The following is a 288,358-nucleotide window of genomic DNA, read 5'->3' on the forward strand; positions in this document are numbered from 1 at the left end:
ACGTGGTGGAGAAGACTCAGCTCTGTCAATAGGTAGGTCTGACACTCCTGGTGTACGAGTTCCCAGTGTAGGTTTGTATGACGAGCTGCTGCATTAGCAGGACATTGTCGATGGGACGTTAAGCCAAAACCATCTGAGTCCTTTTTTAAAGCAGCTCTTGAATCTGTATTCATCACTCTCCTAGCCATTCCATTGTGTAATAACACCTTCATCCACCTCTGGCTCATCTGCTAAATATTTAAACCAATGTTCTCAGTTTATCAATGATTTTGGCACTCAGACAGTTCCTCGTTCATAACTCTAGCCCAAGCCCCTCATGATTTTAAACTTCTATCAAATCACAATGCAGAAGAACCCTGTTCCTCCACTTTCCCTGACATAATCGAAGCCCCTCAGGGCTGGGACTGTCCAGGAAAGGACAGCATCTGTTCCCCAAAGTGTGAGGTCAGATCTGCCCACAATAATCCAGCTGGAACCAAGCTAGGAATTTACAAAGGTTTGGCATAACCTCCTGCCTTGCCCTCATACCCTCTGTTTGTGAAGTCCTGATCCTAGATACAGCACCAACCTGTTCAGATATCTTCTAAAAACGTGCGCGAGCACCTTGTCCCCCGTTCTTACACCTTAAAGTCGTGCCATTTGGCTGAAATTGTCTCAACAAAACGTGCAACCTCATATTTTTCTGAGATGAGTTCTATTTGCGGTGCATACGTCCAGCCTCTCAGCCTGTCCAAAGTCTATCACCATCCTCCTCAGCATTTCTCACACGTCCTGAATCACCACAAGAGCACAAAAGGAGCAGGAGGAGGTCACTCGTCCCCTCGAGCCTGCCCCACCATGCGGTACGATCGTGGCTGATCTACGCTGGCCTCAGCTCCTCTTCTGTGCCAGTTCCCCATCACCCTCAATTTCTCGATCTTTCTAAGATTTAAATTTAATGATCTCTTGGGGGCAGAGAATTCCAGAGATTTTCACCAGCCTCTGAGAGAAGAAATGTCCATGTCGACCGGTCCCTTATCTTGTCGTTATGTCCCCTTGTTCGTGACTCTCCCACATCTACCTTGTCAAGCCTCCTTAGGATCTTATTTGTTTAAATAAGGTCACCTCATTCTTCTAAACTCCAAGGAAGACAGACCTAACCTATCCAACCTCACTTGATAGGACAACCCTCTCATCCCAGGAGTTAGCCTGGTGAATGTCCTTTCGACTGCCCCCAAGTGGTAGGATGTAATTTTTTAGGTAAGGGGACCAAACCTATGCCCAGAATTCCAGGTGTGGCCTCACCAACACCTTGTACAACTGCAACACAACCCCCTGATTTTTAAACTCCAACCCCTTTGCAATAAAGTCCAACATGCTGGACCTGCCAGCTAACATTTTCCATGCACTCGAACACCTGAGTCCCTCTGAACTGCTCACTTTGCAGTCTCTCTCCATTTAGATAATAATCTGCCTTTTGATTCCTCTTTCTGAAATGCATGACCTCACACTTCCCCACGTTACACACTATTAACCATGTTTTAGCCCAATCATTCAATCTATGTATATCCCGTCACAGAATCACAATGTCCTCGTCACAACATGCCCTTCCTCCTATTTCATGGCATTGGCAGACTTGGAAACCTTACATTTTGTTCTCTTCTTCAGGTTCTTAATGTAAATAGTAATCAGTTGAGGGCAAAGAACCGATCCCTGGGGTGCTTCACTAGTTACATCCCTCCAGCCTGAAAACGACCCATTTATTCCAACTCTCTGTTCTCTAAGTGACAGCCAGTTTTATGACTGACTAACACACTCCCTCCACACCTTGGGCTTTTAATGTACGTGCCAGCCTCTTATGTGGCACCTTGTCAAGTGCCTTTTGGAAATCTAAATACACTACATCGACAAGTTCCCCTCTCTCAACGCTCCCTGTCACATCCTCAAAGAATTTGAGCAAATTTGTCAAGCATGATTTACCTGTTGATGAAGCATGATTATATTCAACTTTCCCTAATGATTAGTTATTTCCTCTTTGATTATTGACTGCAGCATCTTGCCAACAGCAGATGTTAAACTAGCCAGCCTACAGTTCCCTTCCTTCCAGCTCCCTCCCTTTTTGAACAAAGGTGTCACATTGGCTGTTTTCCAATCTTCTGGCACCCTCCCAGAATTTAGCAAGTCTTGAATATTTTTACCCAATGGGCCCACTATCTTTGCAGCCACTTCAGCAGTGAACATCCCCACTTCCGAACTTACAAAGGAGGGAGGTCACTGATGAAGCAGCTGAGCTCAGGACCCTGCCTGAGGGATTCCTGCAGTGAGTCCTGGGGCTGGGATGATGGATTTCCAACAACCACCACCATCTTAGTGTCAGAGTTATACAGCACAGAAACAGGTCCTGCAGTACAACTCGTCCATGGCAGCCAAGCTGTCTACCTGAGCTAGTCCCATTTCCCCATGTTTGGCTCAAATCCCCCTAAACCTTTCTACAAGGAATAACTCCAGACACTGGAATGCTTCCCTTTGATTCCCTCCTTGGTTTCTGCAGAATGAGTGAGCAGGTTATTGGTGAGCTGGTCTGTTTGATGGCATGGCCAATGGCAACGTTCATCACCTGCTGATGGCTGGGAGTCGATTTAGTGAGTGGTAATTAGCGGGATTGCATTTGTGATGGTGATTGTGGACGGGACGTACTGAATTAAATTGTGACTAACTGGTCTGCAAACATGGACACTGGCTTTTCTTTTTTTTTGAATTGTTTGGACTTGAAATTTTCTACTTAAAGAAAGATAAGGTCAAGGTCATCAAGAGAATGAGTTGCTGTGTGTTTAGCTGGGGACAGATTGACAACTGCCTCAGTCTGAGTAGGTTTTGATAGGCAGCTCACTGAGGGTGGGGCGGAGAGACTATCACTCTGCCGAATGCTGAGAGAGGGTCTGCCTTCCACTGCAGGGCTCACACTTCCCAGGGCAGGGTTGATGTAAGGAGAAAGATTGGGTGGGAAATGGGACCTTCACAGAGTGTGCTGAGACCCACTTCCACACCCAGACTCACAGGGACAATGCTTCACATTCCTGAGGAACATCCTCACTGGGAGTTATCTCAGGAATGTATTTTGCTGGATTCTTCTGGTCACCCAGCCTCAGGGCAGCTCAACCCACTGACTCTGACTCAAAATGAAACATGAATTATGCAAGCTTCCAGAGGCCGGTGCAGTCAGAACCATCTCCGGCTCTTACCTTAGACCCACTCCTGTCACTGGATTGGGTTACGGGTGTCTCTAACCAATGCACTGGGGCCAGAGGGAGGCACAAAAACAAGCAGCTGAGAGGGTGATCAATGGACAGGAAACAAAGAGGTGGGGGAGAGGAGAATTTATAAACCCTGCAATGGATGGGGCATTTTGATTGTCTGGGGGCTGGTGTTGGGTGTGTACAGGGGGCTGTAGCAAGATCCCAGTATGAAGGTTTTTTGAGAGGCCATTTGCCAAACTGCAGGGAACTTTGTGCAATAAACATCATCAGCTCAAGGGGTTACCTTACCATCAGCTCCAGTGTGAGGCTATTTTGGAATCGCTGAATCAAACTGTGCAGGATGAGTTGGCTCTGGTGGTTTGGGAACCTGCATCAAAGGATGTGACTGTTATCAATCAACAGCTAATATTTAAAAAATTAATATAAGGTTTGTAACAAAACCCAACAAGACAAGTGGTCCAGGCATGCTTAATAAGAGAAGTTAAAGGCAGTGTTAGATCAAAGAGAAAGTCTTGCAGTGTTGCCAAAAATAGCAGAGAGCCCAAGGTCGGAAAGAGCTCAGAATTCAGCAAAGGAAGACAGAGGTGTTGGTAAAATACAAGAGTCACCCAGTGAACAACAAAATACACGACCTACCTTGTTGTGACCTCGCATCTTATTGCACTGCACTTTCTCTGTAGCTGTGACACTTTACTCTGTACTGTTATTGTTTTTACCTGTACTACATCAATGCACTCTGTACTAACTCAATGTAACTGCACTATGTAATGAATTGACCTGTACGATCGGTGTGAAAGGCAAGTTTTTCGCTGTACCTCAGTGCAAGTGACAATAATAAACCAATACCAATACCAATACAACCTTACATAGATGTATAAAAAGGAAGAGATTATCCAGTTAATGGATGTAGAAAATGTAGAAAGACCAAGTATATTTTAAATGGCGAGAGAATGGAAGTTGTTGGTGTTGAGAGGGATCTTGGTGCCTTGCCCATGAGTCACTGAAGGTTAATGTATAGCACCGGCAGTGAGTCAGAAGGCTAATGCTATGTTAGCTTTTATTGCAATAGGGTTTTGAGTACAAGAGTACATTTTGCTACATTTAGATAGGGCCCTGTTGTGATTGCCCCGGGAGTGTCTTTGGAATTGGAATTGGGTTATTGTTGTGTACTGCACTGAGATGCAGTGAAAAGCTTTTGTTTGCGTGCTACTCAGGCAGATCACTCTGTACATGAGTACATCGAGGTAGTAAAAAGAAAATAGAATGCAAAGTATAGTGTAGTAGCTACAGAGAAAGTGCACTGCAGGTAAATAAATACAGTGCAAGGGTCACAATGAGGCAGACCGGGAGATCAAGAATTCACCTTTAGCATATGAGATACCCATTCAAGGGTCAGATGACAGCGGGATAGAAGTTATCCTGAGTCTGGTGCTACGTGCTTTCAAGCTTTTGTATCTCCTGCCTGATGGGAGAGGGGAGAAGAGAGAACGACCGGGGTGGGAGGGGTCCTTGATTAATGCTGGCTGCTTTCCCGAGGCAGCAAGAAGCGTAGACGGCTGGTTTGCAAGATGTGCAGGTCTGGTCTCCCCACCTGAGGAAGCACAGAGCTGTGGTAGAAGGAATGCAACGATGGGTCATGCTGGGATGGAAGTCCTATTGTCCTACGAGGGAAGGTTAAAGTTACGTTCTGTAGAAATTATTTTGGAGAATAAGAGAAAATAAACAAATATTTTGTAGTCTGATTTGACAGAGAAAATCTCCACGAAACAGTGGAGAATAAAGCTCGAGAGTGACTGAGAAGCTGAAGAAAATTAGTGTTAAAGAGAGTATTGGACACATTGGTGGGGCTGAGGAGAGGATGGCTTCTATCGCCAAGGCCTTGAAGCAGTCGGCGATGGAGAGAAAGGAGGCACAGGATGTCATCGACTGGAATTCCACAGATTCTGGAAGGGCTCCCACACATGGGAAGGCGGCAAATGTAATGCAGCTATTCAGGGTAGGAGAGAGAAAAATGGGGAAGTACAAACCAGAGAGCCTGGTGTCGGTCGGAGGAAATGCCAGAATCCATCAGTAATGCAGTGTAATCTGGTTCTTGGAAAATAACAAGTCCAGGCAGAGTCACCAATGGGTTTATGAAAGGTGAATTGTATTTGATAAATCAGATGGAGTTGCTCAGGTTGTGGGAGTGGTATAAGCACCAGTGGCTGTGGTGTCTGGAGGCCTTCAATAAGTCGCTGCACAAGAGGTTATTTAAACAAAATTAGAGCACCTGGTGTAGCAGGTAATGTCTTGGCATCGCCTGAGGATTGGTTACTGGAGAGGAAACAACAAGCAGAAATGAACAGGTCATTTTCAGGATGGGAGTGTGTGACCTGTGACCTCAGGTGTCAGTGCTGGGGTGTGTGACCTGTGACCACAGGGGTCGGTGCTGGGGTGTGTGACCTGTGCCTCAGGTGTCAGTGCTGGGGTGTGTGACCTGTGCCTCAGGTGTCAGTGCTGGGGTGTGTGACCTGTGACCACAGGGGTCGGTGCTGGGGTGTGTGACCTGTGCCTCAGGTGTCAGTGCTGGGGTGTGTGACCTGTGCCTCAGGCGTCAGTGCTGGGGTGTGTGACCTGTGCCTCAGGTGTCAGTGCTGGGGTGTGTGACCTGTGACCACAGGGGTCGGTGCTGGGGTGTGTGACCTGTGACCACAGGGGTCGGTTCTGGGCGTAGATTGTTCATAATCTGCAGCGATGATTTAGACAAGGGAATGATCTTCAATTGAATCATTTGCTGGTGATACAAACTTGGGTGGCGGTGAGGATGCAGAGAGACTTCAGGGGAATATCAGCAGGCCAGGGAATGTGCTGGATGGAACATAATGTGATCAGTAGGCATGGAAAATATCGAAAAACAGAGAACTTCTTAAATGGTGAGAAAGATGCTGGAGTTTGGAGCGATCTGGGTGTCCTTGATCCAGTCACTGTCTTAATGTCCAATCGGTGCATACCCCACCACTTGCCAGCACAGGACACCAAATGTCACCCTTCTCATGGCAAATGGGGTTCACGGACTCTGGGGGAACCCACGAAGTTTACCAACACGTCCAGTAACTCACAGCTGGGCTTGGATATGGGGAACTGCAGATAGGAAGTCAGCAAGGCAGAGGTCGGCCACAGCTGTGTGTGGCTCTGGGCACCACACTGCAGGAGGGGTGCGGCTGCGCTGGAGAGGTTGGAGAGGGGAGTCACTGGGACGTTGCCTGCACTGGAACATTTCAGTTTTGAGGTGAGACTGGATAGGTTGGGGTTGTTTCCTCAGGACAAAGAAGGCCGAGGGAGGAATCCGATCGAGAATGACCGAGTATTGAGGGGCATTGATGAGGGGGACGGTAGAAGGAAGAATGTTTTTCACCCTGACGGGGGTTGGAATCCGGACCACACTTCCTGAGGGGGTGGTGGAGGCTGAGACTTTCACAATTAATGACAAGAACTTGAATCACTAAGGGAGAGGATGCTCACTGGGATTGGTATGGATGGTAGTTGGTGACCGATGGGCAGAAGGGCCTGTTCCTGTGACTCGGTGAGAACAGAACGTCCAACCGCAGATCCAGAGGGATCTGGTACATTCTTTCAACGTCCAGTTTCGGATCTGTCTCTGGTCTGACGGTGCCAGAGATGTTTGGACTCGAGTCGGGAGGCAGAGCTGAGCAGAGTGTTCGCAGGACTGGGAAGGACCCCCTTGTTCTAGGAGCCACACTGGGGTATTTACCTGACGACTGGGGTACTTTCGCCTGTCGTGTTTATCTGGGGAGTGAGCAGCTGGCGCAGCAGGGGCAGGGATGTGGAGACTTGCAGAGACCGCTGGAGAGATTCTTGAGCAGGTGGACCGAGGGACCCAGGGAAGGAGGTGAGTTGTGAGCGGCGCAACCAGCGGCAGCCAGGAGGGGGAGCTGCAGATCCACTCTGGGAGCCGGGCCAACATCTGCACCCCTGGACTGCCAGCTGCAGGTCGCTGCTGTGAAGGGTTCTGTCTACAGCGTTAACCTCTCTTTCCTCCTTCAGATGGCCAGTCAGTTCCTGTAATGAAAAAACAGCAGCCTTCTATTTATGCATCCACATATCACCCATCAATTCCTGTAACAAAGGGACCAGAATTCGGGGCAGAAACAAACTCGTGGTGAAGTTAGGAGTGTTTTCTTGGGGTTGCAGCTGTGCAGTAGTAAGGGAGAGTTGTTGTGTTCTTAACATAGAAAATGCTGGAAATGCCCTGCGGGACAGACAGCTTCTGTGTAGGGAGAAGTCTGAAGAACATAAGAAATAGAAACAGCAGTAGGCCATTCGGCACCTCACATCAATGAGATCGGGCTGGCCAACCTCAGCCCACTTCCTGCACTAACTCTGTATCCCTCCTGTCTCTCGGGGCACAGAGAGGGTGAATGCGCACCATCTTTTTCCCAGGGTTAGGCAATCAAAAACTGGAGGCCCTGGGTGTAAGGTGAGAGGGGGGAAGATTTAAAAGGAACCTGAGGGGCAACCTCTTCACGCAGGAGGTGGGTATATGGAAATGAAAATGGTTGAGGCAGGTATAATAACAGCATTTGGACAGGTACATGGATAGGAAAGGTTGAGGGATATGCGCCAGACACGGGCAAATGGGACTGGCTTGGATGGGCTCCTTGGTCGGCATGGAAGAGATGGGCCAAAGGGCCTGTTTCTGTGCCGTGTGACTGAGACGGTATGACTCCTAATGTAACATTTGATCCATTTCTCTCTTGAATGAACTCAGTGACTGAGCCTCCATGGCCTTCTCAGGTAGACGATTGCAAACATTCTCCAGCCTCTGAGTGAAGGAATCTCCTCTCAACGCTGTCCTGCATGGTCAACCCCTTATTCTGAGGGGTCCCAGCCATGGAAAGCATTATCTCTGCATCTACCCTGTCAAACCAACAAACCAAAACCAATACCAAACACCTCGAGAGTTTTGTCAGTTACAATGAAATCGCGTCCCATTCTTTTAAACTCGTTTGCTTAAACTCTGCTAATGTGAAAAGTCACCATTCCAGGAATGAGCCTGGTGAAACTTTGCTGCACCCCCTCTGTTGCAAGTACCCCCTTCTTCTGTAAGGAGGCCCAACCTGTGCACAGTCAAGATCCAACCTAATTGGAGCAAGATGTCTCACTTGTATAATCTAAACTTCTTGTAAAAAAGGCCAACGCACTAGTTGCCTTCCTGATTACTTGCTGAACCTGCACAGTAATCTTCAGTGACTGGTGTACAAGGACACCCAGGTCTCTCCGAACACCAACCTTTCAATCTCTCACCATTTAAGAATACTCTGCCTTTCAAAGTGGATGTCCTCACAATTTTCCACATTACATTCTGCCTGCCATGTCCTTGCCCATTCACTAAACCTGCTGAGGCCTCTCCACACCCTTTCCACAGCCCACACTGCCACCTAGCTTTGTATCTCCAGCAAATGTTGACTTTCCACATGTGATTCCCTCATCTAAATCACTGATACAAGGGGGTCCAGTACCGATCCCTGCAGCATCTGATTGGTCGCAGACCAACAGGACCCATTTGTTCCTCCTCCCTGAATCCTGTCCATTAACCAGTCCTCAGCTCACTCCAGTTTAATGCGCCTACTGCTATGCACTCTTTTAACTTTGTTCAAAAATCTTCTTTTGGCATCTTATCGAAGGCCTTCTGAACGTTCAAACGCACCACATCCACAGGTCGGCCTTTATCTATTATGCTAGTTACAACCTCAAAAATCTTGAACAGATCTGTCAAACATGATTTCCCTTTTATGAACCCTTGTTGTCTCTGTCCAGTCCACCTTTTGTTCTTCAAGTGCCCTCAACCATTTCCTTAATAATACATCCCATCACCCACCCTTCTGCTGATGCCAGACTCACTGGTCAAGTCCTCCTCACTCTGTCTCCCCTTCCTTCTTGAACCACAGGGTTATATTTCCCACCTTTCCAGTGTTCCAGAATCTATGGAATACTGGAAGACGACAGTCAGTGCATCTGTTGCCTCCTTCAAGACCCTGGGATGTGGGTCATCTGGTCCTGGGCATTTCCCACCGTCCAGCCCCACCACTTCCTCCAGTACTGGATCGTATAACGGCTGAGACTTTCAGCATCTCTTCAGCTGCCGATAAACATGAGTTCAGAAAAATTAAAAGATGTAGATGCCGGAAAGTGAAACAAAACCAGACCACGATGCAAGTGACATGACGGAGCCAAGGTCCTCCCTGACATTGGACTATTTCCACCAAATTCTGATTTTATTAAACAAGAGTTACAGCTGCTTGCACCTCACACTCACACTTGTTGTTCTACAGACTGACTTCTTTACAAACTGTGAGCAATGCCGTAAGTGCAGGATCCTCTAACCAAGATGCTCCTTCACCATCTGCTGCAGGAGCTCCCTCCTCAGGCACATCACCAGTCTCTGGGCTCAACAGTCGACTACACCCACTTTAGACAGTAAACCGTTTTAGCCAGCTACCTCCCAGTCTTTCTTCCTTAACCTCTGGGAACTTCAGTGAGGGACGGGCTGGTGAGGGAGTGGCAGTGAGGGGTGGTCAGGGAGGGGGTTCAGCACATGCCTACCCTGAGCTCATGTGTCACAGGGATATTGATGTGATCCATTCAGCCAGCACAGCTATCTGCAGAAATAAGCCCTGGAGCTTGGCTTGCACCACATGCTTGCTGATCTGACACAGCGTTAGTGATTGGTGTATTTTTGCCCCAGGATCATCTTCCTCCATCCCACATCAACCCACACCTTCCAAGTCACCCGCCCTCCCTATTCCGCCCACCAAATATCTGACCTTTCCCATCGGTATTGAACTTCCCGGCCCTCCCTCTCCCCCCACTGTACCTGTTCCTTAATGCTGTCCTCCTCAGTGTTGTCGATCGTCCCAATTCACTGACATCGGCACGTTTCAAAATCATGTCTAACTGGTTAATGTAAGTTGTGGGCAGCAGTTGTCCAGCACCGACCCTTGTGGGACATGGCTCCCAGCTCCTCTCTCAACAGCTGCCCTTCACTCCCACCCCACTCTCTGTCCCGAAGTCCATGCCAATCTGTTCCGTGACTTGTCCCTTGTTCCACCTTCTCCGACCTTGGTCTATTAGCAAAAGCCTTCTGGAAATCGAGATAAATCACACCTGCTGCCCCAGCACTGTCTACCTCTCCCTGTTACTTCCCTCAAAAAGTTCAGTAAGGTTGACCAAGCAAGAGTTTCCTTCTGAAATCCATGCTGGCCCTACATTATCATGCCAGTATTCTTGTGTTCAGTGGGGATTCCATTATCTTTTCTTGATGTTGAGGACATGGAGAAGGGGAATGTGGGGGAACTTGATTCTGTGACCATAGGGATGGCTATCGTTAATGTTTGGCCGCAGTAGAATGGTCACTTGACCTACTGGCCATGTATCTCAGTGTTAGTTCCTGTACACATCAGTACACTGAGCCCAAATTCTGGAACTTCCCCACCAGCAGCTCAGTGGGGCCACCTGCACCATTCACCACCACCTCAAGCGCAATTTGAGGGGCAAAGAATATTGGCCTTCTAGCAATGCCCCATCCTGGAATAAACAGATAACAGCTTGCCTGCCATTGGCTGAATCTGATGATCTCATTCTCACTCTCCCTGCAATGAATGGTTCTGGTGGTCTGTGGGACAGGCTCTCACGGAGGCCATTCAGCCCCTTGTGTTCACACCTGTTCTACATAAGATGAATCCAGCCACAGCCACTCCCCCAGCCTCTCCCCACAGACCCGCAATGATCTTTTCTTTCTGATACTTGCCCACCTCCCTGCTGAAGACTACAGTTTGGATCCCCCTCCATTACGCCCCTGTCTGTGCACTCCCCGTCCCAACCACTCACGGGCAGAATGTTCCTCCTTGTGTCACTTTAGGTTTTTCTGCCAATCGCCTTCATTCTCTGTCGCCTGGTCCTTAAGCCCTCCACCAATGGGAGAGTTTCTCCGTATAAATACCGGACCAGTACCCTACATAGTGTTAAATCCCTCCCACATATTGCCACAGAATTGCCTCTATCCAAGGAGAACACCCTCAGCTTCCCCCTTCCCCTGTCTATCATCAGAACTAAAGTCCCTCATTCCTCAAATCTCAAAAGCTTTCACCTCTTTCCCAAGGTATGGTGCCCAGCTCTGGACAGAGTACTCTGAGTGTTCCCAAGTTACAGTGCCCAACACTGGACTGAGTACTCCAACTGTTCCCAAAGTGCGGTGCCCAACAGTGGACTGAGTACTCCAACTGTTCCCAAAGTGCGGTGCCCAGTACTGGACTGAGTACTCCGAGTGTTCCCGAGGTACGGTGCCCAACACTGGACTGAGTACTCCAAGTGTTCCCAAGGTACGGTGCCCAACACTGGACTGCAAGTGTGGCTGAGTATGAGTTTCAGTAAAGGTTCATCATGACCTTCAGGGTTGGTGGTTTAACATCAGCCCATTACCACAAGTTTAACAACTCAAGCTTTCACTTGTGGTGAGTCGAGTCTGTGTGCGCTCACTGGGTGAGACAACTTCCAGGAAAGGAGATGGTGTAGGCTGCTGTGGGTGGATCTAAATGTTCTGAACAGCATGATACTATCAGAGACACGACATCAGACTGCATGGCTCAGGGTCCTATCGGAGATGAAATTTGTAACAGAAACTGGGTCTTGAGGTTTGGCTTTTGCTCATGAGGTATGATTCATCTCATTGTGGTGGCTGGTACCACCCTTCCCCATCCATCCATGACAGAGGCACAGACTCCAAGCACAAAGCTTCTTGCTGCCACACCCCTCCTGCAAGAGGCAATGCTTTCACCTTCTCCTGACAGCACTGGCTGCTGCTCCCCCCTCCACTATTTTCCCCAACAGCAACTGTTTCAATTTATATAGCACCCCAATGCCATGACACAGTTCAGAGGCATGACTGGGGCAAAGGGCAGGGGGGGCAGGAGGCAAGTGAAGGGGAAGGGTAGGGAAACTTTACACACAGGGCAGGATCTGGGGCAAGAGACGGGTGAGGATGCATTGATAAAGACCCCATGGAGATATGTGAGCCATGTTTGAATTGCAGCTTGCACTGAGGAGATCGGTGTAGGTCCACACCTTGGTTTGGTGAGGACTACCTCCTGCTTCTGGTTCAAGGTCATTGATTCGTTACTTTGCTCTTTCTCTCCCTCTCTCTGTAACATGGTTTCCAGTGTACTGCAGAATTCCAGGCCGCTGGCTGTAAAATTACTTGATCGATTAGGGCACAGGAAGAGCTTGTTTGGCCCATCAAGTCCATGCCAGTTCTCCGTAGAGTAACCCAGTCACCCGATCCCTCCTGCATCCCCCGGCTCTGCAGATTTATTCCCTCCTGTGCTGATCAATTTCTTATTGAAATCATTGCTTGTCTCCACTTCCAACACCCAGTGGGGAGAGGGTTCCAGTCAAAGTCACGTGGAACATTAGAGGAGGAGTAGGCCACTCGGTCCCTTGAGCATGCTGTGCCATTCAACTGGATTGTGACTGATCCTCTGTCTAATACCACTATCCCGTTCTCCCCCCGCACCCCTTGATGCCTTATGAGTGAAAAAACCTACTTCCATAGCTATCTCCAGCACCTCCCTGTCTGGCAGGTTCACCACCCTCTGACCCTGATTACTCTTTAGACCAAAGAAATTTCTCCTCATCTCAGTTTGAAATACTTTACCCCCCCATCCAGAGACTGTGGCCACTGGTTGTAAACCCTCTGACAGGGGACCATCGTCCCCGCATCCAGTCCTTCTGGTTGTGTCCGAATTTTGAGCTCATGTGTATACGTGCCTAATCAGAACAATTTCCCCTCAACACACCTCTCATACACTCACAATGAACTCTTCACCTCCCAATCTATCTCGTCGTGGCCCTCGCACTTTATTTGTCTCCCTGCCCTGCACTTGCTCTGTAACTACAACACTACATTCTGTGTTCTGTTTTCTTTTTACTACCTCGATATACTTACGCACGGAATGATCTGTCTGGATGGCACACGGACAAAAGCTTTTCACTGTATCGCAGTACACGTGACAATAAGAAACCAAACCAAACCATACTACAATCCTGCCATTCAGGGATCGGATGGTGAACCTGCCTTGCCATCTTTTCTTAGGTAAGGAGACCAAAACTGCACAAAATACTCTAGGTCTCACCAAGCCCCTGTACAACTGCAGTAAGACATCCTTGCTCCAACCTCTGTCTGTATCGATCCCCCTCCCCCCCCCTCCCCCCCCCCCCCACCCCCACTTGGTTCCATCTGCTTCGTTGTGTGTTCCTTCTCCGGTTCTACCTGTTGCCCACCTGCCCCCCCACCCCTCCTCCACCTCTCCATCTGTCCATCATCACCCACCTCACCTGGTTATACCTATCGCTTACCAGCCCCTGCCTCAGCCCTCCCTCTCACCTGTTTGTACTGGTGATCTTCCCTCTACACTGTCAGTCCTGATGCAGGGTCCCGACGTGAAACATCGACTGTCCATTTCCCTCCACAGATGCTGCCTGACCTGCTGAGTTTGTTTTTTGCTCCAGAATCCAGAATCTGCAGTCTCCCGGGTCTCCATCCTTCCTCCCGTACTCAAGCCCACCTGCAATGAAGCCCAACATACCAATTTCCTCCTTAACTGCTTGCTGTACATGTATGTTTGGTGTCAGTGACAGATGTACAAGAACCAGATCCCCTTGTACATCAACATTTCCCAGTCTCTCACCGTAAATAATACTGGACCCTTCTGTTTTCCTAACGCAGTTGGTAACTTCACATTTACCCCATTACACTGCATCTGCCGTGTACTTGCCCACTTGCTCAACTTGTGTAAATCACCTTGAAGCCTCTGTGCCCTCCTCCCAACTCACAATCCACCCAGTCTCATGTCATTATGTTCAGAAACGTAATGTTTTGTTCCCTCATCCAAGTATGTTGTGAGTAGCAAGGGCCCAAGCTCTGGTCCTAATGCCCCGTCCCACTGGTCATCTCCATCACCCAGAGAAAGCCCCAGTTTTGACCCATGCCAGTACATTACCCCAATCCCACGCACTGTAATTTTGCCTCTGATGTGGAACCTAATCAAAGGACCTCCAACTACACGACATCCATTGGTTCTCCCTGAATTGTTCTTCCAGGTTACATCCTCAAAACTCCAATAAGTTGTCAAACACAATTTTCTTTTCAGACTCCGTGTTGACTTTGTCCAATCCCTTGATATTTTCCAAGTGTCCAGTGAAAGTGGCTACACAGGTAGACAGGGTGGTTAAGAAAGCTTATGGAATACTTGCATTTATTAATCGAGGTATTGAGTACAGGAGTCAAGAAGTTATGATGCATCTCTATAGAACTCTGGTTAGGCCGCATTTAGAGTATTGCGTGCAGTTCTGGTCACCTCACTATAGGAGGATGTCGAGGCTTTAGAGACGGTACAGAGGAGGTTTACTAGGATGCTGCCTGGATTAGAGGGCATGTGCTATCAGGAGAAGCTGGACAAATTTGGGCTCTTTTCTCTGGAGCGGCGGAGGCTGAGGGGTGATCTGTTGGAAGGGTATAAAATTATGAGGGACATAGACAGGGTGGACAAGCAATATCTTTTTCCCATTATTGAGCGATCCAGTACCAGAGGGCATGCATTTAAGGTGAGAGGGGGTAGGTTCAGAAGAGATGTGAGGGGTAAGTTCTTTACTCAGAGAGTGGTGGATGCCTGGAATGCGTTGCTTGATAGGGCAGTGGAGGCAAAATCATTGGGGGCTTTTAAGAGGAGCTTGGATGGGCACATGAATGAGAGGAAAATAGAGGGATATGGGCATTCTGTAGGTAGGAGGGAATAGCTATGTTGGCACGACATTGTGGGTCGAAGGGCCTGTTCTGTGCTGTACTGTTCTATGTTCTATGTTCTATGTTCTATGATCACATCCTTTATAACAGACTCTGGCATTTTACCAGAAGCAACAAGAACGTAGCCTGTAGCTCCTGGACTCCCTCAACATGCCAGTGAGAAATACCTGGAGCTGATGCTGCTCAGTTGGGACCATAATCACACCTTCCCCATCTTTGTGGGAACAGCACAGACAGATCCCATAAGTAGTCCCAGCTCTGAACACCAGTCAAAATCCAGAAGGGAATCTTGGATTTTCAGAATCAGGATCTGAGGAGACTTGGGAAAGAGCACCAGATAACAACAACCTCACTGGTAATGAACTACAGCCTCCGCATTGCTACACACTGGGTGCCCTCCTGCATCAGCTGGTTACTGTCAGTACTGACACACCAGGCCTCTGTCATGCAGCGAGTACGCTCCCCCTGCCACCCAGTCCCACGTCCACTGTGATCCCATCTCCAGCATTGATGGTGGAGGAGTCCTCCTTGGGCTTGAGCCCTCAGCAGGCTGGGATCACCTCAGAGCCATTGGGAGCCCCAGGGAATCCACTGGAGTCATAAAGTCACAGAGTGGTACAGGACGTAAGTGGGGCCTTTGGCCCAACTGGTCCATGTTGACCAAGATGCCCATCTAAGCTAGTCCCATTTGCCCGCGTTTGGCCCATATCCCTCTGAACCCTTCCTGACCGTGCACCTGTCTGCATTCACCTTACCTACACCTGTCATGATTCTATACAATTCTATAAGGTCAGTCTTCAATGTTCCAGTGAATAAAGTCCCAGCCTGCCCAACCTCTCCCTCTAACTCACTCCCTCAGGTCCTGGCAACATCCTTGTAAATCTTTTCTGCATTCTGTCCAGCTTAATGACATCTTTCCCATAGCAGGGTGATCAAAAACTGTACACAATACATTTTATAATGCAGTACAATAAGGTACGGCCTCACCAATGTCCTGTACAACTGCAACGTAACATCCCAATTTCTATACTCAGTGCCCTGACTGATGAAGGCCAATGTGCCAAAAATCTTCTCCACCCCCCTGCCTACCTGTGACTCCACTTCCAGGGAACCATGTACTTGTACCCCTGGTCCCTCTGACCTACAACAATCCCCAAGTCCTTACCGTTCACTGTGAAAGTCCTACCCTGGTTTGACTTCCCGATATGAACACCTCACACTTATCAGAATTAAACTCCATTTGCCAAACTTTGGCCCACTTACCCATCTGATCAAGATCCCCTTGTAATTTTTGATAAATATCTTCACTGTCGACAATACCACCTATCTTCATGTTATCTGCAAACTTACTCACCGTGCCTTGTACATTCTCATCCAGATCATTGATATAATTGTTCCCAACACTGGGTTTGTCCAGAGCCAGGTCCTGAGGAAGAGAGCTGATGCTCCCCATCCGACGCTGCCCATGGACTTAGGAAATGTTTATAATCCCCGCTGGGTCAGGCAGCTCCCAGGTAGAAGACAAACCTTCGGCACCCATGCTCTTCAGGGGCTCTGCTCTCACCCATGCCCCTCTGTGTCCCCATCCTCCCCTTCCCTGAGGTGGAAGTACCCCTGGCCGGATGATGTGACAGTGGTCCTACTGGAGTTGGTGTGGGACCTGTAGAGCCAGCACTGCGTACGTTTCCTCTTCGGTTGAGAGACCCTCCTTCTCTGGGCCATCGTCCACCTCATAGGAGCAGCGTCCCCTCTCCCTTGTGCCTTATAGTCACACAGGTCAGGAGACCCTCACCTCGGCTTCCTCTGGCCCCACTCCCCTGGGCCCACATTCAGCCCTCGGCCTTCAGGCCAGGCCTGAGGACAGTCTCAGGTCCAAGTTGTTCCTCCACTTCCTTCCTTCCTTCCAGAAGGGCCCAGACCCTCCCTCCAAGAAGCCTCAAGAGCCTCCAGAACCACTTCCCAGGGCTGTGTGGGAGGAACTGTTGGGCAGGGTCTGGTACCGGGCAGAGGTGGAGCTGGCAGGCTGGAGTTTCATTCACGCCCACTGGTGGAGCCGGCCACGGTGCCCTTGGAACCAGAACCGGGATCCGAACTGTCCTGGTGACCTCTCCCGGTGGCTGATGGAGAGAGGTCAGGGACAGCTCTCCAAATACCGACTGGGACGAGTATGACCCCAGATCCCACCTTCCCCAGGAGGGGCAGGAAGGACTCGCCGGGAATGAAGGGAGGGGCGTTGGATACAATAACGTTACTCGGTGCCTCCGGGGCTCTTGCAGTGTGAAGGGTCCTGCCTGAGGTCAGGAGCAGTGACACCTTCCTCACCAACTGGCGGATGGGAGAAGGGAGAGGGGAGAGGTGGGGGAGGGGAGATAGGGGAAGGAGAGGAGGGGGAGGGGAGGGGAGGAGGGGGAGGGGAGGAGGGGGAGGGGAGGGGGAGGGGAAGGAGAGGAGGGGGAGGGGAGGGGGAGAGGAAGGAGAGGAGGGGAGGGGAGGGGCGAAGTACCGGGGCTCGGGCTCTGAGATTAACGCACGGTGTCCTGAAGCGATGGATGGTCGGCTGGGAGAGGCGTCCTCGGCCAGACCAAGAAAGAAACTGCCGGAGAACTCAGCGGGTCAGGCAAGCCCCTTGTGGGGGGAAGTGGACTTCAGTCTCGGCGAAGGGTCTCGACCCGAAACACCGACGGTCCGTCTCTCTCCACAGACGCTGCCCGACCCGCTGAGTTCCTCGGGCAGTCTCCCGGTGTGCCCGAGCGCCAGCTCAATCCGCCCGGACCAGTTCCGCTCGGGCCTGGGAGGGTCGCTGGGGGCCGGGGGTCGGACCAGGGGTCGGCGGGTGCGCTGCCGGCCTCTCGGGTGTTCGCTGGGCACCAAGCCCCCAATCCCCACCCCACCCCAGCTCCCACCCGTTCAAGACAGTCCACAGGTCGGCTCAATAACCGGGGTCAGGAACAGCGACTTCCCCCCGACCACCGGGTTCTGGGACCGACCCGCACACCCCTGACCCCCACCTCAGAGGGCAACGCTGCGGCCACCCCCTGCACTGCCACGACCGCTCTCCGGTTGTGTTCCCTTTTTTGCACTGATGCCCTGTTAGTACATCAAACTGTTTGGTATAATTTTTTGTTTTGTGTGTTGTCTGCACCTACGTGCTGGGGATCTTGCTGCAAGTTTTTTCACTGTACCTGCACCTCACCGCACTTGTGCACACTTCAATAAACGCCACTGGATCTTCAGCCTCCTACCTCCAGAAAGAGGACAGAGGCGTTTCCCTGCGCCCCCGGGGACTGCAGTGGGCCAGGGGCAGCCACCGGGGGCAGCTGGGGCCCGGCAGTTAAACCTGTGAAGCCCGCGTCCCCTGAACAAACACAAGTAAACTGTGTGAGTGTTGCCACACCCGTGGGGTGGGGAGGGAGTGAGGAGGGGAGGGAGTGGGGGTAGGAAGTGGGGAGGGGCAGGGAGGGGGAGGGGAGGGAGTAAGGAGGGGAGGGAGTGGGGGTAGGAAGTGGGGAGGGGTAGGGAGGGAGTGGCGAGGGGAGGGAGTCGGGGTAGGGAGGGAGTGGGGGTAGGAGGGAGTGAGGGTCACTGGGGTCTACACGTTAAACCTTCACCAACCTGCCAATTATTCCGTGGTCCAGGGAGTAAGTCACAGAGTGAAACACCACGGAAACAGGCCCTTGGTCCAACTGGTCCATGCTGACTATGATGCCCCATTTTAAGCTTGTCCCGTTTGCCCCAAGTTGGCCCATATCCGTCCTGCCCGTGTACCTGTCGAATTGTGTCCCATTCTAGAGCCGGGGGTGGGGGGAGGTGCCGGCGGCAGGGATGTGTGTGGCGGTAATACCGTCATAGTCGGGACCTGAGCAGCGCGAAGGGCCGAACGGTCGGCTCCGGTCACCCCTGGGGAATAATTGCCGTCACTGTTCCCCGGTTTGGGCCCATGGGACATCCACCCCACACCCGCCCGCGGGTCCCTTCACTGCTCCTCATTCCGAAAATGATGAACGACGCGATTAAAGTCACCGCTTAAACCAGGAGAATGAACACAAACTTTTAATATAGAAAAAGCATTTTATACATAAGGATTGTGTGATTTCTATAAAAAATATACTCGTTTCTCTCTAAAACATTTCTGTCCTTCAAATCCAGTGACAGGACAGAAACTAAATGGAAATAACTGGTACTGTTCCTGAGTCCAGCTGCAGTTATCACTCGGAGTTGTTCACTCCGCCTTGTGCACGTCTAGAAACTATAATACATTCTCTGCTGAAAGCAGCATCTCTGTCCCAAACAGTCTAACATCTGGAATTGCACACAGTTACCACAGCTGTATTTACAGAGCCTTTAGCATCCACAAGGTGCATTGTAGCAGCGCCGTCCAGTGACGGAGGGCGCCGAACGACGGGCCGGTTCGGGTGTGTCAGGTGCCCGCTCGCACCCTACACAGAGATGGCACGGTCCCCGCTGGCCGGGGTCACCGAGAGGAGGAGGGAGGACGGGCTTCACACCAGGTGCCGGCCTTTGGCAGGAAGCGGGGGGCGCCCACCCGCCCCTCCGGGACACCGAACCCCGACACCTCCTGGGCCGGCTTCATGAGGCGCCCCCACACAGATTCATGTCAAGGGTTTACTGATTACAGATACGCGTTAGCGACTGTTCAAGGAACATAAATACGTTTAAAAACATTGGGTAATTTTCTAATGTCAAATCCATCACTTCTGAAATTTCCCATCACCACCTTCACAGTCACGATTTTCATTAACAAAAACATTCCTCCTCGGTTTTCCGCGCCCAACCCCTGAATCTCACTGGTGTGCAGGTCCACTCATCGGGGTACAGTGTCCCTCGCCGGGGTACAACCCCACTCACCGGAGTAAAGTTCCGCTCGCCGGGGTACAGTTCCACTCACTGTGGGACAGTCTCGCCTACTGGGGTACAGTCTCACTCACTGTAGTACAGTCTCACTCATTGTAGTAGTCTCAGTTGCTGGGTACCGGCGCAGCAGACGCTGAAATGGCCTGTCTGATACACCAAACGCTGCGGAATATTGTCTATTGAGGACACCACAGCTTCACCCATTCCGGGCCACAGTCCGCAGCCGGTACACACACACTCTTGCACAGCCACTGGCGTCAGGGGAGGGTGGGGGAGGGGGTGGGTGGTGGTGGAGGTCACTGCGTGTCCAACCCGTGCAGTCTTGTCCTGGGAAGGTTTGGTGACTCCATGACCTTTCGCTAACCACAATGGCAAAACACTGCCGGTTAGACAGCCCCCCACCCACCTCCCGGACTTACCCCGTAAACATCACGTCCCAGTAAGGTTACGGTCGCCCCTCCCCCCAACCCCCCCCCCCCCCCCCCCCACCACTCCACGTCCGCTCTCCCAGCCCAAGCACGGTCTCCCGGTTTGCATCGGTGCCCGGTACCAGAGGCTCGGGCAGGGGTCGCGGTGGCCGGGAATGGCGGGGAGACTGGACGCTGTTTGAAGACGGTGATACAGGAGATTCACAACAGCTGCCCAGCACCGCCTGCATCGGGAGGGGCTTCAGCTCGCCAAGTTGTGCCAGGACACCTCGGAGGGACAGACCGGTCGCCAGGGCACAAGCTGACGGCCCCACTGTCTGCCGGGGGTGCGGGGTCTGTGCAACATCTGGACCTGAGTCACCACTGAAGGCGAGGAAAGGAGTGAGGTTCAACGGAGACCGAGAGGGTCAGGAGACCGGACACCGGCGCCCATTGCGGTGGAGCTGGTGGGAGCAGAGCTGGTGGGGGTGATAGGGAAGTGAAGGGCGGAGGGTACAGGGTGGGGAGGGAGACGGTGAAGGAGGAGATGGAGGGTGAAGGCGGGGGAGGGATGATGCGGAAGAGTAATGGGGAGATGGGGAACTGGCTGAGGGGAAGGTGGGGAGGAGTGATGGGGAGGTGGCGGTGATGGGGAGGGTAATGGGGAGGTGAGGTGGGCAATGGAGAGGAGGGGGGTTTATGGGGAGGAAGGTGGGTTATGGGCATGTGGGATTATGGGGAGGTGGGGACGGTTATGGGGAGGTGAGGGGGCGGGGAGGGTTATGAGGAGGAGGGAGGGTTATGAGGAGGAGGGGGTGTTAGTGCCAGAGGAACAGCAGCTCGCTCGCTTCCCGTTGAGTTTGGGTGGCCCCCGTTGGCCGAGGACGGGCCCGGGCCCGGGGGTGTGAGGACGCCTCACGGGGAGTAGGTGGTGGTACTGTCGGTGTCGGTCACCACCGTGGTCCGCACGCCGCTGGCCGTGGGCCGCATGGTCGCCAATTTCAGCAGCTTTTCGCTGCTCACGCAGCCCAGTTCCTTCAGCAGTTTGAGCAGGTCGTTGCGGAACTTGACGCCGATGAAGGCGTAGAGGAAAGGGTTGAGGCAGCAGCGGACGTAGGCCAGGCTCTTGCTGATGTCCAGGGCCATGGTCATGCGTTTGCTGAGCGCGCAGTCCGTCACGGTGGCGTTCACGTCGGCGATGGTGTCGATGAGCAACACGCTATTGTACGGCAGTTGGAAGAGCAGGAAGACCAGCACCACGGCGATGATCACCTTGATGGCCTTGTTCTTCTCAAAGTTCCTGGCGAGCAGCAGCGTCCGCACCACCACGCAGTAGCAGAAGGTCATCACCAGCAGCGGCAGGAGAAAGCCGAAGGAGAGCTGCAGGCTGGTGGTGTAGATGAAGGTGGTGTTGTCCTGGTTCATCCTGCAGCGCACCGTGTCCTCCACCGTCTGCTCGTCGCTGTAGATCAGCTCGGGCACGGAGAAGACGGCGGAGAAGAGCCAGACCCCCACGGACACCAGCTTGCTGCAGTAGACGGCCCTGGAGCGGAGGCGGTGAGCCGAGGCCGCCCTGACGATGGAGAAGTAGCGATCGATGCTGATACACATGAGCAGCAGCATACCGCTGATGAAGCTCAGGCGGTAGAGGCCGTGCACCGCCTTACACATGGCGCGGCCGAACAGCCACTGGCGCACCACACTCACCGCCCAGAAGGGCAGCGTGAGTAGGAACAGCAGGTCGGCCAGGGCCAGGTTCAGCAGGTACACGTCGGTCATGGTCCGCAGCCGCTTGTAGTACAGGTAGGTGAGCACCACCAGCCCGTTGCCCAGCAGCCCCAGCAGGCACACCAGCGTGTAGACGGCGGGCAGGAAGGTCCTGCGGAACGAGCGCACATCCTCCTTCTGGCATTGCTGAACGAAGTCACTGTAGTCGACAGTCTCGCTGTTGTCGCTCCAAGGATCCGTGTAGTCCGCCGTGCTGCTCGGGACCCCGCTCGGCGCCACCTCGGTGCAGGAGCCCAACTGCGGGACAGAGAAGGCAGCCTGATCAACGCCCGCACATCCAACACGGGCCCAGACCGGCGCTGGGGTGGCCTGGTCACGGCGCACCGACCCACATCACCAAACCTGGCCACTTCACGGTCAGCATGGACACGGGGGCCGAAGGACCTTATTCTGCGCTGTCAGAGCCGCCAGCCCCGCCACGATCGGTACCGTCACACCAGCCACCACACAGGGGGCAGCTTCCAGATATACCCTGACACCCAGGAACACCCCATCCATCACAGCCCCACTCCCAAAGTATACAGCTTGTGGTATCCCCCAGTGAGGGTCAGTGTGTGTGGGACTGTCCCCCAGTGAGGGTCAGTGTGTGTGTGGGACTGTCCCCCAGTGAGGGTCAGTGTGTGTGTGGGACGTCCCCAGTGAGGGTCAGTGTGTGTGGGACCGTCCCCCAGTGAGGGTCAGTGTGTGTGTGGGACTGTCCCCCAGTGAGGGTCAGTGTGTGTGGGACCGTCCCCCAGTGAGGGTCAGTGTGTGTGTGGGATTGTCCCCCATTGAGGGTCAGTGTGTGTGTGAGGGACCATCCCACAGTGAGGGTCAGTGTGTGTGTGAGGGACCATCCCACAGTGAGGGTCAGTGTGTGTGGGACCGTCCCCCAGTGAGGGTCAGTGTGTGTGTGGGACTGTCCCCCAGTGAGGGTCAGTGTGTGTGGGACCCGTCCCCCAGTGAGGGTCAGAGTGTGTGTGGGACCATCCCCCAGTGAGGGTCAGTGTGTGTGTGGGACCGTCCCCCAGTGAGGGTCAGTGTGTGTGGGACCGTCCCCCAGTGAGGGTCAGTGTGTGTGTGGGACCGTCCCCCAGTGAGGGTCAGTGTGTGTGGGACCGTCCCCCAGTGAGGGTCAGTGTGTGTGGGACCCGTCCCCCAGTGAGGGTCAGTTTGTGTGGGACCCGTCCCCCAGTGAGGGTCAGTGTGTGTGTGGGACCATCCCCCAGTGAGGGTCAGTGTGTGTGGGACCGTCCCCCAGTGAGGGTCAGTGTGTGTGTGGGACCGTCCCCCAGTGAGGGTCAGTGTGTGAGGGACAATGTTTACAGGATGTGTACAGCAGTGTTTAATGAGAATCGGTCACATCCATGTTACGTTCCCTGTCCTCCCTTTCCCCAGCACCTGGCTGCCCTGTCGCTCTCCTCACCTCCCACTCCTGCAATTTATGATCTCACTCCCAGAACCTGTGCTGTGTTGTGTGCTGCTCTCTGCGTCTGCAACCTCACCACTCCTTGCCACCTTTGACATCGTCTTGTTCAACTTTCAATAACCGACATCAGAACCCAGAACACCCTGCACCGTGATAGCCGCAGTTCCTGGGTTATTGCTTTACATTGTCACCATCCATATAACCAGATCTGAGGAGCATATTCAGCCCATTGTGTCTGTGCTAGCTCTTGCTGAAGCAGACCTCTGATCCCCCAGCCCTGCTCTCCCTGCTCTGCAGCTTCCATGCTCCGAACTTTTATCCAATTTTCCTGCAGGTGTCAGCAGTGTCTCTTCAAAAACATTCCCCATGACCTAAAGGATTACAAGAGCCAACAACCTCCCTGGTAAAAGCCTCCAAACCCTGTTAGGCAACTTGGACAGCATGGATGAGTTGGGCCGAAGGGCCTGTTTCTGTGCCGTAAATTCTCTGACTCTGTGACTCTCTTACAGCTATCTTGGTAATAAACCAGTTGATTTAATTTTGTTCTGATGTTTTGTTTTGTTCAGAAATAATTAAATTCAGGTTCACTCCATCAAAACAGAATTTTCGTTCCATCATCACACTCCTCTGCCTCCGTCACAGTCTCAGTAACCCAGTTCTCATCTCAAATAAAAACAGAAATTTCTGGAAATACCCCGTGGGTCAGGTTGTATCGCTGTACTTCCAGCACTTTCTGTTTGTGTTTTCAGTTTCCAGCATTTGCAGTATTTTGCTTTCAGCTCTCTCTTCAACCTGGGCCGTGTATTCAGTGCACTCTCTGTGTGACTTAAATGCCCTCCCTCCAATGAGATGCTCCACCTGTGGCTGAATCATTGACAGGCTGTAAGTTGTCACTTTGCTGTTTTATCTCCTGCGTCTGGACACAAGGTCCTGCCGGGACACGAACAGCTTCATCATGCCTCTCCTATGATTCAAGTTATTGAGTATGAATGGAATCCTCCAGCAGGAGTGGTCTTGGGTTCAAGGCAACAGAGAATTGGAGGCTTCCCACACCCCACTGTAGGCAGGGTTGACATCTCCAACCAACAGAAGCTCCAACAGGCTGACGCCTGTAACAGTGTACCTTGCAAGACCTTGTATGAAATGAGTGAGAGGAGAAAGAAAATCTGTTGGTTACTCAGTCATGAGATGCAACCACTGGTTGAATGTTCAGCAGCCCTCGAAGTGTGTGCTCTTACACTCAGGAAAATTCGAAAGGCAACTGCCCCAAGCCATTCGGAAAAACACATGGAAAGTTTGAGTTTATGCATTTTAAAGCTGGATGCTCACACCTTCCTCTCAGAGGACAAACATAATCCACTGCCCTCGGTCAGGAAGCTGGTCACAAATCCTCCCTGTCCAACCTCAATAACCACTGTCCTTCACAGGTTTAGCTTTTTCCTGGAAACCTCCAAGTTCATGTACAACTGCCCGTCTCTAGAAGTGGACTAGAGGAGGGAGATCAGGGCAGGGATAATCCGGGGGTTCCAGATAAATAGAGAGCTGGAGTCCAGTGTTGTACACTGACAGACCTGTCCAAGTAAAGCTCCCTCAAAACTATCCCGTCACACACTCCCAGGGAATGTGAAGCTCCCTCTGACCTGTCACACACTCCCAAGACATGGTTTCAACACAGAGTGAAGCTCCCTCTACCCTGTCCCATCACATACTCCCAGGGCTTGTGAAGCTCCCTCTGCATGTCCCATCACACACTCCCAGGGTATGTGAAGCTTCCTTTACAGTGTCCTGCCACATGCTCCCAGGGCACGGGTTATACTCAGAGTGCAACTCTGTGAAGGCAACGGAGACTGCAGATGCTGGAATCTGGAACAATAAACTGGAAGATCTCAGCAGGTCATTCAGCATCTGTGGAGGCAGAAGGTGTAAGTCGATGTTTTGGGTCAGAGGACTGAGGGGGGATCAGGAAAGATTTCCAGTTTATAGCAATAAGACGGGGGGGGGAGTGAATGGGGGCTGGAGGGTGATGGGTGGAACCAGATGGGGAGGGGCTGATGAGCAGATGGAACCTGGTGAGGGGAGAGGGATGGGAAAGGTGAACAAAGGGAGAAGAAGGCTAGTTGGAGAGGTGAGTGTGTGTGGGAGGGGACACTGGGGGCGTGGGTTATCTGAAACTGGGAAATTCACTGTTCACACCATTGGGTTGCAAAGAATCCAAATGGAATATGAGATGTTGTCCTCCCGGTTACATCTGGCCCCTCTGTAGCAGTGGAGAAGGCTGAGGACAGACTCGTTGGTGGGCGAGTGGGAAGGAGAGTTTAAATGACATGTCACCAGCAGCTGGAGATGGCCATTGTGGTGCAGGTGCTTCACAAAACAACCACCTTGTCTACACTTGAGATCATCTCTGCAGGGGAGGCCACATGGTGAGCACCGAATGCAGTGACCAGGTTGGAGGAGGTGCAGGTGAACCTCTGCCTCACCTGAAGGGCTGTTTGCACCTCCCGTGGTGGGGAGGGGTGAATGGACCAGGGAGTCCCAAAGTGAGCAGTTCTTGCAGAAAGCAGAAAGACGGAGTGATGTGGTGTGGGGGGTGGGGTGGGGGAATGTGACTGGTAGTGGGATTGTGTTGTAGCGGGTGGAAATGACATGGATGATGTGTTGGATGTGGAGACTGGTGGGGTGGAAGGTGAGGACCAAGGGAGCTCTATTGCTGTCCTGTCCGGGGACAGGGGTCTCAGACCTGACATGCGGGAAATGGAGGAAATGTGTGTGACTGCTCCATCAACCATGGCAGAGAGGAAACCATATTTCCTGAGGAAGGAGGACACTTGAAGTTCTAGAGCAGAAGGTGTCATTTTGAGAACAGATGTGGCAGACACAGAAAACTTGTAAAAAGAGGATAGCATCCTTACAGGAGACAGGTTGGGAGGAGGTGTTGTTGTGGTCGCTGTGGGAGTTAGTGGGTTTTTAGAAAATGTCAGTGGCAAGTAAAGCTTCCTCTAAACTATCCTAAATCACAGTCCCAGGGCATAAGTTAGACACAGAGTGAACTCCCTATACACTGTCCTGAAACACAATCCCAGGGAATGGGTTAGACTCAGAGAGAAGCTCCCACTCCACAGTCACAGTATGCATCATGCTCACTGCCTCACTATATGGATTTTCTGGGGCTGGAGGAGGTTCTCACTTACCTGAGACATGAGGACCAGAATGCAGAGGGTGTGAAGAACAGCCCCTGGTGGGAGAGAGAGAGACAGAGAGAGACTGTTTAGTCATCATCACTGAATTGGTGCTGAGACTTGTGACTGCATAGAGCCACCTCCACATCAGCATTCGCAACAATAGGAAATTATGAATTACTTCTGTTTACTAAACAATTGAATCCAAGCACAGGAGAATACAAACTGGCCAACTCCCACATTGTGTTACCTCCACTCATGTCTTGGCAACAGCCTCAGTCCAGCTCGGCCAGCAATTCCTGGAGGTGTCATCCTGTGACCTCCCACCTCCCACCATCCAACAAGTTACACAAAGAGTGTCCAAAGCAAACTGGCACACTTGTGGCAGAGTCAATGTGTCATCACTGATGACACTCTGAACCTGAGAAGGGTTGATCAGGGTACTGAATAAACGGTGGGAACTCAGGCTCTGAGTACTGAGCTGATAAAGCTGGTGGACAGGCACAACCATAATTAAATGAGTGAATGAAACGTTGGCCCTTTTCTCAAGGGCTTGGAAATACAAAGGCCAGGAAGTTTGCTTCTGTTATCCAGACCTCTGATGTAACTGCCTTCAGCTCTGGCCCAAACCTCGGGATCAGAGATCTTGGAAGTGACTGGGGCCAGAAGGGTTAACTTTAGGGGCTGGTTGTGCAAAGAAGGTTTGTGTTCCCTGGTGTGCAGAAGGTTAAAGGCTGATGGATTTGGGTATTAGCAATGAAAGGATCTGCTTCCTCGGGAGGCTGGGGTCCAGTTCAAGTGCTCAGGCCTCACAGTCAGGAAGGCCTTCAAAAAATGAGCAGTGGGAGTCTGTCAAAGTCAAAGTCGAGTTTATTGTCATCTGCACAAGTCCGCTTGTGCACAGGTGCAATGAAAATCTTACTTGCAGCAGCATCACAGGCAGAGAGCATCAGGTAATCAGCATTTACAAGAAAAACATAAATTTAAGCATAAATTATACATGATTTTTATAAGAAAAACACAATTAGAACAAAAAAAAACAAAGTCCATTTTAGCGCAAAGTGATCAAAGTGGTCATGGTGTTGCTGTACTGAGGTAGTGATTAGGGTTGTGCTGGTTGGTTCAAGAACCGAATGGCTGTTCCTGAACCTGGTGGTGTGGGACTTCAGGCTTCTGTACCTCCTCCTGCTGCCACTCTTCCCCTGGGGAGGGGGCTGCTAAGACTGCGAGTCAGACAAAGGTGTGAAGGATTTGGAACCAAGGCGGGAAGGTTGGATTAAGTTGCAGATAAACCAGGAACATCCCGTGACTGTCACCAGCCTGGAGCTGCTTTACTTCTCCTTGCCTGAGGTTAACATTTGATCACAGTGAGTGAGCACTGCCAAGGACAAAACCACAAGTGAATGAAAAGTTTGAAGTGAAATGTGCAGATGTCTGAGCTTGTGGACAGATGGCTTCCTCTCTCATCCTGGCAGCCTGTTTATCTGATCGGGACTGAAAGAAAGGTTGGTGAGTTCACCGAGAGGCCGAGTAATTAGGTAAGTGGACAGCATCTGAGTGCATCCTCAGTGCACGAGGTGGCTGGGAGGGGAGGGGAGCGGAGGGCAGGGTGGTATCTGTGGTCTTCAACACACCACAAAACGCTCCACCAATACATTTGTGATGTGTTCCTTCCTATGGGGAAGTTGACCTTGCGTGATTTCCTTGAATGATATGGTGGTGGGGTGGGGTGGAGGGTGGGGGTTGTTTTTGTACAGCAGCTATGGCACGTGCTCAACAGAGTAAGGTCTCGGTTCAATGGCGACGGGGCCAAGAAGTTCAGGGACCGGGCTGTGTGGGGGCGTTCTGCACGTGCACAATCAGCACACATTGCGCTCTGTAACCACACACACTCAGACAATCTCACTCACACCCTTTACCTCGCCCTTCTCTTTCCTCATGACTCCCCTGCCCCCTCAGTGCTCCTCACTCAGTCTGTCTGTTCTCCTTCCCCTACCTGCGTTCCTCAGTCTCTCATCTCACTCAGTCCCCTCCTGCTCAGCTCCCTCCTCCTCTCCCTTCAGCTCCCTCCGCCCTCTGTGCTTGAGTAAAAGCACACCATTTCCTTGCAGGCGTAGCAGCAATTCTGCCCCCTTCACAAGCCAGGAAGATGGTCAGGATTCCACACAGAGAGACAGATTTCTGCAGTGCCTTCTCCTCAGGACTTCCCAAAGTGTCTGATACCCAACCTGTGCTTTCTGCTCCAGTTTTATGCACAGAGGATCCCACCAACTGCAACGGGATAACAGCTGGATGAGCCATGCTGTTTTTGGTATTGATACTTAGGCTGGGTCGAGGTGACTGATGCCGGCAGGTCCGGTCAGGGAATGAAACTGGGTCAAGTCCCAGACATTTGGGAACTGCTGGAAAACACAGACGTCCGGGATTGCTCATGGATTCAGAAGGCAGAGCCAGTTGGTTCGCTCTGCTGCTGGACTCTGCTCCATATGGAGCTTTGTTGGGAAATTGACCCTTGGATCTCACAGCAGGTCGTAGCTGAGGCAGGGTCAGAGATCCCACGCCTTTCAGTGGGGTAGAAGGGCAAAGATTTAGGAGGCAAAGTTACTTCTTGTCATTTTCCTCTCATTAATATGTTTAATTATTGATCTGCTTATGTGTGTTTTAGTTTATTTTTTATTAATATATAAACATTTTTAAGCTTTTAATAAGTTTTTAAATATCTTGACCTCAGAGACACTTAAATACATTGTCAGCTTTAACAGCCAGCAAAGCCCATCCCAGCTTTTCCAGCTGTCAAAGACTGTCAGAGTATTTTGGGACAGGGCCTTCCTGCTGCAGCCCTCCCAAGGTCTAATGGTTGCTGGACTCCAGGATGTGATAAGTTGATGAGATGGATTATCCACATCTGATCCAGGGAAGTGCAGGTGTGGAGGGAGAAGGGCAGGGATTCTGGGATTCTGGGCTGGTGGATCAGGCCAGGAAGATGTGGCCACAATAACACAATCTAAAGGAAGGTCCATTCCTCGTGACAGAATGGGCCTAAGCTGGTTTAAGGCAGTATGACAATGAAGCACCAGTGTCTTGGAAGTGTCCTTGTAGCTGACTGCCTACCGCTCACCTTGAGCGGATCGTCCAGTCGTAACTTTCTCAAAGAAATGTTCTAGAACCTGGTTAGTGAGACCCTGTCCAGCTCAGGACCTACTGGCCATCGGTGGCATGACATGACAGAGCCTGAGCAAGTCACACCCACAGAACTGGTGAGAAAGCTGCATCCCCCAGTGTTAACTGGCTAAGCTGTCAGCGACTGAGACGTATAGAAACGTTCAAAAACCATGAATCGCACAATTAGATTTTTAAAATATTAAATGATGAAGCAAATTTAAACCACCTGAGAATATTTAGATCATCTGTTAACTCAGTTTATTCAAGAACATGTGACCTCACTTGCTTGGGTCACTCTCCAGGATGTGAATGTGGCCCTGCCCAGTTCAGCCCCGGGTTCCCAGGGTAACTGCTGTGGAACTGCAGGAACTGTCTCCATATGGAGGATCCCAGCATTGGAGCAGAGTCAGGAGATCCCTGGGAGCGCTCAATCTCTTGGCACCACACAGAGAGCCATCACGAACAACGGTGAGCACCCTTCGGGAAAGGAGACACCAGAGAGACTGCAGATGCTGGAATCTGGAGCAACACACAAGATGCTGGAGGAACTCATTGGGTCAGGCAGCATCTGTGGAGGGAAATGATCCAGATCGAGGGTCTTGACCCGAAACATCGACTGTCCATTTTCCTTCACAGGTGCTGCCTGACCCGCTGATCCTCCAGCATCTTAGTGTTTCCCTTCAGAAATGCTTGATTGACACTTTGGGAAACCTGAAGGGAAGCTATGGAAATAAATACAATTGTTAAGCAGCAAGTTATTTTGGGCTGGGGAGGCTGTGTGAGAGGGTGGTGCGAGCTGTCTCATAAGAACTCCCATGAATTAAATAAGATTTCGTGGAAGTAAGATTGTTGGGCAGGGGAGAGAGCAGGGGGAGCAGGATAATGAAGAGCCAGCACATTTTGTTTAATCTCTGTCGATTCTGTGCAATAAGGTCATAGTTACTTGTATTTTCAGTCACTCATATTGAGAATATCTTAAACCAGTCATGGTCTTGTTATTAAGATTTGTTAACTGTTTTACAAGAACCCACTAACTGTCTGATGGGCAGAACTCTCGATCCCCTGTGAGGGGAAACCCCTTCCAACAGAGAGCAGAGTAATGGGTGTGATGGATGCAGTCTGCAATACCTCAGATCACTATTTGTCATAAAACATTAGAAAGATGGTTTAAACTGAATGTTGTGCAGAGAAAAGGCCCAGTTTCTGTGATGGCAGTGGGCATAACTATCACACACACACGTGACAAAGTAACCGTGAGAGCACACTTCCAAACAACGTCCGGAGAGGGAGAAGGGAAACCAGGAGATGGACGGGGGGGAGGGAGGGAGGGAGGGAGGGAGGGAGGGAGGGAGAGAGAGAGAGAGAGAGAGAGAGAGAGAGAGAGAGAGAGAGAGAGAGAGAGAGAGAGAGAGAGAGTGAGAGAGAGAGAAGGGGGGAGGACAACGAGAGGACAGAGAGGAGGGAGAAAGAGAGGGAGAGAGCAACAGGTGGGAGCAAGAGTTTGGAAGCACGGGGAAAAGAAGGAGAAAAAGAGAGGACAGAGATATTGAGGGGGAGAGAGAGCAAGAGGGAGATGGGGAGAGAGCAGGAAAGATGGACAGAATGAGAGAGAGAAGGGAGGGAGGGACCGACAAAAGAGGACAGGAGAGAGGAAGAAAAGGAAGAGTTGGGTGAGAAAGAAGAGAGAACTCAGTGGGGTTTTGTGTATTGTAGGTGAAGCGTATTTGGATTTCCAGAAGGAATTCAGTCAGGTGCCACATGAAAGGTCACTGAACAAGGCAAGGGTGCCCTGGGATAGGGTCATATCCCGACGTGGATAGGGGAGTGACCAACTAACAGAAAACCCAGGGGTCATTTTTGGATTGGCCATCAGTAACGAGTGGGATGACACAGGAATCAGTGCAGGGGCCTCAATCATTTATAATGTGTAGCACTGACTTGGATGAAAGGACTAGGTGTACTAGAGCCAGATTTGCTGGTGTTACAGAGACTGGTGGGTTAGCAAGTTGTGAGGAGGAGCCAAAGAGGCTGCAGAGGGAGAGAGAGGTTGGTGAGGGGCAGGAAGTAGGCAGATGGAGTATAATGTGGGAAAATGGGAGGTTATCCACATGGGAGGGTAAAACAAAAAAGCAAGTGGTCATTGAAAGTGTGTGGGAGTACAAAATGTTGCCGTAGAAAGGGATGTGGGGTCCCAGTACATGAAGTATGCAGACTTTATTGCAAGTGATATGGAGTATAAAAGTCGGGAAACTTTGATGCAGCTTTATAGTGTGTTGGTGAGACTGCACCTGGAGTACTTGTGCCTCCGTATATAAGGAAGAATGTGCTTGCATTGGAGGCTGTGCAGGGAAGGTTCACCAGATTAATTGGTGGGATGAAGGTGTTAGCATAGGAACAGTCAAGCAGCTGGGCCCATGTGCATTGGAGTTTACAGATATATAGTTCTGAGGGGGATTGACCAGGTGGATGCTGAGGAGATGTTCCTCCTAGATGGGGTATCTAGATCTATGGGGGTTGGTTTCAGAATAAGGGGTCACTCATTTCATACAGATGAGAAGGAAGGGAGTTGTGAATTTTTGCTTTAGAGAGTTGAAGAGGTAGAGTCATTTAACACAGTCAAGGTGAAGACTGCCAGACTACAAGGGAGTCAAGGAGTATTGGGAGGGAATAAGAAAATATGGAGGCCAAAACTGGGTTAGCCATGAATGGTGGAGCAGATTCGAGGGGCCGAGTGGCCTACTTCTGCTCCTGTTTCTTGCTGTAGCAGCAGTGGGCATAGACTTTCCAGGTGCTGTTCTTCCCTTGCCTCCCACACATTCAGCACTCATCACATGTGGAGCCAGACTCTTCTTGGAAGCTGGTTTCAGGATCACTGCTGCCCATGGGATGGGAGCTGTGCTGTGTCGTGGGAGGGGGGTGCATATGGGGGTGGTGGTCATTGGGCCCTCAGCTCCTGTGGACAGGGGATTTGGGAATTGGAGGTGATCCCAGATGGCCTGGGAATGTGGTATCGGGACATGGGCTGGAAAACAAGGTGCGGGGACTGGTGCTGTGTTGTGGTTGGGGAGTAAGCCAAGAATTTCAAGCCTGCTGTTGCCGATGTTGGGGGATAACTACTAGGTGTGCCTCCAGGGGTAACTCTACTGCCCTACTTCCACAGTGCCAGTGGACTGTGTGTGCCATTTGAGTGCATGGATGGGCTCTCAACTTATCTAAGAGGCAGCACCGTGTTGGACGTGCAGTGGTGGTATTCTGCGGATTCTGTGCTCAGGATTAGGACTTTAACCCTGCAGCCTGAAGGGAGCAGGAGAGAAAGAATGAGTAATGAGCGTGAACTGAAAATATTTTATAGAAAGAGAGAATGCAAGTGAAACTGTATGATTGAAACAAAGAAGACAGAAAGATAGAAAATGAAACAAGCCTAAGAGAAGGGGAGAGGGGAATTGAGAGAGAGAAGGAGAGAGAGAAAGATACTGAGGGAGGGAGGGAGGGAGTGGGGGAGAGAGAGCATGAGAGTGAAGACAGTCTGATGTAAAAGAATCAAGAAGGGTGAAACTGGGAGTGAAAAGGTGTCAAATTGGGCGGAGATTTGTTCATGGGGTTGCAATTGTTCAATGCAACATTTTCAATTCATCTCATTACTTGGTCTTTTTCTCCCGCTCCCTTTCTCCTCTGCCTCATCTTCATACGCTGACTCCTGCTCTTTTCTCTGGTGCTCACATAGTTGCCCCTCTTGTTCATTGTCTCCTTCTCTCCCTCTAAATTTCTCTTATTCTCTCGACATTTCTTATCTCACTTATTGTCTCTCAGTCTTTATCCTTCGTTCTCTCCCTTTCTTTCTTTCCCAGAACCCTGCCACTTCTTCTCTTTCTGGGGGTCACCACAGATGGCTGTTACCCTCAGGTCCAGCACTCGCAAAGCCACGCTCGCTGAGCCGGGCTTTACAATCTGCCCAGGTTGGGGAATCGTTGATAAGTTGAGAACCTCTCTGGATTGACACAAATCCCAAATAAAGAAACAAGGCCTTTGGTGATTAGAACTGGAGATATTTTAGAACAACAAACTCTGAACTATTGACCAGATGGATGGCAACCTGTTTCACTTTCTGCTTTGAAGAACTGGGGTTTGGTTGGGTTTGGAGTTAGATTTAGAGTTGGAGCTGGAACTAGAATTATTTTTTAAATTGGAATTGGATTTAGTTATTGGTTTGGGATTGGATTAGGAATGGATTTGAAGAGTGTTTTGGAATTGGATTTGGGAATTGGGTTGGGATTGGATTTGGGAATTAGGTTGGAGTTGGATTTGGGTATTGGTTTGGGATTGCTTTTAGGGATTGGATTGGGATTGGTTTTGGGGATTGGATTGGAAGGGATGTGGGGATTGTGTTAGGATTAGGTTGGGATTGGATTTGGAGATTGTGTTGGGATTGGGTTAGGATCGAGTTAGGAACCTTAGATCAGACTAGGATGGCTTTGGTGGGGAGGACTAGGTTTGTGAATTGACTTAATATTGAGGCTGAGGTTGGGTTTGGGGTTGTGGCTGAGGCTGGATTTGGGACTGGGGTTGGGATTGGGGATCAGTTGGAGCTGAGATGGATTTGGGTTTGGGAGCCAAGGCTTAGAGCCTGGCTGGAAGAGGGAGGATAGTTGCTGTTGTGCGTCTCGGACCTGTCACAGGATAGATATCATGAAGAATGGATGTGAGAACAAGCTCTCACTTTTCTGTAGCCGCATGTCACAAGCCTGCAACAATCAGGAAACAAGTTGGGTATAACCACAGGGCTTAATGATATATTGCACTCATTTCCTGTAGCACAAACTGCTCAACCACTACCTAAAACTACTGGAACCATCTGTACAGGGGGTACGATGTGAGGTTTCTGGGAGTGTGCTTCAAGAAAGAGCCCAGAAACTGGGAGATAACAGCTTCTTCACACTCTGTGCTATGAGTTCACTGTTTCAATTCACACTCAAAGCCAAAAGCACAATCCACCTCGGACTAGGTCACGAGCAGTCTCAGGGAAGCTCTCTGGTAATTAGGGAAGAACCTTTGGTGGAAATTCTTAGCCATGAAAACCTCATGAACTTGTCAATAGCACAAATAATCAAAGTCAGACTTCAAAATAAAGAACAAAATTCCCCATTTGTTGGAAATTTCTACAAAGTCCACCTGGGTTAATGGACTTTCCAGAAACTAATATCCAATAATGTCTTCTCTCGATCCCAACTGGGAGTGAAGTCAGGATGAGTTCCTTCAGTCAGAGAGTTATGAGACCTTGGAATTTCCATCCAAGGGAGTGGTGGATCCTCAGTGTTTCCCAGTCTGAGACTGATATGTTTTGGGGATCCAGTAAATGAAGAAGTGTGGGGACGAGACAGAGAAGGAGCTGAGGTCAGAGGTCTTTGACTGGCACCACAGCTGCAGGGTACACTCCTGTCCCAACTTCTTCTTTGTTTTCCCACTTCACATGCGGTATGTGACACAGCCATCTTCTTGTTGGAGAAAAAAACATGCAATGAAAGAAAGGACTCTTTGTGGTTAAAAATGGCTGGAGTCAGAATTTATGTTGTCTCTTAATTGACCTCTGCGTGAACTTATTTTTTCTCAATTATCGGTAAGTCAATTCTGATGCCTTAAATGCTCTTAGACCCACAGTCTGCCTAACCGTCTCTGTCAATGCTATCTCTAACCACTAACACTGTGAAGGAAGACAGATTCCATTGATACCCTGTAGAATAAAATCAGAGCATAAACTAAAATACAATCATGTATTTCCTGAAGTATAAATATTCAGTGAGGTAAATATGGGCTCTGAAATTTATTCATATCCATCAAATCAATTTTGCAAAGCCCCGGTTGTAACTCTGCCTTGCATGTTTGCAATATTCACTCCATTACTACAATGTATAGAACAGCCAGAGTATATTACACAGCCAACCTATGATTTATGGTTTAGTGAGTATACACAGTATAGAACACATGAAAATACCAGCCAATGGACATGCCAAGAAATTGCTCTGCATATGTTATCCAATGGGTTCAGTGGATATTCCATGTAATAGCATTTATCACCATCGCATAGAATATGCAATGTGCAAGCTCAGTGCATCACTTTATACAATTATATAGAGCACAGGTAATAAATAAACCACTATTGTACAATTGGAGTTTGCTGCCAGGTACATGGTTCCAACACTGAGCCAAACCCAGATGCGCACCGACAAGTGAGACTGCAAGGCTTTAGAATGACCATTTCATTTAAGTAAATTTGCAATTCTTGTCTAATCGTTTGGGTGCCTGTGGTTAATTCCTGAACATTAAGATGAAATGTAATCTTCAGTTAAAGGAAATAATTGGACCACAGTGAAGAGCTCTCATTCAATTTGCATTTTAAAGACATGCACTTTGTCACAACTTTAATCTGTGTTATTAGCTACTCATGGAATTTATATCGCATTAAAATCATATACTTGCATGAACATGATATCAGTTTTGCCCTAGTTTTAATTCCTTTCCACACCTGTGATAAAAAGATTCTATGCAATCATTACTTGCAGTTACATAACTGGTAGGAAAATAAAATTTGGTAAATTGAATTTTAATCACCCCTACTAGTGCACTAGTCCCTATGCACTGTCCCAAAGGACATGTTGCACGGAAATGTCTAATACATGCTCACTTTCAAAACAACAGAATGAGTACTACTCACCTCTGGAAGCTGTCATCTTTGCCTTGACAAAGAGTGCAGAATGTTAGAAGATTTCTGCGGACAACGTTTTCCTGGGAGGAAACTGCCACTGACAATTGTGACCTCGTGAAATCCTGTGACTTCTCGAATGTGACTCTCTCTCTCACTGGATAGTTCCTGCCTCACTTTTTGCCGCTGTAACTTTGAACGTACGATCTGCTCAGTCTGCAACTCCTCTGTGCATTTCTCTCAAGTGTCTGAGTTTTCTGATCACCCTTGAGATATGTAAGTTCTGATTCACCATGTGACTCACATACCGAAGCCTAACACTCTGGCAAACTACCCAGTTAGAAAACTGAGGTAAGCCTGGGTAGCAAGCTGGCCCATACAGGGACTTCCCTGTCAGCTGATTAAAGACTCAATGTGATAACTGTAATTGAAGTCAGGATGAGTGATGTTGTTAGAACAATGAGACACCACTGCTGGACATCAGGGGACTGTCCAAGGCACCCAGGTCTAGTGACACGCAATTTTCGGGGAAATACCAGGGGACAGGGGATTTACAGAGTTTTAGCAGAGACAGGGATTTTTCCATGCTGAAACTCTACTTTTTCATTTGAAGAGCTGAAATTGAGTCCCCAACAGCTAAAGATGGGGAGTGTAGGAAAACAGTCACTAGGATCAGGAAGCAGGATTAGACATTTGATCTGGTGCAACTTGCACATAGAATTTGTGCTCCCATCTCACACTATGATTTCAGCAAGCATGCTGCTGATTGCCTTGGAGTAAGCCCATTGTGTCCAATGTTTTGAAAGGTAAGCAACAGCTTACTGAAACTGGGGGGAGGGCTCTTTATTGGGAGTAGTTGGAACCTGTGATCTGGCCTTGCCAGAACAGGTCAACAGCACCCATCTTGGTTTTCAGATATGGCTTTGGATACCATGGTGATGAAATGGAGAGACGGGACCTCTCACCATGGCATGGTACAGTAAATAGTGCTGCTGCCTCACAGTTCCAGTGTCCCAAGTTCGTTCCTGACCCGTGCAGTGCAGTTTGGCACATTCTCCCTGAGACCATATGGGTTTCCACCAGTTGCTCTAGTTTCCTCCCACATCCCAAAGACGTGCGGGTTGGTGGGTTAATTGGGTACTGTAAATTACTCCTAGTGTATGGATGAAGGGTAGAATCTTGGTGAGTTGATGGGAATGTGGGGAGAATAAAATGGGATTAGGTAGGATGAGTGTAAATGGGTACTTGATGGTTGGCATGGACTCAGTGGGCTGAAGGGCTTGTTTCCATGCCTACTGACTCTATGACTCCCCGACTCTCAGCAGGACACTTCATATGTGCTCTTCAATTTATCCAGTGGTGAGGTTGCCATAAAACTTGGTCCAATTTCATGACCTCTATTTCCTGAATAAACCTGGTGATGGCAGGCACGGTAGTGTAGCGGTTAGTATAACGCTTTACAGTGCCAGTGACTCGGGTTCAATTCTGGCTGCTGTCTGTAAGGAGTCTGTACGTTCTCCCTGTGTCTGTGTGGGTTTCCTCTGGGTGCTCCGGTTTCCTCCCACATTCCAAAGACGTACAGGTTAGGAAGTTGTGGGCATGCTGTGTTGGTGCTGGAAGCGTGGCGACATTTGCGGGCTGCCCCCAGAACACTCTACGCAAAAAAAAATGCATTTCACTGTGTGCTTCAATGTACACATGACTAATAAAGCTATCTTATCTTATCTTAATATTATTAGCCACTGTCTCTGAAACAGATAACCAAAGACCATGCACACACAGAGATAAATTGGTTTAGAGTCCTGGACAGTGACAAACTGTAAATTCATACCTTCTCTATTTTGTTCTGGGGCTGTTGCCATTAGCTGAATGACAGGAGTTATCCTGAGATGGTGCTGGCCAATTGCCATGAGTTGCTGGAGTCCTTGTGTTTAAGGTACATTAGGGTCTGGCAAATGATGGTTCGCAGGGCAATGGAGGCAGAGGCTTCCTGGAGAAAATATCACCACAGCCAAGTTTTCTGATCACCCTTGAGATATGTAGGTTCTAATTCACCACCTGACTGACATACCCGAGTCTAACACTTGCTGTAAAACTGTCCAGTTAATAAAATGAGGTAAGCCTGTGTAGATTTGCTAGTGCTGCTTGGGAGGGTTTAAACTTGCTTGGCAAGGGGGTGGGACCCAAACCAGTCGTGTGGCAGATGAGAACATTGAGGTAAATACAGAAATTAATGCGAGCAAGTACAGCAGGCAGGAGCAGGACAAGGAGTGAGGAAGGTCTGAGGAATTTAATTCATTTTAATGCAAGAAGCCTGACAGGTAAGGTAGATGAGCTCAGGGCATGTATCAGTACATGGGATGGGGATATTGTAGCCATTACAGAAATATGGCTGAGGGATGGGCAGGACTGGCAGCTCAGTGTTCTGGGGTACAGATGCTACTGGTGTGATAAAGGTAAGAGAGGAGCAAGGGTTGCTTTTTCAGTTAGGAAGAACATCGCAACAGTACTTAGAGAGGATGTTCCTAGGGGAACATCCAGTGAGGCTATATGGGTGGAACTCAGAAATAAGAAGGGAAAGATCACTCTGATGGGATTGTATTATAGGCCTCCCAGTAGGCAAAAGGAATGAGAGGAGCAAAATTGTAGGTAGATCTCAGGTAGCTGTAATGGTGATTTTAACTTCCCTCATATTGACTGAATCTGCCATAGGGTGAATTTGTTATGTGTCCAGGAAAGTTCTCCCAATATGTAGAGGCCCCTACTAGAGAGAGAGCAACACTGGAGCTCTTACTGGGAAATGAGGCAGGCCAGATGACTAAAGAGTCAGTGGAGGAGCACTTTGGGACCAGTCACCAGAATTCTATCGGTTTTAAAACAGTTGTGGAAAAAGATAGGACTGGCCAAAGTTAAAGTCCTAAAATTGGGGTAAAGCTCATTTTGATCGCATTAGAGGGAACTTGCAAAGGTTGATTGGGAGAGACCGTTTGCAGGTAAAGGGACAACTGGCAGGTTTTAAAAGTAGAGAGTTCAGGGCCAGCATGTTCCTGTTGGAGTGAAGGGCAAGGCTGGCAGGATTAGGGAACCCTGGCTGATGAGGGATATTGACACTCTGGTCAGGAAATAAAAAGTGTATGTCAGGTATAGGCAGCTGGGATCAGGAGAATCCCTTGAGGAGTATAATGGATGTAGGAGAACACTTAAGAAGGAAATCAGAAGGGGAAAAGAGGACGAGATGGCTTTGGCAGATAAAGAGAATTCTAAGATTCTACAGGTATATTACGAGTGAAAGGGAAACTAGGGAGAGAGTTGGTCTCCTGAAGGATCAGTGTGATTGTCCATATAAGGAGCCACAGGAGGTGAGTGAGGTCTTAAGCACATATTTCTCAAGGAAGCTAGGGAATTCAGGGAAGAGAATAGAGATGTCTTGGAATATACCCACATTACAAAAGAGGAGGTGCTGGTGGTCTTAAAGTGTGTCAACGAGGATGAATCCCTGGGGCCTGACCAAATGTCTCCTGGGACATTGTGGGAAAGTAGAGAAGAAATTCCTGGTACTCTGGCAGAGATACTTGTATCATTATTTTCCACAAGTGAGGTACTGGCAGGCTGGAGGGTGGCTAATGTTGTGTCTTTATTTAAGAAGGGACACAAGGACAAGCCAGAGAACTACAGACAGTAAATGGCAGGGTCTTGGAGAGTGTTGTAGAGCAAAGAGGCCTATGGGTACAGGTACATAGTTTCCTGAAAGTGGCAACACTGGCAGACAGGGTGTGAAGAATGTGTTTGGCATGCTTGCCTTCATCGGTCAGGGCATTGAGTACAGGAGTTGGGATGTCACATTACAACTGTACAAGATGATTGGCAAGACCGGTCTTGCAGGTATTGTGTACAGGCCTGGTTGCCTGGCTATAGGAAGGGTGTCATTGAGCTAGAAAAGGTGCAGAAAAGATTCATAAGGATATTACAGGAACTGGAGGGCTTGGGCTATAAGGAGAGACTGGATAGGCTGGAACTTTTTTCTTTGGGGTGTAGGAAGCTGAGGCATGATCTTATAGAGGTTTATAAAATCATGAGAGGCATAGGTAGGGTAGATAGTCTTTTTCCAAGGGTAGGTGAGTCTAAAACTAGAAAACATAAATTTAAGGTGAGAGGGAAAAGACTTAAAGGGAACATGAGGGGCAAATTTTTCACACAGAGGGTGGTGGGTGTGTGGAACGAGCTGCCAGAGGAAGTGGTAGAGGCAGGTACAATAACAACATTTGAAAGACATTTGGGCATATACATGGATAGAAAAGGTTTAGGGGGATATGGGCCTAATGCAGACAAGTGGGACTGGCTCAGGTAGGCACTTGTTCAGCATGGATGAGTTGGACTGAAGGGCCTGTTTTCATGCTGTATAACTCAATGACTCTATGACATTACTATATAGGACTGGACAATGAGCACTTGGGAGAGATGTGGCTGAGGGATTGTGGTCCAGGAATCCCATAATCTCACCTCTATTTCATGTACATTTTCCAATCCAGTGAAAATCTTAGTGCATTAACAACATCGATCAGAATCAGGAGCTTGCAAAGGTCACATGACCCCTCGAGCTTGCTCCGCATTTTGACAAGATTCCCTGATGACCCTCCACCTCAACACCTTGCTGCCTAATCCGGAGAAGTGTGAAGTGATACACTTAGGAAGATCTAATTTGAAGGTGGAGTACATGGTTAATGACAGGATTCTTAGCAGTGTGGAGGAATAGAGAGATCTTGGGATTCTAGTACATGGATCCCTCAAAGTTGCCACGCAAGTTGATAGGGTGGTTAAAAGGAGGTATGGTATGCTGGTCTTCATTAGCCAGGGGATTGAGTTCAAGAGCAGAGAGGTAATGTTGCAGCCCTCTAAGACCCTGATTAGACCACATCTGGAATATTGTGTTCAGTTCTGGTTGCCACATTATAGGAAGGATGTGGAAGCTTTGGAGTGTGCTGAGGAGATTTACAAGAATGCTGCCTGGATTGGAGAACATGTCTTATGAGGAGAGGCTGAGCAAGTTTTCTCCTTGGAGAGACGGAGGATGAAAGGAGACTTGTTAGAGATATATAAGCACATGAGGGGCATAGACAGAGTGGACAGCCAGCATCTTTTCCCCAGGGCGGCAATGGCCAATACTAGAGGTCACCTGTTTAAGGTGCATGGAGGAAAGTTCAGGGAGGTGTCAGAGGTAGGTCTTTTACACTAAGAGTGGTGGGTGCTTGGAATGCACTGCCAGGGGTTAAGGGGGTGGTGGGGGTGATGTGACAGGATCATTTAAGAGACTCTTAGGCACATGGATGAACGAGAAATAGAGGGTATGGGAGGTGAAGTGGTGAGGGGGATAGATAGAATGTGGATAAGGTTTATCTAGGTCAGCACAACATCATGGGCCGAAGGGCCTGTACTGTGCTGTACTGTTCTATGTTCTATGCCCCCGCTGGTCTAAGAGAAGTCTTTGTGCCTTCCCGTCTTTCTGTATCCTGCACTGATGGGTCATCTAGGGGCAGGCTCGGGGCTCTCAGGTCCCTCCCAGATGGAGTGGGAGAAGAATCACACAGTGCAGCCAATGCTGGAAATAAAACTACATTTATATAGCACCTTTCCTAAACTCAAGACATCAAACACCAATGAATTATGTTGGAGATCTAGATCGATAGACCTTTATTAGTCACATGTACATCGAGACACACAGTGAAATACGTCTTCTTGTGTAGAGTGTTCTGGGGGCAGCCCGCAAGTGTCGCCATGCTTCTGGCACCAACATAGATATTGTTGTAGTGCAGTCTAAACGCCAATCTGTGTACAGCAAGATCCCATAATCTGCAATATGATAATGTTTTAGATTGTTCATTAAATGGTAAGTGTTGCTCATGGTATTGGGGAGAGCTACCTTGCTCTTCCTCACACTGATGCCCTGGGATCTTTCACATCCATCAAAGGGGCAGATGGGGTTTCAGTTTACTGTGTCTTCCAAAGGCCAATACTTTTGACAGTGCAGCACTCCCTTGTATTGGCACTGCAAGTCACAGAGCTGTACAGCACAGAAGCAGGCCCTTCAGCCCACCACGTCCATGCCAACTGTTTTGCCCATCGACACCAATCTCATTTGCCCACACTAGGTTCCTTCTATGCCTGGCTATTTAAGGGCCTGTCTAAGTGCCCCTTCAACATAGTGATTGTATCTAGTTCCACCACCTCCTCCCACAGCGTATTCCAGATATCACCCACTCTCTGTGTAAAAAACTTTCCCCTCAAGTTCCCTTTAGCACTCTTTGCTCTCAGTGTATACCTGTGCCCTTTTGTTTTTGATAGCCCTGCCACAGGAAAAACTCTCAGCCTAGACTCTAGGCTTGAGTCTCTGTAGCCCGTGGCCTTCTGACTGAGAGTTATGGTGCTCCCACTGTATAGGTTCCACCGGTCTCCATATTCCTGACATTATCTTTCATCCGTTTAACCTTCCATTTTAACTCTTGGAATTGCTGGGTAGGTTTCTGATTCAGATTCCGTTTGTGCTGATTGGTGTAAGATTATGGCAGTTTCTGAATAGAAACGAACAGTGACTGATCATGCCACTGTAATCATGTGCAAAGGAAGTCCCCCAACAGTCTGCTACCTTGTCTGAAACATAGGGAAGTCCCAGAGATTATTTCTGCAAGTCATCATCCAGCAGACTGGAAACAATAGCAAAGATTTAACTGGCCAACCCTTGAAAGGAGTAAGAAAAGCAGCTAACTTGAGCAGTTGAAAGTGTCCTGACTGGTTGCATCACGGTCTGGGACGGCAATTCAAATGCGCAGGAATGTAAGGAACTGCAGAAAGCCATGAACTCAGCCCAATACATCACGGGCACAGCCCTCCACATCATCGGTAGTATCGACAGGAGGCGCTGCCTCAAGAAGGCAACATCCATCATCAAAGATCCCCGCCATCCGGGCCGTGCCATCTTCTCGCAGCTCCCATCGGGCAGGAGGTACAGAAGCCTGAAGTCCCACACTGCCAGGTTCAGGAACAGCTACTTCCCTTCAATGATTCAGTTCTTGAACCAACCGGCACAACCCTAATCACTGCAGTTTAGCAACACTGTGACCACTTTGATCACTTTGCACTAAAATGGATGTTTTTTTTGTTCCAATTGTGTTCTTTCTGGTATAAGTTGTGTAAAATTTATGTTTTTCTTGTGAATGCTGCTTATCTGATGCTCTGTGCCTGTGATGCTGCTGCAAGTAAGTTTTTCATTGCACCTGTGCCCACATGGACTTGTGCAGATGAGAGTAAACTCGACATTGACTCAAAATAAAAGTAGAACATGCCGAAAATCTCAGCAGGTCAGGCAGCACCTGTGGAGAGAGAAACAGCTAATGTTTCAGATCGATGACCTTTTATCAGTTTTGGGAAGGATTGGAAAACAGGCATGTCTAAGTTGCAGTGTGGAGGCAGGATGGGGAGGAGGCAGGGAAACCACAAGAAAATGGATGACAGATTAGTGTCAGCTGAGGGTGAAGGCACTTTACTTTGGGAGCTAGTCTTTCTGGAGGAGGTATGGATAGAGGGAGGACAGAGGAGGGAAAAGCAAACAAAAGGGTGACTGGAACAGTGAGGTACAGAGAGAGCAGTAGATGGACTAAAGGAGAATGCTGAGAAGGTCCAGCAGGTCAGGCAGCATCTGTGGAGGGAGGAAAGTTGAGTTACGTTAAAACCCATTGAAAAGGAAAAAACTGCAGCTGCTGAAACAAAAACAGAACATGCCAGGAAATGAAGCAGTCTAGAGAGCACCCACAAAGAGAGAAGCAGGGTCAATGACCCTGAACTATGAAACACCAGTCCCATCTCTCCTCCCCACGGATGCTGCTTGACACACAGAGCATCCCCTGTTGTGGCATCAACAGCAGCCAGTTCTGACATAAACTGGAATGGCTGGTTATCTGAAATGGTTGAGTGGGGTGTTGAGCCCAAGGGCTGTGGTGTGCCTGCAGGGAAGATGTGCTGTTTGCTGAGACATTAGGCTCTGTTCGAACAATGTAAGAGGCCAGAGACTGAGAGGTCAGAGAGGGGAGGAGAATCCAACAGTGGGAAGCTCAGGGTCACTCTTGCTAACTGAACAGAAGTGTTCTGCAAAACGATCACCCAGTCCACACTTGATCTCTGTGGTGTAGAGGAGACTGAATGCATCATTAGAAGTGCAATGAATCATTGCTTCATTTGGAAGGTGTGTTTAGATCCCTGGATGGTGGGAAGGGAAAAGGTAAAAGAGAAGATGTGACACTTCCTGCATTGTTTTTAATCATTTTCAGGATCAGGGTGTCACTGGCGAGGCCACTGGTTATTGCCCTTGAGACAGTTGTAGTGAGCCCCTTCCTGAACAGCTTGTGTGTGTGTGGTGGAGGGGCTCCCACACTGCTGCTGGGGAGGGAGCACCCAGGATTTAGACCCAGTGACAACAGCCATGTATCTCTATGTCAGGCTGGTGTGGATCTGGGGGGGAGTCTGCAGGTGGTGGTGTTCCATGCACTTGCTGCCCCTGTCCTTCTTGGTAATGGAGGTTGTGGGTTTGCAAGGAGCTTTCCAAGCAGGTTGGGTGGGTAACTGCAGCATGTTAAGTAAATGGCACGCACTGCAGCCGCAGTGTGCTGCTGGTTGAGGGATGGAGTGTGCTGGAGGTAGGGTGGAGGATTAGGTGCTAACCAAGGGCTGCTTGAACTCAAACTGGGCATTGGTGAGCAAGTCATTGGTTGGTGCCTCTTAACGAATTGTCAATGACACCATGCTTCATGATTGAGAGGGGACTAATTAGTGGTAATTAGTGGATTTAATTCCTCCTACTTTTTGTGGACAGGACACACTGGGGCAATTTTTCACATTGTTGGGTAGGGACCGGTGTTGTAGTTGTGTCGGAACAGCTTGGCTAAAGACCCAGCAAGTCCTGGAGCACAGGTCTTCACTCCCACAGCTGGGGTGTTGTCTGGTCCGACAGCCTTTTCTGTATCCCCTGCTCTCAGACACCTTGATCACATGTGGAGCTGAGATGGTGGTTGTGGTGAATATTTGGAACAAGCTGCCAGAGGAGGTGGTGGAGGCAGGTACACTTACAACATTTAACAGGAATTTGGAAGGTACTTGGACAAGAAAGGAGTAGATGGATACGGGCCAAATGCTCTGTGCTGAATGATTCGATGATTCTATGAACAGAATTGGCTGGAGACGGTGGAGATCTCAGGACGGAGCAGAGATGGGTCATCCGCTTGGCAGCTTTGGCTGGACACAGTCATGGGTGCTTCAGCTCCGTCTCCAGCACTCACACACTGGGCCCCGCCTTCAGTGAGGACCAGGAGCCTCCTCCCATTGGCTGTTTAATTGTTCACTGCCGTCCACCACTGGACGTGGTCAGAGTGTGGAGCTTGGATCTGATCCACTGGGTGTGGGATTGTTTAGCTGGGTCCGTCGCCTGTTGTATCGGCTGCTGAGCAGCGAGTGGTCCTGTGCTGGAGCTTCACCGGGTGGCACCTCATTACTGGTTCACTGTGCTTATCCCAGCGTGTCCTTCTACACTCCTCATTGACCCAGAGTCCATCCCCTGGTCTACAGAATGGTGTGTGAGGGATACACCAGGCCAGGAGGTTACAGAGAGGAGGATCTTACCCAAGATCCACAAACAGGACTGTCTTGGGAGGCCCATTGTTTCTACCTGCTTTTGCCCTACCAAACATGTCCTCATACCTTGACTCCATCCTGACTCCCCTTGTCCAGTCCCTTCCCACCTACATCTGGGACACCTCGCATGCCCTCCACCATTTGGACAACTTCTGATTCCCTCTCCCCCACTGCCTCATCTTCACTGTGGGTGTCCAGGCTTTATACACCTCCACCCCCCCATCAGGAAGCTCTTAAAGCCCTCTGCTTCTTTCTACAATGAAGAGCCAACCAGTCCCCCCCCCCCCCCCCCCCCCCCCCCCCACCGACACACCCATCCACCTGGCTGAACTTGTTCTCACCCTGAACAACTTCTCCTTTGGATCCTCTCACTTTCTACAAATCAAAGGTGTTGCCATGGGCACCTGCATGGGGTCCAGCTATGCCTGTCTTTTTGTTGGCTACATGGAACAGTCTCTGTTCCAAACCTTCTCCGGTGCCACTCCCCAACTCTTTCTCCATTACATCGATGACTGCATTGGTGTTGCTTCTTGCACCAGTGCAGAACTCATCAATTTTTTTACCATCGCCACCAGCATCCACCCTGCCCTCAAATTCATGTGGACCATTTCTGACACTTCCTTCCCTTTCCTAGATATCATTGTCTGCATCTCAGGAGACAAATTATCCACTGATATTTACTGTAAACCCACAGCTACTTAGACCACATCTCTTCCCACCCTGTCTCCTGTAAGGATGCCATTTCTTTCTCCCAGTTTCTCCATCTCCACCACATCTGCTCTCAGGACGAGGCTTTCTGTTGCAGGTCATCTGAAACATCCTCCTTTTTTGGGAAATGTGGCTTCCCTTCTGCTGTGGTTGATGGAGCCCGCTCTCACCTCTCTCTGCTCCTCATACTTCTGCCCTCACCCCGCCTCCCTCAGACAGAAGAGACATCAAGTTCCCTGGTCCTCATCTTTCATCCAGCACATCGTCCTTCGTCACTTCTGCCAGCTGCAACATGATCCCACCACCAGCCACACCTTCTCCTCCCCACCCCCTGCCTTCCACAGGGACCACTCCCTCCCTGGTCCACTCATCCCTCCCCACCCACCCCTCCCTCACCCCTGGCACATTCCCCTGCCCTCGCAGTAGGTGTAACACTTGTCCCTACACCTTCTCCCTCACCACCATCCAGGGACCTAAACAGCCCGTCCAGGTCAGGCAAAGGTTCATGTGCATCTCCTGCGACCTTGTCTACTGCATTCGGTGCTCCTCAGTGGCCTCCTCTACATCGGTGAGACTAAGTGCAGACCGGGTGACCGCTTCACAGAGCACCTATGCTCAGTGTGCAGTGGCCATCCCAAGCTCCCAGGTGCAGGCCATTTCAGCTCCCCTTCCCATTCCCAACCTGACCTGTCCATCCTTGGCCTTCCCTGCTGCCAGGACAAAACCCAAAGCAAACCGGAGGAACAACACTTTATATTCTGCCTGGGTAGTGTACAACCCAATGGCATGAACATTGAATTTTCCAATTTTAGGTAACCCTCTTTTACTCCCCCTTTTCCCCTCCCCCTTTTCTCCTCCCCCTCCCCCACCACCCTGTCTCCTCATTTCCAATTTTCTGTCCCCTTTCCCAAACACACCCTAGCCCCACCACCCATCTTCATCTTCTCCCCGACCTGGACCATCAACCCACTACACACACAGGAACGCCCCCCTCCCCACCGCCCCTCCCAATCAGGTTCCATTTGCCATGCACCCCTCCCCTAACAGTTCCCAGTCTCACCTCCTTTACTCACCAGAGTCCAGCACTGAGACCCCTCTGTGTTCCTGCTCATCTCCTTCCAGCAGCCGTCTCCCACCTCCCCTCCCCTCCCCTACCTCACTCCATCGGTTCTTTTCCCTTCTTCTGTCCCTCTGTCTGCCTCCATCTGTCAGTCACCTGCCACTGTCTCCCAACTCCAGCCCCGCTCCCCGACCTGGCACTACCTGCTTGTCATCTTACCCCACTCCTCAGTCCACCCACTCCTCAGTCCATCCCCTCCTGTCCATCCCTCTCCTTAGTCCACCCCCTCCTCAGTCCACCCTCCCCAGTCCACAAATCACCACGGGCTCCTTCCTCACTGCTCCCCTTCTCTACCGGCCATCTCGCCTCTCCACTCTCAGTCCTGATGCAGGGTCTCGACCCAAAACGTCGACAATTCCTTTCTTCCCACAGACGCTGCTTGACCTGCTGAGTTCCTCCAGCAGATTGTTTGTTGCTGAGGAGGTTACAGATTTTGGAGTGGTCATGGGGTGCTACTGATGGTCCACAGGGCCTCATGGATGCCCGGGTTTGAGCTGCCAGATCGGTCTAACACATCTAGCATCATTGTAGAACGATGGAGGGTGTCCACAGTGTGAAGATGGAGCTGAACATGGCCACAGGCGCTTCAGCCTCGTCTTTCAGTGCTTCTACCAAGCTGCGTGGGAAGGTGTGATGAGAAAGGGGCTAGTTGTTATAGAGTCATAGAGTCACAAAGCAATACAGCACAATACAGGCCCTTCGGCCCAACCAGTCCATACTGACCACGGTGCCAACTCAGCTAGTCCCAATTTCCTGCGTTCGGCCCATATCCCTCGAAGCCCCGCCCCTCCATGTACCTATCCAAGTGCTTCTGAAATGATCCTGTTGTACCTCCCTCACCCACTTCCTCTGGCAGCTCGTTCCATACACTCCCCACCCTCTGCGTGAAAAAGTTTCCCTCGGGTCCCTTTTAAATCTTTCCCCTCTCACCCTAAACCTATGCCCCCTAGTTTTGAACTCCCCTACCCTGCGGGAAAGACTGTTACCGTCCACCTTATCTGTGCCTCTCATAATTTTAAATGCCTCTGTACCATTGTCCCTCATTCTCCTACATTCCAAGGAATAAAGACCTAGCCTGGCCAACCTCTCCCTATTGGTGGGGAAGGATGAGCGAACCAGAAAGTCATGGAGGAGACAGTCCCTTTGGAATGCTGAAAAAGGAGGGAAGGGGAAGACATGTCTGGTGTTTGCTCCTTGTGAACAACGGCAAATGAGAAACAACACCTGGGTGTTGGCATCACCGAGCTCTGCCCATCAACGTCCTGGGCTCACTCCCTAATACCAGGCACAAGTCAGGAGTGGGATGGAAGGCTCTCCGTTGCCTGGGTGAGTGCAACTCAAACATCTCTCAAGAAGTCCAGGAGCATTCAGTACAAAGCAGCCCCCTGATCAGCACCCCATCCACCCCCCTCAGCACTCCCTCCCTCCACCACCAGCGCACAGTGGCTGCAGTCTGCACCATCCACTATATGCACTGCAATTACTTGTCCAGCACCTCCCAAACCCGCAGCCTCTGCCACCAAGGAGGACGAGGGCAGCAGGCGCTGGGAACACCACCACCTGCAGGTTCCCCTCCAAGTCGCTCACCATCCTGACCTGGGACTATATCGTCGGCCCTGCGTTGTCGCTGGATCCAAATCCCAGAACTTCCTCCCCTGTGGGAACACGTTCACCACACAGACTCAGCAGTTATAAAGCCAGCTCACCCCCACCTTCTCAAGGGCAGGTAGGGATGGGCAATAAACGCTGGTGCCAGTGACGCTCAGATCCAAAAAATTAACAATAAGAATTTTGAAGCAGCAGATTTCCTCCTCTCAGTAGTAGTCATGGCTAAATTATTGGAAGGCATTCTAAGGGACAGGATATATAAGTATTTGGATAGACAGGGTCTGATTAGGGATAGTCAACATGGCTTTGTGCGTGGTAGGTCATGTCTGACCAATCTTATAGAGTTTTTAGGAGGTCACCAAGAAGATCGATGAGGGAAAAGCGTTGTCCCAAGGACTTCAGCAAGGCCTTTGACAAAGTCACGAATGGGAGGCTGGTCCAGAAGGTTAAGTCACTTGACATTCAGGGTGAAGTAGTCAATTGGATTCAACATTGGCTTAGTGGGAGAAGCCAGAGAGTGATAGTAGATGGTTGTCTTTCTGACTGGAGGCCTGTGACTAGTGGTGTGCCGCAGGGATCGGTGCTGAGTCTGTTGTTGTTTATCATCTATATTCATGATTTAGATGATAATGTGGTAAACTGGATCAGCAAATTTGTGGATGACACCAAGATTGGGGGTGTAGTGGACAGTGAGGAAGGCTATCAAAGCTTGCAGTGTGATCGTGATCAGCTAAAAATGGCAGATGGATTTTAATGCAGACACATGTGAGGTGATGCACTTTGGGAGGACAAACCAGGGTAAGACTTACACAGTGAATGGTAGGGCTCTGAGGTGTGCAGTAGAACAAAGGGACCTGGGAATACAGGTCCATAGTTCCTTGAAAGTGGTGTCACAGGTAGATAGGGTCGTAAAGAGAGCTTTTGGCACTTTGACCTTCATAAATCAGGGCATTGAGTACAGGTGCTGGGATGTTATGTTGAACTTGTACAAGATATTGGTGAGGCTGAATTTGGAGTATTGTGTGCAGTTCTGGTCACCTACCTACAGGAAAGATATCAATAAGCTTGAAAGAGTGCAGAGAAAATTTACAGGGATGTTGCCAGGACTTGAGGACCTGAGTTATAGGGAAAGGTTAAATAGGTTTGGACTTTATTCTCTGGAGTGTAGGAGAATGAGGGGAGATCTTATTGAAGGAGACAAAATTATGAGGGGGATAGATAGGGTGAATGTATGCAGGCTTTTTCCCCTAAGGTTGTGTGAGACTAGAATTAGAGGACATAGGTTTAGGGTGAAAGGTGAAATATTTAAAGGGATTCTGAGGGCGAACTACTTCACTCAGATGGTGGTGTGAGTGTGGAACGAGCTGTCAGCGGAAGTGGTAGATGTGGGTTCAATTGTAACATTTAAGAGAAGTTTGGATAGGTACATGGATGGGAGGGGTTTGGAGGGATATGGGACGAGGCAGAATATCAGGTCGGCATGGATTAGATGGGCCGAAGCGCCTGTTTCTGTGCTGTAGTGTTCTATGACTCTGGTAAACCAGTAGTTCCTGGTCACCATTACTGGTATTTCCTTTTGTTAAAATTTCTAATTATGTCATCAACAGTTGAAAGTCCACAGGTATCACGGTAAATCGTGAGCTCACATATCCAGCCTCCCACTTCACCAGACCAGTAACTTAGCCACCGCACTACCTCCATCCTGCATAGATGTCCAGGTGGGTGCTGACCTGGGAGATCCACCCTTGTCTGTGGTTGGGAACATGATTGATCTGTTCTCCCAATACATTTTGAAGGTCTCCAGAGTGAGCACGGAGGCCGACAGAGTGGATCGCAGAAGGCTGCTATGGTGACCCTCAGCATCCAAATCTTGTTGCTTTATTCATCCATCTCATTCCCACTCTCACCTCTCCGTTCCATTGAAACGTGGCAGAAACTTGAGGAGCAGCACCTCATCCTCCGATTGGCACATCACAGCCTTCCCATTGGAAGTAATGACTTCAGGATTCACCCACAGCTCCCATGTTTGCAGACAACAGCTGTTGATTCCTCCACTTTGCCCTCTGCTGGACCCAGTTTTGGTTCTTTACTTGACTGGTTTCTACCCCAACACTTCCATCCTGCTCGTCCTTTTATTATTCCTCCTGTCAGCTCAGGCAAGGAGATGGAAGCAAGAAACAGGACAACCAAGACCACACTGAACCGCAGAACAGGTTCAAGAGGCAGAGTGGCCTCCTCCCATTCCATGTGTTATCTCTCTGCTTACCTGCAGGTTGGAAAACACAGGCCTTGGTTTCTGAGAGCATCAATGTCACGGCCAGTGTGGGTTGTGAGTGAAGGCTTCACAGGTGACCTTGGACCAACGTTGGCCATCTCACTTGACCTAGATTCAGTAGTGAAAACAAAAGTCTCAACACCAGTGAGCGGAAGCCAGAGGCAATTGCTTCACTCTCAGTTTTACATGAACTGAGCAGAGTGATTGATTCAAGCCCCGAACAGGCGCTGTGGCTTCATTTGAAAGTGCATGCAATGTGTAGCCCAGGAAGTGGGCAATCTCTTCTGCCAGACAAGTCACACGTGTGTAAGGGAGACAGTCTGCTCACACATCTGAAGCCTGTCAACCTGCTAATCAATCAGTCCCTCTCCTCAGAGAAAAGCACGTGTCACAGCACTGAGTGCTGAGGCTGGTAATCGCTGGACCCTTGACCCCAGGGGTTGGAGGGGGGTGGTAGCTCAGTCCCTGAATGTAGTCCAAACAGAGTGCGACAGAGTTTTGTATATTAGGGAATCAAAGGCAGTGGGGAATGTGCAGGAAATTGGTGCTGAGGTCAAAGATCAGCTGTGATCCCACTGAATGGGGGAACAGACACGAGGGGCCAAATGGCCTCCTCCTCCTTCTAGTTCCCATGTATATCTACGCGGACGTGTGTGAGCAGGGCACTTGGGCTGGTGTCCAGAGGGGCAGGAACACACCCCTCCTCACGCAGTTAAGGTCACTGGGACTGGAGTTCCTCAGCAGCCTGCAGTCTCCAGGTACTGCTGGGTCTCCATGGCTCGGCACCCACCACCTCAGGGAGAACATACAGGTGCTGGGTGTCATATAAACCGGGAGCAGAGGTAGGCCATTCAACCCTTCTACCCTGTTCCTGCATTCTTTATTAACACGGCTGATCATCCGATTCCAGCACCCCGTCCCAGCTCTCTGCCCATCTCCCTCGATCTCTAGCCTTTAGAAATGCATCCAACTCCATCTTGAATATACTTAATGATTTCACCTCAACAGTCCTCTGTGATAAGTAATAATCACTACTCTTTGGGTGAAGACATTTCTCTCCATCTCAATTCGAGATGACCACCCCCTCAGGCTGTGAACTCTGGTCCTGGGCTTCACCACCATCGAGAGCATCCTGCATCTGGTCTTATATTAGAATATAAGTCTAATCTCTCTTCATACATCAGTCCTGCCCATCCCAATGATCGGTCTGCTGATTCACTCCATGGCAAGAACATTCTCAGAAAGGAGACCAAACCTGTACACAATGGTCAAGGTTTGGTCACCAAGGCCCAGTGGAACAGCAGCCAGACATCCCTGCTTCTGTATACAAATCCACTCGCTATTTGATATCATTTACCTGCTGGCTGCACCCACATACTTCCTTTCATCAACTGGTGCAGGTGTTCCGGACTCAGTAATGAATTCTCCAACTTCAGGTAACTTGCTTTCCCTCGATCCATCTGTCATACTGACTCAGGTTTTCTCTCTCAATTAGCATGGTGTGACCTGCCAGGTATGTCCCAAGTTCTGCATTCTGCAACTTTTATGATCCTTTGTTTGTTTCTCTCTCCCTAACTGCCCTCATTTCACAGCTTCTATCTTCCTTTGTTTAGATTTTCTCTCTCTAACTGCTCCTATCAACCCATTTACTAGACAACCCCTTTGACAGCTTATCCCCATGACAACCCTGGCTTCACCCTGAGAGAATCCCCTTGTTCTATCCATTCCTCCTCCACTCTCTCTGCAACTTGTTTTCTCTCTTTCCCAGCTCTGATGAAGGGCCTGGACCTGATACATTGACTGCTTCTCTCTCCACAGATTCTGCCCGATCTGCTAAGTGTTTCCAGCATTTTCTGTTTTTGTTTCAGGTTTTCAGCACCTGCCGTTGTTTCATTCCCACCTTCCTGTTGAATTCACTGCCACTTCACCTCCACAAATTCCAGCCCTGCAGAAGTTCTCTGCTGTCTGTCGAGATTCCCATCTCTCCCTCTTGCCTTGTTCGCCCTCAGTGGTTTCAGTTTCCTTCTTCCTGACCAAAACGTGCTTCCACTACTACACCCCTTTCCTTCACAAATGTCTCTGGCTCCAACTCATCCCACATGGATTCCATTGAAGTTCCACCCTTCACAATTCTGGCCCACTCAGGATCACCGTTTCTCACTGCATCCTGGGATCACACTTTATGCCATGTGTCGGCACAGACATGCGCTCAACTGTCTCTGCAACACCAGCTCACTCCCGCTCAGCGTACAGTTCCACTGCATACTCAGCCACACTCTCTTCTATTTCAGATCTCCAGCACCTGCAGCTTTTTGACTTTCGGTGACACCAAGGTTACTTCGCACCTCCCCTTTTCCTGATCTATCACTCTTCAGTTAATAATCTTCCTGGTTTTGCTACCAGAGTGGACACTCCTCACATTGATCCACATTACACTGGATCAGCCGTGCTCTTGCCCACTCACCAACCTGTCCAAATCAACCTGGAGCCCCCCTGTGTCCTCCTCACAGCTCCCCCTCCCCCTCCCTACAACCCCCTCCCCCACCCAACCTCCCCTGCCCCAGCTTTGTGTTCTCTGTGAATTGGTTATCACATTTAATTCTCTCATCTAAATCATCAACATAGATCATGAATAACCTGGGCCCCAGCACCGATCCCTCTGGGACACCACTAGTCGCTGCCTGCCACTTGGGAAAGGATCCACTTGTAAAAGGACCCACATCCACTGATCCTCCTCATCCACTCTACCAGTTACATCTTCAAAAAATTCCAGTAAGTTTGTCCAGCATGATATCCCTTCCATAGCTCCCTGCCGACTTTGACGGATCCTATCTGCTATGCTCTCAAATCTGTAGTTGTGGAGTCTCGAACTTTCCCCACTGCCGATGTCAGGACTAATTGGAATTAGCTACCTCGTTTCTCTTTCCCTCCTTTCTTAAACAGGCCCTTCGGCCCAACTCATTCATACCGACCAAGTTGCCGAACTGAGCTAGTCCCATTTGCCTGCGTTTGGCCCATATCTCCCTAAACATATTCTCTCTATGTACCTGTCCAAATGCCTTTTAAATGTCATTATTGTACCCATCTCTACCACCGGTATGATGGTGCCGGTATAGGTTTATTATTGTCACTTGTATCGAGGTACAGTGAAAAACTTGTATACTGTTCATACAGATCAATTCATTACACAGTGCATTGAGGTAATACAGGGTAAAAACAATAACAGAATACAGAATAAAGTGTCACAGCTGCAGAGGGAGTGCATTGCAGGTAGACAATAAGTGCAGGGTCATAACAAGGTAGTTTGTGAGGTCAAGAGTCCATCTCATCATATAAGGGAACTGTTCAATAGTCTTATAACAGTGGGATAGAAGCTGTCCTTGAGCCTGGTGACCCGGGTAGGTGGGGTCTTTGATTCTGTTGGCTGTTTCACCAAGGCAGCGAGAGGTATGGACAGAGTCCATGGAGGGGAGGCTGGTTTCTATGACGTGCTGAGCTGAGTCCACAACTCTCTGCAGTTTCTTGTGGTCCTGGGCAGAGCAGTTGCCATACCAAGGTGTGATGCATCCAGATAGGATGCTTTCTATGGTGCATTGATAAAATTTGGTGAATATCAAAGGGGCCATGCCAAATTTCTTTAGCCTCTTAAGGAAGTAGAGGCGCTGGTGAGCTTTCCTGGCTGTGGCATCTACGTGGTTGGACCAGGACAGGCTATTGATGATGTTCACTCCTCTGGCAGCTCGTTCCATGTATCCACCATGCTCTGTGTGAAAAGGTTGCCCCTCAGGTCCTCTTTAAATCTTCCCCCTCTCACCTTAAACCTGTACAGTCTGGTTTTGGACTTACCTCCAGTCTACCTTCCAATCCACAGAAACGGAACCAGAGCCCAAGCAATGTTAGAAAATGTCTACCAATGTATCCACAATTTCTAGAGCACTTCCTTAGTACTCTAGGAATTATCAGCTGCCAATCCCATCGATTTTCCTAACCTTATTTCCCTACTGCTCCTGATTACCTTCAGTTCCACCTTCTCACCAGCTCCTCAGTCCCCAACATTTCTGGGAGGTTAACCATGTCCTTCTTTGTGAAGACAGAACCTAAATATTTGTTGATCTTATCTATCACTTCTTTGTTCCTTTTTATAAATTCACCCCCAACAGACATAGTTGTATCATCGATAGCCACGTGAGGTGCTGGAAGAATGGAGGGTGGCTAATGACGTGGCTTTATTAAAGAAAGGCTGCAAAGGAAAAGCCAGGGAGCTACATACCAGACAGAACTGAGCCTAACGCCAGTGGTGGAGAAGGTAATGGAGGGGATTCTGGTTTGCACAACGGTGTACAAGAACTTTGGCTGCTGCTGAACATGTTTATACAATTATTGCAACACACTGAGTTCTGTAGTTTCTTCATCCAGCTCAGTTTTGCACTGACCCTGCACTCATTTTGTATTCTGTACACACTGTTTTTTGCACTATTTGTACTTGCACAATTTTTTTGTCTGAGTTTATTGCATGTCCTCTGTTCTATGTATGTCCTCTGTTGTGTGAGTCTGGGGGAAGCGACATTTCATTGCTCCGTGTGTTTTTATAGCATATGGGTGAATGACAGTAAAGTAACTTGAACTTGAACTTGAAAGGCAAGGACTGATTAGGGACAGTCAGCACAGCTTTGTGTGTGGGAAATCAGGTCTCACATATTTGATTGTGTTTTATGAAGTGGTGATCCAGATGAGGGCAGCAGGTTAGATATTGTCTTCATGGAGTTTAGCAAGGCCTTTGATAAGGTTCTGCATGGTAGGCTGGTCCGGAAGGTTCGGTCGCATGGGATCCAGGGTGAGCTAGCCAATCAGATACAAAAGGAGTAGGAGACAGTAGGAGGCAGGGGGTGGGAGTGGAGGGGTGTTTCTCAGACTGGAGGCCTGTGACCAGTGGTGTGCCACAGGGATCAGTGCTGGCTCCTCCGTTGTTCGTCATTTATATGAACGATTTGGATGAGAACATAGGAGGCGTGGTCAGTAAGTTTGCAGATGACACTAAAATTGTTGGTGTAGTGGTCAATTATTTGAGATAAGGTGATCTAATATTACAATGGGATCTATATCAACTGGGCCAGTGGGCCGAGGAATGGCAGACGGAGTTTCTTTCAGATAAATGCGAGGTGTTGCATTCCAGTAAGACAAACCAGGACAGGACTTACACAGTAAATGGTAAGGCCCTGGTGAGTGTTGCAGAGCAGAGAGATTTGGGCTGCAGTGAAAGTGGTGACACAGGTAGACCGGGTGGTGAAGATGTTTAACACTCTTGGCTTCATAGGTCAGGATATTGAGTACAGGAGTTGGAACATCATGTTACACCTGTACAAGACATTGGTAAGGCCACATCTGGAGTACTGCATACGGTTCTGGTTACTCTGCTATAAGAAGGACATTATGAAAGGGTCCAAAAAAGATTCATGAGGATGTTACTGGGACTACAGGGTTTGAGTTATGAGGGGAGGCTGGATAGGCTGGGACTTTCCTCCCAGGTGACATTACAGAGGTTTATAAAACCATGAGGGAGATAGATGAGGTGAATGGTCACAGTCTTTTGAGAGTAGAAACATTTAAAAGAGATCTGAGGGGCAACTTTTTCACACAGAGGCTGGTGCGTATATGCAACGAGCTGCTGGAGGAAGTGGTAGAGGCAGGTACAACTACAATGCTTAAAAGGCATCTGGACAGTTACATGGATAGGAAAGGTTGAGGGGGATATGGGTTAAGTGCATGAAAATGGGACTAGGTCAGTTAGACAACTTGGGTTGGTATGGACAAGTTGGGCCGAAAGGCCTGTTTCCCTGCTGTATGGCTCTATAATGCTATGACTGTATCTGTTTCTGACTGTAAAGGACTACATTTTCCTTCACTAACCTTCTTCCCTTCACATATCCATGGAATCTTTTACAGTCAATTTTTATGTTTCCTGCAAATTTATTTTCATACTCTCCTTTGGTCCTCAGTTGCTGAAGTTCAGGACTATTCCCAGTCTGCAGGATTTTGGTCTAATTGATATGTCTCTTCTGGGATCTAATGCTATCCTACGTATACTCCTGTGCTGGGCTGAAGATGCAGCGACCCTGTTGTGCCAACTCTTGATCCCTGTCTCATGAAATTATTGTCCAAAGACATTTGAAACCACACTAGGATATCAACGGATAAAACTGCAAGGCCTCTTAAGATGAAATATCAATCGACAATAATTAAAGTTCCATGGAAATCAAATTTTTATTTTTATTTTTTTGTTTGTCTATTAAAATTCCGTCCTCAGTGTCCTGTCACCGTGCCTGTCCCCGGCCCAGGGCAGGGACAGGCACGGTTAGTAATGGGAGTGAAAGCAGGAGTCTGTCACACAGCCTCCGGCACCTGCTCCACCATAGCTGAGCTTTTACCTTGGTGTCACTTTCCCACACTAACCCCATACCCACAGATTCTCTTAGCATTAAAAGGTCTGTCAATTTCTGTCCTGAATAACCTCAGTGACTGAGCCTCCACAACTCTCTCAGGTTGAGAATTCCAAAGAGTTGCCACCCTCTGGGTGAAGAAATCTCTTCTCACCTCACTCATTTTTGTGACTGTAACCCCTGGTTCTAAACACCCCAACCAGAGGAAAAGCTCTCCCTGCATCTCCACTGTCAAGGCCACCAGGTATGGTTGACTCAATGAGATCACCTCTCATTCTTCTGAACCCAACCAGTTTGGTGAATCTATCCTCATACACAAATGCGTTACCCCAGGAATCTGTCAGGTGAACCTTTGCTGCTGGTAGGGAGACCAGAACACACAAAATGCCAAGTCTAGTCTTACCAGGGACATGTCTTCTTGCAGTAAATAGCTGACATAACATTTGCTTTCCTAATTGCTTGCTGAACCTTCAGTGATTGGTGTGTGAGGACAGCCTGGTGCCTCTGAACACAACAATCAAGCTCTCACCTTTAAAAAGATATACAGTAAAGCTCTCTGCTCTATCTCATCAAACATTCCCAGGGCAGGACCAGCACAGTTTAGATTAAAACCAAACACAGCTTAGATCCAGAGAAAGGTTCCACCAGCCTTGTTCCATTGACTGCTCCCAGGGCAGAGACGGCGCATGTTAGATACAGCCCCCCCCACCCCCCCACCCCACCCCCACACACACACACACACACACACACACACACACACACACACACACTTATTTTTTCTGTTGGCTCTCTTTCTCTTTCATTGTAAAGCTGTTTTGCAAGAGACAGATGTACATTCTGTTTTTGATGTTCCTTCTGTAAGTTTGGGTTTCTCTAACTCAGTAACCACAAAAGCTACAGATCAGACTGGAACACAGCCAGCTTCAGTTTCTTGCCTGTCTCTACAGCTATTTCTCATCACCTGCAGTGAAGACTTCTTGGTTTAATTTATTTGCTTCAGTTCAGACCAGATCCAGGGGGTGTTGACAGGTTGGAGGTGGAGCAGACACTTCCTCTTGTGAAAGGATTTAGAAAGAGTTTGCTTCTTAAACACAAAGGGTCGCCTGTTTAAGACAGAGGCAAATTGTTTTCTCTCTGTGGGTCGTGAGTCTTTGGAACTTTCTTCCTCATAGGGTGGTGGAAGCAGAGCCTGAATGGTTTTCAAACAGCTGTAGATGGATTCGTAGTAAACAAGGGGGTGAAAAGTTATTGCAGGGAGACAGGACAAGTCGGCCGTGACCTCAGGAAATGGCGGAACAGGTCTGAGCAGCTGAGTGCCTTTGCCAGTCTCATTTGTAATTTTGTATGTAATTCAACAATGAGATGAGGGTGTCCATGACAAGGTCAGCACTTATTACCCTTCCTTAACTGCCCTTTGACCAGACAGTGATGACCAGCATCTTCAACGGCTGTGGTCTGTGTGGTGAAGCTTCTCCCACACTGCTGTTAAGGAGGGAGGTGTGAGATTTGGGGGCAGCAGTGACTAAACTCCTGAACCCCTCTACTTTGTGAAGTACAGAGGGATCGAGGTGTTCCTGTACATGGCCCCCAAAGATCAGCAGGCAGCTTCAGCAAAAGGCAAACGGCATATTGGCCTTTATTGCAAAGGGGTTGGAGTTTCAAAATCGAGAGGTTGTGTTCCAATTGTGCAGGGTGTTGGTGAGGTCTCACCTGGATACTGAGCTCAGTTCTGGTCCCCCTACTTAAGAAAGAATACAGCAGCACTGGGAGCAGTCCTAAGGAGGTTCACCAGGCTAATTCCTGGGATAAAAGGATTGTCTGAACAAGAGAGGCTGGACAGTTTGGGTCTGTATTCTTTGGAGTGTGGAAGAATGAGAGAGTGATCTCAATGAGACATGTAAAATCCTCGGCAGGTTTTCGCTGGTGGGAGAGTCAGGAACAAGGGAATATAGCCTCGAGATAAGGGGATGGTTGTTTAAATCCACGGTATGTTGACATTTCATCTCAGAGAGGGTGTGAATCTCTGGAACTCTCTGCCTCAGAGTTGTGGAGGCTGAATCATCACAGGTATGTAGTGGAAAGTAGACACATTTTTGAAGGATCGGGGTACTGAGGGCTTTGGGGAACTGGCACAGAAGAGGAGTTGAGGCCTGGGGATAGATCATATTGAATGGCAGGGCAGGCTTGATGGGCAGAGTGGCCTACTCCTGCTCCTGCTCCATTTCCTCAATGATTCTTTTACCAGTGCCTTTCCCTTAAATTGCTGAGTGGGTGTTTTGGCTTCCACTGAGATTCTGACCAGCGTAGATATCCAGTTTGATTCACTCCACAAGATATTGAGAAATATCTGAGAGCACCGGGTGCAGGACTGCAAAGACTGCAGGACCAGACAACATCCCAGCTGTAGCACTGGAGATCTGTGCTCCAAAACCTGCTGCACCTCTACCCAAACTGTCCCAGGACTGTTACAACACCTTAGAAAAATGGCCCAGTGTATGTCTCATCCAAACAAATCCAACTGGTTAATTACCACCAAGCATTCATCTTCCAATCAGCAAGTGATAGATTATCAAGAGGCAGTTAGTCACCAATAACCTGCTCACTGATGCCTAGTTTGGGTTTTGCCAGGACCAAGGAGCTGAGGTAGGACTGACTGCCCTTGACTGAGTGTGGCATCAAAAGCCTTGGCAAAAGTGGAGTCAATGGGCATTAAGGGGGGATGAGTCCTATGGTTGGCATCATACCTTGAACAAAGAAAGATGGTTGTGGTTGTTGGAGGTCAATCATCCCACCCCCAGGACATTACTGCAGGAGTGGAGATGTTCATTGATATTTGCAAACATTCAATTCCATTTGCAAATTTTTATAACACAGTCCATGTCTGCATGTAACAGGACCTGGGCAACATTCAGGCAGGGTCTGACATGTGGCAAGTAATATGTGACACAAATGCTATCCTACTAGAGAGATTCCTGCAACTTACCTTGACATTCAATGCTATTATCATTGTGGAGCCCACCACTTCAATCTTGGGGGTCACCATTGACTAGAAGCTCAGCTGGATCATCAGTATCATGGCTCCACGAGCAAGTGACTCACCTCCCAACACCCCAAAGACTTCCACCATCTACAAGGTACCAGTCAGGAGTGTACTGAGTGTAGCTCTAAGAGCTCTGAAGAAGCTCAACACCATGCAAGACAAGGCTTGGAATCATCCACCATTCTAAATGTTCATTCCCTCCAGCAGTGGTGTGCAGTGCCCCCAGTGTGGACCACCTACCTCAATTACTCACCGGTTACTCTGGCAGCATCTCCCAAACCCACCATCTCTCCCCTCAAGGACAAGGGCAGCAGGTGTAAAGGGAACACCACCACCAGAAGATTCCCCTCTAAACTGTGCACCATCCTGCCTTGGAAAGATATTGGCAGTTGCTGGGTCTCAATCCTGCAACTCTGACCTCTGGAACTCTGGCCAGATCCTATTTGAATATAAAATAAGTGTAATGGGAGCTTTCTTCTGAATCCAGCATGATGTACTTGCTCTGGGAGCATTTGATAGGATAACGTGGAAGGAGGTTTCACCTGCATTATCTGAGCTTTACCTGATCTTGGAGATTGTACAGGACAATGTAGAGGGAGCTTCACTCTGTAACTAACCCGTGCTGCTCCTGCCTTGGGAGTGTGTGACAGGACATCATAGAAGAGCTTTACTCCATGTCCAACCTGTTTTGAAGCCATCACAGGAATGTGAGAGGGTTCTGTTCCGAGTCATTTGTGGCATTACCCAGTAGCATGAAGACTCATTATGTGAATTCAGGCATTAACAATAACAGCTATTTGAAAAAAAAACAAGTAACCAATGAAACTGGGCAACATGACGCACTTTTGAAACAAGTTTTTGAGCAGTTCCCTTTTCTTACTGAGCTTTATTGACGAAAAAGAGAGCTGAGAGCATTATTTCCCCTTTTTGTTTGGCTCTGAGAAATACACTGATTGAATTAGTGGTTAATAAAACAGATTTGTTGAGATGATATTCCCCTGTTTATGTGGCACTGAGCTCATGAAACCTCTAGGACACAGCCCACAGAGACCTGCTAGAATGTGCACGTATTCTACAGAGAATCGTTCAGTTCATCAGCAAGAAGGGCACCAGCGAGATGATGGCTTGACCTGCAGAACTGGTGGTTTCTGTGGAATCTGGGTGAGGATACTGGGGAAATCTCTGGCTTACCATACAAGTGAGTGAGGAGGTGGAGCAGGGGCAACCATGACTGAGCAATATGATGCTACAACTGCCCAATATTATTTGCACATTATTCTCAGAAGTGTCGTCATCGGTCTGTGGCCACCCATTGCTGGAACCTCCTCCAGCCCTGCCACCTAGACTCTCATTGCTCACCCTTCACACCGCTACTGGGGGTCATACCTTCCGCTGCCTGGGCCCCAGTCTATCACTCACTCCCTTATCTCCTCCCCTTCACTCACTCTGCACTGTTAAATCAGCCTTCCCTTCACTGACTCCGTCTGCACCTCACACTGCCTCAGGAAAGCAACCAACATAATCAAGGACCCTCCCACCCCAAATATTCTCTCTTCTTCCCCCCTTCCATTGGGCAGAAGATAGAAAAGCTCAAGAAGACGTATCACCAGGGTCAAGGGCAGCTTCTATCTGCTGTTTCAGACTCTTGAATGGACCTCTTGTACAAAAAAGATGAACTCTTGATTTCTCAATCTACCTCATAATGGCCTTGCACCTTATTGTCTGCCTGCACTGCACTTTCTCTGTAACTGGAACACTACATTCTGTATTCTGTTTTTTACCCTTGTGCACTACCTCAATGTAGTGATGTATGGAATGACCCATCTGGATGGCACGCAAACAAAACCTTTCACTGTATCTTGATACATGTGACAATAATAAACCAATTACCAATTAAACCCCTCCTTAAATCCAAACTCTTTGACTGAGCATTTGGTTGCCGGACACTCCCCAGTCAAAACAAACTTTATGCTTTGGTCATCACGCCGGGGTCCAGAGGATGTTTAGCACAGAAACAGGCAGCTGGTGGTACTCAGCAGGGCCTGTGCCAGATCCTAGCATAGCCAGCATAAGTAATGTTCTGCTGCAAAGGAGGGTGAGCACATTCCAGGCACCCACCACTCCGTGTAAAAAACTTGCCCCCACATCTCCTCTGAACTTACCCCCCCCCACCTAAAATGCATGCCCTCTGGTATTAGACATTTGAACCCTGGGGAAAAGGTACCGGCTGTCTACTCTATCTATGCCTCTCATAATCTTATAAACCTCTATCAGGTCTCTTCTCAGCCTCCACCGCTCCAGAGCAAACAACCTAAGTTTGTCCAACCTCTCTTTATAGACCATCCCCTCTAATCCATACAGCATCTTGGTAAACCTCTTCTGCATCCTCTCCAAAGCCTCCACATCCTTCCTGTAACGGGGCCACCAGAGCTGAGTGCAATACTCTAGATGCAGCCTAGTTAGAGTTTTATAAAGTTGCAACATAACTTCCTGACTCTTCAACGCAATGCCTCGACTAATAAAGGCAAGCATGCCATACACATTTTTTAACACCCTATCAACATGCATAGCTGCTTTCAGAGAGCTTTCATGGACACTGTTAAGGTCCTGCCATTAATAGTGAACTGTCTCTTTACATTTAATCTCCCAAAGTGCAACACTTCACATGCCACAGACAAGAAAGCTCACCAGTGCCTCCACTTCCTCAGGAGGCTAAAGAAATTCCATATGTCCCCTTTGACACTCACCAACTTTTATCAATGCACCATAGAAAGCATCCTATCTGGATGCATTACGGCTTGGTACGGCAACTGCTCTGCCCAGGACCGCAAGAAGCTGCAGAGAGTTGTGGACACAGCCCAGCGCATCACGGAAACCAGCCTCCCCTCCTTGGACTCTGTCTTTACCTCTCGCTGCCTTGGCAAAGCAGCCAGCATAATCAAAGACCCCACCCACCCGGATCACTCTCTCTTCTCTCCTCTCCCATCAGGTAGAAGATACAGGAGCCTGAGGGCACGTACCACCAGGCTTAAGGACAGCTTCTATCCCACGTGATAAGACTATTGAACGGTTCCCTTATACAATGAGATGGACTCTGACCTCACGATCTACCTTGTTGTGACCTTGCACCTTATTGCACTGCACTTTCTCTGTAGTTGTGACACTTTACTCTACTGTTTTGTTTTTACCTGTACTACATCAATGCACTCTGTACTGACTCAATGTAAATGCACTGTGTAATGAATTGACCTGTACAATTGGTGTGCAAGATGAGCTTTCCACTGTACCTCGGTACAAGTGACAATAATAAACCAATACCAATACCGTCTGCCATTTCTCCGCCCATATCTGTAACTGGTCTATATCCCACTGTGTCTTTTTCCACTCTTCTGCGCTATCCACAACACCATCAATCTTCATATCATCCACAAACTTACCAACCCACCCATCTACGTTTTCATCCAGGTCATTTACATACATCACAAACAGCAGAGGTCCCAGTATGGATCCCTGTGAAACACCACTAGTCACAGACCTCCAGCCAGAATAAGTCCTATCGACCGCTATGGGCGAGCCAGTTCTGAATCCAAACGGCCAATTTCCCGTGGATCCCATGCATCTTAATCTTCTGGATGAGCCTCCCATGAGGGACCTTGTCAAACACCTTACTAAGATCCATGTAGACAACATCCACAGCTCTTCATCAATCACCCTCATCGCCTCCTCGAAAAACTCGATCAAGTTAGTAAGGCACGACCTGCCCCACACAAAGCCATGCTGACTGTCCCTAATTAGGCTATGGCTCATAAATCCTATCCCTAGGAATCCTCTCCAGTAACTTCCCCACCACTGACGTGAGACTCACCAGTTTATAGTTTCCAGGATTATTCCTGTTTCCCTTCTTGAATAATGGAAGAACATTTGCTACTCGCCAGTCCTCTGGGACCTCACCTGTAGCAAGAGAGGACACAAAGATCTTGGTCAAGGCCCCAGCAATCTCATCTCTTGCCTCTCTCAATAACCTGGGGTATATCCCATCAGGTCCTGGGGACTTATCCACCTTAATGTTCTTTAAGAGACCCAACACTACCTCCTTCGGTATCTCAAAATGCCCCAGCATATTAGCACGCTCCACACTGATCTCCCTGTCCTCCACATCCTTCTTCTTGGTAAATACTGATGCAAAGTACTCATTTAGGAACTTTGCCACATCCTCTACCTCCAAGCACGTTCCCTCCTCTATCCTTAAGTGGTCCTACCCTCTCCCTAGTTATCCTCCTGCTCTTGATGTATGTATAGAATGCCTTGGGATTCTCTTTAATTCTACTTGCCAAGGACTTTTCATGGCCCCTCTTGGCCCTCCTAATTCCCTTCTTGAGTTCTTTTCTGGCTTCTTTATAATCCTCAAGGGCTCTGTTTGATTTCAGCTTTAAAAGGTTATTATTGTAAATGGGGCAGAGCTGTTCATGAAACAAATAGGTCAAGGGGCACCTGAGAAGGCAGAAGATGTAAGTCAACATTCCAGGTCGAGACCCTGTATCAGGACTGAGGGGGAAGAGGAACCATTGCCAGGAGCTGCAGTATGAGAGGGTGGGGGGTGGGGGGGGGGGGGGACAGAGGCTGGTGGGTGACAGTTGGAACCAGAAGGGCAGGTAGGATGTGAGGAGGGAGGGGGAGAGGTGGGGGATGGGAAAGGTGAGCAAAGAGCAGAAACCTCGGTCAACAGGTGAGTGCATGTGGGAGGAGAACAGTGAGGGTGTGCGTCACCTGAAACTGAAAAGTTCAGTGTTCATACCATTGGGCTGTCAGCCACTGAAGTGGAACATGGGGTGTTGTTCTTCCCACCTACATCTGGCCTCTCCATAGCAATGGAGAAGGTCAGGACAAGATGGCCGGTGTGGCAGTGGGAAGGAGAGGTAAAGGGACAAGCCATCTCAACCGATGGAGAGGCCAAACACAAACTGGAAGAACAACTCCTCATGTTCCACATGGGTAGCTCACAGTCCAATTTTACGAATATTTCCTTTTCCAGTTTCAGGTAACCCTCACCCACCCACGCTCACCTGTCCATCTAGGTTTCTTCTCCGTTTGCCTTTCCCCACCCCTCCCCCTGCCGTCCCCCACCTACTCCCACCTACCCATCATCCCCTCTCCCTCCCCCACCTGGTTGCACATATCACCCACCACTGTCACTGGTCCAGCCCTCCCTCATATGACCATATACTGGCAGATGCTGGTAGCAGTGTCAGGACTTTGAGGGAGGGGGTAGAGGGTGAGGGCAAGACTGGAATGGGTGGTTGGAAACAATTGGTGAGGAATCAGTGTCTTGATTGATCCAGGATATCAGGGATGTGCTTGGTCAGAGATCAGGACAGCCTGAACAACATCAGCGGTGTGTTGAAGTGGGGACAGGAGGGGGAGGAACATTGGGGCAGACAAACATGGAGAATGCTTAAAGCTGGATCCAGCCAGCAAACAATGGATACCTTGGGAGAGGAGCCGGAGACCTGGCCTGCTGATCTTTTTAACAAAGGGTGAAGCTTCTCCAAGCCTCGGTACTCCAGTGGGAAGAGTTGGACCGTCTATGCCCTCAGAAGCACAGTGCAACATAGTCCAGGTGCCACTGAAACGTGCACTGGGCCTCTTCAACATCACAACCTTGTGATGGCTTCTGTAGGGATGCAAACCCTGGGACCTCCTTGACCTGCGCACTGTCATGCTTGTCAATAGTCACAGATTGAGTCCCTTCATACAGCACGTGGAATGATTGTGCTTTGGGAGAGAACCATCCCCCTCCCCAATGGCTCGTGTTCCATACATCCTCCGTCATGGTCATCGTACCCTCTACCCCTTCCTGTGCTGCCCACTGAACCAGCAGAAACAAACCCACTGGCAACTTGCCTTGGCTCAGCTTCCCTGCCACACCTTGCTGACACTGACTGGGGGCCAGACGGGGATATCGTGTGACGGGACGGCCAAGAGTGATGAAACAGCAATTCAAGCAGAGCTTTCTGCTTCTTCTCCATGTGAGGAAGATTGCAACCGGAAGTCTGTCTGCAGGGATGGAGCGATTCACAGCCTCCAACTTGTAAAAGGAGGCAAGTCATGGATTCATAGTCACACGTTACTGAAACAGGCCCTTCAGCCCATTGAATCTGTGCTAACACTCAACCTACTCATACTAATCCGACACTAATTCCATTTGAGTGGTGTCGCAACAACAATCTCGCACTCAGTGTCAGCAAGACCAAGGAATTGATTGTGGACTTCAGGAAGGGGAAGTCGGGAGAACACACACCAGTCACCATTGAGGAGTCAGCGGTGGAAAGGGTGAGCAGCTTCGAGTTCCTGGGCATCAACAGCTCCGAGGATCTATCCTGGGCCCAACACTTTGATGCAATCACAAAGAAGGCACGCCAGTGGCTCGACTTTGTTAGGAGTTTGAGGAGATTTGGTATGTCACCAAAGGTATGCAGGTATGTCACCTGCAAATTTCTGTAGCTGTACAGTGGAGAGCATTCTGACTGGAATGGAGGCTCCAATGCACAGAATCATAAGAGGCTGCAGAGGGTTGTAGACTCAGCCAGCTCCATCATGGGCACAACCCTCCCCACCATCGAGGACATCTTCAAGAGACGATGCCTCAAGAAGGCGACATCCATCACTAAGGACCCTCACCACCCGGGACATGCCCTCTTCTCGTTACTACCATCGGGGAGGAGCTACAGGACCCTGAAGACCCACACTTAGTGATTCAGGAACAGCTCCCTCCCCTCCACCCTCAGATTTCTGAACTATGAACGCTACCTCGTTATTCCTCCTTTTTGCACTATTTATTTACTTATGTAATGTATAGTAATTTTATGTCTTTGCACTGTACTTCTGCCGCAAAACAACAAATTTCATGTCATCTAAGTCAGTGATAATAAACCTGGTTCTGGTTGTGACTCTCCCCACATTCTCATCAACACCTCCTAGATTTTGCCCCTCACCCCCACTAGGGGGGATTTACAGCGGCCAGTTAACCCACCAGTCTGCACGTCTTTAGGATGTGGGAGGAAACTGGAGCATCCAGAGGAAACCCTTGCGGTCACAGGGTGAATGTGCAAACTCCACACAGACAGCGCTGAAGGTCAGAGTTAAACCTGGGTCTCTGGAGCTGTGAGGGAGCAGCACTACCTGCTGCACTACTGTGCTGCATTCAGTCGAGCTTTGGGTTGCATTGGGTTACGGATTCTGATGCACTGCCCTACACCTGCAATCTTCCAGCAGGATCACAAATCATGGAATGGTCACATCATGGAAAGAGGCCATTCAGCCCAGCATGTCCATGCCAGCTCTCCACCAGAGCAACACTCTGGTTGCACCCACACACATATGCCCTAGCCTTACAAATTTCTCCTCACCATACATTTGTCCAATTCCCTCTCAAAGGTCACAATGGAACCTTCACCACATCTGCTGGCAGTGTGTTCCAGATTCCAACCACACACTGCGTCCAAATGTTGCTCACAACATGCTTCATTCTCATCTCCTGCACCACGCGTTGCTGAAAGTGTCAAGTTGTTCTGCAGTCAGAATCTCCAGTCACTGGGAGTTTCTGCAGCCTGGAGATCTCTCTCCCAGAGAGGAACAAATTCCAACCATGGCCATTTCAATTAAACTTGGTAAAATGGTTCCATCTGTGGCCCTGGAAAATCCCAAGAGTGCAAACAAACTATAAGCTTAACCAAAATGGAAACACCCTAACTGTCAGAAGAAAGGTCAGGCTGCCATTACACAGAACAGCACTCGATAGAAACTATTGAGTTCAGCAGCTGAGCTTTGCTCCGATTAACTCTTTCACTGGAGCAGTGTTACCCAGAAGCAGAGCTGTCAGTGGCAGTGTCTCTCCAGGAACTGTCCGTCGGTGAATTCCTGAACAGAAGAAAAAAAGTAATGAAAAAAACAGGCAAGTTCTCATTTTCATAGATTCACAGATCATAGAGTTATACAGCATAGAGGCAGACCCTTCAACCCAATTCATCCATGCTGACCAGGAAGCCTATCATGCTAATCCCTTTTGGCTGCATTTGGCTACATCCGTCTAAATCTTTCCTATTCATGTACCCGTCCAGATGCCTTTTAAACATCAGCTCTACCACTTTCTCTGGGTGAAAAACTTGCCCCTTGGGTCCCCTTTAAATCTTTCCCTTCTCACCTTGAACCTATGCCCTCTAGTTTTAGACTCCCCTACCCTGGGAAAACGACTGTGAACATTCAACTTATCTATGTCCCTTGTGATTTTATAAACCTCAGCCTCCTTTGTTCCAGGGAAAACAGTCCCAGCCTGCCCAGTTACATAGAACATAGAACAGTACAGCACAGAACGGGCCCTTCGGCTCACAATGTTGTGCCAACATAGCTATTCCCTCCTACCTACAGAATGCCCATATCCCTCTATTTTCCTCTCATTCATGTGCCCATCCAAGCCCCTCTTAAAAGCCCCCAATGAATTTGCCTCCACCATCCTATCAGGCAACGCAATCCAGGCATCCACCACTCTCTCAGTAAAAAACTTACCCCTCACGTCTCTTCTGAACCTACCCCCCTCACCTTAAATGCATGTCCTCCATGTAACTCAAGCCCTCTGTTCCCGACAACATTCCTGTAACTCTTTTCTGCATCATCTCTGGCTTAATCCTTCTTTAAACATTTCTGTTTATTGTAAGGTGTTGTAGATCAAGGCAAAGATGATTGACAATCCCAAATGACCAATCAGGTGAACAAAGACCCAGTTACTCTCTGGTTGTGCAGTCACAGAGTGGTACAGCATGGAAACAGGCCTTCGGCTCACCAGGACAGAGCTAACCACAAAGCACCCAGTTAGACATCCCATATTATCCTCCCCACATTCCCATCAACTCCCCCGAGGTTCTACCACTCACCCACACACTAGAGAGGATTTAAGTGACCAATGAACCTAACAACCCACATGTCTTTAGGATGAGGAGCACCTGGAGTCACATAGGAGCTCATCTGTTTCCTCAGACCTGTAAAACTGTGTGGCCAGATTCTGCTCTAACTCCATCTAGAAGTTTGCAGATGATCCCACTGTTGTAGGCTGAGTCGGAGCACAGGAAGGAGATAGAGAGTTTAGTGGCATGGTGTCATGACAACAACCTTTCCCTCAATGTCAACAAAGCAAAAGAGCTGGTCATTGACTTCAGGAAAGGGGGCGGTGTACATGCACCCGTCTACGTCAATGGTGCTGAGGTCGAGAGGGTTGAGAGCTTCAAGTTCCTGGGAGTGAACATCACCAATAGCTTGTCCTGGTCAAATCACATAGATGCCACGGCCAAGTTCACAGACACCAGCCTCCCCTCCTTGGACTCTGTCTTTACGTCTCACTGGCTTGGCAAAGCAGCCAGCATAATCAAAGACCCCACCCACCCGGGACATTCTCTCTTCTCTCCTCTTCCATCGGGTAGAAGATACAGGAGCCTGAGGGCACGTACCACCAGACTTAAGGACAGCTTCTACTCCACTGTGATAAGACTATTGAACAGTTCCCTTATACGATGAGATGGACTCTGACCTCACAATCTACCTTGTTGTGACCTTGCTCCTTATTGCACTGCACTTTCTCTGTAGCTGTGACACTTTACTCTGTACTGTTATTGTTTTTACCTGTACTACATCAATGCACTCTGTACTAACTCAATGTAACTGCACTGTGTAATGAATTGACCTGTATGGTTGGTATGGAAGACAAGTTTTTCACTGTACCTTGGTACAAGTGACAATAATAAACCAATACCAATACTAATACCTGTTCACAGGGAGAATGTGCAAACTCTACACAGACAGGAGGTCAGGATTGAACCTCAGTCACTGGAGATGTGAGGCAACAGCTCCTTTAGCTGCTCTACTGGTCTGCCTCCAACAGCAGGTCATCGGCACAATTGCTGTGTTGGGCAGCCAATAGCAGGAGTGTTGCGGTGGGGAGGGGTGAGGGGGAAGACCACAACCTCCATTTAACTAGAGTTGGTAACCCCACTTTATGACCTAATGCCCAGGATTTAGATGAAGGGGGTAGTCCTGAGGGAGGATCAGTAGTTGGGTCTCACACATAGCTTAGGCTGTGTCCTGGAGCACTCCCTCCCTCCATCTGGGTCCTGCCCACATTGCTCATGGTCCCACTTCCCTGGAGCGAGGAGGTGGAGGTGTGACCTTAGAGGTGTTTATAAAATCACAAGGCACATAGATTAGATGAATAGCCACAGTCTTTTCCCCAGGGTAGGGGAGTCCAAAACTAGAGAGCCTAGGCTTAAAGTGAGAGGGAAAAGATTTAAAAGGGACCTGAGGGGCAACTTTTCTCTCCACAAAGAGGGTGGTGAGTATATGGAACGAGCTGCCAGAGGAAGTGGTAGAGGCAGGTACAACTACAATGTTTAAAAGGCATCTGTACAGTGACACGGATGGGAAACATTTAGTGGGATACGGGGCAAACACATGCAAATTGGACTAGCTCAGGTACGCAACTTGGTCAGCACAGACAAGTTGGGCCGAAGGGCCTGTTTCCGTGCTCTATAACTCTATGTATCAGAACAAGAGGTCTTTTATTTGTGAATTCCAGCACACATCCTTCAAACTGCAGGCAGGCAGGCAGTGGGTGCAGTGGTGATATTACCGGACTAATAATCCAGGGCACAAGATTTCAAATCTTACAACTGCAATTTGAAACATTTAATTCAACAGTTAAAAAAGAAACAGGTAGTAGTTCATTCACCGAGCTGGTTCCTGAGATGAAAAGGCAAACACATGCAAAGCAACACACAGTCTGCTGGAGGAACTCAGGGGGTCGAGCAGCATCTGTGAGGGGAAAGGAATTGTCGACGTTTCGGGTCAAAACCCTGCATTCTGATGAAGGGTTTTGACCCAAGATGTGGACAATTCATCTCCCCCCACAGATGCTGCTCGACCCGCTGAGTTCCTCCAGTAGATTGTGTGTTGCTCCCGATTCCAGCGTCTGCAGTCTCTAGTGTCTCCGGGCAAAGAGTTGAGAGGGCTGGTGCGGATCCCATTGGGGTTCAGAAGAATGAGATGTGATCTCACAAAAACGTGTCGGACTCCAAAGGGAACTGACAGTTGGTACTAGTGGGGGTATCTAGAACTAGGGGACATAGTTTCAGACTCGCCTTCTCAGAGGGTTGTGAATCTTTGGACCTCACTTAGAAAGATGCAGAGGTGGGATTATTGAATATATACAGTGTGGAGACTGACAGACATTTAAACTACAAGGGAGTCCAGGGGTATGGGGAGTGAGAAAGTGGTGTCGAAGCCAAGGATCGAGTCATAGAGTTATACAGCACGGAAACAGTCCCTTCAGCCCAACTCATCCATGCTGACCGAGGTGCCCATTTGCTTTTGTTTGGCCCATATCCCTTGAAACCTTTCCTTTCCATGAACCTGTCTTTTAAACATTGTAATTGTACCCTCCTCTGCAGCTTCCTCTGGCAGCTGGTTCCATACACCCACCACCCTCTGTGTAAAAAACCTGCCCCTCAGGTCTCCTTTAAATCTTTCCCCTCTCACATATCTATGCCCTCTAGTTTTGCAGGTTGGATCAGCATTGAACGGTGGAGCAGGTCTGAGGGGCTGAGTGGCCTCTTATATATTGAGCAGAAGGTGTGAGTTAAACACAAGCCTTTCCTTCAGCATTGGGGTGAATGTGATTATCTTCAGGTGCCCGGAAAGGCTGCAGTGGATCTCAGAGCAGAAGTGACCAATGGACCCCTCACACCTGCTGCTCTGTTCAAGAAGGTCTCATTGATCTTCGAAAACATTTTCCAGCATTTCCCCCAAAGTCCAAAAGCCAACTGCTCTCACTGTTGAATATTCTCAGCAACTGAGTGCCCACAGTCCTTAGGGGAGAGAATTCCAAACACACACCACTACCTCTGCAGAGTTTTCCAGGCGCTCCCTCACCAAGCCCTACTGAAACAAGTTTAGTCCTTTACAGACTGTCCTCACCCCCACATACGAGCGAGCTCCCATAATATTATTAAATTTAAAAGTACACATGTTCATTTCTATGAACAGCAGAACTAGTTTCCTCTCTCTATCCAATTTAGTAATTGCTCTTTTTTATCAGTCTTATGTGTTTTTGATGTCATTCAATACATACTGTGGAGGTGTGCTTACTATATTGAGTGATTTTTGTGTATTTTCTGAGTTATGGACAAAATCTATTTAAGGACCTCTGTAAAAAACAGAGCCTGTTCGTTACCTGGGCACCCCCTGTACTTAAGAAACATAGGTTTTCAAGAGACACAGTCAAGGTTTTAGGATTATGAAGCAATTGGACTCGTTCCAGTTGTGTTGGTTGTTTTGAAGAGATTGGTACAGAGAACCAAGAACCCTCCACAGCCTGGTTCTGTAGCCCCTGACAACGTGGTTTGTAACCCATGCAGCAGAACAGCTCGCCCTGGTGATGGTCCATCTTCCATCTGTGTGAGGTAGGAAGGTCTCTGAGGAGAGGCTGGGGTGTCAGTACAAGATTAATACTTCCTTAAGTAAAGCTTGAGAAGTTTCATGTTTCTAATCACACAACAAAGGCAGTTGTAGCGAGAGCAACAATTTGAGCTTTGTGGAAAGCTTGACATTTATTTGACAAGGTTAAAATTGTTGCTCAAACCGTGTCAAATAAATGTCAAGCTTTCCACAAAGTAAGCAAGTGTTGTTTTTGTGGGGACCAGATGACGCAATGTCCCAGAACTTATTCCTAACCTCTGTTCTCATGCTTTGTTTTTCTTACTTTCTGCCTCGAGAACTCCGTGGAGTGGAGATGTAACCTGTCGGAGGGCTGTGCTGTGTACAAAGCTGTGCTCTTGTCTGCCTTTGATCAGGCAGTCAGCCACAGGCCAGGTGACAGGAGCCAAGAGTAGCAATGCAGAGCAGCCTTGGCTCTGAGACAAAACAACTTCAAAAAATCAGTGAGGTGCACATTAAAAACACATTAAAGACATCATAAAGTAAATATTAAAGACATGCATACAGCTCAAAATGCCCGTTCCACACCCACTCCTCTCAACCTCCCCCCATCTCCACCTCCTTTTATTTCTCCCTTCCCTTTGTGTTTATCCAGTTTCTCCTTCAGTCCTTCCCCACTACTCACCCTGCCCCCTTCCTGTGGGAGGGAGTCCCACGTTCCCACCCCACCCTGCCCCCCATCTCTGGGGAAAGTTTCCCTCGATTGTCCACTGGGTTTACAAGTAAACATAGAACATAGAACAGTACAGCACAGTACAGGCCCTTTGGCCCAGATTATGTGCCAAGCCTACTCCATGATCAATCTAAACCTTCCCTCCTACACAGCCCATAACCCTCCACTTCTCTTACATCCACATTCCTACCTAACTGTCTGTTAAGTGTACTGATTGTATCAGCCTCTACCACCACCCCCGGCAGTGTGTTCCAGGCTCCCACAACTCTCTGTGTAAAAAACTTACCTCAGCTATCTCCCCTGAACTTTCCTCCTCTGACCTTAAACAGATGTCCTCTGGTATTGCCCTGGGGAAAAGGTGCTGGCTGCCCACTCTATCTATGCCCCTCATGATCTTATGCACCTCTATCAAGTCACCTTTCATCCTCCTCCGCTCCAAAGAGAAAAGCCCTAACTCATGCAACCTTTCCCTCATAAAACATGTTCTCTAACCCAGGCAGCTTACTGGTAAATCTCCTCCGCACCCTCTCTAAAGCTTTCACATCCTTCCTATAATCAGGTGACAAATACTCTTAAGTATGGTCTAACCAGAGATCTATAGACCTGCAACGTTACCTTGCGGAAAGGTAGATAGAGTCTTTTTCCCTGAGGTGGAGGAGTCTAAAGCGAGTAGAGCCCTCCAGAGGCACAAGAGACTGCAGACGCTGGAAACCAGGACCAACACAGAAAGCAGCTGAAGGAACTATTTCCCTTCTTTCTTTCCAGTCCCGATGAAGGGTCTCGACCCGAAACGTTAACTGTCCATTCCCCTTCATAGATGCTGCCTGCCCCACTGAGTTCTTCCAGCTCCTTTGTGTGTTGCTCTAGACTCCTCCAGAGCAGATGTCTCTGGGCCTGTACTCGGTGGAGTTCAGAAAGATGAGGGGAGATCTCACTGAAACCCACTGGATCCTGAAAGGCCTGGACAGAGTGGATGTGGAGAGGATGTTTCCGTTAGTGGGAGGGTCTGGAATCCGAGGGCACAGCCTCAGAATAAAGGGATGTCCCAGAGGGTGGTGAGTCTGTGGAATTTGTTGCCACAGACGTCTGTGGAGGCCAAGTCATTGGGTGTAATTAAGGCAGAGGTCGATAGGGTCTGTGCTGGTGAGGGGGTTAAGGGTTATGGGGAGAAAGTGGGAGAATGGGGTTGAAGAAAAAATCAGCCATTATTGAATGGTGGAGCAGACTCGGTGGGCCGAATGGCCTAATACTGTTCCTATATCTTATGGTCTTACGGTGACGGTCTAGTACAAAGGTTTAAGGTGAGATGGGAGAAATGTAATGGAGGGTAAGTTTTTCACACAGAGGGTGGTGGTTATCTGAAACGAGCTGCCAGAGGAAGTGGTGGAGGCAGATATAATACAACATTTGGACAGGTACTTGTATAGGAAAGGGGATTCAGGCCTCATGCAGGCAAATGGGACTAGTCAAGATGGATATCATGGTTGGCATGGATGGGTTGGGCTAAAGGGCCCGGTTCTGTGCTATACAATTCGATGACACTATGACTCTATTTTGCAGCTTTCTGAAACAGTTTTCCATTTAAATAATTCTGTTTTTCTGTCTCTCCTTCCACAATGAATAACTTCCCGTTTTCCCACACCATACTCCCTTTGCCAACGTTTTGTCCTCTATCAAAAGCAGGGGAGTTCTTTACATTCGAAAGGAACATTAAACCAGACCTGGCGCATTTTACACTTATGGCCTCAAAGGGATGGTGAAGGTGCAAAAATGTAGGGTGAAAATAAAAGCAGAAGTGAGACTTTAAGGAAAACAGTGGAGGACTTTCTCTAACCGGAGATTGAGGCAATGAGGGATCACCTGATCGAGGAGTTCAACAGCGGGGAAGGGTCAGTTAGAGTAGAACAGAAAAGTTTCTATCAGAGAACATAAACGTGGACAACACTTCTGAATCTAACAGAGAGTTTGGGCCGGGAAGGAGGAGAAGCTGGTACTCACTCCCACAGGAGGGCTCGAGGGGAACAACAGAGATGGGTTTAAGGGGAAGCTGGATAAACACACAGAGGAGAGAGGGATAAGGGAAGATGGTGACTGGGGGAGAGTAGAGTCAAGCGGAAAGACCAACGCCGAGCTGAGGGGCTGAAAGGCCTGTAATCTCCAAGTGATCTGAAGCCAATACAGAGTTGGACATTATTCCAACAGTGGAGGAAGCTCATAAACTGTGTAATTAGTCAGAGTCGCTCCAGTTTTCTGAGCTGGGAAAGTTATTGGAAGGAATTCTGAGAGACAGGATTCATCTGCATTTGAAAAGGCATGATGGACTGATTAGGGATAGTCAGCAATGCTTTGTGTGTGGGAAATAGTGTCTCATGAATTTGACTGAGTTTTTTGAAGAGGTGGTTGGGAGAACTAATGAGGACAGGGCAGTAGGTGTTGTCTGCATGGACGTTAAAACAAAGCCTTTGACAAGGTCCTTGGTAAGCTGGTCTGGAAGCTGAGATCACATGGGATCTGGAGTGAGCTAGCCAATTGGATACAAAATTGGCTTGGTGACAGGAGGCAGAAGGTGGCAGTGATGGGTTGTTTTTCAGGTTGGTGAGCAGTGGTGTGTTGCAGGGATCCACTGTGGATCCAGTGCTGGATCCACTGTTGTTTGTCATATATATTCACGATTTGGATGAGAATGTCATTGGCATGGTCAGTACATTTATGGATGACACTAAAATTGGTGGTATAGTGAACAGTAATGAAGGTTGTCTAAGGTTACAACAGGATGTAGAACATCTGGCAAAGTGGGCAATGAAATGGCAGATGGAATTTAACATAGCAAAGTGCAATGTGATATATTTTGGGAAGTTAAACCAGGGCAGAATGTACACAGTGAATGGTCGTGCTCTTGGGAATATTGTTGAACAGAGAGATGTTGAGGTACAGGTACAGAGCTCCCTGAAAGCAGCAAGGCAGCTAGACAGGGTGATGAAGAAGGCGTATGGCATGCTTGCCTTCATTGGCTGAGGCAATGAGTTGGGAGATTGTGCACAACATTGGTTAGGCCACACATGGAGAATTGTGGGCAATTCTGGTCCCCAATCCAGAGGTATGGCATCATAGAGTCACAGAGGTGTACAGCATAGAAACAGGCCCTTCGGCCCACCACATCTATGCTGACCATTGCACCTATCTATAATAATCCCACCTACTTGCATTAATTCCATCTCCCTCTCTGCCCTGCTCATTCAACTACCTGTCCAGATGCCTCTTAAATGTTGTTCCTGTTCCTGCCTCCACTACAGGAAGGAGGTGGTTAAACTAGAGGGGGTGCAGAAAGGTTCACAAGTACGTTGGACTGGAAGGCTTGAGTTGGAAGGAGAAACTGGACAGCTGGGTCTGTTTTCTATGGGGTGAAGGAGGCTAAGAGGTGAGAGGTTATATAGAGAGGCACGGATAGGGGAGATATCCAGAACCTGTTCCCCAAGGGTTCCCCAAAGTCCTCTGCCTGTGTGGGAGGGGTGTTTGAAACTAGAGGGCAGAGGTTTAAGGTGAGAGGGAGGAGGTTTAACAGGGACCTGAGGGGTATATGTTTCACACACAGTGTAGCTGATAACTGGAATGAGCTGCCAGGGGAGGTGGTGGAGGCAGGAACAGGAACAACATTTAAGAGGCACCTGGACAGGTACGTGAATGAGCCAGGCGTAGAGGGAGATGGAATTAATGCAGGCGGGTGGGATTAGTATAGATGGGTATGGTGGTCGGCACAGACACAATGGGCTGAAGGGCCTGTTTCTATGTTGTACAACTCTGTGACTCTCTGACTCCACAGCCCTGCATTGGAGGTGGTGTATAAACCCCACAGGCTGAAGATAAGGGCAACTGAGGGCAGGGTGAAGATGAATCTGGAAATCCACAGAGTGAACACGGACTCCTGCCAGTACTGGGACAGTCATCAGTGAGGGAGTAGGTGGGGACCTCAGGGGATGAACTCAACCTTCAGAGTCGAGTCATTGAGACACTTCACATTTTTCTGTGAAGAAAGAAAGAGTCAATGTTTCGGAGTCCAGATACTTTGTCAGAACTAAAATAGTGAGAAAGTACGAGAGAACAGAGTGACCACGATGGGGGAAGCCAAGGCTGTCTGGCTCACTCAAATACTTTAGATGTTTCTCAGATATGGAAATGAATCAGTGAAAGAGTTCTCCACAGACGTCTGCTCCACAACCTCAGGCAGGGTAAACTTGATTTAAACCCTGACCAGCATCCCCTCTCCAGTCTGCAGAGTCTATAAGCACAGAACTACCCATGTTCAGAAAGATGGCAGACACTGTCCCAGGGTGTTGAGTCCTCTGCCTGTGTGTGTAATGTGTGGGTTTGCCGGCTTGAGCAGGTTAACTTCAGCTCTCTCAGCTACTGGAGAAAAGCCTGAAAGTCAGGCAGCTCTGATCGCAAGATGCACACCTGCAGCAAAAAAAGACCTTATTTTGGTAAAAATCACTGCCTTTTGCTGAGATTCTATCCACTCTGAGCAGACATCTGGACTCGTGCGGTTTATTTACACCTCAACATTTTCTTATTTCAAAAATAAACTTTATTCATAATAAAAATACATGCAAAGGAAGAACCCAGTGCAATAAACAAAACCTTAACGTTCATGGTCGTTACATTCAGTCGTGTAAAACTTTAAAGAGAAAACAACACACAAACACAGCACCACTGCCACTCACATTTCTCCCTGAGGTGATCCCCTTTCATTGTTCAAGGGGCTTCCCCCCTCCCCCGACTCTGCCCCTCCGTGTGCAGTAGCAGAAGGAGCCCAGACTGTGGACCCTCCTCACAGAGCCTTTGCATTGGCTGCACCGAGCTTCAGTGTGTCCCTCAGCACAGACTCCTGAAGCTGGGACTGTGCCAGTCAGCAGCGTTCCCTGATGGACACCTCGCTCTGTTGGGAGACCAACAAGTTTCGGGCAGATCAAAGGGTGTCCTTCACAAGCTGCTGGGGATGAACCGGGACACCGACCCGTGCATCCGTCTCCACACCCTCTGAACAAATCCACAGTCTGCAAAGAGGTGGGTGACTGCCTCCTCCCCACCGCAGCTGTCCCGAGGGCAGCGTACATTGGGGATGATGTGTTGCCTGTAGAGGAAAGCTCTGACTGGGAGGGCACCTCTCACTGCCAGCCAAGCGAGATCCTTGTGCTTGTTGGTCAGATCTGGCGACGAGGCATTCTGCCAGATGGTTTGGACCGTTTGCTCAAGGAACAAACCCCCAGAATCCACAGCGTCGCTGTCCAGCAGTGTCTGCAGGACGTTCCACGCTGACTACTGCTTGATGGACTTACGGTCAAAGGTGTTTGCTAGGAAGAACTCTTCCACAAAGGACAGGTAGTTCAGCAACGTCCAGCCGACTGGGGCGTTGAGCAGTAGAGGGGCCGGGCCCATCCTCCACAATACCGGGGGCAGGTAGAACCTTGGCATGTAGTGACACTTGGTGCCCATGTACTTGGGGTCCACACACTGACTGATACAGCCACACATGAAGGAGGTCATCAGGATGAGGGCAACATTGGGTACACTTTGCCTCCACTCATGGGGACTTGTGCAGCGTGACCCATCAGACTCGCTCCATCTTGGACCCCCAGATAAACTGGAAGACGTCTCAGGTGATCGCTGAGGCAGAGGAGCGAGGAACAGGCCACACCTGCGCCAAGTACAGCAGCCCTGAGAGCACATCGCATCTAATGACTTGATAGAGGTGTACAAGATGACAAGATGATAAGAGGCATCTTGAGAAGAGATCGAGTAGATCGAGTGGATCGAGTGGACAGTCAGAGACTTTTTCCCAGGGCAACAATGGCTAACACGAGGGGACATAATTTTAAAGTGATTGGAGGAAGATGTAAGGGGGATGTCAGGGGTAAGTGTTTTACACAGAGAGTGGTGGGTGCGCGGAACACACTGCCAGCAGAGGTGGTGGGGACAGATACATTAGGGACATTTAAGAGACTCTTAGGTAGCCACACAAATGATAGAGAAATGGGGGCGATGTGGGAGGGGTTAGATAGATCTTAGAGCAGGATAAAATGTCGGCACAACATTGTGAGCCAAAGGGCCTGTACTGTGCTGTAATGTTCTACGTCCTATGTTCCTCCCAGTTATTGACAGAGAACGCCGTTTCCACAGACCCAATTTTTGTTTGGCCTTCCCAATCTGCTCCAGACAATTCCTGTTACACACCTCAGCCCCTCCGAACCAGTCCCCCAGCACCTTCAGGTAGTCGGACCTGACGGTGAAAGGGGCGTTGGATCGGGCCAGTTACTGAAGAGCACGGCCTTGCTCTTCCTGTAGTTGACTCCAGCCCCCGATGCCAACTCGAACTGGTTGCAGATGCTGATCAATCTGCGAACTGACCGTAGGTCCGAGCAGAAGACGGTGACATCATCCACGTACAGGGAGGTTTTGCATTGTGTGCCTCCACTGCCTGGCAACGTCACCCCTCTTGTGCTCTCGTCTTTCCTGATGGATTCGGCAAAAGGTTCTATGCAGCATACAAAAAGACAGGGGAGAGTGAACAAACCTGCCTGACTCCAGACCTGATGGGGAAATTATCTGTCTCCCACCCATTGATTTGGACTGCACTACGGATGTCTGTGTAGAGCAGTTGGATCCACTTTCTGATTCCCTCCCCGAAACCCATTTTGGAGAATACGTCCATCATGTATGTGCCTGATGTTCTGTTGAAGGCCTTCTCCTGGTCCAAGCTGACCAGGCAGGCACCTACCCCTCACATACAGTAGGTGATGGTATCCCTGAGCAGTGCAAGGCTGTCAGAGATTTTTCTGCCAGGTACAGCACAGATTTGGTTTGGGTGGATCACCTGTCCCAGAGCAGACTTGACCCGGTTGGTGATGGCCTTGGACAGGATCTTACAGTCCACATTCAACAATGAAATGGGTCTTCAATTCCTGATGTCCTCCCTCTCCCCCTTCTGCTTGTCGATGAGGGTGATGATGCCCTTGCTCATGGAGTCTGACATGCTGCCAAGCCAGAAGCACAGCGTTGTCCACTTCCAGCAGGTCAGGGTCCATCCAGTTCCACAGAGCCAAGTACAAATCTGCCAGTAAACCGTCATTTCCGGGAGTTTTATTCATGCCAAGGGAACGGATGGAGCCAGTCAGCTCCTCCAGGGACAGTGGCTGATCCAGACTCTCCCGCTTGCTGTCATCTAGCACCTCTGCGATAAAGGACAGGAAGTTCTGGGAGGCTGTGCTGTCTGTGGTCTTACTGTCATATAGACTGGCATAGAAGAATCTGCAGATCTTCAGTTTGTCTGTCTGCGAGGATGTTACTGAGCCATCATCTTCCTTAAGGCTGTGGATCACAGAGCTCCCCCTGTGAACCTTTCAGAGCACGTCTCATCCTGTTCCACAAAGCGGCCTTGGATCTGAAGATGATCATTGAGGCTCCAATCTGTGTAATCCCTCTTTAGTTCCTCGATGTTCTCTGGGTCAGCTGCTTGACATTTAACTTCCACATCCCCCTGCCTGCCTTCTGGTCCTCCTATAGGTGAAGCAGGCTCAAAGGAGGCAGTAGTCAGACATCAGCGGTGAGTAACAGTTAATTTCCATCTCTGAGATATACCTGGACAACCTTGGCCTCCCTCACCACAGTAACTCTGTTCTCTCCACCCCACCTCCTCTCTGCAACTTAACCCTCACTTTCTCACCTGAAATGTTGACCGTTTCTCTCTCCACAGACTCTGGCTGACCTGCTGCATATTTCTAACATTTTATGTTTTGATTTGAACCTGGAGGTCCCTTCCTGCCCTGTCAGACATTGGCTCCATCTGGCCCAATCAGGCCATGAGTAAAAGCCCTGGGAACCTCTACAACTAACCAGTCCCAACTTCCCTGACTCCCCAGGAGCTGTTGATTGGTGAGTATAACCAGCCAATGGGAACAGTTCCTCCTGACACTCGAACAAAGCCCTTCATGACCTCGAACCTTCCATTACATCTGTCTGTAACCTCCTCTGCCTGAAGAAAAAAGCCAGCTTCCTCACCCACACGGCAGAGCTGAATCGCTAAGTCCTGGGACCATTCCACAGGACTGTTCTCCAAACGTTCACCCTTTCCTGAAGGTGTGTATCCAGCTGAGGTCCACCAGGTGTTTTACAAAATGTTAGCAACGACTCCCCACCTTTCCCTCCACTGATCACCAGATTTTATCATTGATTTCATGGGGGAATGGATAAATTCTTGAAGGAGAAAGTAATCAATGGGATATGAGTGTGGTCAGTCATCAGCTGTGCGTAGCACTTCATTTCCATCTCTGAGACATCAGCCCATATGGCAAACATGAGGGGACATAATTTTGATGTGACTGGAGGAAGATATGAGGGGTATGTCAGGGGTAAGTGTTTTACACAGAGAGTGGTGGGTGTGTGGAATGCACTGCCAGCAGAGGTTGTGGGGTCAGATACATTAGGGACATTGAAGAGACTCTTAGATAGACACATGAATGATAGAGAAATAGGGGGCTATGTTGGGAGGGAAGGGTTAGATAGATCTTAGAGCTGCATAAAATGTCGGCACAACATCGTGGGCCGAAGGACCTGTACTGTGCCGTAATGTTCTATGCTCTATGAGGAGTGGGACTGATGGGATTGTTCTCTGGTAAAGTGTGAGGTCAGTGAGTGTCTCCTTGTTGCTGCATTACTCTGTGTTCTTTTTGTCAAGGTGACTCCATGCCCATTGTTACCAGCTGCTTTCTCTATGGAGCCACTCACCATCAAACACATGAATCAACTCCTCCAAGTGGCAAGTCCATGTTTCCATTTCTTCATTCTTAACATTAAAACATATCTCTGCTGTCTTGTGCTCCCATTCTACACTCAACTGAAATTACAGCACCACCTTTCTGATGAAACATTAAATCAGGACCCACCTGCTGTCTCAAGTGAAGATCCCATGGTTACATCCTCTAAGAGCAGGGGAATTCTCCCAGTGCCTCTAGTGTCCTGGCATCAATGTTCATCGCACAACCTAGCTCTTAGAAACTTGCTGTTTGTGGAATCTTGCTCTGTCAAAATTGTTTAGTTTTTATTCATTCAAGGGAAGTGGGCTTCACGGGTTGGTTAACATATTTCTGACAGTTCAATAAGTGTATTTGTTAGCTGTGAATTGTTTTGAGATGTTCTGAGGCCACAGAAGGCCCTATAGAACATATCTCTCTTCCTTGGTTAATTTCCTTGCAGATACAGTTTTTGCGAGCTTTGATCCCTTACATCCACGGTTCATAGATAATGCAGTTCATTTGTTGAATCTTTGATGTCCTGCTAACTAGTACGTTAAACAATGATTCTCTGCAGCTCATGTCTCTGTGCAGAAGTCTGTTTGATATTCACATTTGAGACTGTGTGCAGAAGACGGGTGTTTGATGTCAGTGGCACAGGTGGTTAAGATAGCGAGAATATGCAGCAACAGCAGCTTGGTGGGGTAACTTGCTTTCTTCTCCCAAGGCACAGATGAAATAACAGGAAGAGCTTGACAAACAACAAGTACCTTCATACCAGCCCTCTGCTCCCACATAATATGATTTCCCACTTCTAAAGAAATTTAGCTGTGATGTGTTGTTATTCAGTCTGACTGCACGTTAAACATCCCTTTAGCTGGGAGAAGTGGCAACTCCCAATGTGTCCACCTTCACCAATTGATTACACTCACTAACAGAGGGCAGCCGAGAGACAGGCAGTTTAACATAGAAAGATGTGAAGTGGGGGATTTCTAGCGAAGAGTAGGGGATGTGGGGCAGAGATATCAGCGTGCAGGTGGCCGCAGGTAGCGGATGGGGAATAGGGCCCAACACTGAGAATGGTGAACTTGCATCAGGCAACATTGCAGAAACCCCAGTTATGGAAACAGTCGTGAGGATTGCAGCTCATTGAACAATCAGTGAGGATTACGGCTGTGAAGAAAAATTTCAAAAAAAGGATTTGTTGACAGAAAGAATCAGGGTAAAAGAGGGGGTGGTCTCATGAAGTACGTCGGAAAGATTTTGATAAATAATGAAAGAATGTTTGCGCTGCTTGTCAAAGAGTGAACAAGCAGACAGAGAAAAACAAAGAATTGTTATTGAACAGCGGTCATTAGACCAGTGAGTGTTTTACCACAGTGAAACATCAGTTAAAAAGGCTAGGATTAGAAAAGCAAATTAGCACCATTGCACAATGGGGCAGCGCAGTGGCACAGTAGTTAGAGCTGCTACCTGACAGTGCCAGAGTCCCCAGCTCAATCCTGCAGCGCTGTCTGTGTGGAGTTGGCACCTTCTCCCTGTGATTACATTGGTTTCCCCTGTGACATATTGGTTGATAGGTTAATGGGCCACTGTAAGTTGCCCTATGTGCAATGTGAGAATCAGGGTGGTAATTGGCAGTGAGAGAGAAGAGGTTTACAGGTTGGGGAATGATTCTGATTCCTCTGAAAGCAAAGCATCAATGGGCTGAATGGCCTCTTTCCATGCTGTGAGAAAATATGAGAATGGTTTCCCCCATCAGAAATTCTGATTCCAATGTGAAGAGTTAAAAGTAACCAAGAAGAGGGTTGCAACTTGGAAGTAATCTTCCAGCTACAGGCCAACCAGGCACATCGGAAACAGAATTGGTTACCCTGGGAATTGGTTTATTTTTGTCTCATGTACCAAGGTACAGTGAAAAACCTTGTCTTGCACACCATTCATACAGATCAATTCATTGCACAGTACTTGAGGTAGTACAGGGTAAAAGAATAACAGAATGCAGAATAAAGTGTAACAGCTACAGAGAAAGTGCAGTGCAAGTAGACAGTAAGGTGCAAGGTCACAACAAGGTAGATTGTGAGGTCAAAGTCCATCTTATCATACTAGGGGACCATTCAATAGTCTTATAACAGTGGGATAGAAGCTGTCCCTGAGCCTAGTGGTACATGCTTTCAGGCTTTTGTATCTTCTGCCTGATCAGAGTGGGGAGAAGAGAGAAAGTCCAGGGTGGGTGGGGACTTTGGTTTTGCTGGCTGCTTTACCAAGGCAGCGAGAGGTATAGACAGAGGCTATGGAGGGGAGACTGGTTTCCGTGATGTGCTAAACTGTGTCCTCAACTCTCTGCAGTTCCTTGCAGTCCTGGGCAGAGCAGTTGCCATACCGAATGTTTAGAATACAATCATTTTGCTGGACCTTGGACACCAAGTAATTAACACACCAGCCCCTGAGAAACACCTCCTTATATTCCAGTACAAAAAGCAGCTTGTCACCACTGTTTATTGCTGTGACAGGGACTGTGTCCGCAGACTGCGTGAGGGGATTCAGTGATCAGCTCCACACACTGCTAACATCCTGACAGTAGGTACGCCACACAAAACAGTTGTTAAAAGGTCTCAACCTGAAACATTGACCATCCTCTCTCCCCACAGATACTGCCTGACCCATTGAGTTCCTCCATCAGTTTGATTTTTGCTCCAGATTCCAGCATCTGCAGTCTCCTGTGTCTCTGAATTTTTAGTTTAATCTTCAGGTGATAGCTGTTCAACTATGAGAGCACAATCTCACAATGACCGGGCAGAGTCAATTTTAACCCCAACGTTTTGTCAGGAAGCTGTTAGGATCAGGTCACACCAGTCAACAAAAAGCCTCTCCAAAGGGAACTTGGGGCTGAAACCAAATAGTGCCTCCATTAGCAGGGTTGGGATGAAAACTGTGTCCCTGGTTTTGGGAATGTAATTCATAGACCCATAGAGATATATAACACAGAAACAGGCCCTTTGTCCCAACTTGTCCATGCCAACCAACATGCCCATCTACACTAATCCCATTTGCCTGCATTTGGCCCTTATCCCTCTAAATATTTCCTAACCATGTAGCTGTCTAAATGTTTGTTAAACACTGTAATTGTACCCGCCTCTACCACTTCCTCTGGCAGCTCATTCCATATACCCACCACTCTTTGTGTTAACAAACTTGCCCCTCAGATCCTCTTTAAATCTTTCCCTTCTCACCTTAAACCTCTGGCCTCTAGTTTTAGACTCCTCTACCCTGGGGAAAAGACTGCAACTGTCTTGGTTTTCTTGGAATGGGAGGATCTGAATGCCGACTTTGGCTGCCATGAACCTGATTGGTTTAACGACCCTGTTCTGTGCCATATTATGGAGTGTCCACGGGGTGGGAAGGAGCTTTGGGACTGGCAGCATTCTTTGATCGACATGCCTTTCAGGAATGAAGGATTAATGTCATGTAAACTGCTGCCAATAGGTGAGATTTCTCCCAGGCAACAGCCAATCAATAGGCTGCTTCATGTTCTTCTCTTGAAAGGGAAAGGTGATTGGTGGAATTTAAACAGGCTGGTGAATTGTACTGAGCCAAAGGTGAAATTCAGCTCATTGTTGGTTTAATTTTAAGAACACAAGAATATAAGAAATAAAAGCAGGAGGAAGTATTCACCCTTCTATTCCCGCTCTGCCAATCAGTAAGGTTGTGGAGGGTCTTTTCACTTACCCCATTTTCCTGAATTCCCTACATTCCAAAAAATCCCTTGATCCCAGTTTTGGAGAGACTCAGTGGTGGAGCCTCCACAGCCGTCCTGTCGCTGTCTGAGGAGATTTCTTCTTAGTTCCAAATGAGCGACTCCTAATTTTGAGGCTGGCCCCCGGTTTGTATGTTATTGGTAATTAAGGATCTTGGAAATGGAAAATGCAGGATTCTTGGCTATTAACCAATTTAAGGAAGAACGTGCTGAATTTCTGACTGGCTACAGACAGGCAGGACTCCATGCAGATGGACAGACTGCTCAGAGAGGGGAAGGTGGGGTTGGTGGATGTGGGTGGCCATGTGATGAAATTTCCTGGAAGGCATCCAATCAGAGTTGAGAAGGCTTCAGGGATGAATAACCTGTCTCTCCTGCCAACTCTCAATAAAACCTCCTCTTTCAGGCTGGCTCAGCCACCTCATCCACTTTTGGGTTAACCTTCAGCAGAGGTTCAGGTTACATCCTGAAATCTCTTGTTCAGCAGGGGCTTAAACTTATCACAATAGGAAGTGGTTGGCTTTCACCTGCATTTACCTGTGCTGTGATGCGGTACTCATTGGAACATTTACTCCACCACATCCTGTGACAGTGCAGTGTAGAAGAACAGTGGTGAATTCAATACAGAGTTGATCCACAGTGAACTCTCTGAAAACGAGTGGTCCAACTTCCAATGAACAGGCAGGGAGGGCAGAAACTGAAGGGGAACAAGTGTCATAATGATAAGTAGCAGCTTGGAAGGTCAGGCAGAGATAATAGAGAGCAGAGATGAGTAAAAGATTGGTAAGGAAGGAAGAAGTAGAGAATACAACAATGCAAGCCACAAATGTAAGGGCTGACAACAGAAGGTCCTTGAGACAGAAAACAGAACAGTGCAGCACAGGAATAGGCCCTTTGGCCCACAATGTCTCCTCCAAACACGATGCTGAAACTAAATGAAAGTGTTAATGAAAGACTAAATGAAAGAGATAATGAGCCATGGTCCCATTGGAAGTGAGTCTGGGGGAATTCAAAATGGAAAACAGGGAGAAAGCTGAGGAATTAAACAGATATCTTGTGTCAGTCTTCACTCTACAGGATACGTCCCAGAACCAGCTGTAAATCAGGGACTGGGAGGAACCCAGAAAAATTATGGAACAGATCTCCAGGTCCCAATGGCTTTCATCACGGGTCCTTAAAGGAAATGACCAGTGAGAGTCGATGTGTTAATTTTAATTTTCCAAAATTCTTTGGACTCTGGGAAGGTTCCACTGATTGTTACTCTACTAGGAGTATTCTATAGGCCCCCTGGTAGCAGCAGGGATACTGAAGAGCAGATTGGGAGGAAGATTTTGGAAAGGTGCAAGAATAACAGGATTGTTAACATGGGAGACTTCAACTTCCCAAATATTGATTGGCACCTGCTTAGTACTAAAGGTTGAGATGGGGCAGAGTTTGTTAAGTGTGTCCAGGATGGATTCCTGTCACAGTATGTTGACAGGCCGACTAGAGGGAATGCCATATTAGATCTAGTATTAGGTAATGAACCGGGTCAGGTGACAGATCTCTCGGTGAGTGAGCATTTGGGGGACAGTGACCACTGCTCCCTAACCCTTAGCATTGTCATGGACAAAGATAGGAGAAAAGAGGACAGGAAGGTATTTAATTGGGGAAAGGCAAATTATGAGGCTATAAGGCTAGTACTTGCAAGTGTAAATTGGGATGACATTTTTGAAGGGAAATGTACCATGGAGATGTGGTCATTGTTCCAGAATCTCTTGCAGGATGTTAGGGATAAATTTGTCCTGGTGAGGCAGAGAAAGAATGGCAGGGTGAAGGAACCATGGGTGACAAGAGAGGTGGAACATCTAGTTAGGAAGAAGAAGGCAGCATACATAAGGTGTAGGCAGCAAGGATCAGACAGGGCTCATGAGGAATATAGGGTAGCAGGAAGGAACAAGAAGGGGCTGAGGAGAGCAAGAAGGGGACATGACTTTGGCGTGTAGGGTTAAGGAAAACCCCAAGGCTTTTTTCACATGTGAAGAGCAGCAGGATGGCTAGAGTAAAGGTAGGACCAATTAGAGACAAAGGTGGGAGGATGTGCCTGGAAGCTGTGGAAGTGGGTGAGGTCCTCAATGAATACTTCTCTTCAGTATTCACCAAGGAGAGGGGCCTTGATGACGCTGAGGACAGTGTTGGTAAGGGTAATGTTTTAGAGCATGTAGATATCAAGAGAGAGGATGTGTTGGAGCTGTTAGAAAATATTAGGACAGATAAGTCCCCGGAGCCTGACGGAATATTCCCCAGGCTGCTCCACGAGGTGAGGGAGGAGATTGCTGAACTGTTGGCTAGGATCTTTGAGTCCTCATTGTCCACGGGAATAGTACCGGAGGATTGGAGGGTGGGAAATGTTGTCCCTTTATTTAAAAAAGGTAGTAGGGATAGTCCAGGGAATTATAGACCAGTGAGCCTTACATCTGTGGTGGGCAAGCTGTTGGAAAGGATTCTTAGAGATAGGACCTATGAGCATTTAGAACCATAGAACCATAGAAAGCTACAGCACAGAAAACAGGCCATTCAGCCCTTCTAGTCTGTGCCGAAACATTATTCTGCTAGTCCCATCTACCTGCCCCCAGCCCATACCCTTCCAGACGTCTCTCGTCCATGTATCTATCCAATTTATTCTGAAAAGTTAAGAGCGAGCCAGCATTTACCACGTCAGATGGCAGCCTATTCCACACTCCCACCACTCTTTGAGTGAAGAAGTTCCCTCTAATGTTGCCCCTAAACCTTTCCCCTTTCACCTTTTAGAGAATCATGGTCTGATCAAGGACAGCCAGCATGGCTTTGTGAAGGGCAGATCATGTCTCACAAGCCTGATAGGATTCTTTGAGGAGGTGACCAGGCAGATTGATGAGGGTAGTGCAGTAGATGTGGTCTACATGGATTTTAGTAAGGCAGTTGACAAGGTTCCACAAGGTAGGCTTCTTCAGAAGGTCAGAGGGCAGGGGATCCAGGGAAGCTTGGCCGTGTGGATTCAGAAATGGCTTGCCTGTAGAAAGCAGAGGTTTGTGGTGGAGGGAGTGCATTCAGATTGCAGGGCTGCGACTAGTGGTGTCCCACAAGGATCAGTTCTGGGACCTCTACTTTTCGTGATTTTTATTAATGACTTGGATGAGGGGGTAGAAGGGTGGGTTGGCAAGTTTGCCGATGATGCAAAGGTCAGTGGTGTTGTGGATAGTGTGGAGGACTGTCGAAGATTGCAGAGGGATATTGATAGGATGCAAAGCTGGGCTGAGAAGTGGCAGATGGAGTTCAATCCGGAGAAGTGTGAGGTGGTACACTTTGGAAGGACAAACTCCAAGGCGGAGTACAAAGTTAATGGCAAGATTCTGGATAGTGTGGAGGAGCAGAGGGATCTGGGGGTTCATATCCACAGATCACTGAAAGTTGCTTCACGGGTGGATAGGGTAGTTAAGAAAGCTTATGGGGTGTTAGCATTCATAAGTCGTAGGATCGAGTTTAAGAGCCGCGAGGTAATGATGCAGCTCTACAAAACTCTGGTTAGACCACACTTAGAGTACTGTGTCCAGTTCTGGTCACCTCATTATAGGAAGGATGTGGAAGTGTTGGAAAGGGTGCAGAGATTTACCAGGATGCTGCCTGGATTAGAGTGTAGGCCTTATGAGGAGAGACTAAGGGAGCTAGGGCTTTACTCTTTGGAGAGAAGGAGGATGAGGGGAGACATGATAGAGGTGTACAAAATATAGCGCCTCTTTCCTGGGGCACCAATGCTCAATACAAGAGGGCATGGCTTTAAAGTAATGGGTGGGAAATTCAAGGGAGATATCAGAGGGAGGTTTTTTACCCAGAGAGTGGTTGGGGCATGGAATGCACTGCCTGGGGTGGTGGTGGAGGCAGGTACGTTGATCAAATTCAAGAGATTACTAGATAAGCATATGGAGGAATTTAAAATAGAAGGATATGTGGGAGGAAGGGGTTAGATGTTCTTAGGCGAGGTCTAAAGGTCGGCACAACATTGTGAGCTGAAGGTCCTGTATTGTGCTGTACTGTTCTATGGTCCTATGATTGAAAATAGCAACATAACTCCTGTGTTCAGAAAGGGGAGACAGAGAGCAGGAAACGACAGGCCAGTTAACAACACGATGTAGGAAACTGTCAGAAGCTATTATTAAAGACACCAAAGCAGAACACTTAGAAATATTCAAGGTAGTCAGCTGAAGTTACCATGGTTTTGTGTCAGGGAAATCATGCTTGGTCAATTTATAGCATTCCTTAAATAAATAAACAGGTGCTGTGGATAAAGGAGAACGAGTGGAGAGACCATATTTAGATCAGCAGAAGGCACTTGATGAGCTGTTGTCTCAAAGACCATCGCTTGTGCTGTGGGAGGTAACATGCTGATGTTGATGTGGATGGAAGATTGGCTGATGAACAGGAGACAGCAGAGGGATAAAGGGGTCTTTTTCTGGGTCGGCATGTTACAGTGAACGGTGTGCCACAGGGAGTGGTGCTGGGGCATCATATTTTATAACTGATATAAAGGTCTTGGATGAAGGCACAGAGGGCATGGTTGCTAAATTTGCTGAAGATACAAAGACAGGTGGGAAAGTAAGTTGTGAAGAGGACATGAGACGAGAGAGGGATAGTGCAGGGTAGGGAGTGGACAAGGATCTGGCCAATGGAGAATTATGTGGGAACATGTGAAATTGTTTACCTTGGCTGGAAAAATAAAAACAAGTCGGATTAACAAAATGGTGAGAGATTGCAGAGCTGTGGGATGCAGAGAGGTGTGGGTGTCTCAGTGCATGATTCACACAAGGCTGGTATACAAGTGATGAGGAAAGCTGTCAGAATGCTGTTTATAGCTGGGGGAATTGAACACAAAAGAAGAGAGGTTGTGTTTCACGTATACGGGGTGTTGGTTAGACCACATCAGGCATAACGTGTTGTCTGCTTACTTAAGGAGGGACAGTAATGCTTTGGAAGTGGTTCAGAGAAGTAATATGAGTAATCCTGGAACAAGCAGGTTGTCTCAATAGGAGAGGCTGGCTGTCCGGCCAAACAGAGTTTACAGAAGTGAGAGGGACTTACAGAAATTTATGAGGTCCTGAGGTCCTGATAGGGTGGATGTGGAGAGGATGTTTCCCTTTGTGGAAGGATCTAGAATTTGGGGTTCCTGTTAAGCAATAAGAATTACTCACTTAGAGTCATGGAGTTATACAGCACAGAAACAGGCCCTTCGGCCCAACCCATGCTGACCAAGTTGCCTACTTGAGCTAGTCATGTACCTGTCTAAATGTCTTGTAAACATTGCAACTGTACCTGCGTTTACCACTTCCTCTGGCAGTTTGTTCCATACATCTTCTGTGTGAAAAGCTTTCCCTCGTCCCCTTTCAATCTTCCTCTCTCACTTGAAACCTGTGTCCTCTAGTTCCAGGCTCCCCTACCCTCAGATAAAGACCGTGAACGTCCACCTTATCAATGCCCCTCATAATCTTATGAACCTCTGCAAGGTCACCTCTCAGCCTCCTATGCTCCAGGGAAAACAGCCCCAGCCTGTCCAGTCTGTGTCTATAACTCAAGCCCTCCAGTCCCAGTAACATCCTCGTGAATTTTTTCCATACCATCTCCAGCTTAATGATGTCCTTCCTACAGCTGGGTGACCAGAACTGCGCACAACACTCCAAAGTGTGGTCAGAGGTCAGGTGAAATCTTTCACTCCCAGAGGGTTGTGAGTCCTTGGAACTCTCCTCCACAACAGGCAGTGGAACCAGAGTCTTTGAATATTTTCAGGCAGAGGTAGATGGATTGTCAGTAAGTGAGGGGGTGAAAGGTTGTGGGTAAATGGGAATATGCAGTTGATGTTACACTCTGATCACCAACGAGCTCATTGAATGATGGAACAGGTTCGAGGGCCCAGTAACCACCTCCTCCTCCTCCTCACATCACCCTGAGTCTCAGTGAATGGGGAGGGGAGGGGACACTTGGAGGAGGGACAGCCTTAGGGCTGTAGCAGGAGCCACCACTACTCCTGTGGCCGTGGTAGCAGTGAATCTCTGAAAGGCAAGTCGGCTGAGTCAAAGTCAGAGTCGAGTTTACTCTCATCTGCACCAGCACATGTGGGCACAGGTGCAATGAAAAACTTACTTGCAGCAGCATCACAGGCGCAGAGCATCAGATAAGCAGCATTCACAAGAAAAACAAATTATACACAATTTTTACAAGAAAGAACACAATTAGAACAAAAAAACAAGTCCATTTTAGTGCAAAGTGGTCCTAGTGTTGCTAAACTGCTGTGATCAGGGTTGTGCCGGTTGGTTCAAGAACCGGATGGTTGAAGGGAAGTAGCTGTTCCTGAACCTGGTGGTGTGGGGACTTCAGGCTTCTGTACCTCCTGCCCGATGGGAGCTGTGAGAAGATGGCACGGCCCAGATGGTGGGGATCTTTGATGGTGGATGTTGCCTTCTTGAGGCAGCGCCTTCTGTAGATACTCCTGGTGGTGGGGAGGGATGTGCCCGTGATGTATTGGGTAGAGTCCACTACTCTCTGCAACAGCAACAGGACCGTATTTCAATACATTCCCACCTGGTGACAAGCTAGGAGAGGGTCATTCACCAGATTAGTTTCTGGGAAGGGGGGGGTGGTTCTGAGGTGGGGGGGGAGGGCCAGATTGAGTAGGCTGGGCGACACAGTAGTGTAGTGGTTAGCATAACACTATTACAGCACCAGCAACTCGGGTTCAATTCCCGCCACTGTCTGTAAGGAGTTTGTACATTCTCCCTGTGTCTGCGTGGGTTTCCTCCGGGTGCTCCGGTTTCCTCCCACATTCCAAAGACATACGGGTTAGGAGCTGTGGGTGTGCTATGTTGGCGCTGGAAGAGTGGTGACACTTGCGGGCTGCCCCCCAGAACATTCTCAGTAACGCAAAAAGACGCATTTCACTGAGTGTTTCAATGTACATGTGACTAATAAAAAAATATCTTATATCTTATTGTTCTTTAGGACTGGAAGAATGCGAGGTGACCCCACTGAAATGTACAAGATTCTAAGAAGCTTGACAAAGTAGAGAAACAAAGGACTGCAGATTCTGGAATCTAGACGATAAACACGATGATGCTGGAGGAACTCAGCAGGCCGGGCAGCATCCGTGGAGAAAAGCAGGCGGTCAACGTTTCGTGTCAGGACCCTTCCTCAGGACTGAAAATAGGAAAAGGGGAAGCCCAATATATAGGAGGGAAAAGCAGAGCAGTGATAGGTGGACAAAAGAGGGGAGGTGGGGTGGGCACAGGGTGGTGATAGGTAGATGCAGGTAAGAGATAGTGATGGGCAGGTGCGGGGGAGGAGGGGAGAGCAGACCCAACGGGGGATGGGTCACAGGTATGGAGGCAGGTGGTGTGGGGAGAGGGGGTGAGAAGAAAAGGACAGAAAAAACATGGTGAGGAGAGAAAAGAGAGGTGGGCTAGGAAAGGAAAGGAGAGAAGAGGTAAGTTGAGCGGGTTGTGGTTGGTTTATTTAAAGCGGGAGAATTCGATGTTCATGCCGTTAGGCTGTAAGGTCCCAAGATGGACAATGAGGTGCTGTTCCTCCTGCGTTTGGAATTCTCCCGGCAGTGGAGGAGGCCATCTCAGTGATAGTGTGGGAGGGGGAGTGACCGGCAACGGGGAGATGCAGGTCACGGTTACGGACAGAGCGCAGGTGTTCTGCGAAATGGTCACCTAGTCTGTGTCTGGTCTCACCAATGTAGAGGAGGCCACACTTGGAGCACCGAATGCAGTAGATGATATTAAGGGAGGTGCAGGTGAATCTCTGTCTTACCTGAAAGGACTGTTTGGGTCCCTGGATGGAAGTGATGGGGTGGTGTAGGGGCAGGTATTGCACCTATGGTGGGGACACTGGAAAGTTCCCGGGGTGGGACTGGGACGGGTGAGGGCAGAGGAGGAGTGAACTAGAGAGTTGGGTAGAGAGCAGTCCCTGCGAAAGGCAGGAAGGGGTGGGGAGGGGAAGATGTGCTCGGTGGTGGGGTCCCGTTGGAGATGGTGGAAGTGGCGGAGAATGATGTGTTGGATACGTCAGCTGGTGGGATGAAATGTGAGGACATGGGGGACCCTACCCCTGGTGGGTCTGGGAGGGGTGAGAGCAGAGATGCGGGTGTGGGGCAAAGTAGATGTGGCGAGGATATCTCCCCTCTCTGAGGAGTCGAACCCAAGGGCGGCAGTCTGAGAATAAGGGGTCAGCTGTTCAGGACTGAGAGGAGGAGAACTTTCTTACAGACAAAAGAACATTAGAATTAGGAGCAGGAATAGGGCATTTGGCCCCTCTAACCTGTTCCGCCATCTAGTGAGATCATGTCTGATCAAATTGGGACCTCAAGTCCATATTCCCATCTGCCTCTGGAGTGTGTGTGTGTGTGTGTGTGTGTGTGTGTGTGAGAGAGAGAGAGAGAGAGAATATCCTCCATCTCCATTTGCTGTAGGAAGGAGGGGAGGAGGGGCTTTGGTAAGTCATATCTACCCACTGAAGACTCACCGAAAGAACATGTGAATCCATCAAGGTCAGGGCCGTCAGCCTTCGCCTTCCTCTCCCTTTCCCACCTCAATTCATCTCCCCCTCCTTAAACTTATTTTACTTTCCATTGTAGGAACCATTTCTGTTAGGGATGGGCATTGCTCGTGACCACTCCACCTCTGCAGTTTGAGGCAGTGGGGGCCACACCTGCTCCCATGGTCCCTTCACCGTTTCAATTGATTACATCAAACGATGGGGTAAAGCTCAGTCCTCTCCACAGGACCATGGAGATGTGCTAAGGTAATGGCCCAGACTGTTGGCACCTTGGACATGGTGGGAAGGCTGCCTCATTCCTGAAGGCCAAGTAGGTGGTCCTTGGCCCTGGGTAAGGTGCTCACTCTGGGTGGTGCTTTCTTGCCAGTGGAGCCCCTGGCAGTCACTGTCCAGCAGAACCTCCTGCCTAGTATCCCAGGTGATCTCCTCCTGCCCAACCCACAGGAGCTGAGGTCAGAATTCAGCCCAGTGCTGCTCAGTCTGCGGGAAAGCGACCCCCACCGTGTCTTCTCCTCCCGCCACTGGCTCTTCAAACGCAGTGGGGGGGGTGCGCAGGGGGGGTGGGGGCAAGAATGCGAGGGACACCACCTCATTAGTCTTCTCGTGAACCTGGGGGTCAAGGCCACAAAAGAAGATTATAAAGAAATGTGTCAGATATGGAGTAAAACTCACTACAGAGCAGTCTGGTGGTCACCCTGTGTCATTGGAGTTCAGTGTGATGGTAACTGACTTTTGCAACCACACAACAGCTAGACTGTCTCTGATAGCCACGTATGCAAGAAAATGTTGACGGCTTCACAATTCCTCTGCAGTTCTGCTCAGAGTACGTACACACTGCTTGTCTGCCAGGTCCTCCTGCCCCTGCAGTGGACGACAGCAGCCATCTGATTGGTTGTCCTTTGATAAACATCCATCACCCCGCAGACACCCCACACTGAAGTGTCAAAAAACAAAAGGAAACAAGAGAATTGTTTCTTGCTAGCCCCACTGCACAGAGTTCTCTGTCTGTGCTTGCTCGGTGAGGGGGTTCTTCGGTCGGTCCTATCACAGCACAACACAGCACAGCACAGACACAGGCCCTTCGGCTCACAGAGACTGCACTGACCATCGAGCACCCATTGACACTATTCCTACAGTAATGCCATTTTATTTTCCCCACAGGCCCATTAACAGTCCCCAAATCATCTACTCACCACTGTCAATTTACATCGGCCAATTAACCAATAGGAAACCAGAGCACCCAGGGGAAATCCACATGGTCCCAGGAGAACGTGCAGACTCCACATAGTGTCAGAGATCAGGATCGGACCTGTGTCACTGGAGTTGTGAGACAGCGACTCTACTTGCTGTGTCATTCTGCCTTCCTGTGATCTGCAGTAGTGCAGTGAATTATTCTCTTTACTGTGAGCCGGGTGGTTGTGGATTCAAATCCCACTCTGCAAAATCCAACACAAAGGTGTAAGATGACACTGAGCGAGTGCCACACTGTTGCAGGAGTTCTTTTGGAAGAGATGTTAAACCAAGGCCAGCCTGCCCCATCAGGGTAAACAACCCCATTGCATTAGTTCTAAAGAAGAGCAGCAGATTTCTCCCACTGCGTGGGGTGGTATGTTTAGAGGTACATGATCTGGTCATGATCACAATGCCGTTTGTGGGATCTTGCCTTGCACACGTTGTGTGCTGCATTTGCTTCATTACGACAATGACTACACCTCAGAAATGGCTCTTAAGAGGTTTGGGACTTTTTGAGTCATGAAATACAAGTCTTCCAGTCAATCACCTTCTCATTCCCCATAGCATTTTATGTATTTTTGAGGAGGTGACGAAGACGATTGACGAGAGTTGGGCAGTCGATGTAATATACATGGACTTGAGTAAAGCTTTTGACAAGGTCCCTCATGGTGGGCTTGTCCAGAAGGTTAAGTCACAAGGGATCCACGGTGAGCAAATAGGATCTTAAATTGGCTTCGTCACGGAAGATAGAGTATAATGGTAGAGGGGTGTTTCTCTGACTGGAGGTCTGTGACCAGTGCTGTTCCACAGGGATCAGTGCTGGGACCTTTGTTGTCTGTAATATTTCTCAATGACATGAATGAAAACTTAAGTGGTCTGATTAGTAATTTTGCAGCTGACATGAACATTGGTGGAGTTCTGGACAGTGAGGAAGGTTGTCAAAGGATACAGCAGAATATAAACCGGTTGGAAATGTGGGCAGAGAAATGGCAGATGGAGTTTAATCCAGACAAGTGTAAGATAATGACTTTGGAAGGTCCAATTTAAGAAGAAAGTCTACAGTAAATGGCAGGACGCTTAGGACCATTGATGTACAGAGGGATCTTGGGTTGCATGTCCATAGCTCCCTGAAAGTGGCAAAACAAGTGGACAGGGTGGTAAGGAGATTGTAAGGCGTACTTGTCTTTGTCAGTTAGGTCATTGAGTATAGAAGTCATAAAGTTATGTTGCAGCTGTTTAAAACTTTTGTTAGGCCACATTTGGAGTATTGCGTGAAGTTCTGGTCACCCCATTACAGGAAGGATGTGGAGGTTTTAGAGAGGGTGCAGAAGAGGTTCACCAGGATGTTGGCTGGATTTGAGTGTATTAGCTGCAAGGAGAGGTTGGACAAACTTGGATTATTTATTCTGGAACATCAGTGACTGAGACGTGACCTGATAAAAGTGTATAAAATTACGAAAGGCATAGATAGAGTCTTTTTCCCAGGGTGGAAATATTAAATACTAGAGGGGATAGATTTATGGTGAGAGGGGGAAAGTTTAAAGGAGATTTGCAAGGCATGTTTTTTTCCACAGAGAGTGGTGGGTGCCTGGAGCGCGCTGCCAGGGGAGGTGGTGGAGGCAGATACAATAGCAATGTTTAAGAGGCATTTAGACAAACGCATGATATGGAGCATGTGCAGTAGGTGGGATGGTTTAGGTTGGTGCAGACATGGTGGGCCAAAGGGCCTGTTCCTGTACTGTACTGTGCTGTTCTACATTCTACATTCTAGATAAGACAAAGCCACCCAATCCCACAAGCAAGTGGCTGATCCATCTTGGCTTCTGAGATTCCCATTGGCACAGAAGCCAGCCTCCAGCCAAGTTGATTCACACCACGTGAGAGCACTGGATACAGTACAGGTTATCAGAGCAGACCTGCACTCCAGACCTAACTGCACCTTTAACTAAGCTGCTCCAGCATAGTAACCACACTGGAATTTATCAGACAATGAGGACAATTGTCCTGGCCACAAAGGGCAGGTCAGGTCCAATGCCAGACAATTCCCACCTGATCAGTCTACTCTCAATCATCATCAAAGAGATGGAAGTCATCGTCAACAGTGTTATCTAATGGCACCAGTTACCTACTTACCAATGCCCAGAGAGTTTTTCACTAGGACTACTTGGTTTTGAACCTCAGCACAATCTGGTTCAAACATGGACCAAAGAGCTGAATTCCAAAGATGATGGTCGGGGAGTGATTGCCCTTGACATCAAGATAGTGCTTGACTGTGTGTGGCAAGAATAGCTATGAGTCTCACACGGCTGCATGACAGTATGGGAGTGGATGGGAGTGGTGTTGGCTGGGAGTGTGTGGTCATCCACACCAAAGACTAGGGACAGCCCAGGAATAAAGTAACTTCATCACAATTACACAGAACCTCATTGGAAGGTTTGAGTTGAGTTGCCTTAGTACCATGATAGAGGCAGAAAGTTGATCAGAGGGATTCACACAAGCCTTAAATTTGGGAGTCTACAATATATTCAAGGTTTAGAACCCTGGATAGGAAGATAAGACAAGATATTTGTTTATTAGTCACGTGTATATCGAAACACACAGTGAAATGAGGGGGATTAAAGAGATAGCATGAATTACATGATTTCAGAGGACTGCAGTCTGGATGTTTCTACATTTAATTATGAAGGAAGTATTTTGCTAGTTTAAAAACAGAAAGCTGTTTTCAAATGCCCTTTATCAACCAAAACTGTGGAGGTGGGGGCAAAAGTTGAACATTAGAACATCACACTCTAGGGAATTTCAAGCCACAGAATGATGTTTCTGTTAACAATCACCAGCTCTTGTTGGTGAATGGAAAACTGTGACATTTTACCTCATCAAATGAGCAAATGATTCCGTCTCTGCGTGGGGAATGTGACAGCTGATGAGGAAGTAATGGGTTCTGGTCCTGGTCTGTGGACTGTCAGCTGTTCACAGCGAGGGAGAGTGGGCACTTGTTCCTGCTGCCACTCTGATGCAGTGGTTGTGTTACTGGGCTAGTAATCCACAGGCATGGACTGATACTGGGCTAGTAATCCACAGGCACAGTCCAATTATCCAGAGATTGAAAAAAATATTTTGTGTTGAAAATCTGAAATAAAAACAGAAAATGCTGGAAACAGCAGGTCAGGCAGCGTCTGTGGAGAGTTAACCTTTCAGCTTGAAAACCCTTCATCAACACAGGTTCTGGGGGGGATCCTCAACCTGAAATGTTAATTCTTTTTTTCTCGCTTTCACCACAGATGATGCCTGATCTGCTGAGTGTTTCCAGCATTTCCTGTTTTTATTAATGATCCAGAGGCGATTTATCTCTGCAGACATGGAATTTCAATTTAGATCAATAACCTGGAATTCAAAAAGTAGCCTTCGTTATTATGGAATAGCAACAGAAAGTGTTGCGAACACTCAGGGGGTCAGGCAGCATCTGTGGAGAGAGAAACAGTTAATGTTTCAGGTCAGACCTTCACGAGGACTTGGTAGTGATGAGCTGGAAATGGCCTGACTGTCATGTTATTAAAGAAACATCCTGATGGGATCTGGATTGCCTTCATGGGAGGGTATCTGCTGTTCCTCCCCAGTCTGGAGCCTACATGTAACTAATGGTGAAGTGGTTGCCTCTAAAATGGCCAAAGAGCCACTGCTGCACCACAGGCACTGCGCTTAAACAGACTGCAGTGTTGTCTTCTGAAGGGTAGTTAGGGCTGGGCAATGCCGGCGATATCTACATCCTGTAAATTGCTTTGAACACATTCAGGATGACACAGGCCACAGCACTGCGCAGGTCTCAGTGACCAAGCATGTTCCTCCTGGTGGGACGTTTCTTCTGCTGGGATACTTAACCGGATCAGTCCCCAGCAGGAAGGTAAGGGGGACAGAATGAAGTGCGTCGTCAACAACAGCCTCTCTCCAGCAGAGGGCAATGTTACCTCAATAGAATGGAATAAAACTGCTTCTCCAGAAACGTCCGTTTCCAGAGCAACTTTCACAACGTCAGGACGTTCCAGCTGATCAAATACTTCCCTGCAGCTGCAATGAAGGGAACAGGACTCTAGTATCCCTGGGGTCACTGTGCTTCTCTAATTTTGTCCTCCTGTTCAGCACCGTGTACCTGCTCTAATGATGGCCAATGGGCCCAATCTCTGGGATCATCTCCATTTTGAAGGTGTCCTTTAAAACCTCCCTCTGATGAAGATTTTGATTACTACATTAGTATTTTCTTATATGGGCTGAATGTTTGAATACATTCCCGTGATGTGCCTGGGGATGTCTTGGACTACACTAGGGTTGCTATGCTGAGTCTGGGTTTCACCAGAACCACTTGGCTCCGGACCTCATGGTCTTGGACCAAAGAACTGACTTCTAGAGGTGAGATCAGAGTGACTGCCCTTGACATCAAGGCAGAGTGTGCCATCAAGGAGCCTGGTAACACTAAAGCCATTGAGTATCAAAGGAAAACACTCCAGGAGGTAGAATCACACCCAGCACAAAGGAAGATGGTTGTAGTTATCCCAGCCCCAGGACATCCTCAGGGCAGTGTCCTGGGTCCAACCATCTTCAGCTGCTTCATCAATAACCTTCCATCCGTTGTAAGGTCAGAAGTGGGGATGGTCACTGATGATTGCACAATGTTCAATACTATTCACAACTCCTTAACAAATGAAACGGTTCATGCCTGCATGCAGCAGGACTTAGACAAGAGGCAGACATGGGTTGACAAGAGGCAAGTAACATTTGCATCACAAAAGGCACCAGGCAACGACCCATCTCCAACAGGAAGGAACCTAGTCGCCTCCCCTTGACATTCAATGGCATTACACCAGCGGCTCTGCCACCGTCAACACTGTGGGGTTAACCTGAAACTCAGCCGGACCAGGCACATAAATGTGGCTACAAGAGAAGGTCAGAACCAGATATCCTGTGGCAAGTGACTCACTTTCAGACATCTCAAGTTCTATCCACCATCTACAGTGGACAAATCAGGAGTATGATGAAATACTCTATCTGCATTAGTTCAGCTACAACCCTCAAGAAGCTCAACAGGATCCAGGACAAAGCAGAGCCCTTGATCAGCATCCAATCCACCATCATAAATACTCCCTCCATGATTGGTACACAGTGACTGCAGTGTGTGCCATCTACAAATACACGGATGTTACTTACTAAGGCTACTCTGACAGCACCTCCCAAACCTGCAACTTCCACCACCAAGAAGGACAAATGCACGGCAGCACCTTCACCTTCACCACGGACTGCAGCGGTTCGATGAGGCGGCTCACTACCACCTTCTCAAGGGCAGTTAGGATGGCCAATAAATGATGGCCTTGGCAATGCCCAAATTCCAAAAAAAATGAATAAAAAAAATAGTTGGCACTAATTTCTAAACACTCCAAACTTCACCTGTTAAGGCGTAGATTATTGAGGGCAAAAACTTTTGTAAATTAACTGATGTTGTTTTAGACTAGTCACGCTGTTTCCTGGAGGCAGGTGGTAGTCTTGCTCTGTACATCACATCATGGAAACCAGCCTCCCCTCCATGGACTCTGTCTACTTCTCACTGCCTCGGTAAAGCAGCCAACATAATCAAAGGCCCCATCCACCCCACACATTCTCTCTTCTCCCCTCTCCCATCAGGCAGAAGATACAAAAGCCTGAAAGCACGTACCACCAGGCTCAAGGATAGCTTATACCCCGCTGCTATAACACTATTGAACGGTTCCCTAGTACAATAAGATGGACTCTCAACCTCACAATCTACCTCGTCATGGCCCTTGCACCTTATTGTCTGCCTGACTGTACTTTCTCTGTAACTGTGACACTTTATTCTGCATTCTGTTAATGTTTTTCCCATGTACTACCTCAGTGTACTGATGTGATGAAACGATCTGTATGGATGGCACACAAAACAAAGTTTTTCACTGTAGCTCGGTGCATGTGACAATAATAAACCAATTTACCAATTTACTCAGACTTTGGTGGAACAAGCATCTTCGGGACCAGCCCAGTGGGGTCTCCAGTCAAGTACCACAGCCGTGATCTCTGAGCAATACATTTTAAACTTTACAACGAATGTTTGTTTGGTAAACAGAGCTGGTTAAATGAGTCCCGATGAAGGGTCTCGACCTGAAACATCGACTGTTTATTTCCCTCCATAGATGCTGCCTGACCTGCTGAGTTCCACCAGCATTCTGTGTGTGTTGGTTGAATGCCGTCTCCCCCTCCCTCCCCAACACCCCACTGAACCCTCTGCCTGCACAAGAGGCATTCACCCAGTGCAGCTCCATGGCAGGTTGAGGTGAGCAGGCAGTCTGACTGAGGTGCAGTGGGGTGTAGGGATGGCAGCAGTCTTGCAGCCAGTGGTGAGGACATAGCTGACACTCTGCTGCCCCAGCCCCAGGCTGGACTGCTGACATTTACATAGCCTGGATTTCGGGGCTGCAGAACACTGCCACCACCACAGAAAGGTTAGCGATAAGGGTCACAGTCAGTGAAGGTGGTGACAGTGGGGCGGTGGTTAAATGTTGCTCAGGAGGGATGGAGGGAGTGGGGTTGTGGAGTGGGAGGGGGCAGGGTGGATGGTGGGGTGGGTTTGCTGTAGGGCAAGGGGTAGGGGCAGAGAGGGAGTGGAGTGGGGTGGTTGGGTTAGAGTGGTGAGTGAGGGGTTGTTTCTTCTCTCTGTTGCCTCCAGCGTTTCCCCACACCGAGCGCTTGGAATGATGTCGGGAGATTCCCTGCTCCTGAGTGGATGCGTTTATTCAGTGAGGCATTGTGCCAGGGCAGAACTCAATATGAAGCAACCCGAGAGACTATGGACAGGAACCAATGCACTGGGTGACAGCTGGGACACCATTTTGAGAATGCTTCCTCCCCAACCCCTCCCTGCATCCCACATCTCCACCCGCCCACTCCACCACATCCTCCAACCCACACATAGCACACGTTCACATTGTCTCCAGTCACAATACACTCTGTGACTCGTTCACACTTTATAACCACGTTCCTGACTGATTGTGAAATTGATTCTGATTGATCACTGGAGAATTTGCCTCAAATCAATCAGATGGAAGTTTATCCAATTATGAGAGGCATGGATAAGGTAGACAGTCAGAATCCTTTTTGCAGGGTAGAAATGTCAAGTACTAGGAGACATGCATTTATAGTGAAAGGGGGAAAGTTTAAAGATGCGTGGGGTAAGTACTTTTTAACACAGAGTGTGGGTGCCTGGAATGGGCTGCCAGGGCTGGTGGTGGAGGCAGATACGATAGTGGCATTTAAGAGGCTGTTAGACAGATAATGAATCTGCAGGGAATGGAGGAATGTGGATCACATGCAGGCAGAAGAGATTTAGTTTAATTTGGCATCGTGTTCTGCACAGACATTGTGGGCTGAAGGGCCTGTTCCTGTGCTGCACTGTTCTATGGTCTATGCAAGTCCTCTGAAACTTTCAATCTACTTTGCGTCTTAAATATTAAATGCAATTCATTTGCAATTCTGGATTTTTCTCTAGTTCCATTTCTCTAGCTTTTCCTCATAACTCAACATAACATTTCTGCCCCTGAACTTTGTCAAGTACAATGGCCCGTTATGAAGGCTGTGCCCAGGAAGGTTACACTCCTGGTCCAGCTGGCCGCACAGGTTTCCCATCACCTAGCCCGCAGTTGCTTCATCACATCCCACGGAGCCATGGAGTTGTGAGCCAGTACTCTGGTGTCAGGAGGTGGGACTGAGCTTCAGGATGAGTGTGCAACCTCCTTGTGGCAATGTACAGGGAACGAACTGATGGTTTGAGATTGGCACAATTTACTGCACTACATTTTTATAGTGCCTTTCCCCATCTCGGCATGAAATGGCTTTGAAATCTTGTGACTGCTTTAATGTAGGAAACACAGCAGCCAATGTTTACACAGCAAGATCCACACGCAGTTTCCCAACAAGTTGGTGAAAGTGACAGGCATGTCTTCCTGCTCTGTATTTCACAGTTCCCACGTTCCTTTTTCTATGTTTTCACTCCCTAACTGCAACCGTTCACTCACTGTCCAGATAACCTGGTTTAGTTTATCCCCATGGTCACCTGTTTTACCCTATCAGAGACACCCCTTCCCCCACCCCCACCCTTTAGTTTAACAAGTTGCTTTTGTCTCCTTCCCAGTTCTGATAAAGGGCCTCAGCCTGAAATGTCGACAATTCCTTTCCCTCTCACAGATGCTGCTCGACCCGCTGAGTTCCTCCATAACCAGCCACAGTGCATTGCGGCAGGTGCTCCTTGGAGCAGTTCTAGGCCCTCAACAAGCTGCAATTTTTTTTAAGTTTTCTCTTCACAAGTGAGTAGCCTCATATTTTCTGCATAACTCCATCTGCTGCTTTGCCTGTCTATATTGCCACTTAGCCTCTCTATAAGCATACTCAGTATCCTACCCAGTAACCCAGCTTTAATTAACAGCAGAGGAGTAGCTTTGTATTTCTGGATAATCTGAATAGTGGAAAGTCTTGGCAGAGGAGAACAAGGTCCCACAGATGGGTCCATGTGTGTTTCGGTGTAGATCTGAGTGAATGCGTGAGGATGCACATTGAGTGTGTGTGTGCAGGTAAGAGACCGTGCACATAAGATTGAGAGTGTGTGTTGAGAGTGAGAGAGTGTGAGTGAGAGAGAAAATATGCAAAAGAGTGTGCGTGAGACTGGGAGAAAGTAGATGTACTCGTGAGTGTGTGTCTGCACATGCAAGAGAGTGCATGTGTGACAGAGACTGTATGTGTATGAGACTGTGTATGCAATGGAATGTGTGTGTGAGAAAGAGAGAGAGTGTGTGTGGGTGTGCCTGGGAATGTGTATGAAAAAGTGTACCTGAGCATGCACATGAGGGTGTGAGGAACGAGAGACAATGCATGTTGGTGGATGTGTGTACGAGTGAGTTCATGTGAAAATTATCTGAGCAATGGGGAATGGGCAGAGGGGCATGGATTGATAGCTGCAGAATGTGCAGGGAGATGGGGGTTTCTCAAGGGTGGACAATCAGTGACTGTGCATGACGCTGGCCTTCTCTGAAGATGCTGAACAAATACATCTGTCAGATCACAGAAAGTGATCAGGAGGTGGACTTATGTGCAGCTACAGGGTTGGACAATCACAGAGAGAGGGAATACAACACCCATCTAAGCTAGAAACAGTTCCACCTGAGAGTGGGTATATTATGCAATTGTCAAATGTAGGTCACAGTAAATCAGTCTCATGATATCAGCCTGTAAAATTATTCCCTAAACATGTACAAAATACTGACAGCCCAGTAGAATCACATTTAGAACCAAGTCCAATGAAGTGATTTAGAATCCTTTACTCTGAACTGTTTTGGCTGCCATGAGGTGAGCTGATAGAAGCACCCTGAGTCTGTCTCATCTTCAAAGATTCTGGGTAAAAAAACATTGGTATCAGCTCGATTCCTCTTCTGTCTAGAAAACACTGATCCAGCAGGACCTGTCAAATATCGCCACATGTGGGATGGGCAGCGGACCTGGCCCTGTCAATAAGCTTCTCACTGGTGCCAAGTTTGGGATTCACTGGGATTACTGAGCTCCAGGACCTCCTCAGTGCCTTGGTCCAATCCTGGACCAAAGAGCTTAATTCCAGAGGTGATGTGAGAGTGCTTCTTCTTGAGTTGCTGCAGTCCTTCTGGCGAAGGTGCTCCCACAGTGCTGTTGGAGCGGGAGTTGAAGGATTCACAGCCAGTTACGAGGAAGGACCGGTGATATACTTCTAAGGGAAGGCCGTACCCATTGGCAAAGGTGTCGAGGACCAGAGGTCACAGATATAAATAAAGAGGAAGATAAGAACAACGAAAGTTTTATTTTCATACACACAGCACGTGGTTGGAATCTGAAATGCAGTGGAAGTAGGTTCCACTGCGGCCTTCAAGAGGGAATTAGATGAATAAATGGTGGAGAAAAATTTTCATCTCACCTCAACCATAGCTAACACCTACCCGGCAGAAAACCACCAATCCCAACCCACCACTCCCTGACCACAGCCAATCCCAACCCATCGCACCCTGACCATGGCCAATCCCGACCCACCGCACTCTGACCACGGCCAATCCTGAACCACTGCATTCTGACCATGGCCAATCCCGACCCGTGTCCTGACCATGGCCAATCCCGACCCACCACTCCCCAACCACGGCCAATCCCGACCCACCGCATTCTGACCACGGCCAATCCCGACCCACCGCATTCTGACCACGGCCAATCCCAACCCACCGAATTCTGACCACAGCCAATCCCAACCCACTGAATTCTGACCATGGCCAATCCCAACTCATCGCCAATCCTGAATCATCGCACCCTGACCATGGCCAATTTGGACCCATTGTACCCTGACCACAGCCAATCCTGACCCACCACATCCTGACCATGGCCAATTCTGACCTACCGCACCCTGACCATGGCCAAACCTGAGATGCTCCAAATGCTGCAATTGAATCTGCCTCTACCCCAACACGATGTGTAAAGTTTTTGTCCTCATGTTGCTTTTGCTTCTTCTCCAATCAACTTTATTCTCCTTGGTGAAGAGGGACTTCAGTCACAAATTCAGAACGTCCTCTGCCAGGTCTGGGAAGATGTGGACATGCCTTGGGATCTCAAAATACCTCAATTAGACCACATTCAAGAATTGGTAATTGGTGATTCGTTTACTATTGTCACGTGTACCAAGATACAGTGAAAAACTTTTGTTTTGCATGCCATCCATACAGATCATTTCACAACATAAGTACATCAAGGTAGTACAAGGGAAAAGCAATAACAGAATGCAGTGTTACAGGTACAGAGAAATTGTAATGCAGTAGACAATAAGGTGCAAGGACCATGTTGAGGTAGATTGTGAGGTCAAGAGTTCATCTTTATGTACAGTACAAGGGATCTGTTCAAGAGTATTTTAACAGAATGATAGCATATGTCCTTGAGCCTGGTGGTGTGCATTTTCAAGCTTTTGTATCTTCTGCCCGATGGAAGGGGGTAGAAGAAAGAACATCCAGAGTGGGTGGGGTCTTTAGCTATGTTGGCTGCTTTTCCAAGGCAGCGAGAGGTGTAGACAGAGTCCATGGAGGAGAGGCTGGTTCCTGTGATATGCTGAGCTGTGACCACAACCCTCTGCAATTTCTTGCAGTCTTGGGCACAGCAGTTGCCATACCAAGCCATGATGCATCAGATAGGATGCTTTCTATGGTGCATCGATAAAAATTAAAATGCAATAACTACAGAGGGGTCTTTCTGCTGCCTGCTGCAGTAAAAGTCCTCACAGGATCCTCTTCCAGCGGACAAAGAGTTGCTCCGCGGATCATGGTATGCATTGCATAATGGACGTGATCCACCGTACAACTCCAAGAGAAATCCAGGAAGCAGCACCCACCACAAACATGGCCCTTTAGATCACACAAAAGCCAACACTGTCAATCAACGGCGACTCTGGCTGCCCTCTGAGCTTTCTCACTACCTTATATCTGATGCATGATGGCACAAAACTAGTAACTGTAACCAACAGGTCCGCAACAGACCAAACCCCTGCAGACTGGTGTCAAGCCAGGCTGAGCCATGGGCACAACACTCTCAGAATAAGCTGGGGAATTATAGGCTGGTGAGCCTGACGTCAGTCGTGGGTAAATTACTGGAAGACATTCTAAGGGACAGGATATATAAGTATTTGGATAGACAGGGCCTGAGTAGGGATAGTCAACATGGCTGTGTGTGGTAGGTCACGCTTAACCAATCTTATAGAGCTTTTCGAGGAGGTTACCAAGAAGGTCGATGAGAGAAAGGCGGTGGATTTTGTCTACATGGACTTTAGCAAGGCCTTTGACAAAGTCCCGCATGGGAGGCTGGTCCAGAAGGTTAATTCGCTTGGCATCCAAGATGAAGAAGCCAATTGGATTCAACATTAGCTTAGCGGGAGAAGCCAGAGAGTGGTAGTAGATGGTTGTCTCTCTGATTGGAGGCCTGTGACTAGTGGTGTGCCGCAGGGATCGGTGTTGGGTCTGTTGTTGTTTATCATCTATATTAATGATTTAAATGATAATGTGGTAAATTGGATCAGCAAATTTGTGGATGACACCAAGACTGGGGGCGTAGTGGACAGCGAGGAAGCCTATCAAAGCTTGCAGTGTGATCTTGACCAGCTAGGAAAATAGGCTGAAAAATGGCGGATGGAATTTAATGCAGACAAGTGTGAGGTGTTGCACTTTGGGAGGACCAACCAGGGTAAGACTTACATAGTGAATGGTAGGGCTCTGAGGTGTGCGGTAGAACAAAGGGACCTGGGAATACAGGTCCATAGTTCGTTGAAAGTGGTGTCACAGGTAGATAGGATCATAAAGAGAGCTTTTGGCACTTTGACCTTCATAAATCAGGGCATTGAGTACAGAAGTTGGGATGTTATGTTGAAGTTGTACGAGATGTTGGTGAGGCCAAATTTAGAGTTTTGTGTGCAGTTCTGGTCACCTACCTACAGGAAAGATATCAATGAGCTTGAAAGAATGCAGAGAAAATTTACAAGGATGTTGCCGGGATTTGAGGACCTGAGTTATAGGGAAAGGTTGAATAGGTTAGGACTTTATTCTGGAGCACAGGAGAATGAGGGGAGATCTTGTAGAAGTATACAGAATTATGAGGGGTATAGATAGGGTAAATGCATGCAGGCTTTTTCCCCTCAGGTTGGGTGAGACTAGAACTAGAGGTCATAGGTTTCGGGTGAAAGGTGAAATATTTAAGGGGAATCTGAGGGGGAACTACTTCACTCAGAGGGTGGTGCAAGTGTGGAATGAGCTGTCAGCGGAAGTGGTGGAAGCGGGTTCAATTGTAACATTTAAGAGAGGTTTGGAATGGGAGGGGTTTGGAGGGATATAGTCCGGGTGCAGGTAGATGGGACTAGGCAGATGATCAGGTCGGCATGGACTAGATGGGCCAAAGGGACTGTTTCTGTGCTGTAGTGCTCTACAACTCTAGCTCATCCTGCAATAATAGCTCATAGCCTTGCCCCACCCTGAGTGAATGCTGGAGAGAAATGATAGTGTGAACAATTCTCTCTCAATGCACACCAAGTCTGTAGCAATTTATGTTTGTTTGTAGTTTCGCTTCAATTGTCCTTTCAAATCGGATTGACTTTTAGCAGCCTACTCCACCTTCACTTATTGCAAAATACCGCCCTCAGACTATTTGAGTTTTGCTGATATCAAGAGCAAGTATAAAACATGAGGAAACAAGAATTGCTTTGCAAACCACATTGAATAATACATCACTTCTATTAACTTCCTCTCTTAAACTTCAAACTTTGTTTGTTCTTTTTAATTCAGGAAAGACAAACCCCATTACTCTGCCAGGTGTGAGTGGCGAGGCAGACAGATATTGTTTCTCTCAGTGTTGTAAATCTTTGCTTCCACCTGCCTTTGTGAAGTCCAGAGTCTTTGAATATTTTTAAGGCAGAGGCAGATAAATACTTCTTCAGCAAGGGAGTGAAAGGTTACAGTGGGTAAACTGTAAAGTCAATTCCACATGCAATAGAACAGTCATGATCTCGTTATGACTTCTCGTTACTACCGTCGGGGAGGAGGTACAGGAGCCTGAAGACCCACACTCAACGATTCAGGAACAGCTTCTTCCCCTCCGCCATCAGATTTCTGAACGGTTCGTGAACCCATGAACACTGTCTCATTATTCCCCTTTTGCACTAATTTATTTTTGTAGCACAGTAATTTTTGTGTCTTTATGTCCTGCACTGTACTGCTGCCACAAAACAGCAAACTTCACAACATACGTCAGTGATAATAAACCTGATTCTGATTCGGTTCAATGGTGGAGAAATCTCAAGGGGCCATTTCACTGCTGTGGGATGGCAGTGTGGGGGACAGCTCCCCAGAGCAGGCTGCGGTGAGGAAGCGGATAGCATGAGGGGCTTAGTCCCTCCCTTTGAGGGCATGGTGAGGGGCTGATGCCAGGAGTTGCACCACTGCCAGCCCTCTGATGCTGGAATGGGACTGCACATACACAGCCTCAACATCCTCATCATCTAGTTCCAATTATTTTTTAGCAAATGTCTAATAGTTAATATTTAATTGTCAGCAGCATTTTCATTCATAATTTTTGTTAAAGTCAAATATAAAATCTTAAATTATCATGGCAAGATTTCAAGTCACATTTTTCAGGACTAATAGTCCATGTTTTTATATTGATCTTGGCAGAAGACTTCTCTGGACAGAGGTACAGCAAAACGATTTACTGGAATGATAGCAGGTCCGAGGGGTTATATTTATGCAGAATGATTGAACAGGCAGAGAGCCACTTAGAGTACCTCACTATGAGGGGACTTGATTTTGTAGATCTAGTAGTAGGAACTCAGCTGGAGTATGGGCACCCTACTTTACAAAGCAGATCAAACAACCAGAGATGAGACACTTCAATTATGCAGCGAGAATCCGGCATGCAAGATTTTATTAAAGGAAATAGTGCTAGTGCTGGCAAAATAACCAAATGGAACCTGAAGAAACATTTTTTTCTTGTGCAGCAAGTTGCCGTGGGCTGGATCATGATGCTTTTAGGATGGTGGAAGCAGATTCAATGGTAACTTTCACCCAACAGAGAGAAGTTTTCATGGCTGTGGAAAGGTGCAACTAATTCAAGGGCACTTTCAAAAAGCTGGAATTGGCATGATAGTTCAAAGGCCTATATGTGCTATTTCGTTCTCCTGTGACAGATTCTATACCAGACACCCATCTGTGTGGGTGTGTAGCTTTGTCCTGTGCTCTGACAGACATGTACCATCAGAATTAATTAAAATAAAAATGCCTCCCTTTGGCTAAATCTCAACATTCCTAAGAACCAGTTCTTGTCCAGCATTGCGTGAGATTTCTGAAAGGGTGAGGTGGTGACGTTATAGAGAAAAAAATTGCATAATCTTTCCAACTAGTCAGTCTTACAACACAGAAACAAGCCTTTTGGCCTACTGATCCACACGGATCATCAAGTGCCCATTGACACTAATCCTATTTTATTGTCCCCGCACCCCCATCAATTCCCACCAACCCCCCCACCCCCCACCCCCGCCAAATTCTACTACTCACTTACACACTAGAGGCAACTTACAATGGCCATTTAAGCTACCAACCCACAATCTTTGGGATGTGGGAGGAAACCTATACAATCATGGGAAGAACATGCAAACTCTACACAGCCAGCACTGGAGGTCAGGCTTGAACCTGCGCTGCCCTGACTATGGTCAATGTTTGCTGACCATCTATTCTCCAAATATGAAGTATTTCCCAGGTAACATATGACATCAGTCTTGGTTCACTAAGTTACACAGCTTCTGAATCCAAAGGCCATGAGTTCGAGTCCAAGTCCAAAAACTTGGATACAAAACTTAGTTGACATTTCCAGTACAATACTGCTCAGGCAGGAATGCTCTCTCCTCAATGAGAGGTTCAACCTGAATGCAAAAAAAAACCCCGGCGTGACTTGGAAGAGCAGCGACAGTTCTCAAAATCCTGATCAATAATTAACCCTTAACCAAAAGGCACTCATCTGGTTAATATCAATTCTTCTTATAGGAACTCAGTGCCTAAATTGTCTTATTTCCTCATTTAAAAGACAACCACATCTGAAAGTGCATTTCGAACATTCTTAAGTAAAATCTGCCCAAAATATTCTTTAGGACTGTTAGCAATCAGTTTTAATAGGCAGGTGTGTCAAACCTTTCCTCTTGAGATCTATGGAGATATTTATCAGAAGGAGATTCTGAAGCAACTACAGTATCTCTACTAACATCAACTAAGTGACCACAGATCAAAGATTGAATAGGATTATTTTGATAGCATGATAAATATGATGATGCTGGAGGAACTCAGCGAGCTAGGCAGCATCTGTGGAGAAAAACAGGCAATGTTTTGGGTCAGGACGCTTCTTCAGGACTGAAGATAGGAAAAGGGGAAGCCCAATGTATAGGAGGGAAAAGCAGAGCAGTGATAGGTGGACAAAACAGTGGAGGCGGGGTGGGCACAGGGTGGTGATAGGTAGATACAGGTAAGAGACAGTGACAGGCAGATGTGAGGGAGGAGGGGAGAGCAGATCCACTAGGGGATGGGTCGAAGGTAAGGAGGAAAAAGGGGAGGTAGAAGAATGATAGGCTAGGAAAGGGAAGAGGCATGGTTTGGGGTGGGTGTGGGGACTACTTAAGGTGGGAGAATTCAATGGTCTGTTACTCAGTGTCTGACTTTTAGGGAGCAGCTATCAATTCCTTTTAACCAATTACGATCAACCTTTAAAGAGCTAATGCTCAACAGTGAACACTGACTGGATCGCCTCAATGCAATTCAAGCATCAATTCAGAAGATGCTCCAACCAGTCTATTTCTTTTAACATTCTATAATCTACAGACTTTATGCCTTACCTTTTCAACTTCCAGTTTCCTGCAGTCTGGGTTTGCCTCGTCATGTGCTTAGGTGCAAGGCCAAAAAGGTCTTGAGCTGAAGCAGCCCCACACAAGCGGAATTTGCTGAAAGCACAGTTCAGAACAGCCGCTGTGGAAACAGGTGGTGAAATGTGGCAGTGTTGGGAATGCAGCACTAACCTGTGGAGAGATCCAGTGTGATAAAACACTTTTCCTGCAAAACAAATCAACTTTAAAGAGTTAAATGATCTATGCTAGAATCATGTTGAGAGGACACAAATCCTTCAGTTGATTAGAAGCAGATTGTAAAGTGAATTTTCCAACTGCAACCAGACCCAAAACAGCTATGAAAGACTTAATGCAGAGCAACTACTTTTTATTTCTAGTTCCTAGTAATTTACAAAAAAATCCCTCTGAGAACAATGAAGGTACCTGTCTAACGAATGGACTTTGTAATCACAGAACATTTACAGTGCAGTTAGCAATCGTTTGGTCATTGAGTCCTAAAATAAATCCAGCTATAGTCCCAGTCCCCTGCCCCTTCCCCATTAGTCTGTGAATTCTCAGTGTGTCATACAACACAAAAACAGCCCTTTGGCCCATCACATCTATGCTGACCATTGCACCTATCCATTACTAACTCCATTTAACAGGATTTGGTCTGTGCCATTCAGTAGGTTTCCTTTAACTGGGACATCAGAATCTGCCACCAGGCATTCAATAATTACCTTGCATCTGAATTATTTCAGATATGTACAGAATCATAACCTGTTCTGTTACCACTTGCATACATCCAAAAATAAGACTTTTAAAAATTACATTTTTGCATGTGCAGCTTAACGCAAGAATCTTTCCAACTTCATTTCCTTTGTAACTTGATCCTCATTAAGAAATATGTAAAGAGGTCAAAGGCAATTTAAATTATACACATTCTCTCATTGTCTAATTTAAATCTTCTTCTCACACCAACCCTTTGCTGTAGTTTTTCTCATGATAATCTCTTCCTTGTTGGGGCACATTCTTGCATGGGTGGTGGCTGCTGTTCAACACCTCTGCCTACGTAACTCTAGGGCCTCAAATGCAAGACGAATACTTCACTGACAATTAGAGATGTGAGAGCAAAAGGTGCAGAATATTGATAAAAGGTAATAATGATGACAAATATTTCCACTGATTGGTCACTTAAACCAATTGCAAAATAATTGCCATTTCAGCCAAATTGACAAGATGAGGAATTCAACTTACAAAGTCTTGTAAGGATACATTTCAGGTTGGTCACCACTTACACCGCAGGAATCAAATGACAAATGAGAACATTCAACCAAATATCCCCATCTCTTTGCCTATGACAACTAATGTTTCAGAAGTCAGATTTTTGTCCCTACTCTATTCCCGATTTGGAGATATTACTGTCTCCTGTCTGACTTTGCCCAAGTTCAATGGTGCAAGGGCAGTGAGGGATTGGTGGTTCCCATCCCTGATGCCCTACTATTGGCCCTGCTCATTAGCAATGTTGCTCCGAATATTTTGCAAAAGTCTTTTCTGACTGGTCACCAGGCAGGACAGGTATTTCAAAATTGCCCTTTGATCGGCACAAACAGAAATATTTTGCTTTCAGGTATGTGCAGTAATGTAATTTACCCTGTCATTCACTAATGCAAGTTTTCCTGCTGCTTCCTTTTAACTGCCCATCTCACAATAATGCCATTACTAGCCAGGTTGCTCGGATGAATGCCTTGTTTACTTCAAGGCAGTCAGTCAATCGCCTCCTGTCCTCAGGAGTTCATGACCCAGTATATTCCTCTGCCACAGGGTGAAGCACAAAAACCATCGGCGCTGTACTAAGACAGGGCTGCAGTATGAGAGGTATTGGCTTGCAGATGAAATGTTAAATTGGAACTCCATCTATTTATTTCAGTTCCATGGCACTGAATCAAGGATCAGAAGAGTTCTCCAAAATACTCATCTCTGAACCAATATCACCAAAGCAAATCTGGTCAGCATCATATTTCTTTGCACAAATTGTTTCCCTCTTTACAACAGTGACTACATTTCACACTCTGAAGATTTTTGGTGCCTTTCATTATCGCTGAACACCCCATATAAATGTCTTTTTTTCTTCTGTTTACTCCACTGTCATCCAGACCCTTTCTCTTCAATGTGGGCTTGGGTTCCCAGTACGAGCCTACCCATTTTTTCTGATACTCAGTACCTCTGTATTCTTTCCCTTCAGTTATAAAAGCAGTCAGATATTTTCTTGCAGGTAAGTATTCAAGTAAACAAAAGTTACTATGCTCCTTCCTTAAATAACAGGCATTTAAGATTACCCACTCAAAGTATATTTCTTGTCAAACAAAAACAATCAATGCTCACTAGTTCAGGAATGAACTTATTAAAGCTACAGCTAAATTCAGTCCTTGGGTTTTATTGATGCCAAAGTAACATTTTAAAAGCAAACTTACATTGCTGTACGTGTCTTTCAGAATCAGGGGACGTCTGAAAACAGCCAATTTTGAAGTCTAGCCACCGTTGTAATGCAGGAAATAAGACTAGAATTTGGGCAAAGCAATGTCCAGCAAACATCAATGTGAAAAGTAATCAAATTATTAGTCAGAACTGAGGACAGAACTTTCTCGCTCTTCTTGGAACCAGTGCAATTCATGAGGGCAGATGTGCCTTGGTTCAACATTGCCTCCAAAATTACTGCAAGAGAAGCACACTGCTTTGTCTGCCAGCTAGATCAATGTGGTTAAAGCTTGGTCCAAATTATTAGGATGGGGGGAGCGAATGGGTAAAGAAGGGATTAGAAATAGTACGTATGATAGTACCACATCAACACTTCTCATTTAGATACAGTTCATCAAATGTAGATGGATGCCAGCATGTCTGTGAAATGTTATTGTGGGCAGGAGGAGATGGCAAAGGATCAAGCTCTAGTCCCCAGAGCATTTGTGGAACTGTGAAAGGACATCAAATGCAAAATTCAAATAATTGCAGCTCAAAGTTTTTACCCTTCTGCGCCATCATGATTGTTAATCTGTAACACACCGGCAGCCTGGGTAGTCTTCACAGTCACGAGCCAGATGCTGACGTATGTTCCATTTCCAAACTTCAGCATGGTGCTGTCCACAGCCAGAGCATCACTTCTGAGCTGAGGCATTAAATCTAGGTCCCATCTACTTGTTCAGATGGATACAAAAGATCACATGGGAACATGGAGAAATGGAATTTTATCAGTGCCATGACCAAAATTTATAGTTAACCATCAAAACAGTTACTGATGGTTTATGTCACATGACTTTGTTGTGCACAACCCAGATTAGCATACTTGCCTTCAAAACAACAGAAGTAATAACCAGCCACAGTGGTCAGGGTGTGAAAAGTGCCATCAATGCAAGCATGCCATTTTCTCTCCAACAAACTCATGGTTAGCCAGGTCAGCTTCCATACTCTGAAGAATACAAATAGTGACTAATGCCAGGACGACAAAACAGACACAGCAGCAATTACACTGAGCTTCTCCTTTATTGAGGTGTGATTTTTTTTTAAAAAAGGTAATGCAGTATACTACAGTACAAGACACCAAAGAGTGATGCCAATCAGATGGGAAACCACCCGTGCCGTGATCCCTGCTTGCATGTCCTATCTTCCAGAGACACAACAAAACATCAACTACACTTCTGGCCCTTAGAGGGGGAGGTTGTCGCAAAACAATTTCATGTGGCACCAAACTACAGCATTTGACAGCTCCATGGCTTTGACCATCTTGTGACAATATTATTGAAAAGCAAAATACTGCAGAGGCTCAAAATATGAAATAAAAACAGAAAATGCTGGAAACACTCAGTAGGTCAGGAGCATCTGTGGTGAGAGAAACACTAGTCAATGTTTCAGATTAACCACCAGTGAAAGATTATCAACTGGAAACAACTGCCTCTATTTTTCTCTCCAATAGGCGGGGCTGATGTCCCAAGTTTTTCCAACATTTCTGTTTACATTATGACAATGTTAGTTTACCCATCAGCAGCTAGGGAGGCAGGAACCTGCAGCTTTACACCAGTAACTTATCCACTTCAATAACTCTTGAGGCTCTTAATTTTATTACAGGGTACTGCAAGATTAAATGACTCAAGAAAGATGCAACAATAGAGCACTGACTGAACTCATGCGTTAAGTGAACTTACAGCCACCTCTGGGACAAATGCTATATTAACCGAGACCCAATAGCAACAAAACCAATTCTAGGAAGATGTGCACTACCAGAATTTAATGTGTGCACTGTGCACTGGCAATGGAGAAAAAGATCACAAGGAAATGGTAAATGTGGTCCAGAGAGCACTTGCACAGTAAACAGTCGGTGATGGGGGCAGCCTTACCGGAAAAACTTTGCTTTTGACCTTTGAAAAGCTTCTTAAAACACAGTAAAAATACATAGAAATCAAGTTCACTGAAAATTAGAGATAATTATTAAAGCCAACAGCTTCAACCTATGTACCTGACAGTGTAGTTCAAGTACATGTTATTTAATGAGGAAAATAAATATTCCTTTATAGGGACCAAGAGACAAGCACCCTGGTTTAACCATAGCATACAGTACTTTCAAGTTTTTGTACATTTCCTTCCACCCTTTTGTAATGCATTCACCATTCTGAACCACAATCTCAAAAGGGTAATGGCGTTGGAGCTTGTGCAGAAGGAATTCATTGTGCTAGCATCTCTACAAGTGTAAAAACAAAATCCTTCTAACATAAACAGAGAGAAGTTAAAAAAGTACAATTCTAATAAAGTATTACAACTAACTGGAATGAAAAGTTTGTATTTGTTGAAATCATTCTTTCTTTTCTTCGCTCTCTAGCGTGGGCTCTGGTAGACCTTCCTCAGCCATGGCACTGTTACTCTCTGTGCCAGAGGTACTCTCGCTTGCTCCCTGCTCCACACTGCTATCTGTTGTGTCCGGACAGCCCTCTTTGTCTTCTGGAGTCGCCGTGCTCTCTTCACTACTCTGTTGGGTTTCTGATGTTTCATCATTACGTGGTTCATCTGCATATAAGGATGCATATTTTAGACATAATTTACTCCAGTAAAACACAGGGAACACTGAAGCAACTTATTTCAGTCCCCACAACAAAGTCTGTTCAGGTAGGCATTTGAAGCAATTCGAAATAGAGAAGGGGTCATGTCACCTGGTCATTGACTTCTGTGTTGCTGCTGGAATCTCACTTGGTATAAAATGGCCACCACATTTGCATGAAGAGTGACATTATTACCCTTCAAAAATAAATCCATCTGCTGCACAAACTTCCTGGTTTATCCTACCATTAGAAAAGTTTGCTTTCTTTTTTTTAGACCAAAGAAAGGTGACACCAGGATTCTGGTGTTGGTGCCACCGGGCCTGCACGGTCTCCGCAATGCACTGAACTGGACTACATGCTCACATTCTGGAACGAGCTTGAACCACAACCTTCTGAATAGAGAACAAGTTTGCTGTCACTAAGCAGATTACACTATACAAAATTCACACAATTTTCACAACAAAATGAGTGTTTAGAGGTTACAATTTCTGTGACCAAATCACTGGAAATCCTGGAGAAGTAGCAGGCTGCCTTCTGCCTGGGTTTAGATCACCTATTAAAAGCAGTAATTATTAAACTTCAATTATTACCCGACCTTCATAGAAATGTAGGAAAATAGAATCAGCAGTCAGCCGTACGGCCGTTTGAGTCTGCTCCACATCCATTATGATTAAAGCTGATTATCTGTCTCAATGCCATATTCCTGCTCTCTCCCCCCATACCCCTTGTACCTTTTGTGTCTGGAAATCTCTCTCCTTAAGTATACTCAGAGACTTGGCCTCTGCAACTTCTGTGGTAGAGAATTCCACAGGTCCACCACCTCTGAGTGAAGAAATTTCTCCCCATCTCAGTGCTACATGTCTGACTGCTATCGTGTGACTGAGATCCTTGGTTCTGGAAACCCCAGCTAGGGGAAACATCCTCGCTACATGCAGCCTACCAAGTCCAGTACAATTCAATGAGATCTCCTCTCATTCTTCTAAACTCTGGGTTGACTTGATCAGCATTCACTAATCTCCTCATTTGACAGTTCCACACTGCTAGGAATCAGTGTAGTGAACCTTCCTCACACTCCCTCTATGGCAAGTACATCCTTTCTTCGGAAAGGAGACCAAACTGCACACAATACTTCAGGTGTGGCCTCATCAAGGCCCTGTAAAATTCAAGTTTGGAGTACTGAAGATGGCCAGCTGAATAACAGTCACCCAAGGCCCGTCAGTGTCTGTGGCACCCACCTTCTCCCATGGCTGGAGTAACCCAAAGACATTTAATGCCCATAGCAACTCACCAGAGAACAGTGAGAATGCAGAATGGTAACATGGACAGTATTCAGAAAGGGATGGGAGAGTCATGGGAAAGGGGTTAAATATGAAATGGGAAGTGAAAAGCAAAATGAAATAGAAGGTGGCGTAGCCCTGGTATTTAAGAATGGGCTAAAAGCAGTGTACGACAGTAGAGTAGCTCAGAAAATCATGTCGCAGAATCAGCTTTGGGGGGCATTAAGAAACAGAAAGTGGCATAAAATATTGCTTCTAGTCACTTATGTCCCAAAGCAGTGGTGGCAAGTGTAAGACAGCATAAATCCAGAAAGTAGAGGTGGCAACGTGGCTCATATTATAACCACGGGGGACTTTTTAATAAAGACCATGCAAAACAAATTAATAGTGTGGAGGATTCATTTATGGACTATATAAATAATAGCTGTCTCGATCAGCACACTGAAATCATGAGGGAACAGACCAGTACTGTGCAATGAGAAAGGATTAATTGATGATCTGGCAACTATAGGGCATTAAAGAATTCTAAAAAAATTTTGTCAAACAATTTCCCTTTCATAAAACCACCTTTACTTAATTGTCTTCTGACCTTCTGAATAGCCTGGTATTACTTTTTGAATTATGCATTCCGGCAGTTTGTCAATGACTAATAGGTCTATAGTTTCCTATTTTCTGTCCCTCTCCTTCCTTGAACAATGGAGCTCGGTCAATATATCCGCAACAGATGATGATCTGTACCCTTGGGTTTCAAAGGCGATGGCGATGGACGGAGCAGACACACCTAGCAAAATTCGACAGATTTGAGACTAGTTCCCACAGATTGGTAGGAAATATAACCCCCTACTTAAGGGGGGGAAGGGGAGTGGGTGAACAAGCAGGAAACAAAAGACCAATTAGCCTGAGGGAAAATGTTGGAATCTATTATTAAGGATGTGGTAACTGGGCACTTTAGAAAAATAATAAGTCTTCAGCAGGGTCAGCATGGATTTGTGAAAGAGAAATTGGTTTTAACAAATCTGTTCAGAATTTTATTTTGAAATTGTAACCAGCATAATACACAAGGGCAGTTGTGTTTGGAATTTCAGAAGGCCTTTGATAAAGTGCCACACAAGAAATTATTAAACAAAATTAGAGCAGGTGATATTGGGAGTAATATACCAGCCTAGATCGGGGATTGGCTGATGGCAGAAAAGTAGGAATAAATGGGTCATTTTCAGGTTGGAAGGCTATGACTCATGGGATAGGACTGAGATCAGTTCTGGACCCAGAATTTCATAATCAATGATTAATATTACAGATTTTGACAGAATTAAGGGTAATAAATTCAAGTCTGCAGATGGTAGAAAGTTAAATGTGAGCTGTGAGGAGGATGCATTGTAGCTTCAAGGGGCTAAGTGACTGGACAAGGACATGACAGATGGAATATTGAGGAATAATCAGGTTATCCGGTTTAAAAGACAAATAGTTAGTGGTGTGTTTTTTTTAAATGGTCAGAAATTGAAAGACATGGTCTTCTGAGGGATCTTGACATCCTTGTATATGAATTACAAAGTTAACATGAAGGTACACAAAGCAATTAAGGCAGCAAGTGTTATTTGGCCTTTGTTTCAGTACAAGTGTAAAGATGATGTACAAGGATGCTGCCAGGACTTGCGGGACTGAGTTAAGGGAGAGGTTGGACAGACGAGGACTTTATTCCTTAGAGCGTAGGAGACTGAGGGGTGATGTTATAGAGGTGTATAAAATCATGAAGGGTATAGATAGGGTGAATGCACTCAGTCTTTCCCCCAGGGAATTAAGAACTAGAGGGCATAGGTTTAAGGTGAGAGGGGAAAGATTTAATAGGAACTTGAGTGGCAACTTCTTTACACAAATGGTGGTATCTATGTGGAATCAGCTGCCAGAGGAGGCAGTAGAGGCAGGCACAATAACAACTTTTAAAAGACAGTCGGACAAGGACATGGATGGGAAAGGTTTAGAAGGTTATGGGCCAACCCTGGCAAAAGGGACTGGTTTGTATAGCGCATCTTGGTTGGCATGGATCAGTTGGGCCAAGGGGGGCTGCTTCGATGCTGTATGACTCTACGAGTTGTTCCAACTGCATAGAGCCCTGGAGAGGCTATATTAGAATATAGTGAAAATAAAACACTACAGATGCTGGAAATCTGAAACAGAAACAGAAAATGCTTTAAAAAAAAATTAGCAGGTCAAGCAGCATCTGTGGGAAGTCAGTTTTGTGCCCCAGCCCACTGTTATAATTTAGTAGATTACCTGGCATATCCGGGAATGCACTCTGTTATTGTTTTTACTTTGTACTACCTCAATACACAGTTGTAATGAATTGATCTGACTGGACGGTATGCAAGACAAGTTTTTCCACTGTACCTCAGTACGTGTCAATAAATTATCAGTTTTACAAAGCTCTTCCCTGGTAGCAGATCACACCACGATTTCAGCTCACTCACCTCAGAGTTGAGCACTCCATACCACCTGCACTGACCACATCCTGTTCAAATGCATTCTTTACATCCATACAAAACATGAAATTTATTCTTAGCAAAGTACATGCAGCAAAACCAGAGCAGTTTCCGTGTTCAAAGCATCTAATTTGATGTCTGAGCAAAAGCTCCTTCTCCATAGGACAGGATGGGCTCATCCAATTCTTACAGTAAGATGCTAAATGACTATTTTAAATCATAGATCAAGGAGAAAAAGCAAGAATTTAGAAATATGCCTTCAGTAATTTTGCTTGTGCTCAGAAATGCATTTAGTGGTTTGGCACGTTTTATCCAGCACCACTATCAAAATCTGTGGAGGTGAAATAGAAAGCTTTTATGAATGATTTTGCATCTAGTGTACAATTGCCAAAATCTTAACCAGGAAGGTACGTCAATTGTCAATGGGTGTAGTGTGTTGCTGAACTAACTACAAATTAAATTTGCAGTTCACGAATTGGAACTAGTTTTATTATAACAAAAGTCAACGTGAACTAATTCAGTGACATTCTCAATCCATGCAATTGTAGTGACTTTGCTTTACTTTAATTTGATCCTTCAGCACTTTTTATCCCCCCTTGTGTTCCCTCCTGCACATTCTCATTTCCAGTTCAGAAACTGCAGCTAGTTGTAGAGATAATAGATAGTATTAGTGGGAGATTTTAACTTCCCTAATATTGACTGGGCCAACCATAGTGTAAAAGGCTTGGATGAAGTGGAGTTTGTGAAATGTGTGTAAGAAAGCTTCCTTATTATTATTGTTACTTCATTACACAGTACATTGAGGAAGTTACAAGGTAAACCAATAACAGAATGCAGAATAAAGTGTTACAATACAGAGAAAGTGCAGTGCAGGCAGCCAACAAGGTACAAGGTCCTAACGGGAGGGCAAGAGTCCATCTTATCATATTGGGGGACCATTCAATAGTCTTGTAACAGCGGGATAGAAGCTGTCCTTAAGCCTGGTAGTACATGCTTTCAGGCTTTTGTATCTTCTGCCTGATGGGAAAGGGGAGAAGAGAGAATGTCCCAGGTGGGTGAGGTCTTTGATGATGTTGGCTGCTTTACTGAGGCAGTATAGACAGACTCCATGGAGGGGAGGCTGGTTTCCGTGATGTACTGAGCTGTGTCCACAACTCTCTGCAGTTTCTTGTGATCCCAGACAGAGCAGTTGTCATACCAAGCCATGAGATATCCGGATAGGATGCTTTCTATGATGCATCGAAAGCAGTTGGTGAGTGTCAAAGGAGACATGCAAAATTTCTGCAGCCTCCTGAGGAAGTAGAGGCACTGGTGAGGTTTTTTGGCTCTGGTGCCTATGTGGTTGCACCAGGACAGGCCATTGGTGATATTCACTCCTAGGAACTGAAAGCCCTCAACCCTCTCAACCTTAGCACCATTGATGTAGAAAGGTGCATGTGTACCACCGACATCCCCCCCCCCGTCCTGAAGTCAATGACCAGCCTTTTTGTTTTGCTGACATTGAGGAAAACGTTGCTGTCATGACACAATGTTACTAAGCTCTGTATCTCTTCCTGTACTCCAACTCATCGTTATTTGAGATACAGCCCACTACTGTCATCTAAAAACTTGTAGATGGAGTTAGAGCAGAATCTGCCACACAGTGTATAGGGAGTAGAGTAGGGGGCTGAGGATTCAGCCTTGTGGGGCACCAGTGTTAAGCATAATCGTGGCGGAGGTGTTGCTGCCTATCCTCACTGATTGTGGTCTATTGGTCAGGAAGTTTAGGATCCAGTTGCAGAGCGAAGTTTTGAGTCCGAGGTCTCTGAGTTCGATGATGAGTTTGCTTAGAATTATAGTATGGAAGGCAGAGCTGTAGTCAATAAACAATAGTCTAATGTAGGTGTCTTTACTGTCTAGACACTCCAGAGATGAGCGTAGGGCCAGAGAGATGGCATCCGCCATAGACTTGTTTTGACAGTAGGCAAATTGCAGTTGGTCGAGCACTGTACAACTTTCTGTACTGGATCCTCCCGTTTCAGCTTGTTTATAAAGGGACCTACTAGAGAGGGTGCAACACTGAACCTCTTTCTGGGACATGAGGTAGGGCAAGGGGCATAAGTGTCTGTTAGTGAACCAATGACCGTAATTCTATTAGCTTTAAAATAGTTATGGAAAAGGATATGACCAGTTCACAGGTTAAGATCCTGAACTAGGGCAGAGTAAATTTTGGAGCCATTAGATGGGATTTTTAATGAATATTTTTCTTCAGTTTTCACTGGGTGAGATTGTTTACAGGGAAAGGAGTGACTACCAAGTGGGAGGCTTCCAAAAAAATGTGACGTCAAGAGTTCAGGACCTGAATATTCCTGTTAGGGTGAAGGGGAAGGCTGATAGTCTGATAGATTTTGGGAACCCTGATTGACAAGAAATATTGAGGCTCTGGTTAAGAAAAAGAGGGAGGCATACACTGTGCATAAGCAATTGGGAACTAGTGACTCAATTGATGACTACAGGAAGTGTAGGAATGCACTTAAGGGAGAAATTAGGAAGGCATAAAGAAGATACAAGAAGGATCTGGCAGGCAAGGCAAGGCAAAATCCCAGGCGATTCTACAGGTACATTAAGAATAAAAGGGTGGCCAAGAAGAGAATAGGTCCCCTTAAAGATAGGCATGGCCGCCTGTGTGTGGAACCAAAGGAAATGGGAGAGACATTTTTAAATGAATATTTCTCTTCAGTTTTTACTGTAAAGAAAACGATGGAAGCTAAGGAAATAGGAGAAAATGAGTGATGATGTCTTGGACCACATACAAATTAGCAGGGAGGAGGTATTGGAGGTCTTAAGAGTGTATTAAGGTGGATGAATCCCCAGGGTCTGAGCTGATGCATTCCCGGACCTTGTGGGACGTAGAGAAGAAATTGTGGAGGCCCTTGCAGAAATTTTTGCTTCATCTCTGGCCATAGGTGAGGTTCTGGAGGACTGGAGAGTGGCTAATGTGGTGCCATTGTATAAAAAGAGTCGCAAAAACAAGCCACGACATTACAGGCCAATGAGTCTGATGTCAATGGTGGGTAAGTTGCTGTAAGGGAATCTGAGGCACAGGATCAACCAAAATTTGGAGAGACAGGGTCTGATTCGGGACAGTCAGCATGGCTTTATACATGGGAAGTTGTGTCTGACAAACCTCTCGGTTCTTCGAGGAGGTAACCAAAAAGCTAGATGAGGGTAGGGCAGTGGATGTTGTCTATATGGACTTTAGCAAAACCTTTGACAAGGTCCCTCATGGCAGGCTAGTCTTGGAGGGATCTAGGGGGAGATAGCTCACTGGATTCATAATTGGCTCAGTGGTAGGAAGCAAAAGGTGATGGTCGAGGGTTGTTTCTCAGACTGGTGTTTAGTGGTGTGCCACAGGGGTCAGTGCTGGGACCTTTATTGTTTATAATTTATATAAACGATTTGGATGTGAATGTACAAGACACGGTTAGTAAGTAGGTGGTGTTGTAGACAGTGTAGAACGTTATGAAAAGTTACAGGGGGATCTTGATCAGCTAAGTATGTGGGCTGAGGATTGGCAAATGATGCTGAATCCAGATAAATAAGGTATTGCATTTTGGAAAATCAAACCAGGCTAGGACTCATACAGTGAATGGGAGGGCCCTGGGAAGTGTTAAGGAACAGAGGGACTTAGGAGTGCAAGTGTACAGTTTGCTGAAAATGGCATCACAGGTAGATAGGGTGGTGAGAAGGCACTTGGTACACTGGCCTTCATCAGTCAGGGCATTGAGTATAGGAGTTGGGAAGTTATGTTGCAGTTATATAATACGCTGGTGAGGGTGCACTTGGAGTATTGTATGCAGTTTTGGTCACCCTGTTATAGGGAAGATGTTATTAAACTAGGAAGATTGCAGATAAGAATTACCAGGATGTTGCCTGGATTTAGGCGCCCGAGTTACAAGGAGAGGTTGCGTAGACTTCCCTGGAATGAGGCAGATTGAGGGGCGATGATGGAAGATATGAGGGGCATAGACAGGGTGAAAGCACATAGTCTTTTTCCCAGGAAGGGGGTGCTAAAAACAAGAGAGCATAGGTTTAAGATCAGAGGCGAGAGATTTAAAAGGGACATCAGGGGCAGCTTCTTGATGCAAAGGGTGGTGTGTATTTGGAATGAGCTGCCAGAAGTAGTGGTTGAGGAGGGCATATTAGCAACATTTAAAAGCCATCTAAATAATACATGGATAGAGGAGGTTTAGAGGGCTATGGGCCAAACGGGACTAGCTCACTGGACAACACATTTGGCATGGACAGGTTGGGCTGAAGGGCCTGGTTCAGTGCTGTATGACTATGATCTCTGGCACGGTGGCTATCTAGGAATGTTCTGTAAGGCTGACATCTGGTCATCAACATAGTTTTGAATCAAAGCTAATCCAGATGTCTTGTTGAAACATTGTGCAGTCTGTGCTTGACAAGATCAAACCTGTAAAACAGGTCATACCTAAAAGGAATTTCTTTTTACTCTGAGAACAACATCTGTGGATCATTCCAAGATAAACACAGTAGTTAAATTCATTCAAAAGCATTCAACAAAATTGGACCAGAAAAAAAAGTCCTCCTTTTTGAAGATAAATAAGATGGCCAGCAGCTGACAACTGAACCTTTATCAACAGGTATTCACAGTATGAAGTCATGCAGTCTCAAACACACCCATCACCAGGCAGACAACCTGACCTGCATACCACAAACTGGGATTAAAAGTATCTGCAGTTTCCACCCTTTCCCAAATAGAACTGGGCAAAGATCATAGAAAACATTGCCCTGCACCAGTCTGTTAAACACAAATAAAAACTGGTAGTATGTTGGAACAGGATAGAACAGTTGTTCTTTAAGTAGAGTTGTTTACACCTTTGTGGTGGATCGCAGATTTTGTTGGAGAATGGCAGCAGATTTCTCCTAGAACACTGCTCGTCTCACTCATTTACCATCATCCTGACCGCCCATGTGACAAGCTGCCTGAAGAAAGTGAACCGGGTAGTGGGAGACCAGAGAAAAGGGGAGAGTGAAGTGCAGGACAGCAGAGGGGAGATAAGCTGGTGGGGCCAGTGGGAGGGAAGTAGAGACAACCTAACAGCCAACCCACCGCTCACAGAAAGAACGAAACTAGACACGTCATCATCTGTCACTGCGAAAATGCAGAACTCACTAGGAGTGAAGCAATAGCAGGGTATTTAGAAAATTAGTACAATCAAGCACTTCACCATAACCTTACAAAAGAGAAACTGTGATAATACCCATTTCATGGATGAGTTGCAGCAGAAATGACCTAATCTGATATAGACAGTTCTATTAAAGTTGACATCATGTTTTATCTTTCACATGCTCCAATACCTCATTCTCATCAAATATGCTTAAATATATTTTCATCTGCTGTCAGGTTACCTATCTGTAATAGTAGTAGTTTGCCTCTCTCTATAAACACTGCCTGATCTCCTGACCACTTCCAACATTCTCCTTCTGTGTTTAGGTTTCAGCAACAGTGCTGACTTGCACTTCACAGCTATGATGTGTCCCTTTGGGATGCATCCAAAGATTCTGAGAGAAGTACTGGAGGAAATTGTAGGGGCATTAACTGGAACCATGACACACTCTTTGGATATGGGGCAGAGGACCGAAGAGTAGTGAATGTTACTCCTTTGTCCAAAAAGGAAGCAAGGATAGGCCCAGCAATTACAGGCATGTTAATTTAACCTCAGTGATCACTATCCCTCGATTCCCTCAATATCTATCATTCTCTATCTTCAATATTCCCAGCGACTTAGCCTCCATAACCCTCTTGGGTTACAGAACTTCAAAGATTTACCACCTTCTGACTGAAGAAATTTCTCCTCATCCCAGTTGTTGAATAGCTGAATGTCATTTTGAAACCATGTCCTTTAGCTCTAGACCCATCCAGGGGAAACATCATTCCTGCATCTATCCAAGCCCCATCAGAATTTTGTACCTTTTAATGAAATATCTCATCCTTCTAAACCTGTGAAAATATAGGCCCAGTCTCCCTAATTCTTTTGTCATAAGGCAAAAAACATCACATCCCAACCCCCCACCTCCGTGATCCAAGAATCAATCTGGTAAAACCTCCCTGCAATCCCTCTATCCCAAGTATATTCTTCCTTCAGTAGGGAGACCAGACCTATGCACAATATTTCAGGTGGAGTCTCACCAGGGCCCCTATATAACTAACATAAGACATCTTCTCCCTTGTATTGTACTTAAGTTATCCTTCAAAAAGGGCCAATTTGTTTTCCTGATTGCTTCCTGTACCTTAATGTTAACTTCCAATAATTTCTGTACAAGGACACCCAGGTCCTTCCAAATACCTACACCTTACAATCTCTGACCACTTAAATAAAAGTAATGCAATACAAATGTAATGATTGTTGGTATACATAATCAGCTATAGTTTTTTGCACTCAAATATGGACATAGTTTCTTGCACTGCTACAAATCATCAGGCTGCTCCTACTTCCATTGAGATTGTGTTACTACACTTAGACGGGGGCTAACAAGAAATATGTTCAAATCCCACTAATAGTTTGTGTGCAATTAATAGATCTTGAGTGGAAAAACTAGCTCCACTGAAGAAGCACAGAGGACAGCAAGGATACTTGAGGTGGGATTTTGAAGTCCAAAATCCATCACTAACAACCGACCAAACTAGCCTAATCCTGAAGGAAAGAGCTGCCAAATTGGACCTACAACAGGTAGTGAAAACTTTCAACATTCCTTCCCAATCTGCCTTTTGGACATGCAACTTCACATAAAAGTACTGGTAATAGTGACCATTTTCACACTGAAGGACACTGTCCATCACAGTAAATAATACTGATTCAAAACAGTGCACAAGAAGGCCACACTAACAGCAGAATCATGTTCCAACACAACCTTGAATCTCATAGCCTGGAATATCCCTCACTTTAGCATCAACCTGGAAGACCATACAAATAGAAGGCAAGGACCATCTCTAAAAAGCAGTCATCTTACCACCTCCTGCTGACATACTACTGTTGAACCTATTACCATCAACAACCTGGGGTCATCACTGACCCAAACTTCAGTGGACTGGCCACATAAACACTGTTATTCCAAAAGTAGGTCAGAGGCTGGATAGCCTGCAGCAAATGACTCCTCCTAATGCCCCAAGGCTACAAGCACAAATCAGCAGTGAGAATCCTAAAGATTATTTTCCAATAACACAGTGGAATCCACTGCAAGAACTACAGGTTCAAAAAGGCAACCAAGGGGAATAAATACTGGTAAACTGCCAGACACTTGCATCACAAGAATTAACATGAATAAATCACTGTTCTCTGCAGCAACACTTCAGCCCATCCGGTTCGTTACCTATGTCCATGGGTGTTTCCTCCACTTTGGATTCTTCGGCCTCACTGCTGCTCGGGGGCTCCTCGGGTGTATTGCTCTGGCGTTGATCTGCATGCTCGGCCTCCTTTTCCCTCTCCTCCTGGCGCTTGCGGGCCTGCTCTTCAGCCTGCGCAATTTCAGCTGCAATTTTCTCCATGTCGACCTCCACCTTCAAATTGCATAACTAAACAAAGGAAGGAGAAGGGAGGTTAAAATAAAAAGCTGCAGGAAGCAGAAGATTCGATCTTCACCTAGCATGTGAGTAAATATTAGCTGCACAACTATTCCCTGATAACCCACATTTGTCTGATAGCTTTAGTACAGTAAACTCCTCAGAAATTCACCAGTGTTGTCAAGCAGAATTGGGCAGAGCCAGGAAAAGGAAAGAATGGGGCAGTTGACCAAAAGTGTACATTTTAAAAGGGCAACCGAGCAGGGCCAAGACGTGGTGTGGCCTAGGAATGAATTCTTGAGCTCAGAGATTTGGAGGCTAAAGGGTGAATGGTGGCCAATAGAAGGGTAAGGGAGACAGTGGAAGCACAAGGCCAAAATTGGAGCATTTCATAGAACGTTGAACACAGCACAGTACAGGCCCTTTGGCCCACGATGTTGTGCCGACATTTTATCCTGCTCCAAGATCTACCTAACCCTTCCCTCCCACACAGCCCTCCATTTTTCTATCATTCATGTGCCTATCTAAGAGTATCTTAAGGCAGTGCATTCCATGCACCCACCACTCTCTGTGTAAAAAACTCACCTCTGACATCCCCCCCATAGCTTTCTCCAATCATCTTAAAATTATGTCCCCTCGTGTTAGCCATTTTTGCCCTGGGGAAAACGTCTCTGACTGTCCACTCGATCTACGTCTCTTATCTTGTACACCTCTATCACATCACCTCTCATCCTCCTTCTCCAAAGAGAAAAGGCCTAGCTCGCTCAGCTGTCCTCATAAGATGTGCTCCCCAATCCACGCAGCATCCTGGTAAATCTCCTCTGCATCCTCTCCAAAGTATTCACATCTTTCCTATCATGAGGCAACCAGAACTGAACACAATGCCCCAAGTGTGGTCTAACCAGAGCTGCAACATTACCTCATGGCTCTTAAACTCAATACCCCGAATAATGAAGGCCAACACACCATATGCCTTTTCAACAAACCTATCGACCTGCGCGGCCACCTATGGACGTGGACCCCAAGATCCCTCTGTTCCTCCACACTGCTGAGTCCTGCCATTAACTTTGTATTCTGCCTTCAAATTCGATCTTCCAAAGTGTATCAACTTCACACTTTTCTGGGTTGAACTCCACCTGCCACCTCAGCTCAGCTCTGCATCCTATCAATGTCCTATTTTAACCTACAGCAAACTTCTACACTTTCCACAACACCACCAACCTTTGTATCATCTGCAAACTTACTAACCCACCATTCTACATCCTCATCCAAGTCATTTATAAAAATCACAAAGAGCAGGGGTCCAGGAACAGATTCCTGCAGAACACCACTGGTCACTGACCTCCAGGAAGAATACTCTCCATCTACAACCACCCTCTGTCTTCTATGGGCGAGCCAATTCTGAATCCACACAGCCAGGTTTCCCTGGATCCCATGCATCCTGACTTTCTGAATGAGCTTTCCTTATCAAATACCTTACTAAAATCTATGTACACCACATCCATTGGTCTACCTTCAATGTGCTTTGTCACATCCTCAAAGAATTCAATCAGGCTCATGAGGCAAGACCTGCCCCTCACAAAGCCATGCTGACTGTCCCTAATCAGCCTATGCTTCTCCAAATGCTTATAAATCCCATCTCTAAGAATCTTCTCCAGTAATTTGCCCACCACTGAAGTAAGACTCACTGGTCTGTAATTGCCAGGGTTATCCCTACTCCCTTTCTTGAACAAAGGAACAACATTTTTTCTCTCCCTCCACTACATCTGGCAGTACTCCTGTGACCAGTGAGGACACAAAGATCATCACCAAAGGTACAGCAATCTCTTCCCTCGCTTCCCATAATAACCTTGGATACATCCCATCTGGCCCCAGTGACTTATCTTTCCTAATGTGTTTCAAAAATCCCAGCACATCTTTCTTCACTTTGACATGCCCTCGCATTTCAGCCTGTTGTATGCAATCCTCACAAATATCAAAGTCTCTCTCTCACTAGTGAATACTGAAGCAAAGTATTCATTAAGGACCTCCCCTACCCTTCTGACTCCAGGCACAGGTTTCCCCTTTTATCCCTGATTGACCCTACCCTCACTTGAGTCATCCTCCTATTCTCCACATACAGTACATGTAGAATGCCTTGGAGTTTTCCTTAATCCTACTCGCCAAGGGCTTCTCGTGGCCCCTTCTAGCTCTCCCGAGTCTATTCTTAAGCTCCCTCCTGGCTGCCTTGCAACTCTCCAGAGCCCTGTCTGATCCCTGCTTTCTAAACCTTAGGTAAGCTTCTTTCTTCCTCTTGACAAGATATTCTAAGTCTCTTGTCAACCATGGTTCCTTCACTCTACCATTGTTACCCGCCTCAATGGGACAAACCTATACAGAAACCCATGCAAGTACTCCCTAAACAACCTCCACATTTGTTGTGCACTTCCCCAATTTACACTCCCAAGTTCCTGCCTAATGGCATCATAACTCCCCCTCCCCCAATTAAATAATTTCCCACATTGTCTGCTCCTATCCCTCTCCAAGGCTATGGTAAAAGTCAAGGAGTTATGGTCACTGTCTCCAAAATGCTCTCCCACCAAGATATTTGAAACCTGATCAGGCTCATTGCCTAGTACCAGGTCCAGAATGGCCTCTCCTCAAGTCGGCCTGTCCATATACTGTGTCAGGAAGCCTTCTTGGACACACCTAACAAAGTCTGCCCCATCTGTCCCCTTTACACTACAGAGGTGCCAATTAATATTAGGAAAGTTGAAATCACCCATGACAACAACCCTGTTATTTTTGCACTTTTCCAAAATCTGCCTTCTGATCTGCTCCTCAGTGTCTCTGCTGTTATTGGTGGGTCTGTAGAATACTCCCAATAGAGTGATCGCTCCTGTTTCTGAATTCCACCCACACTGACTCAGTAGATGATCCCTCCAGGACATCCTCCCTTTCTACAGCTGTGATACCGTCTCTGATGCAAAGCCACTCCCCCACCTCTTTTACTTCTGTTCCCATCTCTTTTGAAACATCTAAATCCCAGGATATCCAGCAGCCCTTGTGACAGCCAAGTCTCTGTAATGGCCACAATGTCATAGTTCCATGTACTTACCCATGCTATAAGTTTATCACCCTTGTTCCTGATACTTCTCGCATTAAAGTGGACACACTTCAGCCCCATCCAATTGATTGCAATTTTGCCCTTTCAACTGCCTATCCTTCCTCACAGTCTTTCTACACTCTGCATCTACTTGTACATGAAATGCACCAACCTCTAACATATCACTCCGGTTCCCATCCCTCTGCCAAACTAGTTTCATTGTAACTTCATCAAGTAGCACATTGAATCAAAGACAAGTCAAGGTGGCAAGTTACAGGTTTACAATATTCACTGAAATCACTGATATTACAAAATTTTCTTGATAGCTGATCCTCTTCATAGGAGTTATCCTTTTGTAGCCTATTCATAGCTTCTAACCCCTTCTTTCAACATGGGACTTAATACTATATCCACTACACTAAACAGTGTTTTATTCGGGTTTTGATTAGGGTTAACAATGTTTCATTACTTTAATACCCTATATTTTCTACTAAAAATTAGAAATACATCAGCTTTTTAAAGGCGTTATCAACCAGTGGCCACAAGTCTAATGCCCTGCGTCCAACCCTGACAAGTTTGACTTAATGGCTCCTTCTTTACAGCATATTCTACGAAAGTCTCCCCTAATATCCCTCCTATTCCAAGGACCGTGCTTTAATGCCACCTCAGACTTCCTGGTTTTAAATTCTATTTGCCACATTTTAGTCCGTTCTCTGTCCCATCAATTTCCCAATGCAATTCCTTCAGTCTTCGAAATGGATATCAGTTGTATATTGGTATTGGTTTATTATTGACAGTGAAAAGCTTGTCTTACAAACCGATCGTACAGGTCAATTCATTACACAGTGTAGTTACATTGAGTTAGTACAGATTGCATTGATGTAGTACAGGTAAAAACAGTAACAGTACAGAGTAAAGTGTCACAGCTACAGAGAAAGTGCAGTGCATTAAGGTGCAAGGTCACAACGAGGTAGTTCGTGAGGTCATAGTCCATCTCATTGTATAAGGGAACCGTTCAATAGTCTTATCACAGTGGGGTAGAAGCTGAGCTTAAGTCTGGTGGTACGTGCCCTCAGGCTCCTGTATCTTCTACCCGATGGAAGAGGAGAGCAGAGAGAATGTCCCGGGTGGGTGGGGTCTTTGATTACGCTGGCTGTTATACCAAGACAACGAGAGGTAAAGACAGAGTCCAAGGAGGGGAGGCTGATATCCGTGATGCGTTGGGCTGTGTCCACAACTCACTGCAGCTTCTTGCGGTCCTGGGCAGAGCAGTTGCCGTACCAAGCCGTGATACATCCAGATAGGATGCTTTCTATAGTGCATCAGTAAAAGTTGGTGAGAGTCAAAGGGAACAAACCAAATTTCTTTAGCCTCCTGAGGAAGTAGAGGCGCTGGTGCTTTCCTATAGCAGAATGATCAAAACTGAATACAATACTCCAAGTGTGGCCTCACCAGTGTCTTATACAACTGCACTGTGACTTCCCAACATTTATACTCCATGCCACTGCCAAAAGCCTTCACCACCCTGTCTACATGTGACACCCCTCTCTTGGGAATCATGCACTTGAACTCCAAGATCCCTCTGTTCTACAACACTCCCCAGGACCCGACCATTCACTGAGAGTTTACATGTCGGTTGGTTTGGGTTATATTAAGGTCATATTTCTACACTTCAGACAGTTTTGGATTCAGCTCAGTTTAACTCAACATTAAAACCTTATATTGTTTGTGTATATTAGCTTGTCTACAGAACACCTTCATTGCTGTCGACTGATTCTTACACCTACTTTAGCATTCCTACTCGTACTCTGTTCCCAGCTCTGGTCTGTCCTGTAATATTAGCACCAAATAAATATTCAGCCAAGGAAAAAAAAACTGAGCTGCAGTTAATGTTTTCCCTGGTGTCACACAGAACCAGGCTGTTCTTGCAATGTATTCTTTTCAGTTACAAACAACAGGTGAAGGCAACTAAAATAAAACACTGAAGCTGAGATTTGACTTTAATATAACCCAAACCAACTGACATGTAAACTTACAGTGAACGGTAGAGTCCTGGAGAGTGTTGTAGAACAGAGGGATCTTGGAGTTCAAATACATGATTCCCTGAAAGGGGTGTCACAGGTAGACAGGGTGGTGAAGGCTTTTGGCAGTGGCCTTCATCAGTCAGGGCATGGAGTATAAATGTTGGGAAGTCACGGTGCGGTTGTATAAGACGCTGGTGAGGCCACACTTGGGAGTAGTGTATTCAGTTTTGATCATTCTGCTATAGGAAAGAATGCAGAAAAGATTTACAAGGATGTTGCCAGGGCTTGAGGGACTGAGTTATAGGGAGAGGTTGGACAGGCTAGGATTTTATTCATTGGAGTGTAGGAGACTGAGAGGTGATCTTAGAGATGTATAAAATCATGAGGGGCATAAATAGGGTCTTTTTCCCCAGGGATGGGGAATTAAGAACTAGAGGGTATAGGTTTAAGGCGAGAAGGGAAAGATTAAATAGGAACTTGAGGGGCACCTACTTTTTAAATTTTACACTAAGGGTGGTAATGTATGTGGAATGAGCTGCTAGAGGAAGTGGTTGAGGCAGGTACATAACAACTTTTGTAAGACAGTTGAACAGATACATGGATAGGAAAGGTTTAGGATGTTCCACAAAATTGAGCAGGATATCATGGCATCACACTCTGCAACTCATAATAAAATTAACTGACTGAACCACCTAAATGCAACAATTATAGTTGTTGACCAACATCTACATCAGCTTTGAGAGAAGAACACCTGCCAATCCCTAGAATATTCTTACCCGTTTCAGCTCATTATTAAATGACTCTGTGGTTTCAAGGAATTTCCTCTTCTTGTCTTGGTGGCGATCCTCAATCTGAAGGAGCTCTGCTTCCAATTTCCGCTAAAGGGAAAGGGATTTTGTTTCCATTAAATATTAATTATTTAGGGGTTGTGAAGAGTCATTTCCAGACTCCTTAGCAGTACTTTTCTTGTTTTGCACTGCTAAACAAAACCCGACAGTGAACAACTGTTATTTATTAATCATCAACAGGGAGTTTAAACTTAAACATATTATTGGAAACATGAGGGCCAGTAGGGACCTGCTGTGTGTTCATCAGAGAAGGTTTAGGACGGTTATTGCACACAGCCAAACACCCACTAAATCATCAATCTCAGTTGTCTCAGAGGAAAATTACAGAGGGGAGAAGCAGCCCGAGTTGATCACAGGGGTTATTAATATAACACCATAACAACAAAGGAACAATGTGGGTCATGCACTGATAGTGGTGGTAGGAGTGGGATAATGAACCCAGAGACACTGGTTGACAGATGGGGCAACAGGTTGAACCACAGTTCCCACATCATTTCTACCCTTTCCACTCACTGGAAAGTTGCTCAAAGGATTAAGAAAAATGTTTAGCTGCATTGTCACAACCAGCTCGAAGCATTGGCAATGCTATTCAAGGTACAAATTTAGAATGGCCATGTTATTTTTCATTCATTTTCGGGATCTGGACATTGCTGGAAAAGTCAGCATTTATTCACCATCTCTAAATGCTTGCAAGAAGGTTGTGGTGAGTCACCTGCTTGAATTACTGCTGTCTTTCCTGTGAAAGTGTATTGGCAAGGGAGTGCCAGGATTCAGATCCAGTGACAATGAAGGAATGGTGAAATACTTCCAAGTCATGATGGCATTCAACTTCAAGGGGAACCTGCAAGTGATGGTGTTCTCATGCAACTGCTGCCCTCATCCTTGGTAGTAGAGGTCAGGGGTGTGGATGGTGCTGTCAATGTAGCCTGGGTGATTAACTGTAGTGCATCTTATAAATTGAACACACTGTAGCCACTGCTTGCTGGTGGTAGCAGGAATGAATGTTTAGGGTGGTTGATGGGATCTCAATACAGCAGGCTGTTTTCTTCTAGATGGTTCTGAGCTTTTTGAGAGTAGTTGGTGCTGCACTCAACTAGACCAGAGGAGAGTATTCCATCACTCGCCTGATTTGTGCCCTGTATGTGGTGGAAAGGGCTTGGGGTGTCAAGAGACATTGGCCAGCTCTTATAGCCATAGTAATAATGTGGCTGGTCCAGTTGTGTTTCTGGTAAATAAACACCCCACGATATTGATGACAGGGAACTCTCATGTTGGAGGTCATTGCTGCCTGGCGCTTGTGTGTTGCAGATGCTATATGCCACTTATCAGTCCATGTCTGATGGTTATCTAGGTGGTATACTGTGTGCAGGTATGGACTGCTTTACTTGCTAAGTAGTTGTGAATAGAACTGAACATGTGCAATCATCAGTGGATAACTCCACTTCTCACCTTATGATGGAAGAAAAGACATGGATGAGCAGCTGAAGACGGAATACTGCCCAAAGGAACTCCTCCAGTAATGTCCTGGAGCTGGGAAGATTGACCTCCAATAACCATAACCATTTCCCTACATGCAAGGAATGACTCTGACCACTAGAGTGTTCTCCTTCTGATGCTCACTTACTTATTTTACCAGGGTGCCTTAATGCCATATTTGGTGGAATGTTGCCTTGATGTCAAGGGCAGTTGCTCTGAGCTCACCTCTGGAATTCAGCTTTGATCCATGTTTTGACCAAGGCTGTGATGGGGTCTGCAGTCAAGTGTTCCTGGCAGAGCCCAAACTGGGCATCAGTGAGTAAGTGCTGCTTGATAGCACTGTAAACCACAGCTTCCAGCACTTTGCTGATGATCCAGAGTACATTGATTGGACAGTAATTTGCCAGATTACATTTGTTCTGAATGGGGCAATGAAGAGTTGTTATATTCCAATTTGAAGAACTTTAGAAGCAGAGGTATAAAATATTGGCTTCAAGAATCTTAAAAAGCATAAAGTGGCTTATGTGAGACTGCAGCTTTCATGGGTGATGACAACCCTTCACCCTGGTATGGGAATACAAATACCAAAAAACTTAAATTGGGTTTTCTTGTGAGAATCTGCAGTTTATGAGTTGATAATAAAACCGTTAAAGCACGAGGCAGCATAGAAAAGGACTGTTACATTCTAGATAGAATGAGGGCTTGATAAACAAGACTAAATGCAAAAGATTTTGTGCAAAAAACACAAGAAAAAAAACTTCATTGCAAGTTTCCATTATAATGTTGACATCAGAATCCATATTGGGAGAAGCTGCCAGATGGTACACAATGATGAAGTATTAATATTTTAACTAAGAGCAAATTTTAAAATCTCCAACTGCGAAGGATAAAATCATCCCCACAATTTACTACTCACCTGGTGAACCATCAGTGACTGCACCTGCCGTTTCAGAACCTGCATTCGCGCTGTTGTCACCACAGAACGGACATCTGGAACTACGCTCTCACTCAGAATCTCACTTATCAAACGATGGTTCCTCTGGAAGCGGGCCGCAGAAATGTGCTTCATTGAAAAGCCATCATCATAATCTGTGAACGTAGAATATAGAACAGTACAGCACTGGACAGGCCATTTGGCCCACAATGTTGTGTCAATCTTGATGCCAATTAATACTAAATGTCCTCTTCCTGCGTATCACCCATATCCCTCCATTCCCCTCATATTCATGTGTCTATCGAAAAGCTTCTTAAACTCCACCAAACTGCCTCCTTCCACTATTACCCTTGGTAACCCATTCCAGGCACCTACCACTATACTCAACACTCCTACCAATGAAGGCAAGCATGCCATATGCCTTCTTCACCACCTTATTCACTTGCATAGCCAATTTCAGTGAACTATGGACCCCAAAAACCCTCTGTACTTCAGTGCTATTAAGGGGCCTACCATCAACTGTATACTTTCATTTGACCTCTCAAAGTGCAACACCTCACACTTGCCCAGATTAAACTCCATCTGCCACTATCTGCCCATATCTTTAAATGATCTGTATCCCGCTGTATTCTTTGATAGTCCTTTACGCAGTGCACAACTCCACCAATCTTAGTGTCGTCCACAAACTTGCTACCACCCATCTACATTTTCATCCAAATCATTGATATATATCAGAAACAACGGGGTCCCAGCATCGATCCTTGCAGAACACCACTGGTCACAGACTTCCAGCATCGGGGTCCCAGCAACGATCCCTGCAGAACACTACTGGTCACAGACCTCCAGCCAGAGTAACAGTCTTCCACGCCTATTCTCCATCTTCTAAGGGTAAGCCAATTCTGAATCCAAACTTGCAATTCACCTTGGATCCCATGCATCTTTATCTTCTGAATCAACCTACCACGAAGGACCTTATCAAATGCCTTACTAAAGTCCACGTAGATAACATCCACTGCCTTACCCTCTTCAAGCTCCTTCGTCACCTCCTCAAAAAAACTCAATCAAGTTTGTAAGGCATGACCTGCCCTGCACAGGTCAGGATGAAAGTTGGGATAATCAGCAAATGCAAAAAGAGAAACAAACCAATAACTTGTGGGAAACTTTACATTTCCAGACCGAGCTAAAGTTCAGACTAATATAGCTAATTATATATTAATTATCAATCTTTTATATTGAAAAATTTCAACCATCCTACTGCAATCAGCAGAAACCACCAAGCATACAATTAGCCCAAGGCCATTGCACAATTTTATACACCAGTCCAAGAGATAAATGCTGAGCCAAGATTTTGCATTTCACAGTACACATAGAACATAACAGCACAGTACAGGCCCTTCGGCCCATGATGTTGTTTCAACATTTTATCCTACTCTAAGATCTATCAAACCCCTCCCTCCCACATAGCCCTCCATTTTTCTATAGCAAAGTATAGCAAAGATCAGATTCAATGAAGAACTTGTTTCCCTTCCAGCCATAACTGAGAAAGATCAGTGGCTCAGCTGCTGCATTTTCTCCAGGCAGGAGTTTTTAATAAAAACAACGCTTTGTCAGGCCATACCATTGTCATAGAGTCATCCTGGCATTTCAAAGAATAACAGGTTGGCGCAGAGAAGAAATTTCCTCTGGAGAATCTACTAGGAAGCACAATCACAACGGGAGGTTTGTTATTTCAGACTGAAGCCAGGAGAAATTCCTTTATTCAGATATTGTGGGTCTCTCCGAGTATTTTCAACACTAAAATTCAATTATTTTTAAAATACACAATCATGATAGGACAAGTAAGAGGGATTGTGATAGAATCTGCCATAATCTACTTGAAGATGCTTCTTCTTTTATTTCTTAAATTTCTGGCTCCTGGGCCACATACATTTCCCTGCTCCCTCTTCATCTTCCAGTAAATATTGACACCTTATAGAATCCTGAGGCAGGAGTATGTATATGGGCTTGACCACCTCACAACAATTAACTGTAAACTAGGCAGAACCAATTACAGGCGTTACTTTATATGAACACTGAACAAATGGTGCAGTAACTTATTTAAGGCTAATATCATCACTAACAATTCAAGTAGAAATATCAAACAGCAACAGATATCTCCTCTCACCCCCTCCATAGCCCCCCCCCCCCCAATATCTGTTCTTGGAAGAGCAATCGTTTTGGTGTCTGAGGGCACTCGCAAGGAGGGTCTGTGGGAACTTCTCAACTCTGCCCTTGAAGTGTGACAGTGGTGCCAGTTAAGTAGGTGGCTGGTATTTTTTTTTACTTGTTTTTAATAATTCAAATACTGTGTGAGAACATAGATTGAATGACATTTTAAGGGGTCCTTTCTAAATTAAAAGTATTGCAGCAGAGTACTGTAACACGTGTTGCATAGCTCAAAGTATGTGGGAATTCTGAGATCCTCCTCTGTGCCTCTGCTTTGGTCAGCTTGAGTGCAGGGTTTCAGAAATGGAGCTCCAGCTGAGGGCATAATGGTACAACCTCACAACTGAAAGTTATCCTAAGGAAAGGTGCTTAGAGAATGAATCTGACCACCAGACAGAGAAAAGCTGGCAGGTAGTCAGGGTGCATCATTTCAAATTTGTTTCTCTGCACTGGAAAATGGTGGGAGGTGAATGTATTCCTGGAGAGTCCAGCCAGGCCAGGATCACAGCACTATGAGTGGCTCAGCTGCACAAGGGTGGATAAGCAAGAGTTTGAGTGCAATAATGGTAGGAGACTCAATAGTGAAGGGAACAGACAGACATTTCTGGGGTTGTTGACATGTAACTAGGACAATAGGTTGCCTCCTTGGTGCCAGGGTCAAGGATGTCATGGAACAGTTGCAAGGCATTCTGAAGGTGAAGTGTACAAAGCCAGAGGTTGTGGTTCACATTGGTAGTAACAACATAGATAAAGAGGGATGAGGTCCTGAAAGATAAATTTAGAAGGCAGGCAAGAGATTAGAGCAGGACCTCCAAGGTCATAATCTGACACAAGAACATAAGAAATAGGAGCAGGAGGAAGCCATCTGGCCCATCGAGCCTGCTCCGCCATTCAATAAGATCATGGCTGATCTGGCCGTGGACTCAGATCCACCTACCTGCCTTTTCCCCAAAACCCCTAATTCCCCTACTATGCCGAAAATCCTACTGTGCCTTAAATATATTTAATGAGGTAGCCTCTACTACTTCCCTGGGCAGAGAACTCCACAGATTTACTACTCTCTGTGAAAAGCAGTTCCTCCTCATCTCCATCCTAGATCTATTTCCCAGAATCTTGAGGCTATGTCCTCTGGTTCTAGTCTCACCTACCAGTGGAAACAACTTTCCTGCCTCTATTTTATCTATCTCTTTCATAATTTTATACGTTTCTATAAGATCCCCTTTCATTCTTCTGAATTCAGTCCCAGGCAACTCAATCTCTCTTCATAGGCTAAGCCATCTCCGGAATCAACCTGGTGCTCCTCTGCACTGCCTACAAAGCCACTATATCTTTCCTCAAGTACGGAGGCCAGAACTGCATGCAGTAGTCCAGGTGCAACCTCACCAATACCCTGTACAGTTGCAGCATAACCTCCCTACTCTTAAATTCAATCCCTCTGGCAATGAAGGTCAACATTCCATTTGCCTTCTTGATAACCTGTTGCACCTGCAAACCAACCTTTTGCGATTCATACACAAGCACTCCCAAGTCCCTCTGCACATCAGCATGCTGCAATCTTTCACCATTTAAATAATAACCTGATCATCTATTTTTCCCACCAAAGTGGATGACCTCGCATTTACCAACGTTGTACTCCATCTGCCAGACCCTTCTCTACTCACTTAACCTATCTATATCTCTCTGCAGACTCTCCACATCCTCTGCACAATTTGCTTTTCCACCAAATTTAATGTCATCAGCAAACTGAGATATGCCTGACTTGGTCCCCTCTTCCAAATCTTAAAGTATGTCGTGAACATTTGCGGGCCCAGCACTGACCCCTGCGGCACCCCGCCCTCTTCTGATTGCCAACCAGAGAAATACCCATTTATCCCAACTCTCTGCCTTCTATTGGTTAACAAATTCTCTATCCATGCTAATACATTACCCCCAACTCCATGCATCCTTATCTTATGGATGAGTCTTTTATGCGGCACCTTATCAAATGCCTTCTGGAAATCCAAGTATACAACATCCACCTGTTCCCCTCTATCCACCGCGCTCATTATATCCTCAAAGAACTCCAGTACGTTTGTCAAATAGGACTTGCTCTTCTTGAATCCACGCGGTGTCTGCCTGATGGAACCACTTCTATCCAGATGTCTCGTAGTGTGTGTGTGTGTGTGTGCACGCACTGCGTGCTTATGGGTCAACCAAAGATAAAGGACGTAATGACGTTGTTGAAGAAGTCAGTCGGGGGAAGAGGGGGAGAGACACCAGCCTGCTAGTTTTCTCTATCGATGGATGAGAAACAATAACTGTGTCTGTCACTGAAATCCACGTATGGAAATTGGGAGTAATCCGGTGGAGTTCACTTTGTTGCTGACCTGTAGAAGGAAACAGGTATTTGTGTGGACGGCCACGATTCGGATGCTTTTCGGGGTGAGGAAGTCACTACCGAGTAAACACTGAGGTGTTGTTTGGGTTCCATCGTGGAACATTTGGATCTCGTAATTACTCTCTCTATTTTCTCTACATCTACGTCTTATCTTCAGACAACGGTGGTTGTTGAAGAAGCCTTTGCTCATGTTTCACCTTACGGCTTGCTGAACTGAACTTTAAGAACCATTCCTGGACTTGGAGTTTGGGACTTTGCCACACACACACACACACGAAGAGTTTAGTTTTTGGGGTTAATGTTCAAGGTTTAACATTTTTACTTCTAACATACTAACATTTTTACTTTTATTTTTCTTATCATCATAAGTAGTTATTAATAAAATAGTTTTTAAACACTGAATCATGACTCAGTGTGTTTCATTTGTTGCTGGTTCGTAACAAAATTGGGGGCTCGTCCGGGATCGTTCCCAAGGTTAACAAGATTCGTCCGGGATCGTTCCCAAGGTTAACGAAGGAGGTCTGAGTTTGAACAAGTTGGGGTCTTAGTGGATGACTGATTGTGGTCGGTCTGATAAATTCTTTTTAATTGGCTTGTGTGTGTGGAAACCAGCAGCAATGGATATTGAGGCATTTTTGGAGTCACCAACCCTAAAGGGATTGGAGGTGGCGAAAAAGGATGATTTGGTAAAAATTGCTACAAGGCTAAACCTTACAGCAGTAAAGCGGTCTATGAAAAAAGCAGTTATTCATAGAATGATAGTTGACTATTAATTGGAGAAGGAAGTGTTTGAGGTGAGTGAGGTAGCCGAGTTTCCTGAGATTAAACCAGTGATTTCTGATGTGACTTCTCAACCAGTGGAGTTGGAGGATTTGGAGGAGGAAGAGTTAGAAGAGTTTCCTGGGAGTGAGTCAGAGATTCCTGATAGCCAGGTGCAGTTAGCAAAGATAGAGTTAGAACAAATGCCAATGAAGTTCGAGTTGGGACAAAAGAAACTAGAGGCAGAACAAAGGAAACTAGAGTTAGCTGAACGGGAACTAACTCGGTTGAAGTTTGAGGAAAGGAAGGCCCAGATGGAATTGAGGAGGATGGAGCTGGATAGGGAGGAGAAGGAAAAACAGCAGCAGCATGAGTTAAAAATGAAGCGAAAGAGTTTGGAATCTGATTTTGACGATGGGTTTTCAGCCAGCAGGGAGCTTCGATTAGTCCTTCCTTTTGAGGAACATCAGGTTGATCAGTATTTCCAACATTTTGGAAAGGTTGCTGTGAGTTCAAACTGGCCAAAGGAGGGATGGGCTCTTATGTTACAGAGTGTAATTAAAGGTAAAGCTCAAAGCTTATTCTGCTTTGTCTGTTGAGGATGCAGCTGATTATACAAAGGTAAAACAAGCTGTGTTGAAGGCCTATGAATTGGTACCTGAAGCTTATAGACAAAAATTTAGAGACTTGAAGAAATCTGCAGATCAGACGTACATGGAATTTGCCAATGGAAAGAGAATATGTTTTGAACGATGGTGCACGGCTAAAAATGTAGTTGGGGATTATGATAAATTGACAGAATTGATGTTAGTGGAAGACTTTAAAAGATGTGCCCCAGCTGAATTAACAACATATTTAAATGAAAAGGAGGTGGAAACTTTACAAGAAACTGCTAGGTTGGCAGGTGTTTATGCTTTAACCCATAAATCCAAATGGGGACCACCTAAAACCTTTCAAAAGAGTTATAAGGACAATCCAGGTAAACCAGACATTAAATTGGGAGGTAATCAAAAATGGAAGGATGAAAATAAGCCAGTGCTGGAGAAACCTGTTGAGCGTACTTGTTATTACTGTAAGAAACCTGGCCATGTAATAGCTAATTGTGCCCTTTTGAAGAAAAGGAAGGAAGCCGTGCCCAATGCTTGTTTTCAGGTAATTAAAAATCAAAAAGGTTTAGGAGATGTTGGTAAAGATCAGTCCTTGCCAAAGGTAAAGGCTGAAAAGTTGGAGGAGATGAGGAAGGAATTCCGTTCTTATGTATCAGAGGGTTTTGTTTCACTGAATGATGGGTCACCCCAGGTGCCAGTGAAAATCCTTAGAGATACTGGGGCTTACCAATCTCTCTTGCTGGACAGTGTTTTAAATTTTGGTGAAGAAACTGACACTGGTGAGGTAAATCTAGTGCGAGGTGTCACAGGTGACACCATGTCTGTCCCTTTGCACAAGGTGATTTTAAAGTCAAAGTTCGTAGAAGGACCTGTCGAGATAGGGATATGACCTAGTTTACCAGTGGAAGAAGTTTCTTTGTTATTGGGGAATGACCTTGCAGATGGAGAATTTGTCCCTGTGGTACGGTTAACGACTAAACCAAGGATTGATGAGTCTGAGAATGATCCAGATGTTTACCGATCCTGTGTGGTGACTCAAGCTAGAGCTAAAGAATTAGCCAAGGCTGACAGTCCCATGCAGCCTAATCTTGTTCCCTGTGACAGCCCTAAACAGGAAGAAAATTATGATGACTTGTCTGAGACTTTTCTGTCTTCACTGGAGGATCAAAATCCTTGTAGTGAGCCTGAATTTAAAGATTTGTCTTTGTCGAGGAAAGAATTTATGGTGGAACAGACGAAAGACCCTGAGCTTACAGAATTGAGAGAAAAAGCACTCTCATGTGATGAGATTGAAAAAGTGCCAACTGGATATTATGTCAAGAATGGAGTGTTAATGAGGAAATGGAGACCTCCTCATGTCCCTGTTAATGAGGAATGGGAAGTTATTCATCAGGTTGCGGTCCCTAAAGTTTATAGGAATGAGATTTTAAACCTGGCCCATAGTATGCCTTTGGGTGGTTATTTTGGTGTAAATAAAACTGTAGGGAAGATCTTGAAACAATTCTATTGGCCTGGTTTGAGAAAAGATGTGGTGATGTTTTGTCGAACCTGTCACACATGTCAGATGGTAAGTAAACCAAATCAAAGACCCCCTGTGGCTCCATTGAAACCTATTCCTGCTTTTGGTGAACCCTTTTCGAAGGTGATTGTGGACTGTGTTGGCCCATTGCCAAAGTCTAAGGCTGGAAATCAGTATTTGTTAACCATCATGTGTGCAACTTCTAGACTTCCAGAGGCAATACCCCTTAGAAATATTAAGACCAAGACTGTATCAAAAGTTCTTTTTAAAATTTTTTTTACATTGGTTGGTTTGCCAAAAGAAATCCAATCTGATCAAGGCAGTAATTTTATGTCTAATTTATTCCAACAACTAGTCTATGAGCTGGGGGCAAAGCAGATTGTATCATCTGCATATCACCCTGAATCTCAAAGCTCTGGAGAGATTTCATTCTACTCTCAAAAATATGCTGAAGACTTATTGCTTTGAAAACAAAGGATTGGGACGAGGGTGTTCATTTACTTTTGTTTGCCGTTAGAGAATCAATACAGGAGTCATTAGGATTTAGTCCATTTGAGCTTGTATTTGGACATCGGGTGAGAGGACCTTTAGAATTGTTAAAAGAACAATGGGTTAATGAGGAAGTGCATTTAAGTCTGTTGGACTATGTCCAAAAATTTAAAACTCGGTTGGAGAGAGTCTGCCAGCTGGCGAGGGAGAATTTGAAAACCACCCAGATGAGAATGAAGGCATGTTTTGACAGACGTGCTCGGCCCAGGACATTTGCAGTGGGGCAAAAGGTGTTAGTATTCTTCCCTAGCCAGAACAATCCATTGCAATCTCATTTTTCTGAACCACATAGTATTGAATCCCGAGTAACTGATTTGACATATATAATCAAAACACCAGATAGACGCAAGAAAACACAACTGTCATGTAAACAAGCTGAAGCCTTATTATGAGAGAGATTCAGTCGTGGCCATGGTGGATGATATGAAGGTTGTTTCTAGAATGCCTGATGTTGATATTGAGGACGGCCAATTTAGACCAAATATTGTTCCATCGAAACTGAAAAACCAAAATATCCTGGAGAACCTTGAAACGAAGTTGGACCATTTACCAGTTTCGCAAAAACAACAGATGAGAGAATTAATTTAAAAATCTGTTCCCATATGTTCCAAACAGAACATCGATAATTACGCATGATGTTGATGTTGGGGATGCACGACCAATCAAACAACACCCATATCGAATGAATGTGGAAAAAAGTAAACTTGTTGACCAGGAGATTGAATATATGTTAGAAAATGATATTATTAGACGTTCCGCTTCAAACTGGAGTTCACCCTGTGTTACTGTGCCTAAACCTGATGGAACTGTTCAATTTTGCACAGATTACAGGAAGGTGAATGCTGTAACGAAGTCAGATGCTTACCCTATTCCTAGGGTGGATGATTGCATAGACGAAGTGGGAAAGGCTAAATTTCTTATAAAGATTGACCTATTAAAAGGGTACTGGTGTGTTCCATTAACAGATAGAGGAAGGGAGATTTCTGCCTTTGCAACCCCTTCTGGATTGTATGAATATAATGGTTTTGCCACTTGGAATGAAAAATGCTCCGGTAACATTTCAAAGAATGATTAATTCAGTGATTCATGGGTTAAAACATACGGATGCCTACACTGACAACTTAGTGTCAAGGAATGATACATGGGAGGATCACATCTCTGCATTAGGAAGGTTGTTTGAAAGACTTTCCGAAGCTAACCTTACAGTTAACTGGGCTAAAAGTGAATTTGGCCATGCCACTGTGACGTATCTTGGTTATGTTGTAGGTCAAGGCAAGTTAGCTCCTGTTCAGGCAAAAGTTCAAGCAACATCTGAGTTCCCTGTTCCCACAGGTATGAGAACTGTTAGAAGATCTTTGGGAATGGTTGGATATTATCGAAAATTTTGTAAAAATTTTTACTGACGCTGCTCTTCCCCTAACTAATCTTCTGAAGAAGGGAGTAAAGTTTGTTTGGACAGATTCTTGTCAAGAAGCATTTGAGAAGCAGAAAGCCATTTTATGCTACCATCCTGTGCTCAAATCACCTGACGTTGAAAAGCCATTTTCATTAGCAGTAGATGCCAGTGATGAAGCTGCAGGAGTGTGTTGTTGCAGAAGGGAGACCTTGATGAATTTGACCATCCTGTAGCTTACTTTTCAAAGAAATTTAATGAGCATCAAAAGAATTATTCCACCACAGAGAAAGAATTACTGTTGCTTGTTTTAGCCTTGCAACATTTCAGTGTATATGTTTGCACTGCTCAGAAACCATTGACTGTGTATACAGATCATAACCCATTGGTGGTTCTGAGCCGAGTCAAAAACAAGAACAGAAGACTGTTAAACTGGAGTTTAATTTTGCAAGAGTTTGATCTCATGATAACTCACACTGAAGGCAAAGATAACGTGATTGCTGATTGTCTTTCCCGATGATGAATGGGAAACATGTATCTTTACTAATCTGATATTCTGTAATTGTGTAGCATGATAATTATTAACATTACTAACTGTATACGCAGTTAAATTTTTTTTGGGAAAGAAATTCTTTTTAGGTGGGAGGTGTTATGGACTCGGTGAATGTCCCTATGTCCCTTTAAGATAGAGTTAGTTGTGTGTTTGTGCGCGCAGCGTGCTTACATCAACCAAAGATAAAGGACGTAATGACATTGTAGAAGAAGTCAGCCAGAAGAGAGAGAGAAATCCACGTATGGAAATTGGGAGTAATCCGGTGGAGTTCACTTTGTTGCTGACCTGTAGAAGGAAACAGGTATGTGTGGACAGCCACGATTCGGATGCTTTTTGGGGTGAGGAAGTCACTACCGAGTAAACACTGAGGTGTTGTTTGGGTTCCATCGTGGAACATTTGGATCTCGTAATTACTCTCTCTATTTTCTCTACATCTACGTCTTATCTTCAGACAACGGTGGTTGTTGAAGAAGCCTTTGCTCATGTTTCACCTTACGGCTTGCTGAACTGAACTTTAAGTACCATTCCTGGACTTGGAGTTTAGGACTTTGACACACACACACACACACACACACACACACACACACACACACACACACACACACACACACACGAAGAGTTTAGTTTTTGGGGTTAATGTTCAAGGCTTAACATTTTTACTTCTAACATACTAACATTCTTACTTTTATTTTTCTTATTATCATTAGTTATTAATAAAATAGTTTTTAAACACTGAATCATAACTCAGTGTGTTTCTTTTGTTGCTGGTTCGTAACAATAGAGTCATGGTGTTATACAGCATGGAAACAGGGCCCTTGGCCCAACTCGTCCATGCCAACCAAGTCGCCTACCTGAGCTAGTCCCATTTGCCTGTGTTTGGCCCATATCCATCCAAAGCTTTGCTATCTATGTACTTACTAAATGTCTTATAAAACGTTGTAATTGTACCGCCTCTACCACTTCCTCTGGCAGCTTGTTCCATGTACCCACCACCCACTGTGTGACCCTGATGTACAAATCCAAGGATCCATGAAGATGGCAGCACAAGTAGATAATGTAGTTGAAGTGGTATATGGGATACTAGCTTTCATTAAACTGGACAAAGAATATAACAACCAAAAGTTATGTTACAACTATAAAATACAGATTAGATCACAGCCAGATTACTATGCACAGTTCTGGTCATCACACTATAAGGAGGATGTGAAAGCACTGGAAAGGATGCAGAGATTACCAGGGTGTGGCCTGAAATGGAGTACTTCGGTTATAAGGAAAGACTGGATAAACTGGGTTTGCCTTCTTGGAGAGGATGAGGCTGAGGGGGACATGATAGAGGTAAACAGTATTATGAGGGGGATAGATAGGGTAGAAACTCTTCCCCATAACAGAGATGTTTAAAACCAGAGGACATTGATTGAAGTTATGGAGATTTAGAGGGAATCTGAGGATCTGAATCTCGGACACATTGCCTGAGGGGGTGATAGAGGCTGTGATTCTTACAACTTTTAAGTGGTATCTACTTGAACACTTGAACCACCAAGATATAGAAAGTTATGGACCAAGTGCTGGAAAATGGGATTAGTATGGACAGGTACTTGATGGCCAACAAGGATCTTTGGGGCCAAAGGGTTTGTTTCCATGCTGTATGACTCTATGAGTAACTAATGTGGATTGCAAAAAAGGGTTGATTATGCCGGATGAGCTTCAAAAGAAATCTATGGTGCCAGGACAAATTTTAGATAAAGATTTGGAAAAGGATAATATGGAATATTACTACAGAATATAAATGGATATGTAATTAACCAAGTTTAAAATTGATTAAGAAGGTAAAATACATATATAACAACAGCAGTTTTTCAGCAAGGTTGCAAGCAGGCCAGGTTTTACTTGAGGTGTCACTTCAGTTCCTCTGTCAATATTTCACTTATTCACAAAAACTGATACCAAAATTTAGATACAGTACAGGCTGAATAACTAATTTAGTTACAAAATTGTATAATTGATGTCATGCAATACAAAGGAACAGGCCTTGGGAAAGGGTGGGACTGTTAATCCCCAGAACTCCCCAAGAAATAAGATATAGCTGACAGTGTAGCATGCAACTGCAGCAATTTCCACTGACATCAACAAAATTGAAGGGACTAAGCAAATAAGCAATCCTCATGTACAAGTGCAAACAGAGAGAGACACATTCCTGATTCTTTGGCAAGAGCAGATCCAAGGACCACAGAATAAATTGTCCTTAGACATCTGCTCAAGATAGCTAATGAGATAAATTACAAAAATTCTTTGGTTTCAAACATTTCCTTTGGGTGGAGAATATAAGACAAGCATGTTATATAATAGTCCTTTGAGAAAAGGCTATGGAGCAAAATAAGATCAGTTTAATTCTTAGACAGAATATGCCCCAACTGACTCCATCGTGATCAGGAATGCCTTAAAGAACAGCCACAAACTTCTTTAGCAGATTTACTGATGAAACATATTCCAAAATTACAACCACACTGTCCTCTGTGGCAAGTTGCATCACAGTAAAAGCAAAAGACCCTTGATCTGCCTTCACATTCAGACACTGAATGGTACACAGCATAGGGATGATGATTAAAAAGAAAAAATAATTAGGAATTGCATATGAAATTAAATAAAAGCAGGATGAGGTTATTCAATGCCTCATGCCTGCTTCACCAATGAATACGATCATGATCCTTTATCTCAGTACCATTTTCCTGCACTATTCCCATATGTCATGATCCCTCATCCAAAAATCTTTCAATATCTGTCTTGAATATACTCAATGACCAAGTCTGCATAACCCTCCTGGATATTTACTATCTTCTAGATGAAGAAATGCCTTCTTCATCCATGTTCTCTTTTCAGCCCCTCATTCTGAGACTGTAATCCTTGGTTCTAAACAATTCGATCAAGTGAAACATTAATTCTGTATCTATCTTGTAAGAATTCTGAATGGTTCAATGAGATAGACTCTCATTTTTATAAAACCAGGAGCATATAGACCCAGACAGGTTAAGCTGCCCCAATGGACCATTCCCCACCACCTCACCCATTTCAAGAATCAATTTGGTGAATCTTCATAGCACTCCATCTGTCACAAGTATGTCCTTCCTCAGAAAGGGAGACCACAATATTCCAGGTGTGGCCTCACTAAATAATTACTTTAGTACCACAATGCTCTTGCAATGAAGGCCAATGTACCATTTGTCTTCCTGATTACTTGCTGTACCTGCAAATTAACTTAGTGATTCATGTTCAAGGTCACCCAGGTCCCAAAGAAGACCAATGTTCTCATTATTATCATAACAGATCATAACACCAATACTTCCAATCTCTCACTATTTCAGAAATGCTCTGCTTTTCTATTTTTTCTACTCAAGTGGATGACCTCACATTTTTCCACATTATATTCCACCAGCCATGCCCTTGTCCATTCACTTAACCAGTCCACATCTCCCCTCAAGCCTTTCAGCATCCTCCTCACAACTCGCACTGTCACCTAGTTTTATATCATCAGAGGTTGGAAGGAGATGATGGTGATACAGAAAGAGAAAAGTACCCAAAATTTTACATGGACAATTCCAAAAGGACGGAGTTAAACCCTGTCTATAAGTGCAGTCTGTCGTAATGCTGGGCTACATTTCTGCCAGTGCTTACCATCAGGGTCCTCAGCTGGTTGGATGCTCATGTAAGGCTCCCCTTTCTCCATCCTTGACTGACGCTGGCGACTCTCCTCCTCAAGGGCTGCCTCTGCCCGGCTTTTTGCATTGATGTAGGCAAGATAGGCAGGAGAGCTGTGATATGCTTTCATGGCTTCATTATACTCAACCTGAAAGTAGAAGCAAATACGAGAACATAGGTGGGAATGACCAAATGTAGCAATCAATTCCTTGCAAGATCACTTATCTAGGAGAGACCACAATGAGCAAATGGCATTTGCTCTGTGACCATTTCCAATGGGGAAATTGCAGTGGATCTCAGCAACTCTCCCAAATGTCCCTACAAGCTCTGGGATAGCCTTCACCTGACTGAAATTGGTACTTTTTCATGTGGGGAATCATTGTGTGGTACTTTGCACCCTACTGTCCTGTACTTCATGATATCATCTGGACTCACTATTTCAACATGATTTTCCTACCTTAACTTCTGTCAATGAAAACGCTCAGCACCAGTTACAGGGACTAAGTACACTACCCGCTTTTCTAAAATGCTCTTTCTACTCAAATGCCAAAAATACTACTGAAAACAAGCTAGTTGATTGTGCATGGAGATGTCACACATGCGAAAGTACAAGAATAGCACACCTCTTAACCATCTGGATCAATAAGTGTTTAAGGAGGTTTGCAGAATTTTCCCAAGTAATTCTTGGTAGTACTGCTTGTGAAATATTGACAAGATGCTGAAAATTCTAAAGCTTTAAGTTCTGGTAATCTAAATGGAAGTGATAAAATTATTCCTGCTTTGTTCTTTGGTTTCAAACTGATAAAGTGACGTGGCCGTACAGTCAAACACAAAACGTATAAGAGGATTAAAAAGAAAGGTTCTGAAAGATCAGCATAAAAATTATGAAACATGCCCTACAAAATTTCTTGGAGCAGGAAAAAGAGCAACTTTAGTCTGAAGAAGGGGCCAACGGTCTTAATTTGTAGAGAAACAAATAAGTCTTTCAAATGTAACAACACAAGATGCTGGAAACACTCAGCAGGTCAGGTAGCATCTGTGGAAATAGAAACAGAGTTAACTTTTCAGATCAATGAACCCTTTGTCAGAACCTTCATCGAGTTCTGACTTGCTAATTGCTTTCACCATCTAGTGTTTTAATTTCAGATTTCTAGAGTCAGTAGTTTTTATTGGTTTATTTTCACATGGTTTATTCACAGTACTAATTTTCCCCTCTGTCCAAGACCATAGCACCAGTCATTCAAACACAGGCGCGATATTCTTTATTAATCATCAGTGCAATGGTGGATGTGGTGGACTATTACAATATGCTAACTATGTGCTTAGAACAAAATGTATTGCACTTTTACAAAACCTTATCACAGGACTGATGAGATTACCTGCTCTTTTTATAAAAATAGAAGTCACACAGATCCTTGACTGCAAGAGTGCAAGGTCAAACTTAGCTGGACTGAAGTGCTGTTAGTTTTTATTTTGATCCCACAAAACAAATCCATTGAACAATGCTGCCAGTCACAAACAAAAACCTGGCAATTTTACTCAAACAAGCACCTCAACAAAACTGAAATCTCCACTTGTTCAGGAGGTTCTAACTATAGGAAGAGGAGATAAATTAAAACCTCACTTCTTGGGCCCCACTTACTCCATATCCAACCAGTGTGGTACCTGACTTGATGAGGCAGTGTAAAGGACACTATGTCAGATCAAATGCTATACCTGATCTGTAACCATGAGGTGAGAAAATGTTTCAAATGTTGACATTTCTTTAGCCACAAGGATAAAAATTCCATGCCCAACCAAAAAGGGAAAAGGGAAACACACCTACATTGTTTGACACTAACAGTTGGACATGTTTTATGGTCATTGGAACTCAATTACTGAAAGAAATCCTGTTCCTGCTGTTTTACCTTCTCTGCTTCATAGTCATTCAGATACTCCTGCTTTTCCTCATCTGTGAGATCCCGCCACATTCCACCGATGATTTTCCCTATTTCCCACAGCTTCAGATCAGGATTGGAGGCCTTAACCTGGTCCCATACCTAAAACATAATAAGGAGACTTATTTACAGAGCTAATACAGTAATAGAATTATCACACTGTCAACCGGACAGTTTATGGGTATAGTACCATCAACACCCGCATGTACTCACTACAGTTAGGCATTAGAGAGGGAGTCCTGTGATTAGTACTCCAACAAATCAGACAGATTATTTTTAAAAATATTTAAAATTTAAATTAAGCTACAGCTCTTGGTGAGATCATCGGTGGAAGGTGGCTGGGAGGAGTTAGTACATCTGAGAACGTGAGGGAGCAGAACTCAAACATGGACACAAATGAAATGACAAATGATTGCTGAATGACAGCAGGTTAAATGGCTGAATACCAGTAGAGCAAATGCAGCCAATCACAGTAGGACCCAGTAACTCATCTAAGTGAATTACCAGTTAACAGATTAGGAATAGAATGTAGTAGATCACAGCCTTTATTAAAGATAGTTTTTGAAGTTGCACCTATGGAAACTGGGTTTGAGATCAGTCAGGCAGAAGTTAACGATGAGAAGTCCAGATGCTTTATAAAATGATTTCCCTTTAGGAATGTATTACAGCCTCCACCTCCTGCAAGACTTCACAAGTTTACACACATAATATAGGATACCCTAGAACAGGTACAGACTGTAAAGTAATCCCATTCCTTGCTGGAAACTCTAGGTAGTTGCTATAATATAGTCACCCTCCCTCAGCTAGCTGTGTAATCGGCTGGCCTAGGCCAGGTGAACGAATGCTGCAGCAGACGTCATGATACAATGCTGCAGCTACCATACCTTTCTGCTGTAGCGCATGTAGGGCATCAAGGGCTTGTCTGGAGGCTTTGGGGGCTTTGGAATGGTGATGCCCGAAGATGTCTGCAGGGAAACATAAACACGTTATCTTGCACTTCAAGGCGGAAGTCAAAGCGCTCAACATCAAACTATCATAAAGTAGCACGACATAAAATCTGATGTTCTACGAGATCAGCTTCCATGTGAGTTTGTCTCAGATTTGGTTTGAAATTTATAATTTAAAAGGCAAAACTTTGGACACCCGGATAGAGCAGAGAAGGAATGAAACTCTTCTTATGGTAGTGGGAATGTAGAATCCACCCAGAAGAACGCTGGTGAGAACTGCAACGTTCAGATGAATCCTTTCTAGTTCAGACTGGAGTCTAGTGAACCATAAGCAACTTTCTATCTGTGCACAGAGAGGATGAAAACATTGTGCCTTTCTGTCAAGTACAGCAAAATTACATGCCAAGATTCAATGCCAAGATTATTGGAAAAAAGATTTGCCAAGTAACTCGTTCTGGCCACCAAATCCATAACTTTAAATGTTTTTGTTAGCCAGGGATATCAAGAGATGGTCTCCTTAAATTACAAGGATCTTAGGGCTATATGTCTGCTCCTGTTGCCATGGAGTTGGTGACTGGAAGCACAGGTCTGCATTCGATGCCAATAACGTGCAGCTAATTTAGTGTTTCAGAAAACACTAGGAGCATACTGTTATCTAATCAGAAGTTCTGATAGACATCAAGTTATATAGCAGTCCTTGCCATAGCTCAAAATGTTTTCATACATTCAGGAACTGGACTGAAACTGAATATGCATTCAGTATGCCAGTCAGGGCTTTCCCAGGGTTCCTAAAAATACTCCAACCTTGATTTTTTAAATAACAGTTGTAGCAATTCTGCAGAACAAAATCCTCCTGAACTGCAATATCTTGATTTGTTTAAGTTGTGCAAAACTTCACTAGAGTCTTTTTATGAGCATTGCGTGTGTGGATGTCTATGCCAATGGTTATGTTCTGCACAAGTCTCCTCAAACATCTCCATCTAACCACATCACTAAATTCTTCTATTCTCTTCTTCATTACTCTTCTATTCTCTTCTAGTTTCTCCTTAAATGCCATTTGCTTTTTTGTGGCAAGACATTCCAAATTCTTACTACACTTTGTGTAAAGCAGTGTCAATTTTCATGTGCATTTTAACTGCCTCTCCACATCAGGCCCTGTCAGTTGTACTTTTCCTTTTCATGCCCCCTTTCACTTCTCCTCTCCTAAGTACTCTGCCCTGCCCAGAACATTTAGCATTCCTTCACTTTCTTACTCTCTGAACGCCATCTTAGGCCATACTCGTATCTATATAAACCTACACTTTATAACAATGCCTCTCTTGCCACCCTCTGAGGAGCCCAGAGGCACGTACTGTTTTCTTCGAAGCAGCAACCTTAATCAACCAATCCTACACCCTCGCTGATCTTGTCATTTAGTAAATCTGCTCGGGGTTAATCCCACAATCTCTCCTGTCTCATTCACATCATCTAATGCTGATCCTCTCTCCAAATCTTATTTCAGAATATCCCTTCACACAAACAAGAACAGAAGCTTCATTGACAGGTGATGGCAGCTCCCTAGTTAACAAAGCCTCTCCTTTTGTTTGTACATTCCGACACATTCCCAGTCCAGACTGTCGTAGTGGCTGCATGATTGCACCAAACCACACTTTACTGTGTCTCCCATTCTTCCAGCAGCTTTACCTCAAACTTTATGATTTACCCTTCTATTCTCTTAAAATCTTTGTTACTGTCACTGCTTTCCTCCTTAGCCTGTGCGTCCTCAGAGATTTTCACTTCTATCTCGCTAGAGTTCACTGCACTTCTATCCTCCATTAACTGTACAAATTTCCTCAGAGCACTTTCAAAGATCCATCTCACATGGCCTCTCCATCATGGAGTCACAGAGTAGAAAGTCATACAGCACAGAAACAAGCCCACCATACTAATCCGACATGCCAGCACTTGGTCCATAGTGTTCAATGCTTTGGCAATTCAATTGCTTATCTTTTTCTTTAATGTTGCAAGAACCTCTGCCTCCACCACCCTCTTAGGCAGTGTATCCCAGATTCCAAACTCCCCCGGGTGAATAAATCCTTCCTCAGATTCCTAATAATCTCCTACCTTTTACCTTACATCCTCTGGTTTTAGTCACCTCTGCTACGAGTAAAGCATTTTACTACCTATCCTATCTATGCCACTCATAATTTTGTATACTTCAGTCAGGTATCCCTCAGTCTCCTCCACTCAAAGGAAAACAAACCCAGCTTATCCAGTCACTCTTCATATCCAAAATGATCATCATCCTAGTGAATCTCCTCTACACCCCATCCAATGCAGTCTCATCATACCTATAATGTGGCAACCAGAATTGCACAAAAAGTATTCCAGTTACATGGAAGAATATTTGTGTTCATGTCCCGGAATCCCTCTTCATTCAGATCCTCCTCCCTCCTCTCAATACTACTTTCTTTTGAATCTGGAACCATCTCATATGTCCCTTATAAAGGCCTTTACAAATTCTCAACAGTCTATTCACCCTGACATTGATCAGTTCAAGTGCACACTCACATTCCTTTGGATACCTTTATTCCCCATCACTTTCTCTCTGGCTGTTCCTCTGGTACAGCTATCATTGCAACTCTGAGGAATGTAAACTCAACAATAGATCTGGCTGGACACATTAATTAGGCACTGGACTCCTCTGTCAAAATTGATCACTATTCCACGATCATCATGGACCAGATAAACAACCTATCCCCAACTTCTCTTCACTGCAACAATCTTCTGAAATTGTTCCCATCTACCATCTCCAGCTCCACTTTCAACAGCGGATGAGGAGCTCATGGATATCTTAGCTATTAACAGCAGCAGCTTTCAGTTATAAGAATCTTTACTGTAGCAAGACCTCCCAAGCAACTTCCCATAAGCATTATCAAATAAAACCTGACAGCGAATCACGCAAGGATATAGAGGTGATCATCACGTTACGTGGAGGTTGTGTTCCTAGAAAACAATTCGCATCACAATTTTCCATAATGTGAAGCTGCATTATCTGTGCATGCGTCAAGAAATGTGAGCTGAAATGAATTTATTTACTTTTATTCACGCAAATTCAGTGAGAGCAAATTTAATTCCATATCTCAGATTTTTGGGTAGTGATTTGTGAATTCTCTATGAGCCAATTTCAATTAACCAAAGGGCTGTAGTTCAGGGATCGCCTGTATTAGGACAGATGTTCAAGAGTGTGAGCAAAGAGCAAGGTCTACAGAGCATCCCAGGATGCTGCCTGGACTAGAGGGTATATGCTATAAGGAGAGATTAGACAAACTAGGCTTGTTTTCTCTGGAGCAGCGGAGGCTGGGGAGGGGGGGAAACCAGATAAAAATTTATAAAATTACGAGAGGCATAGATAGACAGCTGGTCTCTTTTCATGCATTTAAGGTGAGGGAGGCAAGTTCAAAAGGAAATGTACGGGGCAGGTTTTTTTTAAAAAACACAGAGAGTGGTAGGTGCCTGGAATGTGCTGTTGGGGGTGGTGGTGGAGGCAGATACGACAGACGCACTTAAGGGGCTCTTAGATAGGGACATGAATATGCAGGGAATGGAGGGATATGGATCATGCGCAGGCAGAAGGTGACATTAGTTTAATTCGTTCAGCACAACATTGTGGGCCAAAGACCCTGTTCTTGTGCTGTACTGTTCTATGTTCCATCTTAAAGGCAGGAGGTGGAATAGTGGGGAAAAATACAGGTAGCAAGTTCCTTAGGGCTTTGGTAGTGAAAAAGTATGGCCACCAATGGAGAAGCAATTACACTGGTGAATGGTTAAGAAGTCAGAATTGGAGGAACACCAATACCTCTGAAGCTTATGGGGTTAAATGAAATTGGAGAAAGGTAAGATCATGGAGCACTTTTAAAATTAAAAACAAAACATTTTCCAACCAGCACCAACACGGGTCAGCAACCCACAAGTATGGGTGAATGAGACTTCGGAAAACTGAGAAAGTTAGCGTACAGGTAGCAGAGTTTAGAAAAATTTCAAGTTTATTGAGAGGGAGACAGACCGAAGTATCACTGGAATGAAGAAGTCTAAATACAACAAAGGCATGGATGATGGCTTTGGTGGGAGACATGTGGTGGGGGTAGGTCATGTATTATGTGGGAAGTGGAAATGGATGGCTTTAGCTGTGGCATGAATACGTCTTCCAAAATTCAACTTGGGGTTGTTTATGTACAAAGACTGTGATAAGCTGAGTTGTGGTCCAGATGCTTTCCCGGGAGAAGTCATAGGCTGAGGAATGGTACTTTTTTGACAGTGGTCAAAGACAATCGTTTTGTTCTTCCCAAATTTCATGAAAGTCATTCAGCCCACCTGGTAAGTACAGTAAGGTGTCATCCATGTATAGTTGGATAATGAGAATGTTTTGAAAAAATGTTGCTGAGGGGCAACATGAAGATCAAAATTAGTAGGAGCCCAAGGACAGATCCCCAGAGGGCTGCAGAGTTAACACTGTGGGTACAGGAAAAGAACTGATGGTAGTTGTCTAAGAATGGAGCCAGGTGAGCAAGATCTAACACAGCAAGAGAACAGCAGAGTTAAAGGAGGAAGGCATTATCAATGATGTCAAAAATTACAAGCAGTTCAAAAAGGATAAGGATGGATACTTAGCCTTTGGTCCAATCATACACGGTCAATAGTGACACTGAGTTTTGGTGAAATGACAAGAAAAGAATCCTGATAAGAGTCAAAGGAGGAGTTCTGGGTAAAATAGGCACAAATTTACAATACATAAAGGGGGAAGGAAGCACTCTAAGACAACTTGTCCAACAATTGCTGCTGCTTCCCTCCCTTCCCCGAGGTAACTTGTATTTCGAGCAAATTCCTGTCTTAATCTTTTATTACATGGCTTGCTGCCACATTCCCTACTCATTTTTCAAGGTTATTCACATTTTGCTCCTGTGAAGCACCTTTGGACGTTTTTCATTACAGCGTTATTGTTGTTGTCTTTTGCACCCTCTCACTCACAAGTGGAAACACCTTCACTACATCTCCCCGGTGAAACCCCTTCATAATTCTGAAGCAGCTTGGGAGGTCCATGCACACATACCATTAAAATATCATGGGCAAGTATAAAAAATATCAAAAGGACTATGAATGGTCATTTTTATATTGCAGACTGAGAAGGCATAATGCTGCTGAGTAAAATCATCATTAACCTTTGTTGTTACTTTAATGGTTCACAGTGTGGTGCCCAGACCTGCTCACAGTTATGACCCAATCAGGCCTTCTTCCAGCTGCATCATGACTTCTCAATATAATGGCGCCCATTCATCATCTTTTGACTGTTGTTTTGTACATACCCATGGCATTTTAATGATCTGTATACATTCACTTCCAAAGGTTCTAGCTTTTCAACATTTGAATCTTTGTAGGTTCAATGTGGATAAATGTCACACTTACCTATACTGAAATCCATTTGCCAGTTTTGCTCATGTATCTAATGTAGTAAATATTAAATATCCCTTTATAGTAATGCTTCCGTCTCCACAGTTTACAATATCACCCATCTTTATTTTCCCTAACAATGCAGCAAATTGCTTTCATCCATCTATTTGTGACATATGGAAATGATCTAAGAGGATCATTTTTTTTTAGAATGGTTAATTTTGAGACTCACTCTCTGAATTTCTGACTTGCCAAGGTTGCTCCTTCACTCTTGCTACTGGGATCCTTTAGGGTTTTGAAATTTGATACTCACCTTCTCCCTGCCGATAATACTGGAAGCACGAGGAGTTCCGTTGTGGAATGGGGCCGAAGGGCCACAAGAATCCTGTTTATAAACACAAGTCATGTATTTTGTTACGTGGAAAGAAAACAGACAGTAAATCATGATAAAACTCTATTTGTTAACAGTATCTAATAATTCTAATTACATCGCTTCAGAAGTTAACTTTTTTCTCAGCTAACCACTTGGTTTCGAAGGTTTGATTGCAAGGTAATTTGAAACATTTAGGTGGCAAGAGTTCTCACCAAATAATGCTTTAGGTATTTTGGAATAAGACAAGAATAGTCAACGTTCAAGTAAGATTTTCTCAGGAAACCTGACCAAACTTACAGAATAAATGACATGATCCAAGAAGCGACTGGAATATATGCCACAAGTTGCTGCCTGGATCACATTCCCCCAAAATAGGTGAGACTAATCCCCATGACACAATTATCATCACAATGGGTTTTGAGAAGAAATCAACTGTAGGATTCCTATCAAAACTGAAGCGTATATATACGACCACTTGCTTCTTCTAGAATGGACAATAGTTATGGCACATATCCCACCCATAGAAAAGAGCAATTTCATGGTCCTCTCTCCCACACTTCAATCTTTCAGTGAAGGATGTGTGGCTCTTCCAGATTTCTTCTAAACAAACTTCAGTCACTGTGACTGTAAAGAAATGAAGGCTAGCAGGAGAGTCTGATAGATAGTTACCCACTTTGGAACTTAATTTTCTGGCACCAAATTAAGAAGAAAACAAAAATCGCTGGAATGATTTCAATAATTTCCATTTGTAAGCCAAAGCGTTTGTTTTCAAGAAGTTTGTACGTTGTTGGCATGTATTGCCTGGCACCCATTTGAAATCCAAAGATTTTAACCACAACAGAATCTCTCCAATTTCATGTGTCCAGCACTGAACCCATTCGGTTTTCGACTAATTTGTTTGGCAGCAGAAAATCATATTGAATGATATATTACTGCAACTGCTAATTTTTCATGTACCACTGCAAATTTCCATTAAAACAAGATTTACATTTTAGCTTTGCACTGCTCAACCCTAAAGGACAGTTAAAGAGCAATTGTTGCTGATTAAAGTATTCTATTATCTGGTTAACAGGAACCTTAGAAAAATAGACAAAAGAATCTAACTTAGCCATTTAGCTACTAATGAGGATAGTAAATAAATTAATTATTAAACATAAATTAGTAAACAAGGAAAAGAAACATTGGTTGAATGAGGGACGTAGTACCACTCACTAGAGCAGCCAAGCATGCATACTGCAGCAGATAGGAAGGCCCAATGTAAGCTTGTGTAAAATGGACAACTATTTAAATACATTTGGCTGGACAATGAGTTTCACCTCCAGTGTTCTTCCAATACAGGCAAATGCCACTGTACCCAAAATGACAACTCAGGGTTGCAAAATTTTTAAAAGTCTCCTCATGTCATTCTGGGTTGTTTAATTTCCTCAGGGGTCAACATAACTGACCCACTACCCCTCCGTACCTGTCCTTGACCTGCCTGGTGGCTCACATTGCGAGTAAACAAATTTCCATCTCCCCATGTGAAGGTATCGCAAAAAAAAAGGCATCCATAAAATCAATAGAAGAGTGACTTTAGTACTCACTGTGTGTGGTCATGAACCGTGAGACATATCTACAGGACACGATTTATGTGCAATACTATCTCAAGAATGACAAAGTCTTTCACTGAGATCAAAAGCATTCTTGGAGTGCAGGAAAATTCTGACAAGCTAAGCTAAAATAAAACTTGGTGCTGGGCATAAAAAAAGGTATACCCACACCTCAAGGACTACAGCAGTTCAAGAAGGCAGCTCACCACCACCTTCTCAAGGGCATTTAAATTCTGGCTCAGCTTGCGAAGCCCACATCCCTTAAATGAATAAAAAATAAAAATCCAACAGAACTGTGGGCACTGTTACTTTGTATGATGATTTGTGATCTAAGTTGGAGAAGAAATGAAACCCCATATATGAATGCTCTTTTAGGTATCTGCCATGAATTATCCCCTTGCAACAGAGCACACCCCTCTCCTGGTAACTGCAGGTAAATCAGACACTTGCAAGTTGGAGCTATAGTCGATATTGAAAGAAGCTTCCAGCCACAGCACCAAGAGCATCAACCTCGTCCCTGTCTAAACTTATCTGCTGATGAAACCCTCACCCATAACACTGTCTCTATTTTCACCTTTCCAATGGTCTCCCCAGCAGCTTTCACATACCATGGACTTCAACTGACTCTAAGACTAATGGCCACAACTTAAATTGTACTGTCAGTTTATCCATCGCTGAATCTAGGCAGAGTGATTACTCGATTTTAAAACGTTTCAATCCTTCCTTTTCTCTGGAAGCTGTTCTAAACCCACTGCCCTCATATCTGTGCTCCTCCAATTCTTATTCTGTGATTACTCCCAAATTAAATTGCTCTGCCATTAGCAACCATGCTTTCAGCTTGCTTGGCCTTAGAGCTCCGGAACCCTTCCCTGATCTTAAGAGAGTTAAACATTTGATCTGTTTCTGGCCATCTGACCTAATATGTCACGTGGATCAGTGTCACATTTCAATTGATTGCACTGCCATTATGTGCCTTAAAACATGAAAGACACTGTATAAAAGCAAGTTTTGTTACAGCTATCACTGGGAACAAAAGATATAACCACTAGAGGACGACAGCAGCCAATGCTTTATTTCAAAATAGTTTTAGTGGCTTCATTCAAGAATTTACAGGAATTACAAGCATAGATTAACAATGACACTAAGATTGAAGATTCATCACAGACAACTACAAGTGCACCAGGATACCTTTAGTAAGAGCTGTTAAAGAATCAGCTATTGTAGCCAGGAATTCACAACGGCTTGAAATATGAGATGGATTTTTTTTTACACAATCTTCATGTTACTTTGAAACTTTCACCAAAGTTAATTAAAATACAGAACTGTCACAGAGGTTGGTTTCTGGATTAAACATGATCCCATGGACGAATTATTTGAGCTTCTTATAAATAATGTTTTGGAACTTGATTGACCCAAAGTGAAGAAAGGCTGCCTGCCCTGGTGTTCCCCCCCCCCCCCCCACTGCTACCCTCCTCCATCTGGCAGAACTGGTACTCACCCTCAACAACTGCTCTTTCAACTCCTCCTACTTTCTCCAACCAAAGGTGTAGCCATGGGCACTCGCATAGGCCCCAGCTATGCCTGCCTTCTTGTCAGCTACATGGAACAGTCCATGTTCCAAGCCTACACCGGTAATAGTCCCCAACTCTTTCTCCGCTACACTGACAACTGCATTGCTGCTGCTTCCTGCACTCATACCGACCTTGTGAATTTCATCAACTTTGCCTCCAGCTTCCAACCTGCCCTCAAATTTACTTGGTCCATCTCTGACACCTCTCTCTCCTTTCTTGATCTCTCTGTCTCCATCTGTGGAGACAGATTACCCACCGACATCTTTTACAAGCCCACTGACTCCCACAATTACCTTGACTACACCTCTTCCCACCCTGTCACTTGTAAGGATGTTATCCCCTTGTCTCAGTTCCTCTACCTCCGCCACATCTGTTCCCATGATGAGGCTTTCCATTCCAGGACGTCGGAGATGTCCTCTTCTTTCAGTAACATGGGGTTTCCCTTCCACCACCATCAATGTAACCCTCACAGGTATCTCCTCCATTTCCCATACATCTACCCTCCCCCAACATAACAGGGACAGGGTTCCCCTCGTCCTCACCTACCACCCCACGAGCCTCCACATCCAACACATCATTCTCCACAACTTCCACCACCTCCAATGGGATCCTACCACCAGGCACATCTTCCCCCCACCCCCTCCCTCCCCAGCTTTCCGCAGGGATCCGCGACTCCCTTATCCACTCGTCCCTCCCGGCACTTATCCCAACAACCGTGCAAAGTGCTACACCTGTCCCTACACCTCCTCCCTCACGACCATTCAGGGCCCCAGACAGTCCTTCCAGGTGAGGCACCACTTAACCTGTGAATCCGAGGGTGTCATTTATTGCATCCGGTGCTCCTGGTGTGGCCTCCTCTACATCAGTGAGATCCGACACAGAGTGGGTGACCACTTTGTTAAGAGCCTTTGCTCCATCTGCTGCAACAGCCAGGATCTCTCAGTGGCCAGCCACTTTGATTCCACTTCCCATTCTGAGATGTCTATCCACGGCCTCCTCTACTGCCATGCTGAAGCCAGACACAGGTTGGAGGAGCAACACCTCATATTCCAACCAGATGGCATCAATACCAATTTCTCTAACTTCCAGTAACCCCTCCCGTTTCTCCCTCATGCCCCCCTTTCTCCCCCGTTCCACCCCCCTTTTGTTTTTCCTCATTCCTGTGGCCGTCCCACCCCTTCTTTCCCCTCCCCCGCCCTCATGGCCTCCCTCCTATTCCCCTCCTCCTTCCCTTTATTCCATGGTCTACTGTTCACTCCTACCAGATTCCTTCTTCAGCCCTTTGCCTCTTCCATCTATCACCTTTCAGCTTCTTGCATCATTCCCTTTCATCCCCCCTCTCCCACCCACCTACCTTCCCCCTCTCACCTGGACTCGCCAATCATCGGCCAGTTTGTGCTCCCCACCACCCCCCACCTTCTTTATTCTAGCTTCTGCCATCTTCCTTTCCAGTCCTAATGAGGATGTCAACCCAAAACGTCAACTGTTTATCTTCGTCCATAGATGCTGCCTGACCTGCTGAGTTCCTCCAGCATTTTGTGTACATTGCCCTGGTCCAAGTTCATATCCCAAATGGCACTTACGTTCTGAATGAATGCTTAACTCTCAAAACCAAACAAATGAGCAACACACCCAGATGTAACAATACAAATTCAGAAATCAGCAGTGTGAAGTTTAAATGCAATGAAATCAAAATCAGAAAGCTGAGACAAACTATCATGCCCTATTTGCTAAGATTCAGTGATTATTAGGACATGGTATTAAATTTTAACCCAAATCCATTTGCATTTTATTTTTTGTTTTGGCACGATCACTCACTTGACACCCCATAGAAGAACAGCAGCTGGATAAATCTACTTTTATAACCAAATTTACAGAGTAAGTGGGAAGGTCTGCTCTAATCTAATCTAATGTTGGTAAGATCTTAGATGGTGACAAGGGGGGTGTACAGGAGTGAGATAGATTGTCTGGTTGAGTGGTGTTGCAACAACAATCTCGCACTCAATGCCAGCAAGATGTTGATTGATTGTGGAGTTCAGCAAGGGGAAGCCGGGAGAACACACATCAGTCCTCATTGAGAGGTCAGCGGTGGAAAGGGCAAGCAGCTTCAAGTTCCTGGGCCTAACACATTGATGCAATCACGAAGAAGGCATTAATTCATTAAGAATTTGAGGAGATTTGGTACATCACCAAGGAATCTTGCAAATTTTATAGATGTGTGGTGGAGAGCAGTCTGACTGGTTGCATCACAGCCTGGTATGGAGGCTCCAATGCACAGGATCACAAGAGACTGCAGAGGTCTGTAGACTCAGCCAGCTCCATCACGGGCTCAACCCTCCCCATCATTGAGGACATCTTCAATAGGAGGTGCCTCAAGGTGGTGGCATTCAACACTAAGGACCCTTACTATCCAGGACATGCCCTCTTCTCGTTACTACCATCGGGAAGGAGACACAGGACCCACACTCAATTTAGGAACAGCTTCTTCCCCTCCGCCATCAGATTTCTGAATGGTCTGTGAACACGACCTTGTTATTCCTTTTTTTTTTGCACTATTTATTTTGTAATTTATCGTAATTTTTAATGTCTTTGCACTGTACTGCTGCCGCAAAACAACAAAATTCATGTTATATAAGTCAGTGATGATAAGCCTGATTCTGATCACCACTTTAAAAAAAGATTGTAAAAATGAAGTAAAATAAAAAAAAATCAATACCGCTATAAATAATAAAGCAAATTCCCCCATATTAATAAATCCTTACTTAGGTGCAGAAAAATATGAAGAAAACTTTTCACCTTTAAGGAATTCTTCTTTCCTATCCTACACATAAATAGAAAACACTGGAATTGCTCAGATCAGGTTCTCTCTCTCCACAAGTACTGTCTGACCCTGACCCGAAGAGTATTTCCAGCATTTCCTGTCTTTATTTCAGGAATTCCAGCTTCTGTTTTTCTTTCATTTTTTCCTCTTTAACTCCAAGGTGGATGTCCCCAGAACTGCCTACCTACCTGCAGTCAAATTCATTTAACACAATGCTGCCCAGTCACGTGTGTGTGTGTGTGTGTGTGTGTGTGTGTGTGTGTGTGTGTGTGTGTGTGTGTGTGTGTGTGCACCATTCCTTGAGGATATAATCACCTTGGAGGAATACAACGCAGACTTGTTGGAATGATCGTTGGGAGTTAAACTTTGAGGAGATGGAGGGGAACTATTTATTTTGGTTGGGAAATTTAATTCTACGGGTCTTAGTGTAAAAATTAGAGCTAGACCTTTCCTGAATGAAGTTAGCAAGCAGTTTTGGAGGTGGCCCAAGTTTGAAATTTCTTCTGCAAGTGCCAAATACTGTTAGGTCAACTGGTGAGTTTCCTCTGGGTATCTCCAGCTTACCCCCACATCCCAAAGATGATGGATTGGTAGTTCACTGGTGTATGTAAAACTGTTCCTAATGTGTACGTGAGTGGTAGAACCTGGGGGAAGTTGATGGGAATATGTGGACAATAAAATAGGACTCATGTAGGATTAGTGTAAACTAGTGTGGTTGACGGTTGGCATAGATTCTGTACACAGAAGGGTCTGTTTCTCTACTGTATGTTTCTATGATCCCAAAGTCAAAGTTTGACAGATTTCTGAAAACAAAATATCAACAATGGGACCAAGTGGGATACATGGAAGTTAATGATAATATCACTCATGATCTCACTGAATGATAAAGCAGGCTTAAGGGGCTAATTGCTGCTCTTCTGGTGTTAATTTCCTTGGCCCTTTAATATCCAGCCTTATACTTTACCTCCAAGAGTTCAGTAAATATTAACCAGGTTAGCTTACAGTTTTACAGAAGAGTACATTTGTGGAGAACTCTTCAGACATATTAGCTCTCATGGACATCCAGCTATTCTGGCTCACATCCTGACTTAATGAGTTGCTTGTGGCAAAGGCTCAATATTAAACATATTATAACAGAATTGAGGTCAAATGCTAATCTATATACTTGATGATTTAGTTTGGCAAGTAGGTTCTAGGCAGTATTAAACTATTTGAGATCAGTGCCTTACTCCAATAAACAGTGCACCGAATTGACTGAAATTTTTCAATTTGAATTATAAAGCATATGATGAATGATCTTCCTGTGACCAATGAAATTTATACACTTTTCTCCATCCAGTAATGTTGGTTTGATACTCTGTAGGAACTCTTAATTTAATACACTAACCATGAAGTGAAACTTGCATTGAGCAATCAGACATTGTTGAAACTAGACCAAATGAACTAAAACAAAAGGCACTTGCCCAACACAAAGTGCAGAAATTGCTGAAAATAATCAGCAGATCATACAACATTACCCAGCAAGTCAAACAGAGATAACATATCAGAGCAAAGACCCACAGATCATGCCCAAAATGCTGAGCAACTCCAGCATTTTTTATTTGTATTTGAAGATGTGGTCTTTTCATTTTGTACTCTGCTTTATATTTATGATGCTATATATTTGGAACCAAATCTGTGAGACATAGCTGAACCAAATCAGGATCAGAATCAGAATTAGGGTAGCTGTTTTTAATAAATTACTAATGACAGATTTGTGTTGCATTTGGATTTGATAAAAATATATGAAGAGCTTTCAAGAGATAGGATTATAAGAGATGGGAGCAGGTGTGGCCATGCAGGTCCACAAGTCTGCTTTGCCATTCCCTGTCCAATTCCTGTAATCCTTAATTCCCATGTAGTCCCAAAATCTATTTATCTCAATCTTCAGTAGACTGAGTGACTCATCATCCATAGCTCTTTGGATGGAGAATTTCAAAGGTTCACAACTCTCTAAGAGAATAAATTCCTTCACATCTCAATTTATATAACTGATGCCTTAGTCTGACACAGGGATTTTAGACTCCTTAGACAGTATAGGTCCATTCTTCTCAATTTCCTACTGGAATATGCTATTCTCTCACAAAGGAAGATTCAACCAAAATTCCTCTGTAAAGGAACATTCCAAAAGGGGTTTTGCAAAGTATTTACAGAAATCATAAGAATGAAGCATAGAAAAAGAGAGGATAATATGAATGGGAGTGGTGTGGTTGATAACATACCTACTACCAAAAAAATACACTATCAGCAGATTTTCTATTGGTTAATAACTTCAGACTTACATAATGAAATACCAATACAAGACAGACACATATTCCACGGTAAAACTTATCTGAGCCAAATATGGTATATCTAACCCCGGTATAATAGGTACAACAGGTGCCGGCACTCACTGGAGATGCAGTGACAAATAATCAACAAAATGGTGTCTTCTTTCCTGCTTCTATCAGTCATCTTGTTGCTTTGCCACTGCTCAGGACAAATGGAAGGAGGAAATGTTATCTGTTACTGCCCATGAGAAATTGATGTGCATGGTGATGCACAGGCAGTTTCCTGCTGCCAATTCTATATCCTACAGGGTGATTCAGAAGAAGCATTGCTTTGTATTTAACCTATGTTGTACCCAACCTGGAAACACTTAGTGCTAAACACTAGATGAAATACAAACCTTGGAAATTCCTTTCCTAACAGTGAAATTCCCCCCAAATCATGGTGATGACAAACACAAGGGGAAATAAAAGCAAAATATAGAAATTAACATTGGCAAGGTATACACCTTTTCTGAACTCCATAATATTTAGCAATAAAGGATCCCAAGGATCAAAGGATCATACAAAAAAAAATTTGAGGGTGAGATAATAGGATTAAAAGTCACGAGGGAAATTCTGTGCACACAGGATAAAAGCAGATGGCTGTTTTGCTGAGGCAACTAGTCACTGCCTTAACTAAACAATTCCAATATTTATTTTGAAACACATACAATACTTTTAAGTTCTGCCACAAAGCCCAAATAAAAATCTGAAGTGCAAATATATAGCAATCCTATCAACAAATGAAACTCAGGTTAACATTTCAGTTAAAGTCCTTTTAACAGAAGAGTTCCCATAAAGGATCCCAACAGAAACAGTAACCAGCCTTCACAGAAAAGATGCTGACAAAGCTTCTTAATGTTTCCAACAATTTCAATTTACATTTCAAAATTTCCCAACATTCACACATTTTCCTTATTAATTCTGTTTCGATGTTTCTCACCCTACAGTAATTATTAGAGCTGACAAATTTGATCGCCTGAGCCAATGTTCCCAAATAAGCAATGTACTGTGAAAACTGAATCCAAAACCAGCTGTCTCCTTTGTGTTTTCTAATCGTCAGATCCGCAGACCCAGCACAAACAATATCCCGACCTAACCTTTGTTGTTGCAGTGCAATAGTTAATACTCCTACCGTGACCCGGCTGTTGGTGCCTGGGTTCCCTCCCAGCCTGTAGTTGTTGTAGGCCAGATGACTGTATGGATTGTATCCCACAAACCCTGGGGTGCTGGGCATTTGCTGATGGAAACAAATGAGACAAAACACGAATGAGAATGAGTTCAAACAAGAAACACAGAAATGAAATGGTCAGCATACAAAAAAAGTGGCAAAAATTCAAACTTATGGTTGAGCATGGAGAAGCAGTTCTACTGACTGCGTCACACTACACTTCTAAAACTGATGTCATCCCCACATAGTCCTTAACATACAGGGGTGAAAGTAATTGTTGTACACCTCTTGTTATCAACCTAAACGGTTTTACAACAAGCATTCCAACTGTTGGACCCTGTTTAAGTGTTCCCTTTTCTATTTGTTGGCAAAACACATAGTGCTATGCACAATGACCAGACCAGAAGTGGCAATCAGTATCTCAGTGACGGAGGAAGGCCTCAACTGACAAAGGGTCTCCAACCTGAAACGCTGACTCCGTTTCTCTTCCCAAAGATGCGACCTGACCTGCTGAGTACTTCCAGCACTTTCTGTTTTTGTCCTCACTGACAACGTCAGCCAAGGAACCAGACCAGCCAAGCAGCTAAACCCATGTTTTTTTTTAAAATGAACATCAGAAAAGAAGCTACAACCAGCAAATTAGAAACTAGTGTTAATGGAAATGGTTAATGGTTACTGCTTTTTGGCTGATAGAAGTGAAGTGGTGGAGAATGTATTTATCTGCTCCATTTGGATGAGATGTATCCTCTACTCAGAGACAAACATTAAATGAGATGAAGAGTGTATCGCTTCAGAATTTCACAATGACGCAACATTCAACACTTAGCTTAATCATCTGTATGTAACCAAACCCAACAAAAAAATGTCATAAAAGAACCTTCCTAATAGAATACATTTATCAATGCAGCTCCTCCAAAAACAAAATCACTTGTTCAACAAATACAATTTGTACACATCAGGAAAACATTTAATAAAATATTCACTAATGAGAAGGGATACACTCTGACTATGTATATTACATGCATGACTGAAAGCAAATCAACAGGAATCATATTATGCTAACAGTTCTCCTCCCTTCCCCCTCCCCATCACAAATGTTCCAAATATTATTATGAGGCAACAGGAGCTAGACAGGCCATAAGTGCACATAAGTGCAGCAAAAGAATTGCTTATTAAATTCATGAGGAGACATTTCTGCTTTACAGTGCACGGTCTCACTTATTGGATGTCTTCTCTGACCTGACAGAAACAAGAGGATTCCACAGCTCACATTGGGAATGCATAAAATAATCACTAAGCATAATCCACAATTTCCTCCAGAACTTTGAAGAGTTAAGAAATATGGAAACCTCATCTTCTTATTTCTCACAATGTCATTTTAGAACATTCTGAATCAAATGACATTTAAGTTTGTTTACAGACGTTAATGGTAGTAACAGCAGAGTGGACAAAGACTGCAACAAATTTTTAGTCATTTGAGCCAGCTTCAAAAACAAGCACAACTAAAACCATCTAGACAGAAGCATTTGGCAGAGGCTTAATTCAGAGTATTTATCATTCTATACTTAACAATAAATACATATCGTAATGGTGCAGGTAATAATGCAAAGTGTAACCTTCTAGCTAAGTATCAGCATGTTATGTTGTAAAAAAATAGGATAGCTGCTCTTGTTCCCAACAGGTTATTAACTCTTGATGCTATTTGTATTCTGCCTCTGGTTGCAAGCTAACAATTGAATGGTATTGCTTCAATAAACTGTGCCCTACTACTTATAGGATCTAAACAATAATTTCTATCCACAATCCTACTCATAAAGCTGCTCATTTTTACCCTTTGGTTAAGTTATATTGCAGTAAACAATAAGACAAGAGTTACTGCATTTTAAAAGTATAGTGCAATCTAACTTTCCCACATATAAATAAGCCGGCACTTCATCTCCTGTCCTTTCAACTCTTGCCAACGGTACTAACATATTACCATCTCACACATGCATTTTCCTACTAAAACAAAACTGTGGTGCACACATGGTACTGGCTTGTGTACACCTCGAATGTTTACTATATTACTTAATGTATACAGTACTGACTAATACTAACCAATGCATTACTTACTTAGTACAATGTTTAATCATTCTTAATTCTAACGTTAATAACTGAAGATATCTTAAAACCAAATTTGAAACATTGACAGACAGCACACTGTGCAAGTGTAGTCAATGTTTGATTCCACAAACTCTATGTCAAACAAACTTGCAATTCAATCTGTCCATTCTTGTACACAAGGAAGTCAAATTGAAGCTTCTTTCAAATGTTGAAATACTCTCCAACTAAAGTAGTTTCAAAACAACAGTCCTATTATAACATAGTGCAAATTGCACCAGGGTTCAATGCCAACGTTAGCCAGAACGCTGTACAATCCATGTTAAATGTTTTCACAGTTAACATAATCGCTGCCTTTCCCAAGCCTTAAAAACGTGGAAGTTCTTTCTCTCTCAAAAAAAAGGACCAGATGTTATTTGGGATTCAGTATATTAAAAGGAATGGTGGGAGCTGGGGGGGGTGGAGGGAGATGGTAGGGAGAACATTCATTTACTATATATTGTTTCAGTAGGAGAACTAGTGCCTAGAGAGATAATTCACTACAATGGCAGGCAATTTGGAAAACCTAAACTGGTTTATCCAAAAATCTGGCAATGACAACAATGTAGAATGCAATTAGAAAATTTAAAAGTATAATATATAATCTGAAAAACAAGTTTCAAAGTCAAAGGAAAGACGTAGGATAAGAAAACATCAAGGTGGCTGACTGGCTGTTTACAAAGACAAATGAGATGTTTATAAATTAAAGGCCTTTAGCATTTAATAAAGCAGAGGTGATTACAAGAAACAGCTATTGGACCAACTAAAATGCTACTGGCAAAGGAGAATGTAGAATTTGTGACAAATATGGGAAAAATATCTTCCAGTCATGGAGGGAGAGAGAGAGTACCATCAAAAAAAAACATATTGGTCATTTATGGTGTTACAAAGGAGTCACCGGGCATGGCAGACATATTAAATGAGTACTTCATATCAATCTTCACTCCTGAAGTTGAAGCTCGACCACAAGGTGAGTAATTTTATCAAAGTAATTTTTTAATTAGATGAACAAAGTTTTAGGATGAATTAAGAACTTGAAGGTACAGCAGCAAAAGCAAGTGAAGGTCTCAGGGAGATGGGAGATAGGAACTTAGAAACAGTGCCCAATTAACCACCATCACAAGCAGTTTCCTCCTCCTTCCTCCTGATTCCATAACCACAGCCAATTTACAGCAACTCTATCTTTTTCTTATATCTGTCTTTTCCCCATATCCCTTGGTATATATATCAAAAATCCATCACTGATTAACAATTAACAAAGCATCCACTGGTATTTGAAAATAAGAGTTCCAAACTCTAAGCACATTTTGCAGGTTCAAGTATTTCCCAACTTCACTATTGGCTATAATTTTTAAACCACGATGAACTTCCCAACCAGTGGGAATACGCTCTCTCCATTTACCTTTCACTTTTTCTTAATATTTTGAATTCTCCCTAAACATTCTAGGATAAACAGCCCAAGTTTGTGTAATCTCTGGCAAATCAATGTTACTTCATTATGCTTACTAAAGAGTGGTGCCCAGCGTCCAAGTGTGGTCTAACTGGGGGCTCTGTGCTGCTGCAACACAACTACTACCCCCATATATCCATATACCCCCTCTGAATAAAACAAAAAGGCATTCAACTAGGCTTTCCAATTAGTTTCTGTAACTCCTGCAATGCAAGCCTCTCCCCTGTATTTACTAGTTCCCTGCAGTTTGGAATGGTTCACTTAGACTGAATGAAAGCTGACGTTATAGTATCCAACTTTAAGAAAGATGACAACAGCCCCATTACATCAATAATAGAAAATTTGGCTGAGGGAGTCATGAGAAAGTCAGACATACACAAGTTCAGACAAGTGTGAGGTGATGCACTTTGGGAAGACAAACCAGGATAAGACTTGCACAGTGAATGGTAGGGCACCGAGGTGTGCAGTAGAACAAAGGGACCTGGGAATACAGATCCATCATTCCTTGAAAGCGGCATCGCAGGTAGATAGGGTCGTAAGGAGAGCTTTGGGCACATTGGCCTTCATCAATCAGGGTACAGGAGTTGGGATGTTATGTTGAAGTTGCATAAGACATTGGTGAGGCCAAATTTAGAGTATTGTGTGCAGTTCTGGTCACCTACCTACAGGAAGGATATCAATAAGCTTAGAAGTACAGAGAAAATTTACACAGCTGTTGCCGGGGCTCAAGGATCCAAGTTACAGGGAAAGGTTGAATAGGTTTGGACTTTATTCCCTGGAGCACAGGAGAATGAGGGGAGATCTTATAGAAGTATACAAAGTTATGAGGGGTATAGATAGTGTGAATGCATGCAAGCTTTTTCCCCTCAGGTTGGGAGAGACTAGAACTAGAGGTCATAGGTTTAGGGTGAAAGGTGAAATATTTAAGGGGAATCTGAGGGGGAACTACTTCACTCAGAGGGTGGTGTGAGTGTGGAACGAGCTGCTAGTGGAAGTGGTGGATGAGGGTTCAATTGTAACATTTAAGAGAAGTTTGGATAGGTACATGGATGGAAGGGGTTTGGAGGAATATTGTCCAGGTGCAGGTAGATGGGACTAGACAGAAAACCAGGCATGGACTAGATGGGCCAAAGGGCCTGTTTCTGTGCTGTAGTGCTCTATGACTCTATAAAGCTTCAAGAATGTCATGATCTATAAATTGATGTAGTTTTTTGAAGAAGCTATTTGGTAGAGATGAGAGATTAGACATTTGTCTACTTAAGACTTCTACAAAGCTTTGAATGATGAGTAGCACTCAAGAAACTATTCAAATAGGACTCAAGCCTGTGCTGTTATATTGAGTTGCCTGAGACTGGCTACCAGCATCCAAGTGGAAAGCTACAGTATGTAGATCAGTAGCTGCCTGGAGAGCGATTACCAGCTCAGCAGACCAAATAGCCATTTCTCTTCCTTAGACCCTTTCTGCATCACATACACTAGCTCCAGGGGCCATAATTAATACCTACCCAGAAGAAGAGCGATGAGCCAATATAAACTAGGAAGCAAAATAATATGTTGAAGCAAACAAATCAAAATCAGCCCAATTTCCCGTTCATGTTAATTAAAATAATAAAAATTTCCTTCTAAATCAACTAGCAATCAGAAAATCCAGACTACAATATCTGCACAAGCAGAACAAAACCTCTCTTATTCATTCATGGGATGTGCACATCACTGGCAATGCCACAATTTACCTTCTATCCCTCAGTGCCTAGGTACCGAGAAGGCAGGAAGACTCAAACACATTGGCTGGTCCGATGTCACGTACAGGCTAATATGGGCAAGGATGAGAGATTTCTTTCCCGGAAGCACACTAGTGAACCACATGGGTATTTACGGCTATCTGGTAGTTTCATGGTCATCAACACCAAGACTGGCTTCCCTTTTTCCAGTGCCAGAGTTATTTATATAATCACTTTAAACTCCCCAGTTGCCATGGACGGATTCAAACTCATGTCCCCAGATTAATGATCCAGTATTCTGGCTGCTAATCCAGAGTTAAACCTCTCTCTTTCATTCTACTCCCCATTACATTTAAACAGCTGGAGTATGGAAAAACAGCCAGTAAAAATGGATATTAATCATACTTCCAACTCTAGTTAATTTACTTGCAATCTGTTGGAAATTTTAATTCCACTAAACATATGGCTAATTGAAATAAACGTGATAAGCTGCAATTTTCCCCTTTGTATCTAAAATGGAATTGGATTCATTTTTATCCACAGCATTGACTATAAAATAGGAAGCATACTTAACAGCAGGGTTACAGCATTTACAGTTTGTTCCTCTCACAAACTGTGTGATGAATTCTGACAACAGGCTTTGGTGACGATCATTTTTCCACAGCCTCTGGGAGAAAACAAAAACCCCCATCTCTTCACAACAGACACACCCACCTGCTGTTAGGTGATCACTGTACCATGACACACAGCAGTAGGATGGAGAATGGCACGCACAATTCCACACGGAGAACAACAACTGTGCTACAGGACAGTGGTCAGGCATCCCTCTGTGCAAACAGAGATTATAACAGAAGGTGAATCACCCTTGGATGCTCTCGTACTCCACTTAATGGTTGGTTGCAAAAACTGCGATGGACAATCCCTGCCAGTATGTCACCTGCACGGCCAGCTCGCCCAAAAAGGCATGGGAGCCACATAGGAAGAATAAATTAAATGAAGGCACAGGACTGAAATGAGGACTCAAATTCTACAATTCACCAAGCAAGAGCCATAGTTTATGATGGGAAGGCACAGTAATGGAAGAAATGCAAGAAATACACAGATCAATCATCTGAATATGAAAAACTAGTTGAATTCCTTGTACACAACATTTTTCTGGAAAGTCCCACAAAAATGTAAACATACTTTTTGTTTCAAACCAGTCACTTATACCTGAGCAAACTACAGATTTCTAGCGCTTCTCTTTTTGAACTCAGATATATCCAACATTCATATCTTGAAAATCCCTAAAGGCCAATGTAATTTAAATATTATGTATTAATGAAACTTCATCATATGCTTTCCTAAAGCACACCATGATGTTTTCCATTTCATTTCTGCTTAACACACAAGGCAACACTTGAATCAAAAACAAAACAAAAAAAAAATCGAGCAATATTCAATTATCCCCACAACCTCTCAAAAACAACATAATGCAACACAAGATTTTAAAATCTCTTTAAAATAATTTTCAAATGGTGTGCACATAGCCAGTTTCTGGTAACAAAGACAGGGGTCTGTATCTCCTTTAGTATCACTTCAGTACCACACAGATATTAGACTTAAGCCCTTAATTTCAAACCTGATACAGGTCTATAAATCTTTCCCAGCACCAATGGTTCAAACTTTCCATGATGATTAAAATTACTTTCTGACAAACATATCATTGTACAAGTAAAAGAGGATTGACAGAAACATTTTCATTGCAAATGGTGAATATTTAAAAGTCAGGTTTGCAACACTTCTCCCCCAGCCTCACCAGCACTTGAACCTTGGTGATTAAAAAACATCCAATGGTTCAAAGAAGAAACTTGGTACTTACTTCACCATAAAATTTCAATACAATGCTGTGCTAACCAGCAACCACAACCGTAAAAGTTCAGGCTAAACAACAGCCAAATGTAACCCTCTTTAATCATTCCTGGATTGTGGACAACACTGGGAAGCTCACCTAGGGAGTGGTGGTGGTTAGGGGCTTTATGTTTTGTATTTTCTGGACCAACTTACTGCTCTTAGACCACTTCTGATAGTATTAACATGAATCACCAAGCTTGAACATGAGTTAAGAGTGTTATCCAACAACAGCTATGCATCATCGAACAGAAAATTATCCTTCAATTTACCTCAATTTCATTTTCTTGATTAAATGAAATCTTCTAGCATAGGCTGTTATGAGTTCCAGTGTTAATAACATGATAGCCATGCACCACTTAACAGAAAATCATACTTCCATTTATCTATATTTTCTTGGCAAATGCAATCTTCTGGCACAGGCTGTTTTACAATATTTAATGAAGACATTTTATTGCTCATTCAACAGACACCACAATACTATCTACACATATTCCATGATCTATCTGTTATCAATTTATACATACATACCCTGCCACCCCTACTCCAACCATCACCTCCAGTGCAGCTTCTAGCTAAGAGAGATGGTATACAAAATCCACAGAATGCCCCAACTGTATTTAATATCAGCAAGAAAATTCTGGCATGACAAACATGGACATAGAAGCAAAACTAATCCTGTTTCACCAATATATCGAAATAATGCAGCGAAAGTGACAGTGACCATCAGATATACTAATTACTTTTATTTGATGTTGATTAAAATTTGATTGCTACTTAATAGATCTGGTACAACCACTTGCTTTGCTCATACATCAATCCACATTGATGATCACTAGGTGCTAGTGATCATCCTGCACTGTCGGTGAAACTGTACCAGGCATCAAATTCCCCCTTCAATATTTCCCAGATGGCAAAGACCATGTACGACTGCATCACTTCCGGCTTTGGTCTAGCTAAATCCTTAACGCACCAATATAAGACAGCAGTGCATCTTCCCTATCCAAGAATCATCAGCTTTAACCAGTTAAAACTTTACAATATTTTTAAAAAAAAATTCACAACAAAAATAAAGACTTACTGTGGTGGGAGCAGGGGCAGGAGGCGGTGCATAGGAAGGTCTTTCTGTAATAAAATAAAATTCAAATTTTAATTTTTGTGCAAATGTAACATTACGAGCCAAAATGTCACCTCCAATAAAATCATAACTCCAACTATTATGTCCTGTGAAATCTCTCATCTCTTCACCAAGGTACAGATCTTATCTTAATATCTTTTACGGGTACCAGCCACTCTCCACTATCTCCCTAAATGATTCTTTTGAAAAAAAATACAGGCCAGTCCACTCAATAGGAGACAGCATTTCTGCAGAGGTATCCCGGTCTCCACCATAATTTCAATGGAATCAACAGAGCAGATGGAAATCCATCATTTCATCAGAGTTTCTACCAATCTCCCAAAGACTAGGGGAACCTTCGCAGAATTACTAGTCCCTGGGTGTGAAAAGTATTTGTTGAATCGACTCCCATCTAATTTCCAGTTGTGGTCACATGGTGCAAAGCAAAAGCCACCAAGACCATATATAGTCCTAAAACCATCTATCCAATTGATAAGGGAGTTAACATGAAGACCTTCCTGTCCTGCATGTGTTTGGCTCTTAACTGGCCTCTGAAATGACTAGTAAACCACTCCATTCAGGAACCAGTTAGGATTGACAATAAATGCTCAACTCTCCAGTAACATTCACATTCCCTGAATGAAAGAACAAAGGATGTGTCCATTAGCCCACAGCACAATTATTTCAAAGTTATCTTTAGAGCAGGTTTGTTTACGTGTAATTTATTTTAGGCCAAAGACCCTACACACTATGCTTTATCTGGAGTGCAAAACTCCCTGCAAATTGAAGTCGCTCCAATAAAAAAATCCAGGGCCAAAACCTGATGTGTAAGTAATAGATGCCTAAATTAATCTTTACCGTATTAAACTCTGGAATAATATGCAAAGGCCAAGGAGCACAAAGTCTACAAAGCACCACCTGTACATACTCCAGTTTTTTTTTCCCAGGCGTAATAGGCCACAATTCATCAATCATTGCCTGGCACACAATCACTGTGAGACAACGGCACAGAATCCCACAAAATGATGCCTTCACAGAAATGTTTTTTTTAATCTTGCAAAAAACACAACAGTGCCATTTAGATGAATGGGTGACATAGATGCCAGTAAAATAGTGAGTATAGCTTATTTTATTTAGTTAGTTTCAATATTCTTTAATTGTTTTAAGTGTGTGCCTTTAGTTTTAAAAAAAATCTAAAATAAAATTTTATTTGAAAAATAGAGGTCCCAAGTACTGGTATTGTTGATTTGGCCCATATCTTTCTACAAACATGAACATTTGCAATGGCTCACTGTTAAAAAAAATGCTTCTCCTCTGGTATGTAACAAGTCATTGTTTGTACAAATCATATCATCAATAATACTGATAGCTTGACAGTCAGTGAACCAGTGCCTCATCAGCTGCCTAAGCCAATTGCAGCTTATTGCTGAGGCAGACCTTATTCTAAACACTACACCACAGCCCTGGTAGCTGACTCCCAGAGGAAGATGCAGTCCTAGACCACAATTGAGAAACAATGACATCTAGGAGAAGGCAGCCAGCGCCTGAGAAAATGATCTTCCCCAATAGATTTCTAGGATTTATTTTATTATACAAACCAAATCAGTATATACAAAGTTAAAAGGCTTCATTGTTACTTGTAATAGATTTCAATACTCCTGTAACAGAAATGTTAAGAGCAACAACAAATTGCACATCATATTTCAGTGATAATAAATCTGATTTGGATGCTCTCACCTGTAATTATAGACATATTTCCATTATAGTCAATACTTGCCATCTCACCCTTCAGCCACATCATTTAAAAAACAGCACCTCAAATGTGTGAAGATTTATGAAGCAGCTGTTATAGGAGCATGGCTCTTGTAACCTTTGAAATATTCCAACAAGTCATTAAGTCTTTTAAGAACTATTACATAGCTTATAACAGGTATGTGCCCCTTTAAGGCACAAAACATCTACATAAGTGGTGCAGTTACAACTAACATGTTTGTATTAGATCGAAGGAAAGGTTATATAATGTTGCAAAGTTGAGGATTGGTAAAGTTTCAAGATTCAAGGAGTATCAAGAGAAATTGGTAAATGGAAATGTGTAGGGGTAGGACACATACAGTAAATGGTAGGGCACTACCATTGATGAACAGAGACCCAAGGGTCCAAGTCCTTAATTCTCTGAAAGTGGGAACACAGGTCAATAGGGTGGTGAAGAAGGCATATGGCGTGCTTGCCTTCATAGCAAATAGAGTATAAAAGTCTGTACATTATGTTGCAGCTTTCAATAACTTTAATTAGATTGCAGTTCTGGTCACCACACTATAGGAAAGATGTGATTGCGTTGGAGAGAGAGCAAAGGGGATTCACCAGGATGTTGCCTGAAATGGAGGGCTTTAGTTATGGGGAGAGATTGGATAAACTGGGCTTGTTTTTCCTAGAGTGAAGGAGGCAGACTGGTAACCTGATAGCAGTACATAAAATTATGAGAGGCATAGATAGAGTAAATAGTCAAAATCCTTCCCCCCACCCCCCCCCCCCCCCCCCCACAGCAGGGCTATCAAAAACAGAAGGGCATAGGTTTAAGGTGAGAGGAAGGAGTTTTAAAGGGGTAATATTTTGGTTTAAACAGAGAGTGGCTAATATCTGGAATGTGCTGCCAGGGGTGGTAGTGGAATCAGATTATAGTTACTAATGTAATGAGGCATTTAGAAAGATACTTAAATATGCAAGACAAAGAAGGATAAGTTGCTAATGTGGGCAAATGTTTTACTGGGCAAAAGGGGACGTAGTACGCTGAAGGGCCTGTTTCTGTGCTGTATGACCCTATGACTAATGAAAATTTGGAAGTAATCTGGCAGAAAACAAAATAGGCTGTAAAAGCTTTGATAGACAAGTAAAAAAAAATGGAGGGTTATGGGCTGTGTAGGAGGGAAGGGTTAGATTGATCATGGAGTAGGTTTATATAGGTCAGCACAACGTTGTAGGCCAAAAGGCCCATACTGTGCTGTATGGTTCTACACCAAAAATGAGTTAATACAGGTAACTCATAGACTGAGACAGATTATACTGTGAAACAAGTAAATGGCACAAAAATTAAACAAGTACTGAGAGTAACTATCTTCAAACAAAAAGATACAAAAATGTTCCTAAAAATAGAGAGAGCAAACAATAATAGCGAGTTGAAAGGAACGCGTTATTAAACAAGTAGTATTGTGGGAATTAGTGGGACGGAAAGCTGATAAATTCAATAGACCTGATGATCTGCATCCCAAGGTTTTGAAAAGTGGCTACAGGGATAGCTGTCACACTGACTGTCTTCTTTCAAAAGTCTATGGATTCTAAAACTGAAATGTAACCCCACTACACTGAAACCCTAAAAGTGCACAATCCAACCATTTGGAAATCCCGATGGATTGAAATATGGCTCACCAGGTAACATTTGCAATTTTCACTCCTCATCATGTCAATTTTCACTCCTCATCATGTCCCTTCCTACTCACAAGCTCCCATTCTCCAAGCACTCACTGTGACCTGGTTCCCGTTCTCCCTTCCTACTCACCTGGTTCCCTGGTTCTGCTGCTCTCAGATCACTCACCAGGGCCCAGATTCCCGTGGTCCCTTTAATCTTACCTGGTTCACTGAAATGTTATTGTGTAATATATTTTGAAAAAAGGTGATAAAAAGTGTGTTGGAGCATTAACAAAACAACATCCAATATTCCAGAAAATCTGCTAGTTTGTCACAATCAAAGTCCCATGCATGCCACATTAAAAGAGCGTTACTTTATATAAAAAAGGACAGAAAGGGGAAACAGGCAACTTCAGACCCATGAGCCTAACATCAGTAGAAGGGAAAATGCTAGAACCTACTCTAACCAAAGTGACAACAGGACAATTAGAAATCAAAAATAAGGCTGGGCAGAATTAACATGGATTTATGAAAGTGAAATTATGTTCATCGAGTGTTTTGAGGATATAATTAGTAGAAACAGTAAGGGGGGAACCAGTGGATGTGTTGTATTTGGAGTTTAAAGGCCTTAAATGTGATTTTACGCAAGATGTTATAAAACAAAAATAGAGCACATGGGACTGGAATAATATACCAACATGAGTTCCGAAGTGGACAACAGGAAGGAAGCACGGAGTGGGTATAAATAGGTCAATATTTATTGTGACTGGTACAGTGCTGCAGGTTATCAGTCCAAATTTGCTGATTGGACAAAGCTGGAGGGGGTGGGAGAGTGGAAGTTGTGTAGAAGATGCAGAGAGGCCTTAAGAAGTAACATATAAACAAAAAATGCCACAAATACTCGACAGATCAGACAGCATTTGTGGAGAAATTGAGTTATTAGAATTTATATAAATAACTTGGATGAAAGCATGAAAGATATAATTGCTAAGTTTGCTAATAACACAAGGATAGTTAAGAAAGGAGATTGTGAAGAAGACAAGGCAGCGATAGAAAGTATATAGATTGATGAGACGAATGGGCAAAAGCCTGGAAAATGAGAATAATGTAGGAAATGTCAAATTGTTCACATTGGCCAGAAAAATAAAAAGGAAGCACATTGTCCATAAGGCCTTAAGACATAGGATCAGAATTAGGCCATTCGGCCCATCACGTCTGCTCCACCATTCGATCATGGCTGATTTATCTTTCCCTCTCAATCCCATTCTCCTGCCTTCTCCCTGTAACTTTTGACGCCCTTACTAATTGAAAACATATCATCCTCTGCTTTAAATATACCCAATGACTTGGCCTCCACAGCCGTCTGTGGCAATGAATTCCACAGATTCACCACCCTCTGGCTGAAGAAATTCCTCCTCATCTCAGACCTAAAAGGGACGTCTTTTTATTCTGAGGCTGTGCCCTCTGATCCTAGACTCTCCCACTACTGGAAACATCCTCTTCACATCCACTCTATCCAGGCCTTTCAATATTCGGTAGGTTTCAATGAGATCCCCCCCTCATCCTTCTAAATTCCAGCGAATATAGGCCCAGGGACAGCAAATGCTCCTCATACGTTAACTCTTTCATCCCTGGAGCCTTTCCAATACCAGCACATCTTTCCTTAGATATGGGGCCCAAGACTGCTCACAAAACTCCAAATGTGACTCAGCCTCAGCATTACATCCTTGCTTTTAGATTCTAGACATCTCAAAATGAATGCTAGCATTGCATTTGCCTTCCCTACTCTCTGCATCTTCTACGCAACTCCCACTCCCCCACCCTCTCCAGCTTTGTCCAACCTGCAAGTTAATCTTTGGGGAACCCTGCACTAGGATTCCCAAGTCCCTTTGCACCTCTGATTTCTGAATTTGCTCCCTATTTAGAAAACAGTCTACACCTTTATTCCTTCTACCAAAGTGCATGACTGTACACTTCCCTTCGCTGTATTCCGTCTGCCACTTCTTTGCCCATTCTCCCAACCTGTCAAAGTCATTCTGCAGACTCCCTGCTTCCTCAACACTACTTGCCCCTCCACCTATCTTTGTATCATCCGCAAACTTGGGCATAGAGCCATCAATTCTGTCATCCAGATCATTAACATATAATGTGAAAAGTAGTGAACCCAACACCAACCCTGAGGAACACCACTAGTCACCGGCAGCCAACCAGAAAAGGCCCCCTTTATTCCCACTGTTTGCCTTCTGCCAGTCAGCCAATTTTCTATCCATGCTAGTACCTTTCCTGTAATACCATGGGCTCTTATCTTGTTTAGCAGCCTTATGTGCAGCACTTTGTCAAAGGCCTTCTGAAAGTCCAAGTAAACAACATCCACTGACTCTCCTCGTCTATTCTGCCTGTTACTTCCTCAAAAGAATTCCAACAGGTTTGTCAGGCTAGATCTCCCCTTAAGGAATCCATGCTGACTTCCAAACACTCCCGAAACCTCATCCTTAATAATGGGACTCTAACATCTTACCAACCACTGAAGTCAGGCTAACTGGCCTATAATTTCCTGTCTTTTGCCTCCCTTCCTTACAAAAGAGTAGAGTGATGTTTGTGATTTTCCAGTCCTCCGGAACCATTCTTGATTCTAGTGATTCTTGAAAGATCACTACTAATGCTTCCACAATCCCTTCAGCTTTGTCCAAGTGGTGAGAGATTGCAGAGCTCTGAGATGCAGCGGGATCTGGGTGTCTAAGTACATGATTCACAAAAGGCTAGTGTACAGATAGAGCAAATAATTAGGAAAGTTAAGAGAATATTATCATTTATTGCAAGAATTGAATATAAAACAAAGGATGTTATGCTTCAGTTACATTGATGAGATCACATCTGGAGGACTATGTTCTTTACTGGTCTCCTTCTTTAAAAAAGGATGTTAATATTTTGGAAAGAGTTCAGAAAAGATTTAGAAACATAACATAGAAACATTGAAAAGTGCAGCACAAGGACAGGCCCTTCGATTCACCATGTCTGCACCAACGATGATACTAAATTAAACTAATCCCATCTGCCTGCACATCGCCTGTATCCCTCTATTCCCCACCAGTTCATGTGCCTGTCTAAATACCTCTTAAATGTTGCTATTGTAGCGGTTGCTACCGCGGAATAAAACAAGACTCTACTCGGAGGATTGCCAAACAGAACTGGTTTATTTTCCCGCCTTGTGCGGGCCCTTTAAGGGAGAAAAACTCCCGCCCAAAAAAACCGGCAATGACGTAAGTCCTACGTCATCAGGACTTTCCCGCGCGCGGGTTCTCCCCGTCGCTCGGAAAGACGAGGCCCGCCGCCATCTTGGGCCTCGTCGCTCCGACGCCGCGCGACCCGACTGCCGAGCCGGTTCGCCCGACTAGACGGTGAGTCGCCACACTATCATACCTGCTTTTACCACTTTCCCTGGCAATGCATTCCAGGCACCTACCATTCTCAGTGTGTAAAAAAAAAGCTTGTTTCACCAATCTTTAAACTTTCCCCCTCTCACTTTAAACCTATGCCCTCTAGTATTTGACATTTCCACCCTGGGAAATTGATTCTGTCTACGCCTATCATAATCTTATATGCCTCTATCAGGCTGCCCCTCAGTCACCAATGCTCCAGAGAAAACAATCCAAGTTTTTCCAACCTCTCCTTATGGCTAATACACTCCAATCCAGGCAACACCCTGATGAACCACTTCTAGACCCTCTCCATAGCTTCCATATCCTGTCTATAGTGTGGCAACCAGAACTGAACACAATGCTCCAAATGTGGTCTAACCAAAGTTTTATACAGCTAAGAATCAGACCAGAATTTGTCCAAATAATTTACATATATATTACACACACAAGAGGTCACAGACTGATCTTTGTGGAACAGCACTAGCCACAAACCTCCAGTCAGAGAACCACCCCTCCACCACTACCTTCTGCGTTCTATGACCATGTGACTTAAATCTTCTAAACCAGCCTACCATGAGGTACCTCATCAAATGCTTTACTGATGTCTACGTAGACAACATCCACGATCCTACCCTCATTAATCATCTTTGTCATTTCCTCAAAAAACTCCATCAAATTTGTAAGGTGGGACCTCCCCTGTACCAAGCCATGCTGACTATCCCTAATAAGTCTATACATTTCCAAATGCAAGTAAATCCTGTCCCCAAGAATCTTCTCCAATAACTTTTCTAGCACTGACACAAGACTCTCCAGCCTATAATTTCCTAGTTTGTCCCTGCTTCCCTTTCTTAAACTAAGGAACTATGTTGGATATTCCCAAGTCTTCTGGCACCTCACCTGTGGGTAAAGAGGATACAAAGGTCTTTGTCAAAACCCCAGCAATCTCCTCCCTTGCTTGCCTCAGTACCATGGGAGCCCTGGGGACCTATCCACCTTAATATTTTTCAAGACATCCAACACCTCTATCTTGTTAAGATTGACATGCTCTAGAATATCAACATACCCTATCCTAATCTCACCATCATCCCTTTTTTGCATATAGGTGCATGGAATATGCTGCCAGGGGAGATGGTAGACACAGATATGATAGCAACATTTAAGAGGCATTAGTAAGGCATTTGACAAGGTCTCTCATGGTAGGCTGATCCAGAAGATTAAGATGCATGGGATCCATGGTGATTTGGTAGTTTGTATATAGAATTGGCTAGCCCATAGAAGACCAAGAGTAGTGATGGAAGGGTGTTATGCTGGCTGGAGGTCCGTGACCAGTGGGGTTCTGCAGGGATCAGTGCTGGGACCTCTGTTGTTTGTGATATATATAAATGACTAGGATAAAAATATAGATGGATTTGTTAGTAAGTTTGCAGAGAATACAAAAATTGGTGGGGTTGTGGACATGAAGAAGTTTGTCAAAGGATACAGCAGAATATAGATCAGTTACAGATATGGGTGAAGAAATGGCAGATGGAGGTTAATCCAAGCAAGTGTGAGGTGTTTCACTTTGGAGATCTAACGTAAGGGGAAAGTATAGATTTAATGGCAGGACCCTTAACAGCATTGACGTACAGAGAGATCTTGGGGTCCAAGTCCATAGCTCCTTGAAATTGACTGTGCAGTAGTAAAGAATACTTGCCTTCATTGGTCAGGGCACTGAGTATAAAAGTTGGCAAGTTATGTTGCAGCTGTAAATTTTGGTTAGGCCACACTTGGAGTATTGCATACAATTCTGATTGCCCCATTCCAGGAAGGATGTGGAAGCTTTGGAAAGGGTACAGAAGAGGATTACCAGGATGCTGTTTGGATTAAAGGGTATGAGCTATGAGAGGTGTTGGACAAACAATGGTTGTTTTCTCTGGAACATTTCAGGCTGAGGGGAGACCTGACAGAAGTTTATAAAATTAAGAGAGGCATAGACAGACAGTCAGAATCTTTCTCCCAGGGTAGAAATGTCAAACAGTAGAGGATGTGCACTTAAGGTGAGAAGAGGAAAGTTTAAGGGAGATGTGCAATGCAATTTTTTTTAAAAACACAAAGAGTGGTGGGTGCCTGGAATGGGCTGCCAAGGGTAGTGGTGGAAGCTGATACGATAGTGGCACTTAAGAGGCTCTTAGATAGATACATGAATATGCAGGGAATGGACAAATATGAATCACGCGCAGGCAGAAGAGATTTAGGTTAATTTGGTATGGCGTTCGGCACAGACATCATGGGCCGAAGGGCCCGTTCCTGTGCTGTACTGTTCTGTGATCTGTGTCCTTCTGCTTCATGATTTCGTCTATTCAACACTGAAGTACTCATTTAGGACCTCACCCATTTCCTCTGGCTCCACACATAAATCCCCTCTTTTGTCCTTGAGTGAACCTACCCTTTCCCACTACCCTCTTGCTCTTTATACATATCAAATCTCTTCGTATTCTCCTTGATCCTACTTGCCAAGAATATTTCATGGCCTCTCTTAGCCCTCCTAATTTCTTATCTCAATTCTTTCCTGCTTCCTTTATATTCCTCAAGGGTCTTATCTGATTTCAACTTCCTAAACCTTACATATGCTTTCCTTTTCTTTTCGACTAAACTTATATCTCTGGTAATCCAAGATCACCAAACCTTGCCATCCTGAACTTTCATCCTCAGAGGAACATGATCCTGAACTCTAACCAACTGGCCTGTAAAAGAATCCCCACATCAGATGTGGACTTGCTCTCAAAAAGCTACTCCCACTCTATTTACCCAGTTCCTGCCTAATACTGCTGTAATTAGCCTTCCCCCACTTTTGCACTTTCATCCAAGGACCAGTCATATAGCATAGAAAACAGGCCCTTTGGCCCAACTTGTCCCTGCCTACCAAGTTACCTAACTGAGCTAATCCTATTTGCATTTGGCACATATCCCTCTAAACCTTTCCTATCTATGTACCTGTCCGAATGTCTTTTAAATGTTGTAATTGTACCCGCCTCTACCACTTCCTCTAGTAGCTCATTCCATATATGCACCACCCTCTATGTGAAAAATTTGCCCCCTAGGTCCCTTTTAAATCTTTCCCCTCTCATTTTAAACCTATGCCCTCTAGTTTTGAACGCTTACCCTGGGGAAAAGACTATGGCTATTCATGCTTTTCACCTTAACTATAGAAAAGATTTTTATAAATCTCTGTAAGGTCACCCATCAGCCTCCTATGCTCCAGGGGAAAAAGTCTTAGCCTATTCAGCCACTCCTTATAACTCAAACCCTCCAGTCCCAGTAACATCCTCATAAGATTTTTTTGCCCCTTCTCCACTTTAATGACATCCTTCCTACTGCAGTCTTATCCTTACAGAATTATGGTCACTGTTCCCAAAATGCTCCCTCACTGAAACTTCGATCACCTGGCCAGACTCAATCCCAAATATACGATCTACTATGGCCCCATCCCTAGTTGGACTATCTACATATTAATTCTGGAAACCCTCCTGGATCCACCTAACAAATTCCACCCCATCTAAGCCCCTGACACTAAGGAAGTCCCAGTCAATATGGGGGAAGTTAAAATCACCCACTACAACAACATTATTGTTTTTACATCTTTCCCTGACCGGCCTGCATCTGTTCCTCTCTCCCATTGGCTATTTGGAGGCCTATAACATAACACAATCATACGGATTGCTAGCATTTATTAGACACACATTAAATGGCCAATCTATCTTATGAGGAAAGGGTTGTCATTCTTTGGAATTTTCTTTCTCAAAAGATAATGGAAGTGGACATTGACTGTTTTGAAGGCAGAGAGAGATTCTTGATAAGCAAGAGTGTGAAAGACTACTGGGTAGAGACAGGAATGTGCCAAGGTTACAGTCAGATCGACCATGATTATACCGAATGGTGGAGCAGGCTTGAGGACTGAGTGGCCTCTTCCTGCTCCTAATTCGTAGATTCACATGTATATTTCGGGTCGATGCCCTGACACCAAATAGAATCAAAAAGTCAGATAGACCTAAAACATTAATTCTGCTACTCTCTCCACGATGCAGTTTGACCCTACCATTTCAAGCATCCTCTGATTTCTTAAACTTCGAACATTTGAGTTTCGTTGATCTTCAGGAAAGTGTAGATAGGTTAAGTGAATGGACAAGGATACAGCAGTTGGATTATAATGTGCAAAATTGTGAAATCATCAACTTTAAAAAAAATAGTATAGCAGAGTATTCTTTAAAATGGTGAGAGATTGAAAAGTGTTGGTGTTTAGAAGGATCTGGGTGATCTTGTACACAAACCACAAAGTTAACATGCAGGTAGAGCAAGCAATTAGGCAAGCTAATGGTATACTGGTCTTTTTTAGATAAGGATTTAATAAAGTGATTGAAGACATCTAACTGAAATTACATAGGCCCTGGTGAGAACACAACTGGAATACTGGTACAGGTCTAATTTCCCTACCAATTAAGGACATACTTTCAACAGAAGGTGTGCATGGAAGGTTGTCCAGCTTGATAATCTGGGTGGGTGGGACACAAAGGTGAGGTGGGGTGGAGTGGAAGTGTCCTACATCAAGAATCTGATTATAGAAGAAAGAGAGAGGAGATCTCATTGAAACATACGAAATTCCTAACAGGGCTTGAGAAGGTGAATATGGGGTTGACGTATCCCCGGGATGGGGAATCTAGATTCAGGGGTTACGGTACAGAGTAATTCAGGACAGACATGCAAAGAATTTACATTACCCAGAGAGTAGGGAATCTTGGGTAGAGACTTACAAAGAAGGTTGTAGTGGCTCAATTATTGAGTTGTCAAAACATAGTGATAGATGTTTGAAATATTAAGGAAATTAAAGGATTATGGGGTTGGTACAAGAAACTGCTGCTGAGCCATGCTGACCTAGTGTCAGAACAGGTCAAGGGGTTGATTGGCCAATTCATGCTTGTAATTCTTACATTCTGATGGCAGCAAGTAGCAAGGCTCATGAATTAGACAGAAGCCTCATGAATAGTTTGCATGGATCCAGTGGGCCAAATAGTCTCCTTTTGTGTTGTAATAAGTAATCCAAACTGGCGTAAATCAGGATTGCATGCTGGTCCCACACTCTTCTCCATTTATCTAGCTATATGAGAATGTTTATCCAAAGCCATCAAGCACATTATCTATGTAGTCTGATATCGAATGTTAATGCAATCTCTTCAATCTCTCTCAGCTCCATGCTGAAAATAACATTGGCAACAATAACTAAACTACAGTATGCTCAAAACTGTATTCTGAATAAAATGTCTGTAAGCCCTTCCAGTTATACGCTTACAACAGCCTAAGCCTAATCCTTTGTGTTGATAAAAATAAAGTTCTCTACCAGCCTGCTCCCAGCCATCAGACCCAGCAAAAGTGGCTGGCACTGAACGTGAGGAATACTTGGCCTTGGCAGCCATCCCTCCCTTTGGACAAACGTGTACAATGAGATTAGGCACAGAATCCACTGTCTACGCCTTGCCTCCACAGTCTCAATGGATGTTCAATAACCACTACATCAGAACAGATACTAGACATTTAGTTTACAAAGCATCAGTAATCACAGCTTCTACAGTTGAAAGAGCGAGTTACAAGGAAAACCTGAACACCAGCACCAAGTTTCTTTTAAATACCCTCAACATAGACAGCAAGGACCGTTCCACTAATGTCACAGGCCTCCCAGAGGCCACGTCCTCACTGTTCATGCCCTGATTATCCAGAATCAATTGAAGTGAACACTGTGTGCACACATGCCTGATGAATGCCGACCAAAAACAAAATGCTGTACTACCAACTCAAGAATGGAAACGAGAGACAAAAGAAAGACTTTAAAGACATGTCAAGACAAGTATCAAAAGATGTGGCATCAATATCATGAAGTAGGAGACAAGGGCCCTAAACAAGGCTTTCCGTGAACAGTCAGAGACAGTGACTACCTTTGAGGAAAATTATCTTGTTCTGTTTGTTGATAGACAACAAAAGGACAGACAACTGTCTTAACACCATAAAAGCCACCTGCAAGATTTAACAATGTGTTTGCAGCTCAGTGATCAGACACCTGGAATGACGAACAAAGACATCTACCAAAAAGATTATCCTTAACCCTGAGAGATAACTGACAACAAATAGGTTTGAGGCAGAAAAAGAATAGCCACTTTCTGTTCTTTATAGGTATTCACTGATTAAAGCTTCACCATTACATTTAACTATAATGGAATGGCAAAACATAGTTGAAAGCGTTGTTTCTAATCAGAAACAAAATGAATTGCACTCTTTACAATCACACATGCCACGTACTTTTAATGTTAATGGGAACAAGGCCTACGAAGTGAAGTTTCCAAGGAATATGGACTTGGAAGTAAAATAATAGGATGAAATTAAAGAGCTGGACAAAATACAATAACAAGCAACCAATTATACACTGTTAAATCCAACAGATCTGCACTGCGATTGGCAAAAGGATGAAGCAACATAGTGCACGTTAGTGCACAATTTGGTTTGTGCACTGGAGTGAACAACATTCCTTCAGATTAATCCCACTGTCTTTGTCCGTTACAGAGCAAGTCTAACACCAAACTGCGATATTAATGGCCTCAGGAGTTTCAAACTATTTACTTCTATAAAAACAGCCAGGACTTGATTCAAGAATCTCCAGTTGCCAATCTAGGTAATGGATAAAAGATCACCAAGCAGGGCAAAAGATCCAGAATTGGAATGGGGAAGAATTTGAAATCTGAACTGACAACTTTTTGGAAAGTCTCCACCAAACCAAAAATAAATAAAGCTTCCAGTGACCCTCTGGACTCCTGCACCTCTCTGGCGATACCAGTTAATATTTAATTGTAAGCACAAGAGTATAAAAATCATATATTTCTCTTACTTGACATGATGGCATCAACGGTCTCTTACATGCAATCTGAAACAGAAGTAGAAAACATCAGCAAAGGTCTCCATGAACCGGCACGTGTTCGCGAGCATCCGAGAAGAATCTGAACCGTAATGAAAGACGAGCGGTCCGTGGAGCAGCGGTTGGCGGTGAGGCGGCTGCCCTGGGTGGTGGGGGCACTTTCCGTGCCACTGGCTGGGACCTCCCTTGGCTCAGCCTCCGAGCCCAGCTCTGTGTTCCAGCCCCGAGCCCCCCAACCTCCAGCCGGCGGCCGTGAGGCGGCTCCGGGGGCTGGGGTGGATGTCAGAGCCCGGGGAGGCCGCGCTTCCCCCCGGCCCCAGAACAACCACCCCCCCCCCCCATCAGACCCAACCCTTGGAGAGGCCGCAGCCCCCGGTCAGCGGGGTGAGTGGGCGGCGGGGACGGGGCGCGGACCCGGGCGGCGGGGCGCGGACTTACGGTGCGGGAGCGGGCGGCGGGCGGCGGGCGCCGAGCCTATTGTCCGCCAGCGGAGCGGGCAGACGAGGGCTGCCGCAACATTCCACACCACACTCCACACACACCCCGCCGCCGGAAAAAAATCAGCTCCCCCCGCCGCAGCCACGCCAGGGCAGCACGGCTCCGTCCCGCACCAACCCTCGCCCCCGGTACCCCGTGCGGAATTTTTAAAATCGATAAATAATTTTATCGAATCTGCGGCCTGGTGTGAAATAGTCGCTGTGGGACCAACCAGCTCTGTGATTATGAACCTGAGATTCGACATTAACGTAATTAAATTTGTCTTTTACAAATAAGTAGAAACTAACAGTGCGGTAGTTGGCTATTTTGTGATTTTAATCACTGCTGTGTATTAAATGACTTTCTTTACATCAGCTCCAGTGGAAAATCTGTTGCTCAGGATGGTAAATCTGCTGGTGAGCTCAGAACTTTCATTCATTAATAACCCGGACAGTGGTGACTCCCTCCCCCTCCCCCTCCCCCTCCCCCTCCCCCTCCCCCTCCTCCCCCTCCCCCCCCCTCCCCCCCTCCCCTCCCCCCCTCCCTCCCTCCCCTCCCCTCCCCCCCTCCCTCCCCCTCCCCTCCTCCCCTCCTCCCCCTCCCTCCCCCTCCCCTCCTCCCCTCCTCCCCCTCCCTCCCCCCCTCCCCCTCCCCCTCCCCCTCCCTCCCCCTCCCCCTCCCTCCCCCTCCCCCTCCCCCTCCCCCTCCCTCCCCCTCCCCCTCCCCCTCCCTCCCTCTCCCTCCCCTCCTCCCCCTCCCCCCCTCCCTCCCCCTCCCTCTCCCCCTCCCCCTCCCTCTCCCCCTCCCCTCCCCCCCTCCCTCCCCTCCCCCTCCTCCCCCTTCCCCCTCCCCCTTCCCCCTCCCCCTTCCCCCTCCCCCTTCCCCCTTCCCCCTCCCCCTTCCCCCTCCCCCTTCCCCCTCCCCCTCCCCTCCTCCCCTCTCCCCCTCCCCCTTCCCCCTCCCCTCCTCCCCTCTCCCCCTCCCCTCCCCTCTCCCTCCCCTCTCCCTCCCCTCTCCCTCCCCTCTCCCTCCCCTCTCCCTCCCCTCTCCCTCCCCTCTCCCCCCTTCTCCCTCTCCCCCCTCTCCCCCCTCCCCTCTCCCCTCTCCCCCTCCCCTCTCTCCCCCCTCCTCCCTCCCCCTCCTCCCCATCACCCCCTCCCCATCACCCCCTCACCTCCCCTCACCCCCTGCCCTCACCTCCTCCCCTCCCCCCTCCATCACCCCCTCACCCCCCTCACCTCAACCCACCTCCCCATCACCCCCTGCCCTCACCCCCATCACCCTCTCACCTCCCCTCACCCCCCTGCCCTCACCCCCTCCCCCTCCATCAACCCCTCCATCACTCCCTCCCCTCACACACCCCTCCCCATCACCCACTTCCTCACACACCCCTCCCCATCACCCACCTCCCCGTCACCCCTCCCCATCACCCCCCTGCCCTCACCACCATCACCCCCTCCCCTCACCCCCTCTGCCCCTCACCCTCCCTCCACCCTCACCATCCCAACCCCCCTCCCCTCAACCCCCCTCCCCCCTCCCCTCACCCTCTCCTCACACACTCACCCCCTCAGCTCCCCTCCCCCTTCCCCTTAACCCTCCCCCCTCCCCTCACCAGTGCTGACCCCCACCCCTGGTGTCAGGGCAGCAGGGTGGGTTGGTTTGGGTTGGGTTGGGTGGGGAGGGAGAGGCAAAGGGGGGAGGGAGTGAGATGCGAGGGTGGGGGGAGGGGGGAAGGAGGAAGGAGGAGGTGGGTGGGGGGAGGGGGGAAGGAGGAGGTGGGTGGGGGAAGGGGAGGTGGGGGGAGAGGGGGGAGGGGGAGGGGGAGGTGGGGGGAGAGGGGGGAGGGGGAGGTGGGAGGGGCAGAGAGGGAGAGGGGAAGGGGTTGGTGGGAGGGGGGAAGGGGTTGGTGGGAGGGGGGAAGGGGTGGGGGAGGAGAGGGGAAGGGGAGAGGGGGAGAGGGGGAGGAGGGGAAGGGGAGAGGGGGAGGAGAGGGGAAGGGGAGAGGGGGAGGAGAGGGGAAGGGGAGGAGGGGAAGGGGAGAGGGGGAGGAGAGGGGAAGGGGAGAGGGGGAGGAGGGGGGAGGGAGAGAGCAGAAGGGGGAGGTGGGAGAGTTGGAGGGGGAGGTGGGAGAGGGGAAGGGTAAGTGGGGGGAAGGGAGGGGGAGGTGGGAGGGGGAGGGTGAAGGGAGAGGCGAGGGAGGGCGAGAGAGGGAAGGGAGGGAGAGGGGAAGGGGGAGGGAGGGAGAGGGGAAGGGGGAGGGAGGCAGAGGGGAAGGGGAAGAGTGGGAGGGAGGTGGTGGTGGGGAAGGGGGAAGAGAATGGGAGGTGGGAGGAGAGGAGGAGGTGGGAGAGAGGAAGGGGAGGTGGGGGGAAGGTGGGAAGGGAGAGGTGGAGGGGGGAAGGGGAGGGAGGGGAGAGGGGAAGGAGGGAGGGGGAGAGGGAGGGAGAAGGAGGGAGAGGGAAGAGGGAGGGGGTGGTGGGGAAGGGGGAAGAGAATGGGGGGGGGGGTGGTTCCCACTGTAGACCTCAACATAACAGGTCATCTGTGGATGTGCCGCCGGTGGGGCCACAACCCTTCATTCCCACAGCCTGAATCCACCAGCAGGTGTGAGTGAGGTTCTACTGACACAGGCTCAGGTCGGTCTTTGACACGGGAACAGACATTACTCTCATTGTTAAATATGTCACTATCCAGCAATTCCCATGAAAGATGTGTCTGCTGGTGGGTGATCAGAGGACTCAAGTTTGAATGGGTTTGGCTGGGTGAACATCAGGAAAGTGACAGCACTATTTTCCAATTGCAATCACAAATCAGTGGGGATAGGCAGCAATACCTCTGGCATGATTATTCTCAACACTGGTGCCCTACAAGGCTGCGTCCTCAGCCCTCTACTCTACTCCCTATACACTCACGACTGTGTGGCCAGATTCTCCTCTAACTCCATCTACAAGTTTGCAGAGGATACCACCGTTGTAGGCTGAGTCGGAGTACAGGAAGGAGATAGAGAGCTTAGTGCAATGGTGTCATGACAACAACCTTTCTCTCAATGTCAACAAAACAAAAGAGCTGGTCATTGACTTCAGTAAAGGGGGCAGTGTACATGCACCTGTCTACATCAATGTGCTGAGGTCGAGAGGGCTGTGACCATCCAATAGCCTGTCCTGGTCAAATTATGTAGACGCCACGGCCAGGAAAGTTCACCAGCGCCTCTACTTCCTCAGGAGGCCAAAGGAATTTGGTTTGTCTCCTTTGACATTCACCAACTTTTATCGATGCACCATAGAAAGCATCGGCTTGGTACGGCAACTGCTCTGCCCAGGACTGCAAGAAACTGCAGAGAGTTGTGGACGCAGCCCAGTGCATCACGAAAACAGCCTCCCTTCCATGGACTCTGTCTTTACCTTTCGCTGCCTTGGTGAAGCAGCTGGCATAATCAAAGACCCCACCCACCCAGGACATTCCCTCTTCTCTCCTCTCCCATCAGGCAGAAGATACAAAAGCCTGAGGGCACGTACCACCAGGCTCAAGGACAGCTTCTACCCCACTGTGATGAGACTATTGAATGGTTCCTTTATACGATGAGATGGACTCTGACCTCACGATCTACCTTCTTGTGACCTTGCACCTTATTGCACTGCACTTTCTCTGCAGCTGTGACACTTTAATCTGTACTGTTATTGTTTTGACCTGTACTACATCAATACACCCTGTACTAACCCAATGTAACTGCACTGTGTAATGAATTGACCTGTACAATCGGTGTGTAAGACAAGTTTTGCACTGTAAATTGGTACAAGTGACAATAATAAACCAATACCAAATCCTTAGAAATTGAAGCACCCCATATCTGCAAGACTTGACAGCAATCAGCCATGGTCTGATAAATAACAAGTCACAATCACTACCACACAAGTGCCAGGCACTGACTATTTTCAAAATGAAAGTCTCACCACCTGCTCTTGACGTTCAATGGTATTCCCACTGGCAACTCCCAGAACAACCTGGGGATCACCAGTGACCAGAAACTCAACTGGATCAGCCACATAAATACCATGGCTACAAGTGCAGTTCAGACGCTGGATAACCTTTAGTGAGTGACTCGTCTCCTGATAATCCAAAGCCTTTCCACCATCTGCAAGGCACATCAAGTGAATAATCTCCACGCCGAGGTGGGTGCAGCTTCAACAACATTCAAGAAGCTCAACACCATCTGGGACAAAGCAGCCCACTCGATGAGCACCCCATCCATCATTGCAGAAATTCATTCCTTCCATAACCAGTGTACAGGAACTGCTGTTATGTGTCTAAGCTACTCTAAAATCACCTCCCAAACCCATGACCTCACCTGCCATGGGCAGGAGGCACACAGGAATACCAACCCTTGATTTCCCTCCATCACCATGCCTTCATCAACACCAGGGGTAAATCCAGAAACCCCTGATCAACAACGTTGTGGGAGCATCTTTATGGATCTGTGGGAACAGTATGACTGCAGTGGTTGCAGGAAGACAACTCACCGTCGAGTTCAGGATACCTCAACCCTAAATCATGATTTGATTATCAACTCCATTTCCTGTGGTGCCCACCTGTAGCAGGAGGCACATTAGTATCCTGGTGGGGCACCATGTGTGCCCTCTCCAGGGTATGGATTAGATTGCAGAAGAAAGGCAGCCAGCCTTTCATAACAACCATAAACTACCCATTTACAATAATCCACTACTAGAATCGTAGAGTAATACAGCATGGAAGCAGGCCCTTCAGCTCAACTCGTCCATGCCAGCCATGGTGCCCACTGAGCTGGTCCCATTTGCCCACGTTTGGCCCATCTCACTTCTCACATTCTCATCACATCTTCCCCCCCACCCTCAGATTCTACCATGCACCCACACCAGCCAATTAACCTCCCAACCTGCACGCCTCTGGGGTGTGGGAGGAAACTGGAGCACTCGGAGGAAACCCACGCAGTCACATGAGGATGTGCAGACAACACAAGAGGTTGGGATTGATCACAGGTTGTTGGAACTGTGAGGCAGTGGAATATTGTGAAACAACCTTTCAATCATATCAATCCCTGAAGGATGACAAGTCAGTTAATGTAAATGAAGCAGTTTACAGAGGATGGAGACAAAGAATGGTCAAGAGAGTGCAAGAAGGACTTGTATGCAGTCTGAACTTCAGCCCAACTGTAGGGGACAGGATACAGAAGAAATGGAAAACAAATAAAATGACAGATGCTGGAATCTGAAACACTGGAAGAACTCAGCCAGTCAAGCAGCATCTGCTGAAAGAGAAACCAGTCAACATTTCTGAGGAAGGTCTTCAGTTCTGAGGAAGGGTCACTGACCTGAAACATTGACTGGTTTCTCTTTCCACAGATCCTGCTTGACCAGCTGAGTTCTTCCAGCACATGAATAAACTGCTTGCATCTTAAGACTGGAACACCAAGTGTCAACGGTGTAATTTAACACTGTCTGCCTAGTTCAGCATGGCTGTATTAAAATTTCTTGAAATCAGTTTAAAATTTACCCATTATTGATGTGAACCTGAACTCCTTTGCCCTACAATCACAGTTTGAAGTATTTTTTGTACAAGCTTTTTAATTTGTGTATTTCTCTATAAGCTCACTTCAAACATCATAAGGCTGAAATTATCAAGGCCTGACATAGAAATGTGTCCTGCACAGGAACCAACACCAGTTCCTTTAAGACCTCAAGGGAACAATTTCCATACGCAGAAAGCCAGGCGTGTGGTATCGCAAATCCTGGGCTTTCAATGAGGTCATACATAACCATGCACAATCTCAAGACTGGATACTGAAACCTCAAGGCATTTGAAGTAAACCCTCAGTGAGACTGCCTGAACCAGGAGACTGCAGCAGGTTCCACCCATCTCTGCATACCTGGGGAAGCAATGGAAGGTTGCGCTTCTGCACCCTCCCTCCCCAGAAAAGAAAGAAGGCCTTACCTAGCATATCAGAGCCATGTGGCCTAACCGACAAGCAACTGCACAGAGTTGTCTCTGATAGTGTGTGTCCTAACAAAGAGGCTGAAGTAAGGATTGACCCCTTGACCTTCTTCCCTGTTAGAGCCTGTTCCATTCCAGATTACACAGTTTCTTCAGTGTGTGAGCTTATTTCACTATTCCAGAATGTCAAACGTGTGTCCCACCAGTAGACATCACTGCAGTGCATCTGGTAATCATGTGTAGAGGCATGGATCCCAGCAGCTGAATTTGTAGATGTGCATGGTGTGTGCATGGAAAGGCTGATTACACTTGGCCATTGATTTTACACTTCAGTTCAATTGAACACGAGAAACACCTGTCAACCATTGAATCTCTAGACCCACGTTTCTACAATCTTCTTAAGCTTCTCCAGGTCTCAGATGCTGTAATGTGGTTCTGCTGCTCCCCTTTATAGTCATGTCCACTGCCATTTCTGTGGGTCATTATGTCATCTCGGGACCAGAGAATTCCTACATTCAAATCCCATTCCCAGAGAAATGAGTGCAGATATTCAGGACGATGTTCTCGGCCGGTAGAGCGTGAGACTCTTAACTTCAGGGCCATGGGCTTGACATTGGGTGCCACTTTCTCACAATAGTGTAGCGGTTAGCGTAACGCTATTACAGCACCAGCGACCCAGGTTCAATTCTGCTGCTGTCTGTAAGGAGTTGGTATGTTCTCTCTGTGTCTGCGTGTGTTTCCTCTGGGTGCTCAGGTTTCCTCCCACATTCCAAAGACATGCGGATCAAGAGCTGTGGGCATGCTATGTTGGCGCCGGAAGAGTGGCACACTTGTGGGCTGCCCCCCAGCACATTCTCAGTAACACAAAAAGATGCATTTTACTGTGTGTTTTCATGTAAATGTGACTAATAAATAATGATCTCATCTTATATCATTGCAGCACTGGGGAACGTCAGAGGAGCTATCGAACAGCTTTTCCAGATATCCTGGATGGAGAAATATGAACGTGTCACTATAGTGATGAAGAGCAGAGTTCTCCCAGTGTCTTGTCAAGCATTTTTCTCAATCAACATGGGGAGCTTGCTATGTGAAACTTGACTGTATATTTTCTGCATTATGGTTGTAAACACACTTCTCAAGTGCTTCATTGACAATAAGCTGCTTTGGGAAGTGATATGAAAGGCACAATATAAACACAAATCTTTTTCTGTCTTGTTCTACTGACGAGCTAAAGCAGACCTATTTAAGATAGTCCTCGGTTAGCGGATTAAATTGCTGGGTCTCATCCAGGGTTCCAAGAACAATACTCCAATTGGGCTCAGCACCTTGAACAAAATTAGTGTAGAATCTACACAGTTTCTGCTCCTGATCACTATACAGTGACCCATTTTTGGAACACACATGGAAATAGGCTGCTTGAGGTCACAATGGGTGTGTTGCCATTCACAGAAACCAAGCTGAGGTGCAGTAAGTATCTATCAAAGTCTGAGAAACAGTAATGACTGAGGTTTCCACTATGGCAAGAATCAACACTGCAAACCAAAAGCTGCTTATTCCTTAAGGTCAAATATAAGCAAGGGCACTTGTTTCTGTGGGAGGGAAGTTGCAGGGTGGTATCAATGTTTTAAAACGTATCTGCAAAGATTTGCTCCCTACATGCCTGTACATTGCAAAATATTTAACTTGTTTTTTCATGAATGCCCTTTAGAAATATGTAGTCACCAAATTCTTGCAATGAATGAAAACAAACAGCTTTTACTTTGCATTTTCCCCACAGGCATATTTGAAGCTGCTTATGGCAATTACACATCCGCCGCAGCCAGCAACATAGACTTTGAGAACAAAATGTATTTACACTGTGTTCATATGTTTGCACTTGTATACTTAAGATAATCTTCATAGGACACTTCATAGGGTCATAACAAATAAAAACTGACTTTAAGTCACATTAGGAGATAATAGGTAGATGATCAAAATCTTGGCAAAGAGGTAGAGTAATTTTAGTACTGGGACACTACTTGAACTTTGAATCTTTAACTGCTGCTGCAATGAAGTTTTGGCCCAAGTTGAAACCTGAACATACAACATGACCAACCATCCCTCCGCATGCGCATAGAATACAGCAACAACTAGTCACTGTTTTAAACAAATGAAGAAAGTGGCCGTGAGAATCACGCTGATTGAGATATCACTGGGGGAATAATCAGTTTTGAACAATAGATTGTTTCTGATGCATTACACAACTTGTTTCCTTTCATGAGAACATGAGAATAAGGATTTGGCCATATGGACATTGAAACCTTTTTAAAGACTCATTAGGTGATGAATGATCTTCTACCTTAGTGTCATTGACAGCATATCCTTGATTCCCCTAATACATGTGACCCCTGCGTTATGGCCTTTCGAATAACAGAATGTACACATCACTCCCCAAAAATCTGAGATATGGAATAAAATATGTTCTCATGGAATTTATGTGAAGACAAAGTCAATTAACAAACACAGAAACTGAGGTCAGTCTATTACAGTCACACAGCCCAGAGTTCTTTTGGATGTTAAACCAAAGCCAGCCTGCTCCATTAGGGTAAACAATCCCATCGCAGTAGTTCAAAATAAGAGCAGCAGAGTTCTCCCACTGTGTGGGGTGGTATATTTAGGAGTATGTAATCTGGTCATAATCACTTGCTGTTTGTGGGATCTTGCACAAATTGTGTGCAGTTCTGGTTGCCACGCTATAGGAAGGATATGGATGCTATTTGGAGAGGGTGCAGAAGAGGTTCACCAGGACGTTGCCTAGATTGGAATGTATTAACTAAAAGAAAACAACATTTGGATTGTTTTCTCTGGAGCGTCAGAGGCTGAGCGGTGACCTGATGGAAATATATAAAATGATGAGAACCATAGGGTATAGTCAAAGTCTTTTCCCCAGGGTAGAGATGTCAAATACTAGAGGGCATGGCATTGAAATGAGAGAGGGAAAGTTTAAAGGAGGTGGGCATGGTAGGTTTTTTACACAGAAAGTGGTGGGTGCCCGGAGCGTGCTGCCAGGGGTGGTGGTGGAAACAGATAAGACAGCAACGTTTAAGACGCAACGAGAGAGGGACATAAACAGGCAGGAAATAGAGGGATAAGGGCCATGTGCAGGCAGATGGGATTGGTTTAGACTGGCGTCAGACATGGTGGGTTGAAGGGTTTGTTCCTGTGCTGTGCTGTACTGTTATAATTTCTAATTTCTGTGGGAACTTTTGTACCTTTGAACATTTCCTAATCAATCACTATTTAAAAGACTCCGCGTTTCTGTTTTGTGCTCTGAAGTGATGTCCTCACATTTTCCTACATTACGTTCCATCGGCCAGGTTTTCACCCATTCCCATAGCCTGTCTATATCACCAGAAGCATCTTTTCATCCTTCTCCCTACTCACAAGCCCACCTCGCTTTATATCATCAGCAAACTTAGAACCGGTAAGTTTGGACCGCTCAGCCAGATTGTGAATAGCAAGAGCCAAGAACCAGCCTGCTTACCTGAGAAAAATCTATATATTCCCACCCATTGCTTTCCGTCTATGAACCAATTCTCATCCACGTCAGCATGTTATCCCCCACTTTAAGCACTTCAATCTTGCTGGCCAACCTATGTAGGACCTCATGGAAAACCTTCTTAAAGTCTAATATATCACATCCATTGGTTCCTCCTTATCTACTTCTAATCACATCCCCAAGGAATTCCACTGGTCGTCAAATATGACTTCCCTTTTATAAATCCACAATGACTCTGCTCAGTCCCCATTCTTTTCTGGGGTTTCTGTTTTCACATTATCAATTACAGGTTCCCACGTTTTCCCTACTACTGATGGATAATATGTCAGTAACTCATCTCTCTCTTTTCCTCCCTCTTTCTCTCTCTCTCACACACACACACACTGCAACAAAGTCAGTTCATTTGATACCACAGAGTCAGCAAGACTACCTTTAATTAGTTATCTCTGACATTTAGATAGATACACCCACAAAACAGGTCCTAACACAGAATCATTGCCAAATAAGAGCTAAACAATTTTCAAAGAGAAATTGTTGATTAACTGCAGTGTCACTTTCCTTAAGGGCATTTTACAAAGTAACCCTTAATATCAAATCCTCAAAATTAATTGGATTGAAAGTTCAAAGCAAAACAATGCATGGAGTTATATTTCAATTGAAAGCAAGCTCTACAATACAAAACTTTGTCCCACTTATGCCTCAATGGTTTGAACTCTGAATCAGATTTATTGTTACTGACATATGAGGTGAAATGTGTTGCTTTGCGGCAGCAGTGCAGTGCAAAGGCATAAAAGTCTATAGATTACAAAATAAATAAATGGAGCAAAAAAAAAGGAATAACAAGGTAGTGTTCGTAGGTTCATGGACCGTTCAGAAATCTGATGGTGGAGGGGAAGAAGCTGTTCCTGAAGCATTGAGTGTTGGTCTTCAGAATTCTGAACCTCTTCCTTGATGGTAGTAGCAAGAAGAGGGCATGTCCCGGATGGTGAGGGTCCTTACTGATGGATGCTGCCTTCTTGAGGCACCGCCTCTTTAAACTCCACTCCAGTAGTAATCCAGATTGAGATCCAAGTGCGGTTTGAGGGAGAGCTGCACTCTGATGCCACCTTCTGAAAGGGATGTTAGACTGAAACCATGTCCGATCCCTTAGGTAGGAGATCTAGTTTAATTGGACCTTGTGTTCAGTGCAGACATCATGGGCCAAAGAATCTGTTTCTGTGCTGTACTGTTTTCTATGTACAAAATTCTCTAGCATTGTTTCAGGAAAAAACAGAGATGTCCTCCCAGTATCCAGACCCAGCATCTATCCCTTCACTGAATTCACTTAAAAATATCAGGATGCTTCCTCATTGTTGTTTGTAACACCTTGCTGTGAACAAAATTGCCTCTGATAAAGGATCTTCAACCTGAAACGCTGACTCTGCTTCCCTCTCCACAGATGCTGCCTGACCTGCTGAGTGTTTCCAGCATTTTCTGTTTCTATTTAAGACTTCCACTGTGCTTTCCTACAAAATAATAATGACTGCACCTCAAAAAGTGCACTTCAGTGGCTGTAAAAGGCCCGGGGACATCCTTTCATTGTGAGAGTCTCCCAAACCACCTGCCCAATACTGCCTGGTGTTGGCAGATCACAGTCTCCCACTGCTCTGTGGGCAGTTGGTGTGTCCCAGGAAATGGTTTCCTGGACAATGGAGGTGGATTCATCGTGTAGTAGGAGGAGCATCCCATGTAATTGTCATCAGCCGCTGCTGTTGTGGAGGGAGGCCAGGATGGAGATGTGGTGCATCGAAGGGGTACAAATGAATGGTAGGGCCCTGGGGAGTGTTGTAGAACAAACGGACCTTGGAGTACCAGAGGGACTACAACTACATGGTTCCCTGAAAGTGGCATCACAGGTAGACAGGATGGTGAAGAAGGCCTTTGGTATGCTGGCCTTCATCAGTCAGGGCATTGAGTATGTTATGCTGCAGTTGTACAAGACATTGGTGAGGCTGGATTTGGAGCATTGTGTTCAGTTCTGGTTGCCCTGCTACAGGGAAGATGCCATTAAGCTGGAAAGAGTGCAGAAAGGATTCACGAAGATGTTGCCAGGTCTCAAGGGACTGAGTTATAGGGAGAGGTTGATCAGGCAGAGACTTTATTCCTTGGAGTGTAGGAGGATGAGGGGTAACCTTCTAGAGGTGTATAAAATCATGAGGGGCAGAGATAGTGTGAATGCACAGTCTTTTTCCTAGGGTTGGGGAGTCAAGAACTGGAGGGCATAGATTGAAGGTGAGAGGGGAGAGATTTAATAGAAACCAGAGGGGCAACTTTTTCACTCAGATGGTGGTTCACATATGAAATGAGCTGCCAGAGGAAGTGGTTGAGGCAGGTACATTAACAACACTTAAAATACACTAGGACAGGTACATGGATAGGAAAGGTTTAGATATGGGTCAAATGCAGGCAAATGGGACTGGCTTAGATGGGAATCTTGATCAGCATGTACCAGTTGGGCTGAAAGGCCTGTTCTGTGCTCATTGACTCTGTGACTCAAAGACAGAAAAATGGAAGGTCACACAGAGAGGGAAAGGAAGGAGATGGGGTTCAGCTGGAGGGACAGAGAATTGAAGGGAAGGGTGTGCAAGAGGGAGGCAAGAGTTAAGAAGACAGTGCTTTGGTGGGAGTGAAGGAAAGCATTCTGGGGGGGTGAATGGGGAGGTTACAGAGACAGGGGGTGTGTGGGGAGTTGTGAGGGAGGGTCTAAAAAAGGATTCTGAGGATGAATGTTATGAGAGGAAGTTGAGAGCAGGTGAAGGGGAGGGTGTGTGAGGGAGGCGTGAAAAGGAGTGTGAGTGAGGGTATAAAAGGAGGGATGTGAGGGAGGGATGCTGGAGGGATTAGGTGAAGGAGGTGTGAGGGAGGGGTGAAGGGGAGGTGTGTGTGAGGGGTGGAGGGTGAGGGAGGGAGAGGTGAGGGGGTGAAGGAGAGTGAGGGAGGAGGTGAGGGGGAGGGGGTGAAGGGGAGGGTGAGGGAGGGGTGGCGGGTGAGGGAGGGGTGAAGAAGATGATGAGGGAGGAGGTGAGGGGGAGGGTGAGGGGTGAAGGGGAGGGAGTGTGTGGATGGGGATGGAGGGTGAGGGAGGGGTGAAGGGTGAGGGAGGGAGGGGGTGAAGGGGAGGGTGAGGGAGGGGGTGGTGAGGGGGTGAAGGAGGTGAGGGAGGAAGTGAGGGGGAGGGGGTGAAGGGGAGAGTGAGGGAGGGGTGAAGGGGGTGAAGGAAGGGAAGGAGAGGGAGTGTGAGGATGGGGGTAGAGGGTGAGGGAGGGGTGAAGGGGAGTGTGAGGGGTGAAGGGGAGGGTGTGTGGGGGGTGAGGGGGAGGGAGGGGTGAAGGGGAGCATGAGGGTTGAAGGGGAGGGGTCATGGGGGGCAATGTACTTGGAGCCAGTGCCCCATGCTGCGCTCACTGGGTGCTCCAGAGTATGGTCTGATCCCAGCCCAGCCAATCCCAGGTCCCCATCCAGTGATCATTACACAAAAAGCAGAAAACATGGAAATCACAGCGTAGGTAGCCCGAGGAGAGAGCAACAGGGCTAATGCTTCAGGTCGATGACCTTGCATCTTCTGATGAGAGATCATTAACCTGGAACATTAACTCGGTCTCTCTCTCTCCACAGATGGTGCCTGATCTGCTGAGTATCTCCAGTATTCTCTGTTTTTATTTCAGCTTTCTGACACCTGCAGTCTCGTCATACCTCAGACACTGTTCACCTTTTCAATTACCCCTGAACGTAATTAGGGAAACGACATGCTCACCATCATCCCATTAAATGATCACAAGAAGCCATAGAAACAATAAGTTTTATTCAGTAATTCAACACTGTATCAGTAAATATAGGTTCCACATCTCAACAGCAGTAATTTCTCTTGCAATAAGACATTACAATATAATATTAATATAGAATTTAGGATTGTTTTATATACCCATTGCAAGCATACGTTTAAGGAAAAGCATGGCAAGAATTTGAATGTTACCTCTATCATACAGTCAACAGTGTCCCAGAGATTCTGAAACCCTTAGTTAAAACTTTTCAGGAAAAGTTTACACAGCAGTAGGACACTCCAAGGACAGACTGAGGGGTCATGCTGCAAATTCTGAGAACTCTGATTCAGGACACAGGAGTCAGTCCTATTAATGGTTCACTGAACTCATCCCTTGATGTATCATCATTTGCCCCAATAACTCATGCTGATGTACTGGTTTTGCCAGTTGGAGTTTGATCTTTTTTCTTTTAACCAAGTTGTCTGGCTTTTGCCACAGTAAATGAAGCAACGAATGAGACCAGCATCAAGTTCTCAGATGCAAATTCAGGGTAAACTTCTGCACTTTCCCATGGAACACTCCTTCAGCATACATCAGATATGGAGTAGACTTGTCTCTACAATGTCCCATCAAATACTTTGATGGCAATAACCAGCATGAACTGGATAAAGGGTAAAGTTCTCTCTACATTCTCATTGAACACTCCTAGGGCATTAACCAGCATGGGTTATCTCAAGAGCAAAGTTCTTTCCGCAATGTCCCAAAGACCATAAGGGCACCAATCAGCACAAGTTAGATGCAAAGTTTTTCCACTCATCCTACACTCTCGGGTCAGGAATAGCACAATTTAGATACAGAGTGAAGTTTCCTCTACATTATCTCAGCAAACACTCTCAGGGCAGGCTCGGCAAGGCTTCCCTCTACTACCCGTTGTCAATTTAGCTCAACCTCGTCCTTTATGTGTCCTTTCCCGTACCTCTGTCACAGATCCATTTCTCAGTGGCCTGACCCCCATGTTCCCTGATCTGACTCGGCGGTGGTTCGTCAGTAACAGCTCGGGCTGTTTGTTATGTTGAAACCGCTACCTACACGGAAGCCTAGAAGTGAAGTTAGTCTGGATCCCAACGCCCTGTCACGGATGCATTTCCCAAAGTCCCGCGGTGTCAGTGTGTCGCTAGTAATGATTATCAACAGTTTGCTCTTCCGAACCTAACGCCTTGAGAATAAAAGGAAGGAAAATAAGAAACAATTTGTTTCGGAGTTTGTGTTTTCGGATTCCTGGGACCCGGACACCGGAACGGGATTCACCCAAGCGCCCGCCGAAGACGGCGGGTTGTCCGGATGGGACAGTAGGTGAGCGGGGGTGGGGCCGTGACCTGTCCGAGCAGAGGGGACCATCAACAACGTCTGCCCATTAGTTTTAAACGTTTGCTACTTCTTTGTCTGGTGTAAGGGAATCACAGCTCATGACTAGAGTATGTCAGGCTCGTCTCTGGGCGGGGATTTGAAATTGGCTTTGCATTTGTTTTGTTGCCTGTCACAGCGACGTGTCAACACTTGCTGTTGGACCAGAACGCGGCCGGCTTGCGTATCGCCAACGTGGAACGTTGAGTAAAACTTTAGTAGAAACTTTATGGTCAATCTGACCGAGGACCATGGGACCAAGGTCAATAGAGTTAAGGTACGGATCCGCTTTTGGTCTCACCGAGTAGCTTCTTCACAGGGAGCTGACTGAGGCTGTGATTTGTGGACTAAATGCCCCCCAGCCGGGGAGGGAGAGAGGGGCTGGAGCTCCTCTTGTCACCGCTGCCACGTGTATTCCTGTCAAATGCCGGCAGAGGGCAGATTTGGGCCCCCACATCCAGCACCAGGACCACAGCACCAAATGATCCCTGATGAAACCAGCAGCAACACACACACAATGCTGGAGGAACTCAGCAGGCCAGGCAGCATCTATGGAGGGAAATAAACAGTCGACGTTTCGGACCCAAAACCTCGACTCTTCATTTCTCTCCACAGATGCCGCCTGACCTGCTGAGTTCCTCCAGCATTGTGTGTGTTGCTCCAGATTCCGGCATCTGCAGAATCTCTGATGTCACCCGTGCATCCAGCGCGGCTGAGGTCCCTGGGATTGGGGTACCTCCCCAGATCTCTCTCCTCCTCCTCTGACCAAGCCTTTACTCGCCGGTCCTCTCAGCTGGATCAGCACTACTTCTTTATCTAACCCGTGAGGTACTCGGGGTTTAAACTGCTAACTGAATAAGCGCGGATAATTGACGGCAGTCAGAAACCCAGAGGACTCGGTGAATCACAAGCCGCCCCCCCCCCCCCCCACGCCGGGACCGCAGGGTGAGGTACTCTGCACTGTGCTAAGGCAGGGTCTGGGGCTCCCGGCGATGCAGCCGGTGCAGAGGGGTCACATGCAGCAAATGCAACACCCCTGAGCTGCCTTGCCTTCTGCAACTGGTCTGGTTTTTTCAGTTGCCCCTCCCTCGGAAAGAGCCAGGATCCCAGCCCAATAGACCTCCCCCCCCCACCCCCTCCCCCTCCCCCCCCCCCCCCCACACACACCACCCCCACCAACCCAGGCATCATCTACAAAAAAAAAACAGCTGCTGGAACAACTCAGCGGGTCAGGAGGGAACTGCACAGTCGACATGTCAGGTCGAGACCCTTCACCTGGATTGAAAGAGGGGAGGTAGCCAGTACAGAGGTGAGGGGGGGGGGGTTGATTGCCATGTGGGGCAGGGAGGGGTGGAACTGGCGACAGAGGCTGGCAGGTGATAGGTGGAGGTGACAGAGGGCTGCGGGTGGTGGTACCCGACAGGATGGTGGGAAGGTGGAGCCTGGAACCAAATGAGGGAGTGTCTCCAGCATCTGCAGGTAACCTGTGGATCCCCAGAGCATCACCTGATCCTTCCCACCAGTCTCACCCCTCTCTCACACACGACCGGACCTCACGGTCAACTCTCTGCCCCATCCACTCTGTCCCTGCCGAGCAGAATAGAAAGCGGGTTAACAAAATGTGGCGCTTAGGTTGTGGGTGAACATCGCCGAGGATATCTTACAGCAATTCAGCCCTTACCCCTAGACTGTCCCTCAGTCCTGCCCAAGAAACTCCTCCCGCAACTCCCCGTCAAAGGTGTCTGTGCGCCGAGACTCCAAGAGTCCGTCAATATTCAGTCTACAACTGAACACCGGCCCATTATTCCTCCCATACCCAAACCCCCGGCCAGTCACCTCCAGGAGCGGCCTGCCTTCCCACGCCTTGTCCTCTCTCCTCTCCTTCCAGTCCCCCCACCCCCCCTCAGCTGTAACTGTTCAGCAGTGTGGTTGCGGCCCGTCGGCCCTTGCCCCGGCTCCTGGGGCCAGAACACTGGGAATCAGTTACACAAATTTACCCCCTTCGGCCGAGGTGAAGCGCAGGTAACCGGCCCCTCCGCATCACCCCAGGGAGGGTCCGACCCTCAGCCCCGCTGAGCAACAGTCCGCGTGTGCGTCGAAGCGATTACATTCCACAGATAAGGAGAAAGATAGTCGGTTACATTCAGTATTGGTCACCGTTATGGGGAATTAAGCAATATATGGATCTGAAGCTATTTAAGGCTTTGCATTGAATCTGGTTATTAGTTTTCTTTTCTTGTTTCATTCCCTTCCCCTCTGCCCAGGGTGCCGCCTGCGGCCGGGTTCCAGTTCCCAGCCGATATCCCGACCACAATAAGAACTGTCAGCGGGACATTCCACTTCAGGGCCGTTCATTCTGCCCTCGCTTAACAGCGACACCGACCCGTGTCACCGAGTCCTGCTTGCGGCGCCTGCACCCTGGTCACTGCCGCGACCAGCCCCCGTCTCCGAATTAACTTGCCTCTGGTTTGATTTGCATGCACCCTTGTTTATGGAGAAATGTGATAAATGTCGAGAGAGGCGCAAGAGCCCGCTGGACACCGAGGATGGTGGCCCGGCCTCGGGTGGGGCGGAGAGCGCCACAGCTGCGGGTGGGCTCGGGTTACGACTTGAGGGAGGGGATGCTGCTGGACTTTCTCATCACCAGCCGCAGTTCGATGTCGGGGAGGGCGCCTTGCTTGCAGGGCGGGCAGCCTTCGTCGGTCGCCGCCAGGTGCAGGTCGAAGCGGAGGGAGGCCGATTTCTTGCGGAGGTGCGGGTTGTCCTTGAAGAAGGAGCACTCCCATTCTTTGATCACCTCGTCCACCTTCTCTGTCCTGAAACGACACAGGGATGCTGAGCGGGGCGGCCAAGAGCTCCCAGCTGAGGCGACCATCCCAGGATGGAGCAGAATTGGAACCCCGGGTCCTGCCGCAACAATGGGAAAGGCGAGGGAGGGGAGGGGAGGGGAGGGAAGGACCTCCGCAATGGGAGACCTTCTGGGGCGGGGGGAGAGTGTTCCATGTCCGGGAAACAGGCCACCTGAATGATGGGACCCGGGGACAAGGTGGGGACGCCGCGAATGGTTCCCCAGCCCTCATCCCTGCTGAAGTCCGGAGCCGCCGGCAGCTCCCTGCTCAGCCTGCCCCTCCTCACCGACACACTGACCGGTGCTGGGTCGTGAGCGCCCGACCCGGCTCTAACGTGGCCAAGCCTCATCCACAACATTCCACCTTCTGTAAACAAAACTGCGGGAGCAGAATATCTGAAATAAAAACAGGAAATGCCGGAAATACTCAGCAGGCCAGGCCGCATCTGTAGCAGAGAAACAGGGTAAATGGTTCAGGTCCCTTCCTCAAAACGGGGAAGGAGAGAGCTGGTTCTGCCGCAGGGAGCGTGGGGTGGGGGGGGGGGGGGGTGTCTATGACTGGATGAAAACAGGAGTGACCATCGGGGATAAACTGCGAACAGGATATCTGATCATTGAGTGAATGGGAGGGGAGGGGGGCAGTTAGAGAGTGCGAACAGAGACATGAGAAGGTAGGAGTGTGAAATGCAGAGCAGGAGGGCGTGCCCGGCAGGGGAGGCGTCCTCCAAAACAATGGTCATCTATCTGTATTAATAGCTTAGTTTGTGTTTTCCCCTTTCAGTGGCAGGCTGCCCCCAGTCCCAGTCCAGAGAGGCTCCTTCTGCCTTTGGGGAGAAGCTCCTCACCTGTGGAGGTGGACACACAGGAAAAAAGAGCTGCTTTGCAAAATCAAAGTCTTTCCTGAACACATTACAGCTCTTCCCCAAGACCTCAGTGAGTGCTGAGTCGTGGACAAATAGTGCTTCCAGTGTGGTCCTCTGAAGTGAAACATTAGGCTACCATCCAGCTCCTGGGGTAATGGGAGGCTCACTACAGCCTCCTCAGGACAGGGGAGTTGGGCAATTGTTGGCCCTGTCAGTAGTGGCCACATTCCAGGAATGAATCAAAATGATCTGGCACCATTCCTCCTCTGTTTATTCAGGGCTTCATTAAATATGAAATAGAAATTCTTGTACTTACTGAATTTGCCATGAGCTTTTGAGCTCTCGGCTACCATGTTGTGACCAAGGATCTGTTGTGTTGTCACCATCTCAATCCTCTGCTCCAGAGAGCCGTCAGTTACAGCAGCTGCTGCAGGAGATACAGTAATCTGTCAAAACTGGTGACCTGTGTGTCAACAGGGGCATCCAACAGTTCTCAGACCCCTCCTACCAACATGACTGCATGCCTGAGGTTGGGGCTTGGGCAGAAAGGACTTTTGTGAAGTGGGTAATGGGATTCAGAGGTGTTAAGGGAAAACATTTGGGGAGAGTAAAGGCAAGGATCATGATAACCGGGCAGACACAGAGCAGTTTACAGACCTCACAGCACATAACCAATCCCCAGAGGTAGCAGAACAGCAAACAAGAACAGAAGGCATACAGTGCACCGGCCTGTATCAGCCGAGGCATAGAGTACAAGAATAGGGAAGTCATTCTAGGACTGTACAAAACACTGGAGGCCACAGCAGGAGTACAGTGTACAGTGCTGATCACCTGCTGCAGAGAGGATGTGAGAGCATTGGAGAGAGTGCTGAGAAGGTTTACTTGGATGGTGCCAGGGCTGGAGACAATCATGAGGAGAGGCCAACTACACTGGGGTTGTTTCTCTTCAAAGAATACTGAGATTAAGTGAAAGTTCAAGGCAGGCTGAACAATCTCCCTGGCAGAGAGTTTAATAACTCAGGAATGTAGATTTAAGGAATAAAGATTGGAGGAAAAACCTTTCCACCCTGACTATTCACTGCCCAGAGAGTGGTGGCAGAAACCTCACCACATTTCCAGGGCACCTGGACAAGCACGTGGAGGGCCCTCACCTATGGACCAAGAGCGGGAAGTGGGATTAACTGGACAGCTTTATTTATCAGCTGGAATAGATGCAATGGGGCAAAATGGTCCCTTCTGTACTCTAACCTTCCATGACTCAATGGTGCAGAAGTGTCCTGCTCCCACTGAGGACTGCTTGTTGTGGAATGACTGCATCTGGGGAATGGTGGGAGATTGTCCCACATTAACCTTCATCAAAATCAGTCCAGGATTCCAGACCTTTGTGGGGAGAAGGCAGCTGCATTGTTCAGCAACTTCCCTCCCAGATGTGGGGGTAATGGAATCAGCCACACAGTTCACCTTTTAATTCACTCCTGGTAATTGGGCACTGCAGGGAAGACCGCGGTGATTGAATCCCTAGTTCCCCCTGGGAAAATGGTGATGGGGCTCTTCCTTTGTGCTTATTTACTGGCACTGTCAACTGCTTTGAGGGTGTGGACTAAATCCACAGCTGGGCAGACTGCAACAAGGATGTTGATCCTTTGAAAAACATTTGTGCACTAGACTGTGATAATCAGTCAACTTTGTGGCATTATGGTACCAGACAACATTAACAACATTTTCCAAGGTAGGTTGTCAGTCCAATCTGATTCAGTCCACTAGCGCCTGACACCAGCCAGGAGCAGGAGGTCTTTGCACTTCTGTGGCTGAGAAGTAAAGCTGTGCCAGAAAGGGCAAAGTGCCTTCAGTTTTTGGTCATCCTTCCCAATGCATTTCATAGGCACAAGATCTTCCTCACATGTAATTCTAATCTCCCTGTCACACACGCTCAGGGTTAGAGGGATGTTTCTGATATTTGAAGGAGCTGCTCCTCAGGTTCTGATTGGACTTCAGCCCCATGCTCCTGATCTTTGGGGTCAAGTTGGTTGGGGACCTCTTATTGGTCTATTTCAGGCCTAGGCCAAGGCGGCCATTCACTGGTCCAGGAAGTGGCCCTCCAAGAGGCCTGCTCCAGCCAACCGCATGCCCCTCTTCAAGGTTATGCTTTTGCCCAGGCGTCCCTGGAGAGGGTGCTTATGGTGAATGTTAGCTTGCTGGAGGCCTTCTGAGACCAGTTGGCACATGGGCTGGAGGGTGTCCTGGACAAGGAGAATAATGCTTTAAATGTTTTTACTTGATGTTTTAAATCAAGTTATTTTAAAGTAAAATAGAAAAAATACAGAGTAAGGGCTCCCTCCACATTGTCCCATCACACATCCCAGGGCAAGGACAGCCTAGGGTTAACTTAAAGCTTCCCCTACACTGTCCCAGCACACACTCCCACACAAGGATCAGACACAGTAAAGCTCTCTTTCATTTTCCTGTAACACATTCTCAGGGCATAAATTGACAGAGTAAAGCTCCTCCACAAAATGAGAAAAGTAACGGATTAGACATGGAGTGAAGCTCCCTATACCCTGTCTAGTCACACACTCCTAGGGCTGGGACTGCATGAGTTAGACACAGCAAAGCAAAAAAAAAAAGAAAAAAATCTTTGAGACAGGATTAATGGCCTGTCTACACTGTCCAAGCTGCAATGATCAGCTTAAATCCGATGCAAGATGTTACCTGGTGTCCTATTTTTAAAAGATACTTGAGACGTTTCCTGAACCAGATTGTAAAGTGGGTCATATGTCACACTTACCTGAAGGGAGAGTCACCTTTTTCTGACGGAAACAGCTGTGCGATGATTGAGAGCCAACGGTGGCTGCCCTGGTCAATCTGAAATGGATGGACAGTGTAAAGATTGTAGAAGTATTATTGTGGTGCAGAGACAAACTGTTGGCTGGCAGTCACTGTGATGCTGGGTCGATAGCAGTCTTTGCAACAGAAACCTAGTCATCCTGTGCAGCTGCACATCCAGCTCCCAGCAATATCACTGAGACAACAAAAGCGCCCAAAGAACCGTGCTGAAGTTAAGTGGTTACTCCAGCTGGTGGTTAATGAGCCTTCTGACTGGCAGCTGTGCTCCTCCAATCACACAGCCTGGATAGTCCATCTACCAGTCAGTTTGCAAACACTGCATTCTGTCTTCCCCGTCAACTTCTCTCCTCCAGATTCTGCATGCTTTGCATGTTTCCAATTTAACACGCTGCACTGAGCCTTTGGGTGTAGGATCTTGCTCTCTTTATTCACTGCAATGAAGCACATCAGTTGGCCCTACTCACTCACCAACTTTATCGATGCACCATAGAAAGCATCCTGTCTGGATGCATCACGGCTTGGTATGGCAACTGCTCTGCTCGGGACCGCAAGAAACTGCAGAGAGTTGTGGACACAGCCCAGCGCGTCACGGAAACCAGGCTCTCCTCCATGGACTCTGTCTTTACCTCTCGCTGCCTTGGTATAAACAGCCAGCATAATCAAAGACCCCACCCACCCGGTCATTCTCTCTTCTCTCCTCTTCCATCAAGCAGAAGATACAGGAGCCTGAGGGCACGTCCCACCAGGCTCAAGGACAGCTTCCTATCTCATGGTGATAAGACTATTGAATGGTTCCTTATATGATGAGGTGGACTCTGACCTCACAATCTAACCTTGTTGTGACCTTGCACCTTATTGCACTGCACTTTCTCTGTAGCTGGGACACTTTACTCTGTACTGTTATTGTTTTGACCTGTACGACCTCATGCACTCTGTACTAACTCAATGTGACTGCACTGTGTAATGAATTGACCTGTACCTCGGTGTGCAAAACAAGTTTTTCATTGTACCTCGGTACATGTGACAATAATAAACCAATCCCATCTTTTCGGTGCCAGTTTTTGTCAGCCAACCAGTCCCTCCTCCCCCTCTTTCTCCTCTCCCCCTCGTGTTTATCAGCTTCCCCTAACCTGTTCCTGCCATTCACTTCCACCCCTCACTGGGGGACAAAGTCCCACATTGTCCCTGCAGTCTGGGGCAAAGGCTTCTTCTGAATTCCTGTTGGATTGACATGTGACAGTCTGATATACAAGATCACAGTGAGATACTGTACGTCTGTGCCTTCTGTATTGACCTCTATCATATTAAGGTGCTCAGAGGCTGTCCTTCAACCCCATTTTCTAGAGGTAAGAGTCAAGGCTACCTGGCCTCTCGAGCGTTGGAACTTTCTACTGTGTTCCGCTCACGGAGACTCACTGAGCAGAGCAAAAACCATGGGCCATGGACTGCAGCCATTCGCAGGCTGAGTTTGATTTCAAATCCCTCCATGGCCTCCCCAGTCTCTGCCGTCTGCTCCACCCTACACACTCTGATCTCTGCACGTGTCCAGTTCTGACCTCTTGCTCATCCTGGAATTATTCCCCCACTGATTTCCTTGCGTCCAGTTGCCTCAGTTCTTTCTGGAATTCCCTCAAACCTTGGCACTTCCTCCTCCTAAAAACACAAATCAAACCTCATGTCTTTGGTCACCTGTCCTAATCCCCTATTGGCTTGGTGTAACTTTGTTTTGATAATGGTCCCGCAAAATGCCTTTGGAGGTACAGTGCAGACACATTGTTGTAGAGTAACTAGCCCCTTGCTCAGGGAAAGGATGAAATAACAAGGTGCGTGTTCCTTGCTGCAGATCACCATTCAGTGTCCACATTTGGACAGTGAGTGCTTTAACATCAGGCTTGGGTGTAACATACCCACAGTCAAATAGCTATCCAGTCACGTGTGAGGAATGATTGGCTGCTTGTGATGAATGCAACAATCAGGCTTTTCAGCAGAAAAGATGGAGGTAAAAAAACTTACTCAAAAATCAGAACAAATATGGAGGGCTATGGATCTCTAAGGTAGGGACATGTTCGGCACAGCTTTGTGGGCCGAAGGGCCTGAATTGTGCTGTAGGTTTTCTATGTTTCTAAACAACCGAAAATTAAGACTTACATTTAACATAAACACCAAATATAAATAACCACATTACATTCCCACTAAACAGGACAACAGAAGTCCGTCACTCACCTTCCCTCCTCTCTGTCCAGAAGACTGCGGTACCTTGCTATCTCTCCCTCCAGTCTCACTTTGGTGTTGAGCAACAACTCGTGTTCGCAAACCTGGTGTTCAATGTCTCTCCTGACTTCCTTTAACTCATCCTCCAACTCTCCAATTACACTCGCCAGTCTCCTCAGCTGCTGCTCGTGTCTCTGTTCTGTCGCATGCAGCGAATGCTCCAAACCCTTCTGCTGCAATTCAAAACAGAGCCATGAGAATCTCATCTCAGGGCACACACTTAATGTTCTTAGAAAACATGGAACTTCTTTTTATTTCTTAACAGTTAATCTTCACACAAGGATATCTGTTTTTGTTTTGCTGGGAATACTTTAGTTCATACAACTTATATTCAACTGCCATGATTTTCAACAAATCCTGCTTACTGTGGTAGTATTTAGGACATTCTAATGAAAGGTCATTGACCCAACAAATTGTTTCCAATATTTTCAAGTTTTATTTCAGGTTTACACGGTGTGCTTTTTTTTGTTTTAAGTCAGGAGTTCCTAGCTAAATATTTGGTATCCGAATCCCTGTCCATGTATTTATAATGGGAATCTCTTTTTGCACACTTATAGTGGGCAACCCTATCACAACACCTACACTGTGAACCCCCATGTAAATATCTGAAATGGGAACACCTGTAGGTAAATAGTTACTGTCTGAGCTTCTATAGGAATTAGAAGCAGGAGGTTATTTAGGCTCCTTGCTCTTGCTCCTCTATTGAAGAAGATCATGTCGGCCTCAGGCATCACCTCCCTGTTTTAATCCCATATTACCCAATTACACTAATTTCCAAAACTCTCTCCATCTTTGTTGGACACACTTACAACTGAACTGCCGTAGTCAGTCCTCTCAGAATTCCAAAGATTCACTAACCCACAGTGAAGTGTCTTTGCGTCTCAGTGCTGAATGGCCAACCCCTTACTTTGAGACCGTGACCCCTGGTTCTCAACATCCCAGCTGGGGGAAGCATTCTGTCTGCATGTACCCTGGAGCCACCCTGGCAAGACCCATAGAAATTTTTGTGCATTTCAGCAAATCACTTCTTATTCTTCTGAACTGTAGAGAGTACAGGCCTGGTCTGCTTAACCTCTCTTCATAGGATAAACCCACCATTCCAGGAATCAAACCCTTCCTTGCACCCCTAACACAATGTTATGCTTTCATTGGTAGGGGGAACAGTCCTGTACATCATATTCCACACAGAGTCTCACCAGAGCATGCGTAATTGGAGATTGTCTACACTTCTACTGAAGTCCTCTTGTAACAAAGGCCAACATATTTTTTGTTTTCCTAATTGTTTGTTGTACCTTGGGGACTAAATGGGTAATCTGTGTGGAACCAGGGGATGTGGGCAAGGTCCTAAACAAATAATTGCCAACTGATTTCACTAAGAAGGACATGGAAGATAACGAGTTCAGGGAGGGGTGCATGGATAATCCTGAGCAGGTCAGTATTAAGGGGGAGATGTTAGATGTCATGGGACATTAAAGGATTGATAAATCCACCGGGCCAGATGAGATCTATCCCGGGATGCTATAGGAAGCAAGGGAGGAGGTAGATGGGGCCCCAGTGGAGGTCTCTGCATCTTTGTTTTCCAGGGTTGAGTTACCAGAAGGCTGGAGGATGGTTAATGTTTCTCCTTTATTTTGGTACAGCAGGGATGTGCTAGAGAACTACAGGGCAGTGAGTGGCAAGGAAATTATTGGAGAAAATTCAAAGGGATAGGACTTATGTACACTAATCCGATTTGCCCATTTTAGGCCCATATGCCTTTTACATATTTCCTATTCAAGTACCTGTCCAAATGCTTTCTAAATGTTGCAATTGTATCTGCCTTCACCACTTCCTCCGTCAGCTCCTTCCAAATATTCACCATCCCATGTGGAAAACTTACCCCTCAGATCTCCTTAAACCTGGTCCCCCTAGTTCTGAACTTCCCTGCCCAGGGAAAAGATCCTATCTGCGCTCATAATATTACAAACTTCTAAGGTCACCCCTTAGAGTTGTGCAGGATGTTGGTGAGGCTGCATATCGAGTATTGTGTTCAGGTTTGGTCACCCCGTTATGGGAAAGATGCCGTTGAGCTGCAAAGAGTGCAAAAAAGATCGACAAGGATGTTACCGGGACTCGACGGACTGAGTTATAGAGGTTGAGCAGGCTAGGACTTTATCCATTGGAGTGTAGGAGAATGAATCTTATACAGGTGTATAAATCATGAGGGGCATAGATAGGGTGACTGTACACAGTCTTTTCCTCAGGAATCAAGAACTGGAGGGCATAGGTTTAAGGTGAGAGGGGAGCGATTTAAAGGAATGTGGTCCATATATGGAATGAACTGCCAGAGGAAGCAGTTGAGGCAGGTACATTAACAACATTTCAAAAACACTTGGACAGGTACATGGATAGGAAAGGTTTAGAGGGATATGGGCCAAACACAGGTAAATGGGACTGGCTTAGATGGAAATCTTGGTTGGCATTGACCAGTTGGGCCAAAGGGCCCATTTCCATGCTGTTTTACTCTTTGACTCAAGCCCAGCCTGTCCAATCTGTCCTTATAACTGCAACCCTCCATTCCAGGCAACATCCTGGTGTGAATCTCTTGGGCTCTCTCCCCAACCACCCCCCCCCCCCCCACCCAATGGTACCAGAACTGTACACAATACTCCCTGAGGTCTAATCAATGTTAAATCCTGCCTCCAACTGTACCTCCTCCAATCCTGCCTCCTGTAAGGACACGTTATGATTTTTTTCGCAATTACTCCACAAAGCTGTTATCAAGGGAAAGCAAAACACTCTTCTCACATATCTACCGACATCAGTAACCCATAGCAACAGCAAATGTAAGTACATCTTCTCTATTTATGCTATTGGCACTGCTCACAAGCTCCGTCCAAAGGAGATCTCCGCTCAGTGAGTGCAAAATCTCCTACTTTCATACATACAGCCAACAATCTCCGGAAACATGAAAGTGTTTCCTATCACATGACATATTACTATAGCATACGGCTTTAATCAAGTTGCTTGCCATGTTCTTGGCGTTAACCATTGCCACACCTGTAGTGTTTACAAAAATTTGAATACACCAAGTAAAATGTACAATTTCACTCCTCTAAACTGATAACAAACTTCTTGCCATTGTCCACAACACACTGCAGAGAGAAGTAACTGGACCCCAGAAGCGGAAGTGCAGAAACAGAACTAAACAACCCTCCACAACCTCGCGCTGCCTCCTGTTTCCCAAGCAATTTTGGATCCTATTTGACAATTTGCTGGGATCCCACTGGCTCTGGCCTCGGAATAGTTTCCCATGGGGGACCTTGACAAAGGCCTCATTGAAGTCCATGTATGATGAAGGGTCTCAACCCAAAACGCCTGCTGTCCATTACCCCTCCACAGATGCTGCCCCGACCTGCTGAGTTCCTCCAGCAGCTCATTTGTTGCTCCAGGTTCCAGCATCTGCAGTCTCTTGTGTCTCCGTGTAAACCTCACCAACCACACTGCCCTCATCAATATATTCAATTATCTCTTCTAAACAGGAAATCAAAGGGTCAGTCAGGGTCCCCAACCCTGCCACGGCCACACTGACTATCTTTGATTAATCTCCGTCATTCCAAATAGAAATTAATCCGGTCCCTCCGGCGATTTTTCCGGTGATTTTACTACCACTGGTATTATATGCACTGGCACGTGATTACCCAGCCACTGCCCTTCTCACATAAAATTACCTCATTTGCTGTTCCCCAGAGATTTGGCACCTCACCTGCGACCAGCAGTGATTTAAAAGTCTTTTTCAGGGCTCCAACAATCTCCACCCTTACCTTCCATAGCAGCCCATCTGGCCCTGAGGATTTATCCACCTTTGAAACCTCTAAGACATCTAATACCGGAACATGAGAGGTGAGAGAAACACCCACACAGTTGCACATGAAGTCAGTTGGGTCAATGATGTGCAAAGGTGGCAGGTTACAGCACAGGGGAAGTCAGTGATGTACCTGTGCAGGTAGACTCAGTAATAGTGAGGTCTTCTGTGGCACATTACAGAAGGCCTTCAACATACAGACTGAAAAGCCATCTCTCTAATATATTCCATGAATCCATCCTCCACATAAAAATTACTACTAATTTGCTTATTGGTCCATAACTAGATTAGATTCCCATTATTTGTTTAAAACTTGTTGCATGTACCTCTAAGTTCCTATTTACTGTGCCCTGCATTAATGTCACTCTGTGTAAATCCATAGAATGGGAATCCCTGTGTAAACATCCAGAAAGGAATCTCTGTGCAAAAATTCATAATGGGATTGCATAAGGAAACACCCGTAATGGGAATCCTTGTGTAAGCAAAGGAAACATTCTTGGTACCTGAAGGAAGACGGAGGAATCTGAAACCACTCTGAGGGCACCATTTGAAGCCAAGGTGCCCAGTGGAGTCAGCGTTAGAGATGAGTGTGTATAACGGGGGAGAGGGCCATTAGATCAGGTCCTAGCCTGTGAAGTCCAGGATTGGAAGCCCAGCAGGTCAGTCTCCAGTAAGTAACGTATTTAAGTAGCTCTCTGTTGGGGTTCCCAACAAAAAAACAGGCTTCATGACCATCTCACCCCCAACAACTTTGCAACCCCCAACCCACCTCTGAATGACAGCCTGACCTCATGGCCACTTGACTTCCCATCTCCATCCCTGACTATCTCTTGACCTGGACTTCCTCCCAATCCCTGACCTTCCCCACCCTGCAGTCTTTCTCCCCAATGATCCCACATGCCAGCACTGGACTTAACTCATTTCCATCCCAGGCTCACAAGGAAAACGCCATTAAGGCCTATTCAGCAGTGCGGGCATCATGGACCCATTGCATGTGGCAGCAGTGTTTCCTTGCACTTGTTCACTGTTTTGCCATACACCATCCCCACCATCATCTAACTGTGCGAGAGAAACGCCCACATAGTTACACATAATGTCAGTTGGGTCATTACGTGTACCACCCCCTGCAACTAACATCAATATACCACTTGATTTTCCAATTGCCTTCAGTACCTGAATGTTGATATTCTGTTTCTCAAGGTTACACCTACATCTCCTGTCCACACAAATCTCTCTACACACCAACATTTGACCTTCATTTAGAAAATATCCTGTTTTTCCACCCCTCCTTCCAAGTGAATGACTTCAAATTGCCTCACCTTTTGTTAACTCACCCGTACATTGTTCTCTCACCTTAGAGTTCTTATGATGCCTAAAAGAGGCACTCAGCTATCGAGTCTGTGCTGGCTATCAGAACATTCCCATCAGTCCCCCTTCTTCCCTGTGACCTATTCTCCCTCTAATTCCCATCGACTCTCACCAATACACACCAGGGGCAACTAACCGCCCAGCACATCTTTGGAATCCTCTACCTGCTGTGGCAGGAATCACTGAACATATCCAAGGATGAGTGGGTGACTTGTGAAGTCCAACATTATGGGGATTGGGCAGGAAGGTGAGGTGGTGGCCAAGGAACCAGTCAAAGGTCAGAGCCAACGGCTGAGTCCCACTGCTGAACATACTTCTTACCTTCTCAAGTTCTTTAAAATAGTGCCGTACGATCGGAATGAACAGCCAAAGCTTTGGTTTTACCCCTCACCCAAAAGACAGCACCTCAGCCAGTGTTGAGTTCCTTCAGTACTACCCTCACAATAGCACCACACTCCCTCAGCACTGCGCTCCCTCCTCAACTCCCCTCCCACAGTGCGGTGCTCCCACAGTACGGCCCCTCCCACAGTGTGACCCTCCCTCAGCACCGCCCCCCCCCCACAGTGTGACCCTCCCTCAGAACCGCCCCCCCCCCACAGTGTGGAGCTTCTTCCTCTGACAGTGTTACACTCCCTCACAATGTCGCTCTGTACTGCCCCCCGCACATCAGGTGCTGCTTAGCACTGCCCCACACATAGTGCAACAGTCCCTCAATAAAGGACTACACATATTGCAACACTCTCTCAGTGCTGCTCTTCCTGCAGCATGGCACTCCCTCAACATTGTACCAGAGAACCTGCGTGAACATTGTGCTCAAATCTCTGGAACCCACAACTCTGTGACAAGGGGGAGTCCACTAACCATGCCTGGCCCAGTAACAGATATACAGTGCCTGACTTCACAGCGAGTTGGAGGCTGAGGACTGAGTGATGCAATGATACAACAAATGGCACCAGATGGTGCACCAACACTTTGCGTCAGTGTGTCTGAGGCTTGTCCCGTGATCTGTCTTCGATCGAGAGGACAACTGGAGCATGAAGGAGCGTCAGCTGCCGCACTTGTCACTCTGAGTTGCTGTCAGGGCGATGCCTACTGTATGTGAATGCGATGTCAGACATCGGGCGTAGCTGCCAATAAATTACAACCTCTGATCCATGACTAAGATTCTCTTTTATTTTACAAATGATTTGTTTTTTTAAACAAAATGTAGAACAGGGTGTGTGTGACTGACATTGAACTTTATTTGTGATTAAACCTCCTGTGCTACTGCTGGTGGGAACTTGGTGAATTCGGGGAGGGCACTGGATTTCCTGCCAAGCTGTCAGTCAAAGCCACTGGCCTGCAGGCAGCTCCCCTGAGAGAGCTAACTAACACCCAAGCTTTCTAATAGCACCAGAGGAGGAGGACTTCAGCCCGCGGACCCTCTTCCACCTTCAGTGAGATGATTGGAGATGTGACCTAACTCTTTTTCCCCATGTTGTTGAAATCTTTTTCCCAACTTCAGTCCGGTGAGCTTCAGCGTTAATTTTAAGCCTCTTGGTTCTGGAGCCCTCACCTATCTCCATCTGCTCACGTATTCCGGGCTGTGGTCTCACCAGGGCATTGGGTAGCTGTACCATAGCTTCCCGTTATATTGTAGCTTCCATTTATAAACACCAGCATTCTGATCACATCTTGTTGTCAGATGACTAAATCTATTTCTAGCTCCTCATGAGCTAGAAATATTCAGCTCTCTCCCTTGTGGTGAAACATGAATGATCACGTTCACCTGCGCTGAGGTACACCTGCCATCTTTTGCCCACTCACTCACTCTATCAATGCTCCTGACTCCATCACATACCCACAATCTTCATGTGATTGTCTCACTCGTGCAAATGGCCCTCTATTGTCTGATTAAAATCATTAGCAAATGTACTGAATAATCAGCTGATACCCCTGGATAGATCTTGTGCATCACTGCTAGTCCCTTCCTTCCACTTGTATGTCCATTACCCCTACTCTCTGTATTGACCATTGAACCTATCGCCCAGACAGGTGAATAATTTGCTTCATTCCCGTGGAATTTAAGCTGAGTTAACAATCTATAATGTGGAACATTATGAATGATTTTATGAAGCCATAAAAACTCCACCCATAGACATTCCCCTGGCTCCTATTTTAATAACTTACTCAATAAATACAACTGACATCGGCCCTTCACAAATCCATGTGAGCTCTTCATATTCAAATCATATTCCTATAAGAACACAGTTGCTTTGTCCATTATAAAAGATGCCAATGACTTCAATATGGAAAGGAAACTAATTCTGGCACACATTGGGACAGTAAAGAAAGCAGGACTATAGTGAGTCATTTTACAAGGGCAGCATGTAATGAGTGAAGTCCCATAGATCAGTCCATGGCCTTCAGCTGTTACAATTGTTACCTGTGACCTAGGTGAGCGACAGAGGGCAGTGAATTCAAGTTTGTGATGATACGAGGTTAGATGGGAGTCTGGGTGTGATGAGGACAATAAGGCCTTAAAAGACTGTGTGATGAGTCAGATTGTATGTGCCAGTTAGAACCAAACTAATTACAAAAGAATTGGAGTGATGTGAAAATTAAGATAAGAAAGGAGAGGACTGTGAGGAAAGATTCAATTCCAACAGAATTGGGATTCCAAGCATGTCGATAGGCAGATACATAGTCAGCAGACGGTAATGGAGCAGTGAGCTGATGAAGGGCAAAAATGGGAACGTACTTGGTGCAGAGGTAGTTTTAGGGTCTAATGAGAACAAAACACCTGTCTTCAGCACCTGTCCAGGGAAGATGGTGATTCCAGAGTAATAGTGAAGGAGGAGATAGCTGAAAAACTGGATGGTGTTCAGAATTGATAGCACAGAGGTATCGAAAAAGGTTGGTTAAGGTAAAGTTGCTAAAAATGGGCAGACGTGTGGCAGATGTAGTTTAATGAGGAGAAATGTGAGGTGATGCATTTTGGAAGGATGAGAAGAAGTAATATAGAACAAAGGATACTGTTGTAAAAGGGTCGCAGGAGCAGTAAGACCCGGGATGTGGGTACACAAACACTGAAAGTGCAGGCTGAGCAGGTTCAGAAAGCAGTTAATAATGCGTGCACTAGAGGAAGGAAGGAAGTCATACTGAATCTTTATGAAGCACTAGTCTGGTCTTAAGTGAAATAATATGCTTGATTCTGGTCACCACATTACAGAAAGTGTGTGAAGGTGTTAGAGGAGGTCCAAAAAAGATTCAGGAGAATTGCTCCTGTCAACTGTGAACTTACTAATCATGCCTCCTGCACTCACGGCTAAATTGTTAATATATACAACAAGCAGTAAGGATCATCATGTCTAACCCTGCAGTGCTCCAATGGTCAAAGACATCCTAGCACAAAAACAACCCTCCACCATCACTCTCTGCCTTATATTAACAAACCAACTTTGGATCCAATATGCATTGCATCCCATGGACTCTAACCTTTTGAACCAGTCTCCCATGCGGAACCTTGTTCAAATCCTTACTGAAGTCCACCAACAACACTGCCCACGTCAATACACTTTGCTTCCTCTAAAAAATTCAATCAAATTTTTCAGTGAGGATCTCCCCCTAACATTGACACACTGACTACCTGCTTTTCCAACTGTAGATTAATTATGTCCCTAAGAATTTTTTCTGAACAGTAAACGTTTCAGATGAAGGGTCCTTCATCAAACCTGAGAAAGAGAGAAATGTTAGTCTAGGTAGCAGTGAAATGTGGGTGAAACTAGGGGAATGTCTCCAATAGAGTGAAGACAAGCGGCAACTGGGATTAGGTACTGCAGCAGTGCAACTGTTGCTGATGTGGTTCTGGCACACTGGGACACGGTGCACTGAGAGGAAAAGCAGAATGAATGCCAGTCAGAAATGGTTCTTGTATAGACAGGAAGAAAGAGCATGCAAAGAACGTTGGAGAATTCAATAGGTTTGCAGTGCCTAGAGAGAAGATGAAATGTCATTCCTCACGCCAGCATTGGGTCTCACTGAAACAGTGCAGGCCACAGAGAGGAGATCAGAGTAGAAATGGGGATGGTGAGTTAAAATGGCAGGCAACTGGGAGCTCAGGGTCACTCCTGTAGATGGATTGCAGGTGTTCCACAAAGCGATCATCTGATCTGTGGTTGGTTTCCTCCAGTGTAGAGGAGACCACAGTGGAACACCAAATGGAGTTCACTGGATTAGAAGTGCGAGTGAATCACTGCTTCACCTGGAAAGAATGTTTGGGACCCGGGATGGTGGGAAGGGGAAGAGGGTAAGAGGCCAGGTGTTACATCTCCAACGAAAGGGGTGTGACAGAAGAGCAGAGGAGTCACAAAGGGAGAAATCACAATGAAATACTGAGAGCGGAGGGGAGGGGAACATGCGTCTGGTGGTGGAATCTTGTTGGAGCTGGCGGAAATTGCAAAGGATGATACGTTGAATGTGGAGGATGGTGGTGTGGAAGGTGAGGACCAGGAGTTTTTGCTCCATCTGGGGGTAAAGGGGTAAGAGCAGAGGTGTAGGAGGAAGTATGACCAAGGTAGCTGTCGTCGTGGACGTAGGTGGTTATCCATTTGTAGATGCCTTGAGTCTTCCTCATATCCTGATTTCCCACCTATTTTCATTTGTACTGTCTGCAAATTTGGCTACAACGTATTTTATTTCTTCGTCCAGGTCATTAGTATGGATTGTAAATGGTTGTGGTCTCAGCACTGATCTCTGCAGTACACTAGTTAAAGCTTGCCAACCTGAAACTGACTTATCCAACTCTCTTTTTCTGTTACTTGGCCAATTCCCCATCCATAACAATTTATTACCATAATGTCCAGAGCTTTTAACCTAACCTTTATATGCCACCTTATCATCTGCCTTCCGGAAATCCAAATATGTGACATCTCCAGGGTGCCCTATATAGATTACATTCTCAAATAACTCTAATAAATTGTTAAACATGATTTTCCTTTCTCAAAACCATTTGATTCTGATGGATTGGGTTATGATTTTTGAAATATCCTGAAATTATCTCCTTAATAATGAATCTGGCATTTTCCCGGTGACAGGTGTCAGGCAAACTGCCCTGTGGTTTGCAGCTTTCTGCCCGTCTTCTTCCGTTTGAATGGCGGTGTTGTATTTGCAGGGACCCATGGCGTTCTGGGGCCAATATTTCTCTCAACAGCATCACTAAAACAGATGACCTGCTCACTGTCACAACACTGTTGGTGTGAGTGAATCCATTGACATTGGTCGCTAACCAATTCCCGGAGAAAAATCAAGATTGGGGAGGGCAGAGTCAGAGAGGGGACGTGTAGAAGGGAGCACGGGTGCAAACTGGCAGCAAGGTGAAAAAACGTTTGAGCTTGTTGGAGTTTTCTGTGACTTCTGCAACAGTTCCATAGTAAATGTCAACATAGACAAGTGTAAGTATACAGCAGAATATAGATCAGTTACAGAAATAAGACATGGAAGCAGAATTAGACTCTCCCACCACTGGAAACATCCTCTCCACATCCACTCTATCCAGGCCTTTCAATATTCGGTGGGTTTCAATGAGATCCCCCCTCATCCTTCTAAACTCCAGCGAGTACAGGCCCAGAGCCATCAAACGCTCCTCATACATTAACCCTTTCACCGATGGGATCATTTTCATAAACCTCCTCTGGACCCTCTCCAATGCCAGCACATCCTTCCTTAGATATGGGGCCCAAAACTGCTCACAATACTCCAAATGTGGTCTGACCAATGCCTTATAAAACCCTCAGCATTACATCCTTGCTTTTATATTCTAGTCCTCTCGAAATGAATGCTAGCATTGCATTTGCCTTCCTTACTACCGACTCAATCTGCAAGTTAACCTTCAGGGAACCCTGCACTAGGATTCCCAAGTCCCTCTGCGCCTCCAATTTCTGAATTCGCTCCCCATTTAGAAAAGAGTCTACACCTTTACTCCTTCTACCAAAGTGCATGACCGTACACTTCCCTACGCTGTGTTCCATCTGCCACTTCTTTGCCCATTCTCCCAACCTGTCCAATTCCTTCTGCAGACTCCCTGCTTCCTCAACACTACCTGCCCCTCCACCTGTCTTTGTATCATCCGTAAACTTGGCCACAAAGCCATCAGTTCCGTCATCCAGATCATTAACATATAACGTGAAAAGTAGCGGACCCAACACTGACCCCTGGGGAACACCACTAGTCACCGGCAGCCAACCAGAAAAGGCCCCCTTTATTCCCACTCTTTGCCTTCTGCCAGTCAGCCAATCCTCTATCCATGCTGGTACCTTTCCTGTAACACCATGGGCTCTTGTTTAGGAGCCTCATGTGCGGCACCTTGTCAAAGGCCTTCTGAAGATCCAAGTAAACAACATCCAATGACTCTCCTTTGTCTACTCTGCCTGTTACTTCCTCAAAGAATTCCAACAGATTTGTCAGGCAAGATTTCCTCTCAAGGAGACCATGCTGACTTCAGCCTATTTTATGTGTTTCCAAGCACCCTGAAACCTCATCCTTATTAATGGACTCTTAAAGCCTTACCGACCAGTCAGGCGAACCGGCCTATAATTTCCTGTCTTTTGCCTCCTTCCCTTCTTAAAGACTAGAGTGACATTTGCGATTTTCCTGTCCTCCAGAACCATTTCTGACTCTGGTGATTCTTGAAAGATCACCACTAATGCCTCCACAATCTCTTCAGCTACCTCTTTCAGAACCCTGGGGTGTAGTCCATCTGGTCCAGATGACTTATCTACCTTCAGACCCTTCAGCTTCCCAAGCACCTGCCTTTTGGTAATAGCAACTACACTCACTTCTACCACTGACTCTCTCGAATTTCTGGCACATTGCTGGTGTCTTCCACAGTGCAGACTGACGCAAAATACTTATTCAGTTCGTCCGCCATTTCTTTGTTCCCCGTTACTACCTCTCCAGCATCAGTTTCCACTGGTCCGATGTCCACTCTTGCCTCTCTTTTACTCTTTATATATCTGAAAAAACTTTTGGAATCCTCTTTTATATTATTGGCTAGCTTACCTTCATATTTCATCTTTTCTCTCCTTATTGCTCTTTCAGTTGCCTTCTCTTAGTTTTTAAAAGCTTCCCAATCCTCTAGCTTCTCACTAATTTTTGCAATATTGTATGCCCTCTCTTTTGCTTTTATGCTGTCTTTGATTTGCCCATTCTCCCTTGTCAGCCACAGTTGCCTCATCCTCCCGTTAGAATGCTTCTTCTTCTTTGGGATGAACTGATCCTGCGTCTTCCGAATTATTCCCAGAAACTCCTGCCATTGCTGCTCTATCATCATCCCTGCTAGGGTCCCCTTCCAATCAGCTTTGGCCACCTCCTTTCTCATGCCTCTGTAGTTACCTTTACTCAACTGTAACACCGATACATCTGATTTCAGCTTCTCCCTCTCAAACTGCAGGGTGAATTCTATCATATTATGATCACTGCCTCCTAAGGGTTCTTTTACCTTAATCTCCCTAATCAAATCTGGTTCACTGCATAACACCAAATCCAGATTTGCCTTTTCCCTGGTGGGCTCGACCACAAGCTGCTCTAAAAAGCCATCTCATAGGCATTTTATAAATTCCTCCTCTTGGGATCCAGTACCAACCTGATTTTCCTGGTCTAGCTGTGTGATGAAGTCCCCCATGACCACCGTAACATTGCCCATTTTACATGCCTTTTCTATCTCCTGTTGTAATTTGAACCCCACATCCTGGCTACTATTCAGAGGTCTGGATGTAACTCTCATCAGGGTCTTTTTACCTTTGCAGTTTCTTAACTCTACCCACAAGGATTCTGCATCTTCTGATCCTACGTCACTTCTTGCTGAGGATTTGACTTCATTTTTTACCAAAAGAGCCACCCCAGCCCCTTTGCCCACCTGTCTGTCTTTTCAATAGGATGTGTATCCTTGGATGTTTAGCTCCCAGCTCTGATCTTCTTTCAACCACGACTGATGCCCACAATGTCATACCTGCCAATTTCTAACTGCGCTATGAGCTCATCTGTCTTATTTCATATATCACACCTTCAGTCCTGTATTCACCAGCCTTCTTCTCAAATTTGTCTCCATGTTGCCTGAAGTTAAATTCTTGTCCCTTTCTAAACTTTCTGTCTTATTCTTTATTCTGGAGAATTCAGTAACCTCTCCTGCACTCTCCTTCCCTTTTCCTTTATCCATGCTTTTCCAATCTGTTGAACCCACCCTCCTACGATTTAGTTTAAAGCCCTATCCACAGCCCTAGATCAGAGATTCACCAGGACCCTTGTCCCAGCGTGGTTCAGGTGGAGCCCGTCCCATCGGAACAGCTCCCTCCTTCCCCAGTACTGGCCTCAATGTCCCACGAATTCAAACCCACTTCTCCCACACCAATCTTTCAGCCACACATTCACCTCTCTGATCTTATTGACCCTGTGCCAATTTGCACGTTGCTCTGATAGCAATCCAGAGATGGGCAGAGAAATGGGAGATGGAGTTTAATCCAAGCAAATATGAGGCAGTACACTTTGGGAGGTCAAATGTAGGGGGAAATAATAGTTAATGGCAGGGCTCTTAACAGCATTGATATACAGAGGGATCTTGGGGTCCAAGTCCATTATCTCATTGAAAGTGGCCACGCAAGTAGATAGTGTAGTAAAGAAGGCATATGGCATGCTTGCCTTTCAGGGCATTGAGTTAAAGGGTCAGAAAGTGATGTTGCAGCTGTATAAAACTTTGGTTAGGCTGCACTTGGAGCATTGTGAGCAGTTCTGATCACCCCATTACAGGAAGGGCATGGAGGCTTTGGAGAGGATGCAGAAGAGCTTCACCAGGATGCTGCCCAGATTAGAGGGTATGTGCTATAAGGAGAGGTTGGACAAACTTGGGTTGTTTTCTCTGTAGAGTCAGAGGCTGAGGGGAGACCTGATTAAAGTTTATAAGATTATGAGAGGTATAGACAGTTGGAGGTATAGACAGTCGGAACCTTTCTCCCAGGGTAGAAATGTCAAGTACTAGAAGGCATGCATTTAAGGTGAGAGGGGGAAAGTTAAAGATGTATGGGACAAGTTTTTTTTTACACGGAGAATGGTGGGTGTCTGGAACGGGTTGCCAGGGGGAGTGGTGGAAGCAGATACGATAGTGGCATTCAAGGGGCTGTTTTATAGACACATGGATCTGCAGGGATGGAAGCATCTGGATCATGTACAAGCAGAAGGGATTTAGTTTAATTCGGCATCGTGTTCAATGCAGACGTTGTGGGCTGAAGGGCCTGTTCCTGTGCTGTATTGTTCTATGTTCTATGCTCTATGTTCTATGAAAACGTAAGAAGGGCTGCCAGTCCGACTGCCTGCCCTATTCTGGCTGACATGAATATTTACTGCCCAATACTCTTTATTGCAGATTGAAGTAATTTCTAAGAGAGAAGTACAATCCCAGTGACTTCCACTGCTGGCTGCTTATAGGGATGGAGTTGTGACTAATGGAACTCAAGAGGGATAGGAAAGCAAGCTCAGGGTGTGCTCATTTCGAACTCTGTTGTGGCTTTAAGGGGGCACAGTTAATGTACAAATCAGTGATGGGGTTACACATTGTGTACTAATGTATTACCTGCACCATTAACATAAACCCAAATTCGACCAGGCACTTGTAAGGTGATGGTTAATATTTTCAGAGAAAGGAGGTCTGTTGCGCAAGTTACCTCTTACTCACCCTCAAGGTTAATGGAATGTTATACTGTAGAAGGAGGCCATTTGGTCTATTGAGCCTATCTTAGCTAAAGCAATCCAATTGGTCCCACTGCCCCCTGCAAAAATCCCCTGTCAAGTGTGAAGTTCTTGTTGAAACTGCTTCCACGGCCCTTTCATACAGAGCGCTCCCAACCAAAATAACTCACCGTGAGAAACTTCTTCCTCCCTTTTTATTCTCCGATGAGGTTGAAATGCTGTAGTTCACTTCACCTCAGTGTTTTCAGGTGCCCGCTCTTCGCCACTGCTCAGACCTCACACCCACACCGCACAGTGCCCAAGCCCCTCCCACACACATCCTCCCCATGTACAGAACCCAAACATGCAGCCTCGCCTCCACACAACACCCCCTCACTCGCCACCCAAACTTCATTCTCACCCTCTTCCTCGTTCTCTTCCCTGCCAGTTCTCCCCACAACCCGACACCCTCACCTGAGGAAAGAAAATTAGTCGGTGGTGTCTGTCCATTGGTCTGTCAGCGCTTGTACTGACTTCAGCGACTGTACTAAAGGTCAGTGTGTTGGTCCTTAGCACCTGTACTGAGTCACTGTCAACCTTCAGTGCCTGTACTGCAGGTCTGTGGGTTGCCTTCAGTGCCTGTACTGTACGTCAATCTGCTGGCCTTCGCTGCCTGTACAGAAGGTCAGTCTGTTGCTCTTCAGTGTTAATACTAGGTGCCTGGACTTTGGACTTTCCTGTCTCTATTGGTCAGGTTGCTGTGTGTTTGAGGTCAGCCTGTTGCAGTGAGCTGTGGGGCTGGCCTGACCCTCGGAGCTCTATCAGAGCCCGACACGTTCCCACACACACCCTCCTCTCAGGGGACGGCCAGCCCACGCAGCACTCTTTACCCCACACCCTGCAGCCGAACTGGGGCTTGAGCAGCTGCTCGGGGGGTTGTCAGACGAGGCCATGGCCAGATTCTGCACCAAGCACGATGTGGTCCCCAGACCTGGCCTTACTGTGGGGGTCACTGCTGTCCGGGTTCAGGACTGGTGCTGGATACTCTGATCTGGGGCTTATGGTTAACCCGGATACTCCTGGACCATGGGACACGGCATGGAAACAGGCCCTTCGGCCCACTGAGTCGGTACTGACCAAGCATCAACACCCCCACAGGTTCTACTCCTCTGGGGACAATTTGCAGTGACCAATGGACCCCCAACCCAGACGTCTTCGGGATGAGGGAGGTAACTGGGTTACCAGAGGAAGCCCACGACGTGCGAACTCCAAACAGACAGTAGCCGGGACCGGGACGGAGCCGGGACGGCAGCGAGGGAGCGGCCCTGCCGGCAGAGTCCGGGGGATACCCCACGGACCACTGCAGGCCCGTGACCACCCAAGGACACTGGGGGGAAGGCATGGCTTTGATGCAGACACAGTGGAGTAACCGCGGTGCGGGTGCCAGCGGTGGATCCTCCCGGCCCGGCCCGTCCCGTCCCATCCCGTCCCGTCCTTACCCACGCCTGCAGCGACTCCATCTCCAGCTGAAGGCTCTGCCACTGGCGCCGGGCATCCTTCAGCTCGGCCCTGGCGGCCTGCAGGCAGTCTCCGTCGGTCAGCTCGGCCGCTCCGCCGTCCGGAACCTGCAGACGGAGGCAGAACGGTGGCGGTCAGCGCTGCGGATGTGCGGGACCCGGCCGGGATGGGATGGGCTGAAGGGCAGGCGAGGGGCAGGGAGACCACCCCCCACCCACACACGGCGCACATACCTGGGTGCAGTAGACATCCATCACCAGCCGGCTCCTTTGTATAATCTCTTCATAATGTTTCTGGGCGTCGGCGAGGAGCTGCGCTAGGTCCATGCCGCCGCCTCGCCCATCCTCCTCCGGCGTTACCCGGGCAGCATCAGACCACAACGCAGCGGCGGCTGCAGCAGGACTGGCCAGTGGGGGGGACAGGAAACGCCCCCTCCCCTCTGCGGGCAACCACAGCCCCCTCCCCTGACCTGCTCAGAGCCAGGGACACCGACCGCCCTTGGCGGTTTCAGGTTCAAAACCACCCGGTGCCACTGTCACACCGTTGTGGGAGTGAGTGTGCACACACACACACACACACACCCACACACACACCCCCCACACCCCCCCCACACACACACACCCACACACACACACACCCACCCACACACCCCCCACCCCCCCCACACACACACCCACACACACACACACACCCCACACACACACCCCCACCCACACACACCCACACACCCACACACACACCCCACACACACACCCCCACCCACACACACACACACACACACCCACACACCCCACACCCCCCCCACACACACACACCCCACACCCCCCCACACACACACACACCCCACCCCCCCCACACACACACCCCCTACACACACCCCCACCCACCCACACACACACACACACCCCACACACACACACACACACCCACACAAACACACCCCACACCCCCCACCCCCCCCACACACACACACACCCACCCACACACACCCCCACCCACACACACACACCCCACACCCACACACACACACACCCCACCCCCCCCCCACACACACACACCCCACCCCCCCACACACACACACCCACACACACACACACCCACCCACACACACACACACACCCCACACCCCCCACACACACACACCCACACCCACACACCCACCCACACACACACACCGTACACCCCCCACACACACCCCCACCCACACACACACACCCCACCCACACCCCCACCCACACTCACACACCCCACACCCCCCCCACACACACACACACCCACCCACACACACCCCCACCCACACACACACACCCCACACCCACACACACACACACCCCACCCCCCCACACACACACACCCACACACACACACACCCACCCACACACACACACACACCGCACACCCCCCACACACACACACCCACACCCACACACCCACCCACACACACACACCGTACACCCCCCACACACACCCCCACCCACACACACACACCCCACCCACACCCCCACCCACACTCACACACCCCACACCCCCCACACACATACCCACACACACACACACCCACCAACACACACACACACCCCACACCCCCCACACACACCCCCACCCACACACACACACCCCACACCACCCACACACACACACCCCACACCCCCCACACACACCCCCACCCACACACACACACCCCACACCCCCCACACACACCCCCACCCACACACACACACACACCCCACACCACCCACACACACACACACACCCCACACCCCCCACACACACCCCCACCCAAACACACACACCCCACACCACCCACACACACACCCACACACACCCCACACCCCCCACACACACCCCCCCACACACACACACACCCCACACACCCCCACACACACACACACCCCACACCCCCCACACACACCCCCACCCACACACACACACACACCCCACACCCCCCCACACACACCCACCCACACACACACACCCACCCACACACACACACCCCACACCCCCCACACACACCCCCACCCACACATACACCCCACACCCCCCACACACACCCCCACCCACACACACACCCACACACACACCCCACACCCCCCACACACACCCCCACCCACACACACACACACCCACCAACACACACCCCACACACACCCACACACACCAACACACACCACCCCACACACATACCCACACACACACCCACACACATCCTCCCACACACACACACCCACACAGACACACACCCACACCCACACAGACACACCCACACACATCCCCACACACACACACATCCCCACCCACACACATACCCACACACACACCCACACAGACACACACACACCCACACAGACACACCCACACAGACACACCCACACACCCACACAGACACACCCACACAGACACACCCACACACATCCCCACACACACAGACACACCCACACACACACACACACACACACACACACCTACACACATCCCCACACACACACACACACACGGGCAAGATATCCGCAGTTTGTGTTCCGCACACACCCCGCAGGGGCCCGGTGGCATCATCTTTCGGGTGAAAAGCCATAGGCATAATAAAATGTCCAATGAAGCTGCGCACAGCAAGATCCCACAAGTCGCAAGGGCAGTAAATTACGCGTGGGTTTCAGAGATTGAAGTTGATGCACGCTGGGGACACCAGAAGCAGACGTTGCTGCAAACAAAATCCTCAGCAGGTCAGGCAGTGTCTGTGGGGAGGGGGACTCCTTGTCAGAGCTAGCCACAAGCCCGGCTTCCATGTTACCGCTCGGCCCCTCCTATCCCTGGCAGCCCCTAGAGAAAAGTTACAGACAGGAAACGCTGACTGCTTCCCTCGCCACAGATGCTGCCTGACCTGCTGAGGCTTTTGTTCCCAGTATTTTCAGTTTTATTTCAGATTTCCAGAATCTGCAGTTTATTTTTAAATTTTATTTTAGAGCATGAGAACACAAGAATTAGGAGCAGGAGTTGGGCATCTGGCCCGTCGAGCCTGCTCCGCCATTCAATAAGATCATGGCTGATCTGGCCATGGACTCAGATCCATCTGTCTGCCTTTTCCCCAAAACCCTTAATTCCCCAACAAGGCAAAAACCTGTCTAACTGTGTCTTAAGTATATTTAATATCTACTGGGGATAATTCCCTGCACCCCCACACCCACCTTTCAATGGCCCCGGTTACCTGTGCCTCTCAGAGTGCACATGGAACCCTGCATCTGAAAGCAGGCAGTTCTGGTCACCCCGTTACAGGACGGATGTGGAGGCTTTAGGGAGGGTGCAGAGGAGGTTCACCAGGATGCTGCCTGGATTACAGGGTATGAGCTGTAAGGAGAGGGTGGATAAACTTGGGTTGCTTTTGGTATTGGTATTGGTTTATTATTATCACTTGTACCGAGGTACAGTGAAAAACTGTACCGATCGTACAGGTCAATTCATTACACAGTGCAGTTAGATTGAGTTAGTACAGAGTGCATTGAGGTAGTACAGGTAAAAACAATAACAGTACAGAGTAAAGTGTCACAGCTACAGAGAAAGTGCAGTGCAATAAGGTGCAAGGTCACAACAAGGTAGATCGTGAGGTCATAGTCCATCTCATTGTATAAGGGAACCGTTCAATAGTCTTATCACAGTGGGGTAGAAGCTGTCCTTATGCCTGGTGGTACGTGCCCCCAGGCTCCTGTATCTTCTACCCCGATGGAAGAGGAGAGAAGAGAGAATGTCCCAGGTGGGTGGGGTCTTTGATTATGCTGGCTGCTTCACCAAGACAATGAGAGGTAAAGACAGAGTCCAAGGAGGAGAGGCTGGTGTCGATAATGCACTGGGCTGTGTCCACAACTCTCTGCAGTTTCTTGCAGTTTTGACCCTGAAATGTCAGAGGTGAGGGGAGACCTGATAGAAGTTTTAAAATTATGAGAGGCGTAGATAGACAGACAGTGCCTTTCTCCCGGGGTAAAAATGTCAAATACCAGAGGCTGTCGCTTTACGGTGAGGGGGGAAAGTATAAAGGAGGTGTGTGAGGCAAGAGAGTGGTGGGTGCCACAGTGGTTTCTCCACAGAGTGGTGGGTGCCTGGAATGGGCTGCCAGGGGAGGTGGTGCAGGCAGATACGATAGTGGTGTTTAAGAGGTTGTTAGATAGACACATGGATACACAGGGAATGGAGGGATATGGGTCATGCTGAGGCAGGTGGGATTAGTTTCATTTGGGTTCATGGTCAGCACAGACATGGTGGGCCAAAGGGCCTGTTCCTGTACTGCACTGTTCTACATTCACTGCAGCAGTCCCTCATCGCCACACTGGAGCCCCGGGGAGGAAGAGGTGATGGGTGAACCCACGCCGACCCTTGGCTGGGGTTCGATGGGGAGCAGTGTCACTGCCTGTTCAGACATTTTGGACGAGGTTGTGTCACTCTCCAGGGCCCGAGTGTCTCGTGGGGGCTGTTGTGGACGGGAGGAGCCAAGCAGTGGGGGGGGGGGATCTGGGGGGGTCTGTGAGCCGCTGGTTTCAGACCACCGGTGTGGACAAGACCCGAGCAGAGGTGATGGGAGTGAAACCACAATCTGAGCAATAGTCGAGTTTCTTGTCATGTGCACATGTACGGTGAGGTACAGGTATGGTGCAGGAGCTGCGTACAGCAGCATCACAGGACATCGGTACAGACAACACACAGAACATAAATTATATAAGACAGTGGAAAAAAACTGTTCACTTCCCTCCACAGATGCTGCCTAACCCACTGAGTTCCTCCAGCATTTTGTCTGTTGTGTGGAGGGGGGGGCCACACCGTCAGAAGGGGCAGCACACAACTGTGGGAGGGGTAGTACTGAGGGAGCGCTGCTCTGTGGGAGGGCCGATACTGTGGGAGGGGCGGTACTGAGGGAGGGTCACGCTGTGGGAGGGACGGTCCTGTTACACCTTTCACTTCCTCGCCCTGGTCTGCCGGCCGGACACGCTGTGGCGGTCCGTCTTGCCGGCGGGCGGTGAGGGCGGTCCCCGGTGGGGGTCTCTCTACGCGGGACTCCTCCCGCTGTACGTCGGGGACCTGGGGTGGAGGATGTTGCACCGGGCCGTGCCGCGCAACCGATTCTTGAGCCGGTTCACCGACACCCCGGCCGCCTGTCACTTCTGCGGCCAGGAGGAGACGGTGTACCACGCGTACGCGGAGTGCGAGAGGTTGCAGCCCCTCTTCAAGTATCTGCAGCCCCCCTTCAAGTATCTGCGGGGGCTGCTGCTGAAGTTCTGGTTGCACTTCAGCCCGGCGCTGTTGGTCTACGGGCACCCGGTGCTGCGCGGGGAGGGGTGCGCGGCCGATCTCCTGGTGGGTCTCCTGCTGGGCCTGGCCAAGCTGGCCATCCACGGGACGCGGCGGCAGGCGGCCGAGGGTACCGGCAGGTCGGCCTGCCTGCCCGTCTTCCACGCTTACGTGCTCGAGCGGGTGCGTTTAGAGAGGAAGCACGCGGTTTCCGCAGGCACCCTAGCTGAGTTCCACGCTCCGTGGGCCCCTTAGGGGATTGCGTGTGTCGTGGACGGTCCGAACGCGATTCTTATTTGAAGTGTCGCATGTCGCGTTGACGGGTGTAGCGTCGTGTGTGTGTTTCGTTAGTATTAGTTTGCATTCTCTCCCGTAGTATGTCGTTGCGTAGTTTCTTCTTTTCTGTATTAGATGTAGTGTATTGACACTGGTTGTCTTTTGTAGTGCTTTTAGTGAATAAACGTTTATTATTAAAAAAAGGGGCGGTACTGTGGGAGTAGGAGGAGAGTTCTTCCCACCACTCTTCCCCCCCCAACCCTGATGTTTCTACCTGAACAAACAGCCCTGTAACATATTGTCTAGGCATTATCATGTTGTTGTTGTTGGATCTTGCTGTGCCCAAGTTGGCAAGCAAGTTATTATTCAAATAGAGTGGGATTAAAAGGTGCTGAGGTACAAAGGGAATAGTAGGTCCCACTAACGTGGACACAAAACATTGGCATGCAGGTACAAGAAGAAATTAGTACGGCTAATGGAATGTCGGCCTCTATAGCCAGGGGTATGGGCCATTTTTCTGCAGCTTTACAGGGTGCTGGTGAGAGTGGTGTACTGTGTACAGGTTTGTCTCCAGATTCAGAGCAGGATATGCTAGCACTGGAGGCAACGCAGAGAAGGTTCACTGGGTTGATTCTTGGGATAACCTACCTGTGAAACACTTTATTTCATTTTACTGTTTGAGCATTCTGTATTGTGGTTATTAATTTGTTTACTGTATGAAATGATTAATAAATTGTGAAGGAACAGCTCCCTTAAAAATGAACTACTGAAAATTTATTTTAATTAAAAATACTTCTTTATCTTCCTCCCCCAGTATGAGAGACTTTCTTTTTGCTTCAACATATTTGTCAGTATGCAACTAGTGTTTCTGATATTGTCTTAAGCTGTAACTGATTCAGTAAAGTCTGCATATCTACAGGAAATGTCATAGAGTCATAGAGCAATACAGCACGGATACAGGCCCTTCAGCTGAACCAGTCCATGTCGACCACGGTGCCCACACAGCTAGTCCCAATTTCCTGCGTTCAGCCCATATCCCTCCAAGCCTCGCCCCTCCATGTACCTATCCAAGTGCTTCTTAAATGACACTGTTGTACCTGCCTCTCCCACTTCCTCTGGCAGCTCGTTCCACACACTCCCCACCCTCTGCATGGAAAATTTGCCCCTCAGATCCCTTTTAAATCTTTCCCCTCTCACCCTAAATCTATGCCCCTAGTTTTGGACTGTTACCATCCACTTTATCTATGCCTATCATGATTTTAAACATTTCTATAAGGAAAGCTTATAAATATTTCTTTCTCATTCCTCCCAACCTGTTAGCATGCAGGTCTCCACAAATCCTTTTACAGCTACCCACAATAATTGTCTTACTTTCACCTGTAGGATCTGGATAAATGAAGACGTACCAGCAGACTTTACTCAGCAATCGTTACCATCTACAAAAGGAAAGGTGATCGATCTGAATGCAGAAAATATTGTGGAATTTCCCTGATAGCAACAGCAGGAAAGATCCTCACCCGCATCATGAACAACCGGCTCAAGCCTTTAGCCGAGAAGATCCTTCCGGAGGCACAAGCTGGTTTTAGACCATCAAGTGGAGCAATCGACATGATCTTCACAATGCAACAACTGCAAGAAAAATGTCATGAACAACTTCAACCTTTGTACATGGCATTCATGGACCTCACCAAAGCCTTTGACTCGGTATCAAGGGAACTCCTATGGGATGTCCTATCCACCCATGGATGCCCTGAAAAGTACATTCGAATCCTGATGCTCCTCCACGATGGCAGGCTCGCCACAGTCATGGTCAGCAACAGTAACTGTGAGCCTTTTCAAGTCAAATCAGGAGTAAATCAGGGATGTGTGAATGCCCCAACCTTGTTCACTATCTTCATTGCGACAATCATCCACATCATCGAGGACGATCTACCCCCAGGTATCAAAATTGTCAACAGAACAGATGGCAGACTTTTCAATCTTGCCCATCTCAAGACCAAAAACAAGACATCCACCAGGTCCCTCATCGAATTCCAATACACAGATGACAACGGTGTTGCAGCTCTCTCAGAAAACCAACTACAACAGATTCTGACTGCCTTCAACCGTGTGTACACGAAAGTTGGACTTACCATCAATTCCAAGAAGACTCAGATCATCTACCAACTGTCGCCAACTGAGACAAATTGGATAGAACCATCAATCCAACTTGCCAAAACAACCCTGGAAAACATGGACCACCTTCCATATCTTGGAAGTTACCTCTCCTCCAATGTCGACCTTAATGACGAGATCCAACATCGTCTTATATGCACTGGAACAGCTTTTGGACGTCTCCAAACAAGCATCTTTCATGATCGTGACATCTGAACAGACACTAAAGTGTTAGTATACAAAGCAGTGGTGATCCCAACACTCCTGTATGCATCAGAAACCTGGACAACATACCGACGACATCTGAAGGCACTTGAAAAGTTCCATCAATGCTGTCTTCAAAACATCTTAAATATCAGCTGGGAAGATAGAAGAACCAACGTCAGCGTGCTAAATGAAGCAAAAACAACAAGCATTGAAGCCTACGTTATCAAGAACCAACTAAAATGGAATGGTCACGTTGTCCGGATGAAAGATGACCATCTGCTGAAACAAATCTTCTACTTCCAGCTTAAAGTAGGCAAATGTAGAAGAGGCAGACAACAGGAGAGATTCAAAGACGTCTTAAAAGCCAACATGAAGAAATGTAACATTGACATCAACAATTGGGAAACCAATGCCAAGGACAGGAAACTCTGGCAAACCATCATCCGAGAAGGAACAGCAACTTTCAAAGCCAACAGATGTGCAGAATTAGAGGAAAATGGAAAGAGAGGCAGCGACAACCAAAGGCTGATCTGCCATCTGGAACTACCTATCCTGAATGCGGAAGAACGTTCAGAGTCAAGATTGGACTCATAAGCCACTTGAGAGCCCATAAATAGATCAACGGAACGAAGACCATCATCCTCGACCTCAAGGGATAGCCATGACAACTTACTTTCACCTGTAGTCAGGCAAATGCGTGAAGCTATCATTAAGGAAGAAATAGCAAGACATCTGGATAGAAGTGGTTCCATCAGGCAGACACAGCGTGGATTCAGGAAGGGCAGGTCCTGTTTGACAAATTTACTGGAGTTCTTTTACAGATTACAGGGAAATGTGTAAAAATTGCAGGGTTGTGGTCATTGGAGATTTCAACTTCCCTGATATAAATTGGGACCTTTTTAGTGCAAGGGAGTGAGATGGGGCAGAATTTGTTAGGTGTATCCAGCAGGGGTTCCTAAATCAATATGTTGACAGTCCAACAAGGGGAGAGGCTATTCTGGACCTGGTGTTGGGTAATGAGCCTGAACAGGTGACTCACCTATCAGTGGGTGAGCAATTGGGGAACAGTGACCACAGCTCATTAACTTTCAGGATAGCTATAGATAAGGATAGGTATGGGGCTAGCGGGAGGGTTTTAAATTGGAGCAGGGCTAATTATGAAGGCATAAGGCAGGAACTAGGTAGAGTAAACTGGGAAAACCTTTTTGCTGGCAAGTCCATGTCGAGCATGTGGGAAGTGTTTAAGGATCAAATACACAGAGTACAGGAGAGGTGTGTCCCGATTAAAAGGAAGGACATGAATGGGAAAATAAGGGAACCTTGGATGTCCAGAGAAGTTTTGAACTTAGTCAGGAAGGAAAAGGACAACTTTGGAAGTTAGGATCAGACAGACCATGTGAGAAGCTAGAAATGAACTCAAGAAAGGAATTAGGAAAGCCAGGAGGGGCCATGAAAAGTCCTGAGCAAGTAGGATTAAGGAGAATCCAAAGGCATTCAGGAATATGGGGATAACGAGGGAAAGGGTAGGACCACTTAAGGATAAAGAAGGGAATCTATGTTTGGATGCAGAGGATGTGGGGGAGGTTCTGAATGAGTATTTCTCTTCAGTGTTTACCCAGGAAAGGGACATGCAGGACACAGAAATTGGAACTGAGGGTGAAAACATTTTAGGGCATTTAGAGGTCAAGGAGGAGGTAGTGTTAGGTCTCCTAAACAGTATTGTCCCCGGGGCCCGATGGGATATACCCCAGGTCACTGAAGGAGGCGAGAAAAATTGCTGGGGCCTTGACCAGTATCGTTGTGTCCTCTTTGACCATGGGTGAGGTCCCGGAGGACTGGCGAGTGGCTAATGTTGTTCCTCCATTTAAGAAAGGAACCATAGAACCATAGAACCATACAGCACAAAACAGGCCCTTCGGCCCACCATGTTGTGCCGTCCATCAAACCACCCTCACACTACCTAACCCCTTCCTCCCGCATATCCCCCCATCCCACACTCCTCCATATGCCTATCCAACAAGCTCTTGAACCTGTTCAATGTATCTGCCTCCACCACCACCCCAGGCAGTGCATTCCATGCACCAACCACTCTCTGGGTGAAAAACCTCCCCCTGACATCTCCCCTGAACCTCCCACCCATGACCTTAAAGCCATGCCCTCTCGTCTTGAGCATTGGTGCCCTGGGAAGGAGGCGCTGACTGTCTACTCTATCTATTCCTCTCAATATTTTATATACCTCTGTCATGTCTCCTCTCATCCTCCTCCTTTCCAGTGAATAAAGCCCTAGCACCTTAAGCCTCTCCTCATATTCAATACTCTCCAATCCAGGCAGCATCCTGGTAAATCTCCTCTGCACCCTCTCCAACGCCTCCACATCCTTCCTATAATGAGGCGACCAGAACTGAACACAGTACTCTAAGTGTGGCCTAACTAGAGTTTTGTAAAGCTGCATCATCACCTCGCGGCTCTTAAACTCAATCCCGCGATTTACGAAAGCCAACATTCCATTGGCCTTCTTAACTGCTCTTTCCACCTGTGAGGCAACTTTCAATGAACTGTGAATATGAACCCCCAGATCCCTCTGCTCCTCTACACTGCCAAGTACCTTGCCATTCACCCAGTACTCTGCCCTGGAGTTTGTCCTTCCAAAGTGTACCACCTCACACTTCTCCGGATTGAACTCCATCTGCCACTTGTCAGCCCAGCTCTGCATCCTATCAATATCCCTCTGTAAGCTCCGACAGCCCTCCACACTATCCACAACACCAAGGGAAAATCCAGGGAACTATAGACAGGTGAGTCCCATGTCAGTTGCAGGGAAATTGTTGGAGAAAATTCTTTGAGATAGGGTATACGGGCATCTGGAATCCAATGGCTTGATTAGGGAAAGACAGCATGGCTTTGTGCGGGGCAGGTCGTGTCTTACTAACCTGGTTGAGATTTTTGACAGGGTGACAAGATAGACTGATGAAGGTAGAGCTGTGGATGTCATCTATTTGGATTTCGTCAGGCATTTGACGTTCCCACATAATTGGTTAATCAAGAAAGTTTGGATGCCTGGGGTCAGTGGAGAATTGGCTGTGTGGATCCAGAACTGGCTTACCCGTAGAAGACAAAGGTTGAAGGGACTTATTTGGGCTGGAGGCCTGTGAGCAGTAGTGTTCCTCAGGGATCTGTGCTGGGACCTCTGCTGTTTGTGATATACATAAATGACCTGGATGAGTATGTTGATGGGTGGGTTAGTAAGTTTGTAGATGATACCAAGATTGGTGGAGTTGTGAATAGTGTAGAAGACTGGCGATGGATACAGCGTGATATAGATCAGCTGCAGATGTGGGTAGAGAAATGGCAGATGGAGTTTAACCGGAGAAATGTGAGGTGTTGCACCTTGGTAGGACTAATGTCGAGGCAGTACACTCTGAAGGGCAAGACCCTTAACAGTGTTGAAGAGCAGAGAGACCTTGGGGTGCAAGTCCATGACTCATTGAAAGTGGCTACACAGGTAGACAGGGTGGTTAAGAAGGCTTATGGAATGATTGCATTTATTAATCGGGGTATTGAGTACAGGAGTCAAGAAGTTATGATGCATCTCTATAGAACTCTGGTTAGGCTGCATTTAGAGTATTGAGTGCAGTTCTGGTCACCTCACTATAGGAAGAATGTCAAGGCTTTAGGGGGGGTGCAGAGGAGGTTTACTCAGGTGCTGCCTGGATTAGAGGGCATGTGCTATTGGGAGAGGCTGGACAAACCTGGGCTCTTTTCTCTGGAGCGGTGGAGGCTGAGGGGTGATCTGTTGGAAGTGTATAAAATTATGAGGGGCATAGATAGGGTGGACAAGAAATATCTTTTTCCCATTATTGAGTGATCCAATACCAGAGGGCATGCATTTAAGGTGAGAGGGGGTAGGTTCAGAACAGACGTAAGGGGTAAGTTTTTTACTGAGAGAGTGGTGGATGCCTGGAATGTGTTGCCTGATAGGGCAGTGGAGGCACATTCATTGGGGGCTTTTAAGAGGGGCTTGGATAGGCACATGACTGAGAGGAAAATGGAGGGATCTGGGCATTCTGTAGGTCGGAGGGAGTAGCTATGTCAGCACAACATTGTGGGCCGAGGGCCTGTTCTGTGCTGTACTGTTCTACGTTCTATGTTCTTTGAGGATATAATGAGCGCAGTGGATAGAGGGGAACAAGTGGATGTTGTATACTTGGATTTTCAGAAGGCGTTTGATAAGCTGCTGCATAAAAGACTCATCCATAAGATAGGTATGGATGTTGTTGGGGGTAATGTATTAGCATGGATAGAGGATTGGTTAACCTATTGGAAGGCAGAGAGTTGGGATAAGTGGGTGTTTCTCTGGTTGGCAATCAGTGGTGAGCGGGGTGCCGCAGGGGTCGGTGCTGGGCCCACAATTGTTCATGGTATACATTTACGATTTGGAAGAGGGGACCGAGTGTAGTGTTGCAAGTTTGCTGATGACACTAAATTGAGTGGAAAAACAAATTGTGCAGAGGATGTGGAGAGTCTGCAGAGAGATATAGATAGGTTAAGTGAGTGGGCAAGGGTCTGGCAGGTGGAGTACAACGTTGGTAAATGCGAGGTCATCCAGTTTAGAAGGAAAAATAGAAGATCAGATTATTATTTAAATGGCGAAAGATTGCAGCATGCTGTTGTGCAGAGGGACTTGGGAGTGCTTGTGTATGAATCACAAAAAGTTGGTTTACAGATGCAACGGATTATCAAGAAGGCAAATGGAAGGTTGGCCTTCGTTGCTGGAGGGATTGAATTTAAGAGCAGGGAGGTTATGCTGCAACTGTACAGGGTACTGGTGAGGCTGCACCTGGAGTACTGCGTGCAGTTCTGGTCTCCTTACTTGAGGAAGGATATACTGGTTTTGGAGGCGGTGCAGAGGAGGTTCACCAGGTTGATTCTGGAGATGAGGGGGTTAGCCTATGAGGAGAGATTGAGTCGCCTGGGACTATACTCGCTGGAATTCAGAAGAATGAGAGGGGATCTTACAGAAACATATAAAATTATGAAAGGGATAGATAAGATGGAGGCAGGAAGGTTGTTTCCACTGGGTGGTGAGACTAGAACTAGGGGACACAACCTCAAGATTCGGGGGAGTAGATTTAGGATGGAGATGAGGAAAAACTACTTTTCCCAGATAATAGTGAATCTGCCCAGGGAAGCAGTAGAGGCTACCTCATTAAATATATTTAAGACAGTTAGATTAATTTTTGCATATTTGGGGAATTAAGGGTTACTTGGAAAAGGCAGGTAGGTGGAGCTGAGTCCACGGCCAGATCAGCCATGATCTTAATGAATGGCGGAGCAGGCTCGACGGGCCAGATGGCCTCCTCCTGCTCCTAATTCTTAAGTTCTTGTATTTTTATGTGTTGACAGAGGCACTTTGGTGGCAAATACTTTGCAAGGTTTGTCCACTTTAGGGAGTTGCCCATGATAGGCATGGTCAGTGTAAACAGTGGGAGTCACACCCAGTCCAGTTTATTCCGTAGGTCCTGCTCCAGACATGATTATACAATCTAGGCTGATGTGCCAATGTAGTTTCAGGGAGCGCTGTGCTGTTGGAAGTGCTGTCTCAGGTGAAATATTGATCTGAGGTGATGTGAGAAAGGTTCTTTTGGTATCTTAAAGATAAAGGTCTGGACACACAGCCTTTGTAATTTAAAAGTGGTTTACTAACAAAGGCAAATGCGGGGACAGAATGAATGGGAACAGATGCACTCACACACTCTCAAGCAGGAGATCACGAATGTGGATGGAAATCGTGACAGAGGGTGAGGTGCACGCGCGCACACACACACACACACACACACACACACACACACACACACACACACACACACACACACACACACACACACACACACACACACACACACACACAATAACAGGGTACAAGTGATCCAGGAATAAACAGTACAATGTCTGGACACCCTGATCCTGGACAAACGTTGGCTCTTTGTTCTCGGGAGTCCTTAACTAACTGCACTGAAGTAGTGCACAGTTTACCTCAACATCCTCGGAGACAGAAAAAGAGAGAGAAAACCAAACTTGCAGCACTTTTATGCTGCTGGGAGGCTGGGTAGCCCAGCAAGGACAAAGGTGTTTTAAATGGGCCAATAGTAGATGTGCCCAGGAACAAAGGTGCTCGCACAGACCACTCTGAGTGGTCCAGCAAGACAAAGGTGTTTACCTAATGGGGTGGAGCCAAAACTTGATTGACAGTGGTGTAGCTTCCAACCTAATAGGCAATGCTATCATCCAACCGTGGGGGTCAGTAGTGTTGTCACTGTCACCTCACCCCTGGCCTTTCATACTCCAGGTGGCATCTCAGTGAAGGATCCTGTGGTATAATTTGTTGAGGTATGGGGGCATCGCTGACCAATACTATTCCCTCACCCTTTACCCCAGTGCTGAAGAAGTGCTGCAAGGCTATCCACATACTTGAGCTGCTCAGCCAAAGCTCTGCAGCCTTTCCCCAACTCAACAGGGAGGGAGAGCATTAAGTTTGAACTGAACCAGCTTTAGCCTGAGCACTGAGTCTCCATGCGTCGGCTTTACTGCTGCACTGTTGCAGGTAGGAAACTCCCTGCAGAATGGAGGTGGAAACCATAACTGGGCAACTAATGGACCTGTTGGGCCAAAAGGTTTTTGTTTCCGTGTTGTCTCAGGAAGGCAACATCCATCATCAGGGACCCCCTCCATCCGGGCCGTGCCCTCTTCTCGATGCCATCAGGCAGGAGGTAGAGGAGCCTGAAGACCCACACCTCAAGGTTCAACAACAGCTTCTTCCCCACTGCTGTCAGGTTCTTGAACCCACCTGAAAAACCCCAACACTACCCCAGACTCCATTTCTTTCTCTTTCTCTACCTGCACCGGTGTCGTAATATTTATTTTGTCATGTAAGTTATGTACAATTTATCTGAATTTAAGTTTATGTCAACTTATATTTGTAACGTACTGAGCTGCTGCTGCAAAAAGCTAATTTTCATGTCATTTATACCCTGGGTATGTGTGTCTATGATGATAAACTTAAACTTGACTCCATACCCTTCCAATCCAGTTATCCTGTTCATGCTGGCTTCATCAGATCATTGCAGTAATCACAACCCACTGACATCAATCAGACAAGTGTTTAATGAATCACTAGAAACTACTTTATTTAAGGCCAGCAGAATTCCAAAGAAGAAAACATTATCTGTTGGCTAATGGAGTTTATGTCTTCTGAGGATTATAGAGATCACAACTGGGTAAGAAGAGGTTGGTTAAGTAGTAGCTACTTTAACTTCCTGATGAGACTCAACGACCTTCCCATCGACGAGTGTTTCAGTAATGGTTACAACCTTCTTGGTGGTCACCACTTCCGGTTCTGTAAGAAATAAACGTGGAAACAGTTCAAAATAAGCAAACAGAAAGGCTTGTGTTTCCACAGCACCTTGCACACTTTTGGGACATATAGTCAAAGAAATCCTAGGGGGACCAATATCCTGGTGGGGAGGTTTGCTAAGGCTACTGGGGAGAGTTTAAACTAGAATTGTTGGGGGGTGGGAACGGAACTGAAGAGACTGGGGAAGAGGCGTTTGGCTCTCAAATAGAGAAAGTTTGTAGACAGTATGAGAGGGAGGATAGGCCGGTGATAGAGAAGGGACACGCTCAGACAGACGGTTTGAGATGTGTCTATTTTAACACAAGGAGTATTGTGAACAAGGCAGATGAGCTTAGAGCTTGGATCAATACTTGGAGCTACGATGTGGTGGCCATTACAGAGACTTGGATGGCTCCAGGACTGGAATGGTTACTTCAAGTGCCAGGTTTTAGATGTTTCAGAAAGGACAGGGAGGGAGGCAAAAGAGGTGGGTGCATGGCACTGTTGATCAAAGATAGCGTCACGGCTACAGAAAAGGTGGACATCATGGGGGGATTAGCTACAGAGTCTCTGCGGGTGGAGGTTAGGAACAGGAAGGGGTCAATAACTTTACTGGTTGTTTTTTATAGGCCACCCAATAGTAACAGGGATATCGAGGAGCAGATAGGGAAACAGATCTTGGAAAGGTGTGATAAAAGCAGAGTTGTCGTGATGGGAGATTTTAATTTTCCAAATATCAATTGGCATCTCCCTAGAGCAAGGGGTTTAGATGGGGTGGAGTTTGTTAAGTGTGTTCAGGAAGGTTTATTGACACAATATGTAGATAAGCCTACAAGAGGAGAGGTCGTGCTTGATTTGGTATTGGGAAATGAACCTGGTCAGGTGTCAGATCTCCCAGTGGGAGAGCATTTTGGAGATAGTGATCATAATTCTATCTCCTTTACAATAGCATTGGAGAGAGATAGGAACAGACAGATTAGAAAGGCGTTTAATTGGAGTAAGGGGAATTACAAGGCTCTCAGGCAGGAAAAATTGGGAACAGTTGTTCTCAGGGAAAATTACAGAAGAAATGTGGCAAATGTTCAGGGGATATTTGTGTGGAGTTCTGCATAGGCATGTTCCAATGAGACAGGGAAGTTACGATAGGATACAGGAACCATGGTGTACAAAGGCTATAATAAATCTAGTCAAAAAGAAAAGCTTACAAAAGGTTCAGAGGGCTAGATAACGTTAGAGATCTGGAAGAGTATAAGGCTAAGAGGAAGTAGCTCAAGATGGAAATTAGGAGAGCCAGAAGGGGACGTGAGAAGGCCTTGGCAGGCAGGATTAAGGGAAACCCCAAGGCATTCTACAAGTATGTGAAGAGCAAGAGGATAAGACGCGAAAGAATAAGACCTAACAAGTGTAACAGTGGGAAAATGTATATGGATCCGGAAGAAATAGCGGAGGTACTTAATGAATACTTTACATCAGTATTCACTATGGAAAAAGATCTCGGTGAATGTAGTAGGGACTTGCAGCAGGCTGAAAAGCTTGAGCATGTAGATATTAAGAAAGAGGATGTGCTGGAGCTTTTGGAAGGCATCAAGTTGGATAAGTCGCCAGGGCCGGATGAGATGTACCCCAGGCTGCTGTGGGAGGCGAGGGAGGAGATTGCGGAGCCTCTGGCAATGATCTTTGCATCATCGATGGGGACAGGAGAGGTTCTGGAGGATTGGAGGGTTGCGGATTTGGTTCCCTTATTCAAGAAAGGGAGTAGAGATAGCCCAGGAAATGATAGACCAGTGAGTCTTACTTCAGTGGTTGGTAAGTTGATGGACAAAATCCTGAGAGGCAGGATTTATGAACATTCTCTTACTCTTTGTGATTTTTATAAACGACCTAGATGAGGAAGTGGAGGGATGGGTTAGTAGGTTTGCTGATGACACAAAGGTTGGGGGTGCTGTGGATAGTGTGGAGGGCTGTCAGAGGTTACAGCGGGACATAGATAGGATGCAAAACTGAGCTGAGAAGTGGCAGATGGAGTTCAACCCAGATGTGTGAAGTGGTTCATTTTGGTAGGTCAAATATGATGGCAGAATATAGTTTTAATGGTAAGACCCTTGGCAGTGTGGAGGATCAGAGGGATCTTGGAGTCCATAGGGTGCTCAAAGCGGCTGCGCAGGTTGACTCTGTGGTGAAGAAGGCATATGGTGTATCGTCCTTCATCAATCGTGGAATTGAATTTAGGAGCCATGAGGTATTGTTGCAGCTATATAGGACCCTGGTCAGACCCCACTTGGAGTACTGTGCTCAGTTCTGGCCACCTCACTACAGGAAGGATGTGGAAGCCATAGAAAGGGTGCAGAGGAGATTTACAAGGATGTTGCCTGGATTGGGAAGCATGTCTTATGAAAACAGGTTGAGTGAACTCGAACTTTTCTCCTTGGAGCGACGGAGGATGGGGGGGACCTGATAGAGGAGTATAAGATGATGAGAGGCATCGATCATGTGGATAATCAGAGGCTTTTCCCCAGGGCTGAAATGGTGGCCACAAGAGGACACAGGTTTAAGGTGCTGGGGAGCAGGTATAGAGGAGATGTCAGGGGTAAGTTTTTGACTCAGGGAGTGGTGAGTGCATGGAATGGGCTGCCGGCAACGGTGATGGAGGCGGATGCGATAGGGTCTTTTAAGAGACTTTTGGATAGGTGCATGGAGCTGAGAAAAATAGAGGGCTATGGGTAAGCTTAGTAATTTCTAAGGTAGGGATATGTTCGGCACAGCTTTGTGGGCCAAAGGGCCTGAATTGTGCTGTAGGTTTTCTATGTTTCTATGTTTCTAAATACTTTGGAAATGTGGTGATGTAAGAAATGCTACAGCCAGCTTATGGACAGCAAAATCTCACAAGCTGCAATGTGAAACATAATCGTCTAATCTGTTTAGATCTGTGGCCAGGACACTGGGGAGAAAAGTATCATGGCTCATTGCCTACATGAGAGGACAGATGAGCTCAATGTCTGATTAGAAAGATGGCAGCTCCACCAGTGCAGCAGACCCTCAGTGCCCCACCAAAGTGCTGCCAGGAGTGGTGGAAGATGAATCCTCAATCTCCTGCCTGAGAGGTGGGAGAGCTAGCCACTGAGGTCAGGGCTGCTAATGTTGACTGATTTCTCCCTACCCTTTACGAGGGCTGATTGTAGTGTTCCAACTGCTGTTTCAAGTGAGATGAACCATCACAGCTTGTGCAGTGATGAAACTAGGGGCTGTCTGGGTCAGTGTCTCAGAAGGAGCCTCCTGGAGATAATCTAAAGATGCAACATCAGATATCTGAAAACTCTTGTCTGCTGGGTTAGTTTTCTTTATACAGACTCTGATGGATGGACAACAGCAGTGGTGATGGAGATAAGGTGCCTAACATCACTGCAAACATACCAGTGCACATGATATTCAATCACAGACCAGGAGCTTGTTCAGGGGTGGCAGCATTGGCAGAGCTCTGGAACTTGTCCATGTTTACCTCTTGAGCTCTGCTACACATTTTATTTTTTCATACTTGCTGCATTTTCCCATTAATTAACAATCAGATTCAATACAAAAGGTTAAGTATGTCAATTAATCCAGGAAGTATCCTTCTATCAACGGGAAGACTGTTATGGACCAACTGTCCCTACCCAGAGAGTGATACATCAAAATGAAGCCTCATTCCTTCAGACAGAAAAATCTCTCAGATATTTTCAAATATTGGAATTTACATATTCTAAATATTTTCTTTCTTTTTCCTTCTCGCATTTTGTTTTACCTCTAAATGCAATCTTTTTCAGTCTTTTTCTGTATTGATTTCATTTTAATTCACTCATTTTGTCCTGCTGTTAATTAGTCATTAAGTCCGTTGGTTAAGAAGGGGTAGGATCAGACCTCTGAGCGCCTGGTGAGAGCTCCTCCCAATGTTGGTCAGAAGATCACGTGCGTGCAGATCGCTATTCTCTAATTGCACCCTTGGACCTAACTGGTTTGGAGCATGTAGCTCATTCCCAGTTTACAGAGGCGGGTATGAGGACACTGAGGAACAATACACACCCCAGAGGGGACAAGATGAGCCTGAAGACAGCCTTCTTTCCACCACCCACTCGCCCATCCCTCCAGGGGAAAGTTTTGTCAAACTCAGTAACATACTCTTGTTAAGAGCATTCTGCATAGTTTATACTTTACTAGTGACACAGCAACAGTGCTTACCTCTGATGGTTTCTATGGTTTTGATTTCCGTTGAATAGCTGGTGGAGACAAATAGATTAACAATTGGGCACCAAAGGAAAAGCAACTGATCAATTAAAATTCTCTGAAGAATGAAGGTTGGTGATGAGCAGTTCAAGGGTGTGCATTGGAGGCTGATGTCAGGAGATACCCTCTAATGAAACAGAAAGAGTGACATAAATGCTAGGGTCAGGAATGCAGCCAATCCTGAGGGGAAATTCGTTGCCCCTGAAGCAGCTGAATGCTCTACCGCTTGCCAAATGTAGTCCTAAAAAGAGTCTCAGCACTCATCTTACTGAGGCTTTGCTGGGGAACGGGACGGGACATCAGTGTGGCACCACTTGCTCCAGGAGGTAGATCCGAAGGAGGAGGAGGTGGGCTGGTGGACCCCTTTCCCTGTGTGGGTCCGGGACATTCTTGTTCTCCAGGCCATCGAGGACTGAGAACGTGTGGGTCCCCTCCGTTGTCCCTAAAATGTGCCCCTGTGTGCCAGCCAGCACCGCCAACACCTTCAGTGGCAGTGGGCTGGAGAGTTAACGTAAACCACTGCACACACATTGCGTCCAGTCAGTGGTGGAGGCCGCTGGGGTTTCGGATTACAGTCAGGCCAAACGAGAGCAGAGGCCAGGGGAAAGAGAGAGGACTTGAACAAAACACAAGATCCTGAAGGGTTCTTTCTGGGACGGTGTGGAGGAGATAGTTCCTGCTGTGGCAGAAAGTAGAAGTAGGGAGTCACTGTTTAAGGAGTGGTCCAACCAAGGCATTAAAGGGGTGAAATTATTCCTCTCAGGTAGTGGTGAGTCTGTGGAACTCTCTTTCTCAAAGCACAGTGGAGGCAGAGTCTGCCATTATTTTCAAGGGAGAGGTAAATAGACAACAACAGCAATGTTTAAGGTACATTTCATCAGGCACATGTACAGGTAGGAAGTAGGAGGGTGCAGACCACGTGCAGGCAGATATGCAGTTTAAGTTATCATTGTGGTCAGCACAGATATTGTGGGCCGAAGGGCCTGTTCCTATGCTGTACTGTTCTATGTTCTCAGGGCGTGAGAGGTTACCACAGAGATGAGGAGTTGACGTTGCAGTCAGATCAGCCATGATCTCATTGAGTTCCAGACAGGCTAGAGGGGCCGAGTGGCCTACTGCTCCTGTCTGTAGGTCAAACAAGCTGTCTTGTTGGTGAAGATCCACTTGGTGTCTGGTTTTACCCAAAATTACTTCTAACATTTGCAGAAAACTTGGGTTAGTGAAGCCTTGGGGAAGGGGAAGAGAGGGGAAGGAAGAGAGATCATGTGGGTGTTGAGTGATGATTGAAGATTTGGTGATTGCCCCACCTGACATCCTCTCCATCCAGGAGGCGACGGTACGTGGCAATCTCCATCTCCAGTCTGGTTTTGATGTCCAGGAGCTGTGCATACTCTTGGCACTGCCTCTGCGAGTCTGCCAGGATCCTGGACAACTCTGCCTCGCGCTGACTGAGAAGGTCCTGAAGGTGGAACAGCTGCTCAGCGTAGCGATCTTCTGTCTCCTGCAGGTTGGCTTCCAAGGATGATTTCTGCATTTAGAGGTTGACAGTCAGTAATCCTGTCGGTGCATGCTGGGACTGCGCGGAGAGGCGGTGTAAATTACCAAGGTCTAAACCTCCTGCCCCACTCACCACACTTATCAGTGTCTGAAGGTCGATCTCCACCAACTGCATTTTGCGTCTGTGTTCAGTGAGCTGCTCCTTCTCCGTCTGCACCAGCTGGGAGCTGGTGGTCATCGTCTGACTGAGAGTCGCCGACTGTAATAAAACATTACACATAAGCAGTCTGAAACTGTAAGACTAAGGTGACATTGGGGTTGGCTGTAATCATCTCTAATTATAACTCTGCAAATGTAATTATTTCACCAAAATGTCCGGACATCGTCATGGGTAATGATCACTACAGGGGTCAAGTGGTCAGTGACTGGATTTGCTGCCGGAGTCCTGGACCACAGATGCAGAGGTACAAGCTTGAATCCTAGCATTGGAAAGCTGGGAAATTAAATACATGCAATTAAATAAACCTGGAGCCAAAAGACCAGACTCAGTAATGGTGACAACAAAACTACCAGCTTTTCATAAAAACCCATCTGGTTCATTAATGTAATTCGGGGGAGGGAATCTGCCATCCTCACCCTGGGCAATAAGTGACTCCAGCCCCACCAATGGTTGGCTCTTAACTGCCTCCTCAATTCAGGGGCAATTGGGGTAGGCAATAAATGCTGGCATTGCCAGAGCATAAGTAAAACAAGGACCCACCACCCCACCCCTGACCGTGGCTAGATTACTGGGTGGTGGTGTGGGGGGGAGGAGTAACTAAATGTGCTCACTACATGATGAAGTCACGATGAAGGTAAACAAAGAAGTTCTGATGAAACATCATCCTGAAACACTAATTCAAAGACAAAATACTGCAGGTGCTGGAAATGGGAAATTAAACAGAACACGCTGGAAATACTCAACGTGTTAGGCAGGATCCATGGAGAGAGAAGCAGGGATAATATTTCAGACCAATGACCTTTCATCAAGCCTGAAACATTAATTCTGTTTCTCCCTCCACAGATACCAGACCTTGTTGACTGTTTCCAGAATTTCCTGTGTCTTTTTTTTCTGATTTACAGCTTATTTAGATTTGATTCCCTCACTTAAAAGACATTCTATAAATGGATAAAGGTGTCTGCTGCAAGGTGACCCAGCGATGGATCTTGGACAAATGAATGGAGTGCTGTGTGTTCAGACTCAGTTGGGGGGGGGGCAGGTGACTGACCCTTACCTCTTGCTCACCCTGCTCCATTGTCCTGCCGTTGCTGCCTGTTGTTTCAACTGCAGGACACCAAAACTCTGGATTCTCTTCATACGTCTTTCCATTGGTGTCCCCCTCCCAGAAGATGCTCCTTAAAACCTCTTTGATTGAGCTTTTGGCCGCCTTTGCTAATACTTTTTTTTGAGGGATGATGTCAAATTTTCCTTAATTAAGTTCCTTTGAAGCACCTCGGAAGTTTTTGTGACATTAATGATGCAAGATGCAAGTTGTGGTCACCGTTACCAGGAAGGAGTGTACAGGTTCACACCACCTATGTTTTTCACAGAAGCCACAAACTCTTCAACTATTCTTAGACTGCTCACCTTCCAAATTTTATCAAACCTTATTCATGAAGGATTATTTTACAGATTCCCACTGTACAATCACACCAGCAAGTCTAAGCGGCATTCCAATTACCTGTTCCTTGAACCAGGACTCCGCCTCCTTCTGGTTCTTGGCTGCCATTAGTTCGTACTTTTCTCTCATTTCAGCCAGGACTTTGGTCAGATCCTCACCTGGAGCAGCATCAACATCCACCGTCACTGTGCCACGAAGCTGACTGCGGAGAGATTTCAACTCCTAACAAAGAGAGAAAAGAGAGATTCCGAAAAATGAGTATCAAGCCTTCCTTCTCATAGGATAAGGTGTTACAGCTGACACAATTTTGCAGATTGGAAGGAGTGTTGAATGGGGAATATCAATGCAAAGGAGTCTCAGTGAGCTTGTCATTGGCAGAGAGCCGGCACATTTGATTGACTGTTAGTTTATGGCATTAGGCAGACGTGGATTTTGCCAAATGGAAACGTAGTGAGGTGTCAGAGCAGGAGAGAGATTCTGGGAGACAATGAATAGACAATTAAATCCATCAGCATAATGCCTCTGGACTTGAAAAGAAGAAAACCATTGGGTAGTTCAGTTCACCACTTGACCTTGGCCCAGGCACCACCGGAACATTGACAGCAACTTTCGTCTCACTGTTTCAAAGAGAATATGAAGTTATTAGGGTGAGGGTGTGGAGAGGGTCATTGAGTTATTGCAGCGGGGAGCCAGCAGAAGGATATTGAGCTACTGGCTGAGGGGGGATACAGAAGGATATTGTTAGTGGAAGGAGCCAGTGGAACAGAGGGGGAATTTGAGTTAATGGACAGGGGTGGGGTCAAAGAGTTTTGCTTTTGTAGGGTGGGCAGGGAAGCATTTTCTGAAAACTGGGTCACGAATGTCCACCGGGGAGGGAAATCCAATCACTCTTAATGTGGCCTTGTTACTGCTGATTCCTAATGCCTCAAACAATCAGACACTCTGCTTCACCACAAAGCTCACATCACACTATGATTAAGTTAAATGTCACAAGCTCATATCAACATTTTTATAGTTTGCTTGTCTGCCACTCACTTCCTCGTGGTTCTTCTTGGAGTAAATTAGTTCTTCTCTCATTGCTTCTATTTGTGACTCCAGATCACCTCTTGCAATGGTCAATTCATCCAGGACTTTGCGCAGCCCACTGATGTCCATCTCCACTCCGCGCCTGATGGCCAGCTCTGACTCGTACCTACAGGGTTGGGAAGAAAGAAAAGAGCCTGCTGGTTAGTTTCAGTGTGGCCACTGCCAATCACGTTACTTTCTGAGGGCCTCTGATCATTCCGCACCCCCACCCCTTTCCGGCCCTTGGCTGACTTTGTAGTCACGTGACATTGGGCCATAATATATGTCTGACAAAGTTGAGTTAAGCTTTTTTAGAAGATTGTTAATGGGCAAACCAGAGAATGTCTATGCATGTTGTCAATGTGGACCTCTAGAAGAAACTTCATGAGGTTCAGGAGATGGGAACCAGAAGTACAGGTCCATGCACCTGACACTGTGACATTTGGCAATGGATTGAATATTGGAGATGGCGAGTAAGGAGGAAGGAAATGAACACTGGTTCGTTGAATGTGACAAATTGATATTTCTGAGTGTCACGGCCCCTGCTTTTACCCATGTGTATCAACAGCATGGATGGAGCATAGAGGGCTGTACACCCAAGGGTATTAAAGGTACTCAGTTGGGAGGCTGAGCTGGTTTAGTAGATGGGAGCAGGTGATCTGGATTGAAAATTTAGCTGGTCACATTTGTTCCCAGCTCTTATGCTTTGGCAATGCTGATAGGACAGCAGGTCCATGCTAGATGGGATAAAAGAGGAAACATGTGCCTGGAGTCGGAAGAGGTAGGGAAGGTCCTGAATGAATACTTTGCTTCAGTATTCACCAGTGAGAGAAACCTTGATGTTTGTGAGGATGGCGTACAACAGGCTGAATTGCTAGAGCATGTCGACGTGAGGAAAGAGGATGTGCTGGAACTTTTGAAAAACATTAGGATAGATTAGTCACCGGGGCTGGACGGGATATATCCAAGGTTATTATGAGAAGCAAGGGAAGAGATTGCTGCACCTTTAGCGATGATCTTTGTGTCCTCACTGGCCACAGGAGCAGTGCCAGATGATGGAGGGTGGTAAATGTTATTCCTTTGATCAAGAAAGGGAGTAGGGATAACCCGGGGAATTACAGACCAGTGAGTCTTACTTCAGTGGTGGGCAAATTACTGGAGAAGATTTTTAGAGGTAGGATTTATGGGCATTTGGAGAAGAATAGGCCGATTAAGGACTGTCGTCATGGCTTTGTGAGGGGTAGGTCATGCCTCACAAGTCTGATTTAATTCTTTGAGGATGTGACAAAGCACATTGATGAAGGTAGAGCAGTGGATGTGGTGTACATGGATTTCATAAGGCTCATTTAGAAGGTCAGGAGGCATGGGATCCAGGGAAACTTGGCTGTGTGGATTAAGAATTGACTCACCCATAGAAGACAGAGGGTGGTGGTAGATGGAGCATTTTCTGCCTGGAGGTCGGTGATCAGTGGTGTTCCACAGGGATCTGTTCTGGGACCCCTGCTCTTTGTGATTTTTATAAATGACTTGGATGAGGATGTGGAAGGGTGGGTTAGTAAGTTTGCTGATGACACAAAGGTTGGTGGTGTTGTGGATAGTATAGAAGGTTGCTGTAGATTACAACAGGACGTTGATAGGATGCAGAGTTGGGCTGAGAAGTGGCAGATGGAGTTCAACCTGGAAAAGTGTGCAGTGATACACTTTGGAAGATCAAATTTGAAGGCAGAATACAAGGTTAATGGCAGAACTCTTATCAGTGTGGAGGAACAGAGGGATCTTGGGGTCTTGCTGTGCAGGTCGATAGGGTTGTTAAGAAGGCGTATGGTGTATTGGCCTTCATTAGTCGGGTTATTGAGTTCAAGAGCCACGAGGTAATGTTTCAGCTCTGTAAATCTCTGGTTAGACCACAATTGGAGTATTGTGTTCAGTTCTGGTCACTTCATTATAGGAAGGATGTGGAAGCTTTAGAGAGGGTGCAGAGGAGATTTACCAGGATGTTGCCTGGATTGGAGAGCATGTCTTATGAGGATAGGTTGAGTGAGCTCGGGCTTTTCTCTTTGGAGCGAAGGAGGATGAGAGGTGATTTGATAGAGGTGCACAAGATGATAAGAGGCACAGATCGAGTGGACAGTCAGAGATTTTTTCCCAGGGCGACAATGGCTAACACGAGGGGACATAATTTTAAGGTGATTGGAGGAAGGTATAGGGGGGAAGTCAGGAGTAAGTTTTTTTACACAGAGAGTGGTGGGTGCGTGGAACACACTGCCGGCAGACGTTGTGGGGCAGATACATTAGGGACATTTAAGAGACTCTTAGCTAGGCACCTGGATGATATAAACATGGAGGGCTATGTGGGAGGGAAGGGTTAGATAGATATTAGAGCAGGATACAATGTCAGCACAACATTGTGGGCTGAAGGGCCTGTACTGTGCTGTAATGTTCCATGAAGAAAAGCTAACCAACCAACACTAGGTTCACAGGGCAGCAGGGCCTGGCTCTTCAAACAATGCTCTCACCCCCACCCCCCTGAACCTACCCGTCACTCCCTGCTGTGTGGTCACTGATAGGGAAGTACCCAAGCACCTCCATTGTGGTTATTACAGTCAGCCTTCTGTGAGAGAATTGGTGAAGCACTGCACAGTTAATGCTAATCACAAGGTGTCTGCATGCTTCCCATCGACTCACTTGGTTTTAAAATCGTCTGCAGCCAGTTTCGCGTTGTCAATCTGCAGCAAGACCTTGGCATTAGCCAGCGAGGCAGCATTGATCTGTAAAATACAAAAACATTTCATTTGTTCCAGAACCAAAAGCCACAAATATAAAACAGCGGAGAACTAACAGCAGAGAATATAAAACAGGAGGAACGTACCTGGAGAGAGGGGAGCACTGTGGAACATGTGCCTGTGGACAGGGGTCAGGGGAATGGTAGAGACAGGTTTAAAGAGAAGCTGAATAAACAAAGGAGAGAGAGGAACAGGGGTTGGGGATGGGGGAAGACGAGGAAGGCAGGAGGAGGGAAGGTGCAGCAGAAACATGGAGAGAGGGCTGCGTGCTGTGCTTTGGTGTTACCACTTGAACATTTGGAGAGCTTGTTCAGTGACTGGAGTCAGGGGTGATGATATCTTCCCACTGTATCTCTCCAGATGGAAATTGAAAATTAGCTTTCAAGCAAGCATCGAACATAATCAAGTTACCAGCTTGTAAACATTGGTTTCTCAGTAAAGCTGTGAAAATAGATCAAGTTGCTTGCAATGGAGATGTGTCCTTTGGAGGTTGTATAGCACAAAGCAACTCCTGAAAATCCCAAGGTTAAGACTTTCAGTGGGTCAGACTGTCTGAGGCTTGTGAATCTAGACAATCAGCCCTAGATCTTGTCACTTTCAGTCTATATTTACAGAATGTTTTCCTTGTATTTCATTTTTCAGGTTTTTGTTGACGTAGGAAAAGGCCTTTCAGCTCATCAATTTAATGCCAGCTCTTACAGCATTCCAATCAGTCCCATTCCTCCACTTATTTCCCTGCATCACCTTCATCAAAGATCCCCACCATCCAGGTCATGCCATCTTCTCACAGCTACCATCGGGCAGGAGATACAGAAGCCTGAAGTCCCACACCACCAGGTTCAGGAACAGCCCTTCAACCATTTGGTTCTTGAACCAACCAGCACAACCCTAATCACTACAGTTTATTTTTTTTTAAATTTTATTTACAGCGTGGTAACAGGCCCTTCCAGCCCGAGTCCACGCCGCCCATTTTTAAACCCAAATTAATCTACCCGTACGTCTTTGGAATGTGGGAGGAAACCAGAGCACCCGGAGGAAACCCACGCAGACACGGGAGAACGTACAAACTCCTTACAGACAGCGACGGGAATCAAACCCCGATCGCTGGCCTGTAATAACGTGGCGCTAACCGCTACACTACCGTGCCGCCTATGGTGATCACTTTGCACCAAAATGGACTTTGTTTTTTTGTTCTAATTGTGTCCTTTCTTGTATAATTCTGTATAATTTATGTTTTTTTTGTGAATGCTGCTTATCTGATGCTATGTGCCTGTGATGCTGCTGCAAGTAAGTTTTTCATTGCACCTGTACACACACGGACTTGTGCAGATGACAATAAACTCGACTTTGACTTTGTAACCTATTCTCACCATTGACTTCCCCTGATTTTCCAACCACCCAGCTGGACTGGAGCAACGTACAGCCAATTCACCCGCCAACCTGCACATCTCTGGGATGTGGGAGGAAACTGGAGTACGTGGAGGAAACCCACACAGTCACAGGGAGAACATGCAACTCCCCACAGCACTGGAGGTCAGGACTGAACCTGGGTTGCTGGGACTACCTGCCGTGTACTGTTTGTGCCAGCCACTGGTTTAACATTACACTGTACCATCCGAGCTCTTCAGCGGGGCTCTGGAGGGGAGGAGGAGGAAAGTGGGACTGATGGATGGAAGGGTGGAATTGGACAGGAAATCAGAAGGAGGGAGGGGTGTTGGGAAGGAAGGAATCTGGAACGAGAATGTTCCCTCTTTTGGAGGGGATGTTAATGGTCCCTTTAGGGACTCTTCTTCCCGCCCTCTTCACCCCTTGTGTGCAGGTTAGGCCTTGTGTGCAACCGAAACCTCCAGAATGGCTCCTAGAAAACACAAAGGCAATTGGGGGGTGGGTCAGACTTGAGGGGCTGAATGGCCATTTCCTCTTAAAAATGTCCCTGTGCTGAGTGCACAGGCCAAGAGGTGGAGTCCCAAGTTATCAGTACCGTGAAACTGTTCTGACCAATGCTTAAAATTCTGTGGCTACCACAAAGAACCAGGGCAGTCCTGTTCCCGCAACCAAATCCTACAAACTTGCCTGGATTCCCACTGCTGTCTGCGGGATCTACTCCCGCAAATTTACGGCAGCGCCAACCCTTGGAGATGTGACCTTGCGGTGATGGGGAGCCTGACATGGTCTGGGCGCTGGGCTACAGAGATGGCGCCATGGTGAGTTGGTCGAAATTGTGGGTTTGGAGGTTCACTTACCTGGGCTCGGAGGTCGTTGATGGTTTTCCAGTAGGCACCCAGGTCTTTGATGGAGGCAGGAGACCTCTTCTCGTAGAACTCCCTGATCTGGCGCTCCAGCTGGCTGTTGGACTGCTCCAGAGAGCGCACCTTCTCCAGGTAGGTGGCCAAGCGGTCATTCAGGTTCTGCATGGTCTGCTTCTCGTTGATGGAGAAGGGCCCCAGCACCCCCGAGCTGAAGCTGCCCAAGTAGAAGCCCCCGAAGTTGCTGGCCTTGTTGGAGCCATAGGTAGCGGTGGAGATGCGGCTGCCCCGGGACGATTGGCCGTAGACGCTGACGGCGCGGCGAGTTTTCACCGGCCCGCTGACCACACTGGTCCTTTGGGTCCGAGAGGAGCCGCTCAGGATCACGGAACCGGCCTTGCGCCCTGAATAGCTTTGAGTGGTGAATGACATGGTTCCCGGAGATGGAGTCTCACAGCTCGAGAGCAGGAGTGTGCCTTGGCCGAAGTATCGTGGACTTATGTACAAAATCTCCAATGGGCGGTTCTATCAGCCCTGGTGGACCTGCAGAATGCAAACGGTCGGGTTTGTGAAGTCGGAGGAAATCGGGAGCCGTGCGAGAATTGGCTCAGGCATTCGCACTGCTCATCTGGTGGAACAACATACCAACGTGAGCTGATGCCAGAGGCAGATTGAGAACGCCACAGCCCTGGACCTCCACTGGCGGGGAAGCAACCGGTCCACACAGGATGCATCCAAGAACAGGAAGATCTCACCTCCGCTCGTCAGCTGATCTTTGGTGAAATTCATTCAAGATATGTGGGTTCTGCAGGCGGTGCCAGCATTTAATTGCCCATCTCTAGTTGCCCTTGAGAAGGTGGTGTGAGCAGCCTTCTCGGACCACTGCAGTCCTTGAGGTGTGGGTGCACCTGCTGCTGACCACAGTAAGTTTGGTCAGTGCCCCCAGTCAGGGCAACCTGCTGTCCTGACCCTGCCTGAGATTTGGCTTCAGACGTCTCAGTTCTAATGCAGTTTGAGGGAGCCTCACACTGTGGGATGGGAGGTACTGAGGGAGGGTCACACTGTCGGGGGGGCAGTACTGAGGGAGGGTCACACTGTCGGGGGGTCAGTACTGAGGGAGGGTCGCACTGTGGGGGGGCAGTACTGAGGGAGGGTCGCACTGTGGGGGGGCAGTACTGAGGGAGGGTCACACTGTCGGGGGGTCAGTACTGAGGGAGGGTCGCACTGTGGGGGGGCAGTACTGAGGGAGGGTCGCACTGTGGGGGGGCAGTACTGAGGGAGGGTCACACTGTCGGGGGGTCAGTACTGAGGGAGGGTCGCACTGTGGGGGGGCAGTACTGAGGGAGGGTCGCACTGTGGGGGGGCAGTACTGAGGGAGGGTCGCACTGTGGGGGGGCAGTACTGAGGGAGGGTCGCACTGTGGGGGGGCAGTACTGAGGGAGGGTCGCACTGTGGGGGGGCAGTACTGAGGGAGCGCTGAACTGTTTTAGACTCCATGATGCTCAGGCAACATGAGGGAAGTTTGCCTGATGGAAGTCCACTTCTATGGACTCCAGTCGGTGCTGACAGGGATACAGTGGTGAGTGGGAACCCTTGTTTAACTCTTCAGTGGGAGGCTGATACTGACAGCAGCAGGCAGCTGAGCCCAGCCCTCAAGTCTGTCTCTGGGTTCACCAAGTAACCGGGCTGACTCTCCTCACTGTAGTGACAAGACCAGTCACAATTGGATGAGACATTAATCAGAGCAGGTGTCATGATCTGGTGGTGCTATTGTGAGAAAGAATAAATTAATTCTCCCCAGTGCTGTGGTTACTATTTGTGCCTCAACAGAAGCAACACGTCATTACTTCATTGCTGGTGTGAAACCAGGTTGTTATGTAAAATGGCTGCCACATTTCTCCATCACAGCAAAAGCTTTTAACTCCATCAGCTACAAGGGAGTATGGAGCACAATCCCCAATTTTGGCTGCCCACAGAAATTCACCGCCATCTTACTTTTCCTTCATGATGGCATGCAAGCCAAGATCCTACAACAGAGTCAACCTCCACATAGATTCATCTCAAACAAGGCTACATCTTTGCCCTAAGACCTCCCTCAAACCTTCTCACCACAGCACTGCACATCCCCTCCCACTAACCTCCAACAGGAGGGAAACTAATCTTCAGAACAAATAAGAAACTGTTCAACCCCTGGGGACCACACTCCAGAGCCAAGGTTGCTCAAGCTCATTAGCCAAGCTGCAGTATGCAGATGATGCTTGTGTTTGTGTGTGTTTGGATGCCGAGCTCTCAGACATCCTCGACTCATACACTGAAACAACCAGGGATGGACCTCACTCAACATCCACGAGGCAAAGGCCCTCTACCAACCCTCCTCCTTCAGCTTTGAGAGAAAGGGTACATGAAGATTAAGACCTCAAATGGCACAAAACTCACAGCCTAACAGGCAGCAGGATGTGGTAGTGTAAATCCAGAAGGAGTTTCCAAATGGCTTGAAATTCCAGACTTTTTCCCCTAAACTCCTCCACCTCTCTCCTACTTTAAGAAAATCCTTAAATCTGCTACTTAGATCGAACAGTTAGTCCCCTGCCAGAGGAAGTGGTTGAGGCTGACACAATCATAACTTTTAAAAGACAGTTGGACAGGTACATGGATTGGAAAGACTTAGAAGGTTACGGGCCAAATGCTGGCAAAAGGGACTAGCTTAGATGGGCATCTTGCTGGGCATGGACCAGTTGGGCCAAAGGGCCTATTTCCCTGCTGTGTGACTCTATGACCCTGGCCTGAGGTCCCCTGTGTGGTTCAGAGTCAAACTGCTCCTGCAAAGCACCTTGGGATGTTATACTGTGCTGCGTTAGTCTGTTCTCACAGTGAATGTCTCAAAGTAACATCTTGCCAATGGCTGCACCCATCCAATGAATGTTGGATACTGCCCTCTCTAAAAATGTCACTTTTCCTGATTAGATGGTTAGGCCACTCTTCATTCTTGAAATTTAATTTGAACAAATATTTGATAACCCACAGGATAATGTGACAACACCCAAAGGCTCAGCTGTGCCGGTGACGAGGCTGTGAGAAGTGGTTTTGCGAATTCTTCATACTTTATTGAGAAAAGCACCCCAACTTAACAACATCTTTCAAAGTCACAGTATCGCGTTACTCATTGGGTTAGAGCAGTACTTTCAGCCTCTTCCTCCATCAGCTGCTGTCCTGTGCCCCAATACTGTAGCAGATGGCAATTATGTTTTGACCCGTTGCCCTGGTACAGCCAAGGTACGCCAATTTTTGGAGATAAGAAAACAGAAAAGGCTGCAAATACTCAGTGGGTCAAGCTGCTTCTGTGGGGAGACAAACAGAGCTAACGTTTCAGGTCAATGACTTGTCATCAGAACTTGTCAAAGGCAAAACAAAGATTTTCAGGTGCAGAGAAGGAAGGAAGGGGAAGAGAGGATGAAAGAAAAAGTGTGATACAGTGGTAATAAATGATAAAAGAACAAGGGGAATAAAGGACATGCCCTCTTCTCGTTACTACCATCAGGGAGGAGGTACAGGAGCCTGAAGACCCACACTCAGTGATTCAGGAACAGCTTCTTCCCCTCCACCATCAGATTTCTGAACGGTCCATGAACACATGAACACTCATTATTCCTTTTTGCACTATTTATTCTCTGTCTTTACCTCTCGTTGTCTTGGTGAAGCAGCCAGCATAATCAAAGACCCCACCCACCCGGGTTATTCTCTCTTCTCTCCTCTTCCATCGGGTAGAAGATACAGGAGCCTGAGGGCACGTACCACCAGGCTCAAGGACAGCTTCTACCCCATTGTGATAAGACTATTGAACAGTTCCCTTATACAATGAGATGGACTATGACCTATGACCTCATGACCTCACGATCTATCTTGTTGTGACCTCGCGCCTTATTGCACTGCACTTTCTCTGTAGCTGGGACACTTTACTCTGTACTGTTACTGTTTTTACCTGTACTACATCAATGCACTCTGTACTAACTTGAAGTAACTGCACTGTGTAATGAATTGACCTGTAAGATCGGTTTGTAAGACAAGTTTTTCACTGTACCTCGGTACAAGTGACGATAATAAACCAATACCAATACCAATATTTATTTTTGTAATTTATAGTAATTTTATGTCTTTGCACTATACTGCTGCCACAAAACAACACATTTCACATCATCTAAGTCAGTGATAATAATTCCGATACTGATTCAGAAGGGGTGATGATGTGTGGTGAACGAGGGTTTTATGGGAAGTTATGTGTCAGCCTGCAGGGGTACACACTGTAGACACATTGGGCCGAGGGAGTAAATGTTTAGGGTGGTGGATGGATGGGGCACTTGTCAAGTGGGCTACTTTCTCCTGGATGATATCAAACTCCAGTGGAATTGTGGACACTGCACTCCACGCAGGTGCAGAGTATTCATCATGCTCCTGAACTGTGCTTTGTTGATGCTGGAAAGCCTTTGGTGTGTGAGGGAGTGTCCCACTTTTGAGCTGCTCTTGAAACCACAGCTGGTCCAGTTGAGTTTCTGGTCAATGGAAACCCCAGGATGTCGTTGGTGGATGGGAATGCCAATGAATGTCAAGGGTGAGTGGTTTCCTACCCTCTGTTTCCTACCCTGCACCTGATGGAAGCTTATTGACTGGAATGTTAGCTCTCTTCTTTCCAGTGATGCTGCCTGACCTACTGAATATTCCCAACACTTTCTGTTTTAATTTCAACCCTCTATTCTTTGTCTCAGTAAGGCGGTCTGTCCAATAGGTCACTCTCTGAAACTGCCCTCTCCCCAATCTTATATCACAAGCTCATTGGCATTGCGTGTATAAAATCACACCCAAATTGTTGGCTTCTATCTCAGCACAGGCAAGTCATAAAATCTGGTCTTTCTAGTCTGGTCAGCCTTGGTATTCACCAGGTGGAGCAGGCTGAATGCTGTTTGCATCGATCCCTGATCACCCAACAGGCTTCACCAAGCAACTTTGTCAATATTTCAGCTGGATTCTAACACTTGCCACCTGTTGGAAACACCTGATGGGATAGATCCCACCAGAGCTCTGTTGTTTCCAACTTCTCTCCCAGCCCATCCTTCTTCCAACAGGGATTCTAGGGTCCAGTCTCCTCATGAGTTTGACAATGACATATTTAGAATCTGAGAATGTTAAAGCACAGAAGGGAGCCATTTGGTCCATCGCACCCCTGCCAGCTCTTTGAAAACAATCCAATTTGTTCCACTCCCCCTGCTCTCAGCCCTACTAAATGATTCCTTTTCAAACAATTCCCTTTGGGAAGCTCTTGCCCTGCACTTTTGCCAACTGCATGTATAAAAGCATTCCTCCCCAAAGCAGAGGGTGATGGTGGAAAGTTGTTTCTCGGACTGGAGGCCCGTGACTAGTGGTGTGTCTCAGGGGTCGGTGCTGGGCCCAATGTTGTTTGTAATCTATATCAATGATTTGCATAAAAATGTACAAGGCACGGTTAGTAACTTCGCAGATGATACTAAAATAGGTGGTATAGTGGACAGTGAAGATAGCTGTCAAAAATTACAGGGGAATCTTGATCAGCTGAGTAAGTGGGCCGAGGAATGGTAAATGGAGTTTAATTCAGATAAGTGTGAGGTGTTCATTTTGGAAAGTCAAATCAAGGTAGGGCTTTCACAGTGAACGGCAGAGCCCTGGGGAGTGTTGTAGGACAGAGGGACCTTGGAACTCAAGTACATGGTTCCCTGAAAGTGGAGTTACAGATAGACAGGGTAATGAAGAAGGCTTTTGGCACGCTGGCCTTCATCAGTCAGGGCATTGAGTATAAAAGTTAGGAGGTCGTGGTGCTGTTATACAAGATGCTGGCTAGGCCACACTTGGAACAGTGAGAGGGCATAGATTTAAGGTGAGAGGGGAAAGATTTAATTGGAACTTGAGGGGCAACTTTTATACACAAAGGGTGGTACGAATGTGGAGTAAGCTGCCAGAGGAAAAAGTTGAGGCAGATACAATAACAATTTTTAAGAGACAGTTGGACAGGTAAGAGAAAGGTAGGAAAGCTTCAGGGAGTTATAGGCCAAACACTGGGAAACGGGACGAGTTTGGTCAGTGTGGACGAGCTGGGCTGGAGAGCGTGTTCCCGTGCTGTGTGACTCTGTGACTCTATCTTTGCTCTGGTCCTTTTGCCAATGGCCTTTCATCCACTTTCACTCCCCTTACACTTCTCCACTCAGGTCCCAAGTCCCTCATCCCTGTGATCATACCAGTAAGTCTCCTTTTACCCACTCGGCTGTTCTTCATGAGCTGTGGTGTCCGAAACTGGGCCTTCTTCAGATCTGTATCTGATCGCCATTCAGGAGGGGCAGAAGGTGTGGATAGGGACAAGGAAGGCTGAGTAACTGAGGTGGGTTGGTGTGGATATGGTGCAGTGTGGGGATCATGAGGTGGAGGGACTGTGAATCTGATTTAGACAGGGCCAAATGACAAGAAACTAGAAACTGGAGGAGCTCAGGAGTTTGATGTTACGGTACTTTTAAAAGCTAGTGGACAGGTAGAAAAGAATAGAAGGAAGTGATTGCACTGGAGAGGTGGAGAGGAGGTGCCTGGGATGGAGTGTCGCAGTTCTGAGGAGAGACTGGAGAGGCTGGGTCTGTTTTCCTTGGAGCAGAGGAGGCTGAGAGGGAAAATGATAGAGGGGTACAAGATTATGAGAGGCTGGTAGTAGGAAACTTTTTTCCCATAATAGAAGTGTCAAAAACTGGAGGATATGAGTTCAAGACAAGGGGGAAAAGATTTAGAGGGGATCTGAGAAAATAGATTTTTCACCTAGGGGAAGGCTGGAATCTGGAACGTGCTGCTGAGGGGGTGGTGGAGGCAGAGACTAATACGTACCTAGATGAGCATTTGAAAGTGCCAAAGCATAGTAGGCTACAGACCTCGTGGGGCTAGTGTAGATGGGTAACTAATGGTCAGCATGAACATGATGGACCAAAGGGCCTGTTTGAGAATTGTAAGACTCAATGACTCTAAAACCTTAACCAAAAGCCTTAGGGAATCTTCAGATTGAAAACCAAAGTGAGGAAGTGATGCTTCACCCGTACACAGCAGAAAGGGCCTCACCTGGAGAAAACGCACCTGTATGGTTGCAGTCCAAAGCCACAGTGATGACATTGGGTTTGAAAAGATTCAGGGATGAGGAGCGATTGGATAGACCTGGACTGTATTCACTTTGGGAAGGTCCAAAGGCAGGTAGAATGATTGAGGAATTGGTCAGGATAGAAGCTGTTCTCTCCAGTGGGAAGAGAAAGAACAAAAAGGCACAACCCAAAGCTGGAACCCAGCCATCCAGGACAGATGTTGGAAAACATCTGCTCAAAGCCAATGGGAACCTACAGCACACTCCCCTGAAGGCAGTGAAGTTGGGTACTGAATGGAGCTTTCAAGACTGAAAGATATTTTCATTGGATATAGAGAGGTATGGAGAAAAAGTTGGAAAATGGAATTTACCCTTGAACATCGAGGGCTGAATGGCCTCCTCCTGGTCCGGTGTAACAGGACCAAGGGGGAGAATAGCCTCCTCCCACACCATGTGATAGGTTCAAAGTACTGAATGGTCTCCTCCGGCACGATTATTCTCAACACAGGTGCCCCACAAGGCTGCGTCCTCAGCCCTCTACTCTACTCCCTATATACTCATGACTATGTGGCCATATTCTGCTCTAACTCCATCTACAAGTTTGCAGATGATACCACCGTTGTAGGCCGTATATCAAACAGCGATGAGTCGGAGCACAGGAAGGAGATAGAGAGCTTAGTGGAATGGTGTCATGACAACAACCTTTCCCTCAATGTCAACAAAATAAAAGTGCTGGTCATTGACTTCAGGAAAGGGGGTGGTGTACATGCACCTGTCTACGTCAATGGTGCTGAGGTCAAGAGGGTTGAGAGCTTCAAGTTCCTGGGAGTGAACATCACCAACAGCCTGTCCTGGTCAAATCATGTAGATGCCACGGCCAAGAAAGCTCACCAGTGCCTCTACTTCCTCAGGAGGCTAAAGATATTTGGTTTGTCCTTTGACTCTCACCAACTTTTACCGATGCACCATAGAAAGCATCCTATCTGGATGTATCATGGCTTGGTACGGCAACTGCTCTGCCCAGGAACGCAAGAAACTGCAGAGAGTTGTGGACACAGCCCAACACATCACAGACATCAGCCTCCCCTCCTTGGACTCTGTCTTTACCTCTCGTTGTCTTGGTGAAGCAGCCAGCATAATCAAAGACCCCACCCACCCGGGACATTCTCTCTTCTCTCCTCTTCCATTGGGTAGAAGATACAGGAGCCTGAGGGCACGTACCACCAGATTAAGGACAGCTTCTACCCCACTGTGATAAGACTATTGAACGGTTCCCTTATACAATGAGATGGACTATGACCTCACGGTCTATCTTGTTGTGACCTCGCACCCTATTGCACTGCACTTTCTCTGTAGCTGTGACACTTTACTCTGTACTGTTACTGTTTTTACCTGTACTACATCAATGCACTCTGTACTAACTCAATGTAACTGCACTGTGTAATGAATTGACCTGTATGGTCAGTTTGCAAGACAAGTTTTTCACTGTACCTCGGTACAAGTGACAATAATAAACCAATACCAATACCAGTTCCTGTGTGAAGGCCCGTGGCCGATTCCAGCTACTGGCTTTCCCTGATTCCTGGAATTCCCAGGTCTTCCTGGACCTCAGCCTAACCTGAGGACCCTCACAGAAGGGTGGGGTGGGGGGAGGAGGTTCCTGACTTCCATTGGCTGCACAGGATGACAACCCTGGCTGAGTTAGTCCTGAAGGTTTATCACCTGAAGGTTTAAAATGCACATCAGCGGCAGCTTCTTCACACAAAGGGTGGTGCGTATGTGGAATGAGCTGCCAGAAACAGTGGTTGAGGCAGGAACATTAGCAACATTTAGAAGCCATCTAGATAAGTCCATGGATAGGAGTGGGCAGATGGGCAAGACAGTCGGCATGGACCATTTGGGCCTTGAAGTGCCCGTTTCCTTGCTGTGTGACTCTGTGACCTGCTCCTCCTTGAACAAATGAGCAAAAGTATTCAAAAACTATTTCAAAAAAGACTGAATGATTTTTAAAACCAGATGTTTATTCGTGGCAGTTGTCCAAGAGATTTATATCAATTTTGTGGGGATTCCAGAGTTGGCGAGTAGAGAGGATCGGTACGGGTTAACCTCATCACATCGCAGTGCTTTTGGTAACAGTGAGTGAAAAGGTGGGGCCAGTACTGTCCTTTCCTGCACAGACGGTGCTCCCGTGGCAACCCCAGGAGCTGCAGAGTGGCAAACTCGTGATCTTCGAAAGATGAAGTGGAAACAGGTGAGAATTAAAGAATGCCCAAGCCCATAGAATGGAAGCAAAAGATCTACTGGAACTGCTGCAGCACAGCAAGATCCCACCAGCAGCATTGACCTAATTATCACAGCACCCATGCTGGTGATGTTAGCTGAGAGATAACTGCCACCAGCACGTCAGAGGTATCACAGACAGAAAATGCTGGAACCACTCAGCAGGTCAGGCAGCAACTGTGGAAGGACTGGGCACATGGTTCAGGTTGATGACCTTTCAGCAGCATCGTCTGAAGGCCAGTATTGAAGGAGCCCCACACTATCCAAGGGACAGTACTGAAGGAGTGCTGATCTGTGTAAGAGGCAGCAGGGAGGGTGTGCTACACTGTCTGAAAGGCATTACTGAGGACACACTGCGGTCTAGAGAGGCAATGCTTAAAGAATGCCATCCTGTGTGTGGGCAGCACTGAGAGCACCACTCTGTCAGGGGGGCGGTACTGAAGGAGGGTCACACTGTGGGAGGGGTAGTACTGACATGCCGAAGGTGCCGTTCCGCGAGGTGCCGAGGCTGTTCTTGTACGGGCTGTTCCTGCGCACCTTTCACTTCCTCGCCCTGATCTGCCGGCCGGACACGCCGTGGCGATCCATCTTGCCGGCGGGTGGCGAGGGTGGTCCCTGGTGGAGGTCTCTCTACACGGGAGTCCTCCCGCTGTACATCGGGGACCTGGGGTGGAGGGTGTTGCACTGGGCCGTGCCGCACAACCGATTTTTGAGCCAGTTCACCGACACCCCGGCCGCCTGTCACTTCTGCGGCCGGGAGGAGATGGTGTACCACGCGTACGCGGAGTGCGAGAGGTTGCAGCCCCTCTTCGGGTATCTGCGGGGGCTGCTGCTTAAGTTCTGGTTGCACTTCAGCCCGGCGCTGTTGGTTTATGGGCACCCGGTGTGGCACAGGGAGGGGCACGCGGCGGATCTCCTGGTGGGTCTCCTGCTGGGCCTGGCCAAGCTGGCCATCCACGGGACGCGGCGGCGGGCGGCCGAGGGTACCGGCAGGTCGGCCTGCCTGCCCGTCTTCCGCGCTTACGTGCACGCGCGGGTGTGTTTAGAGAGGGAGCACGCGGTTTCCGCGGGCACCCTAGCCGAGTTCCGCGCTCAGTGGGCCCCTCAGGGGATCGCATGTGTCGTGGACAGTACGAACGCGATTCTTATTTGAAGTGTCGCGTGTCGCGTTAACGGGTGTAGCGTCGTGTGTGTGTTTCGTTAGTATTAGTTTGCATTCTCTACCGTAGTATGTCGTTGCTTCGTTTCTTCTTTTCTGTATTAGATGTAGTGTATTGACACTGGTTGTCTTTTGTAGTGCTTTTAGTGAATAAACGTTTATTATTATAAAAAAATTTTAAAAAAGAACTAAAAAAAATTTATTAAAAAAAAGGGTCAGTACTGAGGGAGGGTCACACTGTGGGAATAGGACATGATTCCTGATGCTTACTCAGCAGTAAATGTGCCGGACAAAGAGGAGGAGCTGGTTGTCAGACTCCCCTGCCCATGACAGGAATGCAAAGAGAGCTTTGTCAGTAAAATCTCCTCACCACAGGAACAGGTTATCCAGCCCAGTGTTATAAACCACCTGTCACAGGAATTGAGGTCATGCGATTTTATCAAAGTCTGGTGCTTTTTTGAATCTTTGAGATATTTACCCTGAGATACAACACAGAGACAAAAAATAATGGAGATGCGGTAAACATTGTGGGAGCCGGAGAATGTGGTTGGACAGGTGCTTCCGGATCGGACTTGGAGAGGGCTGCTCCTTTGATTTAAGTGAATTATACAAATATTCAAATAACTGATCAATCTGATTCTGATTTCAATTCAATATATCAAACCAGGTTAGCTGGCAAAGGCTGCATGTGGAAGGTGCTATTATTTATTGATGGTGTGAGATGTGGACATTACTGGCAAGGCCAGCTGCTTATTGCCCATTTATGGAAAGCAGGATAACCTGTGCCATCAGTGAGCGTCCAAGAGATATGGAGTACCTGTAGAAGGTCAACAGGTTCTTGCCACGCCTCTTTTGTTTGGAAGGGGAGTGCGCCAGGGGATTTCCCATGTCCAACAGCTGTCTTCCACCTGCAAGGAATCATTCCCCTGTCTTCTTCAGAGATGGGTGATGGGTTTGGTTCTGCACAGATCATCCTCTCAGCTTAAACCGATAAAGTGCTCTGCATCATCACAATCTCATGCAGAGGATGCGCGAGTGCCAGACGGTCTCTTTAGGCATATCCTCTGCACCTACCAATTGGGAGAAATGTAGCAGCTGGACTCCCTGCTGGAGGAGATGAGACCATTTGCATGTAGCACCATGCACCTTCTCTACTGGAAGCTTACCTGAGCCCAGCTGAAGAAGCCTGGCCAGCAAACTGGCAGGAGCTGGAAGGCAAGGTCACCAGCCAGCTAGGGTACTGGACAGGACTGCTCTGAGTGCTGTCCTACAGTGGCTGAGCACTGGTCATAAACCTACTGGTAATCTCCATGTTGTGGCACCAGATCCAAGATCCAGAAGAAACTGGTGGATTTCTTCTGGGTCAAGAGGAAGCACTGAGTCTACACTATGGTCCTGAATCCACTGATCGAGGATGATCAGTCGCTCATGTATGTCCGGACCAAGGTCCTGGCTCACCACCTTGGGACCCTGCAGGGATACCTGTACCCTAAGCATCCTCCCAAAGGACATGCGCTGACAACATATTTCTTCCCCCAAGGGCACTGCCTCAAGGACTATCTGCAGCTCTCAGTGGTAAACATCAGCTGCACTGCTCTGTGGGACTTGCCTGTCTTTATCAAGGCAATTCCAGAGTCACGAGTTCTCCCCCGATGGCTGAGGGAGGTGCTCTGGTTGCCCAGGCCACCGGACGAAGGGACAGACTGGACAGTGGAGAAGCGCCAGGGGAATGGAGCTATCCTGACTGGGCTGACCCCTGCTTGGCCAGAGTTGCTCCTCAGACCCAGACCCTGAAAACCCTGAGCTGGTCCCCACAACATGAGCCGTTCTTTGGAAATGCCCCCAGTGTCGTTCCATGCCATACAGAGGAATTTCCTGTACGGGCTTCCCCTGCACTGTCCACTTCCTTGGCCTTGTCTGCTGTCCGAAACGTGCCATGGTGGTGGTCCATCTCTCCTGATCTTTGTGTGCCCGGTGTGGAGTGGACACGGGTGAGTTCGGTTGGGGGACCTGCTGGATGTCTGCCTCTGGGAGCCGACCAAGGGTCCCGCCCAAGCCGACTGCCTGCCACTCTTCTGATGATAATGTCCATGCCCAGGTGTCGCTGGAGAGAGCATGTGGTGTCGACTGGCTCTCTGGAGGCCTTCCAGGGCTGGTGGGCATCCCAGACAACAACTTTTTTATTGTTGGTGTTTTGACACAAGAGAAGAGCAGTTCTCTTCCACCGCCCTTGGAGATGGTCGGCAGCAGCTGTATCAGTCTCACCCGGATATACAGGCAGGGCTCCTGCTCATGTTGAGGCTTCACAAACCATCACACCCCCAGTGTGTGGGGCCAGTTCTTCTGGCAGTTCACCACAAACCTCGGCTTCCTCCAGTTGGATTAAATTATAAATGGAACTGGACTGTCACCGGAGGCGATGACAAACTCCAGGGCACGTTGGATTGTATTTAGCTCTGAATATGGGGGAAGAGCAGAGTTTTGTAATTTTCCTGTGTAGGATGTGAGGGTAGTTCTGTGGGTCAAGAGTGGCCTGGATATCCCTGTGGAGAAAGGCGGATCCATTCCGTGTGGACTGACCCCACTCCAGACGGGATTGGGCGAGTGTCCTTGCAAATCAGAAAACCTGGGAGGCAGAGAGGGTTCCATGAAGGGAGGGGTTCAGATAGAGGTCTGGTTCCAGAGATGGAGGATTCAGATCTGGGTCCAGTTGCATAGGCAAAGGTGTTCAGATAGGAGTAAATGTACTTCCCTGAAGTAACAGGCTGGAGTGACCTGCAAATTGTGTCGGGGGGCCATTTAATGGCAGGACCCTTAACAGCATTAATGTACAGAGAGATCTTGGGGTCCAAGTCCATAGCTCCCTGAAAGTGACCACGCAAGTAGATATGGTAGTAAAGAAGACGTACAGCGTACTTGCTTTCATTGGTCAGGCAATTGAGTATAACAGTCAGGAAGTCACATTGTAGCTGTATAAAATTTTGTTTAGGGTGCACTTGGAGTATTGTGTGTAGTTCTGGTTGCCCTCTTACAGGAAGGATGTGGGGGCTTTGGAGAAGGTGCAGAGGCAGTTCACCAGGATGCTGCCTGGATTAGAGAGCATGAGCTATAAGGAGAGGTTGGACAAACTTGGGTTGTTTTCTCTGGAGCGACGGAGGCTGAGGGGTGATCTGCTGGAAGTGTATAAAATTATGAGAGGCAAATAAGGGAGACGGTCAGAATCTTTTCCCCACTGTAGAGATGTCAAGTACTAGAGGACATACACTTAAGGTGAGGGGGAAAAGTTTAAAGGAGATGTGCGGGGCAAGTTTTTACACAAAGTGGTGGGTGCCTGGAACACGCTGCCAGGGGTGGGGGTGGAAGTAGATATGATGGTGGTATTTAAGAGGCTGTTAGCCAGACACATGGATCTGCAGGGAGTGGAGGGAAGTGGATCATGTGCAGGCAGAAGGAATTTAGTTTGATTCAGCATCGTGTCAGCGCAGACATTGTGGGCTGAAGGGCTTGTCCTGTGCTCTACTGTTCTGTGTTCTATGTTCAGGAGTTGGTGTTGGGCATGCAAACAATGTGAACTGCCCAGCAGAACTGACTGAGTTTAATTGAGGCCACGTAACAAGGGTGTTAACCTGGGAGAGGACATTGATGTTGCTTCGTTGATCCTTTCAGTGAGTTTGATGGTTTTGCAGCGGTGGTGTTGATGGTATTTTCTCAGTGCCTTGAGGTGCCTGCTGTCAGTAGACAGGAATATATAGAGGAAAGGGGGCATTGCTGTCCAGAAATCCATGAGTTTTCTTCCTGCCGTATATAAAGTCTTGATCTTTAAATAGCCTTTCCCTCAATGGACCAGGGGATGTGCTGAGAGATGGAAGGTGGTGGTGTTTTACATCACTGGTCTCCACCGTCACTGAAAGGTGACTCTCCAGATATCCACTGCTTCCAGGAGCTCGACATGAACCTTTATTGTTGAAGGGCAGTGTGTTGTAGCAGGGTCAGGTAGAGAGGACCTTGGTCCTGTGGATAGTGAGTGCCAGGCCCAACCTCTTGTACGCTTCAGTGAAAACACCAGAGTGACAATGGATGGAACATAGCACCTGAGTGTGTTTAAATGCAAGCGCTGTCTGCACTGGGGACACCAGATCCTGCAGGTGCTGGAATCTGGAGCAACACACAAAGCGCTGGAGGAACTTAGCAAGTCAGGCAGCATCTGTGTAGGGAGATGAACTGTCAATATTTCAGGTCAAGACCCTTCATTAGACCCTTCAATACAATGTCCAAGACCCTTCATCAGGACTGGAAAGGAAGAGGGCAGAAGCCAGAATAAGAAGGCTGGGGGAGGGGGAGGAGCACACGATGGCAGGTGACAGGCGAGTCCAGGTGAGAGGGGAAGGTAGGTGGGTGGGGGAGGGACGGAAGATGTAAGAAGCTGAAGACATCCACAGCATTCTGAAGGGGGAGGGTGAACAGCCAAAGCTCGTGGTACATATTGGTACCAATGACATAGGTAGGAAAAGAGATGAGGTCCTGAAGAAAGAATATAGGGAGTTGGATAGGAAGCTGAAAAGCAGGACCTCAAGGGTGGTAATCTCTGGATTACTGCCTGTGCTATGTGCCAGTGAGGGTAAGAATAGGCTAATATGGCAGACAAGTGCGTGGCTGAGGAGTTGGTGCAGGGGGCTGGGTTTCAGATTTGTTGATCATTGGGATCTCTTCTGGGGAAGGTATGAACTGTACAGAAGGGATGGGTTGCACCTGAACTGGAGGGGGACCAATATTCTTGCGGGCAGGTTTGCTAGAACTGTTGGGGAGGGTTTAAACTAGTTTAGCAGGGGGATGGGAACCAGATTGATCAGTCAGCTCTTGGTTCATTTAGTGTACAAGTAAATGCAGAGTGTAGAGAGACTGTGAGGGAGGAGAGGCATTTGAAAGGGTAAAATTGCAGTCAGTTGGATGGGCTGAAGTGTGTCCACTTTAATGCGAGAAGTATCAGGAACAAGGGGTGATGAACTTAGATCGTGGGTAAGTACATGGAACTATGACGTGGTGGCCATTACAGAGACTTGGCTGTCACAAGGGCAGGAATGGCTGCTGGATATTCTGGGGTTTGGATGTTTTAAAAGGGACAGGGACGGAGGTAAAAGAGGTGGGGGGGTGGCTTTGCTGATCAGGGACAGTGTCACAGCTGTAGAAAGGGAGGATGTCCTGGAGGGATCATCCACTGAGTCAGTGTGGGTGGAAGACAGAAACAGGAAGGGAGTAGAATACTCTATTGGGCATATTCTACAGACCCCCCAATAGCAGCAGAGACACTGAGGAGCAGATCAGGAGGCAGATTTTGGAGAGGCGTAAAAATAACAGGTTTATTGTCATGGGTGATTTCAACTTCCTGAATATTGATTGGCACCTCCTTAGTGTAAAGGGGATAGATGGGGCAGAGTTTGTTAGGTGTATATGGAAGGATTCCTGACACAGTATGTGGACAGGCCGACTAGAGGAGAGGTCATTCTGGACCTGGTACTAGGCAATGAGCCTGATTAGGTTTCAGATATATTGGTGGGAGAGCATTTTGGAGACAGTGACCATAACTCCTTGACCTTTACCGTAGCCTTGGAGAGGGATAGGAGCAGACGATATGGGAAATTATTTAATTGGGGGAGGGGGAATTACGATGCTATTAGGCAGGAACTTTGGAGTGCAAATTGGGAACAGACGTTCTTGGGGAAGTGCACAGCAGAAATGTGGAGGTTGCTTAGGGAATACTTGCATGGGGCTCTGGGTAAGGATGGTCGAGTGAAGGAACCGTGGTTGACACGAGATGTAGAATATCTTGTCAAGAGGAAGGAAGAAGCTTACCTGAGGTTTAGAAAGCATGGATCAGACAGAGCTCTGGAGAGTTACAAGGTAGCCAGCAGGGAGCTTAAGAATGGAATTAGGAGAGCTAGAAGTGGGCATGAGAAGGCTTTGGCGAGTAGGATCAAGGAAAACCCCAAGGCATTCTACACATACCATGTGAAGAACAGGAGGATGACTAGAGTGAGGGTAGGACAGATCAGGGATAAAAGAGGAAACATGTGCCTGGAGTCAGAAGAGGTAGGGGAGGTCCTTAATGAATACTTTGCTTTAGTATTCACCAGAGAGTGAGAGCTTGACACTTGTGAGGATGGTGTAAAACAGGCTGATATGGTAGAGCATGTCGACGTGAGGAAAGAAGATGTGCTGGAACTTCTGAAAAACATTAGGATAGATTAGTCACCGGGGCCGGACGGGATATATCCAAGGTTATTACGGGAAGCGAGGGAAGAGATTTTTGCCCCTTTAGCGATGATCTTTGTGTCCTCATTGGCCACAGGAGTAGTGCCAGATAATTGGAGGGTGGCAAATGTTGTTCCTTTGTTTAAGAAAGGGAGTGGGGATAACCCTGGGAATTACAGACCAGTGAGTCTTTCTTCAGTGGTGGGCAAATTACTGGAGAAGATTCTTAGAGACAGGATTTATGGGCATTTGGGGAAGCATAGGCTGATTAGGGACAGTCAGCATGGCTTTGTGAGGGGCAGGGCGTGCCCCACTAGCCTGATTGAATTCTTTGAGGATGTGACAAAGCACATTGATGAAGGTAGAGCAGTGGATGTGGTGTACATAGATTTCAGTAAGGCGTTTGATAAGGTTCCTCATGGAAGGCTCATTCAGAAAGTCAGGAGGCATGGGATCCAGGGAAACTTGGCTGTGTGGATTCAGAATTGGCTCGTCCACAGAAGACAGAGGGTGGTGGTAGATGGAGCGTATTCTGCCTGGAGGTCGGTGACCAGTGGTGTTCTGCAGGGAAATGTTCTGGGACCCCTGCTCTTTGTGATTTTTATAAATGGATGAGGATGTGGAAGGGTGGGTTAGTAAGTTTGCTGATGATACAAAGGTCGGTGGTTTTGTTGATAGTGTAGAAAGTTGCTGTAGATTAAAACAGGATATTGACAGAATGAAACCTGGGCTGAGAAGTGGCAGATGGAGTTCAACCTGGCAAAGTGCGAAGTGATACATTTTGGGAGATCGAATTTGAAGGCAGAATACAAGGTTAATGGCAGGACTCTTATCAGTGTGGCGGAACAGAGGGATCTTGGGGTCCATGCCATAGATCCCTTAAGGTTGCTGTGCAGGTTGATAGGGTTGTTAAGAAAGCGTATGGTGTGTTGGCCTTCATTAGTCAGGGTATTGAGTTCAAGAGCTGCGAGGTGATGTTGCAGCTCTGTAGAACTCTGGTTAGACCACACTTGGAGTCTTGTGTTCCGTTCTGGTCACCTCATTATAAGAAGAATGTGGATGCTTCAGAGAGGGTGCAGAGGAGATTTACCAGGATGTTGCCTGGATTGGAGAGCATGTCTTATGAGGATAGGTTGAGCGAGCTAGGGCTTCTCTTTTTGGAGTGAAGGAGAATGAGAGGTGACTTGATAGAGGTGTACAAGATGATAAGAGGCAGAGATCAAGTGGACAGTCAGAAATTTTTTTCCCAGGGCGAAAATAGCTCATATGAGGGGGTATAATTTTAACGTGATTGGAGGAAGGTATAAGGGGGATGTCAGGGGTAAGTTTTTTACACAGAGAGCGGTGGGTGTGTGGAACGCACTGCCGGCAGAGGTTGTGGGGGCAGATACATTAGGGACATATAAGAGACTCATAGATAGACATATGAATGATAGAAAAATAGGGGGCTATGCGGGAGGGAAGGGTTAGCTAGATCTTAGAGCAGGATAAAATGTCGGCACAACATTGTGGGCCAAGGGGCCTGTACTGTGCTGTCGTGTTCCATGTTCTATAAGCTAAGTGTGGTAGATGAGTCAATGGGCTGAAGAAGAAGGAATCCGGTAGTAGCAGAGGGCAGTGGACATGGAATGAAGGATGGAGGTGGGGAATACAAGGCCATGTCATAAGGGCGGGGAAAGGACGCCACAGGAATAAAGGAAGAGAAAGGAGTGGGGGGGGGAGGAGGGAGAAAAGGGAGTGAAGAAAAGTGGGTGTGAGGGGAGGGGTTACCGGAAGTTAGAGTAATTGATGTTGAGGCCGTCAGGTTGTAGACTCACAAGGCGGGATGTGAGGTGTTCCTCCAACCTGTGTCTGGCCTCAATGTGGCAGTAGAGGAGGCCGTGGACAGACATGTCAGTGTGGGAGTGGGATGTGGAATTGAAGTGGGTGGTCACTGGGAGATCCTTGCTTTTGCAGTGGACGGAGCAAAGGTGCTCGACAAAGTGTCACCCGATCTGTGTCGGGTCTCACCAATGTAGAGGTTGCCGCTCAGGGAGCACCGGATGCAATAGATGACACCCTCAGGTTCACAGGTGATTTGCTGCCTCACCTGGAAGGATTGCCTGGGACCCTGAATGGTGGTGAGGGACAGGTTTAGCACTTGGTGCAGTTGCAGGCATAAGTGCCAGGAGGGTGATCAGTGGGGAGGGACGCGTGGACAAGGGAGTCGCGGATAGAGCAGTCCCTGTGGAAAGCAGAGAGGGGGGTGAGAGGAAGATGTGTCTGGTGGTGGGATCCCGTTGGAGGTGGCGGAAGTGCGGAAAATGATGTGTTGGATGCAGAGGGCAAGGGGAACCCTGTCCCTGCTATGTCGGGGGGGAGGGTTGAGGGTAGACGTGTGGGAAATGGGAGGAGATGCAGGTAAGGCACCCATCTGCTGTACCCCTCTCACCTGGACTCACCTATCATCTGCCTGCGTGTGCTCCTCCTCCCACCTTCTTATTCTGGCTTCTGCCTCCTTCCTTCCCAGTCCTGATGAAGGGTCTCAGCTGTCTATTTCCCTCCGTAGATGCTGCCTGACCTGCTGAGTCCCTCCAGCACTTCTTTGTATTACTCAACGCTTTGCCTGCACCAGGCACCCAACAGTGGCAGGTTGCATCCTCATGGTATGGGTACAGGGTTGAGGACTGTGCCAGGCGGTGTGGACAAGGCAGTTGCCAGTCTGTGGAAGGTCCGACCCATTTGCCTGACCGTGTCGACTTAGTGTTATGAAAGGGAAATCACGTCTGAAAGTTTTATGTTTGTCTTTGAGGAGGTGACAAGCAGAGTCAGGGTGAGGGGAAATCAGATGTAGTGTAGTTAGTACAGACATCAGAGAAACAAAGGACTGCAGATGCTGGAATCTGGATGAAAAACACAATGATGCTGGAGGATCTCAGCAGGCCAGGCAGCACCCGTGGAGAAAAGCAGGCGGTCAACGTTTCAGGTCAGGACCCTTCATCAGGACTGAAGATAGGAAAAGGGGAAGCCCAATGTAAAGGAGGGAAAAGCAGAGAGTGATAGGTGGACAAAAGAGGGGAGGTGGGGTGGGCACAGGGTGGTGATAGGTAGATGAAGGTAAGAGATAGTGATGGGCAGGTGCGAGGGAGGAGGGGAGAGCAGATCCACCGGGGGATGAGTCAAAGGGAAGGAGAGAGAGAAAAAGAAGGCTAGGAAAGGGAAGAAGAGAAGCCTGGGGGGTTGTGGGGAACAGTGGTGGGAGAATTCAATATCCATGCTGTTAGGCTGCAAGGTTCCAAGATGGAAAATGAAATACAGACATTAGATCCCTGCCGTGTGTGAGTGGAGAGGCTGAATCCCAGTTTGACACCAGGCTCAGACTGCTACTGAGGTTACTCCACTGAACAGAGACAGTGGACCAGCTGGCTGTGAGACGTGCTCAGGATCTCCTTTCAGGGCCCCTGCCTCCCTCTCCCAGCTCTCCCAGGACCTGCCAATCTAAGGTCAACTCCCGCCCAGTCGGGAGGGCAGGGTCTCCTGCAGTGGTGTTCCCTGGGCTGCTGGGAAGCTGCCTCTTGCTTTGGCATTCATCCTCCCTGAGCCAACTCACAGCTTGCCTCCCACCAGCCACACCTTGTGACCAACTGTTTCCCTCTACAAAGGGCCACACTTATTTCTGGCCGATTCAGCGAGGAGGGGCTGGGCAGCAGTCTCCCTGCCACTCCAGCATGGCCAACCCGAGGCTGATGCTTTGACTCTCACCTCGTTGGGGACCCTGCCCTTACTGGTGGGTTACAGGTTCTGCCGCCTCCACCCCAGCACCTCAGTTCCCAAACCCAGGGCTGTCGTGTTTCCAGTGCTCTTGACCAACAATCAACAGTTGCATTTAAAGAGCACCGTTAGTGTGGCAAGCGAATGTCCTTCACTAGAGGTTGGTGGACAAACCCCGACGTTGTCAGCAGGAGACCATGGAGTTTAATGAAGTGATGTAAGGGGGAGGAGAGGGAGAGAAAGGTGGAGAGGTTTGGGGGAAGAGGGTGGTTCTAGAGACCATGGCTTGGAAGGAGGAGGGAGAGGCTGAGAGGTTTAAGGAGCTCAGGGCTCAAGCAGCTGAAGGAATGGTGACTGCTGGTGAAACAGCTGAAACCAGCAGAGCCAGAGGCCAGAACTCAGAGGGACAGAGGGCTTGGAGGATGATAGGGCTGGGGGAGGTTGTGGGGGAGGAGGGAGTTGATGGGGGGCAAGACTATGGAGGGATCAGAGTCATGCAGCACAGAAAGAGACCCACCATAACCATGCCAACCATCAAGCCCCCATCTATACCATTCCCGTTTAGCAGCACTCAGTCCATTGCCTTTCTGTACCTTAGCGATTCATCCGTATACTTCTTAAACATTGAAGAGTCTCTGTCTTACACCAGCCCCTCGGGCAGTGTGTTCCAGATTTCAGCCCACCTCTGGGGTGGGAAAATTCTTCCTCAGGTCCATTCTAAACCTTTACCCCTTACCTTCAACCTAAGCCTTCTGAAAATAATGGAAGGAACTTTGAAGGCAGACTGGACCTTGAGCTGTTCTACTTCAGTGGGACCATGGCTGCTCTGGGACTGAAAACCTGTGGTTAGCAAAATGCTGTCATTCACAAGCCAGCATCTTCAGCCTAATCTTCACAGATTCCCCAGTGGATTGTGGCACAAGGGTCAGAGGAGACAATACTCAGGCAGAACATTGGATGGGTTCCTGGAATTAGATTCTAATTACCCATACACAACAAAAGGAAGTCTTGCTTTCGAAAGCCCATGCCCAGGTTTGAGAACCTTCAACCTCACAAGGGTTTGGCTGACAGCTGGGGCTTGTGTTCCGTTCAAAATGGTGTGGTAGTGAAAATGGTGTCCGAGTACAGAACAGACTACGCAGGCTGGCCGTTTTCCCAAGGTTTTATTCACATCCCAGGGATACAGAAAGTGGAAAATCATTGACATCTGTGTTAATTGTGCATGAAGATCTCTTTTGTTGTTTTCCAAAGAAGCTCTTGTTTAATTCTCTATGAAGTTTCAACCTCCTCCATACGTGAAGACACCACCTTTCCATTAACCACCTCCTCCACCAATGTGAATGTTTTGGTCTTGGTTGAAATAACAGGTCCTTTAAAAACAAAAGTATTAATCAGTGATTTCATTGGATGATTGCCTGATACAGTCATGAATCAGCAGTTAGGAAAGACATACTTCTGATATTACAGTTCTACCCACAGCTCTGGTGGGACAGATTCTTGGAAATCTCACCTATGAGCTCAGGTGTCCAAACAGCTCCACATTCCTTCCCAACACTGGCTGTAGGCAGGTTTACTTATTTTAACTTTGAGACCTAATCAAGGGAAGGTCAGCATTTATTTTCCCCCAACCCCTAATTGCCCTTGAGAAGGTAGTGGTGACCCACCTTCTTCTGGTGAAGGTGATCACACATCTGGTTTGTGCCTTGTAACTGGTAGAGGGATTTGGGGTGTCAGAAGTGGAGTCACTCACTGCAGGATACCCAGACTTGGAGCTGCCCTTTGTAGCCACAAGAATTATGTGTTGTGTTTCTGGTCAATGATGTCCTCCTTGGATTTTAACCATGAGGGATGGTGATGGTACTGGCATTGAGCAGCAAGAGTAGGTGGCTGGGCTCTCTCTTGTTGGAAATGGTCATTGTCTGGCACTTGTGTGGTACAAATGTTACTTGCCACTTATCAGCTCATGCCCAAATGTTGTCCAGGTCTTGCTTTAACCAGGCATGAGCTGCTTCATCTTCTGAGAAGTTACAAATAGAATTAAAGGTTGTGGAATCAGCACATTTTCACACTTCTGACCTTCTGATGGAAGGAGGGTGACTGAGGAAGCAGCTGAAGTTGGTTGAACTTGGGACACTATCCTGAGAAGTTCCTGCGGTGATGTGCTGGGGCTAGATGATTGACTTCGAACAATCACAATCATCTTCCTTTTTGTGAGGTGTAACTCCAACTCTTAGAGTGTTTACCCCTTGAATGCCCTTGATCAGTTTTACCAGGGCTCCTTGGTGCCACAGGTGGTCCAGTGCTGCCTTGATGTCAAGGGCAGTCAGTCTCACCTCATCTCTGGAATTCAGCTTTTTGGTCCATGTTGGGACCAAGGCTGTGATGGGGTCTGGAAGGATCCAAATGAAACCCAAATAGGGCATCAACGAGTAAGTAAGTAGAAGCCACTTTGCTGGGAATTGAGAGTGCATTGATTGGGTGATAATTTGTTGAATTGGATTTGTACAACTTTTTACATTGTCAGGTTGGCAAGAACATACATAAAAACAAGAGAAGGTTCTTCAGTCCCTTGTCCCTGACCTACCATTTCTAATGAGCACAGCTGATCTTTTACCTCAGCACCATTTTCCTGCACCAACTCATCCCTTGATTCCTTTAATATCCACAAATCTAACTATACTCAGTGATTCAGTCTCCACAACCCTCTGTGGTAGAGAATTACAAAGGTTCACTACCCTCTGGTGAAGAAATATCTTCCTACCTCTGACCCGAGTGGCTGTCCAAATACTTTGAGACTGTGACCACTAGTTGAGGACAGCCCAGCCAAGGAAACAACAAGACTGCATCCACCTGGTCAAGTCCTGTAAGATCTTATTTGCTTCATTATGATCATATTCTTCTAAACTCAAGGGAATACTAATCTGCTAACCTCTGCTCATGACAACCTCTGCTTCATCCCCCAGGAATTAATCTGGTGAATCTTTACTACGCTCAAGATCACAAATATGTCCTTCCTTAGGTATGGAGACTAGACTTTGCACAATATTCCAGATGTAGTCTCACAGGGCCCTACATAATTGGAACAAAAGGTCTTTACTCTTGAACTTAAATACTCTGGCAATGAAGGCCAACATACTCTTTGCCTTTCTACGTCTGCAGCATCTGCAAATTAACTTTCAGTGATGTGTGTGCAAGGACACCCAGATCCCACTGAACACCAACACCTTTCATTCTCTTATCATTTAAAAAGTACTCCACCTTTCTGTGTATTTCTACCAAAATTGCTACCACATTTTCCAAATTATATTCCATCTACCAAGTTCCTTCCCATTCACTTAATCTGTCTGAACCTCCGTGAAACCTTTCTGTATTCTCCTCATAGCCAATGCTACCGATTGGTTTTGTAACATCAACAATGTTGTATCATTGTCAGTGTTTTCATTGCACTGTAGTGGCTTGACTGGAGTCATGGCTAGTTCCAGAGCACAGGTCTCCAGCCCTCCCACCTCCACCAATCGTCCTCAGCCTGACTGTGTGATGCAGCTATGATAAAATTGAAAAGAATGTCCAACTCACTGTTTTCTTCCTTGACCACAGTCTTCTTTATGTCACTGGTTTTTTGTATAGTTGATGCTTGGCCAGTGGAAGTTTGGATGCTGGAGGATTGACCCCTGAAAAAAAAGAGCAAAGTGTGAGCTTGTACTACAGGAAAGTCACAAGGGCCGAGTGTGAGTGTGAAGGCAGAACACGCAATTATGTATTGCCTGCCACAGCCTTATACAACACCTAACGGATTTATTGTCATCTTATATTTGGTATTTCACTGAGTTCATGTGGCATTGGTTGCTGAGTCACTGGATAAAAGAAGAAACTCAGATTTTGCTGCTTTTATGGGGAAGGACAATGTCACTGAAGTGTGTAGCCTGGAGCAAGACTATTTCTAGGGCAAAATATCTAGTTCCAACCTGGTACTCTACAATCCTGGATTACTCCTGGATCCTATACCTCGATTACTCTTATATCAGCTGTCCAAATGGAATACATCGCAGAGTCCATTCTTTCTAAACATTCAGTCTGCAGCACATTCATGTGAAGGCACAAGAGCATAAGAACTAGGAGCAGGAGTAGGTCATTCTGACCCTTGAGCTCGCTCTACAGTTCTACAAGATTCTGACTGATCTTCGATCTCCATAATCCCCAGGTTCTCCAGTATCCAGGAAGATATTGATATGTTTGGGATGCAGTCAATGACGAAGCCTCCTTGGTCCTCCTGGGTAGAGAATTCCAAAGATTCACCACCTTTGAGTGAAGATCCTTCCTCATTTCAGTCCCATATGGTCTATACTTTGAGCCTGTGACATTAGTTCTGGAAAACGTCCTCCCCATATCTATCCCCCTATTATTTATTTTCCATGTTTCAAATAGGTCCTCTCATTATTCTTTGGACGGTAGCAGAATGAAGAGAGGCCTATTTCACATATACTCACCTCACACGATAGCAACAAACAATCTGCTGGAGGAACTCAGTGGGTCGAGTAGCATCTTTGGGGGGGGGGAGGGGGAAGGAACTGTCGACGTTTTGGGTCGAGACCCTCCATCAGGACCTGTCCTCCCACAGATGCTGCTTTCTCCAGCAGATTGTTTGTTGCTCCAGATTCCAGTGCCAGCAGTCTCCCGTGTCTCCTCATATATCTGCTATCACTGGAACCAGCCTTCACTGCACTCTATTGGTTGCATACTACTTTTTTTAAGTAAGGAGACTAAAATTGTACCCAATTTTCCAGATGTTGACTCACTGAGGCCCTATACTTTTATGGTAAGACATCTTATACTCAAATCCACTTGCAAAGGCCAACACATCAAGTACCTTCCCAAATGCCTACCGCAGCCGCATATTGCCTCGCAGGGACTTGTGTGCAAGAACACCCATGTTCCTTTGAACATCAACATTTTCCAATTGTTTAAACAATTCTGTTTTCTCTACTTAAGTAGATAACCTCATCTTTACACATTGTTCTAAATCTGCCACCTTTCTGCCTCTCTCTCAGCTTGACCACATCCCCTGAAGTCACTCTGCATCCTCATCACTGGTCTCGTTCCCACTTACTTTCATGTCATCAGGAGAATTAGAAACATTACATTTGATCCCCTGAGCCAAATTGTTGATATAGGTTGTGAATAGTTTGGGGCCGAAGCATCGTTCTCAATGGTACCTCATTGTTCACAGCATGCTGGCTTGTAAAAACCTGTTTATTCCTGCTTATGTTTTAAATCCGTTATCCCTGTTTGCATCCAATTTAGATACCACCCAAAGTGGTTTTACAAGCAGTAATGACCGTGAAACAGATTACATGTGATTGGTTATTATTCAGGTTCAAGAGGTCAAGGGTCAGGCTGCACGGCCAAATTGTCACCTGGTCACTTCCTTACCCGTATCCACCCAACAGTCTGCGATACGTGGCAAGTTCTGCCTCCAGCTTGCTTTTAATATTCAGGAGCCCTCTGTAGTTCTCGCCCATAGCTTGGAGTTTATTGTGGAGCTCACTCAGATTCAATTGCAGTCCATTGATAGTCGCCTGCAATTTGCCTCTCTCATCAGAGTAGCGTAAATCGATCTCATTCAGATTTCCTTCCAGAGATGCAATCTGTAAGCAAAAAGTGAATGTGAGAAGGATGATAGCTAGGTGTCTGGATGATAGCTAGGTGGCTGCCTCTGCTCCCCATCCCCACCCCCACCCCCATCCCAGTGTGATACTCACAATGCTCTGTAAGGTCTGCAGCTCAGTTTCCAGTCCCTGACAGGTGTGCCTCAGTTGGCTGAGCTGGCCCTTCTCCACATCAAGGGCTCCAACATTGACCCTGATTTCTTGCTGTATGCTCTCAAACTGCAACAGTTAAAGCAAGGGTTTAGCCAACAGTGATCGAAACCACCATCAGTCAGACAATCAAGTTGTCATTAACTAAGTATGACAACTAGTCATTAAGAATGGCAATAAAGCTTACCGAGAAAGGATATGCTTGGGATGGGGGAGTGTAGCATGTTATAGGGGAGCCATGAGAGACTGCTGATGCTGGAATCTGCCAGAGGAACTCAGTGGGTCAAGCAGTGTCTACGGCAGCAAAGAAATAGTCGCCGTTTCGGGTCGAGACCATTTCTTTGCCTCCACACCTGCTGCTTGACCCACCAAGTTCCTCTGGCAGGTTGTTTCCTTGTCATCAGATCCCTTCTTGGGACGAGGCTGTTGGGGACGGTCCGCTTGCCGCTTGAGAGTGAAGACATTAGGCAGATGCTCAAATTAACAGGATGTAACTTGTGGATCCCACTGCGATGTGCTGGACTGCAACCACTCCCATATTTATAAATGATTTGGATGATGGGTTAGGAAGCCATGTGTCCAAGATCG

The 288,358-nt window shown here is 46.6% G+C and overlaps 6 protein-coding genes across 9 annotated transcripts in view; 1 reads left to right on the forward strand and 5 right to left on the reverse strand.

Annotated features, from left to right (window-relative positions):
• Positions 1–21,009: 21,009 nt before the first annotated feature.
• On the reverse strand, positions 21,010–36,821 carry ccr7 (chemokine (C-C motif) receptor 7). Its single transcript, XM_052038591.1, has 3 exons — positions 36,619–36,821; positions 26,760–26,803; positions 21,010–22,397 (listed from the first exon to the last, which is right to left on the reverse strand). Exons 1-3 carry the CDS (start codon positions 36,632–36,634, stop codon positions 21,288–21,290), a joined length of 1,170 nt encoding a protein of 389 aa, XP_051894551.1. The 5' UTR covers positions 36,635–36,821; the 3' UTR covers positions 21,010–21,287.
• Positions 36,822–116,976: 80,155 nt separating this feature from the next.
• smarce1 (SWI/SNF related, matrix associated, actin dependent regulator of chromatin, subfamily e, member 1) lies at positions 116,977–192,808 on the reverse strand. 3 transcript variants are annotated; one of them, XM_052038740.1, is made up of 12 exons: positions 192,581–192,801; positions 192,116–192,151; positions 178,352–178,395; positions 170,035–170,139; positions 160,511–160,582; positions 154,708–154,788; positions 153,794–153,925; positions 151,863–152,034; positions 138,213–138,385; positions 135,749–135,850; positions 129,674–129,875; positions 116,977–118,510 (listed from the first exon to the last, which is right to left on the reverse strand). In XM_052038740.1, exons 2-12 carry the CDS (start codon positions 192,120–192,122, stop codon positions 118,299–118,301), a joined length of 1,302 nt encoding a protein of 433 aa, XP_051894700.1. In that variant the 5' UTR covers positions 192,123–192,151; positions 192,581–192,801; the 3' UTR covers positions 116,977–118,298. The 3 variants fall into 3 exon arrangements, with proteins under 3 accessions (XP_051894700.1, XP_051894702.1, XP_051894701.1); XM_052038742.1 differs by lacking the exon at positions 153,794–153,925 and having other exon boundaries at positions 192,581–192,808; XM_052038741.1 differs by lacking the exon at positions 170,035–170,139.
• On the forward strand, positions 192,132–201,043 carry LOC127583038 (uncharacterized protein C11orf96-like). Of its 2 annotated transcripts, none has more exons than XR_007958196.1 (3): positions 192,132–192,270; positions 192,995–193,035; positions 199,524–201,043. XR_007958196.1 is itself a non-coding variant. In XM_052038743.1 (3 exons), exons 1-3 carry the CDS (start codon positions 192,235–192,237, stop codon positions 199,599–199,601), a joined length of 411 nt encoding a protein of 136 aa, XP_051894703.1. In that variant the 5' UTR covers positions 192,158–192,234; the 3' UTR covers positions 199,602–201,043. The 2 variants fall into 2 exon arrangements, 1 of the variants encoding a protein (XP_051894703.1); XM_052038743.1 differs by having other exon boundaries at positions 192,158–192,526.
• Positions 201,044–208,510: 7,467 nt separating this feature from the next.
• On the reverse strand, positions 208,511–233,102 carry krt222 (keratin 222). The gene is made up of 6 exons (XM_052038716.1): positions 232,811–233,102; positions 232,559–232,684; positions 216,104–216,324; positions 213,822–213,898; positions 211,349–211,463; positions 208,511–210,141 (listed from the first exon to the last, which is right to left on the reverse strand). Exons 1-6 carry the CDS (start codon positions 232,901–232,903, stop codon positions 209,928–209,930), a joined length of 846 nt encoding a protein of 281 aa, XP_051894676.1. The 5' UTR covers positions 232,904–233,102; the 3' UTR covers positions 208,511–209,927.
• Positions 233,103–247,643: 14,541 nt separating this feature from the next.
• Positions 247,644–262,026, reverse strand: LOC127582940 (keratin, type I cytoskeletal 19-like). Its single transcript, XM_052038596.1, has 8 exons — positions 261,382–262,026; positions 259,041–259,123; positions 256,326–256,482; positions 255,351–255,512; positions 253,763–253,888; positions 253,440–253,660; positions 252,088–252,125; positions 247,644–247,878 (listed from the first exon to the last, which is right to left on the reverse strand). The coding sequence occupies exons 1-8, from the start codon at positions 261,814–261,816 to the stop codon at positions 247,775–247,777; spliced, it is 1,326 nt and encodes a 441-aa protein (XP_051894556.1). The 5' UTR covers positions 261,817–262,026; the 3' UTR covers positions 247,644–247,774.
• Positions 262,027–283,102: 21,076 nt separating this feature from the next.
• The window catches only part of LOC127583009 (keratin, type I cytoskeletal 19-like), a 10,156-nt gene continuing 4,900 nt past the window's right edge, over positions 283,103–288,358 (reverse strand). The window contains exons 5-8 of the mRNA XM_052038698.1: positions 287,714–287,839; positions 287,385–287,599; positions 285,531–285,625; positions 283,103–283,324 (exon numbers count right to left, since the gene is read on the reverse strand). Of these exons, the coding sequence (XP_051894658.1) occupies positions 283,224–283,324; positions 285,531–285,625; positions 287,385–287,599; positions 287,714–287,839 (537 nt within the window). The 3' untranslated portion in view covers positions 283,103–283,223. The remainder of the gene's footprint in view (positions 283,325–285,530; positions 285,626–287,384; positions 287,600–287,713; positions 287,840–288,358) is intronic.

The sequence above is a fragment of the Pristis pectinata genome, chromosome 25, assembly GCF_009764475.1.
Source record: "Pristis pectinata isolate sPriPec2 chromosome 25, sPriPec2.1.pri, whole genome shotgun sequence".
In the NCBI taxonomy this organism is placed as follows: domain Eukaryota; kingdom Metazoa; phylum Chordata; class Chondrichthyes; order Rhinopristiformes; family Pristidae; genus Pristis; species Pristis pectinata.

Coding starts and splice junctions, on each gene's coding strand:
- smarce1 (XM_052038740.1), bottom strand. Junction 129,876..135,748: donor TTAATAATGAGCTGAAACGG/GTAAGAATATTC, acceptor TCCTTTGTTTAG/TTATGCAATTTGAAGGTGGA. Junction 118,511..129,673: donor GGAAACACCCATGGACATAG/GTAACGAACCGG, acceptor CCTTATATGCAG/ATGAACCACGTAATGATGAA.
- LOC127583038 (XM_052038743.1), top strand. CDS start 192,235: ATGAAAGACGAGCGGTCCGTGGAGCAGCGGTTGGCGGTGAGGCGGCTG. Junction 192,527..192,994: donor CGCAGCCCCCGGTCAGCGGG/GTGAGTGGGCGG, acceptor TCTTTACATCAG/CTCCAGTGGAAAATCTGTTG. Junction 193,036..199,523: donor TCAGGATGGTAAATCTGCTG/GTGAGCTCAGAA, acceptor ATATCATTGCAG/CACTGGGGAACGTCAGAGGA.
- ccr7 (XM_052038591.1), bottom strand. Junction 22,398..26,759: donor TTCTGGTCCTCATGTCTCAG/GTAAGTGAGAAC, acceptor TCTGTCCCGCAG/TTGGGCTCCTGCACCGAGGT.
- LOC127582940 (XM_052038596.1), bottom strand. CDS start 261,816: ATGTCATTCACCACTCAAAGCTATTCAGGGCGCAAGGCCGGTTCCGTG. Junction 253,889..255,350: donor AGTCCTGGTTCAAGGAACAG/GTAATTGGAATG, acceptor GTTTTATTACAG/TCGGCGACTCTCAGTCAGAC. Junction 247,879..252,087: donor AACCATAGAAACCATCAGAG/GTAAGCACTGTT, acceptor TATTTCTTACAG/AACCGGAAGTGGTGACCACC.
- krt222 (XM_052038716.1), bottom strand. CDS start 232,903: ATGGACCTAGCGCAGCTCCTCGCCGACGCCCAGAAACATTATGAAGAG. Junction 216,325..232,558: donor TGGAGTCGCTGCAGGCGTGG/GTAAGGACGGGA, acceptor TTTGAATTGCAG/CAGAAGGGTTTGGAGCATTC. Junction 211,464..213,821: donor AAAGGTGACTCTCCCTTCAG/GTAAGTGTGACA, acceptor TATCTCCTGCAG/CAGCTGCTGTAACTGACGGC.